The 276,483-nt window shown below is 42.4% G+C and overlaps 6 protein-coding genes and 1 long non-coding RNA gene across 10 annotated transcripts; 3 read left to right on the top strand and 4 right to left on the bottom strand.

Annotated features, from left to right (window-relative positions):
- Positions 1-581: 581 nt before the first annotated feature.
- On the bottom strand, positions 582-3,388 carry LOC139171502 (syntaxin-3-like). Its single transcript, XM_070759785.1, has one exon. The coding sequence runs from the start codon at positions 3,217-3,219 to the stop codon at positions 2,320-2,322; it is 900 nt and encodes a 299-aa protein (XP_070615886.1). The 5' UTR covers positions 3,220-3,388; the 3' UTR covers positions 582-2,319.
- A 31,634-nt stretch (positions 3,389-35,022) lies between these two features.
- On the bottom strand, positions 35,023-131,610 carry BRWD3 (bromodomain and WD repeat domain containing 3). The gene is made up of 40 exons (XM_070759784.1): positions 131,381-131,610; positions 131,203-131,261; positions 131,046-131,075; positions 129,931-129,990; positions 116,659-116,809; positions 113,276-113,374; positions 109,761-109,921; positions 108,196-108,417; positions 107,760-107,860; positions 105,500-105,570; positions 103,264-103,364; positions 100,789-100,829; positions 96,254-96,358; positions 93,979-94,132; positions 93,431-93,565; positions 91,834-91,962; positions 89,592-89,817; positions 86,388-86,555; positions 83,754-83,937; positions 81,758-81,851; positions 79,861-80,010; positions 77,219-77,295; positions 75,111-75,288; positions 74,425-74,541; positions 71,301-71,408; positions 67,293-67,417; positions 66,830-66,912; positions 65,746-65,857; positions 64,255-64,316; positions 62,545-62,700; positions 61,451-61,571; positions 55,842-55,967; positions 54,841-54,922; positions 53,824-53,880; positions 49,047-49,187; positions 47,125-47,277; positions 41,544-41,716; positions 39,143-39,240; positions 37,674-37,835; positions 35,023-36,107 (listed from the first exon to the last, which is right to left on the bottom strand). The coding sequence occupies exons 1-40, from the start codon at positions 131,409-131,411 to the stop codon at positions 35,347-35,349; spliced, it is 5,364 nt and encodes a 1,787-aa protein (XP_070615885.1). The 5' UTR covers positions 131,412-131,610; the 3' UTR covers positions 35,023-35,346.
- Positions 131,611-131,906: 296 nt separating this feature from the next.
- On the top strand, positions 131,907-170,281 carry LOC139171507 (uncharacterized). Of its 3 annotated transcripts, none has more exons than XR_011559759.1 (4): positions 131,907-131,986; positions 133,934-134,013; positions 169,579-169,661; positions 169,904-170,281. It is a non-coding gene; the product is annotated as an uncharacterized lncRNA (long non-coding RNA). The 3 variants fall into 3 exon arrangements; XR_011559760.1 differs by having other exon boundaries at positions 131,923-131,991; positions 169,585-169,661; XR_011559758.1 differs by having other exon boundaries at positions 131,923-131,991.
- On the bottom strand, positions 165,487-176,836 carry HMGN5 (high mobility group nucleosome binding domain 5). 2 transcript variants are annotated; one of them, XM_070759793.1, is made up of 6 exons: positions 175,924-176,836; positions 174,026-174,055; positions 171,303-171,332; positions 170,084-170,134; positions 167,792-167,935; positions 165,487-166,202 (listed from the first exon to the last, which is right to left on the bottom strand). In XM_070759793.1, the coding sequence occupies exons 1-6, from the start codon at positions 175,936-175,938 to the stop codon at positions 166,155-166,157; spliced, it is 318 nt and encodes a 105-aa protein (XP_070615894.1). In that variant the 5' UTR covers positions 175,939-176,836; the 3' UTR covers positions 165,487-166,154. The 2 variants fall into 2 exon arrangements, with proteins under 2 accessions (XP_070615894.1, XP_070615893.1); XM_070759792.1 differs by having other exon boundaries at positions 171,297-171,332; positions 175,924-176,575.
- Positions 176,837-198,957: 22,121 nt separating this feature from the next.
- On the top strand, positions 198,958-243,320 carry SH3BGRL (SH3 domain binding glutamate rich protein like). Its single transcript, XM_070759782.1, has 4 exons — positions 198,958-199,275; positions 234,839-235,024; positions 238,070-238,150; positions 240,431-243,320. Exons 1-4 carry the CDS (start codon positions 199,231-199,233, stop codon positions 240,461-240,463), a joined length of 345 nt encoding a protein of 114 aa, XP_070615883.1. The 5' UTR covers positions 198,958-199,230; the 3' UTR covers positions 240,464-243,320.
- A 365-nt stretch (positions 243,321-243,685) lies between these two features.
- Positions 243,686-249,928, bottom strand: LOC139171500 (SH3 domain-binding glutamic acid-rich-like protein 3). Its single transcript, XM_070759783.1, has 3 exons — positions 249,849-249,928; positions 246,845-247,012; positions 243,686-244,215 (listed from the first exon to the last, which is right to left on the bottom strand). The coding sequence occupies exons 1-3, from the start codon at positions 249,894-249,896 to the stop codon at positions 244,114-244,116; spliced, it is 318 nt and encodes a 105-aa protein (XP_070615884.1). The 5' UTR covers positions 249,897-249,928; the 3' UTR covers positions 243,686-244,113.
- A 6,225-nt stretch (positions 249,929-256,153) lies between these two features.
- LOC139170799 (TLR adapter interacting with SLC15A4 on the lysosome-like) lies at positions 256,154-263,186 on the top strand. The gene is made up of 2 exons (XM_070758310.1): positions 256,154-256,287; positions 262,207-263,186. Exon 2 carries the CDS (start codon positions 262,254-262,256, stop codon positions 263,130-263,132), a length of 879 nt encoding a protein of 292 aa, XP_070614411.1. The 5' UTR covers positions 256,154-256,287; positions 262,207-262,253; the 3' UTR covers positions 263,133-263,186.
- The last annotated feature ends 13,297 nt before the right edge of the window (positions 263,187-276,483 follow it).

Here is a 276,483-nt window from a genome sequence, read left to right as displayed (position 1 = left end):
TTCAGACGTTTGTTTTATACAAACTTGGCAGTGTCAGTCCCAAATTAAATTCTAGACAAACAGTTACAATTTTTTCCCTTTATGCACAATATATTTCCATCTTAGGAACCTCAATTCTAAACCAAAACAGTTCATTTCCACTTCTAAAAAAAGCACAGTATTTTTTTAAAAAGAAAGCAAACAGTGTGGAAACTGATTTCCTTTCTGCAAGAGAGCCAACAAGCTGTGATAACACACCACTTTTAACTTTCTTGTAACCCTTGACACCCTTAATTTACCCTCCACATTATGCCAACTGTATGAGATAACACAATTGTAAATTATTTGGGTGAAATGTCCAGGATGCAAGGCATAAAAACCCCGCATTACAACATCCAGGAAATAAAACCAGCAAACTCATTCATTATTTGTGTACACTATGACACAGTAATCTCATTTCCCAGCTGGGGAAAAAAAATGCTCGTTTTTTCGCACCAGCATAGATTAAATCAATAGGAGATACATTGCAAACATATTAGGAAATCTTGTAGGTAAAAGCAGTACGAGAGGTGGGGAGAAACAGGGAGAAAGGGGACCCAAGATTGCAAGTATATTGTTTGACTTTAATATATTTTACAAGTACATGTAGATGAATGTGTGCGTATTCAATTTCAGCATTTCAGGGAAGTCGGAAATAAGTGCTATTGACACAGAACCTGTTTTTCAGCTCAATATATTTTCTTACTTCTTGGCTATCCTTCGCCATCTGCTAAAACCAGTGCTTGTAAGACTTTGCTGAAGCCTTTAGATTCCACGAACGGCGTTTTGCCTTAATTGTGCCTCTTGAAGTGACTTGCTTCAATCCCGAGCCTCTTTTGAAAAACAAGGTCTTATTTTTGAAACACATGAAAGCATCGAAGATCAGAAGAGAGAGCGTCTGAGCTCGCGCAGAGGCATTTTCTAACGTGGTTTTGGAGGGGGGGGGTTGTCACCAATCCAGGAATGTCAAAAGTCCCTCATAAATCCAGGTTTCTCGCTTGCAGCTCAAGGGAACGGTCCAGGAACGGATGAGATAGCAGCTTTTTCATTGCCTTAATGATCTAGGGATGAACCTCAATCCCAAAAGAAGGAAACGAGAAGGACCGATCCGTTCGCTACAGCTCACCAGGTGTAGCAGAAGAGAATCTCTTTGTATAGAAGGCAGTTGAATCCTAGTACAATGGTACCTCTACTTACCAACTTAATTCGTTCTGTGACAAGGTTCTTAAGTAGAAAAGTTTGTAAGAAGAAGCAATTTTCCCCATTAGGAATCAATGTAAAAGCAAATAGTGTGTGCGATTGGGAAAACCACAGAGAGGGTGGAGGCCCTCTTTCCTCCCAGGCGATTCCTAGAGAGGCCCCATGGAGGCTTCTCCCCACCTTTTCCGCCCCTGTTTACTCCCAGGAGATTCCTAGAGAGGCCCCACGGAGGCTTCTCCCCGCCTTTTCCGGCCCTGTTTCCTCCCAGGAGATTCCTAGAGAGGCCCCACGGAGGCTTCTCCCCGCCTTTTCCAGCCCTGTTTTTTCCAAGGAGATTCCTAGAGAGGCCCCATGGAGGCTTCTCCCCGCCTTTTCTGGCCCTGTTTCCTCCCAGGCAATTCCTAGAGAGGCCCCACAGAGGCTTCTCCCCGCCTTTTCCAGCCCTGTTTTTTCCAAGGAGATTCCTAGAGAGGCCCCATGGAGGCTTCTCCCCGCCTTTTCTGGCCCTGTTTCCTCCCAGGCAATTCCTAGAGAGGCCCCATGGAGGCTTCTCCCTGCCTTTTCCAGCCCTGTTTCCTCCCAGGAGATTCCTAGAGAGGCCCCACGGAGGCTTCTCCCTGCCTTTTCTAGTTACAGTTTCGGAGGCTCGGGTTTGTAAGTAGAAAATGGTTCTTGAGAAGAGGCAAAAAAATCTTGAACACCCCGTTCTTATGTAGAAAAGTTCTTAAGTAGAGGCGTTCTTAGGTACAGGTACCACTGTAGTTAAAATCTAGAGCATGGGACCATGAGAGCTTGCATACCAGTAGTCCAGAAGCAATCATGGGCTGCTAGAAACAAAAATGGAGCTGAGCTCTGCAGAAACCCATGTCCTATTTCAATAAGTCCCTCCTTCGGCTTTGCAAAAATAAAGCAAAATATTCCACTTGGCTCAAGCCCAAACTGCCTTTTTTGGAAGCACCCATCAGCCCCCTTTTATCCAGACTGACATCTTCTCAGATATACATCCACTGCTCCATGATGTTCTTGATTATCATGGCATTTCTCCTTTTCCTTGAAAAAAAAAAACCATCTCTGTCCTGGTTTGTTTGTTCGTTATTTTGTTCAGCGCAACACATTTGGAGTTGCCATGCACGACAAGCATGTACAACAGGCGCAAAGGCCTAGGAGCGCTGACAAGAGGGTGGACAACCGCGAATGGCGCTGATATTTGATGGCCTTCTTGACCTCCTCGTTGGACTGGGAAATGTAATCCGTGGTATGGAGGATGTTGTACTCAATACTGTCGAGGACTTCCTGTTGTTCCAAAACCAGGATCTCCAAGTGCAAGAAGAGAGAATGGAGCTCACCAATCTGGGCCTCCAAGTCCAGCAGCTGCTGGTGGCGCACCTGGGCCATAGCAAGGTGCTGCTTGGCTTTGAGCACTTCCAAGTCTTGGCCAACGATGCGCGGCATCGTAGGGCTCTCCACCAGCTTCTTGATGTCCTCCTCTTGGAGATGCAGGCCTGCCAGTTCTGACTGTCTCTGGATCTGCTCCTTCAACTTCTCCACGTAGTGGGTTTCCTTGACGTAATGGCGGGTGACGATCTCACGGTAGCGGCTAACCAGTACGGAGAACTGGCTGTAGCGAATGCGGCTGATGGCCAGACTCTTAGGCCTATCCTTGGCCAGGGTCTCCCGGATGTCATTGAGCCTTGGTTGCAGAGCCTTAGCCTCCTTGGTGAAAATGTCCTTCATGGTGCTCAGCTCTTTTTTCTCCTCTCCGATGCTCACTTCGGTGGTGCAGCAAAGCACCTGTTGCTGCTTCTTAGCGATGTTCTCAGAGGATTGCCCCAACTTCTCCAGCGCCAAGGAGAGGCTGGTTATTTCTTGGAGAACCTTACTCACGGCACTGTTCTCGTCTTCTTGGAAAACGGGATTGTCGAAGGAGAAGTTCTCCTCCAGCTCCAGAGAGTCCCCGTTCTCATATCTGCGTCTCCTCAGTTCCTCCAGCCTGTCCTTCATCTTTGGCTCTCCTAGACACTTGAAACATTTGCAGGGAAGGAGGTGAGCAAGATCCACCCATCGGCTCCACAAAGTGTTTTAAGCAACTCCGGAAAGGTTTTGCGTCAATCTGAGCCGCTGGGGCTGAGAAGCCAGCAGTAAAAGAAAACGAAAAAAGAAAAGAAAAGAAAAAAAATTCTTCCCTCCCTCCAGCTATCGCAAATATTGACCATGGCAATCCGCTTTTAAGCCAGCATTTACCCGGCATCACATGGCCAACTCCAACCGGCCGGGCGACATTCCATGCCAAGGGTGGGTGGCACGAAGCCCAGTGGTGGAATAGCAGCTGCCAAAACGCGTCTCCTGAGAACCAGGTGGAAGCAATGGCAACGCAAAGGAGACGTTTGGAAGCAGGGGAAGCCAACGCCAAAGGTGACCGCACTAACTCCTCTGGTCGGTAGCAGTTCTTGACCCTTAGAACTTAGTGGTGTGTGCAATCCCTGGGATGCAGGAGGAGGAAGTGGCCTTTGGTTGAATATATATCGGGTTTCCAAACTGAATATGCTTTGCTTGCTTTGAAACAAAAAAGAAAAGAAAAGCTGAAATCCAACCCCAAAACAAGTAGTTAACCCTTAAGAGGTTGGGAGGAAGAAATTAGAGTCTTTGAAATAGTAGAGGTTCTTTTGCTTGAGTAGAGGGATGGACTAGAGGACCTCCAAGGTGCCTTCTAGTCCTGTCCTGTCCTATCCTCTATGCCAGTGTTTCCCAACCTTGGCAATTTGAAGATATCTGGACTTCAACTCCCAAAATTCCCCAGTCTGCATCCGCTGGCTGAGGAATTCTGGGAGTTGAAGTCCAAATATCTTCAAGTTGCCAAGGTTGGGAAACACTGCTCTATGCTATTCTATTCTTTATTTTTTATTTCCATTCCATTCTTATTCCTGTTCCTAAATCCAGTCTAGATTTCTATTCTATTCTATTCTATTCTATTCTATTCTTTCATTACAATATCTATTCTATTCTGTTTTCTATTTCTATTTCTACTTCTACTTCTATTTCATTCCATTCCATTCCATTCCATTCCATTCTATTCTCTATCCTATCCATTAGTGGGTTGCTACCGATACGGTAAAGGATGGTCAGGGATGGGCTACTCCCAGCCGGGGGGACGGACGCAGTGGGGTAACGAAAATGGAGCTCCACCCCAGAGCACCCAATTTGCACCAAAAGATGTTGGAAGAAAATGCAGGGCACCCTCTTTGGGCAGCCTCTGCATTCATCCCGAAGCATTTAAAAAACCCCAAAACTGGTGATTCTGCTACAAACAAAAGTGTCTAGGAAAAGTATAAGGAAATAAGATCTGAAACTAATCCTATGTGATCTGGGTTTCTGCCTCCCACTCCTTTCCGAATGGCTGTAGTATTCTGTAGAACAGAGGTCTACGTAGCTGGCTGGAGGATTCAGGAAGTCTTAAATTCATAAGTTGTGAGCCGCCCCGAGTCTTCGGAGAGGGGCAGCATACAAATCTAATAAATTGAATTGAAATTGAATTGAATAAGTCTTAAAGTTGCCAAGTTTGGGGACCCCTGCTCTAGAAAATAAAATGAATAATTTGTTTATTTTATTTATTTATTTTGTCCAATGCACAATGAAGGTTATAGAGTATATACTCGTAGTAAAATATATCAGAGAAAGAATAGAAGAGATATAGGAATAAAATATAGGAATAAAGATATAGGATATAGGAATAAGATATAGGACTAAAATATATCAATGAAAGAATAGAGAAAGGATATAGGAATAGAAGAAAAGATATAGGAGATATAGGAGAGATAATAGGACAGGGGATGGAAGGCACACTAGTACACTTATGCACGCCCCTTACAGACCTCTTAGGAATCTTGTGAGGTCAACCATGGATAGTCTAAGGGTAAGATGTTGGGGGTTAGGGGATGACACTACGGAGTCCGGTAATGAGTTCCACGCTTCGACAACTCGATTACTAAAGTCGTATTTTTTACAGTCAAGTTTGGAGCGGTTAATATTAAGTTTGAATCTGTTGTGTGCTCTTGTTTTGTTGTGGTTGAAGCTGAAGTAGTTGTTGACAGGCAGGACATTGCATCATATGATCTTGTGGGCAATACTTAGATCATGTTTAAGGCATCGTAGTTCTAAGCTTTCTAGACCCAGGATTGTAAGTCATGTTTCGTAGGGTATTCTGTTTCAAGTGGAGGAGTGAAGGGCTCTTCTGGTGAAGTATCTTTGGACATTTTCAAGGGTGTTAATGTCTGAGATGCGATATGGGTTCCAAACAGATGAGCTGTATTCGAGGATGGGTCTGGCGAAAGTTTGTAAGCTCTGGTAAGTAGTGTGAGATTGCCAGAAACCTTAATTCCAGAGGACCTCTGGAGGCTAGAAATTGTTCTGTTGGGCTCTCTGGGAAACTTATCCCAAAAATTCACAGGTACAAATTTTAGACACACATACGTTTGAAAATTCAAAACAATGTTCTTTATAATGAAAAGTCACTTAAACTAAGCCCTCTTTTGGTATAGCAAAGAGCATTCGTCTCCAAACAAACTGGTAATTTGTACAAGTCCCTTATCAGTTCTGAGATACTTAGCTTGCAGCTGTGAGGCAATTCACAGTCCTTCTTCTGTCACAAAGTGAAACACACTTTGCTCTGGTTTAATTTCAAAGCGGGGGGAAATCAGCACACAAAAGGTCAAAGTCAGTAAAGCAGTCACGGCACACAATGATCAGATAATCCTCCACAATGGCCAAACCCACAGGCTGCTCTTTATAGCAGCCTCAATAATTACCACAGCCCCACCCAACCACAGGTGGCCTCATTTTCTTTGATAATCTCTCAGTTGTTGTTGCCTATGCATCGCTCTCCGCATGCCTGGCTGTATCATTAACTCTTGTTTTGAATCCAAGGAGGAGCTAGATAATTGATCTCCTTCTGAGCTGTCTGCCACACTCTCCTCCTCCCTGTCACTCATGGCTTCTTGGTCAGAGGAGCCTTCATCAGCAGATTCCACCGGGGGCAAAACAGGCCTGAAGCATGTGGATGTCTCCCCTACATCCACTGACCTTGGGGCAGGAGCTGGGCCAGAGCTAACCACAACAGAAATGGACCCGTTTTTGGAATTCCAGAACTTCTCGGGGAGTGAGAGGATTGCATATTCATGCACAGCGGTGAAGTGTACGAGGTTGTTACATATGCATTGCATTATGAGTGCTGGCATGCGCTACAGTGAGCACGCGTGCTTTCAGCACACAATGAGAAAAGGGTTAGCCATTACTGGTACAAGCACAAGGTTAGACTAGAAGACCTCCAAAGTCCCTTCCAGCTCTTGATAGATTGAATCAACTGGTAAATAACTGGGCTTCACTCAACCAGGTGGTATAACGATTAAGATACAGGTAGCTCTCATTTTGCAACCACAATTGCACCCAACATTTCTGTGGCTGTGAATCAATTGTTTATTGAGGCCCCACGGAGGCTTTTCCCTGCCTTTTTCGGCCCTGGAGATTCCTATAGAGGCCCCACGGAGGCTTCTCCCTGCCTTTTCCGGTTACAGTTTCAGAGACTCAGGTTTGTAAGTGGAAAATGGTTCTTGAGAAGAGGCAAAAAAAATCTTGAACACCCGGTTCTTATCTAGAAAAGTTTGTAAGTAGAGGCGTTCTTAGGTAGAGGTGCCACTGTATAGTGTATAAAGTGTCACCACAAGACAAACAGGTTGCCTTCCCCACCTGACGTACATGAGCACGTGACAGGCATCAACTTCCTCTTCTGAATAGGTTTCCTTTGCTTATCTCAATGTGCGTAATGGCCACAAGGAACAATGCGCAGCCATTCATTTCAAGTCCTGGAACAAAACGTTGGCAGATTTCCAGGTGTTTAAACTCTTTAAATCCCAAGCTTTGATTTCCTTTAGGGCGGACAGTATTCTCGCCAGGTAAAATGATACGAACTTGCCACGCCATAGGATTGTGTTCCCCCCTCTCTCCCTTTCCTCTCATTCTCTCTCTTTCTCTCTCTCTTTTTCTTCTTTTTCTCTTCTCTTTTTCCTTCTGTCTCTCTCTATCTCTGTGACTGTGTCTTTCTCTCTCCCCCCTCCCTTCCCCCTCTCTCCCCTCTCTTTCTCCCTTTTCTCTTTCTGTCACTTTCTGTCCCAGCGACCGGTTAGGTCCCACAGAGTTGGCCTTCTCCGGGTCCCGTCGACTAAACAATGCCGTTTGGCGGGACCCAGGGAAAGAGCCTTCTCTGTGGTGGATCCGACCCTCTGGAACCAGCTCCCCCCTGAGATTAGGATTGCCCCCACCCTCCTTGCCTTTCGTAAACTCCTTAAAACCCACCTCTGCCGTCAGGCATGGGGGAATTGAAACATTTCCCCCTTGCCCATGTTGTTTTGGTGTATGATTGATTGTGTGCTTGTTTTTTATATATATTGGGGTTGCTTTTATGAATTTTTTAACCTAAAACTGTAATTAGGTTGGTAAATATTAGATTTGTCACTATATACTGTTTTGCCATTTTTGTGAGCCTGCCCGAGTCTGCGGAGAGGGGCGGCATATAAATCCAATAAATCTAATCTAATCTCTCTATCTCTCTCTTTCTCTTTCTCCCCTGCTCCCACCTCCTCTCTCCCCCTCTTTCTCCTTTTTCTCTTTCTGTCTCTTTTCTTTTTCCTTCCGTCTGTCTGTCTGTCACTCTCTCTCTCTCTCTCTCTCTCTCAAATACAGTGGTACTATCAAACTCCTGTGGATAGTTTATTGCTCTATTCATTGCTCGTTGTATCATATTCCATAACCAAATCATGTTAAATAAAACTCTGGAGCGGAATATGATCTGATGGTTATTAAATTAGTCCAATCATTTTCTCTGGAATAAATGTAAGGCTGAAATAATTACATGAAACATATGCATCCTTTCTCTTTGGTCCTCATTTGGTTAAGAACAAGGAGAATACAGAGGTTATTGGTTCTGGGAGGTGGGATGAGTACCCAATTTTTTTTTCCCCGTAAGGAATAATGCAGTGAATCACAAGGCAGCCAACACCGAGAAGTTCATGGTTTTTTTTTATATAGTAGTTTTTGTATTGTAGATTTTATTGATTTTTTTATTGCTCTTTCTATCTGTATTATATTTATAACTGTTGTTAGCTGCTCAGAGTCCGTAGGAACCCATCTCTGGCATGCTCTCATCCACTAGCCATGCCCTTCTAGGATTCGAATCTGGGCTACTTTTGCTTTGCTAGGCACTGCTTTTACCCTCTAAGCCAGTGTTTCTCAACCTTGGCAACTTGAAGATATTTGGACTTCAACTCCCAGAATTCCCCAGCCAGCATTTGCTGGCTGGGGAATTCTGGGAGTTGAAGTCCAAATATCTTCAAGTTGTCAAGGTTGGGAAACACTTCTCTAAGCCACAGATTCTCCTCCCTTTATCTCTCTATATAAAGATAATAACTCTTATATTTATATTTAACTATATAGTATATATACACTGCTCAAAAAAATAAAGGGAACACTTAAACTACACAATATAACTCCAAGTAAATCAAACTTCTGTGAAATCAAACTGTCCACTACAGAAGCAACACTGATTGACAATCAATTTCACCTGCTGTTGTGCACATTCAACTTTGTACAGAACGAAGTATTCAATGGGAATATTTCATTCATTCAGATCCAGGATGTGTTATCTGAGTGTTCCCTTTATTTTTTTGAGCAGTATATTTACCGTGTTTCCCCGAAAATAAGACACTGTCTTATATTAATTTTTGCTCCAAAAGTTGTGCTACGTCTTATTTTCGGGGGGTGCCTTATATTTCTCAAATAAGACAAATTCACAGGCAGAAAAGCTGACACCCCCAAAGAAAGTATACCGTACGGTACACTGATTGCGGTACGGTACCTGTCAATATGGCACACACACACACAAACTGTGCTGCAACCCAACAGGACCGACACAGACTTCAGAGGAGAATCAGAACTGCAGAAAAAACAATTGCTGCCAACCTGCCTTCCATTGAGGACCTGTATACTGCACGAGCCAAAAAGAGGGCGGGGAAAATATTTACTGACCCCTCACATCCTGGACACAAATTGTTTCAACTCCTACCCTCAAAACGTCACTACAGAGCACTGCACACCAAGACAACTAGACACAAGAACAGGTTTTTTCCGAACGCCATCACTCTACTAAACAAATAATTCCCTCAACACTGTCAGACTTTCTACTAAATCTGCACTTCTATTCTACTAGTTTTTCTCATCATTCCTTTCACCCATTTCCTCCCATGTTGACTGTATGACTGTAACTTGTTGCTTATATCCTAAGATTTTTATTAATATTGCTTCTTCATTGCTTATTTGACCCTTATGACAATCATTAAGTGTTGTACCACATGATTCTTGACAAATGTATATTTTATTTTATGTACTCTGAGAGCATATGCACCAAGACAAATTCCTTGTGTGTCCAATCATAGTTGGCCAATAAAAATTCTATTCTATTCTATTCTATTATATTCTAAATGACGGCACTTATATGGTACAACAGTATACTCCCGCTATTGCAGCTTCTGGCCACCAGAGGAACTACAGTCTACGCACTGTAGTGGAGACTGTAATGGCGGTGAGACAGCAGCAGACTGTGTCTGCTGTACTAGATGGTACAAAGCGATGGAAGGGGCCAGCAGGGGACGCCACATTATTACGGTACCACTATGAACAACTTTGAATGGTACCGTATGTTTTTCCACCGTACCGTATGTAAACTTGACTACGCCTTATTTTCAGGGGGTGCCTTATATTAGCAAATTCTGCAAAACCTCTGACATGCCTTACTTTTGGGGTACATCTTATTTTTGGGGAAACAGGGTAAATATATAGTACAGTAATCCCTCGCTACTTCAAGGTTCATCTTTCATGGATTCACTATTTCATGGGTTTTCAAGGGGGGCTTAAATCCTTTAAATCCATTGAAAAATTTAAATCCATTAGAAATTCATAAAATTCTCCTACTGTACTCTATTAAAGAAACTGGTAGGATATCACATTTAGTTCCAGCTGAGAAACATTATAGAATGACTATTTAATGCAAAGTATGGATTTTAAAAGTCCAAATACTCATTAAATGCATATAAAAATATCCTTCCTCTATTTCACGGAAATTCATTTTTCACGGGTGGTCTTGGAACGCATCCCCCGTGAAAAACGAGGGATCACTGTATGTTCTGTCGGGCTCTCTGGTAGACTCCTCCCCAAAATTCACAGGTACAAATTTCAGACACACACACACGTTTGAAAATTCAAAACAATGTTCTTTATAATGAAAAGTCACTTAAACTAAACCCTCTTTTGGTATAGCAAAGAGCACTCGTCTCCAAACAAACTGATAATTTGTACAAGTCCCTTATCAGTTCTGTGATACTTAGCTTGCAGCTTAATTGATCTCCTTCTGAGTTGTCTGCCACACTCTCCTCCTCCCTGTCACTCATGTCTTCTTGGTCAGAGGAGCCTTCATCAGCAGATTCCACCGGGGGCAAAACAGGCCTGCAGCATGTGGATGTCTCCCCCACATCCACAGTCCTTGGGGCAGGAGCTGGGCCAGAGCTAACCACAACAACTGTATATATATTTAAATTCTCTCTATAGAAAGGGTTACTGCGTTCATGTGTTTTTCAAGTACAAATGTGAGAAACAAAAGACATTGTCAGAAAATATGTTTGGAGGTTGTATGGATCCAACCCCCTCTACCAAATGTAGATCAAGGACCGTAAGCCAACTGGAGATGCAGATAACCAGCATCTGGTTTTAAAAGGACTGACATCAATGCTTCAAATATTTGTAGCTCACTAAATCAATTTAAAATTGAAATTGCTCTGAAGCCTATCACTATCTTGGTAGGTTGATCACTGGGATTTAATGTTCCTCCATGGGTAGGCGCTTAGATTACTTTAATGTTTCTGAGTCAAGAGATTAGTTTGGTCACAGCCTAATTCACTTAATGTTATTACTGTCTTTTCATTTTAGAAAGGGGGAAAAAAACCCAATCTGGAATTATCCCTTGTTTTACAGTGGAAAAAGATCAGACAGGACGTCGGAAATTAAAGTTGAGTCTTGTATACCATATTGCAGGAATTTCTAAATAAAATAACAACAACAACAATATCAGTATTGAAAAGAGGATAAATTGAGTCTTGCATATTGCAGGGTTTTCTAAATACAATAACAATAACAATAACAATAATAATAATAATAATAATAATGTCAGTTTTGAAAAGAGGATAAGTTGAGTCTTGTATACCATATTGCAGGGATTTCTAAATACAATAACAATAACAACAACAATAATATCAGTATTGAAAAGAGAATAAGTTGAGTCTTGTATACCATATATACAAGGGGTAAAATGGGTCACTTTATTAAATATTAACGAAAAAGACCTGCAGGGGTCGCTAAAAGGGGGCGGAGTTTCCTGAAACACAAACATGCTTGGGCAACTTAATGGGCGAACTCCATGCCGGGTCAGGGTGAGGCATGCCCCACCTATACCCAGCCCGTAAGCCACGCCCAACATGTGGGAGGGCTCACCCTGCATGACTCGGAACTGGAAAGGACGTGGGTGAGCCCCAAGGGCACCCCCTTCACACCGGTCCGTCCGTAGAGGAAGCATGAGTTGTGTGACAGGGGTGCCAATCATCTTACAATAGATGCCCAAAGGAGAACACACAGTTGCTACTGATACCCTTTCCGCCCCATTTTCTGCCATATAGTGACCAAGTATAAATACATCCCATTGTTGAGTCAAAACCTATTTACATACAGATGCACCCCATAACCACAAATCCTTTTCCTCATCCAGGATGGAGTAGGCGAAAAAACAAACCCTAGCAAATGCTATAAGATTGCAAAAAATTCCTACTCGGCCCCAACCAGGCGACCTATAAAACACCCTGGATTGAGTGGAGGGTGGGTGGGTGTTCGTTTATGTGGCAAGCTCAGGGGCAAGGGAAGCCGGGGGGTGAGAGCCAGTCCTGATAAAGGGCGCATTCCCCGCCCGGGCCTCCCAGAATGCCCGAGCGGCCACTGGGTCGTCAGTGGCGTTCCCACGCTACCGCGGGGAACGCCCCCAGCTGATAGGCGGTACCGAGTTGGTTCCCGCCATCGGCAACTGTCGGCTGGGCGTTAAATCGCCCAGCCTCTCATATTGCAGGGATTTCTAAATACAATAACAATAATAAAAATAATAATAATATCAGTATTGAAAAGAGGATAAGTTGAGTCTTGTATACCATATTGCAGGGATTTCTAAATATAATAACAATAACAACAATAATAACAATATCAGTATTGAAAAGAGGATAAGTTGAGTCTTGTATACCATATTGCAGGGATTTCTAAATATAATAACAATAACAACAACAATAACAATATCAGTATTGAAAAGAGGATAAGTTGAGTCTTGTATACCATATTGCAGGGATTTCTAGATACAATAACAACAACAACAATAACAATATCAGTATTGAAAAGAGGATAAGTTGAGCCTTGTATACCATATTGCAGGAATTTCTAAATACAATAACAACGACAACAACAATATCAGTATTGAAAAGAGGATAAGTTGAGTCTTGTATACCATATTTCGGGAATTTCTAACTATAATAACAATAACAACAACAATAACAATATCAGTATTGAAAAGAGGATAAGTTGAGTCTTGTATACCATATTGCAGGGATTTCTAAATACAATAACAACAACAATAATAACAATATCAGTATTGAAAAGAGGATAAGTTGAGCCTTGTATACCATATTGCAGGGATTTCTAGATACAATAACAATAACAACAACAACAATAATAATATCAGTATTGAAAAGAGGATAAGTTGAGTCTTGTATACCATATTGCAGGGATTTCTAAATACAATAACAACAATAATAATATCAGTATTGAAAAGAGGATAACCATAAAATTTAAATGCCATGGATATGATACAGTGATTTCCATTTGTGTAATTAGATTTCAGCATCATTAGCCCAAATGTAGAAATTGCAATATTTCTCATGATTTTTTAAATCGCTTCAGGGGCAGCTAAACTGGTTTTTGTTTTGTGCAAAAAGAACTAAAAAATAATAAGATTGGCTGTTGTAATCGATGAAGCCAGAGTTCCTTTACAGAACCATTTTAGTTCCTTTCTTTCCACCACCAATCTCCCCCAGGACTGTTAACATGCCTTGAAATACCATGTTTAATATAACCAGGAAATCACTGAGGAAGAAAAGATAGGTCCTTTAATACAGTGTTTTTCAACCAGTGTGCCGGGGCACACTAGTGTGCCGCGAGACATGGTCAGGTGTGCCGCGAAGCTCAGAGAGAAAAAAAGCAAGAGAGAGAAAAAAAGAGAGAAAGAAAGCAAGAGAGAGAGAAAGCAAGAGAGAAAGAAAGCAAGAGAGAGAGAGAAAGAAAGCAAGAGAGAAAGAGCGCGAGAGAGCTAGAAAGAGAACAAGAGAGAGAGAGAAAACAAGAGAAAGAAAGAGAGAGAGAGAGAAAGAGAGGGAGGGAAGGAGAGAGAGAGAAAGACATAGAGGGAGGGAGGGAGAAAGAGAGCAAAAAAGAGAGGAAGGAAGGAAGAGAAAGAAAGAGGGATGGAGAGAGAGAGAAAGAAAGAGGAAGAAAGGGAGAGAAAGAGGGAGGGAGAAAGAAATAGAGTGAAGGGGAGGAAGAGAGAGAGAGAGGATTTTTTTGTCCAAACTTTTTTTAGCCGCCCCCCCCCCCCCCTTGCTCAATGTGCCCCAGGGTTTTGTAAATGTAAAAAATGTGCCGCGGCTCAAAAAAGGTTGAAAATCACTGCTTTAATACCATGTAGGTTGTCACGAACATATGTGGGGGGCAAACTAATTTCCAAAGTACAAGAAGGCAAGACAAGAAGCAATGGGTGGAAACTGTTCTGCCGGGCTCTCTGGCAGACTCCTCCCAAAAATTCACAGGTACAAATTTCAGACATACATGTTTGAAAATTCAAAACAATGAAAATAATGAAAATTCACTTAAACCAAGCCCTCTTTTGGTATAGCAAAGAGCACTGGTCTCCAAACAAACTGGTAATTTGTACAAGTCCCTTATCAGTTCTGAGATACTTAGCTTGCAGCTGTGAGGCAATTCACAGTCCTTCTTCTTTCACAAAGTGAAACACACTTTGCTCTGGTTTAGTTTCAAAGCGGGGAAAAATCAGCACACAAAAAGTCAAAGTCAGTAAAGCAGTCACGAAACACAACAATCAGATAATCCTCCACAAGGGCCAAACCCACAGGCTGCTATTTATAGCAGCCTCACTAATTATCACAGCCCCACCCAACCACAGGTGGCCTCATTTTCTTTGATAATAATCTCTCAGTTGTTGTTGCCTATGCATCGCTCTCCGCATGCCTGGCTGTATCATTAACTGTTGTTCTGAATCCAAGGAGGAGCTAGATAATTGATCTCCTTCTGAGCTGTCTGCCCCACTCTCCTCCTCCCTGTCACTCATGTCTTCTTGGTCAGAGGAGCCTTCATCATCAGATTCCACCGGGGGCAAAACAGTCCTGCAGCATGTGGATGTCTCCCCCACATCCACAGTCCTTGGGGCAGGAGCTGGGCCAGAGCTAACCACAACAGAAACTAACCAAGGAGAGAAGCAACCTAGAACTAAGAGGAAATTTCTTAATGGTGAGAGCAATCAACCAATAGACTAGGTTGCCTTCAGAAGTTACCAGTGCTCCATCACTGGAAGCTTTCCAGAAGAAACTGGACAGACACTTCTTATTGTTTTTCTTAATGCTTTATTCATTCATTTTTAGAAACATCACAGTCCTTTTACACAGGTCAATGCTGATCTCTTATGTCAATTCTATAATCTACTATTGCTATTTATATTACAATATATTTATGTATGTTGTTTATATTTACATATTTTCCATTTTTGTATGTTCTTTCACATTACATCACATTGTTTTTTTAAATTATTTTCCATCCAATTATACCATTTATTCTAAGTTTCATAATATTATGAGTTGTTTAGTCCCTGGATCTCCATCGTCATCCTACTCATTTCTGCACACCTATAGATTTTATCTATGACTATGTTTTCTGGTGGTACTGCATTATTTGGACAACCACTTGCATAGGGTCTCGAGGATGGGATTGGTCTAGATCAGTGGTTCTCAACCTGGGAGTCGGGACCCCTTTGGGGGTCGAATAACCGTTTCACAGGGGTCGCCTAAGACCAAGGGAAAAGACAAATTCTCCATGATGTTAGGAACTGAAGCTTCTATTCTGGTGCCTTGGTACATATATTTACAATCTGACCAATCAGGCGTTTAAAGTGGGGGTGGTCCCTCTGACCTTCCTGCCAATCAGCTTAAAGCTCTGTTGGGAGAATTGGTGCTAGGCTTATGGTTGGGGGCCACCACAACATTAGGAATTGTATTAAGGGGTCGCGGCATTAGAAAGGTTAAGAACCACTGGTTTAGATTATCTCCAAGGATCCTCTCAGCTCTTCTGTTCTGTTCTGTTCTATTCTATTCTGCTCTGCTCTGCTCTACTCTATTCTTCCCTGGTACAAGCTGAGAGAGAAGAAACTGTGGTCTAGGGGTTAAAGCTACTGCCTTACAGGCAGACTTCCCAGGTTCAAATCCTGGTAAGGGCATGGCTAGCTGATGAGAGCAAAATAGCTTGAAATAGATCTACAATAGTCTCCATTCCTTTTCATTATCTATTCTATTCTATTCTATTCTGTTCTGTTCTATTTTATCCCTACCCCTATCCGTATTATTTATTTATTTATTTATTTATTTATTTATTTATTTATTTATTTATTTATTTACTTACTTACTTACTTATTTATTTATTTATTTATTTATTTATTTATTTATTTATTTGATTGATTGATTGATTGATTGATTGATTGATTGATTGATTGATTTTTATGCCGCCCTTTTCCTTAGACTCAGGGCGGCTTACAACATGTTAGCAATAGCACTTTTTTTTTTAACAGAGCCAGGCTATTGCCCCCACAATCCGGGTCCTCATTTTACCCACCTCGGAAGGATGGAAGGCTGAGTCAACCTTGAGCCGGTGATGAGATTTGAACCGCTGACCTTCAGATCTACAAGTCAGCTTCAGTGGCCTGCAGTACAGCACTCTACCTGCTGCGCCACCCCGGCTCCTGACTCCTATTCTATTCTACCCTATTCCTATTCCTATTCTTATTCCTATTGCTGTTGCCATTCCCATTCCATTCCATTCTATTCCATGACGAAAAGGCCATTGTTGCTTTAAGAAGTTAAAAAGATGAAAAAGGGGTTGCCAAGGATGGACTGATGGCTGATGATTTTTTAAAATCAATCTACTTAGCTGTCTCCTATATGTACGTACCTATAATGATGGTGTGAACTGTTTACACTCCTTTATTTAATGTAGATACCGGTGTCACTATAGCTAGTGGTTGTTTATCTATCTGGAACCCGTCCATCATTTTGCACATTCAAAATGAAGGGAGAAAATGGGTGTGTGTGGATGTGGTGGTTAAAAACTGCCCTCCCCAAGACCTACAAAAAAGATAAAGCTAGCCATTGCTAATTATAGGGGGCAGTGCTCGTCTCTGTTTATAGCAATAGTATTTAGACTTATATACCACTTCCCAGTGCTTTACAGCCCTCTCTAAGCGGTTTACAGACTGTCAGCATCTTGCCCCCAACAATATGGGTCCTCATTTTACCGACCTTGGAAGGAGGGAAGGCTGAGTCAACCTTGAGCCTACTGAGATTTGATCTGGCAAACTGCTGGCAACCAATGATCAGTAGAAGTAGCTGGCAGTACTGCACTCTAACCACTGCGCCACCGAGGTTCTTATCAAGACCATTGAGCCTGCGCTGTCCAAAGACATGCCTGTGGTCATGTGGCCAGAATGGCGTCCTGGAGTGCTGTTACCTTCCCACCAATGTGGTATGTATGTATGTATGTATGTATGTATGTATGTATGTATGTATGTATGTATTTATTTATTTATTTATTTATTTATTTATTTATTTATTTATTTATTTAATTTGTATGCTGCCCCTCTCCGTAGACTCGGGGCGGCTCACAACAGTAATAGAAAAACAATGTACAATACAAATCTAATAATTAAAACTAAAAACCCATAATTTAAGAAAACATACACACAACATACCATACATAAACAGTATAGGCCTGGGGGAGTTATCTCAGTTCCCCCATGCCTGAAGGCAGAGGTGGGTTTTAAGGAGCTTACGAAAGGCCAGGAGGGTGGGGGCAGTTCTAATCTAGGGGGGAGCTGGTTCCAGAAGGTTGGGGCCACCACAGAGAAGGCTCTTCCCTTGGGCCCCGCCAAATGACATTGTTTAGTCAACGGGACCCGGAGAAGGCCAACTCTGTGGGACCTAATTGGTCGCTGGGATTCGTGTCGCAGAAGGCGGTCCCGGAGATATTCTTCTCGCATTTGCCTGCTTTCGAACTGCTAGGAAGGCAGGAGTTGGAGCAAGAGACAGGAGCTCACCCCATCACGCAGCACTTCAGGTTTCCAGCCAAGAAGACCAGCATCTTAACCGCTCAGCCACCACACCACCTGCTCCCTACCCTATTTTTCCCAAAAATAAGACATCCCTGATAATAAGGCCAATTGAGTGCATGGCAATAAGACCAAGCGCTTATTTCAGGGTTCAACAAAATATAAGACAGGGTCTTATTTTGGGAGGAACACGATATGGCCTGCTTAAGATGCTCTTGCAATATGATATATATAGCAAACTAAATTGGCCCCGAATGTATTTAGGGCCAGTAAATTTTCGTTCTGTTTTTTCCTCCGCCGTTTTCCTAAACCTTGCCAGGCAACTCTCGAAGACTGCAAACTTTCTCTTTTCATTCCTCCTGTTCAGTGTTTCCCAAACTTTTGACATATGTGTACCCTTTCTATAATTTTCGTAATGCTTAGTACCCCTCGTCAAAAAAAATGAATTTTAAGAACAATCAAAATATATTTATTTATTTATTTTTGGGGTACTTACACAAAAGTGTTGGTTATGACCTATAAAGCCCTTCATGGCACTGGACCAGACTATCTCAGGGACCGCCTTCTGCTGCACAAATCCCAGCGACCAGTTAGGTCCCACAGAGTGGGTCTTCTCCGGGTCCCGTCAACTGAACAATGTCGCTTGGCGGGACCCAGGTGAAGAGCCTTCTCTGTGGCGGCCCCGACCCTCTGGAACCAACTCCCCCCAGAGATTAGAATTGCTCCCACCCTCCTTGCCTTTCGTAAGCTTCTTAAAACCCACCTCTGCCGCCAGGCATGGGGGAATTGAGATACAGTGGTCCCTCGATCATCGCGAGGGTTCCGTTCCAGGACCCCTCGCGATGATCGATTTTTCGCGAAGTAGCGGTGCGGAAGTAAAAACACCATCTGCGCATGCGCAGATGGTGTTTTTACTTCCACCGCAGCAGCGAGGAGCCGAAGATTGGGGTTTCCCCGCCGCCTCGCTGCTGCTGCTTATCCGCGTGCGCGCCGCCGGGGCTTCCCCCACCCACCCGGTTAGTGTTGTTGCTTCCCAGCTGGGAAGCGGGCCTCGCGCGCGCGCCGCCGGGGCTTCCCCCACCCACCCGGTTGCTGTTGTTGCTTCCCAGCTGGGAAGCGGACCTCGCGCGCGCGCCGCCGGGGCTTCCCCCACCCACCCGGTTGCTGTTGTTGCTTCCCAGCTGGGAAGCGGGCCTCGCGCGCGCGCCGCCGGGGCTTCCCCCACCCACCCGGTTGCTGTTGTTGCTTCCCAGCTGGGAAGCGGACCTCGCGCGCGCGCCGCCGGGGCTTCCCCCACCCACCCGGTTGCTGTTGTTGCTTCCCAGCTGGGAAGCGGACCTCGCGCGCGCGCCGCCGGGGCTTCCCCCACCCACCCGGTTGCTGTTGTTGCTTCCCAGCTGGGAAGCGGGCCCCGTGCGCGCGCCCACGCCGTTGCTCGCGCCACTTACCGGGGCAAGAGGGGGAAGACCCAGGGGAAGCCGCTCAGCCCGGTGGGGAAACTCCACCATCTACGCATGCGTGGCCATAGAAAAAAAGGGCACGCATGCACAGATGGTGTTGTTTACTTCCGGGTTGAAAACTCGCGATATAGCGTTTAGCGAACATCGAGATCGCGAAACTCGAGGGATCACTGTACTCTTTCCCCCTAGGCCTTTACAATTTTATGTATGGTATGTCTGTATGTATGTTGGTTTTACAATAGGGTTTTTTAACTGTTTATATTGGATTGTCATATGCTGTTTACTACTGTTGTTAGCCGCCCCGCGTCTATGGAGAGGGGCGGCATACAAATCCAATAAAATCAAATCAAAATCAAAATAATAAAAAACAAAAAACAAAATTATTCATAGTAAAATATAAATAAAAGTTATATTATAAATGACATTTATTTGGATCAACGAGAAGGATGAAATTGTTTGTGCTGAGATGACAGATCATCATAATTTGGTTCCCTGGTTGTTAATTTTAATCTGCGATGTGGTTCCACGTCCAATAGTCTGTTCCTTTTTTTTGACTTAATGTCTACAAATACTGAAAATGAATATGAAGTTGGAAAAGGCAAGGTGTATTTCAGAACTTTTTCTGAATGTACCCCCACCAAACTCTTCCCGTAGCCCTGTTGATTCCAACAATCTGTTTTATAGCCCATTTTCATGTTTTGGAATGTGTAACTAATTCAAAGAAAACCCCCAAAGGCACTTGTAGTTTAATTAGGTCACCTGCTCTGGAAAAGGTTCAGGTAAATCATTGACCAAAACTCAGGATGAATGAGTCCAAGCTCTGACATCATTTGGAACAAGTGGGCAAGTGGAGAACTTACTGATCCAGAACACAAAACATTTTGTCTGTCAGGTTTGGAATACATAAAAGGAACAAGAATATTGAAACGTTTGTTAATTAGCAAATCTTTAACGAGATGAAACATTGAAATTTCTTCATGGTTGTATACACTGTGCCTTCCTTGGGTTTTTTTCCCCCCAAGGGCAAATAGCTTTTAGTTCAGCTGACAGTGATCCATTCGGACCACTTACGATTTTTCTGCTGATTCTACATTGCAACCAGTCCTTCTTTCAAATTTCAGAAAGAAAGAAAGAAAAGAAAAGTAAAAAGAAAAGAAAAAAGGCAGAGAAAAAGAAAGAAAGAAAGAAAGAAAAAAGAGAGGAAAAAAGAAGCATAGAAAAAAGAAAGAATGAATGAAAGAAAGAAAAAGAGGCAAAGGGAAAAAGAAAAGAGAAAAAAGAAAAAAGAAAGAGGCAGAGAAAAAGAAAGAAAGAAAGAAAGAAAGCCAGCTAACCTAGACAATGCGAAGGAAGGAGAAGAAAGGGAGAGAGGGAGGGAAGGGAAGGGAGAGAAAGGAAGGCAAGAAATGATGGATGGATGGATGGATGGATGGAAGGAAAGGAGGGAGGGAGGAGGAAGGGAGGAACAAAGGAAAGGAAGGAAGGAAGGAAGGAAGGAAAGAAAGAAAGAAAGAAAGTCAGCTAACCTAGACAATGGGAAGGAAGGAGAATTTCTGGAAGGGAGGGAGGGAAGGGAGAGAAAAGAAGGCAAGAAATGATGGATGGATGGAAGGAAGGGAGGGAGGGAGGAGGAAGGGAGGAACAAAAGAAAGGAAGGAAGGAAAGAAAGAAAGAAAGAAAGAAAGAAAGAAAGAAAGAAAGAAAAGCTAACATGCCTCACAATGAAGTTGAGTGCAATTTTTTCAGAATAAAGTTTAGGTAACAGAAGTAAAAAGTGCAAGAAATTGGAAGCACCGGGTGCCATCAAAACAATAACGGTCTCATGAATTGCATCTTCTCACACTTCATGTATGGATGGGCTGAGAGGATGAAAAAAAACATGCTTAGGGTAACTGAAGCCTCACAGCTCAGCTCTGAGCAAACCCAGAGGTTGGCAAGACCGATCCTACCAGCGACGCTGCCCCTGATACAAAGCAATTAGGTGGAGTGTTTATGGAAACCAGCATTTCAAGTCAAGGCCAGATGGAAGAGAGACAGGATGTCAGAGTGGGTCCAGGAAATCGGCACTAGCGCAGTTTGCTGCCTTGGGGCTCAGGAAGAATTCAGGCTTCATGGCAATGCAGCTGTATCTGCAGAATGAATCATATTCGGTGACACGCAGCCTGGGAAAGCTGATACGAGGAAAGGCTTTAGGCAGGCTGCAGAAGCCAGAAACCCCTGCAGGTAGCATGTGAAGGAGAGGCTCAAACTAGCAATCTTCTCCATATCTTCAGGCCCTGTTGGGCAACTGAACGTTCTCCTTCTGGTGCTCGGAAAGGTGTGCAGAAAAGCCTACCCAGCCACCTTCCTTTTGTTTTGTCCTCCTGCCCTTTCCTCCTGGTTCTACAGCTTTATAGATAATCATTAGAACTGCCCAGAATAATTGGCATGAATGGATTCAGAAGAAATTTCTTGTATAATATGAAAAAAAAATTGCAGTACAAATTATAAACAACAAATACCTTTTGAATGTTTTTTTATTCTGTTCTTTATTGCATAGTATTAAGATAGTGTTATTTATAAGACCTAACTTAACTACCGTAAGAACGATTGTAACAGGTAAAAAAGTTGGACATGATCTGTAAACTGAACAAACAACATGTGATATATGTATTTAAGAAAACAATTTAAAAAAAAAAAAGAACTGCCCAGAATATCATTGGGCTCCAGCTACTAGCCCTGCCGCACGAATCCCAGCGACCAGTTAGGTCTCACAGAGTGGGTCTTCTCCGGGTCCCGTCAACTAAACAATGTCGGTTGGTGGGGCCCAGGGGAAGAGCCTTCTCTGTGGCGGCCCCGGCCCTCTGGAACCAACTGCCCCCAGAGATTAGAATAGCCCCCACCCCCCTTGCCTTTCGTAAGTTCATAAAAACCCACCGCGTCAGGCATGGGGGAACTAAGATAATCTTTCCCCCTAGGCTTCTACAATTTATGCATGGTATGTTTGTATGTATGCTTGGTTTTATAACAAGGGTTTTTAGCTGTTTTAGTATTGGATTTTTACATTCTGTTTTTATCACTGTTGTTAGCCGCCCCGAGTCCACGGAGAGGGGCGGCATACAAATCCAATCAATCAATCAATAAACAAACAAACAAACAAACAAACAAATGATATCTTCACATCTCGCTGTTTTAGAAAGGTGCACAACATTTTAAGAGACTCTTCTCATCCTGCTTACAACCTTTTTGGACTGCTGCCTTCTGGCAGAAAATACAAAACAATTAAAACTGAAACCACACATTTTCTGAACAGTTTCTATTCCAGACCTATAATTGCACTTAACAATGTACTAGGGCAGGGGTAGGCAAAGTTGGCTCTTTTATGACATGTGGACTTCAACTCCCAGAATTCCTGAGCTGGCATGATTGCCTCAGGAATTCTGGGAGTTGGAGTCCACAAGTCATAGAAGAGCCAACTTTGCCTACCCCTGTACTAGGGGGTCACCATTAGTGAACTGATGGACAATGCTACTTGGTTTGTTGTGTGGATGTTGGATGGTTCAGGTGGGAAATTGTGGCGGGTTGAGCATGTTCTTTCAGATTGTTATGTATGTTGAGATTGGTTTTTGGCGTCATACGAATTTTGATGCATGGGTATTCTGTGTATATACATACAATGACAATAAAGTATTTATTTTATTTTGTTTATTTATTTTTGATTCCATTTAATGGAAGGCAATTGGCTTTTCTGAAACATTTTTTGGAAGGAAAGTGAAATTCTGGCGGTCAGAGAATTGCCGGACCCGTGTTTGGGGTATAAATAGAACAAATAAATAAATAGGAAAGAGAACTGCCTTCTGTTTAGTTTGAGCCTTTGGTGATCCGGTCCAGTCCTGTTGATTTGATGAAACTGTGGATTTGGTGAAACTGTGGATTGTTATCCAATCCATGATTGTGATTGAAGTCCTCGGAGTTACCTTGATAGTTAAAATGGATGGCCAATAAATTCTATAAAATGGAATGGTCTTAAGCATAAAACGTATCAGGAAAGACTTAATGAACTCAATCTGTATAGTCTGGAGGACAGAAGGAAAAGGGGGACTTGATCAAAACATTTAAATATGTTAAAGGGTTAAATAAGGTCCAGGAGGGAAGTGTTTTTAATAGGAAAGTGAACACAAGAACAAGGGGACACAATCTGAAGTTAGTTGGGGGAAAGATCAAAAGCAACATGAGAAAATATTATTTCACTGAAAGAGTAGTAGATCCTTGGAACAAACTTCCAGCAGACGTGGTTGGTAAATCCACAGTAACTGAATTTAAACATGCCTGGGATAAACATATATCCATTGTAAGATAAAATACAGGAAACAGTATAAGGGTATACTAGATGGACCATGAGGTCTTTTTCTGCCGTCAGTCTTCTATGTTTCTATGAATGGAATGGAGTAGAATATGAAATAGAATGGAGTAGACTAGAATGGAATGGAATGGAAGAGAAGAGAAAGGAAAGGAAGAGAAGAGAAAAACAGAGTTGGGAGGATCCTTGGAGGCAAGCACTTTGCTGGCCAAAACAGGGTGCATGAAGGCCCCACGAGACCCCTGCACAGCCCGTTTTCAGCCTCCACAGCCTCCAGCAGCACTCTGCCAGCCAAAAACAGGCTATCTGCCTGAGATCGATTGGAAAACCAGTTTGAACCTTTTCTTTTTAAACTGGGCCCAGTGCAGGTATCAGCAGCAGATCGTTAGGGTGTATAACAGACACCAGTTCTGTCTTTTGAGATTTGCAACTGCCTGGGTAGAAAAGACTCTTTGGTTGTGTTTTGTGTGTGTGTGTGTTTCCTCTCAGAAGACGTAGCCATCGTCCCAAACTCAAGTATGCGTTCGGTACAAAGGTAACCCGATTCTGTTTTTAAACCTGAGTCTTAAGGTGTTGCCAGTTATATTAATTAGAATTTTTTAAAAAACTTTCCATCCATTTCTCCCAGGTGTTGCATGTCACTATGTCATCGGCAGGAATATAAACAGCTCAGTCCTAATCTCCTTGGATGCAGCCTGCGCAAGGGGTGGATTAGTTTGGGGAAAGTTCATTGTGTCCCCAAAGAGCAACAAGAAAAACTTGCTGTTTCCCTTCAGCCCCACCCTCTTCCCCATTAAGCCTTCTGAGAATTGGAAACAGGTGTCATGTTAACTCGTCCTCCGAAGTACATTTGCTTTAGGACTTACGTCCTTTTAGTCTGGGTACAGGTGTTTGGTTGACTCTTTAAATGTTGTTTGGGTTTCCTGACCTCAGTTTCCGGTCACAATTCAAAGTGTTGGTTATGACCTTTAAAGCCCTACATGGCAATGGACCAGAGTACCTCCGGAACCACCTGCTACCGCACGAATCCCAGCATCCGATAAGATCCCAGAGAGTGGGCCTTCTCCAGGTCCCGTCGACTAAACAATGTTTAGCGGAACCCAGGGGAAGAGCCTTCTCTGTGGCGGCCCCGGCCCTCTGGAATCAACTTTCCCCGGAGATTAGAATAGCCCCCACTCTCCTTGTCTTTCGCAAATTACTCAAGACCCATCTATATCGCCAGGCATGGGGGAACTGAGACACCTCCCACAGGCTTTTATATTTTATGTTTGGTATGTATGTGCTGTGTGGTTTTAATTGTTGGGGTTTTATATGTCTTTTCTTCTAATATTAGATTTGTTTACTGTTATATTGTTTTTATTATTGTTGTGATGGTTTTAGTGGATATATATCTATATATATACAGTATAGTAAAATACATGATGAAGGTTATAGAGGAGATACTCATAGTAAAATACAGTATATCTATGAAAGAATAGAAAAGGAAGATATAGTAATAGAACATATCAATGAAAGAATAGAAGAGATATAGGAATAGAAGAAAGGTATAGGAGATATAGGAGAGTAATAGGACAGGGGATGGAAGGCACTTGTACTCGCCCCTTACTGACCTCTTAGGAATCTGGATAGGTCAACCGTAGATAATGATAACAACTGCTTAAGTTCTCCGAAGACACAAAATTGTCTGCGGAGAGGGGCGGCATACAAATCTAATAAATTGAATTGAATTTCTCTGCTTCTCTTCTGAGGGTGGAGAAATACTGTATAGCCTTTTTTGGACCTACCAACCAGGATAGAAATAGGGGGCTCCCTTTTCACCATGTCCTTGAGTTTTCAAATGCTAGGTGAAATTAGAGCTCCGCCAATGAAAATCAGTGTAAAATAAGAGTTTGGGTAGTCCTTGACTTACAATAGTTAAGTTTAGTGACCGTTTGGTGTTATAATGGCAATAAAAAGAGTGACATGGTCATTTTTCACACTTACGAATGTTGTATCCTCGCGGTCACTTGATCAAAATTCAAATGCTTGGCCATTGGCAGGCATTTATGATGGTTGCAGAGTCCTGAGTCATGTGATCTCCTTTGGTGACCATCCAGTCAGTGAGTCAGTGAGTCAGTCAGAGTCAATGTCGTGTCAGTGAGTCAGTCAGAGTTAGAGTCAGTCAGTTAGTCAGTCAGTCACTCAAAGTCAGTCAGTCAGTCAATATTGTGTCAGTCAGTCAGTCAGTCAGTCAGTCAGTCAGTCAGTCAGTCAGTCACTCAAAATCAATCAGCCAGTCAGTCAGAATCAGAGTCACAGTTAGTGTCAGTCAGTCAGTGTCAGTCATTCAGTCTAATCTACCTACCTACCTACCTACCTTTCTATCTATCTCTCTCTCTCTATCCTTCTATCTATCTATCTATCTATCTATCTATCTATCTATCTTTCTCTCTCTCTCTATCTTTCTATCTCTCTCTCTCTATCGCTCTCTCTCTATCGCTCTCTATCTATCTATCTATCATCTTTCTATCGATCTATCTATCTTTCTTTCTATCTATCTATCTCTCTTTCTCTCTCTCTCTCTCTATCCTTCTATCTATCTTTCTCTCTCTCTCTTTCTATCTCTCCCTCTCTCTCTATCGCTATCTATCTATCTATCTATCTATCTATCTATCTATCTATCTATATATCTTTCTATCTATCTATCTATCTATCTATCTATCTATCCCTCTCTCTCTCTATCTTTCTATCTCTCTCTCTCTCTCTCCCCCTCTCTCTCGCTATCTTTCTATCTCTCTCTCGCTCTCGCTCTCTATCATCCATCCATTCATCCATCCATCTATCTATCCATCCATCCTTCCATCCATGCATCCATCCATCCATTTCACCTCCCTTTAACCACCCATCTGCCTCAGAGAGCAGAGGGCTCTCTGCTTCAACTATCCCCTTTTTGCTTCCCACAAGGGCTCCAAACTCTCTTCTGAAAGAAAGCAGAACATCCGAGAACATTCACTTTTAGCTAAGACCCCTGGCTCACTTCAGCTCTTATTTCTAGCCAAAGCCGCCCTTGGGAATCATTTCCCTTAATCGAAGAAGCTGCGGCTCTTTTTGTGGGTTGGAAAATGCATTGGACCACGATGCTACAGAAATCACTCCTGCACTCCCAGTTTTTATACAAGCTCCTTGAATCACGAGCTATAAATCTAATTTTCCCTGTTGTGCAGATTAATTAGAATATTGACTTTCCTCCCCCATTGAATAATTGTCCTCAGTAGGATTAAGAATTTCTGGTGGTTTCCTTTAAGTCTTGGCCAAATGTTCCAAAGAACACCTGGGGATTATAGAGTAATTTATAGGGTAAAAGTTCCAATCCCAATTGAGTATCTGTATGACTGTCTGTCAGTATATAAGGGTTCATGAATTGGGATGGACATGGTAACGGGTCAAAACATATGAGAGTATGTTCCCTCCCATGTTTGAGTATACCAAGGCAGAAAAACATATTTTTTTAAATTAATATTGATTGCTTCCTGGTTGCTTATTTGACCCCTATGAGAATCATTAAGTCTTGTACTTCATGATTCTTAACAAACATATCTTTTATTTTATGTACACTGAGAGCATCTGCACCAAAGACAAATTCCTTGTTTGTGCAATCACACTTGGCCAATAAAGTATTCTATTCTATTCTATTCATGTATAGAATTCTTTATTGGCCAAGTGTGATTGGACACACAAGGAATTTGTCTTGGTGCATATGCTCTCAGTGTACATAAAAGAAAAAAATACATTTGTCAAGAATCATGTGGTACAACACTTAATGATTGTCATAAGGGTCAAATAAGCAATGAAGAAACAATCAATATTAATAAAAATCTTAGGATACAAGCAACAAGTTACATCATACAGTCCTAAGTAGGAGGAAAAGGATAATAGGAATGATGAGGGAAAAAACCTAGTAGAAATAGAAGTGCAGACTTAGTAGAAAGTCTGACAGTGTTGAGGGAATTATTTGTTTAGCAGAGTGATGGCGTTCGGGGGAAAATGTTCTTGTGTCTAGTTGTCTTGGTGTGCAGTGCTCTGTAGTGACGTTTTGAGGGCAGGAGTTGAAACAGTTTGTGTCCAGGATGCTGGGGGTCAGTAAATATTTTCACAGCATTCTATTCTATTTTATTTTATTCTATTCTATTTATTATGTTCTGTTCTATATAACTCTTCCCTGATACAAGCTGAGAGAAGAACCTGTGATCTAGAGGCTACTTACAGGCAGACTCCCCAGGTTCAAATCCCGGTAAGGGCATGGCTAGCTGATGAGAGCAAAATAGCTTGAAATAGATCTATAATCGTCTCCATTCCTTTTCATTATCAGCATTACAACACACACAGAGAGAGAGAGAGAGAGAGAGAGGGAGGTGGATAGATAGGTAGGTAGATGATGATAGGTAGGTAGGTAGGTAGGTAGATAGTTAAATAGATAGATGATAGAGCTCTGGTTCTGCCTTCTGCTGTATGGTATTGTATATAAAGAAATTTCTTATATAAATGAATCCCGCTGAGTTGTTTACTCGTGTGCTGGTTGGATTGTTGCAAACTCTGACACCGTCTCTTTCCATGTCTCAAAAATAAATAAAAATAAAGGTCCCCAAACTTTTTGGTTTTTGGTGAGGATCTCTCATACCTTGAATTGACGGCAAATAAGAGGCATTTTCAGGAGCGGCACCTTTAACGTAAACTATTATCACGACCTTTCTTTTGTATTCCCGCGTTAACAAAATACAAGAAAGCAAAATGCAAAGAATGAGATCTTTTTTATTATTAAGATAATCCCAGAGCTGGAAAATGAAACATCCTAAATTACATTGTGACATTCCTCGCCCACCCAATTCATCCCCATCCCGTCTTTTACCCACCCCCAGGAAAGAAAGGGGAAAAAAAAACTCTAGGAAAAAAAAAATCTTTACAAATTTACATTTTTTTTTTACAATACAAAAAAAACCCCCAATAGTTCATTGCATATAAATATTACATTTGGTCTGCCATTCTCAAGTGGCATTAAAAATCCCTGAAGCGTTTATAATTTTAAAGGGACCTGAGATAGTGGATGCAAAGGTAATGAAGTTTAGGAACCAACCTCTGAAATCAAGACAAAAAAAAATAGCAAAATAGAATCAGTTTAAATCATGTGCACCTTTTTTTTTTTTGAAGGATTGGGGAGATTGGCAAAAATATTTCACAAAGTCAAGAACACAATACCCATGCAGGAGATCCTTCAAACAGCACCGTTTTCCATACAACTCAAAAGTAAAAACTGCAGAAAACCGGTATTTCTAAACAAAATCTTTTGTGATGCCTTAATTTTTTCAAAGAAAATGGGGAGGGCGGTCGGCATGAGGTTAAAACAAAATAGACCGACGGATGGAAATAAGCTTAATACTACTTTCATTAAAATTCACTGCTGTCACATTTCAATACTGACCACCAGTGTTGGGAAGAACCCCAAGGAGTCTCGCCACGGCCAACTCACTGCGGGACAAAGTTTACACTAACATCGAAAAAATAGTGGAAGAGAAAGGATGCCAAAAGGAGAGACAGAATGAAATGCGAATGACGAAAATTAAAAGCAATTTTGAAAATTGTTTTAAAAATTAAATCGAATTGTTGAATTCTTCCACCGCGAGTTGGCCATGGCCATTTTCCCATTCTGCCTCAAGCGCTCTTAATCCTACTCTGACGTAACATCCTTCATAAGTGAGGAGGGGAAACTCAAAGAAAACAGGAGACATTATTCAGACAAGGTTGAGATCTGTTAATCATACTCTACTTGTACGAGTTGGAATACTTGGATCGAAATGTGTTTTTTAAAAAAAATTGACTTAAAAGAAGCGGTGTGCAGGATTATTACCGTTTCCAGTTTCTTTGTTTTAAATGCTCGACTCGAGTAACAAAGGATACACATCCATGCGTAATTGCTTACACACATTTTAAAAAGCACCATATTTTACACGGTGAAGAAGTTAAGGCGGTTAGCAGTTCTACTGAAAAATGAAGCAGAGGAAATCGGCCGCTCGGACATGTTCCTTTAAGATCAAGAGATTGAGTGCTTTTGGTTCATTCTTAAAAAGGCTGGCAAGAGAATTGACCAAGATGATTGCAGTAATATTTCTCGGCAATCCATTAATACATAGATGGCATTGCTGCAGGACGCCATTCAGTATTCATATACTGTATGTATGTATGTATGTATGTATGTATGTATGTATGTATGTACACACATACAAAAAAAACATGTGATACATATATATACAGTGGTACCTCGACATACGAGTTTAATTCGTTCCAGACCCGAGCTCGTATGTCATCTCGAACGAATGCCTTTTGACTTTGTTTTTTGAGATAACTGGAAGCAAGGAATTCTTGCGCCACCTAGTGGAAGCTCTGCTCATATCCCGAATTTGAGCTCGGGTGTCAAACAGAAATTTTGCTCGCGTCTCGGCTCGTAACTTGGAATACTCGCATGTGGAGCAGCTCGTATCTAGAGGTACTACTGTATATATATATATGCAAAGATATATAGATATAGATATATAGATATATCTATATATCCGTGTACATGTCTTTCTGTCTGTCTGTGTGTTCTTTGTGTTTCAATGTTCTCAAGAAATATAATTGAAATATAATTGCCAAAAAAAAAAATCTGAATTGATATATTACAACTTTTTTAAAAATAATATAAACATCTGATCTAGCCAGAGTTGGGGGGGGGGGATGATCTCTTGTAAATGCAGTCATTTATAATACATATTTTAAAAAATAACATTAGGAATCATATTTAGGAGTATTCAACTATTTGATCACTTTTAGGTGTCAAGTGGAGCTTTTATCTATAAATATTAACACTATTTTTTTTAAATTGAAAAACATTCTCATGACATTTTATAGCATAACTTATGAAGCCAACGCACAAATCTTTTAAAAAGCATTTAGCATTACAATATACACTCAAGCAAAAGCAGTCCTGTATACGTTGCTGATGCACTTAGCCTAAAACTAATTCATTCTTTAATTCTTTCTTTTGTTCCAATATGTTATATTAGCTGCGCTAGGATAAATTATTCAAGTTAACCTCTACTTTTCTGAATTCCCCGTCTCCGTCCCCCCAGAAAAAGGAACCAAAACAGACCAAAAAAAATATACATCCCTGTTAGTTTTATATGATTTGGATTGTTAAAAAATGTCTTCGAGCTAGTTTCTAAGAGCAGCGGCAGGATTTTACAGGATTTTACCTCCCTATATAAAATTATTAGAGCACATGAGTTGGCTGCTTTTTATGTATTTAGGGCATAAGAGGGAACTATCTTATTCTACTTGGGCAGGAAAGCTCAGACAGCATCTAAAAATTAATAACCACTTCAAATGATCAAGTCTCCATCCTTAACTCTCAGGGTCTGGTTGCTAAACCTTCATTAATTTTTCTAAAGGGATTCTGACTTTTGTGAAGCAGATAATGCTTATTATATGGTAGGGCTGGTAAATTTCTGATGTAGCCCATCCTTATTAATTAGCGCATGCACACATACACACAAATGCAATTTCTTGACAAAAAAGAACCAGAGAGAAGAAGAAGACCTTAACAAATTGGATCACCCATTTCTAAGATGCTCTCCCAACTTCACAGGTTCAAGGAAGCATTGTGCACGTTAGAAGCATCTGTTATTGCTGTTGAGGGTAGCACAAGATTTCATGTAATCGCAGAAAGCACGTATATAAAAAGTCAAAAGTATCTCTTGCCTTAAAAGCACGTCGGCAGTAATCAAATCTCATTAATTATGGGGGGTATAATGCAGATAACTTCTAAAATGCACATGCTATGTTGCAGTTCAGGGCCTCAAACATTAGAAAATGATATGCATCAAGTAAAACACCCTCCATATGACAGGCAAATCATATTAAAAAATGGATATTATGATTCCCTTGTAACAAGTAGATGGAAGCCCCTGGTCTCCAGTTACAGAATCACTTAAATCTACTTTGCCCAAATATTTAATGCCTACCTAACGCAATCAAGCACAATTCCCAAAGCAAGCTTTCCACTTTGGATCAGGGGTGTCAACCTTGGTAACTAAAATAGTTACTACTACCTCTTTTTTAACTTGCAGACATGGAGTAATTTTTTTAAAAAAGCTCTTTGCTCTTTAATTATGTTGGGTTTGCAAACCAAGTCCAGCTAGAATCCATCCAGTGGCCGTGTTGGATTAATCAGGACTTGGGAAAATAAAACATGCTATATTGTCCATTTATTTGTCCATCCTATTCCTGTATCTACAACAGAACCCGAAGTTTCTGTTTGAAAAACAAGAACACTATGTGCCTTCTTCAGCCCAAGAGACTATAAATAGGGGAAAATTGGATTATTCTTTCCACGTGCTTTAAGCCAAGTCCTTTCTCAGTCATGGAAGTTCCACCTGGATGATTCTCTGGATTCAATTCCAAAAAGGGACTTAGAATAATAATAATTTATTAGAAGTGAGAACAATTAACCCGCCAACAATTCTTTTAGAGCAGGAATGTCTTGGTCATGGGTAGCTGAGGAATGCTCATGTCATTTCAAGAAAAAGCCATTGCAGCTTTAAAGAGTTGGCAACAGGTGTTATGTTCACGTTTTTAGCTGCTCCAAAGTAGCTTTTTCAAATTATTTCCAGAACACTGTCCTGATTAGAACAGATCCAATTAATAGTCAGTTCCCAATAAAGTATTCCTTTTTTACTGCCAACTCCAACCTTCAAGAAGATACATCTGAACAAAGAGTCTGACTTGCCTAAATCCACACCTATGTTTTATGGAGGAATTAAACCAGCTTTTCATGACAGCAAAATTCAGCCTACTCAGTACCAGTACGATTCATTAAGAATTTGAACAACGAACATAAAATATCTAATGTTAGATACAACTTTAGTTATTTGGAGTAATGTTTATTTATATTATAAGACTAGGGGATGATGTCATCTTGATATAGTCATAATGTCCAAACAAAATTAAGAGATTTCTTTGAAATATACACAGTTGCCTTCTATGTAAGAAACACATTCTGAGTTATTCCTCATGTAGAAGGATTCCTCAATTTAAATAAATGGAGCCGATACACATTAGCAGAAGATCAGATACTTCCAAACACATAACTGATGGAACTGCAGCAGCTGTTCAATTAAGATTGGCTCTACGAGAGTTCTCTATGCTTCATTCTTCACCTGTCACTTTGTAAAAATTTGAATACACCACACACAATTTGGTAAGCGTCTTCCCTATTGTCTAAAACAGAGGTCTCACACACAGAGGTCTCACACACAGATGTTTGTGAAGCTTCTAAGGCGCTTTAAGGAGTCAGTTCATTAAAGCAGCTCTAAAAAGTCTTCCTTCAGGGTCATTTAAAGGAAGAGTAAGGGATGCTACGCCCCCCCACCCCCCGAGTTCCAAAGCACTTTTTCCGAATCAATTTCAAATCACCCAAACCCCAAGCATTGGTATATATTGCGTTACAGAAGATCTATGCTGTATCTGTGTACAGACTTTTTTATTACATTATTATAGGGCCTACTGTTATTTAGCGAAGATCAATTAACACTAAAGTTTGGTGCCGAGCCAGCATTTTACCCCTCCCGCCCCCAAGAAAGCACCTGATCACAAAAATGAAAAGAAAATACCTCTTCCTCCTCCTATAGGAGGATTGCTATTGGGAATTCCATTAGATGCGCCATGTCCGTCTCGGAAAAGAAAACACAACATATATTTTAGGAACGTTTAACATGCTACAGCTGTACGGGAAACAAAACGTGACATAACTGGGTGACATAAAATGAATATGCTTTTAAAGGCAAATGCAAGAGCCCCCTGCAAGACTACATCCCCCCCCCCCCTAGAATTAAGCAGTATGTAATTATTTTCACTTCCAAAATCCCCCCAGAGCCAAAATTCATATTAGACGTCCCAATTATTTGTGAACTTTCCTCTCTATGTCAATGGGGGAGTGAAAATGACGGCATGCCCTACGGAAGGAAGCAAAGAGCGCGACTAGAGGAAGCTTCTATGTTATGTATCGCTGGCAGTGGTGGGTTGCTACCAGTTCGCCCCAGTTTGGGAAGCTCCGCCCACTCACCTGGACGTCATTACGCACAAGCGAAGCGAGAGCGCGCACACATCTCCAAACCAGTACCAAAGGTAAGTGAAACCCATTACTGATCTCTGGGTAAGGATGCCTAAATTATTTCCAGGAAGCATCGTCAGCTTTCATGAGTTAAATCAAGGAAAAGCAAATGATAATAATAATAATATAGCAGCACATGCACGTGTTAGGTAAGCCAGCAAGGATACCTCAACGTCCATGAATGCCGGTGTGAAGGGTTTAAGAAACAAATAAAAATATGGCAATTACGTAACGGCTGCCCCAGGCAGACACATGCACCCATCTCCGCCAACAAAGTCTGTGAAAAGAAGCATCTGATGGTTGATTGTCAGACTGGAGACTAATGAAATTATTCTGCAGTTCCTCGGGCGATTTTTGTTCCCGCCACAACGTCTATTGCAATGTCATTATTGAAGGAGGAATCAAAACTAAGCTCAGAAGCCTGGAGGTAGCTATAAGCTACTAAAGAAGACATCTCAAGGAGGATACCATTCCATATTGATGTGAACACCTGGAGACCATCTGATGGGATGCTATAACAATACAAGGGCAGCAAGAAAAAAAGAAGAAGGAGAAGAAGTAGAAGAAGTAGAAGTAGAAGAAGTAGAAGAAGAAGTAGAAGAAGAAGTAGAAGAAATAGAAGTAGAAGTAGAAGAAGAAGTAGAAGAAGAAGAAGAAGAAGAAGAAGAAGAAGAAGAAGAAGAAGAAGAAGAAGAAGAAGAAGAAGAAGAAGAAACAAGACGCGAGAGTATTTCTGCGTTTGGCACCTGGTGTATCTTAGATAATCCTAGTCCTCAAGTATGTTGTTCGTAATAACATGAATGTAGGTGTTAAAACGTCTCACATCTTCGATTTGCTACATTTTGTACAAGGTACCGCCCACCCGCCCTCTCCCGTTTAAAACATAAATTAAACATTAAAAACCAATGTGGGGGGAGGAAGGGAGGGGATAAAGACTATCAGGACATCCGTAGGGGGCACAAAATTCATGAATATTTGGCTGGGGGGGAGAGAGAGAGAGATCTAAAGCAATCCGGATCCTGCGCATAAATAGAGAAAACTTGTAAACATTTTGTAGCTGCCTTTTTTTTTTAGGTTTGGTGTATTGTGCAAAAGTTATTATGAGAAGTTAAGGAAGTTCATGGCAGACGATGTTTCTTTAGAAAAAAAACAACCTTGGTCAGAAGGTGCTGCTTCTATAATGCACACAACCATACACACACACCACACAAAAAGGGAGGGAGTGGGGAAGGAAAAAGAAAGCAGACTTCGTAAGCACAAATTTATCTCCCGCAAGTCCTGGGATCAACTCAAGGTTTAGTGTGATTAAAAAAAGAAAGAAAATAATTCCTGTAGGTAATAGAACGTGCGAAGAAGACTCTTGTAGCCCGCGTCTTCAAGAAGTCTTCAAACACATGAAAACCAGATGGAAAAAGCACCAGGGGGAGGTTGAGGGGGTGGGAATCGACAGATTCCTTCCCCCACAATTTGCTTAGCAGATTATTTTCTGGCGTGAAATCCCTGCAGTTAAAAAAAAGACTCGGAAGTCCTAACGTCACTGATCAGGCCCCTCCTCTCTTCCCCTGCCCACGCCGTGTCCGCGGAGTCAATAATTCCATCCCATGAGATGGCTAACCCTGGCTTTCTCGGTCATTTTCCGTACCCTGCCCGACCTAGAAGTACCAAGGTTCAGGGGATCCTCGGGGTGCACGAAAGTGTCATTGTCCGAATCGTCGTTGTACAAAACGGTCCGCCGGCCTTCGTTCCTGGTTTTAATCCGAGGGGGGCGGCCGAAACGCCCGCCAAAGGCATTCTCGTTGAAGCGCCCGCCGAAAAGGTTCTCAAACTCGTCCTCGGCCATGCGGGGGCGCTTGGCCCGCGAGGCTCCTCTCCCTCGGCCTCTTCTTCCTCCTCCTCCTCCTCTGCCTCCTCTTCGCCCCTGGCTGCATCCTCTTCCTCCCCGGCTGCCTCGGCCCCCTCGGTTCCACCTCCCCCACCGGCCCCAGCGCCCTCGTCTTCCGGTGCCCCTGCCCTGCCAATTTTTTCTCCTCCTGCTGGAGAGGTTCCTTCGGAGTTTCCTTTTCGGTTTCACTTGTACGGATTTGCTGTAGTCGTGGTCTCCGTCGATGTAGTCTTGATCTGTCCTAGAACTGGATTCGGAATCGGAATCGGAGCCGCCTCTGCTTTCGGAACTGGAGCCCGAATGGGAGTCTCCGCTTTCGGACGATAAGCCGGGCTTCTCTTTCGGCTCTCTTGTCTCTTGGCCGCCCTCGTCCTCCTCTTCGGAGGCGCTGGAAATCTTCCTCTTGACTCCCATTCGAGATTCCTTCCCGTCCCCGTTCGTCAGAGGCTTTTCGGAAGGCTGATCTAGGGAGACCCAAATTGACCCACATGTGAATACTAACGCCAGGTTATCACCAGTAAGTAGCACATTGGTGGGAGAAAACCCAAACTCTGCGAACAATTTTACTTCCTTTAAGTTTGCTAACCAATAACTCACATGTTGTCTGAATAGACCATCCCACAGTGTATATTGGGTAGAGAAATACCAATCTGGAATATCTCTGCAACAGTGGAAATGCTGCATTTTTTGTAGGAATGCAACACGATGCAACTATTGCAGGCTCTCTCACATGCTTAGCATTAATATAGCCAGGGATGGATACCTCCCGGTTTGGACTGGATTGCCCGAACCGGTAGAGACCCGCTGGTTACATCACAGTCAGTGCCAGTCTATGGACACCACCATTAAAAAAAAAATTGTGAATTTTTTTCCTATTTGTATGCCGTTCGCTTTTCCGCTGCTTGAAAAAGAGCACCCTGCCTGCCTCCTGGGCTAATCCTGACCTTTATTTCTTCATCCGAAGCACAGCTGATCAACTTCTCAGCTGTGTATGAGGCTGATTCCTGCTACTGAGCATGTGCATTGCCTTAGGGCAGTGATTTTCAACCTTTTTTGAGCCGCGGCACATTTTTTATATTTAAAAAACCATGGGGCACATGGGGGGGGCGGCTAAAAAAGATTTGGACAAAAAAAATCTCTCCCTCACTTTCGCTCTATTTCTCCCCCTTTCTCTCCCTCTTTTTTTCTCTCTCCATCCCTCTTTCTCTCTTCCTTCTTTCCTTTTTTGCTCTCTTTCTCTCTCCCTACTTACCTCTGTCTTTCTCTCCCACCTTCCCTCCCTTTCTTTCTCTCTCTTGCTTTCTCTCTCTCTTGCTTTCTTTCTCTCGTTCTCTTTCTCTCTTGCTTTCTTTCTCTCTCTCTTGCTTGCTTTCTCTTGCTTGCTTTCTCTCTTGTTTTCTTTCTCTCTCTTTCTCTTTCTTTCTCTTTCTTTCTCTCTCTGAGCTTCGCGGCACACCTGACCATGTCTCGCGGCACACTAGTGTGCCACGGCACACTGGTTGAAAAACACTGCCTTAGGGGATGCGCGCGCAAATGGAGCAATCACGCAATCATCTCAATGCAAACTGGTGGTGTAGGTAAGTGGAACCTACCCCTGAACGTAGCATGCCATTTCTAGATTCATATTCTTGAGGCTGCTTCAGTGCTGATCGAAGGGGGAAGAGTCCCTGCTAATTTTGCTCTTCTCCACCCCCAAAGAAAATGGAGTGCCCCCCCCCCAATAAGCTACCACGTTATTAAAGCAATAAGAAATAAAGAAGACCCCAATTCACTTCTATTTTAGGGCAGCGTTTCTCAACCTTGGCAGGTTACAAAATGTGTGAACTTCAACTCCCAGAATTCATCTTAAAAGCATGTTTGCTTGGGGAATTCTGGGAGTTGAAGTCCATACACCTTAAGGTTGTTAAGGCTGTGAGGCAGCAATTCATTAGAGTTTAGGTGGAAAAGGTTAATCGATGAAAGGAAAATCCATCTATATGGAAGGGGGTGGGGGAAGCAAGGGACAGGCTTTGATTTCTGCAGTTTCCTACCTTGTTTCACTGGGGTGGATTTACTTCTAACTGGCTTGTTTTTTCCTGCTTCGACATCATTCCCGTTACGACTGTGGCTGCTGTTGGAGCCAGATGAGGAAGAAGGCTCCCTTTCCATCTCTTCGGCACTAGCTGAACCAGGGGCTTCCTCTGGATCTGAAACTTAAGAGCCGCGGTGGCGCAGTGGTTAGAGTGCAGTACTGCAGGCGACTTCTGCTGACTACCGGCTGGCTGCAATTTGGCAGTTCAGATCTTACCAGGTTCAAGGTTGACTCAGCCTTTCTATCCTTCCTAGGTTGGTAAAATGAGGACCACGATTGTTGGGGGGCAATAGGCTGTAAACCACTTAGAAAGGTCTATCAAGCACTGTGAAGCGGTATTAAGCAGTTGCTCTGCAATGAACCAGTTTTGGGAAAATATAGAATGAAAATGAAACTTCAGCCTAAATCTTAGAGAGAAAAGTTTCATCTCTACCACAGAGCAAAAGCCATTTGCAGGGGACACTCTATATCAGTGATGGCAAACTCAGGTGGCACGCGAAGCCATATCTGCTGGCACGCAAACTGTTGCCCTAGCTCAGCTCCAGCGTGCATGTGTGTGGTGGCCAGCTGATTTTTGGCTTGCACAGAGGCTCTGGGAGGGCATCTTTGGCTTCCAGAGAGTCTCCGTGGGGTGGGGGAGGGCATTTTTACCCTCCCAGCTCCAGGGAAGCCTTTGGAGATTGGGGAGGGTGAAACACAAGTCTACTGGGCCCACCAGAAGTTGGGAAACAGGCTGTTTCCGAACTCCAGAGCAGCTCCGGGGAGGGGGGGGAGCTGTTTTCACCCTCGCCAGGCATTGAATTATGGATGTGGGCACTCATACATGTGTGATAGCATGCGCTCATGCTCTTTCGGCACCCAAGGTTCGCTATCACTGCTCTATATTGTTCATGGCAAAGAACTCTCTGAAGCTTAACATCAGCCTGCAACACAGATTATTGATTTGGTAACTTTCTTCTAATTACAGGTAGTCCTCACTTAATTCTTACAATGGCCACAGAATGAAGGCCTTTAAAACGTCCGTGGTCATTATAAAAGTTTGCATTGTCTCCCCTTTGTCATGTGAGCACATGTTGGGTGGGTCACTTTTAGGATTCGTGCTTTTTGCTGAGTTTAGGCCAAAAAAAAGGCCTATTTATAGGAATGGTCCCTTGTGAAGATATTTTATGGCCACACTGAAGCCTATTGACCCCAAATATCTCTCCAAAAATCGATTCTAGGGTAACATAGACCATCCTTGAAAATAAGATATTTACTGAGCTGAATTGAATCCAGCTTGCTGGAGTAAAAGTTTATGGTACAGCCACTTGAAACATGTTATTAATTTCTTAAGGTGGTTTGCCTTCCAGAGTCCCTTGCCAAAGATGGGTGACCGTACGAATTGATTGATGGATTGATTGAATATATGAACCAACAAATCCTACTTACCATGAGATGAAACTGAAGAATTCGTCCTAGTTAAAGGCAGTGAGGCATTCAAGTTTGTTTTAGGCTGCATCTTCAGTTGCTTTTGTTTTCCTTTTGGGCTGAAGGCAAGGAAGGAGGAGGACAAATTGAACAAGGTATTTTTTTCAACACCTAGAAACCTGGTTAATCATAGGGAGCTTTCTACAGAGGGTTTTTTTCTCTCAGTTAAGATGCTGCTCTAGCCCTTCTTTTCCTTTTTCCAAACCTTACCAAGTCTGGCCTCAATCTAATCTGCAGATTTTGTTGCATAGAAACATAGAAACATAGAAGACTGACGGCAGAAAAAGACCTCATGGTCCATCTAGTCTGCCCTTATACTATTTCCTGTATTTTATCTTACAATGGATCTATGTTTATCCCAGGCATGTTTAAATTCAGTTACTGTGGATTTCCCAACCACGTCTGCTGGAAGTTTGTTCCAAGGATCTACTACTCTTTCAGTAAAATAATATTTTCTCACGTTGCCTTTGATCTTTCCCCCAACTAACTTCAGATTGTGTCCCCTTGTTCTTGTGTTCACTTTCCTGTTAAAAACACTTCCCTCCTGAACCTTATTTAACCCTTTAACATATTTAAATGTTTCGATCATGTCCCCCCTTTTCCTTCTGTCTTCCAGACTATACAGATTGAGTTCATTCAGTCTTTCCTGATACGTTTTATGCTTAAGACCTTCCACCATTCTTGTAGCCCGTCTTTGGACCCGTTCAATTTTGTCAATATCTTTTTGTAGGTGAGGTCTCCAGAACTGAACACAGTACTCCAAATGTGGTCTCACCAGCGCTCTATATAAGGGGATCACAATCTCCCTCTTCCTGCTTGTTATACCTCTAGCTATGCAGCCAAGCATCCTACTTGCCTTTCCTACCGCCCGACCACACTGCTCACCCATTTTGAGACTGTCAGAAATCACTACCCCTAAATCCTTCTCTTCTGAAGTTTTTGCTAACACAGAACTGCCAATGCAATACTCAGATTTAGGATTCCTTTTCCCCAAGTGCATTATTTTACATTTGGAAACATTAAACTGCAGTTTCCATTGCTTTGACCATTTATCTAGTAACGCTAAATCATTTACCATATTACAGACCCCTCCAGGAATATCAACCCTATTGCACACTTTAGAGTCATCAGCATATAACTGATTTCTCCTTTCCTTCTTAAAATCTTCCCATTTATCTTCTTTTGGATGCAAAGGGCTGCGGAGTGAGCAATGCAGTGGATTAATGGCCACAATTAGAAAGGAGGATGCCAGAATAGGATAGGATAGGGATTAAGATTAGGATAGGATAAGAAAAGTAGAGTAGAGTAGAACAGAACAGAACAGAACAGGAATAAGAAAAGTAGAGTAGAATAGAATAGATATAAGAAGGATAGGATAGGGTAGGAAAAATAGAGTAGAGTAGAGTAGCGTAGAGTAGATAGAGTAGAAATAATAGGGTAGAGTAGGGTAGGAGAAAATGGAAGAGAGAAGGGGAGGGGAGAAGAGAAGAGAAAAGAAGAGAAAAAAGAGGAGAGGAGAGAAGAGAAGAGAAGAAAGAGGAGAGAAGAGAAGAGAAAAGAGAGGAGAGGAGAGAAGAGAAGAGAAAAGAAGAAAGAGGAGAGGAGAGAAGAAAGAGGAGAGAAGAGAAGAAAAGAAAGAGGAGAGGAGAGAAAAGAAGAGAAGAAAGAGGAGAGGAGAGAAGAGAAAAGAAAAGAAGAAAGAGGAGAGGAGAGAAGAAAGAGAAGAGAGAAAAGAAGAGAAGAAAGAGGAGAGGAGAGAAGGGAAGAGAAGAGAAAAGAGAAGAAAGAGGAGAGGAGAGAAGAGAGAAGAAAAGAAGAGAAGAGAAGAAAGAGGAGAGGAGAGAAGAGAAGAAAGAGGAGAGGAGAGAAGAGAAAAGAGAGGAGAGGAGAGAAAAGAAAAGAAGAAAGAGGAGAGGAGAGAAGAAAGAGAAGAGAGAAAAGAAGAGAAGAAAGAGGAGAGGAGAGAAGGGAAGAGAAGAGAAAAGCGAAGGAAGAGGAGAGGAGAGAAGAGAAAAGAAAAGAAGAGAAGAAAGAGGAGAGAAGAGAAAAGAAGAGAAGAAAGAGAAGAAAGAGGAGGAGAGGAGAGAAGAGAAGAAAGAAGAGATGAGATGAGAGAAGAATCAGCTAAGCTAGGACATGATAAGACAGAATACAACAAAACAGAACATAACACTTTATTTGGTCAAATGCAATAAGATACTCAAGAAATTTGTCTCTGGTGCAGAAGCTCTCAGTATACATGCAAAACAACAGAGTAATAACAATCGTAATAATGATACCCATAAAAAGGGATAGTAGGGAAGACGAGAAGGACAGTAATAATACAAGCTTCACTTCACATGCAACAAGCCCGTCTTGCTACCTTGGTGATCTGCTGCTAGAAGAGGAACCGCTGCTACTGCTTCGGAGCCGTTTTCGGTACCGTAACCGCGGCCTTCGCCTCTTCTGACACTGAGCAGCTGCCTTGTACTCGGAAATGATGGTTTTGATGTGGGTTTCGAATAAGGCAGAGAGTCGGAGTGTCATGCTATAGATCTGTGGAAGGAAGGAAGGAACATCTGCATTCAAGAGTGATGTGGACCAGAATGTTTGCCAACCTTACATTGGTTTGCTTGTTACCCATGTTCCAGTAGAATCTAATTCCTCAAATACAGTGATACCTCGTCTTACAAACGCCTCGTCATACAAACTTTTCGAGATACAAACCCGGGGTTTAAGATTTTTTTGCCTCTTCTTACAAACTATTTTCACCTTACAAACCCACTGCCACCGCTGGGATGCCCCGCCTCTGGACTTCCATTGCCAGCAAAGCACCTGTTTTTGTGCTGCTGGGAGTCACTTGAGGCTCCCCTCCCTGGGAAACCCCACCTCCGGAATTCCGTGTTTTTGTGATGCTGCAGGGGAATCCCAGCAGGGGAATCCCAGCAGCACAAAAACGGGTGCTTCGCTGGCAACCGAAGTCCAGAGGTGGGATTTCGAGAACTTCGGTGTTTTTGAGATGCTGCGATTTCACTGATGCTCCCTTCACTGGGAAACCCCACCACCGGACTTCTGCAGCATTGCAAAAACACAGAAGTCTGGAGGTGGGGTTTCCCATGGAGGGGAGCCTCAGGGGAATCCTAGCAGCGCAAAAATGGATGCTTTGGCTGGCAAAAGGGGTGAATTTTGGGCTTGTATGCATTAATCGCTTTTCCATTGATTCCTATGGGAAACATTGTTTCGTCTTACAAACTTTTCACCTTAAGAACCAGAACCAATTAAGTTTGTAAGACAAGGTATCACTGTATACCCAAAGAGTTACATGGATTCAGTTTAAAAAAAAAATAGCTGAAGTGTTTTTAGTAGGGCGAAAAAAAGCTTTAAAATGTGCAACCAAACAAGAAAGGAATCCTTTAGCTAGAACACCTGATAATGGCAATGTATTTTTCAGACTTATTACAGGTAATCCTCAATTTACAACCACAATTAGGACCAATTATTTTTGCAATTAACTCCTCGTATGTATATCAATTCATATAGCATAGCATCTTATCAGGTATGAACCTATAATTTATACATTATCATCAAATAAACAAATAATCGTATATATCATTATCAATGTGCTCTTCTATTTCCACGATGCCAGTGATGGCGAACCTAGGGGAGGAATTATCTTATTGCACTGATGTTGCCCATGCTGCGGGTGGTGGCCACATTGAACGCTTGTCAGGCAGGAAATAGTGATTTCTGACAGTCTCAAAATGGGTGAGCAGTATGGTCGGGCAGTAGGAAAAGCAAGTAGGATGCTTGGCTGCATAGCTAGAGGTATAACAAGCAGGAAGAGGGAGATTGTGATCCCCTTATATAGAGCGCTGGTGAGACCACATTTGGAATACTGTGTTCAGTTCTGGAGACCTCACCTACAAAAAGATATTGACAAAATTGAACGGGTCCAAAGATGGGCTACAAGAATGGTGGAAGGTCTCAAGCATAAAACGTATCAGGAAAGACTTCATGAACTCAATCTGTATAGTATGGAGGACAGAAGGAAAAGGGGGGACATGATCGAAACATTTAAATATGTTAAAGGGTTAAATAAGGTTCAGGAGGGAAGTGTTTTTAATAGGAAAGTGAACACAAGAACAAGGGGACACAATCTGAAGTTAGTTGGGGGAAAGATCAAAAGCAACGTGAGAAAATATTATTTTACTGAAAGAGTAGTAGATCCTTGGAACAAACTTCCAGCAGATATGGTTGGTAAATCCACAGTAACTGAATTTAAACATGCCTGGGATAAACATATATCCATCCTAAGATAAAACACAGGAAATAGTATAAGGGCAGACTAGATGGACCATGAGGTCTTTTTCTGCCCTCATTCTTCTATGTTTCTATGTTTCTAACTGATGGTGAGTAGAATAAATGTGACTTGGCTGGAGTTTTGTATGACTTTTCCTTAATAAGATATTGTGTCGTGAAATGGGTTCATTCTTTTTGAATAGCCCTGTATTAGCAAAGAAATATACTTAAGGCTGATTAAGGGACCAAAATTTCTGCCGTAAAGCAGATTAAAAGATTAACATAGTTGGAAGGGACCTTGTAGGTCACCCAGTCCAATCCCCTGCCCAAACAGGAGACTCTACACCGTTTCTGACAAGTTGCAGTCCTTGAAAGCCTCCAAGTGATGAAGCTCCCACAACTTCTGGAGGTAAACTGTTCCGTGTGTTGATTGCTCTCACTGTCAGAAAATTTCTCCTTGTTTCTAGGTTGAATCTCTCCTTGATCAGTTTCCAGCCATTAATCCTTGTCTGGCCTTTGGGTGCTTTGGAAAATAGCTTGACCCTTTCCTCTGGCAGCCCCTCGAATATTGGAAGCCTGCTGTAATATCTCCCCTGGTCCTTCTCTTCATTAGACTAGCCATGCCCAGTTCCTGTAATCGTTCTTTATTGATTACACGAATCCCAGCGACCGATAAGGTCCCACAGAGTTGGCCTTCTCCGGGTCCCGTCGACTAAACAATGTCGTTTGGTGGGCCCCAGGGGAAGAGCCTTCTCTGTGGTGGCCCCGGCCCTCTGGAACCAACTCCCCCGGAGATTAGAACTGCCCCAACCCTCCCTGTCTTTCGTAAACTACTCAAGACTCATTTATACCGCCAGGCATGGGGGAGTTGAGATAGCTCTTCCCCCTAGGCCATTACAAGTTATGCATGGTATGTTTGTGTATATGTTTGGTTTTATAATAGGGATTTTTAGTTGTTTTTATTATTGGATTGTACATGTTGTGTTTATTATTGTTGTTAGCCGTCCCAAGTCTGCGGAGAGGGGTGGCATACAAATCCAATAAATTATTATTATTAAATTATTATTATTATTAATTTATTTATTAAATAGATTTGTATGCCGTCCTTGTCCAAGGACTCCTATGTTATAGCCTCCGGTCCCTTAATCAACCTGGTTGCTCTTCTCTGCACTCTTTCTAGAGTTCCAACCTCTTTTTTATAGTGTGGTCACCAAAACTGGATACAGTGTTTGTTAAGATATTCATGAACTGGGACTGCCGTGTTAACAACGTCAGCTAATGAATAGGCATGGCAACTAAGTCAGCCAATGAGAGCTAAACACAGCCGAATCTGTGCAGAGATTCGAAACTGAAAACTTAAGCTTAAGGATGGGCGTGGCTCAGTCCACTCTGTTTTCTGGTCCACTCTGTGCTTGTCTGCTCTGCTAAAATGAAACTAACTCTTTTGCTGGTGCTTACTTGAAGAAATAACCTACTTGTGGTATTATGTGTGTGCATATATATATACAGTGATACCTCATCTTACAAACGCCTCATCATACAAACTTTTCGAGATACAAACCCGGGGTTTAAGATTTTTTTGCCTCTTCTTACAAACTATTTTCACATTACAAACCCACTGCCGCTGCTGGGATGCCAGCGAAGCACCTGTTTTTTCACTGCTGGGATTCCCCTGAGGCTCCCCTCCATGGGAAACCCCACCTCTGGACTTCCGTTGCCAGCGAAGCGCTTGTTTTTGCGATGCTGGGATTCCCCTGCCTGGATTCCCCTGCAGCATCGCAAAAACACTGAAGTCTGGAGGTGGAGTTTCCTATGGAGGGGAACCTGAGCGGAATCCCAGCAGTGCAAAAACGGGCACTTCGGCTGGCAAAAGGGCTGAATTTTGGGCTTGCACGCATTAATCGCTTTTCCATTGATTTCTATGGGAAACACTGTTTCGTCTTACAAACTTTTCACCTTAAGAACCTCGTCCCGGAACCAATTAAGTTTGTAAGACAAGGTATCACTGTATATATAGCGCTATCCTAGTCTCCCTTAATTTTAAAAATTCAGCAAAAACATGTGAGATATATGTGTGTGTGTGTGTGTGTGTGTGTATGACGGTCTTGGCATATATATGTATATGTATATATGTATCACAGGTTTTTGATGAATTTTTAAAATTAAGGGAGACTAGGATAGCGCTATTTCGGCCTTGTTCTGGCCTCATTAGCTAGCCATACCCTTACTGGGATTTGATCCTGGGGCTTCTGCCTTGTAAGGCAGAGAATTAACCTCTAGGCCACAGGAACTGATCCCTTCAGCTTTGTACCAGGGAGGGGCTATATATATATTTATATATATATACATACAATCCAATATATATATATATATATATATATATATATATATATATATATATATATATATATATATATATATATATATATATATATATATATATATATATATATATATATAGGAGAAGGGTGGCATAAAAATCAAATAAACATGTTAGCAGTAGCACTTTTTAACAGAGCCAGCATATTGCCCCCACAATCCAGGTCCTCATTTTACCCACCTCGGAATGATGGAAGGCTGAGTCAACCTTGAGCCGGGGATGAGATTTGAACCGCTGACCTACAGATCTGCAGTCAGCTTCAGTGGCCTGTAGTACTGCACTCTACCTGCTGCGCCACCCCGGCTCTATATATTACTATGTTTAGAAAAAATTTAATGAATCTAAATGAACCAGTTATCTGTGTGTGCTTCTGGTTTTGATTTTTATGCAACCAACTCCAATAGTGTTCTAGGTGTGGTCTTACTAAGGCTTTATTTTATCATGGTTGTTCAGCTTCATTTTGTCAGAAACTGGCTGGGAAGATTGGAAATCAGAATCACCTGAGTGTATCTAAGTCTAAGTGCTAGTGCTACTGTTACACCTACAAAAAGATATTGACAAAATTGAATGGGTCCAAAGACGGGCTACAAGAATGGTGGAAGGTCTTAAGCATAAAACGTATCAGGAAAGACTTAATGAACACAATCTGTCTAGTCTGGAGGACAGAAGGAAAAGGGGGGACATGACCGAAACATTTAAATATGTTAAAGGGTTAAATAAGGTCCAGGAGGGAAGTGTTTTTAATAGGAAAGTGAACTTAAGAACAAGGGGATACAATCTGAAGTTAGTTGGGGGAAAGATCAAAAGCAACATGAGAAAATATTATTTTACTGAAAGAGTAGTGGATCCTTGGAACAAACTTCCAGCAGACGTGGTAGATAAATCCACAGTAGCTGAATTGAAACATGCCTGGGATAAACATAGATCCATCCTAAGATAAAATACAGAAAATAGTATAAGGGCAGACTAGATGGACCATGAGGTCTTTTTCTGCCGTCAGACTTCTATGTTTCTATGTCTTTGCCAAGAGGGCATCCCTATCAGAAGCTAAGGTGATGATGTAAAGAACAGGATTAAGAGGATTGGTTATAAAAAGCCCTACCTGGAATGGAGGAAACCAGCAACTGTTTGCAGGTAAGCGCTGAATTTTAAAACATGACACTATTTAAAATCGGCAGGGTTGGGATATTTTTTTTTTATGTGCGTCTTAGGCAGGGGATAAATATTGGTTATTGGTTACATATAAATATAAATATAAGCTATTGATTACATATCCCCATCTTACCCTTGATTTCTTATTTGGAGTGTATGCTTTGGAGTTGTAGAATATCAAGCGGACGTCTTTGTAGAATTCGAGGGGGTTCATGTAATTGCCCGCTTCCAAAGTTTCTTTCACAGTGCTGAAATCCATGGGAGTGTCCACAATATCTCGATAATCCTGAGAAGAATGTTTGACCACCTATGAAAACTTCAAAATCTAATAAAAACAATCTGAAGGGTAGGGCTTTATTAGCCCAATATCAACTTATTCGCACGGTCTAAACTGTGCCCTACAATTTTTCATTCCAGATGTTAAAAGAAGGATATTAAAACTTACTCCACCCAAAGTTACATGGGGACAATCCCATTCCAAATAATAATAATAATAATAATAATAATAATAATAATAATAATAATAATAATAATTATTATTATTATTATTATTATTATCTTATTTATTGTATTTATATGCTGCTCATTCCAAAATGGAATCAGAGCAGCTAACAACAGCTTGCATTCGCTGCCGATCAGTTTCCGGTCACAATTCAAAGTGTTGGTTATGACCTATAAAGCCCTTCATGGCACCGGACCAGAATATCTTCGGGACCGCCTCCTGCCGCACGAATCCCAGCGACCGGTTAGGTCCCACAGAGTTGGCCTTCTCCGGGTCCCGTCGACTAAACAATGTCGTCTGGCGGGACCCAGGGGAAGAGCCTTCTCTGTGGGGGCCCCGACCCTCTGGAACCAGCTCCCCCCTGAGATTAGGATTGCCCCCACCCTCCCTGCCTTTCGTAAACTCCTTAAGACCCACCTTGCCGTCAGGCATGGGGGAACTAAAACACCTCCCCCTTGCCCATGTTGTTTTGTTGATTGATTGACTGTGTGCCTGTTTTTTATATATACTGCTTTTTATGAGATTATTAATTTCAATTGGAACTGGATGGGTGGGCATTGGATTTGGTATTGTGTACTGTACTGTTTTTTATTATTGTTGTGAGCCGCCCCGAGTTTGCGGAGAGGGGCGGCATATAAATCCAATAAACATAAACCTAAACCTAAAACCGCCTGCTACCGCACAAATCCCACTGACCGATAAGGTCCCACAGAGTTGGCCTTCTCTGGGTCCCGTCAACTAAACAATGTTGTTTGGCGGGCCCCAGGAGAAGAGCCTTCTCTGTGGCGGCCCCGACTCTCTGGAACCAACTTCCCCCTGAGATTAGAACTGCCCCCGCCCTCCCTGTCTTTCGTAAATTACTCAAGACTCACTTATACTGCCAGGCATGGGGGGAGTTGAGATATTCCTTCCCCCTAAGCCATTACAAGTTATGCATGGTATGTTTGTGTGTATGTTTGGTTTTATAATAAGGATGTTTAGTTGTTTCATTATTGGATTGTTACATGCTGTTTTTATCATTGTTGTTAGCTGCCCCGAGTCTACGGAGAGGGGCGGCATACAAATCCAATCAATCAATCAATCAAACAATAGTAAAAGCAATAAATATATAACAATAAAATCAATAATGGATAAAACAACAATATAAAAAGAACCATGCATACATTACAATCAATCTAATTCCAGGCCTGCCGAAAAAACCAGGTCTTAACAGATTTTCAGAAGACCGGTACAGAGGAGATAGTATGGATCTTTGGGGGCAGTTGATTCCAAAGGGTTGGAGCCACCACAGAGAAGGCTCTTCCCCGAGATCCTGCCAACTGACATTGTTTGGTGGATGGGACCTGGAGAAGGCCGACTCTGTGGGCCCCTACAGCGAGGGAGGAGGCAGTCCCGTAAATCTACTTCAATCCCAAGAATGTCTTTTCCACCCTGTGTTAGTGGCTGGAAAGGCCAAACTTTGAGTGGAAAGAGCCTCAGAGACAAGATTTGCATCTGCTTGGGCAGGTCTTTTACCCGTCCTCCCAAACTCAGGGAAAAAAAGCAAAACTTACAGGGTAAGAAAAGAGATCCACAGGTTGTCGGAATGGCTCAGAGTCTTCACGCTCATAGATCAGACTTAACAATTGCTTGCAGTCGTTTTTCCAGGAATCGACACATCCTTTAGAGGGCTGCCTTTTCATTTGCCGTTTGACCTTAAGATTTTTTAAAAAAGAAACAGAACATATAAATTGAATAATCTCTTAAAAAAATTATATTCATCTCATTCAGGTACCCAGAATCACAGTAGCTCAAATGAGTTCTTTTTTTTTGAAAAAAAGAAAGAGATAGATAATCTTTGTTGTGGTTAGCTCTGGCCCAGCTTCTGCCCCAAGGACTGTGGATGTGGGGGAGACATCCACATGCTGCAGGCCTGTTTTGCCCCCAGCCCCCGGTGGAATCTGATGATGAAGGCTCCTCTGACCAAGAAGACATGAGTGACAGGGAGGAGGAGAGTGTGGCAGACAACTCAGAAGGAGATCAATTATCTAGCTCCTCCTTGGATTCAGAACAAGAGTTAATGATACAGCCATGCATGAGGAGAGCGATGCATAGGCAGCAACAACTGAGAGATTATTATCAAAGAAAATGAGGCCACCTGTGGTTGGGTGGGGCTGTGGTCATTAGTGAGGCTGCTATAAATAGCAGCCTGTGGGTTTGGCCATTGTGGAGGATTATCTGATTGTTGTGGTTCGTGACAGCTTTACTGACTTTGACTTTTTGTGTGCTGATTTTCCCCCCGCTTTGAAACTAAACCAGGGCAAAGTGTGTTTCACTTTGTGAAAGAAGAAGGACTGTGAATTGCCTCACAGCTGCAAGCTATGTATCACAGGACTGATAAGGGACTTGTACAAATTACCAGTTTGTTTGGAGACGAGTGCTCTTTGCTATACCAAAAGAGGGCTTGGTTTAAGTGACTTTTCATTATAAAGAACATTGTTTTGAATTTTCAAAGGTGTGTGTGTCTGAAATTTGTACCTGTGAATTTTTGGGAGGATTCTACCAGAGAGCCCGACGGAACAATCTTTAATGGAGTTTTTTAATTTGGGGGGGGGGGGAGACCCACACATCTCAAGTTGATTTCTCTTCCTCATGTTACCCCTACCTTCTATGTATGTTAGCTGAAATCATACAACTTTTATTACAGCCAAAGACTGTGGTTTAACAATACAATATGAGAGCATATAGATGTATCAAAATAGCAAAAAAGAAAAAAGAAAGAACAATAATTAGGGATAACATGATAACAGTCTTCCAGTGTTTGAGGGGCCACAAAAAAGAAGGAAGTCAAATTAAACACCAGAAAGCGAGACAAGAAACAATGGGTGGGAACTAATCAAGGAGAGAAGCAACCAGGAATTAAGGAGAATTTATTTAAGGACTATTTAGCAACCAGGAATTAAGGAGAATTTATTTAAGGACTATTTAGCAACCAGGAATTAAGGAGAATTTATTTAAGGACTATTTATTTTATTTTATTGGATTTTTATGCCGCCCCTCTCCGAGGACTATTAACCAATAGAACAAGTTTGTCTTCAGAAATTGTGGGTGCTCCATCATTGGAGGTTTTTAAGAAGAGACTGGACTTGTCTGAGATTGTATAGGTTCTCCTGGGGGCTGGACTAGAAGACCTCCAAGGCCCCTTCTAGCTCTATTCTACTCTATGTACAAGAGCCATCACAGGGTATCCATTTATAAGTAATTATAAGATTAAAATACGGTTCAAATGTATATTTTACAAATACATTCATATACATGTATACAAATGAATACACAGAGAGAAAGAGAGAGAGATGAAAATTAATACAAGTAGGTCTTGTTTAGCGACAGCTCAGTGTTATGACCGTGATGAAAAAGTAGCTTTACAACCAATCTTTTCATATATATAAAAGGTCTATATATATAAAAAAGGAAAGATGAAGTAAGATCATTGGCATAGTCAGAGTTTCATGTAATGACCACTTTGCGTAACAACTGGGCCCCAAGTGTGGTCACTAAATGAGGTCTAGCTGTACAGAAACTATTAGTCAGGCATTCCACACAGTGTTCAGGATCAGGTGTGTTGCAGCCATCAGATGCAACACTGAATATCTGTTTACAAATTTAGCATCATATCCCAGGCAACCTGAGTTGTTGCAATCTGGCACAAAGTTCCCTCTTCTACACTCAATAATCATAACTCCAGTCTAAGATTGTCTTTGCTCTAGGACTGACAAGCCATGCAACTGATCTTCCAATTAGTTAAATACATCCAGAATACATCCGGAACTGCCTTCTACCGCACGAATCCCAGCGGCCGATAAGGTCCCACAGAGTTGGCCTTCTCCGGGTCCCATCGACCAAACAATGTCGTTTGGCGGGCCCCAGGGGAAGAGCCTTCTCTGTGGCGGCCCCGGCCCTCTGGAATCAACTCCCCCCAGAGATTAGAACGGCCCCCACCCTCCTTGTCTTTCGCAAATTACTCAAGACCCACCTTTGTCGCCAGGCATGGGGGAGTTAGGATATTCCTTCCCTTAGGCCATTACAAGTTATGTATGGTATGTTTGTGTGTATGTTTGGTTTTTTATAATAAGGGTTTTTAGTTGTTTTATTAAATTGGATTGTTACATGTTGGTTTTTTTTATGATTGTTGTTAGCCGCCCCGAGTCTGCGGAGAGGGGCGGCATACAAATCCAATAAATAATAATAATAATAATAATAATAATAATAATAATAATAATAATAATAATAATAATAATAAATACTGGCTGGCAAACCGTGTTTTGACCTTATAGCATTCATCAGGGGAAGGAATATTTATTCTACATGGGAAACAGAATATAAACTGCTCAAAAAAATAAAGAGAACACTCAAATGACACATCCTGGATCTGAATGAATGAAATATTCTCACTGAATACTTTGTTCTGTACAAAGATGAATGTGCACAACAGCATGTGGAATTTATTGTGGATCAGTGTTGCTACCTATGTGAACAGTTTGATTTCACAGAAGTTTGATTTACTTGGAGTTCTATTATGCTGTCTAGTGTTCCCTTTATTTATTTATTTTGAGCAGTGTATATAGTTTTAAGTCTGGCTTCTGCCTCCACCTTTCCTGGTGCTCAGTTCTGAATGCTTCTCCTACCTCTATCAATATTTGGGGAAAATCTTGCAACGGCTGGGAAAGACAAACACATTCGTTCATGAGAACTACACCTTTTTTTTTTAAGGAAAACAGCTTGGTTTTCTAACATAAGAAACATTGCATCAAATTATAGAGTGACTATATCAGTCTACAATTTGTAAATATTGTAATGTTCTCAGTTTAAAATGATATTAAAAAGGTACACCCTCATTTTGGTGGAGGGGTCTGAATGGATGATGCTGGGTGGTGGGAGCATGCATCATAATGCACTATTTTTTATGTAGTGTGTATCTATTATTATTAAAAAAATTAATAAAATATATATTTTTAAGAAAAAAAGCATTGCGTCACACAAAGAGAAATCAAGGGGCACTGGATTGCCAAGTATCAATCAAAGTACTTTTGGAGAAATTAAGAGCCCAGCTAGGCTTGGAAGATAACTCTGCTCCAAGTCCACGGAGAGGGGTGGCATAGTTGATTCCAGAGGGCCAGGGCCGCCACAGAGAAGGCTTTTCCCCTGGGCCCCGCCAAGCGACATTGTTTTGTTGACGGGACCCGGAGAAGGCCAACTCTGTGGGATCTAACCGGTCGCTGGGATTCATGCGGCAGAAGGCGGTCTCGTAGATACCCTGGTCCGGTGCCATGAAGGGCTTTATAGGTGATGACCAACACTTTGAATTGTGACCGGAAACTGATCGGCAACCAATGCAGACTGCGGAGTGTTGGTGTTACATGGACATATTTAGGAAAGCCCATGATAGCTCTCGCAGCTGCATACTGCATAATCTGAAGTTTCCGAACACTTTTCAAAGGTAGCCCCATGTAGAGAGCGTTACAGTAGTCGAGCCTCGAGGTGATGAGGGCGTGAGTGACTGTGAGCAGTGACTCCCGGTCCAGATAGGGCCGCAACTGGTGCACCAGGCGAACCTGGGCAAATGCCCCCCTCGCCACAGCTGAAAGATGTTTCTCTAATGTGAGCTGTGGATTGAGGAGGACGCCCAAGTTGCGGATCCTCTCTGAGGGGGTCAATAATTCTCCCCCCAGGGTGATGGACGGACAGATGGAATTGTCCTTGGGAGGCAAAACCCACAGCCACTCCGTCTTATCAGGGTTGAGTTTGAGTCTGTTGACACCCATCCAGGCCCCAACAGCCTCCAGACACCGGCACATCACTTCCACTGCTTCGTTCATTATATGCCTGGAGACTGCCTTCTGCCGCACAAATCCCAGCAACCGGTTAGGTCCCACAGAGTGGATCTTCTCCGGGTCCCGTCAACTAAACAATGTCACTTGGTGGGACCCAGGGGAAGAGCCTTCCCTGTGGCAGCCCCGGCCCTCTGGAACCAACTCCCCCCAAAGATTAGAATTGCCCCCACCCTCCTTGCCTTTCGTAAGCTGCTTAAAACCCACCTCTGCCGTCAGGCATGGGGGAATTGAGACCCTCTTCCCCCTAGGCCTTTACAATTCTATGCATGGTATGTATGTATGTATGTTTGGTTTTTTATATTAATGGGTTTTTAATTGTTTCTAACATCAGACTACTATTGTACACTGCTTTATTGTTGCTGTTAGCCGCCCCGAGTCTCTGGAGAGGGGCGGCATACAAATCCAATGAATAAATAAATAAATAAATTAATAATAAATTATTATTAACTCAGTTACTTACTATCCGTTTCCCAGAAGAAGTTCCTGGCCCCTCTGAATCAGGAGATGCGTCTGCCACCTACAGAGAAATGTGATTACTACATGCGAGAGAACAGCTGAAATAAATTACAGTGATCCCTCTATTATCGCGAGGGTTCCGTTCCAAGACCCCTCGCGATAATCGATTTTTCACGATGTAGGGTTGCGGAAGTAAAAACACCATCTGCGCATGCGCTCCCTTTTTTTCTATGGCCGCGCATGCGTAGATGGTGGAGTTTGCGTTCCCCGCCGCCCACGCAAAGGGGAAACCCCGATTCGGCTCCTCGCTGCTGCTGCGCTACCGAGCAGATCAGCTGCTGGGCGGCCGAAGGAACCTTCCCTGGGTCTTCCCCCTCTTGCTGGCGGGCGGGCGAGCGGTGGGCATCAGCAAGGAGCCGGGGTTTCCCCTTTGCGTGGGCGGCCGGGAAGACCCAGGTTGGGGGTTCGGGGGGGTGCTGGGAAGCCCCCCAGGCCGGCTGCGACGTTTTAAAACAGCCGCGCCGCTTCCCAGCTGAGTCCTGAAGCCAAACGCCAAAGGCGAACTTCCGCATTTGGCTTCAGGACTCAGCTGGGAAGTGGCGCGGCTGTTTTAAAAGGTCGCAGCCAGCCTGGGGGGCTTCCCAGCACCCCCCCGAAGGCGGCTGCGACCTTTTAAAACAGCTGCACCGCTTCCCAACTGACTCCCGAAGCCAAACCCGGAAGTGGTTTTTTTTTTAATTAATATTTTTTTAAAAATCGTGATATGGCGTTTCGCGAAGATCGAGATCGCGAAACTCGAGGGATCACTCAAAATACACGCACACGTCTACACACACTCCTGAAAATTATGGCCCTGGGCCAAGATATTAACATGGGTCAGATCACAAATCAACCATGGGCTTTTTGAGGGGTAAGAGAAAGGCTTACTTTTCTTGGTTTTTCAGAAGGAACCCTAAACTTTGGGGTTTCCCCCCACCCCCCAATTCACTTCCGGTCCAAACCGATCTCCATTTCCTTTTACCTGCTCTTCTTCCTCGGTGCTACTTAAGTCTTCTGCTTTCACCTTGTTGTACATCTGCAGGATATCTGTACAACTCTGATCCCTAAAGAGTAGGAAGAGGATCGTCATGAGGGCTAAATAGAGATTAAAAAACAAAACAATATAAAATCCCGCCCCCCCAAAAAAAGTTATTACGGTCATTGATTCCTAAAGCAAATATTCCACGATGTTAGTTTGGGGGAAAGATCAGAAGCAACGTGAGAAAATATTATTTTACTGAAAGAGTAGTAGGTGCTTGGAACAAACTTCCAGCAGACGTGGTTGGTAAATCCACAGTAAATGAATTTAAACATGCCTGGGATAAACATACAGTGTTCCCTCAATTTTCACGGGGGATGCATTCTGAGACCGCCCGCGAAAGTCGAATTTCCGCAAAGTAGAGATGCGGAAGTAAATACACTGTTTTTGGCTATGAACAGTATCACAAGCCTTCCCTTAACACTTTAAAACCTTAAATTACAATTTCCCATTCCCTTAGCAACCATTTAGATTATTACTCACTGTGTTTATTTATTAAAGTTTATTAAAAATATTTATTAAAAGCGGACGAAAGTTTGGTGATGACATATGACGTCATCGGGTGGGGAAAAACGCGGTATAGGGGAAAAAACCCGCAAAGTATTTTTTAATTAATATTTTTGAAAAACCGTGCTATAGGCTTTTCGCGAAGTTCGATCCCTCGAAAATCGAGGGAACACTGTATATCCATACAGTTAATAGTATAAGGGCAGAGTAGATGGACCAGGAGGTCTTTTTCTGCCGTCAATCTTCTACGTTTCTATGCAATGTTCATAGATCGCCCAGTAGTTTCTATCGTAGGAGAAATTTTTCCACGTGCTCTTTAAAAAAATAAATAAATCATCAACAGACATGCACACATAATGAAATGGAAGGCAAAGAGGTGATCCAGGCAAGTTTTCAGAAGAGTATTTCCCTTAACCACAGGGGAACAGAGTGCTCACCCAATGTAGTGCAGTAAAACATCGGTGATGATTTTGGCTGCTTTGACAATAGGGCTTTCGGGCTCATTGAAAGTCCTTGCGTTGTGTTCGATGTATCGGACCTCCCACATTAATGCTGATATTCTCCTGAAAAAAGGAGAGAAGACAAAGACACTTTTTTGGATTATCTCCCTATTTACCACCTTCTGCCTACGCACATTCCAGCGACCGATCAGATTAGATTAGATTAGATTAGATTAGATTTATTGGATTTATATGCCGCCCCTCTCCGCAAATTCGGGGCGGCTCACAACAATAATAAAAAAACAGTACATATGTTGTGATTCCGTCTGAGGCCCCTCAGGGAACGGCTGATCCTCTGCCGGCTTCCTGCTCAGAGGGGGAGGATGAGGAACAGGAGGTTCAGGCAGACGGGGAGGAGGAATCTCAGGCTGAGGGAGAGGGAGGACAGCCAGAGTCCCCCCAGGGGGAGCTCTCCCCAGCAAGCAGCCTGGATTCCTTAGATGAAAATGCACAAGCAATCATAGATCTCCGGCAGAGAAGAGCAACACAACGAAGGGGACAATTAGCCAGGTACTTTCAGCACTAAAGAGGCAACAGCTGGGTTTGGGTGTGGTGCTCTCTGGAAAGGCTGAAAAGGCAGACCCACCCTTCCTGGCTTGTGGAGTATTATCTGTGGGAGTCCTGGGACCTGGCTGTGATCTTTGGCGTCTTGGAATTCTGGTTTGTGACTTTGAATACTGAAACCTTGGGGGGGGAAAGGTGTGGGTCTTATTCTCTACAGTGGTGGGTGTGCCAGCAAGAAGTCTGCTGTATTGTCTGGCCATCAGGACTCTGCTGTGAAGTCTCATAGCCTGTCTGTTGGGAAGAACAGGTTTTTCTCTGTGTTTATTTTTCAAACTATAAAGTGCTTTTGCTTTTACCAGCGTGTCTGGCTGCTTTTTCCAGTTGGTGTTGAAGTCTGGGGGCACCCAGACAGAACAACATAATAACAAATCCAATGCCCGCCAATCTAATTACAATTTAAAATTAGTAATGTCATAAAACAATCCCAATATATATAAAAAAACAGGCACACAGTCAATCAACAAAACAACATGGGCAAGGGGGAGGTGTTTTAGTTCCCCCATGCCTGACGGCAGAGGTGGGTCTTAAGGAGTTTACGAAAGACAGGGAGGGTGGGGGCAATCCTAATCTCAGGGGAGAGCTGGTTCCAGAGGGTCGGGGCCCCCACAGAGAAGGCTCTTCCCCTGGGTCTCGCCAGACGACATTGTTTAGTCGACGACATTGTTCAGATTCCACAGAGTCGACCTCCTCTCGGTCCCCTCAGCCAAACAATGCCGGCTGGTGGGACCATGGGGGGGGGGGCTTCTCTGTGGTGGCTCCGGATTCCGGAACCAGCTTTCCCTGGAGATTCGTATCACCCCTACTCTCCTGGCATTCCGAAAGGCCCTAAAAACACAGCTCTGCTGGCAGGCCTGGCGACACCGCTGAGCACTGACGTCTTGCTGTAGCCTGATTGTTGCATGATTGTGAGATGAAATGTTTTTACTATGGGGTTTAACTTTCTGTATTGTATTTTATTATTGTTCGCCACCCTGAGTCCGCAAGGAGATGGGCGGCATATAAATGTAATCAGATCAAATCAAACCTAGGCTAGTGATGGGCAACCTTAAACACTCAAGAGAGCCGTCTAGACCTGTTTCCCACAGAACTGAAAACACCGGGAGCCACAAAACTCTTCCCGTCCCTGCCTATTTTTTTTTAATAAACTTTATTAATTTTCTTAAAAAGACAAACATGACATACATACATGTAACATCTATTTGGGGTTACAGTTACCCCACTTGTTTTTGAAGCCTTGCTAATACAGAAAAAAAAAATCACTAATAACTTGTAAAATTAATATAATAAATCGAATGTAAAGAAGAATTTTTGTTATTATATCCTTATTACGTATAAAGTTAGCAAACTAAAGCTATTTCTAATATTTATACATACTTTCGAGTCCTTTAAATTTTATTTTTTCTCTTTTACTTAACCATATATGCAATTTATGGTACAGGTCCAAAGATGGGCTACAAGAATGGTGGAAGGTCTTAAGCATAAAACGTATCAGGAAAGACTTAATGAACTCAATCTGTATAGTCTGGAGGACAGAAGGAAAAGGGGGGACATGATCGAAACATTTAAATATGTTAAAGGGTTAAATAAGGTCCAGGAGGGAAATGTTTTTGATAGGAAAGTGAACACAAGAACAAGGGGACACAATCTGAAGTTAGTTGGGGGAAAGATCAAAAGCAACATGAGAAAATATTATTTTACTGAAAGAGTAGTAGATCCTTGGAACAAACTTCCAGCAGACGTGGTTGGTAAATCCACAGTAACTGAATTTAAACATGCCTGGGATAAACATATATCCATCCTAAGATAAAATACAGAAAATAGTATAAGGGCAGACTAGATGGACCATGAGGTCTTTTTCTGCCGTCAGACTTCTATGTTTCTATTTATTCCGAATCTCATAAAATTCTGATTCTTCATGATTATTTAACCGCCTTGTCATCATATCCATTTTGGCACACTTTATAATTTTTTTTTATTACATCCTCTTCCTTGGGAATATCTCCTCCCTTCCAATTCTGTGCGAATACTATCCTAGCTGCTGTTAGGATATGAATAATTTTTTAAAAATATCCTTTAAAAACTTTTGATTCGTTATACCCAATTTAAAAAAATTCTGGCGTTTTCTTAATATCCTGTAAGGTAATTTCTTTTATCCATTTTTCTATTGTGTTCCAATATGACTTAGTTTTGTGGCAGGCCCACCACTGATGATAGAAGGAACCTATTTCTCGCTTACATTTCCAACAATTTGGGGACATGTTAGGAAACATCTTTGCTATTCTATTTGGTGGCAGATGCCACCTATAAAACATCTTAATTTGATTTTCTTTTAATGAAACTGATTTTGTCATTTTCCAACTAGATGTCCAGATTTTCTCCCACGTTTGTAAATCAATATCTCTTCCTAAATAGTGTCTGCCTATTTTTGTCTTCTGAAACTATTTTCTTGGATTTATCCATGGTTGGTCTACCGTGGGGTCGAAAAGCTCAATAAATTTTTGTGCTGGTGGGTGTTGCCAATTTGGCAGGATTATCCTGGGTGATATTTCATTGTATTACCATATAAGGTAATGTAAAATGTAAAACATGTTAATGCTGAGTCATAGGGTGTAAACTGCAACCTGATTGGGCCAGATCATTATAAGATGCAAATCAACTTCACCATGATTCTGTGGTTGTTGTCTGCTGTTGATGGTGGTGGTTGTTAGGTGCTAGCTGGAGCAGTTTGAGCGCGAGTTAAATATTGAGTAGAGTAGTGATACGAAGAAACCTGGATTGGTTTAGTTTCTACTTGTAACCTGGTTTGGTTGAGTATTACTTGCAAGTATGATGAATATAGCTAATGTAAAGTTCCTGTATATCAGTGGTTCTCAACCTTTCTAATGCTGCGAATACAGTTCCTCAAGTTATGGTGACCCCCAACTATACGTTTAGTGCCAATTCTTCCAACAGATCTTTAAGCTGATTGGCAAGAGGTCAGAGGGACACCCCCCTGTAAACGCCTGATTGGTTGGATTGTAAAAATATGTTCCGAGATGCCAGAATAGAAGCTTTAGTTGCTAACACTATTGGAAATTTCTCTTTTCCCATGGTCTTAGGCGACCCCTGTGAAATGGTCATTCGACCCCCAAAGGGGTCCTGAACCCAAGGTTGAGAACCACTGCTGTATATTTGAAGACTGAAGCACTGCAAGAAATAGAAAAAACTCCAGAATTTTATTTGTTAGGCATAAGCAAGAGGAAATATAAAAAAGATATTTTTTATTTAGTTGTAATATTTTAACAGCGGCTAGGATAGTTTATTACTTATTTATTTATTACTTGGATTTGTATGCCGCCCCTCTCCGAAGACTCGGGGCGGCTCACAACATGTAAAAACAAATCATAAGTAATCAAACAATTTAAAATTTTAAAGATTTAAAAAACCCCATATACTAACAGACACACACACAAGCATACCATATATAAATTAAACGTGCCCAGGGGGAGATGTTTCAATTCCCCCATGCCTGACGGCAAAGGTGGGTTTTAAGGAGTTTACGGAAGGCAGGAAGAGTAGGGGCAGTTCTAATCTCCGGGGGGAGTTGGTTCCAGAGGGCCGGTGCCGCCACAGAGAAGGCTCTTCCCCTGGGGCCCGCCAACCGACATTGCTTAGTTGACGGGACCCGGAGAAGGCCCACTCTGTGGGACCTAATTGGTCGCTGGGATTCGTGCGGCAGGAGGCGGTCTCGGAGATATTCTGGTCCAGTTTATGCACAAAATTGGAAGGGGGAAAATATCCCCCAAAAAGAAGATGTAGTAAAAAAAAAATTTAGACTGCGCAGAGATGGATATGATGACAAGAAGGCTGAATGACCAAGAAGAATCTGAATTTTATACTATTTGGAATAAAGTTTATAAGTGGATAGATAAAAATAAAAACAAAAACTGAATGTTATGAGAAATGTATGAATATATTAAAATGACTTTATAATTTTTCTTTTTTATTAACTTAATTTTATGTTACTGGAATGTTTAAACAAAATTCTTTTTTTCATCTATAGATTAATATGAATGAATTAAGAATATATTCTTTTTCTGTATTAAAAATTAACTTCTAAGAAGAGAGGGGTAATTGTAACTCTTACTATGTGTTTAAATGTTTGTATGTTTGTGTGTGTTCTTTTATGAAAATTAATGAAGTTTTATTTTTTTTAAAAAGAAGAAGACTGAAGCAGAAGATATTTTGCACTAAGAGTAAACTATTGTTTTCTACAAACGTGTCTTCGTCATTTATCTGGTTCATTAATTGCCACATTATATTCTGGTATCTTATCTAGTCCTCCTGCGCAACTCTGCATATATATCCGGACAGTTGTGACACATATTTTGAACCACAGGGAGCCGCAGCAGAGGGATGAAAGAGCCACATGTAGCTCCAGTGCCGTGGGTTGATGACCCCAGATCTAGGCAACTGAAAAGGGTTGGACAAGATATACTGTACAGGGATTCTGCATAAGGTGTTTTAAGAGCACTTCCATTTTAAAAAAAGTTTCAGTAAGAAGAATTATGTGTTATGGATAAAAGAAAGCATTCTGGTCCAAAATGCCATCACGCAGAGCCCTGGTCACCCTTCCTATCAAGGAAACCCTGAGTTTCAGGATGGCATGCCAAAAAAGTTGACCGTTAATCGTTGACTAAAGTTATTCACTGTTGTTAGTTAATTAAAAGAGTTTTGTTTTAAATCAGTTTTGGTGGACTGCAAAACCTATTTATAAATACAGAAAACAACCAGCTATACTGAAGGTCACCCATCCTGAGTTGAAAAATTAAAATTAAAAAAAAACCTTTGTGTTTGTTAGAAAATTAGTCAGTCCCATCAGAAGGAACTATGACTCCCTTATTTTTTTAAAAAAATAACTAGAAGTTGCCGAAGAAGAAATTTAGCATAAAACCAATCAATGATAAGAAACTCTTTTATATATTAGCGACCATTAATCCAACCTGTAAAATCTGTTTTCAAGTCTTCTCCTTATTGTGGTGAGGTCAGTTGGATAAGCAACAACAGTGCAATACAGAGGATAGGCACTAAGGTCGACTGGAACTGCAAAGGGATTAGAAAGCTCTGCAAAAAAATAAAATAAAAAATAAAGCAAAGGTGAACTGAACAAAACTTTTAAGAAAGATGGTAGAAACATTATGTGTTTAGGGGAAAAACCACTCTGATAATCAATGTGAAGTTTCACTTTATATATGTACAGTGGTACCTCTACCTAAGAACGCCTCTACTTACGAATTTTTCTAGATAAGAACTGGGTTTTCAAGATTTTTTTGCCTCTTCTCAAGAACCATTTTCCACTTACAAACCTGAGTCTCCGAAACTGTAACCGGAAAAGACAGGGAGAAGCCTCCGTGGGGCCTCTCCAGGAATCTCCTGGGAGGAAACAGGGCATCCCCCCTCCCTGTGGTTTCCCCAATCACACACATTATTTGCTTTTGCATTGATTCCTATGGGAAAAATTGCTTCTTCTTACAAACCTTTCAACGTAAGAACCTGGTCATGGAAAGAATTAAGTTCATATGTAGAGGTACCACTGTATTACTCAAAGTACCAATATCACGTGCCCCCCCCCCAAAGATATTCTCCCAATTCAATTGTAAGAATCAGATTTCTTCTGTTCATGTTATGATGTTTCAGCCAGCCCTGCAAGCCTGGAAAGTTTATTCGTTTTTGCTTTGAAAGATTATTCCAAGGAATTACAAACAGAAATAACAGATGCCTCTTTAACGTACGGCAATTGATAAAGTCTTTTGGTTTTCTTTCTTTCTTTCTTTCTTTCTTTCTTTCTTTCTTTCTTTCTTTCATTTACTTATTCTTTTTCTTTCCCTCTTTTCTTTCTTTTTTCTTTCCTTCTTCTTTTCTTGCTTCTTTCTTTCTCTCTTTTCTTTCCTTCCTTCCTTCCATTTATATGCCACCCGTCTCACTTACCAAAGCTACTCTGGATGGCTTAACAATTAAGACTTAACAATTCTGCCCATTCTAACCCCAACGGAGGCAATAGGAAAAACCCAGACCTTATGAGTTAATGTTGTCCTACCTAGAGAAAGAAGCTGATCAATCCCTCGGAGAACCCGCACGCATTCTTCGTCTCGGGAATGGGAGCCCCATTCTCCTTCCTGGGGTTTGTATAGCAAAGAGGCCAATTCGTCGCAGGTCACTGGGACTCCAGCCCCCACCTCATCTGGATAAGCAGCTGCAGGGGAAGGGAGGGAGGGAGGGGGAGAGAGTGAGTGACTTGGATGTATCAGGTTGCTGTATGTATGGCTGTAATTATATCCCAGTTTTATTTTGCAACTCATGATTACGGTAACAAATTCAAAGGCAATCAGCCTTCTTATAAAATGAACATTATTATAATAATACAGGCAACCCTTGACTTACAAGCACAATTGAGGCCTAAATTTCTGTTTTTACAGTAAGTGAGACATTTTATATATAACTATAACTTTGAAGGACTGTCTGTAATGCCTTTAATGCCGTCGTTCAACAACCTCTGCATATCCCAGGTCCTTAGGAAGGACTCTGTAGATAAAGAAAAATGCCAAATCCAGTCTAAATATCTGGCTGACTGTACTGCCAACCATAATAATTTAAATTTATATACCATCCAACTCCACCTAAGATGGTGCCATCCTGATCTAAGGAAATACATTATCCGAATTTCCCTCCCGCCCTCCGCAAAGAACAATACTCCATTATTATTTTTTTAAATAGGAAAATCCTGTTATGCCGTTAAAAAGTTGATACATTGCCTTTCTCCTGTATTCTTCAAATATATCCAGTAGAAAAGAGGTCAGCAAAAATACATCTCAAAAATCCATTTAATATAACTAAAAAACCTTAAAAACTCCAATATAATTTTTAAAAATAATAATTAAAAAAATCATCATCCCCATTCACTCCATAAATACATTAAAACACTCATTGGTCAGGGGGCTAAGATCTAATGGTCCCAGGCCTGGTGGCATAAATAGGTCTTTAAACTTTTTTGCAAGGAGGGTGGGGGCAGTGCAAATCTCCAGGGGGAGCTAATTCCAGAGGGCCGGGGTCCACACATTCTGGCTCCTTGGAACATATTTTTACAATCCGACCAATCAGGCGTTTACAGTGGGGGTGTCCCTCTGACCTTCCTGCCAATCCGCTTAAAGTTCTGTTGGGAGAATTTGGCGCTAGACTTATGGTTGGGGGTCACCACAACATGAGGTACTGTGTTAAGGGGTCGTGGCATTAGAAAGGTGGAGTACCACTGAAGGACCTTTATAGATCCTTGAGAGTTTAAGGTTGCCGACTCCTGTTGTAGAGCCTGAGTGTCAAACTTGCCACGTCACATCGCCTTTCGCAACATTTTTCCATTTCGCAGACCTGTCTGTGAAATTAAACTGTCTGCTTAGGAAGCAACACTGATTGACAACCAATTTCACCTGCTGTTGTGCACATTTCAACTTTGTACAGAACAAAGTATTCAATGAGAATATTTCATTCATTCAGATCCAGGATGTGTTATTTGAGTGTTCCCTTTATTTATTTTTTGGAGCAGTATATCTTATTTCTATATTACTTTAAAAGTGACTTAAAACTGGTCAGTGAAATGAAGTCATTTCAGTCCACTTCAAACTGAATTCTTCTTTATGTAAAAGCTTGGGAAAACCTGAGTCTGAGTTTGATCTATAATGCTGCTGTAATAGTTTGCCGTTATAAAAACTAATATCTTATCAAAGGGAGGAAGTAGAAAACAAGCAATATTTACTTCCTTCTGGAATCGGTTCCATGTCCCAGGGGCTCATATTTTCTCTTTCATTGTTGTCCCAGCTGTAAAATAACAACAAAACAACACCAATAAACATCTCAGAAATAGCTTAGTCAAGTTAAGAAATGCACTGCAAGACTTTGGGGAAATTTTCTTGCTCTGCAAATCTTGGCGACATCCAGTTTAATTTTTTTTAAAATCATTTTGTTCTTCCTATCCCCTACCCCACTAAATTTGTTCCCATTTTGTCTATTCTGCAAATAAAATCCTAACTCAGTGTATGTAACTTATTTCCAGCTTTCCACTAGGTGGCAAAGACTAGAATGAAACATAAATGATGTGCCGGTGCCTGGAGGCTGTTGGGGTCTGGATGGGCGTCTACAGACTCAAACTCAACCCGGATAAGACGGAGTGGCTGTGGGTTTTGCCTCCCAAGGATAATTCCATCTGTCCGTCCATCACCCTGGGGGGAGAATTATTGACCCCCTCAGAGAGGATCCGCAACTTGGGCGTCCTCCTCAATCCACAGCTCACATTAGAGAAACATCTTTCAGCTGTGGCGAGGGGGGCGTTTGCCCAGGTTCGCCTGGTGCACCAGTTGCGGCCCTATCTGGACCGGGAGTCACTGCTCACAGTCACTCATGCCCTGATCACCTCGAGGCTCGACTACTGTAACGCTCTCTACATGGGGCTACCTTTGAAAAGTGTTCGGAAACTTCAGATCGTGCAGAATGCAGGTGCGAGAGCAATCATGGGCTTTCCCAAATATGCCCATGTTACACCAACACTCCGCAGTCTGCATTGGTTGCCGATCAGTTTCCGGTCACAATTCAAAGTGTTGGTTATGACCTATAAAGCCCATCATGGCATTGGACCAGAATATCTCTGGGACCGCCTTCTGCTGCACAAATCCCAGTGACCAGTTAGGTCCCACAGAGTGGGCCTTCTCCGGGTCCTGTCAACTAAACAATGTCGCTTGGCGGGACCCAGGGGAAGAGCCTTCTCTGTGGCGGCCCCGGCCCTCTGGAACCAACTCCTCCCAGAGATTAGAATTGCCCTCACCCTCCTTGCCTTTCGTAAGCTTCTTAAAACCCACCTCTGCCACCAGGCATGGGGGAACTGAGATACCCTTTCCCCCTAGGCCTTTACAATTTTATGCATGGTATGTCTGTATGTATGTTTGGTTTCATAATAAGGGTTTTTAACTGTTTTAATATTGGATTGTTTATATGCTGTTTTTATTACTGTTGTTAGCCGCCCCGAGTCAACGGAGAGGGGTGGCATACAAATCAAATCAAATCAAATCAAATCAATAAATAAATAAATGAATAAGGCAATTGAGCAGAAATCTTCTATTCCAAGGAACAGGATGCAAATATTTTCAAACCAGCAGATTATCACTTCTCGTGATTACTTTATTTATGTGCAAAACCTTTTTTTCCTGGGTTTTATTTTTTGCATTAAAATTCCAACACTTAGTTTTGTCCTTACTGCACACTGTAGCACTGGAAGGAACTGTCTGGATATTCCACTTGGAATGGCTGTTGACTCTCTACGGTTCCAAACCACCAGGCGTCATCAATTATGCTACGAAATCTATCCCCTGCAATAAGAAAGGCAGAGAGAACAAGGTAAATACCTGCAGAGGCTTGTAAAACAAAGTTTGAAAGGACTTCAAAAGGTCTTCTAGTCCAGTGTTTCCCAACTATGGCAACTTGAAGATATCTGGACTTCAACTCCCAGAATTCTGGGAGTTGAAGTCCAAATATCTTCAAGTTGCCAAGGTTGGGAAACACTGTTCTAGTCCAACACCCTGTTTAAGCATTCCATGCCCTTTTCCATTCTGGATTAAAGGCTGCCCAATCTCTTCTTTTTTTTAAAAAAACCCTCAGGATTAAAGATACTTTAGGTAATATCTCAACGCAAAAAGAAGGCCTACGTAGAGAATGCTGAGCCATTCTGAGGCAATTATGCATGCAGCAACCTCATCAGGTGAAAAGTATTTAAATATGCAAGAGCTCTCTGCTCTCTCTCTCTCTCTGATCTCTGATCCTGTTCTGTGTGAAGTGTGCTCTGAAGCTGCTGTATTGCTGTATTGATCTGTTGGTTCCTGTGAGTTATTGTAATTGAGATAGTTGAAGTGAGATACTAGTGAGATACTAGCGTGGTGTATGTATAGTAAAGTAGAAAACAGTTAGTAGTGTAAATAAGAAGTAAATATATTTTCCCAAGGCTTCCTACTGCTGCTGTGTTTCATTAAAGACTTCAACTCCATATCTATTGGTCTGTGGCTGGCTGGTTGGGTTGGTTAGCTGCTTGGGCTGACTAGCTTCCGAAAGTGCAGCTCTGATATAGTGATGGAGCACCCAAAACTTCTGAAGGCAATCCGTTATCAGAATCCATGTTTTTTTAGGGGGGTATTAACTTTTTAAACAGCTGCAGGGTTTTTAGAATGATTTGGTTCTGGAACCATTGTTCTGCTCACCCAAGTGAATGCAGAATATACGTAACGTTGCAGGATCATATTAAACCGGGGGAAAGCTTGAAAGTTTCAAAGTAAACAGGGTAAACATACCGATCTGCCAGTTTCTTTCTTTGGCTTCATTGTAAAATTGATGCAACACAAGGAAGTCAATGACATCAGGCATGTCATGATACCTGGGAAACAAAAACAGAACAACTCAGCCAAGAAGACGGAGGTGGTTGCGATGATGATGATGATAACAACAACAACTATAATAATAATATTGAAATTGAAGTCCACAATTCTTTCTAGGCGTTCAATTATTGTTCCCAATGTGGAAAAGGAATAACTTTTGCAGACTACAGGACAAAAAGAAAGCTGTAAGGACATTTTTGGTTTGGGAGAGAATTTTGTAAGGGGATCAACATGACAGAATGTTGATACTCCCCTACCTGCAACTTTTTGGGAATCCCTGACAAAAAATATGATTGAAAGAAGAATGGGAGGGGAGGAAGGGCAACATCTCAAAAGCATCACTATGAAGTTTTAACTAGAGCCTTAGTGAGCCACTCACTTTATGGAAAACGATTCCCCTGTCATTTTGCCTGAGATGGGGTCAAGGAAGGCAAGCTTCAAGCAGCACAGCGTAGGTGGTCCAACGTCATACTTAATTCCCACAATCTTCACAAATTCTTGTTCCTGTTTATCAAAGAGGAGAGAAGCTCAACAGCTTAGGGTTGCTCCCTGTTTTGATTTTTAAAGCATACCTAGGCAAAGAGCATTTAAATGGACTGTGCCTTTGTTAAATTAGCATCTACCCTGTTTCCCCGAAAATAAGACAGCGTCTTATATTAATTTTTGCTCCCAAAGATGTGCTAAATCTTATTTTCAGGGGATGTCTTATTTTTCTCTCTCAATGAATTGTATCCTGTATCCTGCTGCAGCAAAAACGCATCCAAACACGCAACCGCGTGTTGGATGCATTTTGGATGTGTTTTAAATCTGATTGATGCAGCGTTTTGGGTGCTATATATGTTCTGTTCGGGAATGCTGCAAAACGAAACGTTTCCTATGTGTTACTTTCATGGGATGCCTTATATTAGGCAATTCTATGGAACCTCTCCTATGTCTTACTTTCGGGGGTGACTTATTTTTGGGGAAACGGGGTAAGATAGAAATGTCTTCTTATTCCAATTCTAGCAATATCAGGGAGGATATGTGGATGCCATCCCTGAATTCATAGAATCAGTGTCATATCAGGATAAGATTATATATACTGAGCCACTGTACTGTTCCTTTGCTGGGGGCTTAATAAACAAGGTTAATTCCCTATTTCCCCATAATCACTGCTTACTGTTTTAAGCCGAATCCTTTATTGTTTCACATCTATAGACAGTATCTTGCCAGTTCTTTATTGTGTGAAACAATACAAATTTTGGTTTGGAAAAATTGCCTTGGTTGTGGACCTGACACATACAGTAGCCTATTTTCCTTACATCATGATATACATAACTGGACTCAGAATTTTATCTGTCTGTCTGTCTGTCTGTCTATCTATTTTACTAAGATGCAGTAAGATAAACACACTTCTTCATCTAAGTGGTGCTATTACCTGTTATACTCACTATTTCAAAAAAAAAAAAACTTGAATTGAGGAATGTGCAAAACACTCAAGTCCATATTATTTTTACCAGTTAAATTACTGCAGCTTTTAAACTGTTGAAAATATTAAATATACTATCTGTATTTTTATTTGAATTAGATACTAAGCTCTACTGTATGTTGATTAATATCTCCAAATACAATGACACCCAAATAATTTTATTATCACAAAGATTATAAACTTTTCTTTAATCATTGTTTAGTTGATCAAAATCATTGATTATATAGTTTTTGGGTTTTATCCTGAAGAATATTACATTGTGTCAAATATGACACACTAACACAAAAACTTTAAAACAATAAGCAAATACAAGATAAAGACACATGGGAAAACTTTTATAACTGGGTCAAAAACCAAAAAAAGAATAGCTGTACATAATGTTAAAATAAAATGAAGTAAAAGAAAATATAAAGATAATCCAAATATAGATGAACAATACTCTACTTATTTGCCGATAAACTCTTTTTACTTGTATTATTATTGTTACTTCTATACATGTATAATTACGCTGATACGAATGACCGTGAATCTATAATGAGATAAGCTGTAAAGAATCAGCAGGGGAGGGGGGACGGAAGGGAATATACGTTGTACTGTCTTACAACAGACATCTTACAATTGTATTTACAAATTGATAATACAGTAGTACCTCTAGATACGAGCTGCTCTATATACGAGCATTTTGAGATACGAGCTAGGAGAGGAGAGATATTTCTGTTCTACTTACGAGCTCAAATTGGGGATACGAGCCGAGGCCAAGTCTCGCTCCGGGCTGTGCCCCCTCCGAGAGCTCACCGCCTGTCCCTGTCAGCGGCCCAGCCACCTTTACCCGCCCGGACAACCGCCAGAGGGGCTCCTCCAGAGGGGTGCACGGGGAAGGGCTTGAGCCGCTGCCTTCTCCTTTCCCCGTGGGAGCGCCGCACCTCTTGTCTGCCCGGCCCGAGAGGCACGAAACCGGTGCTCATGCCGGGCGGCCCGCCTGGAACGCCAGCAATGCCGCCGGGCCGATTGCCGAGCGGGGGCGGGGCGCAGGAGGAGGCGAAGGCGGCGCCGCACCGGCCCTCTCAGGCCGCTCGGCCCAGGATGGGGCTCCTCTGGAGCCCCCGTGTGTCCCTCCGGAGGAGTCCCATCCCGGACGGAGCGGCATGAGGGGGCCGGTGTGGCGGCGCCTTCGCCTCCCTCCGCGCCTCGCCCCCGCTCGGCAATCGGCCCGGCGGCATTGCTGGCGTTCCAGGCGGGCCGCCCGGCATGAGCACCGGTTTCGTGCCTCTCGGGCCGGGCAGACAAGAGGTGCGGCACTCCCACGGGGAAAGGAGAAGGCGGCGGCTCCCCTCCAGAGGAGCCCCTCTGGCGGTTGTCCGGTCGGGTGAAAGTTGCTGGGCCGCTGACAGGGACAGGCGGTGAGCGCTCGGAGGGGGCACAGCCTGGAGCGAGAATTGGCCTCCGCCGCGGCTGCTGCCCGTCTGCTTCTCTCTCCCTCCTTCCCCCTCCGAGAGCTCACCGCCTGTTCCTGTCAGCGGCCCAGCCACCTTCACCCGCCCGGACAACCGCCAGAGGGGCTCCTCCGGAGGGGTGCACGGGGAAGGGCTTGAGCCGCCGCCTTCTCCTTTCCCCGTGGGAGCGCCGCACCTCTTGTCTGCCCGGCCCGAGAGGCACGAAACCGGTGCTCATGCCGGGCGGCCCGCCTGGAACGCCAGCAATGCCGCCGGGCCGATTGCCGAGCGGGGGCGGGGCGCAGGAGGAGGCGAAGGCGGCGGCGCACCGGCCCTCTCAGGCCGCTCCGCCCAGGATGGAGCTCCTCTGGAGCCCCCGTGTGTCCCTCCGGAGGAGCCCCATCCCGGACAGAGCGGCATGAGGGGGCCGGTGTGGCGGCGCCTCCGCCTCCCTCCGTGCCTCGCCCCCGCTCGGCAATAGGCCCGGCGGCATTGCTGGCGTTCCAGGCGGGCTGCCCGGCATGAGCACCGGTTTCATGCCTCTCGGGCTGGGCAGACAAGAGGTGCGGCACTCCCACGGGGAAAGGAGAAGGCGGCGGCTCAAGCCCTTCTCCGTGAGCCCCTCCGGAGGAGCCCCTCCAGAGGAGCCCCTCTGGCGGTTGTCCGGTCGGGTGAAGGTTGCTGGGCCGCTGACAGGGACAGGCGGTGAGCGCTCGGAGGGGGCCCAGCCTGGAGCGAGACTTGGCCTCCGCCGCGGCTGCTGCCCGTCTGCTTCTCTCTCCCTCCTTCCCCGCGGTGCTTGGCGAACAGAGAGACGGCCGCCTCGCCTGCCGCCCCGCTCTGCTTCCCTCCCTCCCTCCCTCCCTCCACAGACCCAAAGACAAAACAAACAGAAAGGAGGCGCGGAGCGGGGGGAGCCACCTGGCAGACCGCCTTTGTGTTTTTGGCTGGGGGGAGGGAGCAGGATGACCTTCCTGACTGCATGGCATCCTGCATGCAGTATGACATGCATGGCAAAGGGGCGGGGAGGATCGGGAGGCTCAAGCCTCCTTCGGTGGTGGCGGCCGGTTTCTGATTTTTGGGCTTGCACGCATTAATCGCTTTTCCATTGATTCCTATGGGAAACAATGTTTCGTCATACGAGTTTTTCAACTTACGAGCCTCCTTCCCGCACCAATTAAATTCGTAAGTCGAGGTATTACTGTACAATGATCTGTTTCTGTGTTTTTAATATGTATATAATCCAATTTAAAAAAAGTCAGGGCTCTTTCAAGAGCTCTTTGTGTACAGGTAGTCTCCAGGTTCAAATCCCAGCATCTCCAGATAGGACCCAGAAACTATTACCTGAAAGCTGCTTCTGAATAGCTGCCTGGGGAATTCTAGAAGTTGAAGTCCACTTATCTTAAAGTTGCCAAGATTGAGAAATGCTGGGGTAGACTAATGATTAGACTTGATATAGAGTAATAAAAATCTCTCGCCTGCTTACCCTGAGTTCCATTTTATTCCATGGCTGCTTTTGTACGTTAACGCTATACGTTTTCGCTTTCCGAATTGCCCGCACGTAAGCTTCGTGCCCTTGCCTGAAATAGATTATCTGGAAGGAAGGAAGATGAGAAAACAGGGCTGTTTATACACTTCCATTAAAGAAAGCAATTTCCATTAAAATTCTTCAAATACTGAATCCTAAAAATAAACCCTGTTTATTTGTTAAATTACTACTCATCTTGGGAGTTCCACAACATACATCGCTTGCATATTACAAGAGAGAAATTCACATGGTCAAAGTCCATTTGTATATTTCATTAAATAATATGTGGGGGAGGGGGAGTTTTGCACGGTGTCCAAATCTGGAGACACAGTCTGTTGCATGAAGTAAATAACAAGTTGTGTTCTGATCAAAAGAATTCACAGCTGCCTAAGCAGGTGAGCGGCTTATGTATTCTGAACATGCAAAGGAGCATAACTGCCACTGAATTCTAGTCCTTGGGGACACTTTATGGTTCCACTTGAGACAACCTCTGCCAATGTGCTTGTAAGCCAAATCAGAACATCAGCAAGCCTGAAGTGTTTTCCAGTTTTACTTGCAATTCATGAAAAGGACAGCAAACTCATAAGGCCTACGTGGCAGGGTTCTTGTCTGAGAAGTCATGCTATCAAATTAACTTTTCTTTTTTTCTTTACTTTACTTTTTTTTTCTCTTTCTTTCTTTCTTTCTTTCATTCTTCCTTTCTTCCTTTCTCTCTCTTTCCTTTACCATCTATCAATTATATATCCTATCTATCTATCTATCTATCTATCTATCTATCCATCCATCCCTCCATCCATCCATCATCTATCTATTTCACTCACTCTATTTATCTATCTATCATTATCTATCATCTATCTGTCTGTCTTTCTGTCTGTCTGTCTATCACTATCATCATTTTCTATCAATTATCCCACACTCACTCACTCACTAAATCTATCATCTATCTATCTATCTTATCTATCTATCTATCTATCTATCTATCTATCTATCTATCTATCTATCTATCATCTATCTATTTCACTCACTCACTCTATTTATCTATCTATGATTATCTATCATCTATCATCATCTGTCTGTCTGTCTTTCTGTCTGTTTGTCTATCACTATCATCATTTTCTATCAATTATCTCATACTCACTCACTCACTAAATCTATCATCTGTCTGTCTGTCTGTCTGTCTGTCTGTCTATTACCTACCTACCTACCCATAACCTATCTATCTCACTCATTCATTCACTCACTCAATCTATCATCTATCTATCAATCAATCATCGTATTCAACTCAATCTATCCATCATAATCTCTTATAAGAACATAAGAAGAGCCATGCTGAATCAGGCCAAAGTCCATCGAGTCCAGCATTCTGTGTCCCACAGTGGCCCACCAATTGTACATGGGGATCGAGCAGAAAGGGAAGGCAACCCCCCCTTTCCCTTGACCCCCAACAAATGGTACTCCAGGGAATTCTGACTGCCTCAACCAACATAGAGGCGGCACATGGACATCTGTTTCAATAACCATCAATAAACTTGGCATCCATGAATCTGTCTAATCCTGCCTTCAAGCTATCAAGGCTGACAGCTGTCACGATCTCTTCTGGAAGTAAATTCCATAAACCAACGACCCTCTGGGTAAAGAAATATTTCCCTTTATTTGTCCTCACTTTCTTACCTATGACCCTTAGGGAGTGCCCCCTCGTCTTAGTATTGTGTGATAGAGAAAATTTTTTTTCTCTATTCACCTTTTCTATCCCATGCATGATTTTATACACTTCGATCAAGCCATCTTTCCAGGCTGAAGAGACCAAGGTGTTGCAACCTGGTTTCATAAGGGAGGTGCTCCATTTCCTTGATCATTATCTATCTATCTATCTATCTATCTATCTATCTATCTATCTATCTATCTACCTACCTACCTACCTACCTACCTAATTTGTAAAGCCACCCAACTCACACATAGGTGACTCTGGGTAGCTTACAAAATGTAGAGAAATTTAAAAGCTCAACATATAATAAATAACTTCTTCAAAGTTCCAGCCTTGCAGTAAACTCCTCCCCCTCCAATACTTAAAATACTTTTGGTATAAATACTTTATTCCAAATAGCATTCTTTGTCTTGACATAATTGTTACAATACTTTGAATCGACTGTAGCCATTCCCCAAGATAGAGTCCAACATGAAATGAGATTGTGCCAGCACGTCTGAAAATGTTTATCCCTTCAGTTTTATTATGGATGGCCAAAATTATTTCCATGAACTTCATCGGAGGGCAATCAACCAATCTATTTTTATCATGCTCACAGACCATCGCTATAAATAAAAGAGGTGAAAATAATAAACATAAGTAAAAGACTAAATAACGTAGTAGGATTAGTGGTGGGTTATCAGTGGGTGGTTAAGAGTCTGCCCAATTTTGCATACGATATGGGCGCATTCAAAGAATGTGTTGACCTGATAAATGTAGCTGTACCTAAAAGCCATCGGGACCGCCTTCTGCCGCACGAATCCCAGCGACCAGTTAGGTCCCACAGAGTTGGCCTTCTCCAGGTCCCGTCGACTAAGCAATGCCGTTTGGCAGGACCCAGAGGAAGAGCCTTTTCTGTGGCGGCCCCGGCCCTCTTGAACCAACTCCCCCCAGATATCAGAGTTGCCCCCACCCTCCTTGCCTTTCGTAAGCTCCTTAAAACCCACCTCTGTCGTCAGGCATGGGGGAATTGAGATATTCCCTTCCCCCTAGGCTTATAAAAAATGTATGCATGGTATGTCTGTACGTATGACTGGTCTCTTAAATTGGGGTTTCTTTTTAAAATTAACTTAAATATCAGATTTTGTTTATATTGTTTTATTACTGTTGTTAGCCTCCCCGAGTTTACGGAGAGGGACGGCATACAAATTTGATAAATAAATAAATAAATGAATAAATGAATGAATGAATGAATCAATCAATCAATCAATCAATCAATCAATCAGTATTTCCTGGATATTTTATTAGTTGAAGTATTATATATCTGTGAGCCCTTATAGAAGATGCAGTATAGTTATCAGAGGTTAAATTGAGCCAAGACTTGAAATCTGTGAGTACCTCGTCTCCCATTTGAGGGACAAATGGAGAACGCCGTGGAATGGCATCTAAGATCCAGTGAGGGGCGAACCACTCGTCTGTAGGCTCGGCATCCATTGACAGCAATCCACTGGGTTTCTTAAAAATGGAAACATTTCTAAGTTAGAATACAAGCAGAAAGATCAAGGAACTGGTGCAGACATCGTAAAGCGGTGGTGAATGACCTGACGTTAATCCAGTGGTTCTCAACCTGAGTGTCGGGACCCCTTTGGGGGTCGAACGACCGTTTCACAGGGGTCGCCTAAGACCTTCGGGAAAAGACAAATTTCCTATTGTGTTAGGAACTAAAGCTTCTATTCTGGTGCCTTGGGGGGGTGTCCCATTACTTGTTCTAGCTTCTGATAGATAGCAGTTTGAAAGCACATAAAAAATGCAAGCAGAAAAATAGAGACCACCTTTGGTGGGAAAGTAACAGTGGTCCGTGCGCCTTGGAACATATTTTTACAAACCGACCAATCAGGCGCTTACAGTGGGGTGTCCCTCTGACCATCCTGCCAATCAGCTTACAGCTCTGTTGGGAGAATTGGCGCTAGACTTATGGTTGGGGGTCACCACAACATGAGGAACTGTGTTAAGGGGTCGCAGCATTAGAAAGCCACTGCGTTAAGCTAACATTTCTTGGTGTGCCTTTTTCGAGATTTGCTTACCTTTTTCCGAGTCTGCTTGGGTTTCTTGCGCTTCTCTTCCTCTCCTTTCGTCTCTTTGACATGCTCATCTTCGGAGCTGCTGCAGATCTGGCGAGCCGTTTGCCTTGTCTGTCTTTTTGGAGGCTGGAGATTAATCCCAGCGTCGGCGGTCCAGTCGGAATATTCGCTGGACGAATCGCTGGAATTGTCACGTGAAGGAATAATGAGAAACAATGAGTAGGATTAAATGCAATTCGAAGGGCTTCAAAGGGAAGTTGCCTACCTAGAAGTAGCCATATAAAGGGAAATACAGTGATACCTTGTCTTACAAACTTAATTGGTTCCGGGACGAGGTTCTTAAGGTGAAAAGTTTGTAAGATGAAACAATGTTTCCCATAGGAATCAATGGAAAAGTGATTAATGCGTGCAAGCCCAAAACTCACCCCTTTTGCCAGCCGAAGCGCCCATTTTTGCGCTGATGGGATTCCCCTGAGGCTCCCCTCCATGGGAAACCCCACCTCTGGACTTCTGTGTTTTTGCGATGCTGCAGGGGAATCCCAGCATCACAAAAACGAGTGCTTCGCCGGCAACGGAAGTCCGGAGGTGGGGTTTCCCAGCGAAGGGAGCATCAGTGAAATTGCAGCATCGCAAAAACACCGAAGTCCTCGAAACCTCACCTCTGGACCTCTGTGTTTTTGCGATGCTGCGATTTCACTGAGGCTCCCTTTGCTGGGAAACCCCACCTCCGGACTTCCATTTCCAGCGAAGCGCCCGTTTTTGTGCTGCTGGTATTCCCCTGCTGAGATTCCCCTGCAGCATCACAAAAGCACGGAAGTCTGGAGGTGGCATTTCCCATGGAGGGGAGTCTCAGGGGAATCCCAGCAGCGCAAAAACAGGTGCTTCGCTGGCAACCAAAGTCTGGAGGCGGGGCATCCCAGTGCCGGCGGTGGGTTTGTAAGATGAAAATAGTTTGTAAGAAGAGGCAAAAAAATCTTAAATCCCGGGATTGTATCTCGAAAAGTTTGTATGACGAGGCGTTTGTAAGACGAGGTATCACTGTAATACCCGTCTCAAGTTTATTCCTTTCTAGCTTATTAGCTAAATTTTTCAAGTTTACCAATAATTCTAGTTAAATTGTGATTTGCCACCAAATTTGAATCCCTGGCGCCGCATAACGGGGTGAGCTCCCATTACTTGTTCCAGCTTCTGCTAACCTAGCAGCTTGAAAGCACGTAAAAAATGCAAGTAGAAAAATAGAGACCACCTTTGGTGGGAAAGTAACAGTGGTCCGTGCGCCTTTGGCGTTTAGTCATGCGGGCCACATGACCACGGAGATGTATTCAGGCAGCACTGACTCTTTGGCTTTCAAACGGAGATGAAGGGGCCGTGACAGCTGTCAGCCTTAATTGCTTCAAGGCAGGATTAGACAGATTCATGGATGCCAAGTGTATCGGTGGTTATTGAAATGGATGTCCATGTGCCGCCTCTACGTTGGTTGAGGCAGGCAGGATTCCCTTGAATCCCATTTGTTGGGGGTCAGGGGAAAGGGAGGGTTTTGCCCTCTCTTTCTGCTCAAGATCCCCATGGACCGTTGGTGGGCCACTGTGTGACACAGAGTGCTGGACTCAATGGGCTTTGGCCCGATTCAGCATGGCTCTTATTATGTTCTAACACCGCCTCTTAGAGTTGAGAACAACTAACAAATATGTGCGAGGGGAATCTTTACTTATATCTTACCAAATTCTTTTGTTTTTTCTCCCTATGTTCAACTGAGTCAATTCTCAGAGAGTGCGTGAAAGCTACCCTGAAGTTTTTTTGACAAGGTTTTTCAAATGTGGCTTTCCATTACTTCCTTCCCAGACCTGAGAATTAGTGACTGACCCAAGAGACCCCAGCTGGTTTTGCGCCCAAGGCAGGATTAGAACTCAGAGTCTCTGTTTCGAGCCTGGTCCCTTAACTAGTACACTGGTTCTAAATTCTAAAGATACATCTACAAAATATTCTTAAGGCAAATTCATTCATTCATTCATTTACTCACTCACTTAATCAATGGGCTTTACTATAGTATAAAAAAGAAGTGCTTTTTGTATGATAAAATGTTCCCTTTTCGTGAAGGGTAATTAAAATACCTGGAGCTGCTTTCACTCTGCCACGCAGCTACGTTGTCATCTCCAGACCCATCACTGGTGCCCGCGGAATCGACTTCCTGAATTGGAGACAAACACAACAAAAGTTCTTCGAGTCTGTGTAGATTCTCAGTCATCTAAGTCATGGTTGCCCCAAAGGTGCGTTTCCAGAAGGCACCTGGACTTCCTTGTTTTTTTTCTTTGAAGACGTTTCGCTTCTCATCTGTTGTGGTTAGCTCTGGCCCAGCTCCTGCCCCAAGGACTGTGGATGTGGGGGAGACATCCACATGCCGCAGGCCTGTTTTGCTCCAGGTGAAATCTGCTGATGAAGGCTCCTCTGACCAAGAAGACAGGAGTGACAGGGAGGAGGAGAGTGGGGCAGACAGCTCAGAAGGAGATCAATTATCTAGCTCCTCCTTGGATTCGGAACAAGAGTTAATGATACAGCCACGCATGCAGAGAGCGATGCATAGGCAACAACAACTGAGAGATTATTATCAAAGAAAATGAGGCCACCCGTGGTTGGGTGGGGCTGTGGTCATTAGTGAGGCTGCTATAAATAGCAGCCTGTGGGTTTGGCCATTGTGGAGGATTATCTGATCGTTGTGTTTCGTGCCTGCCTTGCTGAGTTCGACCTTTGTATGCTGATTTTTCCCCACTTTGAAACTAAACCAGAGCAAAGTGTGTTTCACTTTGTGAAAGAAGAAGGACTGTGAATTGCCCCACAGCTGCAAGCTAAGTATCACAGAACTGATAAGGGACTTGTACAGTTTGTTTGGAGACAAGTGCTCTTTGCTATACAAAAAGAGGGCTTAGTTCATTTGCATTTTCGGTATAAAGAACATTGTTTTGAATTTTCAAACGTGTGTGTGTGTGTGAAACTTGTATCTGTGAATTTTCGGGAGGATTCTGCCAGAGAGCCCGACAGAACATCATCCAAGTAGCTTCTTCAGCTCTGACAGGGTGATGATGATGTTCGTCCATTGTGTTCAAAGAGGACTTTGACATCTAACAGGTTATGGGGCTGTCAACAATGTGTCTGCAGGTGGCTGGTAAGGCCTATATGGGCACGAAATGTTCTGCCACATGTTGGACAGACATGCGTGGGCACCATTGTTTGCATTTGCAGCTCTGGCTTTGCAGAGTGCTCGCTTCTTTTGTGCTATGGTTGTTCTCCTGTCCTCAGGTATCTGACAGGGTAGTGGAGACTGGAAGGATTTATATTCCTTGCAGACAGCTAGGAATTTGTATCCTTTTAGGGGGCTGCTGAAGCACTTGGAGGTTTGTTTGTTTGTTTATGGATTTCTAGGCTCCCTTCTACGTAGACTCAGGGCGACATACAAAACAGGAGTAAATACTAATAGGAGTAAGTACATATGAGAAACCAAAATATTAAAACTAACCTAGATCTAATATTATTATTATTATTATTATTATTATTATTATTATTATTATTATTATTATTATGTCAATACAACACAGCAAATGAGATCACTATGCTGGATTTCGTATTTCACCAGTCGGGCGCTTCCCAAGCACCTAGGACTGCATGATGTAGCGGCGAATTATGTGTGCCGATCCCAGTAAAGCGGCCTTTTGCAATTGACAGATGGAGATTTTGTCAATTCCAATGGTTTTCAAATGTCCGCTGAGATCCTTTGGCACTGCGCCCAGTGTGCCAAGGACCACTGGGACCACTTTCACTGGCTTATGCCACAGTCGTTGCAGCTCGATTTTTAGATCTTCGTATTTCACTAATTTCTCTAGCTGCTTCTCAATTCTGCTGTATTATTATTATTATTATTATTATTATTATTATTATTATTATTAGATTGATTTGATTTGATTTGTATGCCGTTACAGAGAAGGCTCTTCCCCTGGGTCCCGCCAGACAGCATTGTTTAGTGGACGGGACCCAGAGAAGACGAACTCTGTGGGACCTAACCGGTCACTGGGATTCGTGTGGCAGAAGGCGGTCTTGTAGATACCCTGGTCCGGTGCCATGAAGGGCTTTATTTTATTTATTATTTATTTATTTATTATTTGGATTTGTATGCCGCCCCTCTCCGAAGACTAACTAACACTATGAATTGTGTTTGGAGACCAGTCAGTAGTCAATGCAGTAGCCAATGTTTATCTGTGTCCTCAGGGTCAACTGAGTAAGTGTTCCTGATTCCTGTAGTCTACAGCAGTGTTTCCCAACCTTGGCAACTTGAAGATATTTGGACTTCAATTCTGGGAGTTGAAGTCCAGATATCTTCAAGTTGCCAAGGTTGGGAAACACTGATCTACAGGAACCAATTCACCCTGAGGACACAGGACGCAAATGACCAGCTGTCTGCAAGGAATATAAATCCTTCCATTCCTCACCATCCTGTCAGAGCTGACGAAGCTTCTTGGATGAGAAGTGAAACGACTTCAAAGAAAAAAACAAGAAAGTCCAGTGGCCTCCAGGAAAAAGCACCCTTCTTCATTTGTTTCCTTTTGAGTGAGGTCTTCCTAAGGTCAGCTTAGCAATAGAAATAGAAAGACCACCTATAATAATCGTTGTTGTTTTAAAAAATGAAAGGGAAATAGCAAAACAAAAGAACCTTAGGCAACCACACACTAAAACAAACCAATGAAACAAGCCTGGGTGGTCTCACCTCTGAAGAGCTCTCCGAGTCTTCCTGGGTGTGGGAACTTCTCCTTACACTCTGCGAGTGACGCTCAATGGTAGAACGCGTTTGGTAAGCGTGTTGCCGCCTGCGCTGGTTTCTGCGCAAAGACCGCCCACTACCGGGTTGGTAATCGCTCTTTGATAATAAAGAGGAAAAAAGGGGAGATAAGACATTTAAGTTTGGAAGGGGAAGCCTTCCCCTTCACTGCAAGGAAACGTTTTTATGCTCTTGAACTTGACCATGGATGGCATCTCGAATTCTAGGCACAATCCCTCTATTGCAGACGCTTGTCTGCCTTTTTTGCTTCTTGCACAAACAATTATACATTTGGAAATCTCTGCTTCAATTTTCTTGGCGTTCAGGTTAACTCTGTTCAGGTTAATTCTAAAGTTTTAGAATTTTTTTTTAAAAACTCCGAATGCTTTTCTCTGCAGGCCTTTGTTAGCACATGGTACTCATCTGTTTTGGGGTTGCCATGTGTTAAACTACCAATGGTTGTTTATAACTGTAAAGTTGTAATATGTCTTTAAGAGCTTTGACTGGTTTGGCCATAAGAGGGCGCCAGTACCTTTCCCTGTGGGGGGAGTTTACTTGGAGATATTCTTAGCTGTGTGCGGTTTGTTATCTTTTGCTACTTTGTTTTGTACATATGTAAACAATACATAGAAACATAGAAGACTGACGGCAGAAAAAGACCTCATGCTCCATCTAGTCTGCCCTTATACTATTTCCTGTATTTTATCTACAATGGATATATGTTTATCCCAGGCATGTTTAAATTCAGTTACTGTGGATTTACTAACCACGTCTGCTGGAAGTTTGTTCCAAGGATCTACTACTCTTTCAGTTAAATAATATTTTCTCACGTTGGTTTTGATCTTTCCCCCAACTAACTTCAGATTGTGTCCCCTTGTTCTTGTGTTCACTTTCCTATTAAAAACACTTCCCTCCTGAACCTTATTTAACCCTTTAAGATATTTAAATGTTTCGATCATTTCCCCCCTTTTCCTTCTGTCCTCCAGACTATACAGATTGAGTTCATTAAGTCTTTCCTGATACATTTTATGCTTAAGACCTTCTACCATTCTTGTAGCCCGTCTTTAGACCCGTTCAATTTTGTCAATATCTTTTTGTAGGTGAGGTCTCCAGAACTGAACGCAGTATTCCAAATGTGGTCTCACCAGCACTCTATATAAGGGGATCACAATCTCCCTCTTCCTGCTTGTTATACCTCTTGCTATGCAGCCAAGCATCCTACTTGCTTTTCCTACTGCCCAACCACACTGCTCACCCATCTTGAGACTGTCAGAAATCACTACCCCTAAATCCTTCTCTTCTGAAGTTTTTGCTAACACAGAACTGCCAATGCAATACTCAGATTGAGGGTTCCTTTTCCCCAAGTGCATTATTTTACATTTGGAAACATTAAACTGCAGTTTCCATTGCTTTGACCATTTATCTAGTAAAGCTAAATCATTTACCATATTACAGACCCCTCCAGGAATATCAACCCTATTGCACACTTTAGAGTCATCGGCAAATAGGCAAACCTTCCCTACCAAACCTTCCCCTATGTCACTCACAAACATATTAATACTTCATTAAATACTAAGTCTGTGTCTTTTACTGGCTGGACCACACAACTACACCCTTGCAATAACTTTCCTGTGTGTATGTCGACGGCTTCGCACAAGGCTGCACGGAGACATACTAACAGCCTTGCTTCTTTCTACCAAGAATTGCCCTAAATCTAAGTCTTTCTTTTAATGTACAGTATTCTATCATCCATCCATATATAACACGGCTCAATTTCCAACTGGTTAGTGAAGAGGGTCTGTGCCTGGGGGGAAATATTCCTTTTAAAAAAAAAATAATTCCTCACCCTCTGCAAAGTGTAGGATGGCTTTCTCTTCTTTTCAAGGGTATACAGGTGGATTTCCAATTCACCTTTGGCTGTTCGACATTCTTCCTGAACCCTTTAAGAAGAAAAATCACATTTGGGTTATTCTCCAAATATTTCCAAAGATCTCCTGGTACTTGGTTCTTAACTTGTTTTTTTCCTTCTAAGAAAGAAGGATTCATAATTTTATCTACTGAAGCATTTTATTATGCCCTTAAATTGCCTAGACTTTTGTTTTTCAACCTTGGGAGCTTTAAGATATGTGGACTTCAATTCCCAGAATTCCCCAGCCAGCACGCTGGGCTAATTTCACAAGGTGCTAAAGAGCGTATAAAAGCCGTCCTCGATTTAGGACCACAATGGGGATTGGAACTTCATTAAGTGAGTTGGCCATTACGTGAGACATCCCATCATCTGGCACAGTTGCTAAGCAAGTCTGGCTTCTCCCCCACCCACCCCGACCGCTGGAAAGGAAGATCATAAAGGGTGACCACATGACCGCTTGCAACGGGTTGTAAATACATGCCAGTTGCCAAGCATCCAAACTGTGATCATGTGACCAAAGGGACAGTAGTGGTGTGATGGTTGTAGTGGCAAGAACTGGTTGTCACGTTTTTAAGTACCCTCGTTAAATTTGAACGGTTGCAAAAACAAATGGTCATAAATTGAGGATTACCTGCATGGAGAAACCCTATGGCAGTGATGGCAAACCTATGGCACGGATGCCACAGGTGGCACATGGAGCCATATTTGCTGGTACATGAACCATTGCCCGAGCTCAGCTCCAACATGCATGTGTGTGCCGGCCAGCTGATTTTTGGTCCACAGGGGCTCTGGGAGGGCATTTTTATTTTATTTATTTATTTATTGGATTTGTATGCCACCCCTCTCCGGAGACTCGGGGCGGCTAACAGCAATAATAAGACAGCGTACAATAATAATCCAATACTAAAAACAGTTAAAAACCCATTATATAAAAACCAAACATACATAAAGACATACCTTGCATAAAATTGTAAAGGCCTAGGGGGAAAGAGTATCTCAATTCCCCCATGCCTGGCGGCAGAGGTGGGTTTTAAGTAGCTTACGAAAGGCAAGGAGGGTGGGGGCAATTCTAATTTCTGGGGGGAGTTGGTTCCAGAGGGCCGGGGCCACCACAGAGAAGGCTCTTCCTCTGGGTCCCGCCAAGCGGCATTGTTTAGTTGACAGGACCTGGAGAAGACCCACTCTTTGGGACCTAACTGGTCGCTGGGATTCGTGCAGCAGAAGGCGGTCCCTGAGATAATCTGGTCTGGTGCCATGAAGGGCTTTATAGGTCATAACCAACACTTTGAATTGTGACCGGAAACTGATCGGCAACCAATGCAGACTGTGGAGTGTTGGTGTAACATGGGCATTTTTGGGAAAGCCCATGATTGCTCTCGCAGCTGCATTCTGCACGATCTGAAGTTTCCGAACTCTTTTCAAAGGTAGCCCCATGTAGAGGTAGCCCCTTTACAGCAGTCGATCCTCGAGGTGATGAATGCATGAGTGACTGTGAGCAGTGACTCCGGTCCAAATAGGGTCGCAACTGGTGCTCCAGGTGAACCTGGGCGAACGCCCCTTTCGCCACAGCTGAAAGATGTGGAATTGTGATTTTTGGCTTCCAGAGAGCCTCCATGGGGATGGGAGAGGGCGTTTTTACCCTCCCTCGGCTCCAGGGAAGCCTTTGGAGCCTGGGGAGGGAGAAACACGAGCCTATTTGGCCACCAGAAGTTGGTAAACAGGCCATTTCTGGCCTCCAGAGGGCCTCCGGGAGCTGGGGGAAGCTGTTTTCACCCTTCTCAGGCATTGAATTATGGGTGTGGGCACTCGCACATGTGCAATAGCGCACGCCCACGCTCTTTCAGCACCCGAGGGAAGAAAGGTTCACCATCACTGCCCTAAGGAATCATTTCAAGCAAGGCTCAACTTCGATAAAGCCGTATACTTTTTTTACCTGCTAAGTCCAGGAGGCAGCTCGTTTACTACTACTCTCCTGCTCCATGCCATGAGATCTCTCTCTGTGGCCATCTGACTTCTAGGAGCATTGTGGTGCATCTGACGGACGCCTTCAATCTGACCACTCCGTCTCAGCCCGACATTTGTGGGGGAAGCCATGTCCAAGCTTGGGCTTCTCAAAACTGCCAAAAACAAGCCAAAAAAAAAATCAGAACAATAAAGGAGAATATTTGTAGCTAGGTACCATCATCAGGGCTAGCAATTATTATGTATTAGATTTACCTAGAATTACCTAGTTTGGGTATTGAAACCTCTGCAGGAATATAAACAAACTCAGAAAGCACCAAGAACCTCTCAAAAGGAGCTGCGGTGGCGATGGTTAGAGTGCAGTACAGTGATCCCCCGGTTATTGCGTTCCCGACCATTGCGAACAGGCTAATTTGCGATTTTTCAACCCGGAAGTCAAAACACCATCTGCGCATGCGTGCCCTTTTTTCTATGGGCACGCATGCGTAGATGGCGCCGGGCAGATCAGCTGCTGGGCGGCTTCCCTGGGTCTTCCCCCTCTTGCTGGCGGGAGGGCGAAGCCCCCCCAGCACCCGCTCGCCCGCCGTTCGCACCGGCCACCCGCCGTTCACCGCTCGCCCGCCCTTCGCCCGGCCACCCGCCCTTCGCCCGCCATTCGCCGCTCGCCCGGGAAGTTCGCCAGGAGTCAGCGGAGAAGCCGCACGCCTGTTTTAAAAGATCGGAGCCGGCCTGGGGGGGCTTTCCAGCAACCCCCGAGCCCGGGTTGGGGGCTCGGGGGTTGCTGGAAAGCCCCCCCAGGCCGGCTCCGATCGCTTTAAAACAGGCGCGCCGCTTCTCCGCTGACTCCTGGCGAACTTCCCCACGTTCGGCTTCAGGAGACAGCTCCTTGGCGCTCGTATCCCGCGTGTTTTAAAAGGTTGCAGCCGGCCTGGGGGGCTCGGGGGGGTGCTGGCAAGCCCCCCAGGCCGGCTGCGACGTTTTAAAACAGGCGCGCCGCTTCGCAGCTGTCTCCTGAAGCCGAACGCTAACTTCCGCGTTCGGCTTCAGGAGATAGCTGCGAAGCGGCGCCAGAAGCCCCCGAGCCCCCCAGGCCGGCTGCGACGTTTTAAAACACCCGCGCCGCTTCGCAGCTGTCTCCTGAAGCCAAACGCGGAAGTTAGCGTTCGGCTTCAGGAGACAGCTGCGAAGCGGCGCGCCTGTTTTAAAACGATCGGAGCCGGCCTGGGGGGGCTTTCCAGCAACCCCCGAGCCCCCAACCCGGGCTCGGGGGGTTGCTGGAAAGCCCCCCCAGGCCGGCTCCGATCGTTTTAAAACAGGCGCGCCGCTTCTCCGCTGACTCCTAAAGCGGGGAAGTTCGCCAGGAGTCAGCGGAGAAACGGCGCGCCTGTTTTAAAACGATCAGAGCCGGCCTGGGGGATCGGAGCCGGCCTGGGGGGATCGGAGCCGGCCTGGGGGGGCTTTCCCTTTCAGGGCGGGCGAGCGGCGGGCGCGGCAGCAGCGAGGAGTTTGCGTGGGCGGCGGGGAAACCCCAATCTTCGGCTCCTCGCTGCTGGGAAGTAAAAACACCATCTGCGCATGCGCAGATGGTGTTTTTACTTCCGCAGCGCTACTTCGCGAAAACCCGCTCATTGCGGGGGGTCCTGGAACGGAACCCCCGCAATGATCGGGGGATCACTGTACTGTAGGCTACTTCTGTTGACACCTGGCTGACTACAATTTAGCAGTTGGAATCTCACCAGGTTCAAGGTGGACTCAGCCTTCTATCCTTCCGAGGTGGGTAAACAGAAAATCCATATTGTTGGGGACAAGATGCTGACTCTGTAAAATGCTTAGAGAGGGCTGGAAAGCGGTATATAAGTCTAAGTGCTATTGCTACTGAGTCAACCTTCCATCCTTCCGAAGTCGGTAAAATAAGGACCCAGATTATTGGGAAAATATGCTGAGCCTGCAAACAGAGGGCAGGAAAGCACTGTGAAGTGCTATTGCTATATAAGAGCCACTGGTTAGTATGCAGTATTGCAGGCTATTTCTGCCGACTGCTGGGAGTTTGATTCTGACCTGCTCAAGGTTGACTCAGCCGTCCATGCTTCTGAGGTGGATAAAATGAGGACCCAGATTGTAAACTGCTCAAAAAGGACTGTAAACAACTATGAAGTGGTATATAAGCCTAAATGCTATTAGGTAGAAAGGAAGGAAGGAAGGAAGGAAGGAAGGAAGGAAGGAAGGAAGGAAGGAAGGAAGGAAGGAAGGAAGGAAGGAAGGAAGCCATGGTGGCAAACTAGTTAGAATGCAGAACTGCAGACCAACTCTGCCCTTTGCCAACAGTTCAATCTTGACTTGGACAAGGTTGACTCAGCCTTCCATCCATCCGAGGTGGATCAAATGAAGACCCAGACTGTTGGGGGCAATAGCCTGACTTTGTAAACCGCTTAGAGAGGGCAGTGTAAAACGGTATATAGGCCTAAAGTGCTAAAATCAGAACACACACCGAGCTAACCAAAAAAAATAAAAAAAATTCTACCATTTTTGCTTTGATAAAAGGACAGTGGAGAAAGTTGTAAACTTCCCACATTCTTGTAGAAGGATAAGAGGAAGGGGCTCTTACTGTGCGCAGGGTGAGACCTGCTCTGCGGAGGGGTTGGGGGCACATCGCTTTCGCTGAGCCTCCTCCGATCTTGCTCCCGTTGCAGCTCTCTGATGATCCCGTCCAGGATGCTCCCTTCTTGATCGTTGGTCTGTTGTCCGATCACTTGCTCCACCACTTCGCCATCACCTTTGGGAAATCAAACCTAGCATAAGCGGAGAGGAACCAGCGCAGGTGGTCCTCGACATATAACAGTTCATATAGTGACTGTTCAAAAATTTATTTTATTTATTTTATTTATTCGATTTTTATGCCGCCCTTCTCCTCAGACTCAGGGCGGCTTACAACATGTTAGCAATTGCACTTTTTTAACAGAGCTAGGCTATTGCCCCCACAATCCGGGTCCACAATTACAACAGCACTGGGAAAAAATGAAAAATGGTGGCCATTTTTCACACTTAATTGTAAGGATCCTTGTGCTTGCGTGTTTCATGCTTGGATGAAGCCCAGGGTCATGTGATCATCTTTAGCAACTTTCCAACAAGCAAAATCAATGGGGAAGCCAAATTCACTATACAGTGTTCCCTCGATTTTCGTGGGGGTTACGTTCCAAGACCTCCCGCGAAAGTCGATTTTCCGCGAAGTAGCGGTGCGGAAGTAAAAACACCATTTTTGGCTATGGACAGCCAAAAACTACCCCCACGCACCATTTTTCAAGGCAGCGCAAGGAGCCGGACTCGAAATTAGGGCAGGGAGCGACGAAAGTGCGGAGGCCGGCAAAGATTGCTTTGAATGTCGGCTGCCCCCGTCCCCCCAGCGCCTCCGGCCCCCTCGCCGCTACCGCCCGCCCGATCCACCCCTCTCACCGGCTTTCTTCGGACACGGGTCCTCCTGCAGCAGCGCTGGCGGCTACAGCTTCTCATCCTCCTCATTCGGCCGGTAGCCGTTCTAAGCGCTTTCAGAATGCCTGCCTCGCCCCTCTCACAGTCCCTTAGCTGAGAGCACTTTCGTCCCAGCTATCAGCGAGGGGGCTGCAGGAGAGGTGGGGGCAGGCGTTCTCACAGAGAGGGAGAGGGATAAAGAGAGAGAGAGCAAGAGGGGGGAGAGTGGAAGGTAGAGAGAGAGAGAAAAATGATAGAAAAAGGGAGAAAAAAGAGAAATGAGAAAATGATTGAAGCAGAGAATGATAAGAAAGAAAGAGAAAGAGAGAGAGAAGTGACTCTTGGTGATGACGTATGACGTCATCGGGTGGGAAAAACCGTGGTATAGAAAAAAAACCGCGGAGTATTTTTTAATTAATATTTTTTGAAAAACCGTGGTATAGCGTTTCACGAAGTTTGAACCCGCGAAAATCAAGGGATCACTGTATTTCAGTACTGTTTTCCAAGCCCTAAGTCTTTGCAGTTTTTTTTTCATTGCTCTAACTTGTTCCAAATAAGTTTCTTTCCAGGTGCTTACAATGTTCCCAGCTCTTACTGGCTTGCAAGCTCTTTCATTGTTACTCTCTCCAAATAAGTTTTTTTTAAACCCTAACTAGGGGATAAAATAATGTGCAGAAGCTGACCAGGCTAAGGATGCTAGCCAGATGAATACCTGGAAGGCAGATTCTTTTCCCTATTTTCCTCCCCCAAAATTAAGGTGCGTCTTATACTCTGAAAAATGTGGTGCCTTTTTTTTCGGGGGGGGGGGGTCTATCATAACTCTGCATGGCCACTAAGTGAGCGGTTGTAAGTAATGGACTACTAACTAAAGCTGAGGTAGTCCTCAACTTACCACCAATTGTTTAGTGACTGTTTGAAGTTGGCATTGATGAGAGCCAGGGTGGCACAGCAGGTAGAGTGCTGCACTGCAGGCCACTGAAGCTGACTGTAGATCTGTAGGTCAGCGGTTCAAATCTCATCACCGGCTCAAGGTTGACTCAGCCTTCCATCCTTCCGAGGTGAGTAAAATGAGGACCCAGATTATGGGGGCAATATGTTGGCTCTGTTAAAAAAGTGCTATTGCTAACGTGTTGTAAGCCGCCCTGAGTCTAAGGAGAAGGGTGGCATAAAAATTGAATGAATGAATGAATGAATGAATGAATGAATGAATGAATGAATGAATCAATCAATCAATCAATCAATCAATCAATCAATCAATATTGAATACAGTACCTTCTAGTGCAGCACCATTGCAGCATCCCCCATGATCAAAATTCAGATGTCTGGACACTGATTCATATTTGTGATGGTTGAGTGTCCTGGGATCATGTTTTTGAGAACTTACGACAAGCAAAGTCGAGGGGGAAACCAGATTCCCTTAACAATTGTAGTGATTCACTTACCAAGGAAAGTGGTAAAATGGGGCGAAAAAAATCACGTAACAAATTTCTCGCTTAGCAAGTTACAATTCGGGGCTCAATTGTGGTTGTAAGTCAAGGACTGCTCGCACTATGCATTCCAAACGTACAAAGTATAAAGAGACATTTATAAAGAAACCACCATTCTGGGATCATGACAACCAATAACCATGTTACTATGAGCCGGGGTGGCGCAGCAGGTAGAGTGCTGTACTGCAGGCCACTGAAGCTGACTGTAGATCTGAAGGTCAGCGGTTCAAATCTCATCACCGGCTCAAGGTTGACTCAGCCTTCCATCCTTCCGAGGTGGGTAAAATGAGGACCTGGATTGTGGGGCAATAGGCTGGCTCTGTTAAAAAGTGCTATTCCTAACATGTTGTAAGCCGCCCTGAGTCTAAGAAGGGCGGCATAAAAATCGAATGAATGAATGAATGAATGAATGAATGAATGAATGAATGAATGAATCAATCAATCAATCCCTTGGCCGGGTGGAGGTTCCTACTTACCACCGCTACTGGTGGGATGTACACTCAGCTCCGAGTGAACGGTGGGAGGGGACACACACAGAAGCAAAATCTTGCGAAAGGACACACACGCCCGTGAGAGATTTTGGTAATATTTTGCTCACTGAATCAATCACTGAAATCTCGCTCGTGCATGTCTTCTCGTGAGATTTTGCTTCCTGCGCGTGCGCAGAAACAAAACTCGCTGGAGCTGCGTGCGCATCGCCGGTTTTACTACCGGTGCGCAGTGTGGCCCTTACTGGCTAAGAACCCAATACTGCCCTGAGCCATTTTCACAGGTCGTCCCACCAACAAAGCCTAGGTGGCGCTATAAGCATCCCCACCGCCGCCAGATCCCTTCAGCCTTTGTTAGAAGTTCTGTACCATTTGCTACATAGCCCAGTTGAGGGATAAGTTGTTCGTCTTTGCAATTTTCCCGCCCGGGCACCAGCCGCTGGAATCTTGTGGGGTGAGGGTTCCCATCCACGTCGACCAAGAAGGGGGGAGGCATGAGATGGGGGGCTTGCTGGGTTTGTTCATCGAGCACGTAATTGTTAGCGTCACGGATCAGCGGCCGATAATCTGTATGGAAGAACATCTGATCTGGAATCTACATGAGACACAAAAAGTGCATATAAATATATATATGAAACGGAGGAGAGCTTCTGGTCTAGAGCAGTGTTTCCCAACCTTGGCAACTTGAAGATATTTGGACTTCAACTCCCAGAATTCCCCAGCCAGCATTTGTGTGAGGCCTCTCTAGGAATCTCCTGAGAGGAAACAGGGCCGGAAAAGACGGGGAGAAGCCTCTGTGGAGCCTCTCTAGGAATCTCCTGAGAGGAAACAGGACTGGAAAAGGTGGGGAGAAGCCTCTATGGGGCCTTCTAGGAATCTCCTGGGAGGAAACAGGGCCGGAAAAGATGGGGAGAAGCCTCTGTGGGGCCTCTCTAGGAATCTCCTGAGAGGAAACAGGACTGGAAAAGGTGGGGAGAAGCCTCTGTGGGGCCTCTCTAGGAATCTCCTGGGAGGAAACAGGGCCTGAAAAGACAGGGAGAAGCCTCCGTGAGGCCTCTCTAGGAATCTCCTGAGAGGAAACAGGACTGGAAAAGGTGGGGAGAAGCCTCTGTGGGGCCTCTCTAGGAATCTCCTGGGAGGAAACAGGGCCTGAAAAGACAGGGAGAAGCCTCCGTGAGGCCTCTCTAGGAATCTCCTGAGAGGAAACAGGACTGGAAAAGGTGGGGAGAAGCCTCTATGGGGCCTTCTAGGAATCTCCTGGGAGGAAACAGGGCCGGAAAAGATGGGGAGAAGCCTCCAGGAGGCCTCTCTAGGAATCTCTTGAGAGGAAACAGGACTGGAAAAGGTGGGGAGAAGCCTCTGTGGGGCCTCTCTAGGAATCTCCTGGGAGGAAACAGGGCCAGAAATGATGGGGAGAAGCCTCCGTGAGACCTCTCAAGGAATCTCCTGGGAGGAAGCAGGGCCGGAAAAGACAGGGAGAAGCCTCCATGGAGCCTCTCTAGGAATCTCCTGGGAGGAAATAGGGCCTCCACCCTCCCTGTGGTTTCCCCAATCGCACACATTATTTGCTTTTACATTGATTCCTATGGGAAAAATTGCTTCTTCTTACAAACTTTTCTACTTAAGAACCTGGTCACGAACGAATTAAGTTCGTAAGTAGAGGTACCACTATACCTCGTTCCTTACTTTGTGGACTCATTGTTTGTTCCTTGGTTCGTGGACTTCTTTCCCTGTTCCTTTGTTTTGCTGGACTGGGCACAGCCAGAGGCTGCCGTGTATGCATGTAATCACTATGCTCTGGGACTTGCCAAGAACACGGGAGCATTTGAGAGGAAATTTGGAGCATTAAAGGGAGGTTTGAATTCCCAGCTGGCTGGGTGACCTCCGTGCCTTGTCCCGGGTCATTACAGCGTGTACCACAATAGCCAGAACAACCAACAGAGGAGTGCTGAACGGTATAAAGCAGTGATGGCAAACCTATGGCACATATCTGAGAACATGCGAGGCATCGCCATACATCAGCTCCAGCACACATTCACAGTATAGACAACAGTTTCATCTGAACTATATAATTCAATTCAATTCAATTCAATTTATTAGATTTGTAGGGCACGTTTTCCTTTAAGTATTTTTTTGTTGTTGTTGTAATAAAATTTAATTAAAAAAATATTGTTTTAATTTTTTTTAAATTAGATTTGTATGCCGCCCCTCTCCGAAGACTCGGGGCGGCTCACAACAATAATAAAAACAATATTCCAGCGAAAACAAATCTAATATTAAAAAGCACATAAAACCCTATCATATTTTTAAAAAGCAAACAACATATACATACCCAAACATAAATATAAAAAAGCCTGGGGGGAAAGGTGTCTCAACTCCCCCATGCCTGGTGGTATAGATGGGTCTTGAGTAATTTACGAAAGATAAGGAGTGTGGGGGCAGTTCTAATCTCCGGGGGGAGTTGATTCCAGAGGGCCAGGGCTGCCACAGAGAAGGCTCTTTGCCTGGGGCCCGCCAAACGACATTGTTTGGTCGATGGGACCTGGAGAAGGCCAACTCTGTGCACATGGTAAATTGCTCCAGTGCAAATAAGAGCTCTAGTACTACTCACCTTTTCAAAGTATTTATTGCACCCAAATCCGAAGAGTAAGAGGTGTCCGTGTGAATCTGTGCAAGCAAAATGCTGACCATCTGGTGAGAATTTGCAGTCAAACACAGCACCGTGACCCTGGCCCTCGATCTGTTAAAAATTAAAAATTAAAAGAGAGAGGAGGGAAGAGAACGACACCATGTTTACAACCATTTGAAAATGTTTCGTTTTTCCAACCAAGGCCCTCAATGAGGTCTACTGGACTTGCTCACTTTCAAAAAAAAGTGTGAGTTCCCTCACTTAGGTGAGTAGCCATGTGCAACTGAGAAATAAAGGCAGGACCTGTTGTGGCTCGCCAGAAGAGCTGGGAGTAGATTTGGACAGTGAGGAGGTTTGGGGGGAACATGGGCCAGTCCTGGAGTCTGGGGAAGGCCCTGACGAGTGCTCTGCATCGGAGGCAGAGAGGGGGCCAGGGCTGTCTAACAGTTATCAGATGCCTTTGGAGTCAGACATCAGTGAGGCAGACAATCAGCTGGAGCCTGTTCCCAGTGTGCACATGTGCAGAGTTGCCAGACAAAGATCACAGGTGAATGATGAATGGCTTCTCCCACAGGGAATTAAAGAAAGGAGAAGGGAGTTTGCAGGAGACAACTAGAAACAGAAACATAGAAGATTGACAGCAGAAAAAGACCTCCTGGTCCATCTAGTCTGCCCTTATACTATTTCCTGCATTTTATCTTAGGATGGATCTATGTTTATCCCAGGCATGTTTAAATTCAGTGACTGTGGATTTTCCAACCACGTATACTGGAAGTTTGTTCCAAGGATCTACTACTCTTTCAGTGAAATAATATTTTCTCATGTTGCTTTTGATCTTTCCCCCAACTAACTTCAGATTGTGTCCCCTTGTTCTTGTGTTCACTTTCCTATTAAAAACACTTCCCTCCTTATTTAACCCTTTAACATATTTAAATGTTTCAATCATGTCCCCCCCTTTTCCTTCTGTCCTCCAGCCTATACAGATTGAGTTCATGAAGTCTTTCCTGATACGTTTTATGCTTAAGACCTTCCACCATTCTTGTAGCCCATCTTTGGACCCGTTCAATTTTATCCATATCTTTTTGTAGGTGAGGTCTCCAGAACTGAACACAGTATTCCAAATGGGGTCTCACCAGCACTCTATACAGCGGGATCACAATCTCCCTCTTCCTGCTTGTTATACCTTTAGCTATGCAGCCAAGCATTCTACTTTCTTTCCCTACAGCCTGACCACACTGTTCACCCATTTTGAGACTGTCGGAAATCACTACCCCTAAATCCTTTAGTTCGCTTAATTGGTTTGTTACTCTCAGAGACTCTTTGCCAAATTTTAAAGATATCGGCAGCTCTCCAAGCTAGGTAAGGTCTCTGTAAATTTACCCTTGAAAGACTTTGCTGGGTGTGAATGAGAAGAATTCACAGTAACTTAATAAAAAAGGGTTTTTTGTCAGCAGAAGGAATCTGCTTTGTGGTTTGGGGAATGCCTAGGTCAGAATATGACCCAGACGTTCATGTAATTCTCTCCACTGGTGAAAAAGCGACCAGTGGCTTTGCAGATACGTCCTGTGCCAGGTCTTACCATGTTGAAGTAATTGCGAATTTTTGTTCCTTTCTCAAGGTCCCAAATGAAAATGTTCCCATCGTGGCCCGCAGACAGCATGATCCTTTGGTCAAACGGGTGAGCCTCTAAAACAAAGACTTCATCATCGTGACCCTGTAACGAAGGCAAAGATAAAAGTAAAAAACACAGATAATCTTCGACCAACAACAGTTCATTTAGTGACCCTTCAAAGTTACAACAGCGGAGGGAAAAAAGGTACTTGGGGCCATTTTTCAGAGTTACAACCCTTCCACCAGCATCCCTGTGGTCACGTGATCAAAATTCAGATTCTTGGCAATTGACTCAAATTTACAACGGTTGCAGGGTACCAAGATCATGTGATCGCTTTTTGCAAAGCAAAAAGTCAAAGGGAAAAGCCACTTAATAACCGTATTACTAATTTATTACAACTGGGGTTTCAAAGTCTGACATGCCTACAGAACTTTAAAATGTTGATCTCTGTAACAAGCCAACTTGGGTAGTTTTGTCAGCCAATAAGGACCGGGTATTTTTTTTAAAAAACTTACAGATAAAGTATGGAGAAGCTGCCCGGTAGAAGAATTCCAGACTTTCAGAAGAAAGTTGTTCACTGCTGTAATAACAGTGGCATCATATCGATCCCAGGCTACCATAGTCACCTTCAGCTTCGACACTTTGTCTTCTCCAGACAGGACATTGTTCCTGGGGAAATTAAAGCAACAACAGTAAAGCAAAGGGAAAATATCCATAATGACAAATTCATCAATACTGAACTTAAATACATGGATGGATGGATGGATGGATGGATGGATGGATGGATGGATGGATAGATAGATAGATAGATAGATAGATAGATAGATAGATAGATAGATAGATAGATAGATAGATAGATAGATAGAGCTAAAAAAATAAAGGGAACACTCAAAGAACACATCCTAGATCTGATTGAATGAAATATTCTCTTTGATTACTTTGTTCTGTACAAAGTTGAATGTGCACAACAGCATGTGAAATTGATTGTCCATCAGTGTTGCTTCCCAAGTGGACACTTTGATTTCACAGAAGTTTGGTTTCCTTGGATTTATATTGTGTTGTTTACATGTTCCCTTAATTTTTTTGAGCATTGTATAAAACAAAATGCCACTCATGCATCCTCACAATATCTCCAGAACTGTAAAAGCTACAAACTTGAAATTTGCCACTTGGCTTCTAGGTGGCTTCACTAAGAAAGGATTTTTCAAAACCACTATCAGAACGTTAGTATTTCTTACATTATTATTAATGTGCTCTAGTGCTAAGGAGTTCTACTACCTCTCCCCACCTGAAAATAAATCTGTTCCAAATGCAAAACACAAGCGGAGAAGTTTCACTTTCACTCTCACAGCAGCAAACAGCTTTACTACAGAACACTTCAGCTAAGCCAGCAAGGCTAAGGGAGGGAAGGGGAGAGGAGAGGCCCGTCAATTTATCACACCCGATCACATAGTTTCACAGGTATTGAGTTAGTAGAAAGAAACATTTGCAGTTCAGGGTTGACCCAGTGGGCTCCTTTGGTACTCTCTGAGATTGGTTTTCTTGAAGACACTTCATTACCAAACTAGGTAATATCATGAGTGCTAGAACAAAATGGGACTTGCTCTTATTTTTTAAATACTAGTGACTTGTCCCATCATAGAACTAAGACGCCTTAAACAAGATCTAAGTATTTCCCACAAGATCATATGCTGTAACGTCCTGCCTGTCGGCGACAACTTCAGCTTCAACCACAACAACACAAGAGCACACAACAGATTTAAACTTAATATTAACCACTCCAAACTTGACTGTAAAAAATATGACTTCAGTAACCGAGTTGTCGAAGCGTGGAACTCATTACCGGACTCCAAAGTGTCATTCCCAAACCCCCAACACTTTACCCTTAGATTATCTACGGTTGACCTATCCAGATTCCTAAGAGGTCAGTAAGGGGCGAGTACAAGTGCACTAGAGTGCCTTCCGTCCCCTGTCCTATTGCTCTCCTATATCTCCTGTACCTTTCTTCTATTCCTATATCTCTTCTTCTATTCTTTCATTGATATGTTCTATTACTATATCTTCTTTTCTATTATTTCTTAGATATATTTTACTATGAGTACCTCCTCTATAACCTTCATCATGTATTTTACTAAGTGTATATAGATATATACCCACCAAAACCCACATTGTGTATTGGACAAAATAAATAAATAAAATTATTCTTGGCCATTTCTTGATTTGACTGTTGTTTAGTGTTCAATTATTTGTCTGCATTTGTCCCTGATTGGGATATGGCTGCACGAATCCCAGCGACCAGTTAGGTCCCACAGAGTGGGTCTTCTCCGGGTCCCGTCAACCAAACAATGCCGCTTGGAGGGACCCAGGGGAAGAGCCTTCTCTGTGGCGGCCCCGGCCCTCTGGAACCAACTCCCCCCAGAAATTAGAATTGCCTCCACCCTCCTTGCCTTTCGTAAGCTACTTAAAACCCACCTCTGTCGCCAGGCATGGGGGAATTGAGATACTCTTTCCCCCTGGGCCTTTACAATTTTATGCAAGGTATGTCTGTATTTATGTTTGGTTTTTATATTAATGGGTTTTTAATCGTTTTTAGTATTGGATTATTGTTGTACGCTGTCTTATTGTTGCTGGGAGCCGCCCCGAGTCTCCGGAGAGGGGCGGCATACAAATCCAATCCAATCAATCAATCAATCAATCAATCAATCAATCTTTGATCGTTGGTCTAATATTAATCTTGGCTTTAATCTCTGCTCGGCAAAAACAAAAGCTTTAGATTTTATTTTTTTTTACCCAGTCATTTTAGTGGCCATATCCAGGACTATGTTCTTCCATTCTTGCTGCTGGTATTGCCAAATTCGGGCTGTTCCATCTCTGCTTCCACTGACAAATCGTAGCCTGCATTTAAAAGTTAAAAGAACAATTACTCCATGTTGCTTGGATCAGGCCCTGCTTTATCTGCATCCATTTAAAGCCCCCATCATTTTCTTTCTTTTTTTAAAAAAAGATGCATTTTCATCATACATACTTCCTTAGTAAACAGTGTACTGTCTGGGTCAATTTAGCTATACATAATTATCATCATCATCATCATAATATTTGCGTGTTTATAATGATATTATTCCAATTTCTCATTTCTAGCTATATTATCTAACAATTAATAAAACAACTATGCTGGTTGGACAATTCCCCAAAGTCTTAAAGTTGCCAAGTTTGAAGATCTCTGGCCTACCGAATAATCTTTCCATCAGTCTTCAATACAAACAAATATCAAAGAACGTTTGCTTGTGTAGCTGGAAACCAGCCACAATTTGTGGGGGTTTTTTAGGGCTGCAATGTATATCAGAAAAATTGAGGTCAAAAGAAGAAAGCGGTGGCAGAGAACGAGGTGGCTGGATGGAGTCACTGAAGCAGTTGGCGTGAGCCTAAATGGGGGATAGGAGAGGAGAGGAAGACCTGGAGAAACGTTGTCCATGGGGTCGCGATGGGTTGGATATGACTTTGCAATTGACGACAACAAAGAAACATAGAAGACTGACAGCAGAAAAAGACCTCATGATCCATCTAGTCTGCCCTTATACTATTTCCTGTATTTTATCTTAGGATGGATCTATGTTTATCCCAGGCATGTTCAAATTCAGTTACTGTGGATTTATCTACCACGTCTGCTGGAAGCTTGTTCCAAGGATCTACTACTCTTTCGGTAAAATAATATTTTCTCATGTTGCTTTTGATCTTTCCCCCAACTAACTTCAGATTGTGTCCCCTTGTTCTTGTGTTCACTTTCCTATTAAAAACACTTCCCTCCTGAACCTTATTTAACCCTTGAACATATTTAAATGTCCTGCAGACTATACAGATTGAGTTCATTAAGTCTTTCCTGATACGTTTTATGCTTAAGACCTTCCACCATTCTTGTAGCCCGTCTTTGGACCCGTTCCATTTTGTCAATATCTTTTTGTAGGTGAGGTCTCCAAAAGTGAACACAGTATTCCAAAGATAATGTTTGTTTGTTTGTTTACTTACTTACTTATTTATTTATTTAGAGTTTAAAGGGACCCTGAAGGTCATCAAGTCCAACCCCCTGCTCAAACAGGAAATCCTAAACCTCCCCAGCCAGATGGCAGTCCAATCTCCTTTTGAAAATGTCCAGAGTTGGGGCCTTCACAATCTCCACTGGCAGACTATTCCACAGGTTGATCTCTCTATTATATATCTATCAATATACTGTATATATAAATATTGATAGATATATGATATATATCTATCAATATATATATAAATCACCAGAGGATTGCAGCAGCCAGCAACATCTGAAATTTCTTAAAAGCTGGATGTTTTACATGGATCTGGTCTGCTCAGCCCCAGTAGAGTTTGCACCCAGACTAACATCTTCCTGCCCCAAGCCACCTCTGTGTATGTTCTTTGGCTGGGACCTCTGGTTATCTTTGTAGATACCTCTTTTAGGTGTTAAGGGAAGAAGATTCTACAAATAAGAGTACAGATATTTGTCGACTTTACAATCATTTCTTTAGCACGCATTTGAAGTTATGACGGCACCAAAAAAAGTGACTCATGACCCATTCCTGCATTTTATGATTGTTGTAGCTTCCCCAAGATCGTGAGATCATGATTTAGATACTTGGCCGTTTGTGACATTTTCAGCTGGCTTTCAACGAAGTCAGTGAAGTTGGCAGGGAAGGTTGCAAGTCATTCTCACATGATGTCTTTCTTCATAGCATTTTGCAATAGCATTTAGACTTATATACCGCTTCACAGCCCTCTCTAAGTGGTTTACAGAGAGTAAGCATATTGCCCCCAATAATCAGGGTCCTCATTTTACCGACATTATGTCTTTCTTCATAGCATTTAGCAATAGCATTTAGACTTATACACCGCTTCACATTGCTTTTTACAGCCCCTCTCTAAGTGGTTTACAGAGAGTTAAGCTTATTGCCCCCAACAATCAGGGTCCTCATTTTACCGACCTTGGAAGGATGGAAGGCTGAGTCAACCTTAAGCCAATTGAGATTCGATCTGCCAAACTGCTGGCAGCTGGTGATCAGCAGAAGTAGCTTGCAGTACTGCACTCTAACCACTGCACCACCGAGGCTCTTGACCGCAGTGACCTGCTTAACCGTCATGTTAAAAATTCATCAAATCACTTTGATGGTCGTGCAAAATGTCACTTAAAAAATCCACACCGCCTAACAATGAATTTTCTGTCCCAACAGTAGTTGTATGTATTTCTCAGTTATGGGAAATATGTCCCTTCCACAGTTAACCTCCTTTTGATCACTAGCTATACTATTATTCTTGTTATATAGATTACACAGGCTATTTTACAGCCGTTATTTAGTTAAAGCATCCACATATTATGAGTATACTGGCTGGAAATTCCAGAAAACTGCAAGATGGGGTTAGAAATGTAACAGAAACAAAAAGAGAGGTGGGGTGATGGAGAGAGGGAGGCAGGTGAGGGAGGCAGGGGGAGGAAGGGAGGGAGAAAGGGAGAGTGGGAGGGAAAAAGGAAGTTGGAGAGATGAAGAGAGGGAGACAGGGGAGGGAGGGAGGGTGGGGGGAAGAGAGAGAGAGAGAGAGACTTCATGCAATTGAGATTCCCTTTCCCCCTAGGCCTTTACAATTTTATGCATGGTATGTCTGTATGTATGTTTGGTTTTTTATATTAATGGGTTTTTAATCATTTTTAGTATTGGATTATTATTGTACGCTGTTTTGTGATTGCTGTTAGCCGCCCCGAGTCTTCGGAGAGGGGCGGCATATAAATGGATGGATGGATGGATGGATGGATGGATGGATGAATGAATGAATGAATGAATGAATGAATGAATGAATGAATGAATGAATAAATAAATAAATAAATAACTACTATACATACTATAAAATTAAGGATGAGAAGCTACTAACTTACTAAACTACATTTTAATTTTATTTATTTATTTATTTTATTACATTTATATGCCGCCCAACTCCCAAAGGACTCCGGGTGGCTTAACAACAGAATAAAATATTTAAAACGTCTTAATCATTAAAAAACTTTAAAACCCATACATATCATTCCATGGTTGGATTGCGTCGATGACAACCGCAAAATCAACAAGACCCAGGCCTGCCGGAAAAGCCAGGTCTTAACTGCTTTTCGGAAGGCCAATAGGGTGGGGGCAGCACTGAATTCCGGAGATAACTGGTTCCAGAGAACCGGGGCAGCCACGGGTTACTGGAAGTTGTGTGGTAGAAGGCGGTCTTGAAGATAACCTGGCCCTAAGCCAAGCTTTCCCAAATATGCCCATGTCACATCAACACTCTGCAGTCTGCATTGGTTGTCGATCAGTTTCCGGTCACAATTCAAAGTGTTGGTTATGACCCATAAAGCCCTTCATGGCACCGGACCAGATTATCTCAGGGGCCGCCTTCTGCCGCACGAATCCCAGCGACTGGGTCTTCTCCGGGTCCCGTCAACTAAACAATGTCGCTGGGCGGGACCCAGGGGAAGAGCCTTCTCTGTGGCGGCCCCGGCCCTCTGGAACCAACTCCCCCCAGAGATTAGAATTGCCCCCACCCTCCTTGCCTTTCGTAAGCTTCTTAAAACCCACCTCTACCGCCAGGCATGGGGGAATTGAGATACTCTTTCCCCCTAGGCCTTTACAATTTTATGCATGGTATGTCTGTATGTATGTTTGGTTTTATAATAATGGGTTTTTAACTGTTTTTAGTATTGGATTATTATTATATGCTGTTTTATTATTGTTGTTAGCCGCCCCGAGTTTGCGGAGAGGGGCGGCATACAAATCTAATAAATAAATACATGTATGTATGTATGTATGTATGAATGAATGAATGAATGAATGAATGAATGAATGAATGAATGAATGAATGAATGAATGAATAAATAAATGTAGTGCTTTGGAGGTAATGACCAATATCTTGAATTGTGCCCGGAGACCAATAGGGAGCCAGTGCAGCTAGTGGAGGATTGGTGTAATGTGGGTGTATCTAGGTGTACCTACAACAGCTCGTGCAACTGCATTCTGGACCAGTTGTAGTCTCCTGAGCTCCATGTACAGCAAGTTAAATAATTTAGGGATTATTTAACAGCTCATGCACTTAATGAGTGTTGGTTGTTTAATATTTATAGAACACGTTAGGTATTACAAACGGTAGGGAGAATATATATATATACCATCAAAAGTTTAGAACTGGACCTTCCAGTTGTTTCTGCGTCTTGATCACTCTCTTAAGTTTCTTTTTGAATAAAGCATTTGAGAAAAACAGCATTCTAGTGGGAGATCATCTGAAGAAATCCTTACCTGTCTCCGTTGTTGCAAAACTGAATAGCAACGACCTTGTCCTTTAGAATAATAAAACAATAGTTGTAATTAACGTCTTTGTTTCAGTCAACTGTTCAATGTTTCTTCCCTTTGCTCCATTCCTCCCTCAAGTATTTCTCACAGTTGATGCAACCCAATTATGATGAGTATCCTGAACTGCATTAGGCCTGCTAGCTGCAAAAACCAGTAAAGATATGTGGCAAGACTTCCAAGCAAGTTTCTTTATTGTTCCACACCTATAGACAGAATCTTGCCAAATTGAAGCAGACTATTAGCTCAGTGTTTCCCAACCTTGGCAACTTGAAGATATTTGGACTTCAACTCCCAGAATTCCCCAGCCAGCATTTGCTGTCTGGGGAATTCTGGGAGTTGAAGTCCAAAAATCTTCCAAGTTGCCAAGGTTGGGAAACATTGGATTAGCTACATCAAGCACATGTTCTAGGAACCTTCAGGGAGGAGCTGTCTTTCTTTCATACAAACAAACTATCTACTGTAAACCAAGCTGCCTCTTGCTCTAGGGGTGTCAAACTCAATTTGATTGAGGGCTTCACATCAGGGTTGTGTTTTATCTTGGGTTTCCGGGCTCGACAGTTGGCTTAAACCCCACCCCCCACCCCCAAATTTTGGGATCTGAATTCCAAGTACAGTGATACCTCGTCTTACAAACGCCTTGTCATACAAACTTTTCGACATAAAAACCCGGGGTTTAAGATTTTTTTGCCTCTTCGTACAAACTATTTTCACCTTACTTGCTGGGATGCCCCCGCCTCCAGACTTCCGTTGTCAGCGAAGCACCCTTTTTTGTGCTGCTGGGATTCCCCTGAGGCTCCCCTCCATGGGAAACCCCACCTCTGGACTTCTGTGTTTTTGTGATGCTGCAGGGGAATCCCAGCAGGGGAATCCCAACAGCTCAAAAATGGGTGCTTCGCTGGCAACGGAAGTCTGGAGGTGGGGTTTCCCAGCAAGGGGACCCTCAGTGAAATCACAGCATCACAAAAACACAGAGGTCCAGAGGTGGGGTTTCGAGGACTTTGGTGTTTTTGCGATGCTGCGATTTCACTGATGCTCCCTTCGCTGGGAAACCCCACCTCCGGACATCCGTTGCCTGCGAAGTGCTCATTTTTGCGATGCTGGGATTCCCCTGCTGGGATTCCCTTGCAGCACTGCAAAAACACAGAAGTCCAGAGGTGGGGTTTCCCATGGAGGGGAGCGGCTGGCAAAAGGGGTAAATTTTGGGCTTGCACGCATTAATTGCTTTTCTATTGATTCCTATGGGAAACATTGTTTCGTCTTGCAAACTTTTCACCTTAAGAACCTCATCCCGGAACCAATTAAGTTTGTAAGACAAGGTATTGGAAGAATGTCCAGATCAGAGTTTGACACTTTTTTCTCCCAGCCCTTCATGAATCCCAGTGGCTGATAAGGTCCCACAGAGTTGGCCTTCTCCGGGTCCCGTCGACTAAACAATGTCGTCTGGTGGGCCCCAGGGTAAGAGCCTTCTCTGTGGTGGCCCCAGCCCTCTGGAATCAACTCCCCCCGGAGATTAGAACTGCCCCCACCCTCCTTGCCTTTCAAAAATATTTACTGACCCCTCGCATCCTGGACATAAACTGTTTCAACTCCTACCCTCAAAATGTCGCTACACAGCACTGCACACCAAGACAATTAGACACAAGAACAGTTTTTTCCCGAACACCATCTCTCTACTAAACAAATAATTCCCTCAACACTGTCAGACTTTTTACAAACTATTTCCTAAGTCTGCACTACTATTAATCTTCTCATCATTCCCATCACTCATCTCCTTCCAGAAATCACTGCATGACTGTAACCTTGTTGCTTGTATTCTTACAATTTATATTGACTGGTTCCTAATAGGATTTGATTGCTTATATGTGCCTGGACTATCATTAAGTGTTGTACATTATGATTCCCATCGTTCCCATTATACATCTCCTTCCACAAATGACTGTATGACTGTTGCTTGTATTCTTACAATTTATATTGACTGGTTCCTAATAGGATTTGACTGCTTATATGTGCCTGGACTATCATTGTGTTGTACATTATGATTCTTGACAAATGTATCTTTTCTTTTATGTATACTGAGAGCATGTGCACCAAGACAAATTCCTTGTGTGTCCAATCATACTTGCCCAATAAAATTCTATTCTATTCTATTCTACTCTATTGTATTCATCTTTTTTTAATAACCCATGAGCATTCATTCTCTGAAGAAGCTTGACACATGCCTTGGTAAGCAAATACTCTATTTTTAATAGGAAAAGGTTTCCTATTAGATTTCCAAAAGAACCAGGGAAATTGCCTCTTCTAACTAGGAAAAATGTAGGCTACCCAAGAGTGTGTTTGGGGGCATCTCTCATACACAATACCAAAATCTTCTCTTCAAATTGAATGACTAAGTCCAAGTTTCTCCTGGGATTTAATCCTTACCATATGAGATTCCAGCTCTGCTATTTTTTCTGGAGATTCAGAACCCAGATAATATATTCGGATCACATGGTCTGTACTTCCTGTCGCAATAAACATGCCACCTTAAAAAAAAGCATCAAAAGAAAAAGAGAAATGGAAAGTTATCTTTAATATTTCATTTCGGAGCAGTTCACACTGTCCTGCCAGATTTCACATTAAGTTTTTCAAAGGAGCAACACATTCGATGAATTTTAAGCATTCTGTACACTGCTCTAAAAAAATTTCCCTAAAATTACTGTATCATTATTGCAATTTGAGAAAACTGGGTTAGAAACGTAACCAATCAGCCTAGAATGTTACTGCCATGGAACTAAGAAAAGCCACCTGCATATTTCATTAATTTGTTTTCGAAAAGGGAAATAACAAAAGAATGTATTATAGCAATTGTTTTCCTTTAGGAGCATTCAAGGATGAAGATCCTTCTAAGATAGTTTTGCATGTAAAGTAAATTGTTAGCAAAACCGGTTTGTTCCAAGGCTGAATATAAATGTAATGGTGGTTTATTTGACCACAAGCTACAGTTTCTGTGTATAAATGTACAAAACTTACATGGTCAAAAAATTTAACCACAGAGCAGCCAGTGCAAGACTAAGAATCAAAAAAATGTGTTTTATTTATTTATAAAATGTATTGGCTGCCCAACGTACCACAGGGTAACTCTAGGTAGCTAACAATTACATATACAGTGTTCCCTCGATTTCCGCGGGGGATGCGTTCCGAGACCGCCCGTGAAAGTCGAATTTCCTCGAAGTAGAGATGCGGAAGTAAATACACCATTTTTGGCTATGGACAGTATCGCAAGCCATCCCTTAACACTTTAAACCCCTAAATTACCATTTCCCATTGCCTTAACAACCATTTACTCACCATTATTACTGGTACTCACCATTGAATAAGACACTTAGTGATCCTGATATTTATAAACATGATTATTTATTAACAATAATTATTTGTTTTGTTATTTATTTGCAAAAATTATTAGTTTGGCGATGACATATGATGTCATCGGGTGGGAAAAACAGTGGTACAGGAAAAAAAACGCGAAGTATTTTTTAATTAATATTTTTTGAAAAACTGTGGTATAGGCTATTCGCGAAGTTTGAACCCGCGAAAATCGAGGGAACACTGTACAGTTGAAACATAAAGAGTTAAAATCAGACATTAAAACCTAGGATACACGAGGAGGTTGGGGTTGGAGTGAGGGGGTGGTGGGATATGTTATTACTCAATCAACCACCTCCATCATTGCATTGTTCTCCCACTGGGACCCTAAGCCAACTGGCAAAGCTGTATGTTTAGGCCCTTACGAAAATATTGGAGGGCTAAGACCAACCTCCCATCAAGGAGGGGAAGATATTCCAGAGGGCAGGAGCAACAGCAGAAGAGGCCCTTCTCCTGGAACCCGCCAGCCGGAATAATTAGGCTGACGGGATCCGTAGAATCTCTCTTCTGCCCGCATGAGGAGGTGGGGCAAATCCCAGTGGGCTCAGATGGCACCTCAAGTCACCTGGACCTGAAGGGCTATTTCCAGGGGTGAAGAACCGATAGTGGAAATTTTGAGTAATTTGGAGAACCGGAAAATACCACCTCGAGGTGGCCCCTGAGAGGGGAGGGAATGGAGATTTTGCAGTATCCTCCCCCTGGAGTGAGTTGGGAGTGGGGATTTTGCAGTATCCTTCCCCTGGAGTGGGAATGGAATGGGGATTTTGCAGTATCCTTCTCCAGGAGTGGGAATGGAATGGGGATTTTGGAGTATCCTTCCCCTGGAGTGGGAATGGAATGGGGATTTTGGAGTATCCTTCCCCTGGAGTGGGAATGGAATGGGGATTTTGCAGTATGCTTCCCCTGGAGTGGGGAGGGAATGGGGATTTTGCCACACCCACCAAGCCACACCATACACATCCACCAAGCCACGCCCACAGAACCAGTAGTTTAAAAAAATGGATTTCACCCTGGCTATTTCAGTAAGAGTGCTTTACAGGCATCTATAAATTATTGTCTGCAAACAAAAGTAAATTCATTTCCCAGCACCAAAATGCTTGCTGGATATTTTGGTCAGTGAAGATTGGAAACAATTAGAAAGCTCCCTGTTTATTCCAATGAAAAAAAGGACAACACTATTTTTCATTTTTTTTAAAAAAGACAATTATTCCTAATACAAATTCATACATTCCTATGTGACTTTTATTATACGTACCCGAACTAAAAGAGGAACAAGATATTTGAACACCAGGTCTTGATCTCTCTGTAAATTTCACTGGCCGATCCCTGAAGTTATGAGACAACATTTTAATTACTTTATATTAGTTGATGCAGAGACTAAGCCTTCAATTCTACATTCAATTTCCTGTATCAACAAACCCACTTTGGAGCATCCCTAGATAGTATTGCATTCTAAGTTGGATTCTTTAAGGCAGTGTTTCCCAACCTTGGCAACATGAAGATATCTGGACTTCAAATCCCAGAATTCCACAGCCAGCATTTGCTGGCTGGGGAGTTCTGGGAATTGAAGTCCAAATATCTTCAAGTTGCCAAGTTTGGGAAACACTGCTTTAAGGCATCAAGATTTCATTGTTTTGGGGTGTTTCAAGACTCCAAATAATTAAACTTCAGTGTGAGCCATACATTATCTGATAAGTTCTGTTGAACAGATCTACATTCCAAGAATTTAGCTGGTCTTTTTGTAACTTTTTATATTTTACATCTCATTCTGCCTAACAGTTCAATGTGAGAGAAAAATGAGATTTGAAACTTCCATTTGAACAGGAACCATGACTTCATTGTGGACACCATGCTTTGCAGGGGAATAAAACCCCAAAGCAAATCTTTTTCACCCTTAGTAAGATCCTGCTATGAAGAAATATACAAATGGGATGAAGGCAATCAAGTTCACAGGATTTTAGGGAACAGGACTGAGAAATCTGTCTCAACTCTAAGATCTAATCACTTGGTTCACACGTTGCACTAAACCAGGGTTTCCCAACTTTGGCAACTTTATGTGGACTTCAGCTCCCAGAATTCCCAGCTTGCATGCTGGCATGGGAATTCTGGGAGTTTTAGTCCACCCAACTGAAAATTGCCAAGGTTGAAAAACATTACACTAAACCAGTGGTCCCCAAACTACGGCCCGTGGGCCACATGCGGCCCATTGAGGCCATTTATCCGGCCCGCCGGTGAGTGACAAGAGCACAGGGAAAAGAGAGAGAGAAAGAAAGAAAAAGGAAAGAGAGGGAGGGAAGGAGAAGTGTAGAGGAATGAAGGAGGGAAGGAAGGAAGGAGAAATGGAGGGAACAAGGAAGAAAGGAAGGAAGGAAGAATGAAATGGAGGGACAGAGGAAGGAAGGTCTGTTTTGGGGGGGGGTAATTTTTTTAAATTTTTCTCTCAACACACATTCAAACAACACAGTGTACCATCTAATTTTCCGTGAATAAAATGCAGTATTTTGTTAGTAACTAATATCAAAAAGGTTGCAAAGGGGTTTTTTTCTAATTTTGTCATCCAGTTAGATTCATTTTTTTAAATTAAATTTCCTCCTTAATGTTCCTTCAAAAAGTGCAACACCAATTATATTTCTAATTTATTAACCATTATGAATTTCATATATGAATTTCAGACCTTCTCCCCCCTCTAAATAGTACATTCCCATTTTATTTTTTAGTCCGGCCCTCCAACAGTCCGAGGGACAGTGAACTGGCCCCCTGTGTAAAAAGTTTGGGGACCTCTGCACTAAACCAAAACTCAGACAGATGGCTCAATGCATGTAATGCCAGCCAAAGGATAGAGAGAATTTTCAATTCTGTGTTTTCCATCCAAAAGTACAGACGGAGATAAACTGGATTTTTTTCATTTGCTCAAATCGAGTCGTGCTTTCCATTTCCATATTCTTCCAATTTATCCCAGAAAAATTCTGTATCCTTTAGATTTTAACATCTATATGCCTTAGCCAGCAAATTCAGCAGAAAGTTTTATATGAGTTATAATTAGAAAGATCCAGAAGAATTCAGATTAACAACAATAACAACAACAACAACAACAACAACAACACAGTTGGAACGAACCTTGGAGGTCTTCTAGGCCAACCCCCTGCTAATAAATAAACATCTTCTTAAAAACTTCCAGTGTTGGAGCATTCACAACTTCTGGAGGCAAGCTGTTCCATTGATTAATTGCTCAGGAAATTTCACCTTAGTTCTAAGTTACTTCTCTCCTTGTTTAGTTTCTAAGTTACTTCTCTCCTTCTCTCTCCCATTGCTTCTTGTGCTTTGAAGATTGTTTCTCTGTCTTCATTCTCAACTGATGCTACACTTAATTATAATGCACAGTTGTTTTATCTTGTATCTCTTTTATCGCATCATTCTAGGGATTCAAAAATGCTACTATCCCTCCTGAAATTTATATAGTAATTTTGCTGCTCAGTCGCAAAGGCCAACGTAACAGACCAAATAAAACAACATACTTGAATTTCATTGTGTTTAAATGCCATTGCCAGAAACAAATTGTTCCATCAGCACCAGTAGAAGTGAGGTATCGAGTTGTTCCTTTTCTTGCAGGGGAAAACTAAAAATCAAAAGAACAAAAGTTGTAATAAACAGGCAAAATACTTTCTTCTTATACTTCTGTAAAAATGTAACAGCAGCCATCTGCTATACAAAAAGTTACTGTTTTAATATAGATCATATTCACTTTATATTAAAAAAAACTTTATATTAAAACTTTATATTAAAAAAAAGACAGGTCAGACAAGAATATTCAAAGAGCAAGTGATCTGACAAAGCCAAAAACTCTTTTGAAGATTATTAACCCAGATACAGCAAGGAAATGAGGTTTCTTTCTCACTGTGTAGCAAAAAGTAAAGGCCTGGGAAGAGCAGAGGGAATTCTTCCTTCTCTCACCTGTATGGAAGTAATGGAAGCCGAGTGGCCCAAGAGCACCGCCATTGGTGCACAAGTTCGAAGACACCAGATTCTCACTACCTTGTCACAACTGCCTGCAGCAAGGAGGGTATTCTCATAACTGACAGCCATGTCAGAAATTTCAGCTGAATGTCCACGGAGGGTTGAAAGCAAGCGTCCGTTATCTGTAGCCCAGATTTTCACCAAGCAATCATCGGAACCCTAATATTTCATGCAAAGAAACAAAAACACCAAGAGAATAAAAGAGTCAGAAGGGACTTTGGAGATCTTATAGTCCAACTCCCTGCTCAAGCAGAAAACCCTCAAGCCATTTAGACCATTTCAAACCCCGAAGTCTAACACTCTTTCCCCTAAGACTATACAGTGTTCCCTTGATTTTCGCGGGTTCGAACGTCGCGAAACGGCTATACCACGGTTTTTCAAAAATATACTTTGCGGGTTTTTCCCCTATACCACGGTTTTTCCTGCCCGATGACGTCATATGTCATCGCCAAACTTTTGTCTGCCTTTAATAAATATTTTTTTAAATAAACTTTAATAAATAAACATGGTGAGTAATAATCTAAATGGTTGCTAAGGGAATGGGAAATTGTAATTTAGGGGTTTAAAGTGTTAAGGGAAGGCTTGTGACACTGTTCATAGCCAAAAATAGTGTATTTACTTCCGCATCTCTACTTCGCGGAAATTCGATTTTCGCGGGCGGTCTCGGAACGCATCCCCCGCGAAAATCGAGGGAACACTGTATACCAAAGGTCTTCAAACTTGGCAACTTTAAGACTTGTGGACCAACTCCCAGAATTCTCCGGCCAACTATGTTTAAACTCTATACAGTAGAGTTTCTCAATGTTGGTAACTGCAGCTAACAAATAAATAACGTTTATTTGTAGGATTGAGTATTTGAAACATTTTAATGGAAGTTGCTTTCTGAAGCCAATAATGATAGTCTTATACTTCCCCAATTTCAGCAAACATATTTTACAAATTCAAGATCAGTCCAAGAAGCTATAAAAAATAGCATAGCAAAATTATTCAACTTAATATTAAACTTAATATTAAAATTATTAAACTTAATATTAACCGCTCTAAACTTGACTGTAAAAAATATGACTTCAGTAACCGAGTTGTCGAAGCATGGAACTCATTACCGGACTCCATAGCGTCATCCCCAAACCCTCAACACTTTACCCTTAGATTATCTACAGTTGACCTATCCAGATTCCTAAGAGGTCAGTAAGGGGCGAGTACAAGTGCACTAGAGTGCCTTCCGTCCCCTGTCCTATTGCTCTCCTATATCTCCTATACCTTTCTTCTATTCCTGTATCTCTTCTTCTGTTCTTTCATTGATATGTTCTATTACTATGTCTTCTTTTCTATTATTTCTTAGATATATTTTACTATGAGTATCTCCTCTATAACCTTCATCATGTATTTTACTATGTGTATATAGATATATACCCACTAAAACCCTCATTGTGTATTGGACAAAATAAATAAATAAATAAAAATAAATAAATTATATACTATTTCAGTTCTATTCCACTCACAGTGAAAATTCGTCTCCCCGCACGATCAAATGCTATACAATACACAGATGATAAATGGCCCAGAATTCTCTTGTGCATCTTGATGTGTTGATAAAAAGATACTGGGAACAAATGGCTGAACCGCCCATATCCAGTCAACTGTCTGGCTCCTATTAGGGTCACTGCCAAATGAGAAAAATGCTGTTATCCTCCAGATTATATTTCTCTTTAATCGACCTCATTTTAATGGTCTATTTCTGTCCGGTAGAAGAGAGCATTACCCTAGGTAAGAATTAGCACTGAGTTTAAATACAGTGATGCCTCATGTTACAAACGCCTCGTCATACAAACTTTTCGAGATACAAACCCGGGGTTTAAGATTTTTTTGCCTCTTCTTACAAACTATTTTCACCTTACAAGCCCACCGCTGGGATGCCCCGTCTCTGGACTTCCGTTGCCAGCGAAGCACCCGTTTTTCCCCTCCCAGCAAGGGGAGCCTTAGTGAAATCGCAGCATCGCAAAAACATAGAGGTCCAGAGGTGGGGTTTTGAGGACTTCGGTGTTTTTCTGATGCTGCGATTTCACTGATGCTCCCTTCGCTGGGAAACCCCACCTCTGGACTTCCGTTGCCAGCGAAGCGCTCATATTTGCGATGCTGGGATTCCCCTGCTGGGATTCCCCTGCAGCATTGCAAAAACACAGAAGTCCGGAGGTGGGGTTTCCCATGGAGGGGAGTCTCAGGGGAATCCCAGCAGCACAAAAACGGGCGCTTTGGCTGGCAAAAGGGGTGAATTTGGGGCTTGCACGCATTAATCGCTTTTCCATTGATTCCTATGGGAAACATTGTTTCGTCTTACAAACTTTTCACCTTAAGAACCTCATCCCGGAACCAATTAAGTTTGTAAGACGAGGTATCACTGTATCTGCTCTAGGAACATTTTGGGAAAGAGGTGAGGGGCGGCATACAAATCTAATAAATAATAATAATAATAATAATAATAATAATAATAATAATAATAATGGGGGAAATTTATCTTTGGCAACTTCCAACATGGAACGATCTAAAAATTATTTGCCATTTGCTGAAAAATATTTGGTTTAACAAATGATGGAAGACCAATGGCAGGGTTAATTTAGAACAGAACAGACCAATGACATACAAGCGATTTAGGGAATAATCCAGAGAGAAAAACACGGCTACTGCAGAAACTTCTCTGTGTTTGTCACAGTAATGTTTATTCGCTCAACGACCAGCAAATTCATTGAGCTTGAATTTGGGTATCTAAACTGAAGTTACAATGAAGCACTGTCCTAATTTAATCATTTTGTTCCAGGTTGCATTATTATTATTATTATTATTATTATTATTATTATTATTATTAATTAGATTTGTATGCCGCCCCTCTCCGAAGACTCAGGGCGGCTAACAACAATATAAAAAGACAATGTAAACAAATCTAATATTAAAAGCAATCTAAAAAACCCCAATTTAAAAACCACTTATACATACAAGCATACCATGTATAAATTCTATAAGCCTACGGGGAAGAGAAATTTTAATTCCCCCATGCCTGACGACAGAGGTGGGTTTTAAGGAGCTTGTGAAAGGCAAGGAGGGTGGGGGCAACTCTGATATCGGGGGGAGCTGGTTCCAGAGGGTCGGGGCCGCCACAGAGAAGGCTCCTAAAATTATGATGGTTCCTTTGGCTTAAAATAGCAGCCATGCTTTCGTTATTAGGAGAGGAGAGAAAAAGAAATCCTTTTTACTTTAGCTTTGCAACAGTAGGCTACCATTTCCAAACTGACCCACTGAACATTTGCCTACTGCGGTAAAGGTACCAGGCTAGAAAGCTGGAATCCGTGAGTTCAAGTCCTGCCTTAGTCATGAAAGCCATCTGGGTGACTTTGAGCCAGTCATTCTCTAGGAAGCAGTAGTGGCACCGTGGTTAGAAAGCAGCACTGCAGGCTAACTCTTCCCACTGCTAGGAGTTCAATCCCGACTGGCTCAAAATTGACTTATCTTTCCAAGGTTGGTAAAATGTGGACCCAGATTGTTGGAGGCAAAATGCTGACTTTGTAAACCACTCTGTAAACCACTGTAAAGGATTCTGAAGTGGTATACAACCCTACATGCTGTTGCTAATGTTCAATTCAAACCAACCTCACGCTGGTTAGGTCCCACAGAGTTGGCCTTCTCCGGGTCCCGTCGACTAAAAAATGTCAGCTGGCGGGACCCAGGGGAAGAGCCTTCTATGTGGTGGCTCCGACCCTCTGGAACCAGCTCCCCCCAGCGATTAGGATTGCCCCCACCCTCCTTGCCTTTTGTAAGCTCCTTAAAATCCACCTCTGTCTGCCGTCAGGCATGGGGGAACTGAGACATCTCCCCCTTGCTTATGTAGTTTTTGTGTATGATATGATTGTGTGTATGTTTTTATATATTGGGGTTTTTTAGACTTTTTAATGTAAAATTGTTATTTTTAGATTTTAAATATTAGATTTGTTACCATGTATTGTTTTTTTATCACCGTTGTGAGCCGCCCCGAGTCTACGGAGAGGGGCGGCATACAAATCTAATAAATAATAAAAATAATAATAATTGTGTGGAAATAGGAGGGGGGGGTGCCTTGGATATGTTTGCCGCCATAAGTTATTTGCAAAAATAATAAAGGCAGAATAGAAATAAATAAACAAACATTGGAATATAACATTACTGTGTCTCCCCCAAAATTAGACCCTGTCTTATATTTTTTTGAACCCTGAAATAAGCACTTGGCCTTATTGCTGTGCACTCAAAAGCCCGATTGGGCTTATTATTATTATTTATTAGATTTGTATGCTGCCCCTCTCCGTAGACTCGGGGTGGCTCACAGCAATGATAAAAACAATATACAATGACAAATCTAATAGTTAGAATCTAAAATAACAATAATACATTTAAAAAGTCTAAAAAACAAGAAACCCCAAGTATATAAAAAACATACATACAGTCATATCATACACAACCCCCCCCCCAAAAAAAAACCTACATAGGCAGGGGGGGATGTTTCAGTTCCCCCACACTTGACGACAGAGGTGGGTTTTAAGGAGTTTACGAAAGGCAAGGAGGGTGGGGGCAATTCTAATCTCTGGAGGGAGCTGACTCCAGAGGGTCGGAGCCGCCACAGAGAAGGCTCTTCCCCTGGGTCCCGCCAGATGACATTGTTTAGTTGATGGGACCCGGAGGAGACCAAATCTGTGGGACCTAACCGGTCGCTGGGATTAGTGCAGCAGAAGGCGGTCTCGCAGATATTCTGGTCCGGTGCCATGAAGGGCTTTATAGGTGATGACCAACGCTTTGAATTGTGACCGGAAACTGATCGGCAACCAGTGCAGACTGCAGAGTGTTGGAGTAACATGAGCATATTTGGGAAAGCCCATGATTGCTCTCGCAGCTGCATTCTGCATGATCTGAAGTTTCCGAACACTCTTCGGAACACTGTCAGGGGAGGTCTTATTTTCGGGAAAACAAGGTAGCATATAAAAAAATTATTCCTTACCCACGTTTGGTGGCTTCCCATAGTTTACGGGGACTTCGGGAGGCCTTCCCCGATGCAGGGCTGCAAATGCGGAACCCTTCCAGGCCGTGTGCCTGCATTCTTTGCAAATGGGATTAAGAGCAGGTCAATCAATCAATTCATTACAGTTTTAGACCAGAGACCAGAACAAAAAAAAAAACGCTCAGTAAATATACAATTGAAAACTCTAGTAATAAAAAATAAATAAAGTGATACCTCGTCTTACAAACGCCTTGTCATACAAACCTTTCGAGATACAAACCTGGGGTTTAAGTTTTTTTTGCCTCTTCTTACAAACTATTTTCACCTTACAAACCCACCGCCGCCGCTGGGATGCCCCGCCTCCGGACTTCCGTTGCCAGCAAAGCACCTGTTTTTGCGCTGCTGGGATTCCCCTGAGGCTCCCCTCTATGGGAAACCCCACCTCTGGACAGAAGTCCGGTGGTGGGATTTCCCAGGGAGGGGAGCCTCAGCAAAATCACAGCATCGCAAAAACACAGAGGTCCGGAGTTGGGGTTTCAAGGACTTCAATGTTTTTGCAATGCTGCGATTTCACTGATGCTCCCCTCGCTGGGAAACCCCACCTCAGGATTTCCGTTGCCAGTGAAGCGCTCGTTTTTGTGATGCTGGGATTGCCCTGCAGCATCACAAAAACACGGAAGTCCGGAGGTGGGTTTTCCCATGGAGGGGAGCCTCAGGGGAATCCCAGCAGCGCAAAAACAGGCGCTTCGGCTGGCAAAAGGGGTGAGTTTTGGGCTTGCACGCATTAATCGCTTTTCCATTGATTCCTATGGGAAACATTGTTTCGTCTTACAAACTTTTCACCTTAAGAACCTCGTCCCGGAACCAATTAAGTTTGTAAGACAAGGTATCACTGTAACTTAAATCTGTAATAAAATCCAGTCTGTCAATTATGCATGGTCTAACTATATTATAATTACAATCCATAAACTACGTGGCCCGTTGTAGGTTCAACGCCAAAAGGAAAAAGACTAAGCAGTGCAGAGGGTTTGCCACATTTGTTATATAACATCACGATAGTGGAAGAAGACACATATTTGCGACGAATCCCCATTGTTGCTGCGCAGAATCTGGCCACCTGCGCTGTATTTATGAACTGTTCATCCTTAAGCAGCCAACTGAGGTTAGGTAGCATTGTTGCGGCCAGGATAACTAGCAGTTATTGGGAGAACATGTTTTTTCCTAATCTCTGTATAAAAGTGTTGTACATACTCCTGGTCAGTTGGAGGAGGATCAAGATATGGAGGACTCAGATTCAGATAGTGTTTATGAATTAGTGGGGGGCCCGGGGTTACAGGTAGTAGAACAGGTGGGAGGCCAGCCACAGGATGGGGCTATGAGTTCAGGATCTAGTGAGGGAGAATCAGACGTTCGCTGGGTTAACCCTAAATTCAGAAGGGCCCAAAAACGTAGAGAACAGGTGTCTGGAAGAAGATATTAAGGAGAGGAATGGGTTAAATACTGTAGCGATGTATTTGGCACGTCAGGGGGTCAGTAGGGAAGAAGGGTGGAGTTTCAACGTTGCCGAAGAGAAAAATTGATGTTTTTCTTGCCGCTCCCAAGTAAGCAAAAGTATTCTGGGTTGATTAACAGTCAGGGTTGCTGTTTTAGGAATCATGCTGTTAGGAAAATAAATCTTATTAAGTGGAGAACGAGAAGGAGAAGGAATGTGAGAAATGCAGTTAAGGGAGATAATGGACCAACAGATAAGTGCCTGTATGAAATGTGTCTGAATTCCAGAAGAGCAGAGAAATAAATGGAGTTTCTTTATTCATGATATAATGCATTTAATAAGAGTTATTTGTAATTGCTAAATTTCTACCAGAAACCAGAACAAAAAGGAACAGCTAAGGAGCATGTCACCCATAGTCTCCACCTCTCCTGCGAGCCACAGGAACAGTCTTTCCACCAATGGTATCCTTTTATACCTGCTGTACAGGACGGCCAATGGAAGCATATGGCACCGTGTAACCGAAAATGCTATCTGGTGGTTTGCTGACTCCAACTGACTAAGACAGCTGGCAGGAGCAACAACACATTTAAAGGCATCTAGAGTCAGAAACAGTGGAGTTTTCCCTAAGTCCGCTAAGAGCGGGCCAAAATAAAGACGTCAGAAAATTCATGTTTCAAAAAAACCCTTTTGCATACACTTTTAAAAGGTTTTCATTTACCCATTTGAGTTACACTATCATTACTGTATTTTTCAGAGTATAAGATGCACCTTTTTCCTCTCTAAAAGAGGCTTAAAATTCAGTCTGCGTCACACACAGATTTACCCCCACCACCATTCCTTACCCGCTTCTTTTTCGACTTAAATCTCAACTTTCTGTAATTATTTCAGTTGATCATTAAAACGTCCTCTGTCCTTAATTATACTTTTATTTTCTGATCTCTTTTTTTGATAAATCACTCTTATTTACTTGTTATTAACTAATATATATATATATATATATGTACTTGAACCTAAATGTCACGAATTATATATAGAACACCAAGATATATACAGTAATGCCAAGGACAACTTATATTTATATAATTTAAGAAATATAACATTGAGATGTAAATTTTTATGTATTAATATGCAACAACTTTACTATTCTCCTGTACCCTTTTGATTTTGTACCCCCTCCCCTTCGTTCTTATTCCTTTCTTTTTTATTAACTTAATAAATAAATTTTATAATTTAAAAATAATAATTCGGGTGCGTCTTATATTCTGAATGTAGCTTTTTTTTTTCAAAGTTTTTCCCCCCAGCCCTAATTAGCTGCTAAATGATCTTCCCAGCTCTTATCTTGCAGGTTCTTTCATTGTTACTCTCTGGAAAGAATGTTTTCCAAGCCCTACATCATTGCAGGTTATTTTTTTCATTGCTCTAACTTGCTCCGAATAAGTTTCTTTCCAGCCCTAACCAGCGCTTACTGGCTTGCAAGCTCTTTCATTATTACTCTCTCCAAATAATGTTTCTTAAAGCACTAACCAGGAAATAAAATAATGTGCTGAAGCTGAGCAGACTAAAGATGCTAGCCAGATAAATATCTGGTAAGCAGATTTTCCCCCCCTATTTTTCTCCCCCAAAATTAAGGTGTGTCTTTTACTCTGGTGCGTCTCATACTCCGAAAAATACAGTAACTTGTTGGACAAGGGACATAGTTAACAATAATGCTTCAACTGTTTGTCTGCGGTTCATTCTATTGTACGTGACTTTGGCTGCAAGTTGCTTTCCTTGCCTCTGTAACAGAGGCCTTCAAACTTGGCAACTTTAAGACTTTTGGACTTCAACTCCCAGAAAGTTTGGGGACTCCTGCTCTATAAGGTGGAATACAAATAAAAGAACAATGTCTTACCTTTGGCTGCCCTTAGTAAAGACTGCCGTCCCACTCCGAGTAAAGTTTGCACTCCGAGTACACTTTGTGGGATCTCCTTATCTAACAGAGGTCCAATTCGCTCACAAATTTTGAGGAGGTAATCCGGGGGGATGTGAGCATTGGCTGCTACCTAAATATTTAAAAAAATTTAAAAAAAACATGAGTGAGCATTGCTTACATCTAACCATAATTTGAGAGAGGCAAAGAGAAGCCACGGTTTTAAAAAATGTATTTATTTGTTTGTTGTTTGTTTGTTTGATTTGTATGCCGCCCCTCTCCGTAGACTCGGGGCGTCTCACAACAATAACAAAGACAATGTAAGAACAAATCTAATAATTTAAAAAACACTAAAAACCCCATTATTAAAAGCAAGCATACACACAAACATACCATGCATAAACTGTATAGGCCCAGGGGAGATGTCTCAGTTCCTCCATGCCTGACGGCAGAGATGGGTGTTAAGAACTTTACGAAAGGCAAGGAGGGTGGGGGCAGTTCTGATCTCCGGGGGGGAGCTGGTTCCAGAGGGTCGGGGCCGCCACAGAGAAGGCTCTTCTCCTGGGTCCCGCCATTACAGGTACATCTCGACTTATGACCACAGAATTGTCTCTGTTTAGCATTAGATATATCCGGTTTTATCAACTTTTGGGGGCAATGGTTATTAAGCAGATCATTGCAGTGAATCTTATAGTTGGTAAAGAATCAGGTTTCCCCATTGACTTTGCTTGATCTATAGAAGAATTGATCTACAGATCTTTTACTTTTTCTACAGAGGAATCATTGAGTCTGTCACCTGCACTCCTCTAACTGTCTGGTTTGGTTCTGCAACCGAACAAGACCGACACAGACTTCAGAGGAGAATCAGAACTGCAGAAAAAAACAATTGCTACCAACCTGCCTTCCATTGAGGACCTGTATAAAAGTCCTCAAAAAAGAGGTCTGTAAAAATATTGACTGACCCCTCACATATTAAGTAGCAGCAAGAATTGCATTTGTGCAAAAATGGAAAGAAAATGAAATTCCAAAAGATGAAGACGTTCTTAAGAAAATTATGGAATGTGCAGAATTAGATATGATGACGAGAAGGTTAAATAATCAAATGGAAACAGAGTACAGTATTATAAAACTTGGGAGAAAGTATATAACTGGTGGAATGTTAATAAAGATTATTAATGATACAAAAATAAATTATAGAATAGTTAAACTTACCAGGTTGAATATATTGTACACTGATATTTAATGGGTAAGTTTTAGTTTTATTAATTGATTGCGATTGAGACGTAACAAAAACGCTGAAATATATAGATTTTACATTACTAATATATCTTTCTGTATTGATCTAATTATAACTAGTCATTTTTTTCTGTATCAGAAGACTTCTATGCCTAGCAGAGCAATGGTAGCTTCTTTACATGTTAAATGTTGTATGTCTTGTTTTGTCTCATATTTTTAAAAAAATCAATTAAAAATTTCCTCAAAAAAGAGGTCTATAAAAATATTGACTGACCCCTCACATCCTGGACATAAACTGTTTCAACTCCTACCCTCAAAATGTCGCTACAGAGCACTGCACACCAAGACAACTAGACAAAAGAACAGTTTTTCCCCGAACGCCATCACTCTGCTAAACAAATAATCCCCTCACCACTGTCAAACTATTCACTAAAGCTGCATTACTATTAATATTTTCCTCGTCACTATCACCTATCTCCTCCCACTTATCACTGTAATTGGCTGTTTATGTCCTTACGATTTATATTAATATTGTTTCCTGGTTGCTTATTTGTACCCTATGACAATCATTAAGTGTTGCACCTTATGATCCTTGGCAAATGCATCTTTTCTTTTATGTACACTAAGGGCATATGCACCAATGACAAAGTCCAATCACACTTGGCCGATAAAGAATTCTATTCTATTCTATTGATGAGAAGCTCCCCAGGTAACGTGGCCACTCGTCGCAAATCCATGTCTGTTTGTCAGATATGCGAATTTTGATCATGTAACTGGGGTGGGGGATGCTGAAGTGGTCATAAGTGCAAGGAGCAGTCGTAAGTTAGTTTTTTCACTGCTGTTGCAACTCTGAATAAATCAAGGATTTTTAAAACAAGAACTGCTTGTTCTTCTCTATGTACTTATATATTTCTTAATATTTTTGAGTGACTAACTCAACCCTTCCTCTTTCACTGGCTCACTTCTATACCTTCATCAGAATAACAGAGCAGAAAGGAAGGTAATTTATATTATGCTATTTTTTCCCTCTTGTGCAAGTACAGGCAGTTTTCCCTCTTGTGCAAGTACAGGCAGTTCTCGGCTTACAACAGTTCATTCAGTGACCATTCAGAGTTGTTGTTATTATTATTATTATTATTATTATTATTATTATTATTATTATTATTATTATTTATTAGATTTGTATGCCGCCTTTTTCCAAAAACTCAGGGCGGCTCACAGAATAAATATAGAAACAAAGCGTACAAAACAAAATACATTAAAAAACAGCTAAAAACCCTATATATTATTCAATCAGACAATCCAATCACACCATGCATCACATTTATTGGTCAGGGGGGCAAGATCTAATTGTTCCAGGTCTGGCGACACAGGTGAGTCTTAAGACTAGTGCGGAAGGCGAGGAGGGTGGAGGCAGTACGAATCTCTGGGGGGAGCTGATTCCAGAGGGCCGGGGCCCGTACAGAGAAGGCTCTTCCTCTAGGCCCCGCCAAACGGCATTGTCTGGTTGATGGGACCTGGAGAAGGCCAACTCTGTGGGACCTAACCGGCCGCTGGGATTTATGCGGCAAAAAGTGGTCCTGTAAGTAATCTGGTCCGATGCCATGTAGGGCTTTGTAGGTCATTACCAACACTTTGAATTGTGTCTGGAAACCAATCGGCAACCAGTGCAGTCCACGGAGTGTTGGAGAGACATGAGTACATCTAGGAAGACCCTTGACCACTCGCGCGGCTGCATTCTGCACAATTTGAATTTTCAAAGCACTCTTCAAAGGTAGCCCCATGTAGAAAGCATTGCAGTAATCGAACCTCAAGGTGATAAGAGCACGAGTGACCATGAGCAAGGACTCCCTATCCAGATAGGGTCGCAACTAGTGCACCAGGAGAACCTGGGCAAACGCCCCCCTCGACACAGCCGAAAGACGATGTTCTAGAGTAAGCTGTGGATCGAGGAGGACGTCCAAGTTGCGGACCCTCTCTGAGGGGTCAGTGATTCCCCCCCCTCCAAGGTAATGGACGGACAGATGGAATTGTCCTTGGGAGGCAAAACCCACAGCCACTCCGTCTTGTAAGTAATCTGAGTTTAAGCCCGTTACAAGAATACTGAAGATAAGTGACTTAAAACTATTTTTCACATTTATGACCTCTGCAGCATCCCAATAGTCACATGATCAAAATTCAGCCTCTTGGCAACCGACTCACATACCACTCCTCTCCAAAGACTCGGGGTGGCTTACAACATATAAAAGCAGTATACATCGAGATATAATAATTAAGTTAAAATTAAGAATTACATTTAAAAAGAAACTAAAATGCCTATTAACATGCACACGTACCCATTCAAACAAACCCACTATACATTCATTGGCCAGAGGGTAAAATAATGACCCCAGGCTTGGTGGCATAGATGAGTCTTTAGATTCATATGGAAGGCAAGGAGGGTGGGGGCAACACAGATCTCTGGAGGGAGTTGATAAGTTTAACAATGATAAGATTATTCTCTTATCTTGTCCTATAACACCCAGCTACCCTCCCACAATTGACAGCCAGACTAAAATGGCTGCTCCCTGTGTAACTGGATTGCTTTAGATTTCATTGTTTAGATTTAGATTAGATTTAGATTTATTGGATTTATATGCGGCTCACAACAATGGTAAAAACAATACATAGTAACAAATCCAATACCCACCAATCCAATTACAATTTTAAACTAAAAAATTTCATAAAAACAACCCCAGAATATTAAAAAACAAGCACACAATCAATCTAACACCAAAACAACATGGGCAAGGGGGAGATGGTTCAGTTCCCCCATGCCTGACGGCAGAGGTGGGTTTTAAGGAGTTTGCGAAAGGCAAGGAGGGTGGGGGCAATCCTAATCTCAGGAGGGAGCTGGTTCCAGAGGGTCGGAGCCGCCACAGAGAAGGCTCTTCCCCTGGGTCCCGCCAGCCGACATTGTTTAGTCGACGGGACCCGGAGAAGGCCAACTCTGTGGGACCGAACCGGTCGCTGGGATTCGTGCGGCAGAAGGCGGTCCCGAAGGTATTCTGGTTCGGTGCCATGAAGGGCTTTATAGGTCATAACCAACACTTTGAATTGTGACCGGAAACTGATTGGCAACCAATGCAGACTGCGGAGTGTTGGAGTGATATGGGCATACTTGGAGAAGTCCATAATTGCTCTCGCAGCTGCATTCTGCACGATCTGAAGTTTCCGAACACTTTCCAAAGGTAGAACCATGTAGAGAGCGTTACAGTAGTCGAGCCTCGAGGTGATGAGGGCATGAGTGACAGTGAGCATTGACTCCCGGTCCAAATAGGGCCGCAACCGTTTGCAGCTGGATCTTTTGTGGTTCTATTTATTTGTTTGCTGTTTTGTTTGTTTGTTTGTTTGTTTGTCTGTTTGTATTTATAGTCAGCCCTTCTCCTGCGGACTCAGGACAGCCTACAACATAAAATGAATACAAATGCAAAATCTGAGAAAGCCAATATAAACTAGAAGACAATCTAAAATAATACAAAAACATTCAACTACTATTCATTCATAATTTTTGGTTCATATCCTTGGCCGGAGCATAAGGCAATGCTCAACGGCCCCAGGCTTGCCAGCAAAGATGAGTTTTGAGGGCCTTATGAAAGGCCAGGAGGATGGGGGCGGTGCGAATCTCTGGGGGGAGCTGATTCGAAAGAGTTGGAGCAGTCACAGAGAAGGCCCTTCCCCTGGGCCCTGCCAGGCGACATTATTTGGCTGACAAGACCTGGAGAAGGCCAACTCTATGGATTCTAACCGATCTCTGGTATACACAGGGCAATATGTGGTCCCGTAAGTAATCTGGTCCTAAGCCATGAGGTGGCAGACTTAAGAGACAGGTCACACACTTTAATAGTTATTAGACGCTTGGAATCTATGCATTCAATAACTAACAGTACATAACCACAGAAACATTCTCCTAACTTTCTTCCCGAAAGAAAGGGATAAGCCAGTGTTCACTTGACGTTAATAATAATAATAATAATAATAATAATAATAATAATGATTTGTATTATTATTATTAATAATAATAATAATAATAATAAATTGTTAACAATAATAATAATTAATAACAATAATAACAATGGTGGCACAAGAACAGGCCATTAGAACGAATGCTGTCAAAGCCAGAATTGAAAAATCAACAGACGATCCAAAGTGCAGACTCTGTAAAGAAACAGATGAAACAATCGATCACATACTCAGCTGCTGCAAAAAGATTGCACAGACTGACTACAAGCATAGACATGATGCTGTGGCACAGATGATCCATTGGAACTTGTGCCGGAACTACCATTTACCAGTGGCAAAGAACTGGTGGTGAACCATAAATAAGCCCAAAAAAGTGGTCGAAAATGAGCAAGCAAAACTACTGTGGGACTTCTGACATCACACTGACCGAATTCTGAAGCATAACATACCAGACATTGTGATCGTGGAGAAAAAGAAAGTATGGATCATCGACATCACAATCCCAGGAGACAGCAGAATTGAGGAGAAGCAGCTAGAGAAATTAGTGAAATACGAAGATCTAAAAATCGAGCTGCAATGACTCTGGCATAAGCCCGTGAAAGTGGTTCCAGTGGTAGTTGGCACGCTTGGCGCAGTACCAAAGGATCTCAGCGGACATCTGAAAACCATTGGAATTGACAAAATCTCCATCTGTCAATTGCGAAAGGCCGCTTTACTGGGATCGGCAAACATAATTCGCCGCTACATCACGCAGTCCTAGGTGCTTGGGAAGCGCCCGACTGGTGATGAAATACGAAATCCAGCATAGTGATCTCGTTTACTGTGTTGTACTGACATAGTAATAATAATAATAATAATAATAATAATAATTATTATTATTATTATTATTATTATTATTATTATTATTATTATTAAATTTGTATGCCACCCCTCTCCCAAGACTAGGTAAAGGATTAGGGTAAGACACGTTATATGCATTCTGTTGTACAAACGGTTGAATTCTGTCTTCCACAACTTTCCAAGTATCCATAGAGATGAGATTGCAATCTCATTCAAAGCCCAGTTAAGGCAGCCGAGAAAGAAAAACCAAACTGTCACATATTTCATGAATGGTGCAAGCGCTGGACCAGGAAACCCTGCACGAATGTGCCTTCGGTCATCATGCAGACTTGAGCCGGTACCTTTCTCTCAACTGGACCTTTCCCCAAAAGTGGGTCTTCTGGAAAATTATAGAAGGGTGGTGCTAAGGCAGTGATGGTGAACCTATGGCACGTGTTCCACCGGCGCCATATCGCAGGGCACGCGAGGCGTTGCTTTTTGTCAGCTCCAGCGCACATGTACGCATTGACCAGCTGATTATCAGCCTCGGGAAAGGCCGTTTCGCCCTCCAGAAGCTTCAGAGAAGCTTCCTTGAAGCCTCCGGAGTGCAAAAAACAGCACAACAGGCAAACTGGACGTCCATTTTCCAAACTTCCGGTTTGCCGGTTTGCCCGTTTTTTTCATTGTCCCAGGCTTCAGTGAGGCCTGTGCACATGTGCGGGGTCAGAGCGGGAGAGTCCACAAGCATTGGGGGTGGGGTGGAAATAGGTGTAGGCACATAGCCGCCGGAATCTTCGGAGAGGGACGGCATACAAGTCTAATAAATTATTATTATTATTATTATTATTATTATTATTATTATTATTATTGTCATCATTATTATCATTATCATCAGGCATGAAAAGAAAACAGCTTAAATCTAAGAACTGAGGAGCAAAGGCGTGTCAGTCTTCCTCTGGCAACACCTTTAAATATTATTTTAATTACAGATTGGAGAATAAATTCCAACTGGTTCATACAACATGCTACTCCATAAAGCATGGTTTATATAATTCTATAGCTGTTTCTCACATTGCATTTAGCCAAAATCAAAGACGTCCCATTAAGACTTAGCAAAATGTATTAACTCAGATGCTGTCTGAACGGAGAAGGTTCTTTTAACTATGAAAGCTAAGAATGATTGTTTGCCTTTAATTTCACCCAGGGATTATTGCGATATTTTGGGAAGAAGAATAACATTTGTCAATTAAATTTATACAGCTATAATTATTAAGAAAAATACTTGGGTTTTTTAAAAGAAAATAAATTAAACTATCAGAGAAGACTGCCTTAGAGGGCAGAAATAAGTATGAAATAATGTTCTGACATTCAATCAATGTCAGTCTACCAGTTGCTCAGTGTAAGGGATGGATATCTAATGAACTGTGCACCATAAAAACAACCACGTTTCACCCTTAGCGTTTTATACAAAATAAATGTCTTAAAACACAATGTGTAAGCTTTCCCTGTGTTTTGGAAAAATGGATTTGGATCTGAGCGTTATGGACAACACTGAACTGAATTTGCACTGGTCATGATAGATGCTAAGATGCCCTCTGTAAGTGGGACAAAATACCATTACCGAACTCTGACTGTGGAGCTGAAAAATAGACTATTTAACACATAGTGACAGTGTGTCAAAATAGTGCCTATAATGGAGATTTTGCTGATTTCCTGGCTGCCACAAATGAAGTAAGAAGTATATTTGCAACTTGGATGTACGTTTGCAATCTTCCTGTTAAAATCAGATTTTATATTCTGTTTTATATTTCACCCCCGTGTTCCTTTTCTTCTGCAACCCAAGAATACACAGACTTCAGAGGATAATCAGAACTGCAGAAAAAACAATTTATTTATTTATTTTATTTATTTATTTATTGGATTTGTATGCCGCCCCTCTCTGTAGACTCGGGGCGGCTAACAACAGTGGTAAAAACAACATGCGACAATCCTATACTAAAACAGCTAAAAACCCTTATTATAAAACCAATCATACATACAAACATACCATGCATAAATTGTAGCAGCCTAGGGAGAAAGAATATCTCAGTTCCCACATGCCTGATGGCAGAGGTGGGTTTTAAGGAGCTTACGAAAGGCAAGGAGGGTGAGGGCTATTCTAATCTCTGGGGGGAATTGGTTCCAGAGGGCCGGGGCCGCCACAGAGAAGGCTCTTCCCCTGGGTCCCGCCAAATGACATTGTTTAGTTGACGGGACCCAGAAAAGGCTCACTCTGTGGGACCTAACTGGTCGCCGGGATTCGTGCGGCAGAAGGCGGTCCCAGAGATAATCTGGTCCAGTGCCATAAAGGGCTTTATAGTTCATAACCAACACTTTGAATTGTGACCGGAAACTGATCAGCAACCAATGCAGACTGCGGAGTGTTGGTGTAACACGGGCATATTGCTGCCAACCTGCCTTTCATTGAGGACCTGTATACTGCACGAGACAAAAAGAGGGCTGTGAAAATATTTATTGACCCCTCACATCCTGGACATAAACTGTTTCAACTCCTACCCACAAAATGTCACTACAGAGCACTGCACACCAAGACAACTAGACACAAGAACAGTTTTTCCCCGAACGCCATCACTCTGCTAAACAAATAATTCCCTCACCACTGTCAAACTATTCACTAAGGCTGCATTACTATTACCATTAGTCTTCTCATTGCTCCTATCACCTATGACTGTATGATTGTATTTATTTATTTTATTTATTTATTTATTGGATTTGTATGCCACCCCTTTCCGTAGACTCGTAACTGGTTGCTTGTATCCTTATGATTTATATTGATATTAATTGTTTCCCTATTGATGTTTATGGGAACTTGGGAGGGGTGATTTTCATGAGGGAACGGATGCAGCCACAAAGCATTCTTTCGAGGGGCTCAAGGCCATCCTACGCCGTGCCACCTGGGCGGAAGCAGAAGGAGGACTTGCCACACTGGCACAAACTGAGTGGGCAATGTGACATGTTTGTGGGTGGGGGACAAGGGATGTGAACCTTCAACTGGGTAGGAAACTCAGATTCAGGCTTCCCAGCGTAGGTGCCAGGATGGCTCTGGCAATAAATTGGAGCTTTGACGAGTACTTGGACTTGGACTCTGATTTAGTTTGGATGCTACCTGGAACCTTGACATAGTGCAATAATATTTTTTTAAAAAAACAAATAAGATCCTAAACAGACTAGGACAGCCAAATGTTATGAATGCAATTCATTTGTAAATTAAGAACTGTTTGATGCTGGCAAACAGATGTTAATGGGGGGACATTAAGAGAGTTAGAAATCTGGAGGTAGAAAAGTATCTTGGCTAAAGACAGGGGGTTAACAAAATAATAAAGCCCTTTTGTGTTGCAAAAACAGCTGCAACCACAAAGAAGGGGAGGCATTGCTTTATGGCAGTTTTACTCCTAATTTAACTGAGCTGGGAAGCAGGCAAGCATTTACAGCAAATTGTATTTGCTCTTCATTTTGTTCAGGTACAAAAGTTACTCTGCTAGTCAAGTCTTTTTAGATTATAAAAGCGGAAGTGTGGATGGAACTGGAGGTGACGTGTTAACTCTCATTGGCAACAGCTAGCAGGGAAGTGATACGTATTTGGGGAATGTTAATACAAACCAGGAGAAAAAACAAAGGAATCATGAGAAATCATACTGAAGAACAACACTAAGTACTTTTACAAGTAAGTTTTTTATGGTTAATGGGGCTGACTCAAAGCTATACATGTGTCAAGGGCTACAGTCTTAAAAACTATAATTCATCTAAGATGTATTCAAAATCATTTCAGTTTTAGCTGATTAAAACAAGAATAAAGAGGCTAAGCATTTCTTAGTATGAGGAGGAAACCTGCAATTCTTTATGCAGTTTCACAAATCTTACCTTTATCTTCAAACCGCATTGGCTTATTTCAATTGTTTAATACTGGTATAAAATATTAAAAGAGACAGGCTAATATATTTAAAGAGGAAAGGAGTGCCCATTACAATTAAGTCAATCAAATTTTAAATAAGGTTTCATCTTTCTATTCACACAGATTATTTCTTAGGAACCGTATCCATTATTATTCCAACTTTTCCCCTATTTAAACAGCAGTACAGTGATCCCTCTATTATCGCGAGGGTTCCGTTCCAAAACCCCTCGCGATAATCGATTTTTCGCGATGTAGGGTTGCGGAAGTAAAAACACCATCTGCGCATGCGCGCCCTTTTTTTCTATGGCCGCGCATGCGTAGATGGTGGAGTTTGCGTTCCCCGCCGCCCACGCAAAGGGGAAACCCCGATTCGGCTCCTCGCTGCTGCTGCGCTACCGAGCAGATCAGCTGCTGGGCGGCCGAAGGAACCTTCCCTGGGTCTTCCCCCTCTTGCTGGCGGGCGGGCGAGCGGCGAGCATCAGCGAGGAGCCGGGGTTTCCCCTTTGCGTGGGCGGCCGGGAAGACCCAGGTTGGGGGTTCGGGGGGGTGCTGGGAAGCCCCCCAGGCCTGCTGCGACCTTTTAAAACAGCCGCACAGCTTCCCAGCTGAGTCCTGAATCCAAACGCCAAAGGCGAACTTCCGCGTTTGGCTTCAGGACTCAGCTGGGAAGCGGCGCGGCTGTTTTAAAAGGTCGCAGCCGGCCTGAGAGGCTTCCCAGCACCCCCCCGAACCCGGGTTGGGGGTTCGGGGGGGTGCTGGGAAGCCCCCCAGGCCGGCTGCGACCTTTTAAAACAGCCGCGCCGCTTCCCAGCTGACTCCCGAAGCCAAACGCGGAAGTGGGTTTTTTTAAAATTAATATTTTTTAAAAAATCGCGATATAGCGTTTCGCGAAGATCGAGATCGCGAAACTCGAGGGATCACTGTAATGTCAAAAGAAAACTGCCATAAACACGTTGGAAACTTCCCAAACTCAGGGGGAAAAAATATGCAAACTGATACTGGCTTTCTAAGAAATTATCAATTGCAGGATAAAGCGGGGATTATTTTGAATGACTAAGTAACTTCACTCTGCTCTCCACTGTATTTGCACTTTGAGATAAAGGAAATTACTTCATAGACTGGCCTATGGCTATAAAACTGAAAGTTAAAAAGAATACAGATGTAAATATTTTTCTAAGGAAAATCAACATTGAAAATTGCAAAATCCCTAATAAAGCTTTCAAGGTGTTCAAATGTGTTCATTTACCATTGATCTGACCGGATAAATGCCTGCACATAACAATACAAAATTTCTGGTTTTTCAACTACTGGTACTTCCTTATAAATGTTCTGAAACAAACTGAACCTATAAAATCAAGTAGATGGACAATAGTATTTAGGAAAGTTCACTATTCCTTTATCCTACTCTCATGTGTTCCCAAAAGCACTTGATATACTGATATCATCATCCATGCTGCAAAAAAAACCAGAAGGCCAGTACTGTGCTAGAAATTGGGAGACTGTGAGTTCTAGTCTCACTTTAAACACAAAGCCATCTGGATGACCTTGGGCCAGTCCCCATCTCTCAACTTTGGGGAGGAGGCAATGGCAAATGACTTCTGAAAAACCTTGCCAAGAAAACTACAGGGACTTTTGTCTAGGAAATTTCTAAGTGTCAACATTGACTTGAAGGCACACACACTGCAAAAAAGCTACAATAGAATGTGTATTCCCACTGAAGTAACCATAAAATGCAAGCATAAACAACCCTGGTATACTGGTTATGTTGTATCAAATGTAGTATTCACTTATTGTGCAGCTGATTTTCAAATCAGAATTGAAAATGTCATCTCACATACTTTGCATCTAGCAAAATTTATTTATTTATTAATTGGATTTGTATGCCGCCCCTCTCCGGGGACTCGGGGCGGCTCGCAACATATCAAAAAGTAAAAAACAGTATACATCTCAAAAGATCCAATTAATATGACTAACAGAACTTAAAAACTCCAATATAATTTAAAACAACATCCATCCCCATTCACTCCATAAATACACTAAAATTAAATTAATTTGCACCAATGCATTAAAGGCATTCAGCTGCCTCTGAACCCCACTTCTGCACTATTCTTTTACCAGAATAAAAAGCTATTATGAACAAGTTCCAGTCAAAACTTGTGTGTGTGTGTATTTGCTATTACAGTACTGTTTTTATATACAGTATTGGGATAATGACTCTACTATTTCACAAGGAAACCATAGGATTTTCTTCATTTAAAATTATATTATATAGTCTTCGGAGAGGGGCGGCATACAAATCCAATTAATAATAATAATAATAATAATAATAATAATAATAATAATAATACATGATCTCACCTCTGCAAGCAAAATATAATCTTTATGTTTAAAAACTCACTTACATTTTGTCAACAGGGCCCTGAACAGACTTAAAATACGGACTAAATATCACCATAACTCAATAGGTTTTCTTTCTTTCTTTCAGTACGTTAAAGTGTTAAATAAGGTTCAGGAGGGAAGTGTTTTTAATAGGAAAGTGAACACAAGAACAAGGGGGCACAATCTGAGGTTAGTTGGGGGAAAGATCAGAAGTAACGTGAGAAAATATTATTTGACTGAAAGAGTAGTAGATGCTTGGGACAAACTTCCAGCAGACGTGGTTGGTAAATCCACAGTAACTGAATTTAAACATGCCTGGGATAAACATATATCCATCCTAAGATAAAATACAGGAAATAGCATAAGGGACTCTGAGATCTTTTTCTGCGGTCAGTCTTCTATGTTTCTAACTCTAACATGATGTGGTTTGGGAAGAAAAAAGATGATATTTTTTTCTTACTAATACAGAAAGATGAGAAGAAGGAAAAAAATGTCTCCTTCCCTCAGTTCCTGTATTGAAAGGTACAACCAATCAGCTGGCACCTCTCATCCCCCAACAAGGAAGTCCTATCTCATAGACGCAGCACTATTGGTCCGGGCTGAAACTTCTTGTACGTGCCCTCAAATAACCCTCCCTGCTTTCTCGACGGTAGATTTTCTTAGGAGGGGAAGAAGAAAAAAAATCACAGAGAGAAAATTCCACAAACCAGCCAACAACTGACGCCTAACGTCCACACTTTTCCTTTTTCCAGATTTTCTACTGCAGCCGTGAAACAAACAAACAAACAAACAGGCTTTTCCTTACCCCAAGCCAGCCCCCACCACTAAAATAAACGCTGAAATTTAAAAGTTAAATATTCACTCACCAGATCCTCAAAACTTCTTCGGTGTTCCTTTCCCTGCCAATCCAAGCGCCTCGGGATCAGCTAGCAAAGAAGGGGAGGGGGAAACAGTTGGCTCACCCCGAAATACTCTGCAAAGTGGAAGGTCCAACAACTTCCTTCTCTCCCACCCGCAGCCCCAAAATTAAGTTATTTGCTGATCCATATGCACAGAGGTTGCATTCGCATCAGCTGCGCTTTCTTAAAACTATAGTTTTAGTCCATAAGCTGCCACATGCTAAGCTCGGAACTGCAGCTGACAAAGGAAGGGTCCTACCTAGGCCATTCCATCAAAACCAAACCACATTTTGGCTTATTTCACAAATAGGGATGCCCCCCCCCACTGCCCCGGGCATGACTTTTGAATGGGGCACTCCCCATCCAAAGCAGACGTCTAGCAACCATTTCTGGGCCCAAAGGCTGAATTGGCACCCAGGTCTTCTATTCATATGGAACTACTAGCCCCTTGTCAGTCCCTCTTTAAGGCTTGGCCTGTGAGAAGCTTAAAGAGGGGTTGACAAGGGACTCATTCCCTAGGAATAGAAGAAGGCTGTCTCACCAAGCAACAATGGTTACAAGGAAAGAAAAAAAAAGTTTTTCTTTCCTCTCCTCCCTCCCTCACCCCAACAATCCCATAGCAGAAATGAGAAGGGTCTCAAGTCCAGGAAACCTAGAAAATGTCCAGAGGGTCTTGAAAAGCCAGAGGTTCAATACTTTGGGTTAAACCCAACAGGCGTTCTTCGTTGGTCTAGCTCTCATCTCATGCATGTGTGCATATACGCATCTTGTACAGATGGAGAGAGATGCACAAACATTTTATAAAGGGAGAAATTGGGAAGAAGAAGAGGAAGAGGAGGAGGAGGAAGAAGAAGAGGAAGAGGAAGAGGAAAGAGAAAGAGGGCCCATTCTTGGAATGTAGGAATAAAACCAGGGGTCCCATATCAGGATGATTCCCAATGACCCCCCATTAGCTTTCAGCCAAGGGTCCCCCATAGGGACGACCTCTCCCCCAGTCCTCCCTCCTTTAAAAGGAGGCAGGGGGACTCCTTGGGGTGGAGGGAGGAAGCCCCCTCCCCAATCCCATTTTTAGGCTCCTTTACCTGGTGCTCCTCCAGCTCAGCCACCAGCACCTACGAAGGGGAGAAAAGAGAGACAAAGGGGTGATGGGGGGGTCCGCGACCCCAGTTGGGTCTGGGGTACCCCATTCTTGCCCCTCACATTTCTTCCTTCTCCCCCGCCCCCCCGCCGACCCCTCACCTTGGCCGATTTCTTGCAGGGTCCGGACTGGAGAAAGCGGGCGATCAGGTAGTAGAGCTCTGCGGGCGAAGCAATGGGAAAGAGGCGGTCATTGCAGGCCGGCCAAGACCCCCGCCAACCCCCCCCCCCCCCCATACAGACACACCAGCCGGCCGGCCAGCAAACCTCCTTTCCTCACCGGCTTCCAGCTGGGTCGGAGCCCCCGCCATCCTCCGTCCGCCCGGAGCCGCAGGCCCGTCAGGAGGGGCGGCGGCGGCGGGTCCGAATCGGGCGGCGCTTCTCTGCCTCTCTCTCTCTGTCTCTCTGTGTGTGTCCCTCAGTCTCGAGTTCTCTCTCACGGCCGCCGGCGGCGATGGGGGCGAGGAGTCTGGGCGGCCGCCTTCGCCCTCCGCCGCCGCCGCGCCGCCGGCCCCATGGAGCTACGCTGGCCGCGGGACGGGCCGCCCGGCGAGGCGCTCCCCACGACTGCGGGAGGAAGAAGCAGCAGTAGCGGCAGCGTTGTCGTCGTGAAGGAGAGCCGGGCGAGGGGAGCCGGCGGGGTTCGGGCGGAGGAGCCTGCTGGGGCAGCCTCGGGGAGCCTCCGGCCGCGCGGGGGCGACGAGCGGGCCTGGCGGGCGAAGCCTGACGGGCGGGCGTGCAGGCCGCTCTCGGAAGAGGCGGGGAAAGAGGGCCGCGGCCTGCGCCCCAGCCACGCTCGCGCCCGGCCCTGCCCTGCCCAGCCCTGCCGCGGCCTGTAGAGGAGGGACGCCCCAGGATGGCGGCCTCTCTCTCCCACAACAGCCCGGTGAGGTAGGCCGGGGCAGGAGGAAAGCTCCAGACCCGCCTCCCATTGGGCCTCTCCCTCAGGATAATATATTTGTTGGGGGGGGGGTGTCATTTATATATAGAATAGAATTCTTTATTGGCCAAGTGTAATTATATATATCTACACACACACATATATATATGTATATGTCACATGGTTTTGCTGAATTTAAAATTAAAGGAGACTAGGATAGATCTATTTCAGCCTTGTTCTGGCCTCATCAGCTAACCATACCCTGTCACGGGAAGATATATATACATCTATATATCTTCTGCAATGTGTTTTATGTAGTATGTGTTATAAAAAATCAATTAAAAAATTATCATAAAAATTTATATCTATAACATCATTTTGCTGAATATATATATAGAACAAGGCCGAAATGGTGCCATCCTAATCTCCCTTAATTTTAAAATTTCAGCAAAAAACATGTGATATATATCAGCAAAAACATGTTATAGATATACAGTATATATAATTTTTTATGATAAATTTTTTATGATTTTTTATAATAACACATATTACATAAAATACATTGCACAGTGATGTGTGCTCTTGCCACCCCACAACATTCAAACCCCTCTACAAAAATGAGGATGTACCTTATTTACAGCATTTTAAACCAAGAACATTACAATATTTATAAATTATAGAGTGATTCCAATTTATTCTTTATACCTTAGTCTCGAATTCTACAAACCATGTAGCCCCTAACCCTGTCCCATCGTCCCATTAGTTCCTGCAATTTATAGTTTTATTAATCTTGTTCATCTTTATATCCACAATTTCAAACTGAATGTGTTCCACCATGTACATGTACCAATTTTGTATTGTTCATTTTGTTGCATCCTTCCAACCTAAAACTATTAATGTTTGGGCACTTTCTACAGCTGCTTCTTTAATTTCTCTGAATTCTCTTATATGCCGCACTTCTCCAAAGACTCAGGGTGGCTCACAACATATTATTTATTTATTTATTTACATACACACATAGATACATACATGTACATACATACATACATTTCTATGCGGTCCAACTCCTCAGGGATCCATGGCGGCTCACAACAAAAATAAACATGAATCAATATAAAAGCATTTCAATTTTATTGAATCAGCAAAAAGAACAGAGAGAGAGGGAATCATGCTTTCTGGCTCCCTCTTACGGCAATTTGCAACACTACCTCTTAAAATTATAGCACTTCAATACAAACAAACATTCATTGTTAGCTTCTTTATATATTGCAAGCCCAACTGTTTTGTACATAGTACTAACACAAACCTTCTAGTATTGATGATGTTATCTAGTTTGAGTAACGAAATGTCAATAAAAAAACAAACCAAGCTCAGAAAACACACACTCACACACAAAAACCTGTATTCCTCTGTGTGCATATACACATCTTAATTTATTTACTAGATGTTCTATGCTACTCCAATCTGGAAAGGGGAGGGGGAGATGATTACAGTATTATCCTGCCGTTTTACTATTTACAGTATATATAACTCAAGGTGGTGAACATGCAAAATATTCTTGTCTCCTGTTTTCCCCACAATAACCACAAAAGCACTGTGAGATATGTTGTAATAAGAAAAAAATATACATGAAGGCGCATTTCTCTGCATAGCTTTATATTCTGTATACATCTCACAGTCTGTGTACTACCATGCAAACATCCAAAATATTATATATATTTGGATACATACGCTTTAGAAAAATCTCTAGGCAGTTGCTTGGTGTAGGAAGCAGTAAAATGACCCAGAAAAAAAAGCAAACCATTCCATTTTGCTGCCCAAATACTTTGCAGAATTACCACCCCAATAGAAGCCAACACAAGTTTGGGTTTATTTTTCCTGGGGCTACACTGAATGGATGTTACTATGAGTGAAATTATAATTCATTGGGAAATTGTTTTGCGCTTTTGATAGGCACCCAAGATGAGCCTCCTGTGTTCTTGTGGTCCTTCCTGTAAAAAATAGATGGAGGGCTTGCCAATCTTTGTGATAAGGTTAGTAACTTTTTGGGACATAACTTTGATTGTTTGTGTTGGCCTTCCTAAACCAGATAGGAATCACAACGCCCTGAACCAATTCTGCTTTATTATAAAGCTATATTGACAGAATCTTGCAAATCTGAAAGTACAGCTCTCTCCCACCACCGTCTCCATTACAGCCCAAGAAACTTGGGAGGGTCCCTTTTAAGACCCTTGCCCTGCCAGTTATCCAACCTGAGGCTACTATAAGAGATGACAACTATGCTATCTCTTATCTGATTGTTCCCTTGGCTATATCTCTTTCCTTTATCTTCTCAAGGCCATTCCCATGCACCATTACAAAGGGGAATTGAAATTTAAAACTAGGAAAGGCACCTTTTGATCCTCTTGCCTCTCCCATTATCTAGCAGTGGGCTATGTTGTCTTTTATCTGACCATTCCCCTGGCAGTGCCTCTTCTCTTAGTCACCCAAGGTTTTTCCTATAATTCTAGGTTGAGAACCAGATAGAAGTCACAAACAGATGAGCTAATTCTACTTTACTGTAAAGCTACATTGACAGAACCGATTTCCTTAGATCTAAGTTGGTTCTGAAGGAGAGAATCAATCTGGAACTAAGGAGAAATTTCATGACAGTTAGAACAATTAATCAGTGGAATGGCTCGCCACCAGAAGTTGTGGGTGCTCCAACACTGGAGGCTTTTAAGAAAAGATTGTAGAGTGGTACCTCTACTTAAGAACTTAATTCGTTCCATGACCGGGTTCTTAAGTAGAAAACTTCGTAAGTAGAAGCAATTTTTCCCATAGGAATCAATGTAAAAGCAAATGATGCGTGCAAACCCATTAGGAAAGAAATAAAAGCTCGGAATTTGGGTGGGAGGAGGAGGATAGTCACTGCTGAAGGAAGAAGGTGAAGTGAGGGGAATCAAAAAAATCCAAAACTTTAAAGATTTTTTTAAAAAAGAAAGAGGGACTCTGAAACAGCAAAGAGGATCACGCGCCTCCCATACACTGCGCCAGAAAGAGAAACTCAGGGGGAATGGTAGGAAACTGGCCGGGCCTTCGTGCTGCTCTCAAATTTCCTGGAAAAAATTTCCGGGCTCAGATTCTTAAGTAGAAAATGGTTCTTAAGAAGAGGCAAAAAAATCTTGAATACCCGGTTCTTATCTAGAAAAGTTCTTAAGTAGAGGCGTTCTTAGGTAGAGACACCACTGTACAACCACTTGTCTGAAATGGTTGTATAGGCCCGTGATGGCGAACCTAAGGTGGCACACGCAGTCGTATCTGAGGGCATGTAAGGCGTTGTCCTATGTCAGCACCAGCATGCATGTGGACGCTGTCCAGCTGATTTTCAACCTTGGGGAGAGCAATTTCCATCGATGAAACAATGTCGTCTGGCGGGGCCCATGGGAAGAGCCTTTTCTGTGGCGGCCCCGACCCTCTGGAACCAACTCCCGGAGATCAGAACTGTCCCCACCCTCCTTGCCTTTCGCAAACTCCTAAAATGCACCTCTGCCATCAGGCATGGGGAAATTGATTCCCCCGGGCCGTTTCATTTTATGTATGGTTTGTTTGGGATGCATGACTGTTTTTATAATAAGGGTTTTAAACTGTCCTTTTTTAACCATTAGATTTGTATTATGTATTGTTGTAAGCCGCTCTGAGTCTCCGGAGAGGGGCGGCATACAAATCTAATTAATAATAATAATAATAATAATAATAATAATAATAATAATAATAATAATTTTCACCCTCCCTAGGCTTCAGGAGGCTTCCCTGAAGCCTCCGGAATGCAAAAAACGGCCCAACGGGCAAACCGGAATTTTGGAAAAATGGAACTTCAGGTTTTCCCACTGGGCCCTTTTTTGCACTTTGGAGGCTTTATGGAAGCCTGAGAGTGAAAAAGGATCCAACGGGGGGCACATGCACAGGGATGCATGTATGCACAGTGTGGCACATGTGGGGGTTTGTGTGCCTGCATGCACCCACATTAGCACGCCTTTGTGCTCACATTTTTGGCATGTAAGAAAAAGGTTAGCCATCACCGGTATAGACTCTTCTGCTGGAACAGGGGGTTGGACTAGAAGACCTTCAAGATCCCTAATAACTGTTATTTGCAAGCAAGGTCACAGGGCCACAGGGCCATCTCTCTCACAGGGCCATCTCTCCCTGTTTGCACTTAGCTGACACATCCATTCAGGAAGGATGGGTGTGCTCTGTGTCCTGTCAGCTAAGGGGTGTGATTGTCAAGGCCCAGAATGAGAGCCCTTTCTGCCATGGCATCCACCCCCTGGAATGTTCTCCCTCCAGAGCTCAGATTGGCTCCATCTTTGTTGGGCCTCCCTAAGGCCCTATATCCTATATCTCTTCTTCTATTCTTTCATTGGTATGTTCTATTACTATACCTTCTTTTCTATTATTTCTTAGATATATTTTACTATGAGTATCTCTTCTATAACCTTCATCATGTATTTTACTATGTGTATATAGATATATACCCACTAAAACCCTCATTGTGTATTGGACAAAATAAATAAATAAATAAATAAATAAATAAAATAAAGTAGTGGCTGTCTGAGCAGGCCTGTGACCCACATATGGGACAAAACCCATCGCTCAGCTATGTTGAATGTCAGAATGTGGCTTTGTGATCTTTTTTCCAGCTCTTCTCTTTTTTATATATTTTTCTATATCCATCTGAATAGAGCTAGAAGGGACAGTGGAGGTCATTATTATTGTTTTTTATTGCTTTTAATAGTATAAGATGTCCAGAATCAGGTATGTGAGATAAATAGTTATCGAAATCTTCTTTAAAAAATAAGAACATATTTATCTATGGGTGGAAAGAGTAAGAGAACATTGGCTTTCTGCCATGACATGATGAGAAAAAGTCTTTTCAAAATATTTTGAGACTATTGGGACGGAACTATCAGAAACATTTTATCATTGTGTATAAACAAATAAACAGTAGTTACTTTCTTTCAAGTCCTGAAGTAGTTGTGGATAACTCATCTTTTTATTCTAGAAATAGAATAGAATTGAATTATTTATTGGCCAAATGTGATTGGATACACAAGGATATTGCATTTGGTGTATATGCTCCCAGTGTACATAAGGAAAATAAAATACATTCATCAAAATTTAAAAATACACCATTTAGTGAACATAAGAAGAGCCATGCTGAATCAGGCCAAAGCCCATCGAGTCCAGCATTCTTTTTTTTTTTTTAATTCTTTGTCCAATATACAATACATATGAAAGAGAATAGACATTAAGTGATATATAAAAGATAGGAAGTAAAGAGGAAAAGAAGTAGGTGGGAAGGAAAGAATATATATGATAAAAGGGAGAGGAAAGACAATTGGACAGGGGACAAAAGGCACATCAGTGCACTTATGTACGCCCCTTACTGGCCTCTTAGGAACCTGGAGAGGTCAATCGTGGAGAGTCTGAGGGAGAAATGTTGGGGGTTGGGGGTTGACACTATTGAGTCCGGTAATGAGTTCCACGCTTCAATGACTCGATTGTTAAAGTCATATTTTTTACAGTCAAGTTTGGAGCGATTAACATTGAGTTTGAAGCTGTTGCATGCTCTTGTGTTGTTGCGGTTGAAGCTGAAGTAGTCGTTGACCGGAAGGACATTACAGTGAATGATTTTGTGGGCAATACTTATTCTGTGATTTTGTGGGCAATACTTATTCTGTGTCCCACAGTGGCCCACCAATTGTCCATGGGGATCTTGGGCAGAAAGAGAAGGCAAAACCCTCCCTTTCCCTTGACCCCCAACAAATGGGACCCAAGGGAATCCTGACTGCCTCAACCAACATAGAGGCGGCACGTAGACATCCGTTTCAATAACCACCGATACACTTGGCATCCATGAATCTGTCTAATCCTGCCTTAAAGCTTTCCAGGCTGACAGCTGTCACGACCTCTTCTGGAAGTGAATTCCATAAACCAACTACCCTCTGGGTGAAGAAATATTTCCCTTTATTTGTCCTCACTTTCTTACTTATGAGCTTTAGGGAGTGCCCCCTCGTCCTAGTATTGTGTGATAAGAGAATTTTTCTCTATCCACCCTTTCTATCCCTTGCATAATTTTATACACTTCGATCAAATCACCCCTTAAACACCCTCTTTCAAGGCTGAAGAGACCAAGGCGTTGTAACCTGGTTTCATAAGGGAGGTGCTCCATTTCCTTGATCATACTTGTTGCCCTTTTTTGCACCTAGTGATAATCAAAGTTACTAATAAGCTATCAAATCGTATAAGGAAACAAATAAAAACAATATAAATTGAAAGATGCAAGCAACATGGTTACAGTCATAAGTGGGAAGAGATAGGTACTAGGAAGGATGAGAAGAATAATAGTAATACAGTCTTAGCAAATTATATGACAGTGTTGTGGGAATTAGTTGTTAAACAGAGTGATGGCATTTGGGGAAATCTGTCCTTGTGTTTAGTTGTTCTGATGTGCAAGTGCCCTATAGCATGATTTTGAGGGTAGAAGTTGAAACAATTTCTGTCCAGGATGTGAGGGGTCTGTAGATACTTTCACAACCCTCTTTTTGACTTGTGCAGATAAAGGTCCTCAATGGAAGGTGGGCTGGTAGCAGTTGTTTTTTCTGTGGTTCTAATTATCCGTATAAGTCTTTGTTTGTCTAGTTAGGTTGCAGAGCCAAAGCAGACAGTTATGGAGGTGCAGATGACAAATTCAATAATTCCTCTGTAGGACTGAATCAGCAGCTCTTTCCGACTTGAGGGGCGATGCAAAAGGGGAAAAGGACTGGCATGGTGGCGGGCTACCCCTTAAATAGGTCTCTCAGCACCGCCCCCACCCCCTTGCTTACAAGGGACCCTGTAGAGGTAACAGGGAGGTGCCCAAGCAGCTGTAAATACTCATCATTGCCCCTCACCTGAATAATTGGTATCCTGTTTATCCAGCCCCTTTGGCAAATGTGAGCCAGCTGCTAAGGCATGCCAGCTTTTCTTTTTTTAAAAAAATATTTTATTAATTTTTCAAAAAACAGACATAACAAACATAACATACAACATTTAGTGGAGCTACAGTCGCTCCGCTCAAAGTAGAAGTCATTATAATAATAAAAGAAAAATTCCATCTATAAAGTATATGTAAATATATAAAGTGAGAATATCGGTTTTAATATAATAAATCTAAAACTATATCAAAGTTTATAAAATTGTATATAAAAAGAAAAGAAAAATTTTTAGAGAAGAAGGAGAAATTTATGTTTATATTGGTAAATAATTACCGTCTAATACAGTTCTACTACTAAATTCAAATATTCAAAATAATGTAACAACACACTTATCCCTTTTTCCTTGTTTCCCACCAAGTATATACTTTCTGCCAGATATCATAAAATTCTGATTCTTCTTGGTTATTTAAGCACAAGTCTTGAGATATGATAGAAGTCTTGAGATATGATAGAATCTAGAAACTTGAAGAACTTTATTGAGTCCTCGGAGAGGGGCGGTATATAACTCCAATTAATAAATTAATTAAGAAATTCTGTGTTGTCTAGTATTGTAAGAGGTGGAAATATATGAGATTTTCTTCTAAAATCCACCACCATTTCTACAGTTTTGAGTGTATTTAGTTCAAGATTGTTCTGAATGCACAGCTAGTTGTTCAACCTCCCATCTGTATTCATCATTGTCTTGAATGAGACCTATCATTGTTGTATCATCTGCAAACTTCAGTATTTTGACAGAGGGATCTTTTGAGATGCAGTCATTGGTGTACAGAGAGAAGAGAAGTGGAGAGAGCACACAGCCCTGGGGGGCTCCTGTGCTAATTGTGCAGGTATCTGGTGTGATTTTGCCTAGCTTCACCTGCTGCTTCCTGTCTGCTAGACACAGACAAAGAAACAGAGAGGTGGAGAGGAAATATTCATTGTTTGAATTTAGGGACATTTTGTGGGGGTGGGTTATGATTTATAAGGTTATGATTTATAAGAGCACAAAGAGGCTAAATGTTACAAGTTTGAAATATAGATCATCAATGGCCTATAATGCATGTCTGTACAAGACAATTCTGTGACATTGCTATTTTCCCCATTTATTTATTAAATTTATATGTTGCCCATCTCACTATCAAACAACTCTGGGCAGCATTGATATACAAAGCGATTTTATAGCTATAGGGAGGGAGGGAGGTGGGGGGATAGATAGATCATAGATAGATAGATAGATAGATAGATAGATAGATAGATAGATAGATAGATCATAGATAGATAGATAGATAGATAGATAGATAGATAGATAGATAGATCATAGATAGATAGATAGATAGATAGATAGATAGATAGATAGATAGATAGATAGATAGATAGATAGATAGATAGATAGATAATTATTCTTCCAGCAGATGGCAGCACTAAGCCAGCTTTGGCTGATTTTGAAAGTTAAAAAAGGTCAGCCCCCATTAGATGGTACATGTTGATTAACTGGGAAATCCTAGGATTGTAGGCTAGACAGAAATCTGGAAGAAATAGTGACAATTTACTTTTCTAACAATTTACTTTTCTAACTGCATAAACAGTCATTTAGGAACTGAGTCTGAGTCTTCAAGGTTATCTTCAAGGTTATTATTTAAATTACAGACATTAATTTCCTTAGGTTTTAGGGCAGTTTAAGTGTCAAAATACACATAAGCCATGCTGAAGTCAAAGGATGACTTAACTTACACGTCTAGAATATGGCTTTGCTTTTGAGAAGACCATCATTTCCGGAAATTATGCCTGCACTTGTGTTAAGAAACAAGCAGTGCAACTTCTCCACCCTCATAAGGAAGTATTTAAGGTGTGGCCAGGAGAAGAAGTGACTCAGCTTCTGACAAACAAATTATTTTATTTTGCTGCCTTCCTAATCTTTCTCATCTGCAACTTATTAGGTAGCTTTAACTGGGCCTTCCTCCGAGCTTTGTTAACCCGATAAAGAGTTAAATTCCCAAAGCAACATATTTTTATTTATTCTATTTTATTTATTTATTCATTTGTCCAATACACAAATACATAGGAAGAAGATAGACATGAAGTAATATATATAAGGGTAAAAGTGAACATAGAGGAGAAGATATATGAAAGAAAGAAAATATGATATATGAGATAAAGGAAAGACAATTGGACAGGGGATGAAAGGCACATTAGTGCACTTATGTACGCCCCTTACTGGCCTCTTAGGAACCTGGAGAAGTCAATCATGGATAGTCTAAGGGAGAAATGTTGGGGGTTAGGGGTTGACACTATTGAGTCCGGTAATGAGTTCCACGCTTCGACAACTCTATTGTTGAAGTCATATTTTTTACAGTCAAGTTTGGAGCGGTTCGTATTAAGTTTGAATCTGTTGCGTGCTCTTGTGTTGTTGCGGTTGAAGCTGAAGTAGTCATTGACCGGTAGGACATTGCAGCATATGATCTTGTGGGCAATACTTAAATCGTGTTCTTGGCGCCGTAGTTCTAGGCTTTCTAGACCCAGGATTGTTAGTCTATTTTCGTAGGATATTCTGTTTCGAGTGGAGGAGTGAAGGGCTCTTCTGGTGAAATATCTTTGGATGTTTTCAAGAGTGTTAATGTCTGAGATGTGGTATGGGTTCCAGACAGATGAGCAGTAGTCTAGGATGGGTCTGGCAAAAGTTTTGTAGGCTCTTGTGAGTAGTGTGAGATTGCCGGAGCAGAAGCTGCGTAGGATCAGGTTAACAACTCTAGAAGCCTTTTTGGCGATATTGTTGCAGTGGGCTTTAGCACTTAGGTCATTCGATATTACAATTCCAAGTCTTTTACTGAGTGTGGGTTGGCAGTGAGAGATTGTTTATTCAGTTCGTATATGAGGTTTGGGTTCTTTTTGCCGATGTGGAGGGTTGACCGTGGGATATTTTCCAAAGGACATTAAATAAATCCTGGTTTGGCATCCCATATAACAGTATCTCCCCAGCTAATTCTGTCTCTCTGCTGCACGTATCACTGATGGTACGTAATTTTCTCAAACAGCTGTTCACTTGCTGACACATATCCTTAAAATGCAGTACAGTAGTGTACATTAAAAGCAGCCTGGTTTCCTGAATATATGTGTTCTTTTATATTTTTTTATTACCTAACTTTTAAATGAATATTTTAAATATAACATCAGGGGTAGGAATAATTTTATAGAATGCAGGTAGTGCTTGAAGCAGTTCTTTTAATGACTGTTTGAAGTTACAATGGCACTGGGAAAAAAAACCCTTATGGTTGAATTTCACCTTTATGACTGTTTGACTGTTGTAACAGCTCCATGGACACGTGACCAAAATTCAGATGCTTGACAATTGACTCATATTGATGATGATTGCAATATCCCTGGGTCATGGGGTCTCATTTTAAATAATTTTAATGTATTTATTTTGTCAATCTTGTATTAGATAATACCTGTAAGTGTATACATAGTTTGAATACATGAAATGAATAAAAATAAAAGGGAGCATTAGGACAGGGACAGTAGGCACGCTGGTACATTTCTGCATGCCCTTAGAGACCTCTTAGGGCAGTGATGGCAAACCTTTTTTTCCTCGGGTGTCGAAAGAGTGTATGCGCACGCTATTGTGCATGTGTGAGTGCCCACACCCATAATTCAATGCCTGGGGAGGGTGAAAACAGCTACCCCTGCCCCCCGGAGGCCCTCTGAAGGCTGGAAATGGCCTGTTTCCCAACTTCTGATGGGCCCAGTAGGCACGTGTTTCATCCTCCTCAGGCTCCAAAAGTTTCCCTGGAGCTGAAGGAGGGTAAATCACCCTCCCCCATCCCGCCGGAGGCTCTCTGGAAGCCAAAAACGCCCTCCCAGAGCCTCTGTATCAGCCAAAAAGCAGCTGGCCTGCACACTGGAACTGAACTAGGGCAACTCAGCAACCGAGTTGTTTCAAGCGTGGAACTCATTACCGGACTCAGTAGTGTCAACCCTTAACCCCAAACATTTTTCCCTTAGACTATCCACGATTGACCACTCCAGGTTCCTTAGAGGTCAGTAAGGGGCATGCATCTACATGAAACCGCTGGGTGAGATCATCCAAGGGCATGGGGTGAGGTATCATCAGTACGCTGATGATACCCAGCTTTACATCTCCACCCCATGTCCAGTCAACGAAGCAGTGGAAGTGATGTGCCGGTGTCTGGAGGCTGTTGGGGCCTGGATGGGTGCCAACAGACTCAAACTCAACCCGGATAAGACGCAGTGGCTGTGGGTTTTGCCTCCCAAGGACAATTCCATCTGTCCTTCCATTACCCTGGGGGCGGAATTATTGACCCCCTCAGAGAGGGTCCGCAACTTGGGCGTCCTCCTCGATCCACAGCTCACATTAGAGAACCATCTTTCAGATGTGGCGAGGGGGGCGTTTGCCCAGGTTCGCCTGGTGCACCAGTTGCGACCCTATCTGGACCGGGACTCACTGCTCAAAGTCACTCATGCCCTCATCACCTGGAGGTTCGACTACTGTAATGCTCTCTACATGGGGCTACCTTTGAAAAGTGTTCGGAAACTTCAGATCGTGCAGAATGCAGCTGCGAGAGCAGTCATGGGCCTACCTAGGTATGCCCATGTTTCACCAACACTCCGCAGTCTGCATTGGTTGCCGATCAACTTCCGGTCACAATTCAAAGTGTTGGTTATGACCTTTAAAGCCCTTCATGGCACTGGACCAGAATATCTCCGAGACCGCCTGCTGCCACACGAATCCCAGCGACCGAGTGGGCCTTCTCCGGGTCCCGTCAACTAAACAATGTCGGTTGGCGGGCCCCAGGGGAAGAGCTTTCTCTGTGGCGGCCCCAACCCTCTGGAACCAACTCCCCCCGGAGATTAGAACTGCCCCTACTCTCCTTGCCTTTCGTAAGCTCCTTAAGACCCACCTGTGTCGTCAGGCATGGGGGAACTGAGACATCTCCCCCGGGCATATACAATTTATGAATGGTATGTGTGTATGTATGTGTGTTTAGAAAATGGGGTTTTTAAAATGTTTTTAGTAGAAATTTAGATTTGTTATAAATTGTTTTCCACTTTGTTGTGAGCCGCCCCAAGTCTGCGGAGAGGGGCGGCATACAAATCTAAATAATAAATAAATAAATAAATAAATAAATAAATAAATAAATAAATAAATAAATAAATAAATAAGTGCACCGGTGTGCCTTCCGTCTCCTGTCCAATTGTCTCTCCTTATCTCATTTATCTTTTCTTCCTTTCAAATATGTTCACCTATAATTTTATATCTTTTCTTCTATTCTTTTCTTTACTTATATTATTACATATCTTTCTCTTCAATGTGTATTACGTATTGGACTAGATAGATAGATAGATAGATAGATAGATAGATAGATAGATAGATAGATAGATAGATAGATAGACAGACAGACAGACAGACAGACAGACAGACAGACAGACAGACAAACGGTTCACGTGCCAGCAGATATGGCTCTGCATGCCACCTGTGCCACCTGTGCCATAGGTTCGCCATCACTGTCTTAGGGTGAGGTCAACAGTAGACAGGTTAAAATTTGAGGGATGAAACCACAGAGTCGGGTAGTGCTTTCCAGGCATTGACCACGCTGTTGCAAAGTCAAGGGGAAAACCCAAGTCACTTAACAATCGTGGCAACTTTTGCTAACTTAACTGCAGTGATTCACTTAACAACTGGGGCAACAAAGTGATGTTGGCAGTTCTTTGATTGGGTTGTTTACTGTTAGTTTGGCCATTCCTTGGTTGGGGTATTTTTTTACTTCTTGATTGTTGGTCTGATATTAATCTTGATGTTACTCTATGCTCATCTGGGTGTTCATTGATACGTTTCTTAGAGTCTGCCAGCTCCTTTGCTGTAGCTGATTTTAGAAAAAAAAAATTAACAGCATGGTGCAAACTAATCCCGACAAGACGGAGTGGCTGTGCGTGCTGCCTCCCAAGGACACTTCCATCTGTCCGTCCATCACCCGGGGGGGGGGGGACTTCTGGCCCCCTCAGAGAGGGTTCGCAACTTGGGTGTCCTCCTTGATCCACAGCTGACTTTGGATCATCATCTTTCAGCTGTGGCGAGGGGGGCATTTGCCCAGGTTCGCCTGGTGCACCAGTTGCGGCCCTATTTGGAAAGGGAGTCTCTACTCACAGTCATTCATGCCCTTATCACCTCGAAGTTCTCTACATGGGGCTACCTCTGAAAAGCATTTGGAAACTGCAAATTTTTATGACTTGGGTTTTTTAGATTTTATATTTAATTAATTGGATCTAAAATGTTATACATTGTTTTATTATATGTTGCAAGCCACCCTGAGTCCTCGGAGAGGAGCGGCATAAAAGACAAACAAACAAACAAACAAATAAATAATGAGAGTGCCTTGAAGGAAGCAGAAATTAAGGAATGTCTAAGTGAAATGGTGGTCATAATATCTATGGATACAATTTTTCAAGCATTTGTTAAGATTTAACAATCAAAGCCAGAAAATAGTACAAAATAGGATATTATTTGGGCCAGTCACTCTCTCAGCCCAACTCACTTTACAGGGTTGTTATGAGAAAAGGAAGAAGGAGTATTGTGTGTGTTCACTGTCTTGAGTTATTTATTTAAAAAAATTAAAAGTGAGGTAGAAATAAATAAACGTGTTTTAAATTTGGTGAATATGTTCAATATTTAGAGAGGTGGCATTTATGCAGTCAGTTTTGTCTGTATATATTGTAACCTATAAATCAAAATAAAAACACAAACAATACCTGCCTCTGATACATTACTCAAAAAACAGACACATCTAGCTTGTAACAAAACACAACCCACAGGATTGGTGCAATGGTTCACTAGGTAACTTGTGAGTTCGTTGTCACCTTCCAGGGACTAAAAAAATTGTAAAAATGGTTAACTTTCGGTGGCATGGTAGACCACAAAATGGTTTGAATCTCTTACAGTACTGTATTTGTTGTTTTTTTCCTGCCCACAACTGATGGGGGGGGGTGTTTCTGCATTACTGGGGGAGAAGTGATTTATATCACACACTCCTCTATTTTGTGTGTAAAACTACAATGCAGCAAATGTCTTTATAAAGTGCTTACATGTGTTGCCTTGAACTGTACCATCAAACAATTGTTTGTTGCTGTTAAGAGCCTTGCCTTCTCTTCTGTTCATTTGTTCTCTGCTGTTTCCTGACCCTCTCTCAGCATTTCAAACACACCAGTCTGTTTTGCCTGCTAAATACAGTTATCCTTGCTTATTTTGTAAAATGAGGAACTCTAGAAAAATTCTGTGGGCTTCAGATTCAATTTCATTGATGAATCTGCATCACCTGAATATTTCCTCTAGGTGGCGCACCATAATCAGAATTGCAATAAATTTGATTATTTACTTATTTTATTTTATTTTATTTTATTTATTTTGGTCTGCATGATTTCAAATGTGCCTTGTCTATGAAATATTAATAAATTACTCTAAGTAAAATAGTTCATTGGTGGTAAAAGAATGCATATACTCTGTGCAAAACTAAAACGAAACAAAAATACAGGAGCATATATAAGTGCACTGATGTGCCTATCGTCCCCTGTCCAATTGTCTTTCCTTATCTCATATATCATATATATTCTCTCCTTATCTATCTATCTGTCTGTCTGTCTGTCTGTCTGTCTGTCTGTCTGTCTGTCTATGTGTCTATACACACACACACACACACACACACATATATATATATATATACACAGTATATATATAATATATATTCTCTCCTTATCTCTTATATCATATATATTCTCTCCCTCCCATCTACTTCTCTTCGTTTTTACTTTCTATCGTTATATATATTACTTAATGTCTATTGTCTTCCATATGTATTGTATATTGGACAAAGAATAAATAAAAAATAAATAAATAAAAAAAGTTGGGAGACTGAATTAAGTCTAAAGTAAACTCCAGGTTTTTTCCCTTTGTGTCTAATTTGTTCCACACTTATTCGTTATTTAATATTTAATTCATCAGCTCAGCAGAGAGTTCTAGTAGAATATTTGTTTCTATTGTTAAAAGTTCTTTACTGACAAAGCAGTAAAGCTCTTAGTAAATATAACAAATACCAAAAGAAACAGTAAGATACAAATTATGTCCGTATACTACTCTAATACTTAGATAATATTAAACAAAAACATATAAAAAGCACACAGAGCAAACCTTCACCCATATATAAAAATATCTGGTTTTAAATATAATTACGTTGAGTCCTCCCGCTTTGGATTTTATATATCTTCTTGATGATAATAGATAAAACTGATTGAGCAAATGAACTTTTGAGTGATATGGTATAAAGAAAAGTTCTCATTCTTCCTTTTCTAGAGTGCGTCCTCGTATGCTCTTTAAATCATCAAGAAGCCCACCAATCTTCAATAGCAATTCATTATAAAACAAAGCAATACAGGAGCTGGAATTCAGTTTTCTGCAAAATGTAATATTACAGAGTAAGATGTTCTGTAGAGAATTTTGGAACTGGATTGAAATCAGGAGACTGGTAGCACATTTTCCAACTAATACATTTCATTAGAAAGCATTAATTTTGAGCTGAAGCTCAGTTCATCAGGGAGGTCTGTTAGGCCTCATAGCAGAGAGATTACAAATACCTTATAAATTGTAATGTGCTAAAATGTGTTAAAAACCCATGGTGTTTATTGAGACCTTCTGAGATGGTCTCAACACTTTTGATGTATGTGAACTCAATAATTTCTTTCTCAACAATGCAATTGAAGTCCTACTTTTTTCAAGGCAATCTCTTTGTAGCATGTCCTATTGGAGTTCAAATACTCTGATATTATTATCTAGTCTTTCAGTCCTGAAGCGTGTGTATCCCTTAATTCTTTTGTGCAAAGTTTGTCCTGTGTAAACTCAGGGAGGTTATCTCAATGAAATCAGGTTTATTACAGTCAAAGTCCAGACACCAGAACAAATAAAAACTCTTAAAAATATCCAGTTAAAAATTCTAGAATAATTGATTTGATTTAGATAATCATCATATTTTAAAAACAATTGTTAAATACTTCAACTGGGATGTGTGTGCGTTAGTCATTTGAAGGAAGAGCATGTGATCTAATGTTATTTGTAGGCACCAGCCTCACCAATCTATCTCTTCCTAATATGTGGTATTAGAATGTGCCTGCTAAAAATATGCCAATTTCTTCCGTAAAGCAGAGCAGGTTTTACACAGAAGTTTGGTGATAGCAAAATCTGTCATCAATTTGTCCATTTCTGCGCACTCATAGATTTTCTTGATTATTAAACTTTCGGCCGGTAATATGGAGTATCAAATATTTGATGTTTTTTTTCTATATTGGTTTTTAAATATTCCCAGTAGAAAAAGTTCTGGGGTAAATTCTATAGTTGTACCTGTTATTTGTTGCAACCAATTGTGTATTTTTAACCAATAATTCCTCGCTTCGGGGCACATGCATGTTAAAGTTGACAACGTTTGGAAAACAAGGTCTAACCTGACAACTTCTAATTCCTAGCTCACCATCTTAAGCATTTATTATTATGGCATCCTTAGGCAGCTGCTGGTTGCCATTGCTTCTCTATAAGGTGGCTAAGGAAGATATCTTCATACAGCTTAATTGAATGAGATTCTTACCCTAAACCAAATCAAATCAAATCAATGTACAGAATTAACATCATCAGTAGCAGATGTAAGCTGAATTGCAGAAATAGGAGGCTTGCCCATACATCACAGTTCCATCTGTGGTGCTTATTTTATTACTCTTGTAGCGCTCTCTAATATTTTCTAATAGAGATGTACTAATTGCACAAGCTAAAAAGAAAATGATTCGGTCACACTGGAAATCCCAAATGAAAAATAAATAAGTCAGTTGGTTTTTTTTAAAAATGATTATTTTTATCCATTGAGATTGCTTTTGCTTCCAATCCTCCTTTCTTTAGCAATTGGGCAGGCACTATAGGAACAAGGATTCAGGGCTGAATAAATATTTTATCCTTACAGTAATCTATAGTCATATTTAATGTTAGGGTTAAGGTTGAAACAACCCATTTATTCCATCAAGCCATACTTGCTCATGACTTTGACTTAAAGCAAGTAGGATGCTTGGCTGCATAATTAGAGGTATAACAAGCAGGAAGAGGGAGATTATGATCCCGCTATATAGAGTGCTGGTGAGACCAAATTTGCAATAGTGTGTTCAGTTCTGGAGACCTCACCTACAAAAAGATATTAACAAAATTGAACGGGTCCAAAGATGGGCTACAAGAATGGTGGAAGGTCTTAAGCATAAAACGTATCAGGAAAGACTTAATGAACTCAATCTGTATAGTCTGGAGGACAGAAGGAAAAGGGGGGACATGATCGAAACATTTAAATATGTTAAAGGGCTAAATAAGGTCCAGGAGGGAAGTGTTTTTAATAGGAAAGTGAACACAAGAACAAGGGGACACAATCTGAAGTTAGTTGGGGGAAAGATCAAAAGCAACATGGGAAAATATTATTTGACTGAAAGAGTAGTAGATCCTTGGAACAAACTTCCAGCAGACATGGTAGATAAATCCACAATAACTGAATTTAAACATGCCTGGGATAAACATATATCCATCCTAAGATAAAATACAGAAAATAGTATAAGGGCAGACTAGATGGACCATGAGGTCTTTTTCTGCCATCAGACTTCTATATTTCTATGTTTCTAAACTGAGTTAAATTTGGCATAAAAGGAACTTTCAGCTCAGTCCTAAGTCATGGGTAATTTAACAGCAATTTCTTGAACATGCCAAAACTGGGTGGCTACCTTGATTTCCAAACAATGGTAGCTGGGAGTACACTTCAAACAAATAGTGTGGCTTCCTAATTCCTGTTGGGATATATGATATGAGGTTGCAAGAGTTTTAAATTTGAAGATTGCTTTTCGATTTTCAAAATTAAAAAGTAGCTTCTTTTTGCTTATTTCTAACCTTAACTGCGATGGATCTTCCTTCTGTACACAAATCTGCTATCAAATCTATATGGGTGGTTGTGCTTATATAGGTGGTTTATTGGGGCTTGTTGTTAGCAATAGCACTTAGCAATAGCGTTTAGACTTATGTATCACTTCACTGTGCTTTTTACAGCTCTCTCTAAGTGGTTTACAGAATCAGCATATTGCCCTCAACAATCTAGGGTTTTGCCCACTTCGGAAGAATGGAAGACTGAGTCAACCTTGAGCCTGGTGAGATTCGAAGTGCCAAATTGCAGGTAGCTGGCAGTCAGCAGAAATAGCCTGCAGTACTGCACTGTAACCACTGCGCCACTGAAGCTCCTGTTGCTGCTTTATGTGGCATAATGCTACAAGTACAGCGATACCTCGTTTTACAAACGCCTCGTCATGCAAACTTTTCAAGATACAAACCCGGGGTTTAAGATTTTTTTGCCTCTTCTTACAAACTATTTTCACCTTACAAACCCACCGCCGCCTCTGGGATGCCTCGCCTCCAGACTTCCGTTGCCAGCGAAGCACCCGTTTTTGTGCTGCTGGGATTCCCCTGAGGCTCCCCTCCATGGGAAACCCCACCTCCGGACTTCCGTGTTTTTGTGATGCTGCAGGGGAATCCCAGCAGTGCAAAAACAGGTGCTTCGCTGGCAACGGAGGTCCGGAGGTGGGGTTTCCCATGGAGGGGAGCCTCAGGGGAATCCCAGCAGCGCAAAAATGGGCGCTTCGGCTGGCAAAAGGGGTGAATTTTGGGCTTGCACACATTAATCACTTTTCCATTGATTCCTATGGAAAAGATTGTTTCGTCTTACAACCTTTTCACCTTTAAGAACCTCATCCTGGAACCAATTAAGTTTGTAAGACAAGTTATAACTAAGTAGAGCTACATAAATTCTTATTTCTATGGATGTCAGATGTTATAATCCATTTCTGCTTGTGAAACTGTATATAAACAATGCTACCTGTGAAAAGCACTAGAAAGTTCCATTGTTCTACGACCCTGAGACCAGGTTATTGACTGGGACCAGTTAAAATTCTGTTACTGGCCTTATCACAATTTCACTGAACATCTTGCTCTTTCTGGGCTTAATTTAAAGGGCTTGCTGTGTCCTAAATAATCTGGGGCCAAGTTTCTTGAAGGATTATTCTCCTTCCCCAAGTCTCATTTGGGCTTTAACATATGGTGGAAGCCCTTTCTTTGGCCCTATCCTTGTAAGAGATACTTTGCATGGAAACCCTAGAATAGACTGTTTTGGTGACTGACAATTACAGCCCACAGGGTTGGCCTTCTCCAGGTTCTGTTGACCAAACAATGTTGTCTGGTAGGACCGCTTGGGAGGGTCTTCTCAGTGGCGGCTCCGGCTCTCTGGAATCAACTTCCCCACCCTTCTGGCCTTCTGAAAACCTTAAAAACTTGGTTTTGCTGGCAGGCCTGGAGTCGTTGAGCAATAGCATCTAGCTCCGACCTAAAAGTGATGAATGTTTTTATTATAGGTTTTTAAAAATTATTTATATTGTTTTTTATTTGCTGTATGCAGCCCAGAGTCCGACAGGAGTTGGGCGGCCTAAATTAAATTAAATTAAATTAAATTTTTGATTGAATTGCTGACAAAGCAAAATCGGAGGGTACTTCACATTGTCCTTCCAGTGACATTAGCCTCACATACTATGCAGCCTTCATTTGTTGGGATATTTTTCCCTCCCTAAAATTCAGTACGTGTGGCCTGTAATAGCAGAAACATTGCATTCCTCTGTACATGGATTTTTTCATTTTCCTTTCAGCGTTTGTTATTTATTTATTTATTTATTTACTTACTTACCTACCTACCTACCTACCTACCTACCTACTTACTTACTTATTTACTTACTTACTTATTTATTGGACTTATATGCTGCCCCTCTCCGTTATTGCTACAAAAAGACGTGTCTCTCGTGGAATAGCATGCTCCGTTTTATGAATCTTATAATGTTACATTCCATACATAAGGTAACATTGTACGTTATAGCATGTGTGCTCTATTGTTCCTTGTGCGATACAATCTCTTCTAAATTGCAGTTCCCATTTCCTCTTTTTTCCTTTTTTTATAAATGCTATAGACTTCTTCAGATTTATTATTGCACTGCCAATTAATTTTAAAATCATTCCCTATTCATGTAAAATGAACACAACCCTCTTGACTGAATGGCGATGGTGGTAAAACTTAAATATTCCAATATTCCTCTGAAATCTATTTTATTACTGTGTGCACACTGCATTTTCCTGATTAAACTGTGCCTCTTACTTTTCTGTTTAAGTAACATTTTTAGATGCTAACATGTACCTCTGCTTACTGTTATGAATGCTGAAGCTCTTGATTACATGGCTTAAAATGACAACATACGTACTTCAACCTGCTGTGGCTGTCTGAGATACTGAGAATAAACACCCCACACATGCAATAATCATGTACATAAAAACAAAAGGCCTTAAATAAGAGAGGTGGTGTATGCCAGGCCAGTTATCCTCAAATAAATAAATAAAATTTCGCCCCCTCTACATTAGCTGATGGTAGAAATGCATTCATGTTCCTTACCATCAATTTAATTGTGCACTGTTTTTGGACTAATTGGGACCATGGCATGATCTGAGGTCAGAAATGGAACAAATGGGTTTTTTTTAAAAAAAAAAAATCTGACCCATCCTCTTTCTCTCCCCCTTCCTCTCTTTTTTAAAATGCCATCTGCCATTATTGTAACAGCTCATTTTGCTTCTCTCCCCTCCTTTACTCTAATAACTAGAATATATGCAAGGTAATAGAGCTATTTCCTTCCCCCAGGAAAAAAACCCTAAAACTGTTTCCATTCTGTTTCTTCCCTTTATCCTTTTCCAGAAGCTCGCAATTTAAAAAGAAAATTGCGCCTAAGGAACAAAACAATGTTTTATTTTAAAATCATAATGGTACTAACTCCACTCCCCATTTTATCATGCAAGCAGCTGCAGCAGCTTTCTCTTCCAAATGGGTGATGCAAGAGCATCTTTGTCAGCTAAAGCTGTAATGAATAAAAACCCCAGATCCTAAATCCCAGCAATGTTTTGAAGAAGCCTGTAAGGTTTTCTGGTACAAAAAGACAGGAAGCTGCTGGATTCAAGCTTGTAAGGTTGAGATGAAAACAAAAAGATTAGAATTCCATTTTAACAGAGTTCTGCAACTTTTCCCCACCACCACCTTCAGATGGCAGGAATGGCTGTGTTGAAGCATCAAACTCCATCAAACTACTTGCCTTTCAACCTTTCCGTTGTTCAACCTTTCCATGTCCCTATGAACGCCTCTACTTACGAACTTTTCTAGGTAAGAACCAGGTGTTCAAGATTTTTTTGCCTCTTCTCAAGAATCAAACTTGACTGTAAAAAATATGATTTCAACAATCGAGTTATCGAAGCGTGGAACTCATTACCGGACTCAATCGTCTCAATCCCTAACCCCCAACATTTCTCCCTTAGACTATCCACAATTGACCTCTCCAGGTTCCTAAGAGGCCAGTAAGGGGCGTACGTAAGTGCACCGGTGTGCCTTTCGTCCTCTGTCCAATTGTCTTCATTTCTCTCGCTTTTCATATATATTTCCTTCCTTTCATATATCCTCTCCTATAAGTTCACTTTTACCTTTATATATATTACTACATGTCTATTTTTCTTCCTATGTATTTATGTATTGGACAAATGAATAAATAAAATAAATAAATCATTTTCCACTTACGAACCCAAGCCTCTGAAACTGTAACCGGAAAAGGCGTGGAGAAGCCTCTATGGAGCCTCTTTAGGAATCTCTTGGGAGGAAGCAGGGCCTCCACCCTCCCTGTGGTTTCCCCAATCACACGCATTATCTGCTTTTACATTGATTCCTATGGGAAAAGTTGCTTCTTCTTACAAACTTTTCTACTTAAGAATCTGATCACAGAACGAATTAAGTTCGTAAGTAGAGGTACCATTGTATAAGAATATTTCTTATTCTGCATTTTTGCACCAAAAAATATCTGATGTGGGTAGTTAGATGTAGATCCATTCATGATGCGTGTAGTCTAAATTCCAGCATTTTAAAATTTGTGTAATGATGACTAGCAAGGTCCAGTTTGACATAATGGTTGAGGCACAAGACTAGAAACCAGGAAGCTGAGAGTTCTAATCCCACCTTAGGCGTGAAGCCTTTTCTCAGCCCTAGGAATCAGGCAACGGCAAACCGCTACCAAAATCTTGCCATAAAACTGCAGGAGCTAGTCCAGTTAGTCACCCAGGAGTCAATGACTGCAAGGCAAATACACAGAGAACAATGCCTAGCACAGAAGTCTTCAAATTTGGCAACTTTAAGACTTGTAGACTTCAACTCCCAGAATTCTCCAGCCAGGATAGTTGGCTGGAGAATTCTGGGAATTGAATTTCACAAGTCTTAAAGTTGCCAAGTTTGAGGACTCTTAGCCTAGGATATGAAGTTCAGCAGAAGGGGAGATAGAAACAGAAGGAGCAATAGAAATTTAGTGATTTAAGTGATTTCCATACAACATGCACCATTTGTTGTTTTTCCTCTTCTCTATTAGTATTCCCTTTATGCTATCCTTTTTTAATGAGATACATTTTGCAGGCAGTTTGTTTCTTATCTTCTAGAGCTTTTTCTATTAAATAGCAGGTTAAATCACACAAGAAATAAGTGAGAAGACCCATTTTTCATGAACATCAAATTCCAAATACATTTCTATCCTTGTTATACCTCTGTATAACAAAAGGTTGCTATTAATGTTCGAAAACTCTTTTTCTCCTCTCTGTACAGAAAACAGAACATTGGGAAATAGTATTCTTGATATTCTAAACATCCTATTTTTTATTTATGAGACAATTACTACAGGACTCTTGAATTTTTTGGAGATATATTATACTTCAGAACAAGGGCTGAGCCACTATTGTCCATTCACTGGAAAAAATATCCATAAGGAATATATGTTTTTCCTGGTTACTGTATAATCTGTTGCTTGAAATTGTACATACTGTATTGCTCATGAAGCCCTAGTGTTGCTACATTTGTGAAACCTTCAATGAGTACCACACTCTTTGTATATTTCATAAACGACTCAGCTTAATATACAGTGTTCCCTCAATTTCCATGGGGGATGCGTTCCGAGACTGCCCGCGAAAGTCGAATTTCCGCGAAGTAGAGATGCGGAAGTAAATACAGTACACTATTTTTGGCTATGAACAGTATCACAAGCCTTCCCTTAACACTTGAAACCCCTAAATTGCAGTTTCCCATTCCTTTAGCAACTATTTAGATTATTACTCATCATGTTTATTTATTAAAGTTTATTAAAAAAAATATTTATTAAAGGCAGACGAAAGTTTGACGATGACATATGACGTCATCGGGCAGGAAAAACCGTGGTATAGGGGAAAAACCCGCAAAGCATTTTTTAATTAATATATTTGGAAAACTGTGGTATAGACTTTTCACGAAGTTCGAACCTGCGAAAATCGAGGGAACACTGTACTTCTAAGTATGTTTCTTATCCAGTTAATCATACATTGGACCAGGGGTAGTTTCCAACTTACCGCACTGCCAGTTCACTTCCTCCCGCGCTGTGTGGCTGTACGCTTGCTTCGTGCATGCACGCATGTGCAGTGCATTTTTTTTTTAACAAAAACCGCACTGAAAACAAATTGTGACACATGCACAGTGCCAGAAACTCTGCTTCTGCGCATGTGCAGGAAAACAAATTTTATTTTTAATTTTTTTAAAAAGATGGTAGTACCCACGGGCCGGCATCAACAGATTTGGTTCTGTGATATCATTGTGTCATCACCAGCGGGTTAGCTACCGGTTTAGGTAAACTGGTCCGAACCAGGAGGAGCCCATCCCTGTATTGGATTGATATAAAAATGCCTGTTTATTTGTTCTGAAGATTAGTGATGGGAAATTAGAAAGCTTGTGTAGGGACTTTTTAATATTATTATTATTATTATTATTATTATTATTATTATTATTATTATTATTATTATTATTTATTGGATTTGTATGCCACCCCTCTCCGCAGACTCGGGGCGGCTAACAACAGTGGTAAAACAACAAGAACAATCCAATTAATAAAAACACCTAAAAAACCCTTATTATAAAAAACCAAACATACACACAAACATACCATGTAATGGCCTAGGGGGGAAGAATATCTTAACTCCCCCATGCCTGGCAACAAAGGTGGGTCTTAAGTAATTTGCGAAAGACAAGGAGGGTGGGGCCGTTCTAATCTCTGGGGGGAGTTGGTCCCAGAGGACCGGGGCTGCCACAGAGAAGGCTCTTCCCCTGGGGCCCGCCAAACGACATTGTTTGGTCGACGGGACCCGGAGAAGACCCACTCTGTGGGACCTTATCGGCCGCTGGGATGATGATTAATAATAATAATAATAATAATAATAATAATAATAATAATAATAATAATTTAGATTTGTATGCCACCCCTCTTTATATATTAAGGTTTCTATATTCTATAGAAATCATAGAAACAGACTTCTTTCTCAGCAATATCTTTAAAATATTGCTCTGACATTTAAGAAAGATGGAGATGAACACAAGCCAGATTCGATGCTTATTCATCTTTTACTTTACATGTTGTATTTTTTTCTCTTCCTCTAAGAAATTGCATATCTTTAAATCAAACCAAAACTGAACAATCCATCCACCCACCGCCTTATTATTTTCTACCATTTCTCTGAGTTATGACAACTGATAAGCAAAGAAAACTGAACTCTTGTTGTTGTATTAGGGTTCAATTTGCCTTTTCAAATGCAATCTTTTCACATGCTCCTTCAAAGAGGTTGCCTATTTTTTACCCTTTAAGACCAAAGTCATTTTTCCAATTTTATTTATTATTATTATTATAGAAACATAGAAACATAGAAGTCTGACGGCAGAAAAAGACCTCATGGTCCATCTAGTCTGCCCTTATACTATTTTCTGTATTTTATCTTAGGATGGATATATGTTTATCCCAGGCATGTTTAAATTCAGTTACTGTACTGTGGATTTACCAACCACGTCTGCTGGAAGTTTGTTCCAAGGATCTACTACTCTTTCAGTAAAATAATATTTTCTCACGTTGCTTTTGATCTTTCCCCCAGCTAACTTCAGATTGTGTCCCCTTGTTCTTGTGTTCACTTTCCTATTAAAAACACTTCCCTCCTGGACCTTTTTTAACCCTTTAATATATTTAAATGTTTCGATCATGTCCCCCCTTTTCCTTCTGTCCTCCAGACTATACAGATTGAGTTCATTAAGTCTTTCCTGATACGTTTTATGCTTAAGACCTTCCACCATTCTTGTAGCCCATCTTTGGACCCGTTCAATTTTGTCAATATCTTTTTGTAGGTGAGGTCTCCAGAACTGAACACAGTACTCCAAATGTGGTCTCACCAGCATTCTATATAGTGGGATCATAATCTCCCTCTTCCTGCTTGTTATACCTCTAGCTATGCAGCCAAGCATCCTACTTGCTTTCCCTACCGCCTGACTGCACTGTTCACCCATTTTGAGACTGTCAGAAATCACTACCCCTAAATCCTTCTCTTTTGAAGTATTTGCCAACACTGAACTGCCAATGCAATACTCAGATTGAGGATTCCTTTTCCCCAAGTGCATTATTTTACATTTGGAAACATTAAACTGCAGTTTCCATTGCTTAGACCATTTATCTAGTAAAGCTAAATCATTTACCATATTACAGACACCTCCAGGAATATCAACCCTATTGCACACTTTAGAGTCATCGGCAAATAGGCAAACCTTCCCTACCAAACCTTCCCCTATGTCACTCACAAATATATTAAAAAGAATAGGACCCAGAACAGATCCTTGTGGCACACCGCTTGTAACCTGACTCTGCTCAGAATACTCGCCATTAACAATAACTCTCTGATGTCTACGCTTCAGCCAGCTGCAAATCCATTGAACTATCCAGGGATTAAGTCCAATCTTCACTAATTTATCTATCAGCTTTTTATGTGGAACCGTATCAAAGGCTTTGCTGAAGTCCAGGTAGGCAATATCCACGGCACCACCTTCATCCAACACCTTTGTGACATAGTCAAAGAAATCAATGAGATTAGTCTGACATGATTTGCCTTCAGTAAAGCCATTATTATTATTATTATTATTATTATTATTATTATTATTATTATTATTTATTGGATTTGTATGCCGCCCCTCTCCGCAGACTTTATAGGCAACAGTTAATCAAAAGCTAAATAAATAAGTTACTATGGTTGACTAATGAGCAATACTCACAGTCTTCTTTATTCAATAATATATTGATTAAGGAGAACAATACCAGGTTAGTGAATGCCCTGAATAAAAGCTGAAATCTTGTTATGTCTGCAAAGGGCTTGAGTTTTATTTTTATGCTTTGTCTCCTGAAGCATGGTAAACTCCTGCGAATCTTGGAAGAAGTGGATTATCTAGACCCATTTCAATCTGGCTTCAGACCTGGTTGAAGCACGGAAACCGCTTTGTTCACTCTGATGGATGATCTCTGGCGGACCCAGGATAGGGGGCACTCCTCTATCGTGGTGCTACTTGACCACTCAGCAGCTTTCGATACCATCAACCATGGTATCCTTCTGCGATGGCTGGAGGGGTTGGGAATGGGAAGCATTGTTTTATGATGGTTCTCCTCCTACCTCTCTGGCCAATCACGGTCGGTGTTAGTGGGAGGACAGAAATTGACCCCTAGGCCCTTCCTTTGTGGGGTTCCTCAGGGGTCGGTCTTTTCTCCTTTCCTATTCAATATGTACAAGAAACCACTGAGTGAGATCATCCAATGACATGGGATGAGTTACCAGCAATATGCTGACGATACTCAGCTGTATATCTCCACCCATGTCAGTTTACTGAAGCGGGGGAAGTGATGGGCCGGTGTGTTGAAGCCATAAGGATATGGATGGGGATTAGCAGGTTAAAACTCAACCCGGACAAGACTGGCTGTGTGGGTCCTTCCTCCTAAAGACAATCCCATCTTTCCGTCTTTGCTCTTGGGGGGAGAAACAATTTCACCATCGAATAGGGCTCGCAACTTGAGTGTCCTCCTAGATCCACAACTGAGGCTAGAACAACACCTCTCAGCTGTGGCTAGGGGGGCTTTCTCACACTTTCGACCTGTCCACCAGTTGCGGCCCTACCTTGACCAGGAGGCGCTCCGCACAGTCACTCACACCCTCGTCGACTTGTCTTGACTATTACAATGCGCTCTACATGGGGCTACCCTTGAAGAGTGTTCAGAGACGTCAGCTGGTGCAAAATGCAGCGGCACGTGCAATAATGGGAATACCTAGGTACACCTGTATTACTCCATCTTTACACGAGCTGCATTGGTTGCCAGTCGGTCTCCAAACCCAAGGTGTTGCCTATCACCTTTAAAGCTCTAAATGGCTCAGCACTAGACTATTTACGGAACCACCCACAACCTCATTGCGGCCAGTAAAGACCCACAGAGAGGGCCTTCTCCAGGTCCCGTCCGCCAAGCAATGCCGGTTGGCGGAACCTAGAGGAAGAGCCTTCTCTGTGGTAGCTCCAACCGTCTCCTCTCTACCAGTCTTCTGGAAAGCCATTAAGACCTGGCTTTTCCAGCAGGCCTGGAATTAGATTGACTGCAGTATATGTATGATTCTTTTAAAAATTATTTTATTATTTTACAGATTTTATTGTGCAATTTTAATGCTATTGTATTTATTCTACTTGTTAGCTGCTCTGAGTCCACTTTGGATTGAGCGGCATATAAATGCAATATAAATGAATGAATGAATGAATGAATGAATGAATGAATGAATGAATGAATAAATAATAAATAAATTGCCTAGGCAGTGATGGCGAACCTATGGCCCACACACCACAGGTGGCATACGAAGCCATATCTGCTGGCACGCAAGCCGTTGCGTTAGCTCCAGTACACCGGCCAGCTGATATTCTGAAACAATTGCAAGAACTGGGTATATCTAGTTTAATTTGCCCCATGTGCGCGCTTTCCCGCGCAATGCTTATGTACATGTGCCGAAGGGTCCCAGCCCAAACCGGGAGCAACCCACTGCTGATTTAAATTCTTATTAAGAGCTCTATCACTTTTTGATTGAACATACTCTGGATAATTATTGTATTAAAGTCAAGCACTGCATTGTATAATAAGATGGATGGGTGAAAACCTATGAGCAATGTCACTAATCTTTCATTCCTTCCCCCATTTTTTAATTAAGTATTTTGGAGAATATTCATAAAACTAGGAAAGAGAGATAAAAGAAAAACATACAAATAAATATTGACTAAATGAATAAATAAGGGATTTACAAATGTCCTGGAGGCTATATTTTTCTGATACATTACTTAATTAGTTAATCAGTAATTGAATATGATATACTATATTGTTTTTAAAAACCAAACATCACACTTAAGCTCTAAGCAAAAGGTGAATATCAATGCCAGTGTAAATCATTGAGGGAGATTACATTCTACAATAAATTCTATCCACATTAGTAAAAGCCTGCTCTGATTTGTAAATCCCGTAAAATTAAAGTATAGATTTTTCAGAGAAAACCCCAAATTTTGGATGTGGTACAAATCCATGTATTTAGATTGTGGTTTGAGAATGGCTGCCAATTTGAGTTGAGTTCTGCATCAGATTTAATGTTAAGGGAGAGAGAAATTTTAAAGATCAACACTTACTCCCACAGCTTGGTTAGCCAGCATTCCAGGGACCAAATGATTTTCCCAGTAAAAAAAAATATCCTGGCAGCAATTAGCAAATAAAGTGCTAGTTCAGTATACACTGAGGGAATGGTCAGTGTCATCTTCTCTCTCTCTCCCTCTTTCCCTCCCTCCATCCATCCTCTTCCCTCTGTCTCCCTCCCTCCACCCACTTCTTTTCCCTCCCTCCTTCTCTCCCTGTACTTCCCTCTTCCTCCATCTCTCTTCCTTCAACTTCCTCTTCTCCCTCCCTCCACTTCCACCTCTCCCTCTCCACTTCCCTCTCTACCTCTCCCTCCCTCCACTTCCTTTCTCTCCCTCCCTCTCCTTCCCTCCCTCCCTCTCCCTCCACTTCCCCTTCTCTGCTTCTGTCCCCCTCTCCTTCCTCCCTCCACTTCCTCCCTCGCTCTCTACTTCCGCCTCTTCCTCCCTTTCCCCCTCCCTTTCCTTCTTCTTTCTACCTCCCCCCTCTCTACCTTTCTCCTCTCTCTGCATGTATGCAAAATATTGCAGATGAAATAGAAGTTTAACTTTTAAAACCTCTTTAGAGAGTTAATGCAATGGGAATTAATATAATATAAAAGTGACTCTTGACATGAAAGAGCAGAGAAGCCACTGTCACCATTTTTTTCCATACTGCAAGATGCTCCATTATAAAAGATTGTTAAATATAGTGATATCTGCATTGCTAAACCCAATTCATTAGAAACATAAGAGGCCTCCTTCTGAATGTGCATTCATATGATTACATAATGAAGAAGCCAGGGAAAAAGTGAAAAACCAGCACTGATTTGCAGGCAAACATTGGCAGCACATAAGCACAATAATACAAGGACCGCCATGCAAATTGGGGGAAGTAGACGGACCCAAAATACGCAAACATCTGCTCTTATGCAAAGCCTAAATTGTTCCAAACATTATAATTTTCATAATTTAAAGAAACTTGGCAATTGCAAGCAATAGCACTTATCAATATACTTTTAAAATAAAATCTGTCCAGCTTGTCGTTTATGCAGCAGCATTCAAAATCATAAATCTTATGGGCCATCGAAAATGCTGGTGTTGGGAGGAAAAGGGGGAGGGGGAGTTTATCTATTGCTTTTTTAGAGGCAGCTGCTGCCCACTCGGAAACAGATGGCAGGAATGTTCTGAATAAATCTGATCATTTAGCCTTTAAAAAAAAAAAAAAGGTAAACGCGTGCTTAAGCATTGCATGCTATTATATGCATGCCACTGATCTAATGGGTTGCTGATTCCGTATTAATTTGCAAGGCTGTTGATGCGAGTGTCCATCTTTGAAAGCAGCTTTCAAGAAATGTCTCTTAGATGTCTTGGATTCCAGTTGTTATCACCTCCAGCTTTGTAGCTGCTGAGACATTTTTTGCTGGTTTGTTTTTTGTTTTTCCACTCCCTCTGCTTTATAAATTGATTTGCTCCACGTTTTTAAAAGTTGTTGAAAGCATTTGTGAATATTCTAAGGCCAATAGTTTCTATCAGCTTTAGGCAGCCTAAGCAAGACGCTCACTATAATAGTGTTCCCTCAATTTTCGCGGGAGATGTGTTCCGAGACCGCCCGCGAAACTCGAATTTCCGTAGAGATCCGGAAGTAAATACACTATTTTTGGCAATGAACAGTATCACAAGCCTTCCCTTAACACTTTAAACCCCTAAATTACAATTTCCCATTCCCTTAGCAACCATTTAGATTATTACTCACCATGTTTATTTATTAAAGTTTATTTTAAAAAAATATTTATTAAAGGTGGACGAAAGTTTGGCGATGACATATGACATCATCGGGCGGGAAAAACGTGGTATGGGGAAAATCGCGAAGTATTTTTTAATTAATATTTTTTTTTAAATCGTGGTATAGACTTTCCGCGAAGTTTGAACCTGTGAAAATCGAGGGAACACTGTACAGCTAAAATTAACCTGTTCCATTTGTCATATAAGCATCCTTAGCTTTCCTTTCTCCTATATTCATTACAGTTCAGAATGACATGGAAATCGCAAGACTAGATGAAAGACCAATATGGTGGCTATCTGGAATTATTAGCTGGATTATTTATTTACTTATTTGCTAAATTGATTTGATTTTCTATGCCGCCCAATCCTCAAGGATTCAGGGCGGCTACTATTTGCAATAGTAATACTATATTTGAATTTATTTATTAAGTTTATGTTGCCACCTATTCACCGAAGGTGTCTCAAGGCAACTTACAGAATATAAAAACAAGTTAAAATCAAATAAATATAGTAATAAAATCATAATAAAATCAACTCCCCCCCCCCTCCTGTTGACAGATCACAAGTCATTTAATGGACTCCATCCTGCTCTGGGTTCCCCAGGCCTGTTGGCAGAATCAGGTGTTCAGCACCTTCCAGAAGAGTATTAAGAGTTGGGGGGGGCATTCTAATCTCTGGGGGAATGATGCTCCAGAGAGGGAGCCCCCACACAGAAGGCTCTTCTTCCGGGTCCTACCAGATGTATCTCACTAGGGGACGAGACCAGCAGCATTCCACTGTGATTTAGGCCAAAATCAGTGTGTCAACAATGTAGTGTTTAATGGGTCACCTTAAGAATGACACAGCCTTACTAAACGTTAAGATGAAATTGATTTAGACCAATGGTTCTCAACCTAATGCCTTAATAGTTCGTCATGTTGTGGTGAGCCCCCAACCATAAGTCTAGCGCCAATTCTCCCAACAGAGCAGGAAGGTCAAAGGAACACCCCAACTAACACCCGATTGGTAGGATTGTAAAAATATGTTCCAAGGCACCAGAGTAGAAACATAGAAGATTGACAGCAGAAAAAGACCTCATGGTCCATCTAGTCTGCCCTTATATTGCTTGTATTTTATCCTAGGATGGATATGTTTATCCCAGGCATGTTTAAATTCAGTTACTGTGGATTTACCAACCATGTCTGCTGGAAGTTTGTTCCAAGCATCTACTACTCTTTCAGTAAAATATTTTCTCACGTTATTTCTAATCTTTCCCCCATAACTTTAGTTCCTAACTAAAGGTAAATAGCTTTAGTTCCTAACACCATGGGAAATTTGTCTTTTCACATGCTCTTAGGTGACCCCTCTGAAATGGTCGTTCGACCCCCAAAGGGGTCCCGGCCCCCAGGTTGACAACCACTGATTTAGACTGTGTGATATGCTAATTCAGTCCAACCGTACTTTATTATCGACACTGTTAAGGGAGCATACGTGTTAAAAGGTTTAAATCTATAATTAATCAAACAATTGACAGTTAAGAAAACAAAGTAACTAACTTATGAACTGTTGTGGTTCAGCCTGGGACCCCTCCGGGAATGGCTGATTTGCTGTCGGTGTCCGGCTCAGAGGCTGAGGACCAGGAGGGGCAGACTGATGAAGAAGCTGAATCCCAGGCTGAAGATGAAGGACAGCCAGAGTTCCACCAGGGGGAGCTCTCCCCAGCAAGCAGCCTGGATTCCCTGGGGGAAGATGCTAGTGACTTCATAGATATGCGACAGAGGAGAGCTAACGAGAGAAGAACGCAATTGGCCAGATATTTCCAGCATTAGGGGTCGCAGCTGGGTTTGGGTGTGGTGCTTGGGAAAGGATAAAAGGCGGCCCCACCCTTCCTGGCTTGTGGAGTTTTATCTTGGAGATTCGTGAGACCTGTTTGTGAACTTTGGTGGCTACAATCCTGGTTTGTGCCTTGGACTCTTGAAACCTTGGGGGGGGGGTGCCAGCAAGAAGCTTTTGGAATTGACTGGACATCAGGACCCTGTTGTAAAGTATTGTAACCTGTCTGCTGTGAAGACAGGTTTTCCTTTGTGCTTATTTTTTCCTGCTATAAATTACTTTTGGATTTTACCAGAGTGTCTGGCTATTTTTCAGTGGGTGTGGAGGTCTGGGAAAACCCAGACAGAACATGAACTATGAAATTATGTTTGAGAATACTGTAATGTTTGATGACTTAGCAAGATGGGAAACAAGACTGGAAGAGTCGTGATCTTTTGAGTGACTGAAACACAGTTCAGTCTGTTTCAGAATTCAGTGTTCAGAAATTGTTTTTCTTTAAGCAAAGGGGCATATATAGGCCTGCCTATAAAATTATGCCCACAATTATTCAAGACAGTGTTTCTCAACCTTAGTTAATTTATTTATTTTATTTATTTATTGGATTTGTATGCTGCCCCTTTCCGTAGACTCGAGACGGCTAACAACAATAATAAAAACAACATGTAAAATCCAATACTAAAACAACTAAAAAACCCTTATTGTAAAACTAATCATACATACTAACAAACATACCATGCATAAATTGTAAAGGCCTAGGGGGAAAGAGTATCTCAGTCCCCCCATGCCTGACGGCAGAGGTGGGTTTTAAGGAGCTTACGAAAGGCGAGGAGAGTGGCGGCAATTCTAATCTCCGGGGGGAGTTGGTTCCAGAGGGCCGGGGCCACCACAGAGAAGGCTCTTCCCCCGGGCCCCACCAAACGACATTGTTTAGTTGATGGGACCCGGAGAAGACCCACTCTGTGGGACCTAACTGGTCGCTGGGATTTGTGCAGCAGAAGGCGGTCCCTGAGATAATCTGGTCCAGTGCCATGAAGGGCTTTATAGGTCATAACCAACACTTTGAATTGTGACGGGAAACTGATCGGCAACCAATGCAGACTGCGGAGTGTTGGTGTAATATGGGCATTTTGGGGAAAGCTCGATTGCTCTCGCAGCTGCATTCTGCGTACAGAACTTCAAAGGCAGAAAGTACTGCATAGCTATAACATAACGCAGCCCAAAACCACGAATCTTTTGAGGAGACATTTTATTAAGATAAATCCAGCAAAATTCCTAACAGTGGGTATATTCAGTCAAACCTGTCCTTCTCTTTTTTAAAAGTTTTTTTTTTTGTATTTCATTTAAAAACATGATTACATATTTTAATATTATTCTCCAAAATGTGACAAAATAAAACTACATTTGGGATACAACAAGTTTCCAGCTTCTTAAGATTTTTTTCATGAAAATATCTCACCTTCTTTATAAAAGCAAGTCACAGAACCACCGGAATGTCTGACGCAATTGTGGTTTTTGTGTGTGTTTTTGTTTTAGACCTCCCCACGTTAAGAAACCATACAACACGCAACAAGGGTAAAATTAAAATCTGAATTCCGTATGACTGACACACAAAGGGATTATATACTGATAGAAGTCAATAGCTACCACCACTGATTCTTTCCGGGTACCATACAAACTATGACAATCACAAAATTTTAAAAACAATTATTATTATTATTTTTGTTGTTGTTGGTTGGTTGGTTTTGAAGTCCAAGTAACCGAGATGAAGATGTTCCATGATTAAATTCATGCTAAAAAAACCTGCATTTATAAAATAGTTGATAAAAATATTCCTCTCTTAACAATACAGTATGGAGGTACGAATACCAAATGATGGAAATGAAGAGGGTTTATAATCTGTTACTCGGACTTGGCTTCCTTGACATCAGATACTTCATCAGCTGGTGCCTGTTAGTATTTGAGAGAAACAGAAATTGAATTAGGCTAGGAAGAAAATCCATTGCAGAGGATACTGGGCGTAGCTGTGGCTCAGCCCTATAAACAATGAATTCTGCAGTTTACCAACTTCCATTCTTGCATGTAGCAACAGCAGCTTTTCCTCATTAGCTAACTCAAACGCCAAACCGTATTTTTTTCCTAACTTCGAAATCTGATTGCACAAGGCCCATTGGTCTGTAAGGAAATATATCTGAAAGCATGGGGTGGTATCGCTTCTCTGGAGGTCTATTCTGCCCTGTGTACACAGAAGGCAGCTGCTGAATTTTAAATATTTGGGGGGGGGGGGGCGGTTTAAAAACATATTGTGCCTAATAGAAACCTGTATGTGCATTGGTGGCAGTTTGGGGTAAAGTAAGAAGCAAGCATCCAAATTTTAAAAAGACAGGAGGAAAGAGAGAGAGTGGGAGAGAAAGAGAGGCGGAGGGAGAAAGGGAAAGAGAAAAAAGAAGGGAGTGAAAGAGGCAGAGCGTGCGTGCGAGGGAGGAAAAGATAGAAACAGACAGAGATTGAGAGAAAGGGAGGGAAAAAGAGAGAAGCAAAGAGAAAAAACAGAGAGGGAGAGAGAAATATCTGCATGTTGGCTCAAGAAGAAAACAGGCAAATAAATGAATTAAACTGGAGACTAATTTCTCCCTGCTGTATATACTTCTCCTACACAATTATTACCTTTGTGGGGGAGAGTGCCAGCCCCCCTCCGTGCCTGTATTAGGGAGAAGCTAAGTCAAAAATGAGATGTAAAAGTTATGCGGTGATTTGCTTGACAACTATAACAAAAAGGCCGTGTAAGACCAGAACTACGTATATAAGGGCTGAATACAAAGCGGGAACTGTTGAGAGCAGAGTTTCCAGATTCCCCATGTACAGTGGAACCTCGACATACGAGCAGCTCTACTTACGAGCTACTCGAGATAAGAGCTGGGAGGGGAGCGACATTTTTGTTCGCCTCCAGAGCTCACATTCGGGATACGAGCGCCAAGGAGCTGTCTCCTGAAGCCGAACGCTAACTTCCGCGTTCGGCTTCAGGAGACAGCTCCTTGGCGCTCATATCCCGCGTGTTTTAAAAGGTTGCAGCCGGCCTGGGGGGCTCGGGGGGGGGTGTGTGCTGGCAAGCCCCCCCAGGCCGGCTGCAACCTTTTAAAACACGCGCGCAGCTTCGCAGCTGTCTCCTGAAGCCGGAACGCTAACTTCCGCGTTCGGCTTCAGGAGACAGCTGCGAAGCGGCGCGCGTGTTTTAAAATGTGGCAGCCGGCCTGGGGGGCTCGGGGGGAAGCCCCCTAGCTCCCCAGGCCGGCTGCCACGTTTTAAAACACGCGCGCCGCTTCGCAGCTGTCTCTGAACGCTAACTTCCGCGTTCGGTGGCAGCGGGTTTTTTTGTTGTTGCACGGATTAATTGACTTTACATTGTTTCCTATGGGAAACAATGTTTCGTCATACGAGCGTTCCAACTTACGAGCCTCCTTCCGGAACCAATTAGTCTCGTAAGTCGGGGTTCTACTGTATTTGGAAATTATTCTCAGGACGGAGGGACAGTACAGTACCTCGTTAGTTTTGGTATCTCCATTCTCAGAGTGGTTTTCTTCCTTAGCATCTTCTTGCTTAGTTTCATCTTTTCCTTTGGCTCCTTTCTTCCCTTTTGTTGCTACCTTCTTGTCCTCTTTCTTATCATTCCCCCCTTTTTCTTTCTGTTAGAGGGAATCAGAGAGACAGTAAAATCTCAACTTACTCACCAATCCTTTTTCAGTGACCAGCCTCAGAACACCCACTGCCTAAAACTGGCACTCCTATGCAAAATCTTTGTATCTGTTGCGAGTAGAGCAGTAGTTAGTCCTTGTTTTGCGACTGCCTCTTTTAGCAACCATTCAGTTACAACGGATGAAAAAGTAACCTTAACATTTTTAGGACCGCTATTTTTCTGCCTGAGCATATTATCTTTAATTTTAAAAAATAAAAAATAAAAGGGAAGGGGAGGTATTGGCAATTTCATTCTGAGATACGGATACTCCTGGAAAAAAAATCATTGTCTCAAATTATTAAGGAAGTACAGTAGTCCCTCACCTATCGCTGGTGTTACGTTCCAGACCTGGCCGCGATAGGTGAAATCCGCGATGGGGAATTTATCGACTGATAGTACTTATTTAAGTATTTATATTGTAATTGTTTGGTAAGTTTTCATTGTTTTAAGTGTTTATAAACCCTTCCCACACAGTATTTATTTTAGATACAGTATTTAAATACAGTATTTACAATTTTAGATCTATTTTTTTTTTTGAAAAACCTGCCGATCGAGTTCGGCGGGCTGTTTAAATCTGCCGATCGACTTCCTCAGAAACCCGCGATGAAGTGAAGCCGCAGTAGGTGAAGCGCGGTATAGCAAGGGACTACTGAATACTGTATTTTTCAGAATATAGGACGTAACTCCCCTCCAAAAAAGATGCCAAAAATTTGGTGCATCTTATACAGGTAGACCCCGACTTACGACGTTGATCCGTTCCTATGGGGTGTCGTAAGCCGAATTTCCGTGTAAGTCGGAATACTGTATTCCGATTTACACGAATGGAGGCGTCGGCGGCGTCTTCAAGGGACCAACAGCCGGTCCCACCGCGGAGATCCCCTCGCCTAAACGGAGGCGGCAATGCAGCGCCAAGAAGGACCGGCTGTTGGTCCCACCCCAATGAAGTTTCATAATTGCACCACTATGCATCATTCAATTACCACTATATTACTCAATCCTGTTTTCTATGGCTTGTGTGAATCGCAATCTGCCATCTTCAGATACAATCTGATCACGACAGAGATTTTATTTGGCTCCCACAGATAAGCGGCCTGGAAAATGAACGTTTCTGTTGACTGTTTTAGACTGACAAGCCTATACCAAATTAAAACAGCCTTGGCACCATATATTTTGGGTTGCTAGCAATGTGCTCCCCTTCTAAAACCATGAGCCACAGTGGCGCAATGGTTAGAGTACAGTACTGCAGGTTATATTTCCGCTGGTGCCAGCTGTCTGCAATTGGTCAGTTTAAATCTCACCAGGCTCAAGGTTGACTCAGCCTTCCATCCTTCGAAGATGGGTAAAATAAGGATCTAAATCAGAGGTCTTGAAACTTGACAGCTTTAAGACTTGTGGACTCCGACTCTCAGAATTCCCCAGCCAACTATGCTGGCTGGAGAATTCTGGGAGTTGAAATCCACAAGTCTTAAACTTGCCAAGTTTCAAGACCTCTGATTTAAATTGTTGGGAGCAATATGCTGATCTGTAAACTGCTTAGAAGGCTATAAAGCAGTACTGTATACTATATAAGTCTAAGTGCTATTGCTATCTCAGTTACAGATGGACAACAAAACTGCTAAGAAGGAATTTTCATTGAAAACTCCAAGGTACTTCTGTCACATCTGCACAACTCTTAGGTATGTAACTGTTCATCCATTACCCCCTCTTTAGATACATCTCAGCTACTGGTTAATTCCTTGGCATAAAACGGTTCTATAAAATTGAACTATTGACTAAATACAGTAAGGCTGGATTCTCACATCCATATAATCAAAAGCTACTAGTCCAACCTCTGCAAATATTTTTATTTGTTTGTTTAACTTATATGCCGCCCAACTCCTGAAGGACTTTTTCTCACTTATATATATTTCCCCCTTAGTAAAATTAGATGGTAGATCAACATCACATTCCTCATCATCTGCTATAATATCATGTCATCAATACACATGCAAAGAACAAAGAAATCAAGACTTCTTTAAGAGAATAAGAGTCCATTCTGACATCAGAAAGAATCCTCATGTCAAAGCATTCGGACACACAAGCATGTTATTCATTTTACCTTCGGCGGCGCCTTTTTCGGCTTTGGCTCTGGCTTGGGTGGAGCAGGCTTCTGTAAGAAAAGCACAGAGATACACTGTTAAATAAACAGAGCATTCCTGTTAGTTCAGGAATGCTGTAACAATCTCAGCCCTCTGTGGTCCCTTTTAAAACATCTGAATTTTCTGGATTACAATGGTAAACTTAAAATAAATGGAAGCTATAATTTTCATAAACCATCATTGACTCTGGGAACATTTATTCCAAGGCAGAGATTATTTTTATAAAATACTTCTATTTTGGAGCTGGATATGGCTTTTAGGTATTGTAAGCTACCTGAGTTTATGTATGGTATGTCTGTGTATGTCTGGTTTAATAATGGGTTTTTTATTTTTTTTTAAATTTATTAGGTTTGTTGTGAATTGTTTTATTATATGTTGTGAGCCGCCCCGAGTCTATGGAGAGGGGCGGCATACAAATCTAATAAATAAATAAATAAATATATTTGAGATGAGCAGCTATAATTACTGAAATAATAATTTCCCTTCTATTATGACTTGTGAAGTAAAATGTTGCTAGTTGCAAAGTTGTGTCTGACCCATTGAGACCCCATGGACAATGTTCCTCCAGGCCCTTCTGTTCTCTACCATCCCCTGGAGTCCATTTAAGTTCACATCTACTATTTCAGTGACTCCATCCATCCACCTTATCCTCTGCTGCCTCCTTCTTCTTTTGCCCTCAATTGTTCCCAGCACTAGGCCCTTCTCCAGTGAGTAAAATCCATATGTACAAAGAGAACAAGGATCTAGACCCATGTTTCTTAACCATGGCAGCTTTTAATTTTATGGACTTCAATTCCCAGAATTCTTAGTTGTGGCCATGCTGGCTCAGAATTCTGGGGGATGTGAAGTCCATCTATTTAAAACAGGGGTCCTCAAACTTGGCAACTTTAAGACTCATGGACAGAATTCTGGAAGTTGAAGTCCACGAGTCTTAAAAGTTGCCAAGTTTGAAGACCTCTGATTTAGAAGCTTCCAAGTTTGGAAAATGGTCAAGCCTTCAGCTCAAAATGTGGCTTATCATGGTGAAGCAACAGTGTCATCTATTTATTTAGAGCAAATATTACATTTAGTCTTGGAAATAATTCACGGGACGATATTTGAATGATACTTTGAAAGGTCTATTGATTGTAACAGCTTTAATGTAATATGGATTAGTTTAAAAAAGTGGCGTACACTCACAGCAGACAGTCTAGCCGATCGTCTCTTTGGCTGCAGAAGAGAAAAACAAATTACTAAAATCAAGCATCGTTTTTCTTAAAAGTAGAATTCACAGAAATTCAAAACAACATACCTAAGGCAACCATGCTCTTCTCATTTAATAAAAAAATCCCACTACATTCATTAAAGCTTACTTCCCAAAATTATGCATCAGATATAGTTTTGCAAAAGTTAAATATTATTTTGGAATGAATATATTGTTATATTGAGTGCCAAGACTGTGGGGCTGGTTTGTAAATCTTACAGCCAAAAACAAGCATTGTGTCTACATATTCTCTTCTCTTGGCACTTTTATTAATACAATAAATTCTGTGGTCTGTTAAACAAGGATTGTCTTACAAACAAACTAGGATATTGTAGCTTATCTGCTGACTACTTATCAGGGCGTAGAAGTTACTATGGTTAGTAATTTCCCAAAATGTTTGCTTTATTGTATATTTTTTAAAAAGCCAAAAATGATACAGATGAACGTCAATATTTGTTATCTGCACACACTTTTTGTTGGATAGAAATATGAGAGTGAGCCACTTTGTTGAGATAATGAAAGCAGCATGAGGCCATGAGTTCCAGTCCCACTTTAGGCCAAAGCCAACAGGATGACTGTTGGAACCTTAACTGTGAGAAGGCAAGGGCCAAACAGTTCCACAACTGTTGCCAAGAAAACTGTTGTGTAGTTGTCAGGAATCAAAAGTGACCTGAAGACAAACAAGAAGAGAACTAGCCATTTCTTGGATTTAGTTTTTATCTCCATGTTGCGATACTCTTGTGCAGTTCATTTTAACTTTTGACCAACTGGAACTCTCTGTGACATTGAAATCTGGTTCAAAAAAGTATCTGATCCCAAAGTCTAATTTCATCCTGGCCCTTTTTCACCCTACTCATAACTTCAACAAGCTACAAAACTTTTGATATCAGGGCAATAAGAATTTAAATTGAAAGGTATAAGTCTCTTCCTTCTACACAACTTGGCAACTTTAAGACTGGTGGACTATTTAATGTTACACATTTTGACTGCTGCTAGATTGGCCTTTGCACAAAAATGGAAAAACAAACACCACGGAAGAGATACAATATGAAATATTGTCTTGTGCGGAAAATGGACAGACTCACGATGGAAGTAAAGGACAAAAATGAATGTGAATACTTTGAAATCTGTCATATTAATTGATGGGAATTTAAGAGGAATATTGGGAATATAATTTAGCAATAAATTGGAGATGTATAGATTTTCATATTATCAAAGGAAAATGGAAGTAACATATAAAATGGAGATATATCTATAAAGAGATAAAGACCTATATTTAGAAAGAGAAACAACTTGATTAAAACATGTAAACTGGACTATCACATCATGTCCATGTCTTTGTTTTTTGTTTGTTTTTAATTATATTATAAATTTAAAAAAACCATATATATGTATGTATGTATGTAGATTGTTCTGAGTTTGGGTTTTGCTCCGTGTAATATTTTGAGTGTCTATGCGACTTTTCAGTGAAATCACATTCACCATCATCAGGCTGAAGTTGTAAGCTTCGTGCTGCTGTAAATATAGTTTGTTTGCAACTGCCATTTGTTCCTTATAAATAGTGGTAGGGGTGGAAATTTGGTTTGAATGTAGCAAATAGATTGGGTGGCTATGTTTTAGTGATTTGATTGGTTGGTGGAATCACATTTAGTTGAAGGATTGACATGGTGATGATTATGATATGTTTTTTTGTTTAGGGCTGGTTTCCAAATCTCTGGTAGGTGGGACGTGTCATCTTGTTTGTTCATGCTGAGGGGTTTTTTCTATCTCTATGGCCTCCATGATTATTCTTTTATATACGTGTTCTGTTTTGGAAAGTAATTTAGTTTTTTCAAAGTCAATTTCATGCCGTTTTTTTTTAATGTGCTGGACAAGGGAGGAAGTTTTTTCTTCTTTTTTGACTGCAGCCTGATGATTTATTTATATATATATATACACACACACACACTCGGGTTTCTTCCCATGTAGGATTTGGAAATTTCTGGTGACGTTTCGACGAGGTCCCACTCGTCATCTTCAGGCTGGTGTTTCTGTCCTTGTTCTATATAAAGACTTGTGGACTTCAGCTCCCAGAATTCTGAGAGTTGAAGTCCATAAGTCTTAAAGTTGCCAAGTTTGAAGACCTCTACTCTAGGCCTACAGATAAAGGAGGAGCAAAGCCCACAGGTTAGCTGCAGCGCATTATCCAAGCAAAAAGATTTGGCTTCTTGCGACAATTAATCTGAGGCAGAATCCTAAGGCACACTGTGCTTTGCAATCCGTGGCTAAAAGATTGATGTACTGAATGCAGCCAATTGTGGCTGGTAGCATGACACTACTATGAAGAAACTACTGGAGGGGAGAGGGAACGTCAACATTCTTACTAAGTGTTTTTCTCTTTTAAGCAAGTCCAACTGCACATATTTTTTTCATTGCCTGCAAAAAGAATTCTGCCATAGTTTACTCTGCATATAAATTGTGCATGCACTGATCAGTTGCAAACACTTGGCAAATTAATCTTCCAACATCCTTGCGGTGTAGATTTTAAAAAATCTTCCACATGTTCGCGTTGCCTGCCAATCCTTGTGGTGTATGTTTTCCCAACTCCTTTGAAGACTCACTTCATTTTGACAACTGAATACTACTGTATATGTGTGTGTATGGAAAAAAAACACCTTACCTCCTCCTTTATGTCACCTTCAGCTGCAGCCTAATTTAATTTAAAAAAGAAACAAGCACAATGTAAATTACTTAATTTTGTTCCAATTTTATAAAAAGAAATGGATGCCAACAGAAACTGGAAGTGCATCTCATTGAGTAAAATAAATGGCCCAGTAAACTTGAGACAGTAGACATTTTTAATATATAACATTGGGGTCAACCAAAACTGACAAGTGAAGGCAAATGTATTGATCTTGTATCATTCAAAAGTCTTGAATTCTGGAGGCAAATGATAAAAAAATAACTGAGCAAGCAATTACCGTAGATTTACCGTATACATACAGTAGAGCAATGTTTCCCAACCTTGGCAAACTTGAAAATATTTGGACTTCAACTCCCAGAATTCTGGCTGGGGAATTCTGGGAGTTGAAGTCCAAATATCTTCAAGTTGCCAAGGTTGGGAAACACTGCAGTAGAGCAAGGAAAACTTCAGCAGGAACCGATTAAATTAAATTAAAACCGATTAAACCTGGACACTCCGTTCCATATCAAACCTTCTAAACTCTCCCTATCGTGTTTCAGCCAAAAAAAGAGAAAGAATCCCAATTAAATATAGTGCAGGAGGCATTAATAAAAAAATCACAAACGGATCAGATACTTCTGCCAACAGCTGCAACGGCCCGCAGGCTTTTTTTCTCCCTCTTTACATTGTTCGAACTCTCTTCCAAACTCTCGGACTACACCTCCCACAATGCACTCGGGGCGGTCCGTTTCGCTTGACGTCATCGCGCCCCAACTTTTAAAAAGACGGGAGGCAAGGAAGAGGGGAAAAAAAAAAGATTCCCGCCAAACTAACCTGCAACAGCAAGGTCGTTTGCAAACGACCTGGCGAAGGGCGTGGAGCCTTTAAAAAAAGGAATCTGGCTTTAAGCCGCCCCCCCCCCCCGGGAAGGCGGGGAAACAAACGAGGCTGCAACTGTGGCCGAGCCGAACATCACCCCATTTTGATGGCATGTTTCCCTCCCTCCGTTGCCCTTTATGTAGCTGCACCTCCAAAACAGAGGAACCCCCCCCCAAGTCAATCTTAAGGATTTGCAAAATAATTAATATATATTTTTTAAAGGAAGAAAGAGGGAGACAGACGCCTCCTGGTTGAAAGTTGCACCGAATTGGGGCTTGGGAAATCTCGTGCCACATTTCAGCGCCCCCCCCTCCAGTTCAAACCCCCCCTTTCCCAGCAAAGGCGGGCAATGGCAAAGCTGTGCGCCCCCTCCCGGCTCCGAGTCGCCACTGCAACCACCATCTGGTATGACAAGTAGGAGGAAAGGCAGAAGGGGGGGGGGTGGAAATTAAAAAGAACAAAGGCAAACGCAGGAGAGCCCGAGACCCCAATCATTGGGGGGGGGGGGGGGGGGGGAGAGCCTCGGCTCAAACGTCCCTCCGGCGGCTTCAAACAGCCCCGGAGGCTCGGCAGGGTTTGCAATTTGGAGGAGGAGGAGGAGGTGGGGCGCCAAGCCGAAGCCTTGCCCGCCTGCGGTCATCCAGCGGCACTATGGCTGTTTGCAAATCCAGCATGGAGACGCACCGAGCAGGCTCCGTTCTTGCAAACAATCCCCCCCTCCCCTCGCTAAACTCCACTCGGTTCACAGCAGCTTTGGCCGGGTTGCGATGGCTGCTGCTTGAAGCGCTCGCTTGCACGGCGCCTCCAAAAACGCTTTGCACCCGCGCGCACACACACACACATACAGACAAACACCGAGCACACGTTCGCGCGCGCGCAAGTCAAGCCATCTTTCTCCCCGTGCAAAAATAATAATACTGTAATAACAGGACGGGGGGGTGGAATCGCGCGTCTTCCCTTCCACAGTCCATTGCAAAGCCTCCCCCCCCCCCCAAACACCAGGTTGGCTTGCTTACCTTTCTCTTGGGCATAGTTGAGGCTTGGAAAACAGTTGGCGCGCTTGCAGATCAGAAAGAGATGCCAAGGGGGAGGAGGAGGAGGAGGGAAAGGCGGCCGCCCTCCCCTCGAAAGAAATGCAAAAAAAGAAAAAAAAAGATGGAAGGGGGGAGAGCAAAAAAAGGGAGGGGGGAAAAATCAAAGCACCGCGCGCAAAAACAAACTCGCTTTGAAAAAAAAAAGGCCCGATTTTGGTTGGTCGGCTGGTGTTTTTTTTAAAAAAAAAATCCAAAAAGTCTTTTTCTTTCTTTCCAAACTGTATAAAAAACACCCCGGACGAATTGCAGCGACCAAAAAAAAATTAAAAAAAACAAAACGAAACAAACCGTCCTGAACCCTTTTTATATTAAAAAAAATAAACAGAAAAATCTCCCTTCTTTATTGCAAACAGTAAAATACACCAACACTCAACCAAACTGCATGAATGGGAAGCGCGAGGAAAGTCCGGGCCGAGAGTGACGCGCGCCTCGGCCAATAGAAACCTCGGGCCGGACCTGGGCGAAGGCGCCGATTGTTAGAATTCGGGCGGGAGGCGGAGCCAGACTCTTAGCGCGAGAGAGGCGCTCGCGCGCGCCGCCCGAGTTGCTTTTTTTTTTTCCCCTTTCCTTTTTTTTTGGGCCGTCTGCGCAGGCGAGCGGCCCTTAAAAAGCGCTTCCTGAAACAGACCCCCCCCAATTTTTTCCTCCCCCTTCAAAGGCGCGAGATGGCCCTGTAGCCCCCCCTAATTTTTCTTGCACCCCCTATTTTTTGCAAGCTTTGCACGACGCCCGTCGTCTTTCCTGGCGCCCTTTAGGGGGCAACGGGAAAGGAACCCCCCCCCCCCATCCCCGTGCAAATTCCCGCGCTTGCATCGGCCTTTTTGCAGCGCCCCCTCTCCCTTTGCAAAGAGGCCCGGAGTTACCCCCCGGGGGAAGGGGCGCGTGCAAAACCCTTTGCACGCGGGCGAGCTGGCTTCCCTCTTTTGCAAAAGGCTGCAACATGGCTGCCCTAAGCGCCTCGGCGAAGGCAGCGGCTGCGGAGGAGGAAGAAGAAGGGTGCAGATGGGGGAGGGGTGCTAAGCGTGCCCCCCCCCCTACACACACACACCAGAAGGGGTGGAGGCCGGCTCGATGTGGAAAGCTCGCAGATTGCAAAGGGCGGCAATTGCAAAGGCAAATTGCAGCGTGTAAAAAGGGGACACTTTTTTCCCCTCCTCGCGCGGTCGCGGTTGGTTTGCAAAAGGGAGATCGGACGTGCATTGCTAGGCCCCGTAAAGACCCGGGCGCTGCGTCGCCTTTGCTTCCCCTCCAAACGAATTTGGGACCCTGCATTCCTAACTGATGAGGATGATGATGACTTTGATGGCTCTATTTCTTTCCAAAAATAAAAATATAAAAAGATCCTAGGTCGATTTCAAAAGGAAACAATGGAAAGTTTTAAATTGACACACACACACAGCGTTTAAGCACCGTCCCTTTCTACTTAAAAGCCCCCCGGAGGGGATTGTGGATTGTAGCTTTGTCTGAAGGTACACTCTATGCACGTGCACCTCTGACTGATTTCAATAGGCGACATTTGCAGGCTCCTAACCGCTTTGTGGATTGGGGCTGGTTCCCGCCTTGGATGCTTGCAGGCTTCCCTTTCAAGGACAGTTGTTTTCCCCTAGGGAGAACTCTCGGCAATAGGCCCAGATTAACATTTTGCTGTTGTTTGGAAATTTGTTACTTTTTAGGCACCTTTCACGTCTCTTCTAGGGAGATCTGATCAGGACCTCAATGCCAGTCTATTAAGAGTTACAAATAACCCACTCTGCAGACTCTTTCCATTGGAAACTTTGTATTTGAATTTATTTAAGAGTGGCTTTCCTCCTCCTTGGGATTTTTTCCCCTTCCAACAGTGAAAAATATTGTTTGGGAAAGTAATTTTTTTTCTTGGTTGGAAAAGTAAATATTTTTTTCCTGTTTGGGAAAGTAATTTTTAAAATCTTGTTTAGGAAAGAATTTTGTTTTGTTTTTGTTTGGGAAAGTAATTCTATTAAAATTTTGTTTGGGAAAGAAAATATTTTTTTCTTGTTTGGGAAATCTTTTGCTCCCCCCCCCTTTCCGAAATAAAATGGTTTTTGTGGTTTATTTCTTATCTGCTTTGAGTTTTGGTAGCGGGCTTGAAAAAAATGTAAAAGATATATCTAGCAAAGGGTGTTCCTTGCTTTTGTGGAAACAGCTTTAAAAGGTACAAACTGTTTCTGTGGAGTGTTCTTTTTAAAGGTGAAAATGATCAGCAAACCTGTGCAACGGGGACTGTCTATAGTAGAAATTTTAGAGCAGTGGCTATCCTGTGCTTCATTTTAATCAGCAAGTCTGGAACTCTTCTGGTGGTGCTCTTTCCCTAAATTCTGTTCACTGGTAGTGAAAGGAATAAAGTTTTGTAGCTGCAGAGCAGATGTCAAATGGCTTGCTTCCTTCATTTTGTTGTGGCTGGCTCTGGCCCAGCTCCTGCCCCAGGGAATGTGGAGGTGGAGGCAGGGGAAACGGCAACATGTCCTAGGCCTGTTTTGTTGCCGGCAGAGTCAGGGAGTGCAGTTTCCTCGGACGAAGAAGAAGGTGGGGGTGACTTGGAAGAGGGGGGCTTGGCACACAGCCCACGAAGCCAATCTCCATTATCTTCAGTCGATTCGGAGGACAAAGTGTTAGACCCACGCAGGCGCAGACTTATGCATCGAAGAGACCAATTGAGGAAATACAGTATTACAGGAGATAAGAGAGGCCACCTGTGTTTGGGTGGGGCTCCAGTAATTAGAGCTGCTGCTATAAATAGCGTGCTAGATTGGCTGTTGTGGAAGATTATCTGATCGCAGTTCTTCGGGATCATGCCTCGCTGTTTCTGAACTTTGTGGATTTTTTATGGCTTTGACACCAAAGCAGAGTATGTATGTGTGTGTTTCACTTCGTTGGAAGAAGGAGAGCTGTGACTTTTCTTCACAGCTACTAGCTAAGTACTTAAGGACTGATTAAGGGACTAGTACAGCCTACAAGGTTGTTTTGGGACAAGTGCTCTTTGTAATACAAAAAGGGTGCTTTGTTTGTTTTGAATTTTGTGATAAAGAACATTGTTTTGACTTTTCAAACGTGTGTGGAATACTGTGTTCAGTTTTGGAGACCTCACCTACAAAAAGATATTGACAAAATTGAACGGGTCCAAAGACGGGCTACAAGAATGGTGGAAGGTCTTAAGCGTAAAACGTATCAGGAAAGACTTAATGAACTCAATCTGTATAGTCTGGAGGACAGAAGGAAAAGGGGGGACATGATCGAAAGATTTAAATATGTTAAAGGGTTAAAAAAGGTCCAGGAGGGAAGTGTTTTTAATAGGAAAGTGAACACAAGAACAAGGGGACACAATCTGAAGTTAGTTGGGGGAAAGATCAAAAGCAACGTGAGAAAATATTATTTCACTGAAAGAGTAGTAGATTCTTGGAACAAACTTCCAGCAGACGTGGTTGGTAAATCCACAGTAACTGAATTTAAACATGCCTGGGATAAACATATATCCATTGTAAGATAAAATACAGGAAATAGTATAAGGGCAGACTAGATGGACCATGAGGTCTTTTTCTGCCGTCAGACTTCTATGTTTCTATGTGTGTGTCTGAAATTTGTACCCTTGAATTTCCGGGAGGCTTCTACCAGAGAGCCCGGCAGAACACAGTTTAGCGCAGGCGAAAGGGTAAAAACCACCTTTAACAGAGGCAGGAACTATAGGCACCGCTCAGACGATTCTTACTTTAGTTGGTTGGAATTGCTTTATTATTGTTGTTGTTGTTGTTAATTGGACTTGTATGCTGCCCCTCTCTGTGGACTCGGGGCAGCACACAACATATCAAAAAACAATATACAGTGTTCCCTCGCTTTTTGCGGGGGATGCGTTCCAAGACCGCCCGCGAAAGTCGAATTTCCGCAAAGTAGAGATGCGGAAGTAAATACACTATTTTTGGCTATGAACAGTATCACAAGCCTTCCCTTAACACTTTAAACCCCTAAATTGCAATTTTCCATTCCCTTAGCAATCATTCAGATTATTACTCACCATGTTTATTTATTAAAGTTTATTAAAAAAAATTATTAAAGGCAGACGAAAGTTTGGCGATGACATATGTCATCGGGTGGGAAAAAACGTAGTATAGGGAAAAAATCTGCAAAGTATTTTTTTAATTAATATTTTTGAAAAACCGTGGTATAGACTTTTCGCGAAGTTCGACCCTGCAAAAATCGAGGGAACACTGTACAGTTATAGTTATACATTATACTGTAGTTTGGCGAATGGTGCCAATCCAGAAAATTGAGTTGGTTGATAGGAAAATTGGTTCCTGTACCCCAGGGAATGCAGACCTTTATGCTTACTTCTGTAGAGAAGGGCGTTTAACCTGAGATTTGTGTGTCTCCAGATGGGCATCCAATTGACTTCAGAGAGATTTGAACATCAGGAATTTATTTATTTATTTATTTATTTATTTATTTATTTATTTATTGGATTTGTATGCCGCCCCTCTCCAGAGACTCGGGGCGGCTAACAGCGACAATCAAACATTAAGAATTAATGTTAATTAATTAATTAAGAATTGCTATTCTTAAAAGCGTCTTTCCTTTCTGAGATGCGGGTATAAAATAATAGGAACTTAAATCGTTGGAAGACAGAAATGCAAGTATAAAATAATAGGTATAAAATAAGTGGAACTTAATCGTTGTAAGAGAAAATGCCTCTGATGACCATTGCTGATCTTTCATTCGGAAGGCAAAAGTTGCAAGTAATCCGTCAAACCTGTCTGGTCTACTCCAGATCTAGTCGTTTCTTCACTTCAAGCAGGTCAAAAGTGAACAGGACACACCTAAGGGCAGATACCTTCCATTCCCGCTTTCACCCAATCTTGAATTGAAGCAAGAGTGGACAAACCAGCAAAGAAACAAGAGTAGATTTGGCCAGGTGAAATCCAGCTTCCTGCCTGTTGCACCCAAGGTAGATGGGCTGGGCCATTGTAGGAAAAGAGGATGGGTGTCAACAAACTCAAACTCAACCCAGACAAGACGGAGTGGCTGTGGGTCCTGCCTCCCAAGGACAATTCCATCTGTCCGTCCATTACCCTGGGGGGAGAATCATTGACCTCCTCGGAGAGGGTCCGCAACTTGGGCGTCCTTGATCCACAGCTCACATTAGAGAAACACCTTTCAGCTGTGGCAAGGGGGGCGTTTGCCCAGGTTCGCCTGGTGCACCAGTTGCTCACAGTCACTCATGCCCTCATCACCTCGAGGCTCGACTACTGTAATGCTCTCTACATGGGGCTACCTTTGAAAAGTGTTCGGAAACTTCAGATCGTGCAGAATGCAGCTGCAAGAGCAATCATGGGCTTTCCCAAATATGCCCATGTCACACCAACACTCCGCAGTCTGCATTGGTTGCCAATCAGTTTCCGGTCACAATTGAAAGTGTTGGTTATGACCTATATAGCCCTTCATGGCACCCGACCAGATTATCTCAGGGACCGCCTTCTGCTGCACGAATCCCAGCGACCAGTTAGGTCCCACAGAGTGGGTCTTCTCCAGGTCCCGTCAACCAAACAATGTCGTTTGGCGAGACCCAGAGGAAGATCCTTCTCTGTGGCGGCCCCGGCCCTCTGGAACCAACTCCCCCCAGAGATTAGAATTACTCCCACCCTCCTTGCCTTTCGTAAGCTGCTTAAAACCCACCTCTGCCGCCAGGCATGGGAGAACTGAGATACTCTTTCCCCCTAGGCCTTTAAAATTTTATGCCTGGTATGTCTGTATGTATGATTGTTTTTTATATAATGGGTTTTAACTGTTTTTAGTATTGGATTATACTATTTTGTTACTGTTGTTAGCCGCCCCGAGTCTGCGGAGAAGGGCGGCATACAAATCCAATAAATAAATAAATAAATAAATAAATAAATAAATGAATGAATGAATAAAGAAAGAAAGAAAGAAAGAAAGAAAGAAAGAAAGAAAGAAAGAAAGAGATCTGGAGAGGAGGTCATGTATCGGGCTGAAATCCAGCAGGTTCCGATAGGTTCTGGAGAAAACAGGTAGCGGAAACTTTGAGTAGTTTGGAGAACCGGCAAATACCACCGCTGGCTGGCAGTGTTCCCTCTAATTTTTTTTTGGGGGGGGCGGAAAAGTATAGTGTCTGAGCGGCAGTCCCTTTGGGACTGGGCGGCACAGAAATAACAAACAAACAAACAAACAAACAAATAAAAAACCCACCCTGTTTTGCCTCAGAGAATTTCAAAATAAAATACTGTACTGTGTGTCTATAACAGTGAGCTCCTAATAGGGCAACTCTATCAATATCAAAATGCCACTTAAATAGTTGAGCTAGTTTCAAACTAGATTTTGATTTTCTTTCTCTCTTCCTTACTCCCATTCTTTTTCTTTCTCTTTTCCTTCCTCTCTTTTTTCTATCTGTTTCTCTCTCTTCCTCTCTTCCTCTCTCTCTCCTTCCCTCTCACTCTTTCCCTCTCGGCTTCTGGGCAGGTTTGGAAAACTCTGAGTTGATGATGATTTTTAAGTGAGCAATTGCTCACTGCTCAGCTTAGAGGGAACTATGCTGGCTGGCCCCAGAATAGGGAGGGAATGGGGATTTTGCAGTATCCTTCCCCTGCCACGCCCACCACACCATGCCCACCAAGCTACGCCCACAGAACCAGTAGTAAAAAAATTGGATTTCCCCACTTTCCTGTGGGTTGAACAAAATGGATGGAACACCATGTACCTTGCTTTTGGCATAGTTGAGCGGATGATACACTTTTTGGATCCAGCCACTATAAGTGTAAATGTTTTATTACAGAGTTTTTAAATTGATTTTTAAATTGTTTTTATATGATATTTTATTGTAAGCCACCCAGAGTCCTTTGGGAGCTGGGCGGCATACAAAATGAATGAATGAATGAATGAATGAATGAATGAATGAATGAATGAATGAATGAATGAATGAATGAATGAATGAAATAAAATAAAATAGTCTTTTACAGAAAGTTAACTACCGTGTTTCCCCGAAAGTAAGACAGTGTCTTACTTTCTTTTTATCCCCAAAAGCCCCACTATGTCTTACTTTCGGGGTATGTCTTATATTGGAAAAAAAATTGTCAAATTTTTTGTTTTAACCATAAAATTAACATTTATTAACAATCTGAACAGTATTGTATTCACCACAAAACAGCAGATGATACCCCAGTATGCCAGTGTGTATGTTTTACTGATGTATGATTAATACTGTGTGCATTACCGTATTTTAAGCAGGAGGCGGCAGTGACAAGTGCAGGGGACGGCGCGGTGACGTATGGAGAGGGGGACGGCGCGGTGACGTATGGAGAGGGGGACGGCGCGGTGACGTATGGAGAGGGGGACGGCGCGGTGACGTATGGAGAGGGGGGTGGCGCGGAAGTGGGCAGGAGGCGGCGCTCATTAAGATCAGAGGGAGGTGGCAGACGCGGCGACGTATGGAGAGGGGGACGGTGCGGACGTGGGCAGGAGGCGGCACTCATTAAGATCAGAGGGAGGTGGCAGACGCGGCGACGTATGGAGAGGGGGGCGGTGCGGACATGGGCAGGAGGCGGCACTCATTAAGATCAGAGGGAGGTGGCAGACGCGGCGACGTATGGAGAGGGGGACGGTGCGGACATGGGCAGGAGGCGGCACTCATTAAGATCAGAGGGAGGTGGCAGACGCGGCGACGTATGGAGAGGGGGGCGGCGCGGAAGTGGGTAGGAGGCGGCGCTCATTAAGATCAGAGGGAGGCGGCAGACGCGGCGACGTATGGAGAGGGGGACGGTGCGGACGTGGGCAGGAGGCGGCGCGCAGCTAGATGAGAGGGAGGCGGCAATACCCCCGTGTTTCCCCGAAAGTAAGACATATGTCTTACTTTCGGGGTACGGCTTATATTAGCCGACCCCCCTGAAACCCCCGATACGTCTCACAATTGGGGGTGTCTTACTATCGGGGAAACAGGGTAGTCACAATTCAAGGTGTTGGTTATTATTATTTGTTGTGGTTGGTTCTGGCCCAGCTCCTGCCCCAGGGAATGTGGAGGGGGATGCAAGGGAAAATTCAACATGTCATAGGCCTGTTTTATTGTCGACAGAGTCAGGTAGTTCAGTTTCCGCGGACGAAGAAGAAGGTGGGAGTGATTTTGAAGAGGGGGGCTTGGCACACAGCCCAGGAAGTCTCCATTATCTTCGGTCGATTCGGATGCGGAAGCCTTGGACCCACTCAGGCGCAGAGTTATGCGTAGAAGAGACCAATTGAGGACATATTACAGGAGATAAGAGAGGCCACCTGTGTTAGGGTGGGGCTCCAGTAATTAGTGCTGCTGATATAAATAGCAGCGTGTGGGTTTGGCCGTTGTGGAAGATTATCTGATCGTTGTTCTTCAGGACTGCCTTGCTGTTTCCGGACTTTGTTTGTTGGTTTTTCATGACTTTGAAACCAAAGCAGAGCAAAGTGTGTGTGTGTTTCACTTCGTGGAAGAAGGAGGGCTGTGACGTTTCTTCACAGCTGCAAGCTAAGTACTTAAGGACTGATTAAGGGAAATTGTACAGACTACCCGGTTGTTTTGGGACGAGTGCTCTTTGCAATACAAAAAGGGTGCTTAGTTTCTTTCGAATTTTGTGATAAAGAACATTGTCTTGAATTTTCAAACGTGTGTGTACCTGAAATTTGTACCCTTGAATTTTCGGGAGGCTCATACCAGAGAGCCCAGCAGAACAATTATTATTATTATTACTACTACTACTACTACTACTACTACTACTACTACTATTATTATTATTATTATTATTAATAATAATTAGATTTGTATTATCTATAATACTCTACATGACTTCGGGCCAGACTATTTATGGGACCTTCCGCTTACCTCTCAAAGACCAATAAGATCGCACAGGGTTGGCCTTTTCCGGGTCCCGTCGACTATGCAATACGGGTTGGTGGGGCTGCGAGGGAGGGCCTTCTCTGTGGCCGCCCCAGCTCTGTGGAACCAACTACCCCCCCCCCCAATGTCCATGCTGCTCCCACCCTGCTGGCCTTCCAAAAGGCTACGCAGACCTGGCTTTGCCGGCAGGCCTAGGAGGCCCTGAATTGTACATCTTATCTTCAGGACCACATTCTGCTGCACGAATCCCAGCGACCAATTAGGTCCCACAGAGTGGGCCTTCCCCGGGTCCCGTCAACTAAACAATGTTGTTTGGCAGGACCCAGGGGAACAGCCTTCTCTGTGGCGGCCCCGGCCCTCTGGAACCAACTCCCCCCAGAGATTAGAATAGCCCCCACCCTTCTTGCCTTTCGTAAGCTTCTTAAAACCCACCTCTGTCGTCAGGCATTGGAGAATTAAGATATTCTTTCCCCCTAGGCTTCTACAATTTATATATGGTACGTTTGTTTAGTAGAGTAATGGCGTTCGGGAAAAAACTGTTCTTGTGTCTAGTTGTCTTGATGTGCAGTGCTCTGTAGTGACGTTTTGAGGGTAGGAGTTGAAACAGTTTGTGTCCAGGATGTGAGGGGTCAGTAAATATTTTCCCTGCCCTCTTTTTGACTCGTGCAGTATACAGGTCCTCAATGGAAGGCAGGTTGGCAGCAATTGCTTTTTCTGCAGTTCTGATTGTCCTCTGAAGTCTGTGTCGGTCCTGTTGGGTTGCAGCACCAAACCAGACAGTTATAGAGGTGCAGATGACAGACTCAATGATTCCTCTGTAGAACTGTATCAGCAGCTCCTTGGGCAGTTTGAGCTTCCTGAGCTGGCGCAGAAAGAACATTCTTTGTTGTGCTTTCTTGATGATGTTTTTGATGTTAGGTGACCATTTTAGGTCTTGAGATATGATAGAACCTAGAAATTTGAAGGTCTCTACTGTTGATACTGTGTTGTCTAACATTGAGAGAGGTGGAAGGGTGGAAGGGTTTCTCCTAAAGTCTACCACCATTTCTACAGTTTTGAGTGTGTTCAGTTCTAGATTGTTCTGGTCACACCACAAGGATAGTTGTTCAACTTCCCGTCTGTATGCAGATTCATCATTGTTTATTGTGAAGTCGTGTCCGACCCATTGTGACCCCATGGACAACGTTCCTCCAGGCCAGAGGTCGGCAATCTTAGAAACTCAACCATTTGGACCCATTCCCCAAAGAAAACACTGGGAGCCACAAAACTCTTCCCACTGACTATTTCCTGAGCGGCCATAAAATTAGTGTATATATAGTTGAATTAAAGATTCTATTTTCTTCTGAAACTTTTCTTTTCTTGGATTTATCCATGGTTGGCCTACCGGGAGTCGAAAAGCTCAATAAATTGTGTGCCAGTGGGTTTCACACATTGGAAGTTGTGATACATATTTTGAGCGACGGAGCCACAGCAGAGGGATGAAAGAGCAACGTATGGCTCCAGAACCACAGGTTGCTGACCTCTGCTTCAGACCTTCCTGCCCTCTACCATCCTCGAGTCCATTTAAGCTCACGTTGACTGCTTCAGTGACTCCAGTCAGCCACCTCATTCTCTGTCGTCCCCTTCTTCTTTTGCCCTCAATCGTTCCCAGCATTCGGCTCTTCTCCAGTGAGTCCTTCCTTCTCATTAGGTGGTCAAAGTATTTGAGTTTCCTCTTCAAGATCTGTCCTTCTACGAACAAATCATTTTCTTACAGCTGCCTTGAATCTAATCCTACTTTTGTGCTTGGGAGAAATTACTCCAAAGACTTGTTTTTCACACCGCTTCAGTTATCTAGCGGTGGAAACAAACGTGGAGAGAACTTATCTTCTCAACCCACACCACCTACAACTGGAAATTAAGTTGAGTCCTTTCTTCTCGTTACAATACTTTTATTTTCAAGGGTATTTCTGGTTTCCATTTAAATCCCAGAGATGGTCTTGGAAAGTAAATCTTATGTGCAGAGGTGGACTACTAAGGCATGGGCGCACTTGCGTGTCTGCGCGATTTTGCTACCTGCCCAGGTGCAGTAGCAGAATTGTGCTGCACTCCGTCAGCACACAGAGCCACAGGGGCGAGCACAGTCTTTGAAGAGGGGCGGCATACAAATCTAAGTAATAAATAAATAAATAAACATGTCACTGTTCCACCTTATTAACCCACCTCTGCTTTTTTGTGATGATAACTCAGAACTTTGGGAAGTCTCAAAATGGGTGAGCAGTGTGGTCGGGCGGTAGGAAAAGCAAGTAGGATGCCTGGCTGCATAGCTAGAGGTATAACAAGCAGGAAGAGGGAAATTGTGATCCCCTTATATAGAGCGCTGGTGAGACCACGTTTGGAATACTGTGTTCAGTTCTGGAGACCTCACCTACAAAAAGATATTGACAAAGTTGAACGGGTCCAAAGACGGGCTGCAAGAATAGTGGAAGGTCTTAAGCATAAAACGTATCAGGAAAGACTTAATGAACTCAATCTGTATAGTCTGGAGGAAGAAGGAAAAGGGGGGACATGATTGAAACATTTAAATATGTTAAAGGGTTAAATAAGGTTCAGGAGGGAAGTGTTTTTAATAGGAAAGTGAACACAAGAACAAGGGGGCACAATCTGAGGTTAGTTGGGGGAAAGATCAAAAGCAACGTGAGAAAATATTATTTTACTGAAAGAGTAGTAGATGCTTGGGACAAACTTCCAGCAGATGTGGTAGATAAATCCACAGTAACTGAATTTAAACATGCCTGGGATAAACATATATCCATTGTAAGATAAAATACAGGAAATAGTATAAGGGCAGACTAGATGGACCATGAGGTCTTTTTCTGCTGTCAGTCTTCTATGTTTCTATGTATTTGTCCTTTTCCAGAAAAGGCAAAGGGAGATTATGATTATCATATTGGAGAACCCTAAGGACATGTAGTGTATCATAGAGGTTAAGATTCCATGGAAGGATCTGTGGCCTTCTAAAATAATAATAAATAATAATAATAATTTATTAGATTTGTCTGCTGCTCCTTTCCAAGGACTTTGATGTACTTTGAATCTCTAGTCCAGTGATGGCGAAACTTTTTGGCACCAAGTGCTAAAAAGGTTGCGCAGAAACTTCACTCACACTTGTTGGCATCGTGGTCTGGAAAAGCCAAACGTCCGGGTTCTAATGTGCATGTGCACCCAACTATCAGCTGCCCAGCATGCATGCGCAGGCCGGTTTTCATCACTGCCCTGTGCGCGAAGGGATCACACTACAGAAAAGCCGAACTTCTGGGTTCTAGCGTGCAGGTGAACCCAACAATCAGCTAGCCGGCATGCATGCACAGGCCCGTTTTTGGCACTGCCCTATGGGCGAAAGGATCGTACTCTGGAAAAGCCAAACTGTCAGATTCTGCCATGCGCGTGCAGGGCTCACACTCCAGAAGAGCCAAACATATGGGTTCGGGTTCACATGCGCACCCAACAACCAGTTGGCTGGTGTGCATGTGTGCACCAGTTTTCAGCACTGCTGCATATGCAGATAAGTTATTGCTGGTTCTTGTATGTCAGAAATGTGGGAGACAAAATAGGCAAGACCACGCATGCCAGGTGACATGACTTCGCATGCCACTTTGGATATGTGTGCCATGGGTTCACTCTAGTCAATCAGTTGTTGCTCCTGGATCACAATTATTTGAAGTCACATTGTACAATATAAAGAACTTAGGAAATTCACTTTATAAGTCACCACTTTAAGTACTCCGTCAAAACTATTAGTGGCTAAAATGCCCAGAATTCATTTCAATCCAATTCATGGTTCTGGAGCTTCAACTGTTTTTAAGATTTAATTTGGATTTTAATAATTACTCGCTTTTTTGCTTGATTTCTTTGTATTGCTATTGTTATTGTAATGTTATTGTTATGAGCCGCCCTGAGTCCTTTGGGATGGGCGGCATGGAAGTCAAATTAAATGAATGAATGAATGAATGAATGAATGAATGAATAAATACATACATACATATAATCAATATACAATAAGATTGCAACATAGGCTAACTGCGCCAAACTAGATGCACCAAAATACTTAACAATAAAATTTGATGTACACATTAAAGATCCTGTGAGCCAAAATGCATCGCTGTCTTGTCTTTGTATGCCACCCCGAGTTTTCGGAGAAGGGCGGCCTACAAATCTAATAAATTATTATTATTATTAATTATCCTCGCATGACATTTGGTTTCCTGAGCATGCGTAAAAGCCAAATCTTGTACTGATGTGCCTGCCCTACTGCTGGTCAGCTGGAGCTGCGTGTGCAACTCTGTTTTTCCAACCGGGACTGTGCACCTGAGAACTAAGAGATTTTAAAGAAATAAAAACTGCAGCACTGGAAAGCGCTCAAGTGGTAGTGGTATTGGGTTGGAAAGAGGCTAAAAAATGGACACTACAGAACTGGTACTGGTACATGGTGGATCACATTCATTTTGAAATCATGGAAATAAGATTAAACAACTTTGATGAAAATAAACTGGAGAAGCTGATGGCACGATGGAATAAGGTGAAAGGTTATATGCTGAGTAGAATCTGTGACGCAAATGTAAAAAATAAACTCCAATCACTCTTTCAATAATAACAAATGCAAAGTAGAGCTAAGGAAATATATATATATAAACTAGTAAATATTTGAACCCCCCGCAATTGGTGGTGGTGATGGTTATTGTCAGTTGGGTGATGGGCACATGCACTGTGCACTGTTTTATGTTTGTTTTATGTAACCATATCTAAAAAATCAATAAAAATATATTTTAAAAAAAAAGAAAGAAAAAAAGTTCTGGCTGCAGCCCATTACTGGTCCATGAGTCATGTGGCCAGAGGGCCACGTTGCCTGTCAAACTCCCCCTCTCATTTTTTCACTCCCTCTCCCCCTTTTCCCCTGCCAGGTCTGTAGCGGATGGAGATAAAATACAAAAGTCCACCTGTGCTTCCTTCCTGTGCCGTTTCATTATTTAAGCCTCACGCGCAGCCTTTTCTAGGATAGCAATGGAAGAGTCCTTGCTCATCCCCATCTCAATTGTTGAATTTGTTGCTCCACCAGTTGTCATGGCCACTCTTGGCTGCTGTCATCCCACAGGACCTCCTTCGGAGCCAAGGGCTGGGAATCCAGATCAACCGGCAAAGCGTGTATGCAAGCTCCTGTTCGATTGCAAACGAGGTGTGGAGAAATCTTTGGCTATCGGGCAATTTCAAATCAAAAGTAAATACGTTTTTAAAACTAAGTAAAAGTTTAAGACTGGCTGGATTTCTGCATCCTCATAAACCCAGATGTCGTTTTTTCGCTTTCGGGCCAAGTAGGCTCTGTCGTTGTTACTATTGGTTGTTACTACTACTACTATTATTATTATGTCAATACAACACAGCAAACGAGATCACTATGCTGGAATTCATATTTCATCACCAGTTGGGCGCTTCCCAAGCACCTAAGACTGAGCGATGTAGCGGCAAATTATGTTTGCCGATCCCAGTAAAGCGGCCTTTTGCAATTGACAGATGGAGATTTTGTCAATTCCGATGGTTTTCAAATGTCCGCTGAGATCCTTTGGCATTGCGCCCAGCGTGTCAAGTACCACTAGGACCACTTTCACTGGCTTATGCCAGAGTCATTGCAACTCGTTTTCAGATTTCTTCTATTTTTTTCTAGCTGCTTCTCCTCAATTCTGCTGTCTCCTGGGATGGCGATGTCGATGATCCATACTTTCTTTTTCTCCACAATCAGGATGTCTGGTGTGTTATGTTTCAAAATTCAATCAGTCGGAAGTCGGAAGTCCCACAGTAGGTTTGCTTGTTCATTTTTGACCACTTGTTCCATTATTATTATTATTATTATTATTATTATTATTATTATTAATTGTTATTGTTGTTTGTTTGTTGTTATAATCACAAAAAACAGTAATACACAGCAAATAAGATCAATATGCTGGATTTCGTATCACAATATCACAAGTCCAAGCATCTAGAACTGTGTGATGTATACTGCTCAAAAAAAATAAAGGGAACACGCGAAGGATAGGAGGGAAAGAATTGTATATTGATTTCTGGGTTTCTTGCTAGTTAGTTCCCCATGCTGGCTGGGGAAATTCTGGGAGCTTGAATCAGTCCTCACATCTTTTAACCCTGCTGTTGTGTTTGCATTTACTATACGCTTGTACTGTTTTGGGTTTAACGAAATGTAACAATCAGTGTGTAGCAAAAAGTAAACAAAACGGACCCCCCCACACACACTCATAGCAAGAGCCCCTCAAATAAGGAAAAGTCAATTAATCACAAGTTTCAGATCCGCATGACAAATAATTTACAGGGTCTCAAATTTCATTTCGGGTCATATAGACCCGAGCATAGGAGCAGGGTTAAGTTGCCAAGGTTGAAAAACAACTGAGTCAATCACTTTAATTTACTAGCTGCTCCAGCAGGGGTCTCTCTTTAGTTGCAAAGTACAGTGATGCCTTTGATCCACCCGAGATTCCGACCTCCACCGCCATTTTCAAATTCCAACTCCTGCAGATAGATCAGTGATGGCGAACCTTTCTCCTTTCGGGTGCTGAAAGCATGTGTGCATGCACTATTGCATGACCCTTCCCATTGTTCACAGAAAACTCCCACATGCTCCCGTTTTCCCTCCAGTGGGACTGATAGGCCCATTATACAGTTTATATAGTAGATAATATAGATAAATGCATATTTTTGTGTGTACCACTGTGTAATATGGGGGAATTGAGATATTCCCTTCCCCCTAGGCTTATAAAATTTATGCATGGTATATCTGTATGTATGATTGGTTTGTCTTAAATTGGGTTTTTTTAAAAATTACTTTTAATATTAGATTTGTTTATATTGTCTTTTTTACTGTTGTTAGCCGCCCCGAGTCTGCGGAGAGGGGCGGCATAGAAATCTAATAAATAAATAAATAAAATAAAAAAAATGTATGTACACATATGGAATTAAACAGTATATTTTGTATTATTTATTTATTTATTCATTCATTCATTCATTCATTCATTCATTCATTCATTCATTTATTTATTTATTTGATTTGTATGCCGCCCCTCTCCGTAGACTCGTTCAGATGTTCAGTAATAGTAAATAGATAGTATCTCTTTGAGGCGAGGAGAGGCCAGGCACCCTAACCCTAACCTTTGATGTGGGTGACGTCAAGTTGGCCACCTTGAAGCCAGTCACATGACTTTTAACCCACCCTCCCGGTCACATGATAATCAAGCCACTCACATCTGGTCACACAGCCATCAAACCACACCCACAAAATAAGCCACACCCACATTGTGATAGTAATTTCTTTTCACTGTCAATGTTTCATTTGTGGCACATGTGCCATAGGTTCACCATCACCGAAATAGATGGTCATGAAGAAAGTGTTGAAATCCTGTGACATTTTGACACACACACACACACGCCCCCAAAAAGTCTGACTCTCTGGAGACCATCCGCCAATGTTGAGTATTTATTTATTTATTTATTTATTTATTTATTTGATTGATTGATTGATTGATTGATTGATTGATTTGTATGCCGCCCCTCTCCGGAGACTCGGGGCGGCTAACAGCAACAATAAAGCAGTGTACAATAGTAGTCTGATGTTAGAAACAATTAAAAACCCATTAATATTAAAAAAACCAAATATACATACATACATACCGTGCATAGAATTGTAAAGGCCTAGGGGGAAGAGGGTCTCAATTCCCCCATGCCTGACGGCAAAGGTGGGTGTTAATCAGCTTACGAAAGGCAAGGAGGGTGGGGGCAATTCTAATCTTTGGGGGGGAGTTGGTTCCAGAGGGCCGGGGCTGCCACAGAGAAGGCTCTTCCCCTGGGTCCCGCCAAGCGACATTCTTTAGTTGACGGGACCCGGAGAAGATCTCAGACTAGATGAGCTTGCTTATTTATGTGTCCGTCCATCTATTTTTTACACTATCCTTCTCTATGAAGTGACTCTGATGGTCAAGAAGGGGTTCAACCAAGGGTAGAAAAAGCTTTAAGAAGCCACTGATTCTTGAGAGCAGGCTGCTGGCACATGCTTGGAGGTGCTGCTAGCCATTTTTTTAAAACCCCATAATGCCCTCTATGCATTTTGACTCCAATGCTTCACTTATTTCATTACATGTCATCAATGTATACTTGGCCCATGATTCAGAGCAGTGGAAGCAGGTAGGATTGGCGCTAACCAAATTTTTTGGGGTGGGGAAGAGGTACTGAAAGAAGAACCATAGAGTGCTTAGTGCTCCCAGCTTTGTTGTTTTCTTGCAGATTTGTTTGTTTGTTTGTTTGTTCGTTCGTTCATTCATTCATTCATTCATTTATTTAATTAGTCCAATACACAATGAGGGTTTTAGTGGGTATATATCAATATACACATAGTAAAATACATGATGAAGGTTATAGAGGAGATACTCATAGTAAAATATATCTAAGAAATAATAGAAAAGAAGATATATGAATAGAATATATCAAAGAAAGAATAGAAGAAGAGATATAGGAATAGAGGAAAGGTATAGGAGATATAGGAGAGCAATAGGACAGGGGATGGAAGGCACTCTGGTGCACTTGTACTCGCCCCTTACTGACCTCTTAGGAATCTGGATAGGTCAATCGTAGATAATCTAAAAGTAAAGTGTTGGGGGTTTGGGGATGACACTATGGAGTCCGGTAATGAGTTCCACACTTCGACAGCTCGGTTACTGAAGTCATATTTTTTACAGTCAAGTTTGGAGCGGTTAATATTAAGTTTAAATCTGTTGTGTGCTCTTGTGTTGTTGTGGTTGAAGCTGAAGTAGTCGCAGACAGGCAGGACATTGCAGCATATGATCTTGTGGGCAATACTTAGATCTTGTTTAAGGCGTCTTAGTTCTAAACTTTCTAGGCCCAGGATTGAAAGTCTAGTCTCATGGGGATATTTGAGTAAAGTAGAGCAGAGCAGAGTAGAATAGAATATAGAAGAAAACAGAATAGAATAGAACAGAATAGAAATTAGAACAGAGAATAGAATAGAATGGAGGGGAGGGGAGGGGAGGGGATAGGAGAGGGAGAGGGAGAGGAGAGGAGGAGAAGAGAAGACTTTATTGGCCAAGTATGATTGGACACACAAGGAATTTGTCTTTGGTGCAACACTTAATGATTGTCACAAATAAGCAATCAGGAAACAATATCAATATAAATTGTAAGAATACAAGCAACAAGTTACGGTCATACAGTCATTTGTGGGAGGAGATGGGTGATGGGAACGATGAAAAGATTGATAGTAGTGCAGACTTAGTAAATAGTTTGACAGCGTTGAAGGAATTATTTGTTTAGCAGAGTGATGGCATTTGGGAAAAACTGTTCTTGCATCCAGTTGTTTTGGTGTGCAGTGCTTTATAGCATCATTTTGAAGATAGGAGTTGAAACAGTTTATGTCCAGGATGCGAGGGGGTCTATAAATATTTTCAGAGCCCTCTTTTTGACTCGTGCAGTATACAGGTCCTCTCAGTGGAGGGCAGGTTGGCAGCAATTGTTTTCTCAGCAGTTACCAAACAAGGTGAACATCATCAGGGCACCCAAACTAGTTAACACCATCAGGGCATCAGCACTGATGTTACCTAGTTTGGTAATGAAATGTCTGCAAAATAATAATAATAATTGTTCTGCCGGGCTCTCTGGTAGGAGCCTCCCGAAAATTCAAGGGTACAAATTTCAGACACACACACACGTTTGAAAATTCAAAACAATGTCTTTATTACAAAATTCAAAATAAACTAAGCACTCTTTTTGTATTGCAAAGAGCACTCGTCCCAAAACAACCGGGTAGTCTGTACAATTTCCCTTAAGCAGTCATTAAGTACTTAGCTAGCAGCTGTGAAGAAACTTCACACCCCTTCTTCTTCCAATGAAGTGAGACACACATACACACACACACACACACGTTGCTCTGCTTTGGTTTCAAAGGCGTGAAAAATCAACAAACAAAGTCCAGAAAACAGCAACACACGATTCCTGAAGAACTGCGATCAGATACTCTTTCCTCCACAATGGCCAAACCCACACACTGCTATTTATAGCAACAGCCCTAATTACTGGAGCCCCACCCAAACACAGGTGGCCTCTCTTATCTCCTGTAATATGTCCTTACTTGGTCTCTTCTACGCATAATTCTGCGCTTGCATGGGTCCAAGACGTCTTCATCCGAATCAATGGAAGATAAGGGAGATTGACTGCCTGGGCTTTGTGCCAAGCCCCCCTCTTCCAAGTCACTCCCACCTTCTTCTTCATCCGAGGAAACTAAACTCTGAATTGACTCTGTCGGCAATAACACAGGCCTGTGACATGTTGAAGTTTCCCCTGCATCCACCTCCACATTCCCTGGGGCAGGAGCTGGGCCAGAGCCAACCACAACAAATAATAATAATAATAATAATAATAATAATAATAATAATAATAAAAAAAGTTCAGAGAGCACGTAGGACCTCACAGTTCAATTTGGAGCTATAAATATTCCCTTCTATCAGAAGGAACACTAAGAGATAAGATGCACTTTCTGGGTTCTGCCAGATGATGGGACCTGATGCATGCCCATATAGAAAAATTGGGAAAGTATGGGGAGTTGTTATCACTACTATGAGGAAACCTCAAAGTTTCTTAAAAATGGCCCTGACCTTTTGCCCTACCTGCCTTTCTTTGTGGAATTGATAAAATCCACTGAGATTGTAAGGCTTCTTATAGATGTGAGCCCTTCACTCCTCCACTCGAAACAGAATACCTTACGAAAACAGACTAACTATCCTAGGTCTTGAAAGCTTAGAATTGCGGCGCCTAAAACACGATTTAAGTATTGCCCACAAGATCATATGCTGCAATGTCCTTCCGGTGAACGACTACTTCACCTTCAACTGCAACAACACAAGAGCATGCAACAGATTCAAACTTAATATTAACCGCTCCAAACTTGACTGTAAAAAATATGACTTTAACAATCGAGTCGTCGACGCGTGGAACTCATTACCGGACTCTATAGTGTCTACTCCCAACCCCCAACATTTCTCCCTTAGACTCTCCACGATTGACCTCTCCAGGTTCCTAAGAGGCCAGTAAGGGGCGTACATAAGTGCACTGATGTGCCTAACGTCCCCTGTCCAATTACCTTTCCTTTTCTCATATATCCTATATATTCTCTCCCTCTCATCCACTCCTCTTCTTTTTTACTTACTATCCCTATATATACTACTTAATGTCTATTTCATTCCATATGTATTGTATATTGGACAAAGAATAAATAAATAAAAATAAAATAAATATTTATACCTGTTTATTGATATATAAACCATGTTTTTAAATAACAACAACAGCAACAACAACAACAATAATAATAATAATTTATTATATTTTTATGCCGCCCCTCTCTGAGGACTTTTTTCCTGATCTATTTCTCCAGCTTTGTGCAATATCTAGAGCTAAATGTTTGTGCAAAGTTTAAACTTTTAAGCAAGACTCCTGGGTGTTGAACTGCACATATCTTAGTTGCCAAGGTTGAAAAATACTGCCCCAAACTATATGAACACACAGACTGGATTTGTGCAACGTGTGATGGGATTGGCTATTTTGTTTGTTCTGCAAATGGAGCTGTAGAGAAAGAAATGGAGACAAAATTTGTTTCATTTTGGGGAAATGAACAAAACCACAAGAGGTGAAGGCATGTCTCCTGGGATTGCAACACAACGTTCTTGGTTACATCAAATTGTTGATTGACTAAAAGGGTGAAGATCTGGAAATGGAGCAAATGATGCTCTAATCCATGCGTTTTCAACCTTTCTAATGCCGCAACCCCTTAAATCAGTTCCTCATGTCGTGGTGACCCCCAACCATAAGCCTAGCACCAATTCTCCCAACAGAGCTTTAAGCTGATTGGCAGGAAGGTCAGAGGGACACCCCCACTGTAAATGCCTGATTGGTCAGATTGTAAAAATATGCTCCAAGAATAGAAGCTTTAATTCCTAACTCCATGTGAAATTTGTCTTTTCCCATGATCTTAGGCGACCCCTGTGAAATGGTCGTTTGACCACCCAAAGAGGTCCCTCCCGACCCCCAGGTTGAGAACCACTGGACTGATCTAATAGAGTGTTTCTCAACCTTAGACCATTTTAGATTGTGTGCATTTCACCTCATGCTAGCAGTGGAATTCTGGGAGTTGAAGTCCGCAACAGAGTGATCAATGCCTGGAATGCACCACCTGACTGTGATTTCTTCTCCAAACCCCAAAAACTTTAACTTTAGACTGTCAACTTCACCCCATTCCTAAGAGGTCTTTAAAGGGCTGTGCATAAGCGCATCATCATGCCTACCGTCCCTGTTTTACTGTCCTATTGTCCTCATTTATCTATTATTTATTCGCTTTTTATGCCGCCCTTCTCCTTAGACTCAGGGCGGCTTACAACATGTTAGCAATAGCACTTCTTAACAGAGCCAGCATATTGCCCCCACAATCTGTTTCCTCATTTTACCCACCTCGGAAGGATAGAAGGCTGAGTCAACCTTGAGCAGGTGATGAGATTTGAACTGCTGACCTGCAGATCTACAGTCAGCTTCAGTGGCCTGAACTTTGCAGAGGACAGGTTATGCTGAGACCTTTTAAAAATTAAATGTATATGTGGTCCATGTCGCTGTCTGAAGCAAATTAGTTAACCATGATTTGTAGTGCAAGCCCATTTACTGGGTTCATACAACACAGTATAACCCACAATTGTACATGCAACCCTTCAAACTGAATGCAAACATCTCGTTTGGATGACCCAAGTGCCATGAACCTCTGCTTGAAGTACGTGTCCGGCTGCCATCTTATGTGATCAAATCTTATGCCAAGGGTATAAACATTTCCTGCCGAAGGGACATTTTTGATTTTGATTGATTGATTGATTGATTGATTGATTGGATTTGTATGCCGCCCCTCTCCGCAGACTCGGGGCAGCTAACAACAGCAGTAAAACAGTACAACAAAATCCAATACTAAAAGACAGTTAAAAACCCATTATATAAAAACCAATCATACATGCAAACATACCATACATAAAATTGTGAAGGCCTAGGGGGAAAGTGTATCTTAGTTCCCCCATGCCTGGCGGCAGAGGTGGGTTTTAAGCAGTTTACGAAAGGCAAGGAGGGTGGGGGCAATTTTGCTTTCTTTAATCAAAAGTGTCCCTTCAGTGGGACATCTTTACGCCTTTGGCTTGGCACCAACCAACCAATCAACCAACCTAGAAATAAGGAGAAAAAAATTCCTAGACAGTGAGAACAATTAACCAGTGGAACGACTTGCCTCCAGAAGTTGTGGGGCTCTCCTGGGGACCCCCTCTCTGGATACCCCTAGGATGGTGATCAAATTTTAAAGAAGAAAGTGGAAAACCATTTGTCTGAAATGCTAGGGTGGGTCCCCTGCTTGAGCAGGGGGTTGGACTAGAAGACCTCCAAGGCCCCTTCCATCTTTGTCATTCTGTTTAGTCCAGCTCTTTCCTCCAGCCTGGCTGTGTACCGGGAGGATGCTAATTTCCCAGAAGGTGGGAGTTGCAATGGGGGCGGGCAGCTGGCTTGGTTCTCGGCCTGGAAGGGGCCCAGGGTAGTGCTAGAAGACCCCCAGGGTCCCTTCCACCTTTGTTGTTCTGTTTAATCCAGCTCTTTTCCCCAGCCTGGCTGCGAACGGGGAAGATGCTGTAATCCCAGCAGACAGGAATTGTAACCTGGCGCATCTCTCCAAAGGCGGGGCCAGCTGGCTTGGCTCCTCTCGGCCTAGAAGGGGCCCGGGGCTGGGCTAGAAGACCTCCAAGGTCCCTTCCACCTTTGTTGTTCTTGTTCAGTCCACCTCTCTCCCCAGCCTGGCTGCGAACGGGGAGGATGCTCTAATTCCAGCGGGTTTGCAACCGGGGCGCATCTCTCCAAAGGCGGGGCCGGCTGGCTCGGCTCTCGGCCTGGAAAGGAGGGCCGGGGAGGGGGGTGGGTGTCGGAGCCCTCCCCTCCCTCCAGCCCCTCCGCCGTCTGGGCGGCTTCGGCTCCGGCTCAGCGTCCAGCGCTCCCTTTGACGGGGGCTTCCTCCGGCCCCGCCTTTTGCCACGGCGCCTTTAGACGTGCTCCGCCCGAAATCTTCCGGGCTGGGCAGATTTGAGAAGCGAGAGCGAGCGAGAAGCAGAGCGCGTGAGAGGCTCCGGAGGTGGAGCGCTGGGCCCGCTGGACCTCGGCCGGTTCTGCTCCGGTTCTCCAGCTTCCTACTTCACCCCAACCCCGACGCTCGCTTGGCGAGGTGGAAGCGCCCTCGCTGGGTCCCCAGGATGGTGGTCAAAGTCTACATCGCCTCTTCCTCCGGCTCCACCAAGGTAAGGGGACGCCGACGCCCCCCCTCCAACTTTCTCCGCCTTTGTCCCGGAGGAAAGTTGCAACCGCATCCCCTTCCTCCCCTCTCCCCCCGGTAGAGAGAGAGGAGGGGGAGGGAAAAGCCCCCTCTCTTTCCTCCCCTCCTTTTTGCAGCGACCCTTCCTGGCGCTCTCTTTCGAAGGAGAGTAGGGCTCAATTTGAACAGATTGGGGGGGTGGGGTGCTTCGTGGCTGCAGCAGCCCCCTTCACCTGGGATCCAATCCTTCCCACCTGGAAGGAACTGGTGTGGGAGTCCTTGTGGCAGAGAGTTACTGGGTTTTTCGGAAAGAAAGGTGGTCCAATTCCATGCACTGGAGTGGTCGTTTTTTGGAATCGGGAGCCTATCGATTGAAAAGAATACAGGATTGTCTTGCTGTTGGGGGGGGGGGGGGGTAGAGGGTGCCTGGGGATGTGGCTGTTGCCTTTTCATGAGCAGGGCTGCATAGCCGGTCTCCTCTGTAGTAAAGCCTGCCTGGTCAGTGCAGTTTACTCCTGGGTAAATAGGAACAGCTTTGTGGCTTAGTTTCCCCCTCTTGGATAGAACAATACAGGGGATCTTCTTTTGGATGCTGTCTCTTGCTGCTCAGGGCTGGACCGCAAATATTTTCCGTGTCCTACAGACATGCTTGAGGCTTCCTAACTGTGTGCAACACATTTCCTCATTTAGAGGAAGCTTTGATCTGAAGCTTTTTGCTAGTCTGGGTAGCATCTGCCCTCTGAAGGTGCAGCCATGCTTTTCTCTGTGCAAGAATTCTTTCTTTCTTTCTTTCTTTCTTTCTTTCTTTCTTTCTTTCTTTCTCTCTCTCTCTCTCTCTCTCTCCCTTCCTTCCTTTCTCTCTCTCTCTCTTTCTTTCTCTCTCTTCCTTCCTTTCTTTCTCTCTCTCTCTCTTTCTTTCTCTCTCTCTTGTTTCCTTTCTCTCTCTCTCTCTCTCTTCCTTCCTTTCTCTCTCTCTTTCTTTCTTTCTCTCTCTCTCTCTTCCTTCCTTCCTTTCTCTGTCTCTCTATCTTTCTTTCTTTCTTTCTTTGTCTCTCTCTCTCTCTCTCCCTTCCTTCCTTCCTCTCTCTCTCTCTCTCTTTCTTTCTTTTTCTTTAGTCCCTTCTGGGCTCCGGTGATAAAGTTTGCCTGGGAGGAATCAAGTTGCCAGCTTGTCATTCTCCTCCTTTGCATGTTTACCTAAAAATAATAATAATAATACTGAGATTATCTAAACAATGAGCATCTATTTAATCCACTTAGCACCCTGCTTTCACCACTCCAAGCAAAGATCCCGCAGTTTGAAACACAAAGCTATGGTCTTTTGTTTTGATTCCAAAAAAAAGGGTTGCTTTGCTATTTACAGTATTCCAAATTTTATTTTCACTTTGTGGTTTTCCCCCAAGCATTCTGTCCCGCAGACCTCAGTGTTTGCAGATTTCTCACTTTTCCGTTCTGTGTTTGCATCCAAAATGCCTCAGCTATAATTAAGTGAGTAGGTTAAGTGAGATCTCTGTGACTCAGCATTGATGAGAAACCTGCAGAGCTAGAGAAACACCAAGGGCTATTTCCCAAAATGTACAGGGACCACAAAAATATTGCATTGAGTAGTAGGGCGATGCACTTGGGGGAGATCTTAAAATGATAACAATAACAACAGAGTTGGAAGGGATCTTGGAGGTTTGCTCTGCTTGGTCATCAGACTTTGTTGTTGTTAGTTGCGAAGTCATGTCCGACCCATCATGACCCCATGGACAATGTTCCTCCAGGCCTTCATGTTCTCTACCATCTCCCAGAGTCCATTTAAGCTCACGCCAACTGCTTCAGTGGCTCCATCCAGCCATCTCATACTCTGCTGTCCTTTTCTTCTTTTGCCCTCCATCGTTGCCAGCATTAGGCTCTTCTCCAGTGAGTCCTTCCTTCCCATTAGGTGGCCAAAGTATTGGCCAAAGTATTGAGTGTCATCTTCAGGATCCTCCCTTATCATTAATTAAGTGGTCAAAGTACTGAATTTGAGTTTCATCTTCAAGATCCTTCCTTCTTATAAGGAGGCCAAAGTATTTGAGTTTCATCTCCACGATCTGGCCTTCTAAAGAGCAGTCAGGGTTGATCTCCTCTAGGACTGACCGGCTGGATCACCTTGCAGTTCAAGGGACTTGCAGGAGTCTTCTCCAGCACCATAGTTCAAAGGCCTCAATTCTTCGGCGCTCAGCCTTCCTTGTGGTCGAACTTTCACAGCCCTACATTGCAACTGGAAAAACTATAGCCCTGACCATGCACAATTTTGTTGGCAGGGTGAGGTCTGTGCTTTTTAGTATGCTGTCTAGCTTTCCCATGGCTTTCCTCCCCAGAAGCAAGCGTCTTTCCATTTCTTGGCTGTAGTCCTCTGCCGTGATCTTGGAGCCCATCAACTTTTTTTATCCTTAGTCCCTTCTGGGCTCCAGTGATAAAGTTTGCCTAGGAGGAATCAAGTTTCCAGCTTGTCAAATTCCTCCTTTGCATATTCACCTTTTTTAAAAAAAAAGGTGACTTGTATTTTTGTCAATCATCTGACTCACCTTGTCTATCTTTTGAGGTCAATAAGAGTAATGCTATGTGTGAGTGACCTTGGGAGACAGGAGAGAGAGCCGCAGACTGTACAAGCAGCAAGCACCCACAGAAGGATGGAAGGCATAGGAAACATTTCAGAAAAGACCCTCCCTGGTTTTCTGGAGAGTAAAAGGAAGAGAGGGAGAAGTACATCCAGTCGTCGTCTTCTTCTTCTTCTTCTTCTTCTTCTTCTTCTTCTTCTTCTTCTTCTTCTTCTTCTTCTTCTTCTTCCTCCTCCTCCTCCTCCTCCCTCCCTTCCTTCCTTTTTCCTTCCTTCTTCTTCTTCCTTCCTTCTTCTTCTTCCTCCTTCCTTCCTTCTTCTTCTTCCTTCCTCCTCCTCCTCCTTCCTTCCTTCTTCTTCTTCCTTCTTCTTCTTCTTCTTCTTCTTCCTCTTCCTCCTCCTCCTCCTCCCTTCCTTCCTTCCTTCTTCCTTCCTTCTTCTTCTTCTTCTTCCTTCCTTCCTTCTTCTTCTTCCTCCTTCCTTCCTTCTTCTTCTTCCTTCCTCCTCCTCCTCCTTCTTCCTTCCTTCTTCTTCCTTCTTCTTCTTCTTCTTCCTCCTCCTCCTCCTCCTCCTCCTCCTCCTCCTCCTCCTCCTCCTTCTTCTTCTTCTTCTTATTATTTATTAGATTTGTATGCTGCCCTTCTCCGAAGACTCGAGGCAGCTTGCAAGAACCTGTTAATGTTATACTTACCGGTAACTATAAAGTTAATAAAGCCAATCTCATTGTACCCATGTTCTACTCGGTCAATAAATGTTTGCCTTTGTTAGCCCTCCTCTTTCTGCTTCTTGTCTAGACCATCTGGGCATGGCTATCGCTAAGAAAATAAAGCAAGCAAAACCTTTTGCAAGTCCCCAGTTCTTATGCTTTAAAGAAAGCAATTGTGTGTTGTTATTGGACAAATTTTACAAAGGCCAACTGAAAATGGCAAATTGGCGCCATGTCCTCACTAAAGAAACAAGCCTTAAAACGAACCTTTAGGAGCTGCTTCATACTTTTCGGAGTCTGTCATTTGCCACTCGGCCTCCTCTTGCGTTGGTGACCTTTTACAAGTAAGGAGGAGTTGACTCTTAAAAAGTTCACGTGGAGAAGTCTTATTGAGCTGCAGCTTAGCCGCAGGCCTTGCAGAGCTCGGAAGTCCAAGAGGCCAACCTTTGCTTTGGGAGACTTAACATAAAGGCCCCTTTGTGCCGAAATGCACTCTTACTAGGTTCACACCACATGGGTAGTACGCTGATGAATGTGTGCATATGTAATGTATTGTGGGTGCTTTCACGAGTGGAGGCTTGGTGGGAAAACATCAGTGCTACTGCTTTATAAAATGTAACGTGTTTTGTGCAAACCCTATAATTTTAAAAATACAACCCGTTTTTAGCCAGGCTGAGACAATGGTGTAGGCCAGGGATGGTGAACCTTTTTTGGCTCGGGTGCCAAAAGGGTGTGTGAGTGCGCAATAGCGTGCATGTGCATGACCACACCTATAATTGGTTGGTTCAAAGTGTTAGTAATGACCTTTAAAGCCCTACATGGCATTGGGCCAGAATACATCCAGAACTGCCTTCTACCGCACGAATCCCAGCGGCCGATAAGGTCCCACAGAGTTGGCCTTCTCCGGGTCCTGTCGACCAAACAATGTCATTTGGCGGGCCCCAGGGGAAGAGCCTTCTCTGTGGCGGCCCCGGCCCTCTGGAATCAGCTCCCCTCAGAGATTAGAATGGCCCCCACCCTCCTTGTCTTTCGCAAACTACTCAAGACCCACCTTTGTCGCCAGGCATGGGGGAGTTAAGATATTCCTTCCCCTAGGCCATTACAAGTTATGCATGGTATGTTTGTGTGTATGTTTGGTTTTTATTATTAGGGTTTTTAGTTGTTTTATTAAATTGGATTGTTACGTGTTGTTTTTACCATTGTTGTTAGCCGCCCCGAGTCTGCGGAGAGGAGCGGCATACAAATCCAATCAATCAATAAATTAATAAATAAATAAATAAATAAATAAATAATAATGCAATACCTTCCCACACACATGCGCACAACCCCTACGCTGCCTTCTTGTGCATGTGCACAGGCCTCATTGAAGCCTCTGGACTTTGGGTGGGCCCGTTGGCAGTGATGGGCTCCTACAGGTATGGTCAAGTACGATGAACCAGTAGAAAAAATTTGAATTTTTTTTCTTTTTTTTCCCTTCTCGGTTCTGGGTATGTTTTTCCTATCACAGTAAATGAGTTTGAATGTGTATAATTTTAGAAGAACTGTGTGTGTGTGTCTGTGTACATACCTATGCAATTTATATAGTAGATAATATATATTTTTGTGTGCCTGTGTGTAATACGTTCGTACATACATGGCATATATACACAGAATTAAATAGTATATTTTATTTATTTATTTATTTATTTATTCATTCATTCATTCATTCATTCATTCATTTATTTGTTCGATTTTTATGCCGCCCTTCTCCTTAGACTCAGGACAGCTTACAACATGTTAGCAGTAGCACTTTTTTTAAACAGAGCCAGCATATTGCCCCCACAATCCGGGTCCTCATTTTACCCACCTCGGAAGGATGGAAGGCTGAGTCAACCTTGAGCCGGTGATGAGATTTGAACCGCTGACCTTCAGATCTACAGTCAGCTTCAGTGGCCTGCAGTACAGCACTCTACCTGCTGCGCCACCCTGGCTCTTTCTATTTTGGATGTTCAGTAGTAGTAAATAGATAGGAAAATTGTATCTCTTTGAGGCGAGGCCAGGCTAGGCTAACTCTTGACGTGCGTGACATCAATTTGCCCCCCTTTAAGCCAGTCACATGACCTTTAAGCCACTCGCTGTCACATGATCATCAAGCCACTCCCACCTGGTCACGTGGTCAGCAAACCACACCCACAAAATAAGCCACGGCCACAGTGTGATAGTAAATTTTTTTGTAGGCCTTCACTGCCTGTTGGGCTGTTTTTTGCTCTCCCAGGGGTTGAGGAAAAACCTCCTGAAGCTTGGGGAGAGCAAAAAATGACCAAACAGGCCACCTGGAAGTTCGGAAACAAACTTCCGGTTTGTTTTTCTCCGTCCCCTGGTTTCAGGAGGCTTTCCTGAAGTCCAGGGAGAGCAAAAATGGCTGAAAAAAAGTCCCCAAATCAGCTGCCCAGCATGCATATGTGCACTGGAGCTATGTTAGGGCAACTTTTTGCTGCCCTCAGATATGGCTACGTATGCCACCATAGGTTTGCCATCACTCATGCAGGCAATTTGTCTTCGTGTTGAGATTATTCTTGAAATTTCACACTGCAGAATGATAAACGAAGGAGAATGTTTTGTCCCTCTTCTAAGTATCAAAGCTATTAGAAGCCATCTCTGCAGGGGAGATATTAGCTTTCATCCTTCATCCTTCGCTGGCTGGGGAATTCTGGGAGTTGAAGTCCAAATATCTTCAAGTGGCCAAGGTTGGGAAACACTGCTCTAAGCCATCTGTTTCATGGGGTCTAAGTGTGCTGTACGAACCTCAAGCATTGTGGTTTGTGAACAGTGTGTTGTTGAGTGCAGGGCTGGATGGTTGGGGATCATACTGAATATTTTTTGAGGACTGGAAAAGGCTGGATGTCCAGTCTTCCTGCTGATTGGATTCTTTTCTTGGTTCTTTTAAATATTGTTTTTAGGCCTTGTGCCAATGGTTCTTGACCCAACCATTCATTTAGTGCAGGGGTTGGCGACCTTAAACACTCAAAGAGCCACAAAAGTCCTAACCGGAAGCCCCCTGTTCTATTCTGGCGCCGACCGGAAGTCCACTTCCCCTGCCTCTTAGTGCAGCATTCTTTTTCCACTACCTGTCCTAACCGAAAGCCCTATCAATTGTGGAGCCGAGTGGCAAAGTGGAGCCAAGCCCCTTTGCCACTTGGCTCCATAATTCATCCTTCAGCCCCAGAAGTATGAAAGAGCCACGTGTGGCTCCAGAGCTGTGGGTTGCTGACCCCTGATCCAGTGACTATTAAAAGAGTGCTTATCTTTGAAAACAATCTGAGCAGATACTTTAAAAGCAATGTTTCTCAGTTATTTCCTGTTGTTTGCAATATTCAGCATGTTTTTGCTGAAAAAAACTCAAGCGGCTTATCAGCATGATTGGGGTGCAATGTGTTTCAGTGACAACATTTTTAATGTGTTTCCGCTGCCAACATTTTAAAACACAGTACTGTAAACATATACCGGTCTTTCCTCGTCTCCCACCGTAGTCACAGTGAAGCAAAGCACTGGATAAACTTCATTATATTTCTTTAACTTAGCTTTCAGGAGACTTATGTTTGTCTCATTAATTCCGTCTCTCTCCTCCTTTCTTTTCATCCCTGTTAAATATTTTTCCATGGTGTCTCTTAAGGGTTTGTTATCTGCACTTCATATCTCCTGCTCTGTGCTGTATGCTATTGTTCGGTACAAAAACCCCTACACCCTGCGGCAAAATAAGCATATTCCTGGTCATATGCCCCCTGGCATTGCTCCAGCCCCCTCACTATTTGAGAAACATAGAAACAGAAGATTGACGGCAGAAAAAGACCTCATGGTCCATCTAGTCTGCCCTTATACAGTACTACTTCTTGTATTTTATCTTAGGATGGATATATGTTTATCCCAGGCGTGTTTAAATTCAGTTCTGTGGATTTACCAACCACGTCTGCTGGAAGTTTGTTCCAAGCATCTACTACTCTTTCAGTGAAATAATATTTTCTCACGTTACTTCTAATCTTTCCCTCCAACTAACCTCAGATTGTGCCCCCTTGTTCTTGTGTTCACTTTCCTATTAAAAACACTTCCCTCCTGAACTTTATTTAACCCCTTTAACAAATTTAAATGTTTCAATTATGTCCCCCCTTTTCCTTCTGTCCTCCAGACTATACAGATTGAGTTCATGAAGTCTTTCCTGATACGTTTGATGCTTAAGACCTCCCACCATTTTTGTAGCCCATCTTTGGACCAATTCAATTTTATCAACATCTTTTTGTAGGTGAGGTCTCCAGAATTGGACACAGTATTCCAAAGCGCTGCTTTTAAAGGAAGGGTAGAGATCAGTGGGTGAGACTCAGTATAGTTGTAGTGGTTAAGGCCCCAGGTTAGGAACCTTTAGAAAGACTTTGCGTTGTAGACCTTCCTTAAGCACAAAGCCAGTTGGGTGACCTTGGGCCAGTCACTCTTTCTCAGCCCCAGGAAGGAATCAATGGCAAACCACTTCAAAAAATTTTTAAAAATCCAAGGAAAACTGCAGGGACTTGTCTCTAAGAATCAGGCACAATTCTTAAAAATATACTTTATTAATTTATACAAAAAGGAATAAAACAGGGGGAAAGGAGGATGGGAGTACAGAAAAGAAAAGTTGGAGGGGAGTGGGGTAAACAATATTGTTATATCACAGCTTATATATATTATTGTACAGTGATCCCTCTATTATCGCGAGGGTTCCGTTCCAAGACCCCTCGCGATAATCGATTTTTCACGATGTAGGGTTGTGGAAGTAAAAACACCATCTGCGCATGCGCGCCCTTTTTTTCTATGGCCGCGCATGCGTAGATGGTGGAGTTTGCGTTCCCCGCCGCCCATGCAAAGGGGAAACCCCGATTCGGCTCCTCGCTGCTGCTGCGCTACCGAGCAGATCAGCTGCTGGGCGGCCGAAGGAACCTTCCCTGGGTCTTCCCCCTCTTGCTGGCAGGCAGGCGAGCGGCGGGCATCAGCGAGGAGCCGGGGTTTCCCCTTTGCGTGGGCGGCCGGGAAGACCCAGGGAAGGTTCCTTCGGCCGCCCAGCAGCTGATCTGCTCGGTAGCGCAGCAGCAGCGAGGAGCCGAATCGGGGTTTCCCCTTTGCGTGCGGGGAAACCCCGATTCGGCTCTTCGCTGCTGCTGCGCTACCATATGTAAATATTTCGTATTCAGAGTTCTTATTTAAATATCTTATAGCTGTAATATTTGATAATCCAACAGTAATGTGGGAAAAGAAAGGGTAGAAAGGGAGAAAAGGGAGAGAAAAAAGGAGAGAGAAGAGAAAAAAGAAAGAAATAGCAAGATGAGAGGTAGTATCTGCAAGCAAGCAGGCGTTTGGATTGTGACGACTTAGATGGATTATATTTATTGTTTTTGTTCGTAAAATTTAATCATAGGTTGTAATGTTAGTAGATTTCTAATAGTTATCAAATGGATTGAACTCAGGCAGGGATTGAGTTATTTTTGATCCGATTTTTGGTTATACATATCTTTATTTTGGTTCATGTTAAGCAATTTTGGTTATTTTTCGCTTTGTCATCTTTAGAGTTGGATAGCCATCTGAACCATTTCTCCCAGAGAATCAGGCACAATTCAACAGAAGAGGGAGGGAAAGAAAGACTTAATCTGGGAATGACCAGCTGTTTAAGTGGTTGCCAGGTCTCTGGTTTGCTAATTACGTGTTGGAACGTCCTGATTCATAGCTCTTTGGTTACATAAGTGAGTTTGGATTTGTGTACACTGTAGTGAAAGTGGTTGCGCATGGCTAAATGGCTAAAATCTGCCCTGAGCATGTCTTTTAATGATCATACAAGAGAGGAAATCTAATCATGGATAGCATGAAAGTCTATGAAGAGGACAGATGTCATCTTTAAAAGGATGGGTTGGATTTGTATAATAAGTTATAATTGGCAGCATCTGTTGTTCCAAACCAAGCTGGAAAATTCAGCTGGAAAAAGCATCAGCAAGCAGTCTTGAGGGAGCCATAATTCTTTAATTCTGTGGTTTCCTGGCAAGCTTCACCGAGCAGCCATTCTGAGAACCTCCCTAAAAACATGAAATGGTTAGGAAGACTTAGATTCAGTGGCGTTTTAATGGGGCAAACAAGTGGAAAGTGATGTTCGTGTTTCAACCCAAACAGCTGCTAGAACATCAATGAAAGGAAATGGGTGGAAAGGTGGATGAAGCTAGCTGGAATATCTTAACAGAGGTCGTCATAAGGACTAGCAAGTTAACTAAATAAGGACTAGCAAGTTAACTAAATGAAAGTAGCACAACCACAGCGCTGGCTTCTGTATTTTCGTGCAAAGTTTAATTTTTGAATGGGATATTGGTTGAATGGAAGCACCGTTGCCAAAAAACCCTCTGATTCATTTTGAATTATTCCGGCTGTTAATCTCCGGACTGTGGTTGGCAGGTGTTGAAATACCTTTAAAAATAATAGAGGAAAAATGTAAAACAATCTTAGGGATGCTCAGCAGGCAAGCTAAGGGCTCTTCCCCACCGCAGTTTCCTTGCTGAATCTTTAGCACTTAATGGATAACCATGTTAAGCAGCTGCCCTCCAGCCATTGGAGAGGTTGCCTCTGTGTTTATTTTGGACTATACAAAAGCCATTTTCAGAGCTGTAAAAGTCAAACATTGTTTGGCTGATTGCATAGCCTGCCAAGAAACTGGGTCCTTCCTACTGAAAGGCAGTAATTGGGTGGCCTCTCGGATAACTGCTGGCCGGCTGCTTTTCTGAAGGAGCTCCAACTACGTCCATAAGGCATTTTCTTTTCAGGCTTTAATCATGTTGCTTTTTCCGCTGGGTTGCCAACTTAAAGCTAGTGGCTGGCGTCCACATTTTCCCCCCTCCAACTCAACATTTGACAGAGTTGATTCTGTTCAAATGAGATTTCAGTTTTAGGAAGCTGGAACTGCAGCCTTCCTGTGAGATAAATACGAGATTTATTCGGAATAGGTTTACAAAGGGGATGTCTCTTTTTGGCGCCTGCAGAGTTAAGATTGGCGGGTTTCCAGATCTTAAGGTTACAGACTTTGGTGTAAAATGAGCCGTGGTACTGAAAAATCCTAGAGGAGAAAGCTGAAATTTTGAGGGGCTGCCACAGAGAGGAGGGGGTCAAGCTATTTTCCAAAGCCCCCAAAGGCCAGACAAGAAGTAATGGACAGAAACTGAACAAGGAGAGCTTCAACCTGGACATTTTCTGAGAGTGAGAGCAATCAACCCACGGAGCAGAAGTTGCCTTTGGAAGTTGTGGGAGCTTCACCCTCCGGAGGCTACAGAAAAGCTTCCTGGAAGCCCCGGAGTGCAAAAAAACCACCCCACGGGCATAACGGAAGTTTAGAAAATGGACTTTCTTTTTGCCCGTTGTGCTGTTTTTCTCACTCCGGATGCTGTGTGGATCTAATACTCTGTTGGTTGTTACTGAGTTGTTTCTGATGTACTGGAATGTTACCGGTTGCTGTGCCTGGTTGGTGTATCTCTGTGGCCGAGGAGTGGAGAAGGACTCCTCGGGTAGGGGGGCTCTGCAAGCCTCGGCGATGTGGCCGCGCCGGTTGCAGTGGCGGCAGATGGCGTCCCGGAAGGGGCAGCGTTGTCGTGGGTGGTTTCCTCGGCAGCCGGAGCAGGGGGTGGAGGGGCGAGGGTATCTGGGTTGTCTGGACGGGTCAGTCGGCAGCAGGAGACAGTTGTTGTCGGCGCTGGCTGGTGGGCTGAGGTCATCTCAAGGCTCGGCTTGGAAATCGGAAGAGGCGATTTTGGAGACGGTTTCTTTTTTGTCGTGCTCTTTAAGCTCTTTGGCGGCGGCGGCGACCTCGGCGGTTTGAGCCAACTTAATCACAGCCTGGAGTGTAGGCTCGTCCTCGGTGAGGAGCTTATTACGGACTGTGGCGTTTTTCATCCCAAAAATAAGAGCGTCGGTGAGGCGAGCTTCCGGGCTGTCAAACTTGCACTTTGACAGCACCGTTCGAAGTCGCGTAGCGAATTGGTTGATCGACTCGGAGTCCCGTTGTGCCATTCTGGAAAATTGGTGTCTGAAGACCACGGCTGGCTTCGTGGGCTTGAAGTGATTCGCGAGTCTTGCTTGTAGGTCGTCCCATGGAACGGATTTCGCCGGGAGCGGGTCGGTTATAGTTTGAACGAGGTCGAAGATTTCTGGACCGCAATAGTTGAGGAAAATGGCCCGCTTTCTGTCGGCTTCGGCGTCTCCCATTCCTGCCGCTTCGAGGAAGATCTCGAATTTTGCCATGTAGGCGTCCCATGATGACTTTTCGGGATCGAAATAGTCAGGAGCCCGGCCGATCTGGAGATTGCTCATTCTGCACGTGTGGTTTCTTCGGTTCTCGTCGCCAGTGAAATGAAGTGAGACCAGACAAGCACTCGGTAGACGGTTCCTTTATTAGCTCTTTTTGAAAGTGACATTCAGCATGGAACTCGTCTGAGCTGTCAGTGGAAAATACAGCTCTATTTATACTGTTTGTGGCTCGCGCCAAAAGGAACTGTCATGCGTCTGAGCCAATCAGACGCGACCTTGTTTTATTTACATTTTCTGCCCGGAGACAGCATTTCTCCTCAGTTAGACTTATTTACATAGACTCAACATTACCCTTTCCATAGCTTGTGTGGTTTGCACTCTATTGGGTTGAATGTCTACGGAGATTCTCAATCATCCAGTGATGGTGAACCTTTTTTCCCTTGGGTGCCGAAAGAGCGTGGGTGTGCTCTCGCACATGTGCAAGTGCCCATACCCATAATTCTATGCCTGGAGAGGCGTGAAAACAGCTTCCCCCAACCCCGAGACCTCTGAAGGCTGGAAATGGCCTGTTTCCCAACTTCTGGTGGGCCCAGTAGGCTGGTGTTTCGCCCACCCAAGACTCCAAAGGCTTTCCTGGAACCGAAGGAGTGTAAAAACACCCTCCCCCATCCTTCTGGAAGCTCTCTGGAAGCCAAAAATGCCCTCCCAGAACCTCTGTGCAAGCCAAAAACCAGTTGGCCAGCACACACATGCACATTGGAGCTGAGCTAGGGCAATAGCTTGTGTGCCAGCAAATATGGCTCTGCGTGCCACCTGTGGCACCCATGCCATACGTTCGCCATTACTGATCCAGGTCATGGTTGTCCCAAAGGTCCTTTTCCAAGAGGCAACTGGATTTTCCTGAGGGTTTTCCTTTGAAAATGTTTTGCTTCCCATCCAAGAAAATTTAGCTAGAACTGAAGAAGCTACTTGGAGGAGAAGCGAAACATTTTCAAAGAAAACAAACAAAAAAATCCAGTTGCCTTTTGGAAAAGTACCATTGGGGCTAGCGGTTCAGTATCAGACACTTCTTGATAAAGTTGCATGGAAGATCGAAGGGTACCTGACCTCTTAACCTACTACGGCACTAGCAAAGCATATCCATGGACATCTAATACATCCGTCTGTTTAGGACTGCCACCACCACTGGAGAATGAACTTGCTAAATTTTGCAGGGCCTTAAAATACGCTTTTGCTCCCTAAAGCTAGCAATTTCTTCTGGTTTGTGAATTATGAAGACTATTTGCAGGACCCTTAAACCCCTGCAATGTTTAAGGCAGCTGTTATTCCGTCTTCTGCAGCACGAATCCCAGCGACCAGTGAGGTCCCACAGAGTTGGCCTTCTCTGGGTCCCGTCGACTAAACAATGTCGTTTGGCGGGACCCAGGGGAAGAGTCTTCTCTGTGGCGGCCCCGACCCTCTGGAACCAACTCCCCCCAGATATCAGAGTTGCCCCCACCCTCCTTGCCTTTCGTAAGCTCCTTAAAACCCACCTCTGTCATCAGGCATGGGGGAACTGAGATATTCACTTCCTCCTAGGCTTATAAAATTTATGCATGGTATGTCTATATGTATGATTGGTTCCTTAAATTGGGTTTTTTAAAAATTACTTTTAATATTAGATTTGTTTATATTGTCTTTTTACTGTTGTTAGCCGCCCCGAGTTTGCGGAGAGGGGCGGCATACAAATCAAATCAAATCGAATCGAATGAATGAATGAATGAATGAATGAATTAATAATAATAATAATAATAATAATAATAATAATAATAATATTCCATTATTTATTCATTGAGATAATTTATGTGGCCACTGACTCTTTAAGCGACTCTAGGTAGCTTTAGCCATTCAATAACCTCCCCTCCCTCCAAAAAGAGGCCCTGGAAATCTACAAATTCTTTCAGATCTGTCCTTGGAGTAGCAGAGTTTCTGCATGCGCTGACTAAGAATGCATTTGGGATATAATCCGAGATTTAGATTCTCGCCCAGCTGTGACTTTTTCTGGATGCCTTTGGAAACCCACACATTTTCTCTTTGCTCTCATTTATTATTTCCAGAACCCACAGTGGTAGCAATCTACATCATAGGATTATGGAGATTTTTAAAAAATATATACAAAAGAAACCCTGTAGAGATTTTTTAAAAGAAGCAGTAGAATCCCATGATACTATTGGGTGTATTATTAATTTTTTGCGCTACAGTGACTCATACAAACACAAATATGCACAGACGTACATCCACAGATTTGCAAACAGATGGAGTATTGTTTTAAATACTTAAGCAGTCAGCCCTACTCAAAAAGATGGGAGACAACCAATGTGCTTTGTTTACCGAGAAATATGTTACCTACACCTATCGGGTGAGTAAACTTGAAAAAAGTTCGCAATCCTTTCTTCAAATATAATGGCCTATACCAGTGATGGCGAACCTATGGCACGGGTACCCCAGGTGGCAAACGGAGCCATATCTGCTGGCACACAAGCCGTTGCCCTAGCTCAGTGTTTCCCAACCTTGGCAACTTGAAGATATCTGGACTTCAACTCCCAGAATTCCCCAGCCAGCATTTGCTGACTGCGAAATTCTGGGAGTTGGAGTCCAAATATCTTCAAGTTGCCAAGGTTGGGAAACACTGCCCTAGTTGAGCTCCAATGTGCATGTGTGTGCTGGCCATCTGATTTTTGGCTCACACAGAGACACTGAGAGGGTGTTTTTGGCTTCCAGAGAGCCTCCAGGGGGCAAAACATGAGCCTAAGGCAGTGATATTCAACCTTTTTTTTACATTTACAGAATCCTGGGGCACACCAGCAACCAAAATGACACAAAATGACACTCTAACACAGTACATATTATACAATATAGATAACATGATGCGTTGTATATCACCCTCTGCGGGAGCCTCTTATAAAAAGAAAAAGGTCAAATATCTATATACACCATCAGGATAGACATAATCAGCTGAGGCTGAGGTTTCATCTAGTGGTGGCAACATTTACCTCCAGTCCTGACCAGGATTAGAAATTGGGACCATGGGGAGGAGTAGCAGCTTCAACTACTTGCCGTAGCCACACAATGACAAGTGCGTGGCAGCCTGAGTGGGGACCTTCCTGGGTGTGGATGAGAGGTGGCCTGCTATTGGTCATCGCTAGTGGTCGGATGAATCTTAGAAGGTGATTGGTCAGTGAGCGTTCCATGTGCCTCCACTCTTCCTATCGCTGATAGCTGGAGGGATTGTGAGGGGAATGTTTATGTTGGGATGGAGGTGGCTGGCGGCGGGCCGGATAAATGACTTCCGTGGACCGTATCTGGCAGGCAGGCAGGCAGGCCGTAGTTTGTGGACCCATGTTTAATTTCCCCACGGCACACCTGACCATGTCTCACGGCACACTAGTGTGCCACGGCACACTGGTTGAAAAACACTGGCCTAAGGGACCCACCAGAAGTAGGGAAACAGGCTGTTTCTGGCCTCCAGAGGGCCTTCAGGAGGTGGGAGAAGCTTTTGTCACCCTCCCCAAGCGCTGAATTATAGGTCTGGGCACATGCACGATAGCATGCCCGCACGCTCTTTTGGCACCCGAGAAAAAAAAAGGTTCGCTATCACTGGCCTATACCCATGATGGCGAACCTATGGCATGCGCGCCACAGGTGGCACACAGAACCATATTGGAGGGCAGTGTTCCCTCTAATTTTTTGGGGGGTGGGCGGAAAAGGATAGTATCTGAGTGGCAGTCCCTTCGGGACTGGGCGGCACAGAAATAATAAATAAATAAATAAATAAACAAACAAACAAATAAAAAATCCACCCTGTTTTGCCTCAGAGAATTTCAAAATAAAATACTGTACTGTGTGTCTATAACAGTGAGCTCATAATAGGGCAACTCTATCCATATCAAAATGCCACTTAAATAGTTGAGCTAGTTTCAAACTAGATTTTGATTTTCTTTCTCTCTTCCTTACTCCCATTCTTTTTCTTTCTCTTTTCCTTCCTCTCTTTTTTCTATCTGTTTCTCTCTCTTCCTCTCTCTCTCCTTCCCTCTCACTCTTTCCCTCTCGGCTTCTGGGCAGGTTTGGAGAACTCTGAGTTGATGATGATTTTTAAGTGAGCGATTGCTCACTGCTCAGCTTAGAGGGAACTATGTTGGAGGGCATGCAATACATTGCCCTATGTCAGATCCAGCGCGCATGCGTGCACTAGCCACCTGATTTTCATCCACAGGGAAGGCCGTTTTACCCTCTAGGGCAGGGGTCCCCAAACTTTTTACACAGGGGGCCAGTTCACTGTCCCTCGGACTGTTGGAGGGCCAGACTATCAAAAAAAACCTATGAACAAATCCCTATGCAAACTGCACATACCTTATTTTAAAGTAAAAAACAAAATGGGCACGTACTATTTAGAGGGTGGGGAAAGAAGTCTGAAATTCATATATGTTTATGTTTTGTTTTTAATTTTCTTTTGTTAACATCTGATTGGCTATACAAGGTTTTCTTGGCTTATAGAAAAATGTATAAAGAAAGAAGGAAGCACTTTGGCATAATGGTTAATAAGTTAGAAATATAATTGGTGTTGTACTTTTTTGAGGAGGGAATTTAATTAAAAGAAAATGAATGTAACTGGATGACAAAATTAGAAAAAAAACTTTTGCAACTTTTTTGATGATTGATATTAGTTACTAACAAAATACCGCATTTTATTCATGGAAAATTAGATGTGGCTCCTGTCACTCACCCGCGGGCCAGATAAATGGCCTCAGCGGGCCGCATGTGGCCCGCGGGCCGTAGTTTGGGGACCACTGCTCTAGAGGCTTCAGAGAAGCGTCGGAAGCAAGGAGGGACTGTGAAATGGGATCCTCAGAGGGGGTCATGGCAGACAGCCCATTAGGGAGTAATTCATTCTCCTTCTTATCCTCATTGGGCTCAGATGAAGAAGCATTCATTGACCTACACAGCCGCAGGGCAATGACTAGGGAAGAGCAGCTGCGGAAATTCTACAGGAGATAAGGGAGTTTCACCTGTGGTTGGGTGTGGTTCAACTAATTGGGGCTGCCATTAAATTGGCAGTGTTTGGGCCTCAGGGTGTGGAAGTTTATCCATTCGGTGACAGCGGAAGCGGCTTTCGTCTCAGGATTCTCCAAGGACTCTCTTTGCATTGATACCAGGACTCTGAACTTAAACCATGGTCAAAACGTGTGAGTTTGAACACATTGGAAGGAGAGTGGCTGTGATGTCTTCACAGCTACTTGTTAGTTGCTTTGTGTTTGTTTATTGTTTTTCACCGCATTCAAATCTGTTGCTTTGAAGGTGAGCCCTTTGACTACCAAAAGGGTATTTTGCTTCTATTTTCCTTTGGATAAAACCAGTGTTCTTGACTTTTCACGTGTGTGTGTCTGCTTCTTCCATCTTTGCACTTAATTGGGGGCTTGTGCCATGAGCCCGGCAGAACAATGGGCAAACTGGACGTTCAGAAAACTTCCAGTTTGCCTGTTGTGCTGTTTTTCACTCTCCGGGGCTTCAGGAAGCTTCCCTGAAGGCTTCGATGTGCAAAAAACAGCACAATGGCCAAACTGCAATTCTGTTTTTCCAAAAGGACATTGTGCAGGGGTGCGCATCAGTGGGAGGGAGGGAAGGGGTGTTGGTACGTGTGTGTGTGCTACTATACGCACAACCCCCCTTTCGGCATGCGAACCAAAACAGGCTCGCCATCAGTGTCCTATACAAACTGGTTGCAATGATGCTGAAGGATTCTTTCCCCTTAGTCTGGTGTCTGATTAAGCTGCAATAAAATATTGTTTTCATATTCCTATAATAATAGAGTTTGGTTTTTCTTTTTGTTTATTTTGCTCTTTATTTCTTTTTTCCCTCTTTCTTTCTCCTTTTTTCTTGAATTTATAATTTCCCTTCCTTGTTACTGCTTGTAGTGAATTAAAAGTTTTCTTTCTTGTAAGGATTTTGAGAGAACACATAAGAAGTAGGAGTAGTCAGGCATGGGGGAACTAAAAACACCTCCCCCTTGCCCATGTTGTTTTGTTGATTGATTGACTGTGTGCCTGTTTTTTTATATATACTGTTTTTATGAGATTATTAATTTAAATTGTAACTAGATGGGTGGGCATTGGATTTGGTATTATGTACTGTACTGTTTTTTATTATTGTTGTGAGCCGCCCCGAGTTTGCGGAGAGGGGCGGCATATAAATCCAATAAACCTAACCTAAACCTAAACCTAGTCACTATGGCGTACTTGAAGTACTAAAGGAGAAGGATATTAATTTAATAAGCTTTTAAAGGAAATTAAGCTTGAATTCAATTAGAAGATAGTTAGATACCTAGATGACAAAATTAGAGGTCAGATTGGGGTGATTGGATTGATACCGGAAGTAATTAATTTGTAACTAATAATTTTTTGGGGGGGGGATTAATTAGAAATAATGTACTAACTCAATATTGTTTTTATTATAATATGAAAATATTTTCAAATAGAAACATAGAAACATAGAAGACTGACAGCAGAAAAAGACCTCATGATCCATCTAGTCTGCCCTTATACTATTTTTTGTATTTTATCTTAGGATGGGTATATGTTTATCCCAGGCATGTTTAAATTCGGTTACTGTGGATTTACCAACCATGTCTGCTGGAAGTTTGTTCCAAGGATCTACTACTCTTTCAGTCAAATAATATTTTCTCATGTTGCTTTTGATCTTTCCCCCAACTAACTTCAGATTGTGCCCCCTTGTTCTTGTGTTCTCTTTCCTATTAAAAACACTTCCCTCCTGGACCTTATTTAATCCTTTAACATATTTAAATGTTTCGATCATGTCCCCCCTTTTCCTTCTGTCCTCCAGATGTATTGAAAAAGTTTGTATGGAGAAAAATAAAAAATAATTTACCCTAAAAAACAAAAAGGTGCAATAAAACTGCCATTTTTGGAGGCCTTTCAGACCTCTTTGGAATGCTCCCTAATTTTTTCAGGTTCTCAGCTTCCTTCTGTTTTTCAATTGCTTCTTAAGAGCTGTAAAATTTGCAGCCTAAACGTGAATTAAATGCGGTTGGCTCCTCAGCCCACCACTGTTGGCCCGTCAGCCTTCCTGGTGTTTGCAGCTTGAAAAACAATGTCAAATGCGAGGCCCATCCGAGGAAATCCAGCTGCTGTTGGTTTATACCATTGTGTCAAGTTCTCAGAAGCAAAAGATATTTCAGTCTCGGGGCAGGGATGGCACACTGATCTTTTCTCCATTTCTTTTCTTTCCTGTCCTTGAGTCAGTAAAAATAAAATACAGTTAAGAGCAGTTAAAATAAAATCAAGATCTGTTCCAACGGCCCGCCGATGATGCAATTTTGGCACGACGGCTTCGGTGCTGTCTTCGCCTGTCTGCGCATGCCACCATCTTTTTCTCTCCTAATTTCCAGCCAATTTTTGGCTTTCTGAGCATGTGCGGAAGAAAAATCATCCCTCTGAGCATGCTTGGAAACAAAATTGCGCAAGGGAATGTGCGTGCTCGAGCTTAGCATGCGCGAAATGTCGTGATGTGCACTGGTTGGAGGAACTAAGGGGAACCCGCCCCTGAGTAGCTCTCTATAAAGCCTTAGTAAGACCTCACCTAGAATACTGCATCAAGTTTTGGTCACCACACTATAAAAAAGATCTACCTACCTACCTACCTACCTACCTACCTACCTATCTATCTTCCATCATCTGTCTATCTATCATTATGTATGTATGTATGTATGAATGGATCTATCTATCTATCTATCTATCTATCTATCTATCTATCTATCTATCTATCTATCTATCTATCTACCTACCTACCTACCTACCTTTTATCTATCTATCTTCCATCATCTGTCTATCTGTCATTATGTAATGTATGCATGTATGTATGTATGTATCTATCTATCTATCTATCTATCTATCTATCTATCTATCTATCTACCTACCTACCTACCTACCTACCTACCTACCTACTTACCTACCTTTTATCTATCTATCTTCCATCATCTGTCTATCTATCATTATGTATGTATGTATGTATGTATATATGTATGTATGTATGTATGTATGTATGTATCTACCTACCTACCTACCTACCAACTTACCTACCTGTTATCTATCTATCTTCCATCATCTGTCTATCTATCATTATGTATGTATGTATGTATGTATGTATGTATGTATGTATGTATGTACCTACCTACCTACCTACCTACCTACCTACCTACTTACCTACCTGTTATCTATCTATCTTCCATCCTCTGTCTATCTATCATTATGTATGTATGTATGTATGTATGTATGTATGTATGTATGTATGTATCTATCTATCTATCTATCTACCTACCTACCTACCTACCTATCTTCCATCATCTGTCTATCTATCATTATGTATGTATGTATGTATGTATGTATGTATGTATGTATGTATCTATCTATCTATCTATCTATCTACCTACCTACCTACCTACCTACCTATCTTCCATCATCTGTCTATCTATCATTATGTATGTATGTATGTATGTATGTATGTATGTATGTATGTATGTATCTATCTATCTATCTATCTATCTATTTATCTACCTACCTACCTACCTACCTTTTATCTATCTATCTTCCATCATCTGTCTATCTGTCATTATGTAATGTATGCATGTATGTATGTATGTATGTATGTATGTATCTATCTATCTATCTATCTATCTACCTACCTACCTACCTACCTACCTACTTACCTACCTTTTATCTATCTATCTTCCATCATCTGTCTATCTATCATTATGTATGTATGTATGTATGTATCTATCTATCTACCTACCTACCTACCTACCTACCAACTTACCTACCTGTTATCTATCTATCTTCCATCATCTGTCTATCTATCATTATGTATGTATGTATGTATGTATCTATCTATCTATCTATCTATCTATCTATCTATCTATCTATCTATCTATCCGATTTCTATGGTACCCTTCTTACAAGATACTGAGATTGAGAGAGAGAGAGAGAAAGAGAGAAGAAACAGGGTATTATAGAATAAATTAAATAATGTCATTATTTAATGACCAAACTTGAAACTGCAAACTCAGTCATTAAACGAAACAGTTTCTGAATTAAACAAAATAAACAAAGCAGGCCACCCAGAGTGCACTAGTGGAAATGCCTGGAGCATACTGATGTTTGTTGATAAACAACTGCCTCTTGCCCACACAAAGATTACTCGAGATATTAATCTTCCCGCACACTGTGCTTTATATTTCCTGCCTTCTAAAGGAACTCTCATTTTTTTTTGGAATGGCTGAGTTGACGGATGCACAAAGCTCCCCCAGGCTGCTTCATATGTGTCAAATTTGTACTGGACAAGATCAGCAGCATCAAAGCAGAAATACCCTGAGTGCCTTTTCTGGATCTGGATACAGCATTTGAATACATTCTGTGCCCAATTTCAGAAAAGATGTTGTTTTAGAAGAGACCCGATATCCATCTCTACAAATTTTGGTTTCTCCCCCTTAGAGACTGGGTGTATGCATTTTCCCCTTTCCCCTTTGACCCAGGGCCAGTGATGGGCTCCTATGGGTATGGTCAAGTACGCAGAACTGGTAGAAAAATTTTGGTCAGGTATGCAGAACCGGTAGAAAACAATTGAGTTTTTTTTTTCTTTTTTTCCCTTCTGGGCTCTGGGTATATTTTTCCTATTGCAGTAATCGAGGTTGAATGTGTATAATTTTAGAAGAGCTGTGCGTGCATGTGTGTGTACATACAGTTTATATAGTAGATAATGTATATTTTTGTGTGCCTGTGTGTAATATGTATGTATACATATGGCATATATACAGTGTTCCCTCGATTTTCGTGGGTTCGAACTTCGCGAATAGCCTATACCACGGTTTTTCAAAAAATATTAATTAAAAAATACTTTGCGGTTTTTTCCCCTATACCACGGTTTTTTCCACCCAATGACGTCATATGTCATTGCCAAACTAATAATTTTTGCAAATAAATAACAAAAAAAAAATTATTGTTAATAAATAATTATGTTTATAAATATCAGGATCACTAAGTGTCTTATTCAATGGTGAGTACCAGTAATAATGGTGAGTAAATGGTTGTTAAGGGAATGGGAAATGGTAATTTAGGGGTTTAAAGTGTTAAGGGAAGGCTTGTGATAGTCAAAAATGGTGTATTTACTTCCGCATCTCTACTACGCGGAAATTCGACTTTCGCGGGCGGCCTCGGAACGCATCCCCCGCAGAAATCGAGGGAACACTGTACATAGAATTAAATAGTATTTTTTGGATGTTCAGTAATATTAAATAGATAGTGTCTCTTTCAGGCGAGGAGGCCAGGCACCCTAACCCAAATCCTTGACCTGAGTGACATCAAGTTGGCCACCTTTAAGCCAGTCACATGACCTTTAAGCCACCCCATCTCATGATTGTCAAGCCACTCCCACCTGTCACATGGTCGGCAAGCCACACCCACAAAATAAGCCACACCCACAGTGTGATAGTAAATTTTTTTTGCAGCCCTTCACTGCCCAAGGCATAGTCTTTACCCATACAAGGCATAGTCTTTCTCCATATTGTGTCCTTAATTCAATATCCCTGCTGCTTCTGTAGATGCCTTTGCCTTATATATGATTCTTGGGTTTGTTTATTTTTTGCTTAATGCAACCTTAAAAGAAGTCAGGAGCACTTAGCAATAATTACCCATTTCCCAAAATAGCTGCTGAGCAGTAGGGTGAATGTTTGCAGCTTTATCTTAGTGATTTTCCAGTGTTCGTTCAGTGCCTCGAGCTCTTAAGGGAAGTCAGCAGTGTGTGGTTGCAAATAAGCAATCAGGTAACAATCAATATTAATATAAATAGTAAGGATACCAGCAACAAATTACAGTCATACAGTCATAAGTGGGAGGAGATGGGTGATAGGAACGATGAAAAGACTAATGGTGATAGTAATGCAGCCAGTGAATAGTTTGACAGGGTTGAGAGTATTATTTGTTTAGCAGAGTGATGGCATTCGGGGAAAAACTGTTCTTGTATCTGGTTGTCTTGATGTACAGTGCTCTATAGCAGTGTTTCCCAACCTTGGCAACCTGAAGATATTTGGACTTCAACTCCCAGAGTTCCCCAGCCAGCAAACGCTGGCTGGGGAACTCTGGGAGTTGAATTCCAAATACAGTGATCCCCCGCTCGTTGCGAGGGTTCCGTTCCAGGACCCCCCGCAACGAGCGGGTTTTCGCGAAGTAGCGCTGCGGAAGTAAAAACACCATCTGCGCATGTGCAGATGGTGTTTTAAACTTCCGCAGCGCTAGCGAGGAGCCGAAGATTGGGGGGCGGCGCGGCTATTTTAAAACATCGCCGTCGACATGGGGGGCTCGCTAGCACCCCCCCGAACCCCCAACCCGGGTTTGGGGGGGTGCTAGCAAGCCCCCTATGTCGGCGGCGATGTTTTAAAAGAGCCGCGCCGCCCCCAATCTTCGGCTCCTCAGCGGCGAGCGAGCGAGCGAAGCCAAGCCGGCTCAGTCACGGAAGACAGTCGCTTGGCCCGGGATGCTGGGCCGAGAGGAGCCGGGCTTGATCCGCTGAGCCTGGCTGGCCCGGAAGATCGTAGCGTGCGTTGGCTGCAGCGGTGGCAACATTGCTGCCGGCTTGGCTTCACTCGCCGCGCCGCCCCCCAATCTTCGGCTCCTCAGCGGCGAGCGACTGAAGCCAAGCCGGCAGCAATGTCGCCACCGCTGCAGCCAACGCGCGCTACGATCTTCCGGGCCAGCCAGGCTCAGCGGATCAAGCCCGGCTCCTCTCGGCCCAGCATCCCGGGCCAAGCGACTGCCTTCCGTGACTGAGCCTGGCTGGCCCGGAAGATCGTAGCGCGCGTTGGCTGCAGCGGTGGCGACATTGCTGCCGGCTTGGCTTCGCTCGCCGCGCCGCCCCCCAATCTTCGGCTCCTCAGCGGCGAGCGAGCGAAGCCAAGCCGGCAGCAATGTCGCCACCGCTGCAGCCAACGCGCGCTACGATCTTATTTATTTATTTATTTATTTATTTATTTATTTATTACTTAGATTTGTATGCCGCCCCTCTCCGAAGACTCGGGGCGGCTCACAACATGTAAAAACAAATCATAAGCAATCAGACAAATTTAAAATATTTAAATATTTAAAAACCCCATATGCTAACAGACACACACACAGACATACCATGCATAAATTAAACGTGCCCAGGGGGAGATGTTCAGTTCCCCCATGCCTGACGGCAAAGGTGGGTTTTAAGGAGTTTACGGAAGGCAGGAAGAGTAGGGGCAGTTCTAATCTCCGGGGGGAGTTGGTTCCAGAGGGCCGGTGCCGCCACAGAGAAGGCTGTTCCCCTGGGGCCCGCCAACCGACATTGTTTAGTTGACGGGACCCGGAGAAGGCCCACTCTGTGGGACCTAATCGGTCGCTGGGATTCGTGCGGCAGGAGGCGGTCTCGGAGATATTCTGGTCCGATGCCATGAAGGGCTTTAAAGGTCATAACCAACACTTTGAATTTTGATCTTCCGGGCCAGCCAGGCTCAGCGGATCAAGCCCGGCTCCTCTCGGCCCAGCATCCCGGGCCAAGCAGCTGCCTTCCGTGACTGAGCCTGGCTGGCCCGGAAGATCGTAGCGCGCGTTGGCTGCAGCCAACGCGCGCTAAGATCTTCCGGGCCAGCCAGGCTCAGTCACGGAAGGCAGCTGCTTGGCCCGGGATGCTGGGCCGAAAGGAGCCGGGCTTGAAGATCGCAGCGTGCGTTGGCTGCGGTGGCGAGGGCTTGCGATGGAGGGTGGAGGAAACGGCCATGGGAGGGCGAGCTGCCTCAGGGAGGAGGATCGGGCGGGACCAGGTGGGGGCTGGAATTTCTCCGCCAGGGCGAAGGGCGGGCGAGCGGCGAAGGGCGGGCGAGCGGGTGCTGGGGAGGGCTTCTCGCCCTCCCGCCAGCAAGAGGGGGAGCGAATGGCGTGGGCAGGCGAAGGGCGGGCGAGCGGCAGCGAGGAGTTTGCGTGGGCGGTGGGGAAACTCCTCGCTGATGCCAGCAAGAGGGGAAGACACAGGGAAGCCGCCCAGCAGCTGATCTCCCGGTTGCCATCTACGCATGCGTGCCCATAGAAAAAAAAAAAGGGCACGCATGCGTAGATGGTATTTTGACTTCCGGGTTGAAAAATCGCGAAGTACCCTGTTCGCAATGGTCGGGGACGCAATAAACGGGGGATCACTTCTTCAAGTTGCCAAGGTTGGGAAACACTGCTCTATAGTATAGTTTTGAGGGTAGGAGTTGAAATGATTTATGTCCAGGATGTGAGGGGTCAGTAAATATTTTCACCACCCTCTTTTTGACTCCTTTTGAATTAAAAGAAAAAGAAGCATTGTCTTCCCACTCTCTGTTAAAGAAGAATAGGGCATTATCATCAAATTACATTTTTTTTGTTTTTTTCGTAATAATATGAATAAACCATTTCTATAAAGACTTATCCATCTAATCGGCAAAACCGAAAGTCAGAGTTTCATTCTTTTCCGTATCAAGTATGAAGTTCAGAAGCAGTTTCCACGTGGAAATAAAAGTACTTTGGTCCATTTTTGCCATTTCAGTCAACTCCATCCTCTTCTGCAACCATTCGTCCATAGTGGGAATCAAAGTTTCCTTCCATTTTTGCGCATACAATAGTTTTGCTACTGTCAACATATATAGTAACAAAATTCCAATCTTTCTCCCTCTACTTCTTTTTCCATTAAGCCCCAAAGGAAAAATTCTGGTTTCATTTTTATCTCCATTTTGGGGGGGGAAATGTATTAAAATATGAATCATACTCCAATTTTTTTTTTGCTTTTATCACATGTCCACCAGAGATGGCAAAAAGCCTCCTCTTTATTTTACATTTCCAGCAGTCTTAGTATGAATGGATTTAAATGTTAATTCAAGCCAGCTTTTGCCCCAGTGCCATTCATTTGAACCTTTCCTGCATTCCTGCCTCGTAAACCTTGTACACAGTTAACAGAAATCTAGATTCCTTAGATTTTTGTGCGCTTTGCTTACCGCGGGGTGCGAGCAATGTGTACCCAACACCGGGAAGTCCAGAACTTCGAAAAAGCTCATGCCCAAATATCCCAGCCTTGGCTAGTTTTAAGGCAGATTCTTTGAATTCCAAAGAGTTCCTTGTGATTAAATGACCATCAGGTATAACAGTTGGTGGCCAAGATGTTATGCCTCTATTTGGGGGGAAGGAATTAAAAAAAAGCTGCATGGTTGGGTTTTTTTTCCAGCCTACTGGTTGGCTTTGTGTGGTCCTAACTGCTTCTCTTGTCTTCTCGTCCGAAACCACCCGGTTCTCAGCTGCATTCTTGCTGGGCGCGCTTTCAATCCGGAGCAGTAAGCACATTCCTAGTGTTCTTTTAAATGTCAAACAAAGGGAAAACATGCAGGCTGGCTCAGTTCCCTGCAGATAAATTAATTTCTCCTGGCAGCAGTCCATTGTTCCCTGTTGTCACCTCTCCCCCCCCCCCACTCCCTCATTTGAAAGATAGGCCTGTTCTGAGCTCTATTAGCAGACGTCCAAACCATTTGAGTGGACGGGTTCTGCAGGCCGCAACCAAAGAAGTTTGAATGAGCCCGGTGGGAACTACTGTATTTTTCGGAGCATAAGACACAGCTTTTCCCTCCTTAAAGAGGCTGAAAAGTTGGGCACATCTTATACCCGAATGACGCTTTTTCCAGCCCTAATGAGGTGCTAACAATTTTCCCCGGCTTCCAACTCCCTCCGAAGAACTTTTTTCCCAGCCTAAGTCTTTGCAGGCTTGTTTTCATTCCTGCTCCTTCTGAAAAAGTTTTTTTTCAGCCTTTACGGGGTGTTAATGATATTCCCAACTTGCAGCATTTTTTAATCCCCTCTCCCTCCACTGCAGGCTTGTTTTCATTGCTACTCCCTCCAAATAGAATTATTTAAGCCCTAATCAGGGGATAAAATAATGTGCTGAAGCTGACCAGATTTAAGGACGCTAGCCAGATGAATACAGTGTTCCCTCACTTTTCGCGGGGGATGTGTTCCGAGGCCGCCCGCGGAAATCGAATTTCCGCGAAGTAGAGATGCGGAAGTAAATACACTATTTTTGACTATGAACAGTATCACAAGCCTTCCCTTAACACTTTAAACCCCTATATTGTGATTTCCCATTCCCTTAGCAACCACTTAGATTATTACTCACCATGTTTATTTATTAAAGTTTATTTTAAAAAAATTATTAAAGGCGGACGAATGTTTGGCAGTGACATATGATGTCATCAGGCGGGAAAAACCGTGGTATAGGGGGGGAAACCGCAAAGTATTTTTTAATTAATATTTTTGAAAAACCGTGGTATAGACTTTTCACGAAGTTTGAACCCGCGAAAATCGAGGGAACACTGTACATGGTAGGTAGATTCCCCCACCCCACCCCATTTTCCTCCCTCAAAGCTAAGGAGCGTCTTATGCTCCAAAAATATGGTAAGTGTAATTCCTAAATTTTAAAAATGGAGATCGCCTGCCTTAAAAACAAGCGTTAACATATGTTCCAAGTGCGTCAGTCTTGTTTTGGAGAAAGACAACATTTTAGCTGCAACAAATTGGAGCATCTTTGGCTCAACCTCACCTCTCTCCAGGTCCGGCAGGAATCAAACTGTTGGAACTCTGATTGCATATGTAAATGGGAAAGTTTTGGAAGCATTTTCTGCTTGGAGTTTCTTTTCCAGTGAGCTTTCTAACATGATTCTTAAGTTGATCTGTTTGTCAAAAGGTCAAAAGGTCATTTGTATGCCGCCCCGAGTCTACGCAGAGGGGCGGCATTCAAATCAAATCAAATCAAATCAATAAATAAATAAATGGTGTTCATATGACTGCAGGACACTGCAATGGTCGTAAATATGAATCAGTTCTCAAGCATCTGAATTTTGATCGAGTGATTATGGGAATACTACTGTGGAAAGTTACACCCCCCCCCTCCTAGAGGAATGAAATGTTTTGAGAAAAAGGGAGGCTATTATATTTCATGGGATGAGAAATGGAGAAACATGCTCTTGGAAAGCAGCCCCCAACTTCCATAATAGCCCGCAGCACTTAAAGAATCAGCACTTAAAGAGATAAAGAGAGAGCTGGCTCTATTCTTAAGCAAATAACCTCACCCAAGATCCAACAAAGGTAGGATTAGCCCCCAGCCACAATAGGAATTGCCTAATGCGGTGGGGTGCAGATTAACAACAACAACAGAGTTAGAAGGGACCTTGGAGGTCTTCTAGTCCAACCCCCTGCTTAGGCAGGAGACCCTACACTACTTCAGACAAATGGTTTACCAACATCTTAAAAATCTTCCAATATTGGAGCATTCACAACTTCTGGAGGCAATCTGTCCCACTGATCAATTGTTCTAACTGTCAGGAAATTTCTCCTTAGTTCTAAATTACTTCTCTCCTTGTTTAGTTTCCACCCATTGCTTCTTGTTCTACCCTCAGGTACTTTGGACAATAGCTTGACTCCCTCCTCTTTGTGCCAACCCTTGAGATATTGGAAGACTGCTATCATGTCTCCCCTGGTCCTTCTTTTCATTCAACTAGCCATGCCCAGTTCCTGCAACCGTTCTTCATGTGTTTTAGCCTCCAGTCCCCTAATCCTCTTTGTTGCTCTTCTCTGCAGTCTTTCTGGAGCCTCAATGTCCTTTTTGAATCATGGTGACCTCACTGCACCCCCACAGCAGTTCAAACCTCAACAAAATGTGGCTCAGTCAAACTCTTAGGATTTGTCCATGGGCCCATGGGAGTCTGATAATATATGTTCTTGCACAGAAACAGGAAGCTCAAGTGCAAAGCCCAAGAGAGGGTATAAATACCCCCCACTCTCAACTCCATGTGGTCAGCTGGACAGAACCACCCATGTGGTCCTGCTTCATCATTAAACCATCTTTCCCATCAGCCTCCCTCTTTCCAGTGTCTTTCTCCCACCTTGGAACTGAACCAGATGGATACATCTTCCAATAGTGCATAGAAACATAGAAACATAGAAGTCTGACGGCAGAAAAAGACCTCATGGTCCATCTAGTCTGCCCTTATACTATTTTCTGTATTTTGTCTTAGGATGGATTTATGTTTATCCCAGGCATGTTTAAATTCAGTTACTGTGGATTTATCTACCACGTCTGCTGGAAGTTTGTTCCAAAGATCTACTACTCTTTCAGTAAAATAATATTTTCTCATGTTGCTTTTGATCTTTCCCCCAACTAACTTCAGATTGTGTCCCCTTGTTGTGTTCACTTTCCTATTAAAAACACTTCCCTCCTGAACCTTATTTAACCCTTTAACATATTTAAATGTTTCGATCATGTCCCCCCTTTTCCTTCTGTCCTCCAGACTATACAGATGGAGTTCATGAAGTCTTTCCTAATATGTTTTATGCTTAAGACCTTCCACCATTCTTGTAGCCCGTCTTTGGACCCGTTCAATTTTGTCAATATCTTTTTGGAGGTGAGGTCTCCAGAACTGAACACAGGATTCCAAATGTGGTCTCACCAGCACTCTATGGTGCAATGGTCATAAGTGTGAAAACTGGTCATAGGTTACTTTTTTCAATGACGTCGTAACTTTGAATGATCACTAAATGATTGGTTGTTAAGTTGAAGACTACCTGTAGTTGTTTTAGTTTAGGTAAGATTTCTGTCTCTAGATAAGGAACAATAAAAGAAGCCTCTTAGAATAAACTCCACAGGTCTTGGTTATTGACACGTCCCTCTAAATCAGTGGTTCTCAACCTTTCTAATGCCGCAACCCCTTAATACAGATCCTCGTGTTGTGGTGACCCCCAACCATAAGTCTAGCGCCAATTCTCCCAACAGAGCTTTAAGCTGATTGGCAGGAAGGTCAGAGGGGACCAATCACACTGTAAATGCCTGATTGGTCAGATTTTTAAAATATGTTCCAAGGTTCCAGAATAGAAGCTTTAGTTCCTAACACTGTGGGAAATTTGTCTTTTCCCATGGTCTTAGGCGACCCATGTGAAACAGTCATCCCGACCCCCAGGTTTAGAACCACTGGTTTAAATCAACCCAGAAACTCCCATATATTGTGCGTCGCTATTCCAAGTTACTCTTGCTTGCCTGTTGCTTTTCCTTCCAGACTGTCTCAATCTCACCCCTGCAGAGTTGTTTTCCGCTCTAAACTTTCAAGACAATTTTGTGACTTAAAGGAATTTTGCCAAGCGCAGATGGCAAGTAATCTGCAGGAAGCAGATAGCGAGATGAAATGCCCATGGCTGTGGAACATTGCCTCTCTGGTGCGTTAGAAAAAGAGGCTGCATTATTTCAGCAATAGCCATAAAGAGTTCTGAACTGAGTACTTTCCCCCTCTATCTATCTATCTATCTATCTATCTATCTATCTATCTATCTATCTATCTATCTATCTATCTATCTATCTATCTATCTATCTATCTTATCTATCTATCTTATCTATCTATCTATCTATCTATCTAATCTTATCTATCTATCTATCTATCTATCTATCTATCTATCTATCTATCTAATCTATGTATCTATGTATCTATGTATCTATGTATCTATCTATCTATCTATCTATCTATCTATCTATCTATCTATCTATCTATCTATCTATCTATTTATCTATCTATCTAATCTTGTCTATCTATCTATCTATCTATCTATCTATCTATCTATCTATCTATCTATCTATCTATTAGATTTGTATGCCGCCCCTCTCCGCAGACTCAGGGCGGCTCACAGCTATAATAAAAACAGTGTACAATAACAAATCTAATATTTAAAATCTAAAAACCCATTAGTTAAAAAGACACACACACACAAGCATACCATACATAAACTATATAGGCCTGGGGGAGATGTCTCAATTCCCCCATGCCTGACGGCAGAGGTGGGTTTTAAGGAGTTTACGAAAGGCAAGGAGGGTGGGGGTGATCTTAATCTCCGGGAGGAGCTGGTTCCAGAGGGTCGGGGCCACCACAGAGAAGGCTCTTCCCCTGGCTCCCGCTAGATGACATTGTTTAGTCGACGGGACCCGGAGAAGGCCAACTCTATGCGATGGTCGCTGGGATTCGTGTGGCAGAAGGCGGTCTCGGAGATATTCTGGTCCGGTGCCATGAAGGGCTTTATAGAGCAGAGGTGGGGGACTACGACCCTTTTATGACTTGTGGACCAACTCTCGATTTTTTTTTCAAACTCAGGAATCCTGGAAATTGAAGTCCACAAGTCATAAAGGGCCCATAATTCCCCACTTCTGCTCTAGACAGTGGTCAGATTACTGGGCTGCTAATGAGGGCAATAAAGTCCATGCTGGAGCTGTTTGCAAGGAATTTAAACCATTCCATTCTCCACCATCCAGTCAGAGCTGAAGAAGCTTCTTGGATGAGAAGTGAAACGTCTTCAAAGAAAAATCAGAAAATCCACTTGCCTCTTGAAAAAGCACCTTTGGGACAACCGCGATCTGAATGCCTGAGAATCTCCATAGAAAGAACTTGTAAATCTATTGCATCTAAAATTCCCAGGAAGAAATTATTTGTTTTGTTACCTATTGCCTTGCAGTTGTTTGCCTCACTATAACCAACATAATTGCAAAGGTTATTTCATTTTTTTTTAAAAAAAATCTGCCCAGTTTCAGCTTTTCCAATTGTATCGATGGCGTCAAAATAATTTTATTAATCCAAAATCTGTTGCTCCAGATATTCTTATATTAGCATTGGTTCATTGGCTAATGGCTAATTCAGCCATTGCAGCATATACTGGCCAGTCAGGTAGATCTAAGAAGCCTCACTACCGTAATAGAATAATCTGTCAATTCCACTTGATTCATAATGAATATATTTATGATGATCATGATTTTTCACTTATATCGTTTATATACACTGAAAGCTTATGTACCAAAGACCAATTCCTTGTGTGTCCAATCATACTTGGCCAATAACAAATTCTATCCTTTATTTATTTATTTTTTATTTATTCTTTGTCCAATACACAATACATATGGAAGAGAATAGACATTGGGTAGTATATATAAAGATAATATGTAATATAGAAGAGAAAGTATATGAGAGGAAGAAAATATATATGATATATGACATAAAGGAAAGACAATTGGACAGGGGACGTTAGGCACACCAGTGCACTTATGTACGCTCCTTACTGGCCTCTTAGGAACTTGGAGAGGTCAATCGTGGATAGCCTAAGGGAGAAATGTTGGGGGTTGGGGGTTGACACTATTGAGTTCAGTAAAGAGTTTCACGCTTTGACAACTCAATTGTTAAAGTCATGTTTTTTACAGTCAAGATTAGAGCGGTTAATATTAAGTTTGAATCTATTGCATGTTCTTGTGTTGTTGCAGTTGAAGCTGAAGTAGTCGTTGACCGGAAGGACGTTGCAGCATATGATCTTGTGGGCAATGCTTAAATCGTGTTTTAGGTGCTGTAGTTCTAAACTTTCTAGACCCAGGATAGTTAGTCTATTTTCGTAGGGTATTCTGTTTGAAGTGGAGGAGTGAAGGGCTTTTCTGGTGAAATATCTTTGGATGCTTTCGAGGGTGTTGATGTCTGAGATGTGGTATGGGTTCCAGACAGATGAGCTGTATTCGAGAATGGGTCTGGCATAAGTTTTGTAGGCTCTTGTCAGTAGTGTGAGATTGCCGGAGCAGAAGCTATGTAGGATCAGGTTAACAACTCTGGAAGCCTTTTTGGTGATATTGTTGCAGTGGGCTTTAGCACTTAGGTCATTTGATATTAGTATACCAAGTCTTTTACTGAGTGTGGATTGGCTGTCCTATCCCTATCCCTATTTTAGAGAGCTTGTTGGGCTTAGTGGTTAAGGCATCAGGTTAAAACTGTGAGATTTAGTCCTGCCTTAGGCACAAAACCTAAGGCCAGTGACCTTGGGGCAGTTCCTGTCTCTCAACACAAGCCACTTGTGAAATCTTGCCAAGAAAACTGTAGGGACATGTCCAGACAATTGTGAAGAGTCAGCAATGACTCAAAGTGATAGGCAAAGATACAGTACATATAGGAGTACAAAGATACGTATGGGAGATCTTTTACACGGTAAGACTGTATATGTTCCTAGGCGTTGAAATGATATCAGTCCAAATTCTCAACCTTCTACATGACTTTCTCTCTGACCCTAATGTTCCTCAAATGCCCATGGACCCAAGATCAGGCCATTGCATCTGTCCATTGCAAAGCCAAAGATCTGGCTTCCATTTCTTCTCCTCATTTCCTCTTTCAGTTTGTCTTCCTACATACCAGACGGCTCAGCCAACCATATTTGGAGTTAGTTTGCCTGTCTGCTGCTCTCACATCTGTTTGGTTGGAGGACTAGAGTGTTTTTGCTTGCCCATATATGGAAAAGCTGCTTGAGAAAAGCCCTGCATCTGGCTCGAATTAGAAGCCATGTCACCTCCTCAGTTTGTGATTTTCTCATTGGCTTCTAACCAGCCACTCTTTATTCTGGCTTCCTGGGCATAAGGCTGATTAGGAAGGATCAGGTGTGTGGCTTGAAGACCATGGTTTCTTATTAACAACCATATTCCTTATAATCTTAAAAATGTTCAGAAACATCAGATCGTGCAGAATGCAGCTGCGAGAGCAATCAGGGGTTCCCTAAATATGCCCATGTTACCCCAGCATTGGTTGTCGATCAGTTTCCGGTCACAATTCAAAGTGTTGGTCATGACCTATAAAGCCCTTCATGGCATCGGACCAGAATATCTCCGGGACCGCCTTCTGCCGCACAAATCCCAGCCACTGGTTAGGTCCCACAGAGTTGGTCTTCTCCGGGTCCCGTCGACTAAACAATGCCGTTTGATGGGACCCAGGGGAAGAGTCTTCTCTGTGGTGGCCCCGACCCTCTGGAACCAGCTCCCCCCAGAGATTACAATTGTCCCCACCCTCCTTGTCTTTCGTAAACTTCTTAAAACCCACCTCTGCCATCAGGCATGGGGTAATTGAGACATGTCCCCCGGGCCTATACAATTTATGCATGGTATGTTTGTGTGTATGTTTTTTGCTTTTTAATAAGGTTTCTTTTAGTGATTTTAAATTATTAGATTTGTTATACATTGTTTTATTGTTGTTGTGAGCTGCCCCGAGTCTACGGAGAGGGGCAGCATACAAATCTAATTAATAATAATAATAATAATAATAATAATAATAATAATAATTCATGTCTCTGAAGCAATAGAAGGAAAGGTGGGAGACTATAATTGAATATTTTCACTCCAAGAAGAACATTGTTAACGGAAAAACAACAATTAAGTATTCCTGTCCAGAAATAGAGTAATTATGCATGTTAAGGTATCATTGTATGGACAAGATTGCATAAACTCTAATAGAAAAGCCAAGCAAATATGTGTGTTTCCCTCGTTATGAAATAAACCATGTGATAGAATGGGCAAGATGTTGGACCAGGACAAGATAATTTCACATAGTGGTTCATCCTGAGATTAAAAGCTCACAACTTGTGGTTGTTGGAACAGTGTAAACACAATGGTTGTGTACACTGCCTTCTGATTGTAGAGGAAAGGTAGGGCATAGCTATGTCCAGGTTCCCTCTGTTGCTCTCTCTCTCCCCATAGGTTGAGTGCCCTTTAATTCTTAGCAAAATAAAATTTACATACAGGTTTAAGGAACCTAAGGATCTTTTTTTCTTTTGAAATAAACAGCAAAAGGGTTATTACTGTAGTTGGTTTTTGGAAATTTACAAATAGATAAATGATCCAGATGGATTTTAAATAGGGTTTTTGGAATTGTAATATAAAAATTCTTCCCATGGGAAAATGTTTTTGTTCTGAATTCTTTTTAAAAATAGGATGTGGTTTTGATGGTTGGATTCTAGAGCAGTGTTTTTCAACCAGTGTGCCACGGCACACTAGTGTGCCATGAGACATGGTCAAATGTTCCGCGAAGCTCAGAGAGAGAAAGAAAGCAAGAGAGAAAGAAAGCAAGAGAGAGAGAGAGAAAGAAAGCAAGAAAGAGAAAGAGTGTGAGAGAGAAAGAGAACAAGAGAGAGAAAGCAAGAGAGAGAGAAAGAGAACAAGAGAAAGTAAGCAAGAGAGAGAGAGAAAGAGAGGGAGGGAAGGAAAGAGAGACAAAGACATAGAGGGAGGTAGGGAGGGAGAGAGAAAGTGAGCAAAAAAGAGAGGAAGGAAGGAAGAGAAAGAAGGAGGGAATGAGAGAGAAAGAAGGAAGGGAGAGAGAAATAGAGCGAAAGGGAGGAAGAGAGAGAGAGAATTTTTTTGTCCAAACTTTTTTTAGCCCCCACCCTCCCCCCGTTCAATGTGCCCCAGGGTTTCGTAAATGTAAAAAATGTGCCGCGGCTCAAAAAAGGTTGAAAATCACTGTTCTAGAGGGAGCTAGAAGGAACTTACATTTTTTTTATTCCTGTAAGAAGCACCCTCAATTTAGAAACGTGTAACATTCAACACCGAGAAAGTAAAATAGGTATAAAATAGATCATAGAAATATAATATCTGTTAAAAGTATATAGGATAAATAGGATTAAAACTAAATGACAGGCACCCAGTATTGGGCCACGTTGACAGCACATTGACAAGAGCTGTGGTGGTGCAGTGGTTAGAATGCAGTACTGTAGGCTACTTCTGCTGATTGCCGACTGCCTGCAATTTAGCAGTTCAAATCCCATCAGGCTCAAGGTTGACTCAGCCTTCCACCATCCTTCCGAGGTCACTAAAATGAGGAGCCAGATTGTTTGGGGGCAATATGCTGACTCTGTAAACCACTTAGAGAGGATGGTATATAAGTCTAAATGCTATTGTTAATTTTCTCTAAGCAGCATGAGGTCTGCCTCTGTACATATTGGACATTATATCCACCGTAGCATAGGCGAGATGGATTGTTCTTCTCCACACTCACACCGAGAAGGGACTAAAATGTCATTGATATCTTTGTCCTAGATTAAAAAGGAGCAGCAAGATTTGATCAGCTTCTTGGAAGTCAACAAGATTGAGTTTGAAGAGAAAGACATTGCGGCCAATGAAGAGAATCGCAAATGGATGAGGGAGAACGTCCCCGAAGAGAGCCGGCCGACTACCGGGAACCCATTGCCTCCGCGAATCTTTAATGACAGCCAGTACCTTGGGGTGAGCAAATGCCTTCATTTTTGCCTTCATTTTTTCCTTCATTTGTGTTGGAAAATTTCACTGAAAGAGTAGTAGATCCTTGGAACAAACTTCCAGCAGACGTGGTTGGTAAATCCACAGTAACTGAATTTAAACATGCCTGGGATAAACATATATCCATTGTAAGATAAAATACAGGAAATAGTATAAGGGCAGACTAGATGGACCATGAGGTCTTTTTCTGCCGTCAGTCTTCTATGTTTCTATGAAAATCTGCTAGGAAGCTCTTTATTCAATAAGCCTCAAATCTAGACTCCCTGTCTCAGATGGGCACATCGTTTGCAAGTAACTTTTGGGATGGAGTGAGGTGGAAGGTCACAGCAGAGGAGAAATTCCAGCTCTATTTCATTTGTACTGAAAAAGGCTGAACCAGTGGTTCTCAACCTGGGTTCTCTACATGGGGCTACCCTTGAAAAGTGTTCGGAAACTTCAGATCGTGCAGAATGCAGCTGCGAGAGCAGTCATGGGCTTACCTAGGTATGCCCATGTTACACCATCACTCCGCAGTCTGCATTGGCTGCCGATCAATTTCCGGTCACAATTCAAAGTGTTGGTTATGACCTTTAAAGCCCTTCATGGCATCAGACCAGAATATCTCCGAGACCGCCTCCTGCTGCACGAATCCCAGCGACCGATTAGGTCCCACAGAGTGGGCCTTCTCCGGGTCCCGTCAACTAAACAATGTCGGTTGGCGGGTCCCAGGGGAAGAGCCCTCTCTGTGGCGGCACCAGCTCTCTGGAACCAACTCCCCCCGGAGATTAGAACTGCCCCTACTCTTCCTGCCTTCCGTAAACTCCTTAAGACCCACCTTTGCCGTCAGGCATGGGGAAATTAAACATCTCCCCTGGGCACGTTTAATGTATACATGGTATGCTTGTGTGTGTGTCTGTTATTACATGGGGTTTTTCTTAAATCTTTAAATATTTTAATTAATTGGATTTTGTGACTGTTTCACTTGTTGTGAGCCACCCCGAGTCTTCGGAGAGGGGCGGCATACAAGTCCAAATAATAAATAAATAAATAAATAATAAATAAATAAATAAACAACCGTTTCACAGGGATAGCCTAAGACCTTGGGAAAAAACAAATTTTCCACGGTGTTAGGAACTTCAACACTCCGTGGCTTGCATTGGCTGCCGATCAGTTTCCTGTCACAATTCAAAGTGTTGGTCATGACGTTTAAAGCCCTACATGGCAATGGACCAGATTACCTCCGGAACCGCCTGCTACCGCACGATTCCCAGCGACCGATAAGGTCCCACAGAGTTGGCCTTCTCCGGGTCCTGTCGACTAAACAATGTCGTTTGGTGGACCCAAGGGGAAGAGCCTTCTCTGTGGCGGCCCCGACCCTCTGGAACCAACTCCCCCCAGAGATTAGAACTGCCCCCACCCTCCCTGTCTTTCATAAACTACTTAAGACTCATTTATACCGCCAGGCATGGGGGAGTTAAGATAGCTCTTCCCCCTAGGCCATTACAAGTTATGCATGGTATGTTTGTGTTTATGTTTGGTTTTATAATAGGGGTTTTTAGTTGTTTTTTATTATTGGATTGTACATGTTGTGTTTATTATTGTTAGCCGCCCCGAGTCTGCAGAGAGGGGCGGCATACAAATCCAATAAATTATTATTATTATTATTATTATTATTATTATTATTATTATTATTAATTATTATTAAAGCTTCTACTCTGGTGCCTTGGAACATATTTTTACAATCTGACCAATCAGGAGTTTACAGTGGGGGTGTCCTTCTGACCTTCCTGCCAATCAGCTTAAAGCTCTGTTAGGAGAATTGGTGCTAGGCTTATGGTTGGGGGTCACCACAACATGAGGAACTGTATTAAAGGATTGAGAACCACTGGCCTAAACAGTCATTTTCTTCCAGGCTACTCTTGGAAATGCCTGGGCCAGGGGTGAAATTCAGTATTTTTAAAGCCAGCAATATGTAACTGAATCCGCCAACTTCAATTCTCCAGGGATGAATTCCCCATCACAACTTGTTTCTGACTAAGGGAATACACTAAGAATAAAGAAATTGACTGTAATGGACAGAATAGAATTTCATTTACAGGAAAGGTACTGAGTGTTAAGATGAAATTCTAGGAGGTCTTTTGAAAATACTGTCTGGGGAAAATTCTATAATTGGCTCGAGAAAGAAAAAAACAATAACAAGTAATCAGAAAATTGCAAATATTAATATAATTGTAAGTAAATAATGTGATAGTTTGACATGAATGCACAAAGATTGTATACGATAAGGTCCCACAGAGTTGGCCTTCTCTGGGTCCCGTTGACCAAACAATGTCGTTTGGCGGGCCCCAGGGGAAGAGCCTTCTCTGTGGCGGCCCCGGCCCTCTGGAATCAATTCCCCCCAGAGATTAGAACAACCCCCACCCTCCTTGTCTTTCGCAAATTACTCAAGACCCACCTTTATCGCCAAGCATGGGGGAGTTAAGATATTCTTTCCCCCTAGGCCATTACAAGTTATGCATGGTATGTTTGTGTGTATGTTTGGTTTTACTATAAGGGTTTAGTTGTTTTATTAATTGGATTGTTACATGCTGTTTTTTTAATCGTTGTTGTTAGCCGCCCCGAGTCTGCGGAGAGGGGCGGCATACAAATCCAATAAATAATAATAATACCGAGGACACAGAAATGTAAAACGCAAATATGTTTATGTGTTTTACCTTTGTTTTTGTGTTTCTCTTTATCATTTTAAAAATTCAATAAAATGTATTAATTAAAGAAAAAGAAAATTTAAAAAAGAATAAGAGAAAAAAAGAAAGAAAATACTCATCTAGCCAGCTTCGGCTCAGTGCTTAGTTAAGTGTGGGATAGGTTCCTCTTGCTTCCTTGAGTACCATGGAAAAATGGGAAATATATTAATATTTATTAATATTTATAAATAGGCCAGATGAGTTCCTTTTCCCCAAAGATCAAATACTTCAAACTGGTTCCTGAAGGCTATATACTGATTTTTCTTTTCTTCCCTCTCCCATCCTAAAGGATTATGATGCTTTCTTTGAAGCTAGAGAGAATAATGCCGTCTATGCTTTTTTAGGCTTGACTGCTCCACCTGGTTCAAAGGTAGGTATTGCCACAGTTGCTTGAACACCGTTTCCTGTGCTTTGAAAGTCTAAATGCAAGTTTAAGTGTATTTCCTTTCACCGTGAGAGCTTTTTTTCTGGATTTTCTCCTCTCTGATAAGAAACTACAGTACTATATTTTTCAGAGTATAAAACACACCTCTTTCCTCCCTAAAAGAGGCTGAAAATTCAGGTGAGTCTTATACTCTGAATGTAGCTGTTTTCCAAGCTTCCCCCCAGCACCAGCCCTAACTAGGTGCTAACAATCTCCCCGGCTATTACTGTGCAAGCTCTTTCATTGTTACTCTTTGTGAATAATGTTTTCTAAGCTCTAAGTCTTCGCAGCTTTTTTTCATTGCTCTACTTGCTCCAAATGTTTCTTTTCAGCCCTAACCAGGTGCTAACAATGTTCCCAGCTCTTATTGGCTTGCAGACTCTTTCATTGTTACTCTCTCTGAATAAGGTTTTTTTTAAAGCCCTCACCAGGGAATGAAATAATGTATTTACACTGGCCAGACTAAGGATGCTAGCCAGAAGAATATCTGGAAAGCGGATTCTTTTTCCTATTTTCCTCCCCCAAAACTAAGGTGCATCTTATACTCAGAAAAATATGGTATTTATTACATGAAACAGCGCTAGGTTTTCTCTAGCAGCAGTTAAAATTTGCAAAAGGTTACTTGGGTATTCTGAGCATGGGTAAACTCACTTGAGAATTCACCTTTTATAGTTTAAGGCTGATAAGCTTCTTTGTTTATTTTATCTTCATCTGGTTATTTGTTTTGTTTTTTTACATCCTTGTTCAGAGAGCACACCTTTTGTCCAGTGGTGAAATCTAAAAAACTTTCCCGATCAGTTCTGTGGCTGTGGCTTGTTGGGTGTAGCTCAGTAGTTATGTGACTGGGTGGGCATGGCTTGGTAGTAATGGTCATGTGGCCAGGTGAGCTCAAAAATCAACTTTCACACTTCACACACAAACAACACAAAAGCCACACCGCTGACTCACACACAATGCAAAAGCGGCTGACTTCCCACAAAATGGCTCCTGCAACAAGCGGGAACTTCACAGAGCCACAAAGAGCTCAATAACCAACTTTCACATTTTACAGAATAATTCAAAATCTACAGAACTGACTCACAAACAATGTAAAAGCACGCAAAATGGCTCCTGCAACGAGAAGCAGGAACCTCACAGAGCCACAAAGAGCTCAAAAACCAACTTTCACATTTTACACAAAAATAACGCAAAGGCTACACCACTGACTCACCCCCAATGCTGGAAGCAGCTGGACTTCACACAAAATGTCCCCTTCAACAAAGCAGCAACCTCTTAACTCGTTACAATTACAGCGAATAGGTAGGTTTAAAAAAAAATGCTTTAAAAAGTAAAAAAAAAAGTTTCATCAGCTATGACAATCAGCTGTGAAATGCAATGGTGGAAAACTTTAAAAAACAAACATTTTTTGCTATCAATTCGGAGAACCGGAAATATTTGTTGCTAACAGTTTGGGTGAACCGGGCCAAACCGGTAGTATTTCACCCCTGCTTTAGTCTGGTCTTAAAATGAGTACTAAGAATTTTTAATAGACATAGTTTAGTGTTCCAATATATCATACGTTAACCATCCTTGCTTTGGATTATATCTTCCTTTTCCTCTTAAAAAGCTTCAGTGGCTTTACTGAAATAAATGTAATTTTTCTTCCTTGTCTTTTATGACAATCTATGGCCAAAAGAAGAATGTGTAATTACATTGTGAACAGGAAGAATTTATTTGGGATGTTGCCAGTTCATAGTTTGTCAAGGGCCATGCCATTTATTCAGTCTTGTCTATTGCAACCAATACAAATAGTCCTCGACTTTCAACAGTTCATTTAGTGACCAATCAAAGTTATGACAGCACTGGAAAAAAGTGACTTACGACCATTTTTTTTACAGTTGTAACCTTTGCAGAATCCCCGTGATCTTGTGATCAAAATTCAGGTGTGTGGCAACTGGTTCATATTTACGACGGTTGATATGTCCCAAGATCAGGTGATCCCGTTTTGCAACCTTCCGGCAAGCAAAGTCAATGGGGAAGCCAGTAATAACCAGGTCACTAACTTATCAACTGCAATGGTGAAATGAGTCAAAATTCACTTAACAAGCATGTCACTTAACAACTGAAGTTTGGGCTTTAATTGTGGTCGTAAGTCGAGGACTACCTTGTACAAGTGACCAAATTCTGGTTATGTCTGTTATTTATTAAAAATAAACCTGGCTAACATTTCTCTCATTCTCTTTCCAGGAGGCGGAAGCACTAGCAAAACAAGGGGTGTGAATCCTTCCTTCCTCCCTTCCTTCCACCCAGCCTCAAGCCTTAAAAAATTCCGCAAAGAGAAAATCCTACAGCTTTTCTCCCTTAAAAACCAATGCGCTTGGAGAAAAAAGAAGCAAAGGTTTTGTTGTTTTCCCCAAAATTACTGGCTGCTCTCTACAATATTCTGCCATATAGGATTAACAGGAAGCCACACCAAATAATATTATCATTATGAATACTGATGATGATGATGATAATAATAAATACAAATGTGCCAGCAGAAAAGAGAAAGACATAAAATGAAACTTGTAGAAACCCTTGATTGAATTTTGACTTTTGGAATGGATATGATTTATCCCCTGAAAATTGCATAAAAGTCCTCACCCCCACCCTTTTTTGGGGTGGGGTAAAATTAACAAAAAGAATTATATTTTTGTTCTCTGCGACACAAATCTGTAATTATACTTGCAGAGGCAGAGAAAATCTAGCTGTAAAAATGTTTATTAATAAAACCCCAGTGCCTCTTAACTGCTTCAAAAACTGAAACAAAAAATAGGATGCCCTTTTCTTTGAATGGCTATTTCTAAAACTTGCAATGATTTGATTTGATGCGGTTAGAATGTTGGTAGAGTTGCTATTTTGTAGCATAGATTGATGGAATCAGGTAAGGATTTGCCAGGGTTGATCAGAACACAGTAACTATGTAAGGGAAAGGCAGGATTTGTGTGTGGTCTTAGTAAAATGTGCATTTTTAAGTCTCTGGATTTATGAAAACAACAAAATAGTTCTTATTTCTCTAAAATGTGAAGCAAATGTAATATGGGGCCAAAATATTTTTGTTATTTTTTTTAAATTAAGAAACAAGTTCAAGTAATTATGAATTAGAATAAAACTGAGTTTGATATATTAAGCTTGTAAGAATGTTTCTGTGTAAAATGAGATATGCTAAAAATCAAGGGTCCAATATGAAATAAAACTGAATAAAAGTCATTTGCAGGAATGAAGCTTGTAGTTCTCTATGACACAGGTAGTTTAACTCATTTTCCAGTCTGGTTTTGCAATTCTGTGAAGTTACCTTTAGTAGTTTGTCAAACTCCTAGCATTTTCACAATGTGCAACAATTATCAAAGATATGGGCAAGAATCCCACTCCCATGATACGTATTAGTTACAATGTGTTTCCCCTCTATGGATTTGGAAAATTGTAGAAATGTGACTGAATCTCAAAACCTTAATCAAATTATATTGATAGATATATCCAATAGAAGGATATATACACTGCTAAAAAAAAATGAAGGGAATGCTTAAACAACACAGTGTAACTCCAAGTAAATCAAACTTCTGTGAAATCAAACTGTCCATTGATTGACAATCAATTTCACATGCTGTTGTGCACATTCAACTTTGTACAGAACAAAATAATGAATGGGGATATTTCATTCATTCAGATCTAGGATGTGTTATTTGAGTGTTCCTTTTATTTTTTTGAGCAATATACAGAGAGAGAGAGATATGGTGCTCAGGGTTGAACTGTGAAGGCCTTGGAAGTTCTTGGTGTGCTCTGAGCTTAGTTGTTTGCTTGCAGATGTTTCCTTACCCAACTAGGTAACATCATCAGTGAGATTGAGTCTGGGATTTGCCTTCTGTTTTGACACAGCAGCTTGCCCTGCCACAGCATTGGTGAGCAGTGGTTTTCTCCTGGGCAGCTCTTTGATTAATGCATCCCCTTCAACAGCCAAGAACCAGAAAAGCAGGAATTAAAAACAAGGAAACCATCAAGCAGAAAATATCACCACAAGTCCATGAGACTTGTAGACTTCACAAGTCTTAAAGTTGCTATAGTTGCCCACATCCCTACGGCCTGCAATTTTCCTCCTACTCAGCGTGCCTTGTGGCTTTGGGTTGATTTTCATTCCCAGGAGCCCTATTATAATTAGACGTTCTTTTGTTTTGTCTGCTGTTATCCTGACCTAGTGCCATTGCTTGGCCTGCTAAATGGAGTTGTGGTTAGGTTTATATACCACCCCATACAGTAGTGGGTCCTAAACCCTTTACTACCGGTTCGTGGGCTTGCACAACGCTTCTGCACATGCGCAGAAGCGTACCGGGAGGGTGGGGCAGAGCCGCCCGCTGCCAGAGCTACCGGTTCTTAAAAATGGGAGCAACCCATTGGTCCCATAGCACTTCATAGCACAATCTAGGCAGTTTACAATCTGGAAGCAGCATTTACAACATGGGTCACCTCATTTTACCGACCTCAGAAAGATGGAAGGTGGAGTCAATCTTGAGCCCCACCGGGATCGAGTTCCAGGCTGTGGGCAGGGTTAGGCTTCAATTTTGTATTTTGCATTCTAACCACTGTGCCACCAGGGCTGCTTGCCCCTTTGGGCATCTTGAAACTCTGTGAATGGCACAAGTGGCCTGTTGTGGCTGGGGTTCTGCTGGTTCCTCTTCAGGCTTTCTGTCCTATCAGAGTGTGGCATCCATTCATGACTTTAGCTTTTCTCCCATAATCCCACTGCGCTTCAGTCTCTTTGGCTGGCAGTCTTGTTCCTTTTCCTAACTGACAGCAGCTCACAAATCCTTGAAACCCTTCTTTTCCCTATTTCATGATGGCCGTGGGCTCCAGATTGGGAAAATTCAACCAGAAATCTTTTTTTTTAATGTGTACGATAGGAATTACACATTTTTGAATAGATTTTCATTTTGTCTGCTACATTGGGCTTAATAGTGGCAATGAAAGCATTGTACCAGTTCCTGATTCCAGAAATCAATAATAAACTATTAATAAAAACTGCACATCTTCTGTTCACCCTGCTGTTTTCTCTTATAATAATGTGTGATTTCATAATAAATTTTTTCTACTTTTACACACAAAACCATCATTGTTATTTTTAACTGCTGCTTTCGCTTTAGGTATGGCAATCACCAGCTTTTTATTGCCTAGGAATCCTCTTTATACCTTTATCTTCAATAACTTCTAATAGGTAACTGATGTTATAAAAGCTGGCAGAAATGAGACCATTGAAAACTAAAGGGAATTTAACAGTTGGATTTTTGGATTTTACAGTACAGAAATGTCTTTAAAAAAACTTTGAGGAAAAAGTCCCTGCTTCCAAATTGATCCAAGGATTAATTCAGTCTAAAGGCAACACATGCATTTATTTTTATTTATTTATTTATTAGATTTGTATGCCGCCCCTCTCCGCAGACTCGGGGTGGCTAACAACAGTAAAAGGACAACGTAAACAAATCTAATATTAAAAAATAGGATATCTGAATCATTTTTCTCAAAGGAGACAGCACAGCTCTAAGTAACGTCACTTTATTATTTTATTCATCCAGATAATACCGGTATCCAGTCACAATTTCAAAAGATAGATTCCATTTAGTCATTCATTCTGGCCTTCTAAATGAGTCAAAATCCTTTTAGCTAGTAGGAGTGATGTCAAGTAGGTGTCTTTAATTGTGTGGCTCACTTTTTGTGTTCTCCTACTATTAGGGAAAGGTGCTACTGCCTTGTCATAATAAACCTTAAAAAGCTGATACAGTGGGTATTAATTTTTGCAATTCCCATGTCTTTCACAAGGAGCTGAATTTCTTTGATATACAAAATTCCCCTTTTATTTAAACTTTAAAAAGCATTAAGCATTGAACACTTAAGGAACGTCTTCAAATTGTTGCCGCATTTCCCCCCACTCTATCTACAGCTGCTACCTTAAGGAATTTCTTAACTTCTTCATTTTCAGTTGCTTCATACAGCATCTCAAAATCCTAAAACAAATACAAAAGACAGAAGTTAACTCAGTTAAGAAACCAAGGCAGCATGGGGATGAAAGTCACCTATGTCTTCCGAAAAGCCTTAAAGACTTGGCTCTTCCGGCAGGCCTGAGTATGCATGGTTGTTCTTAACTGTTTTAAATCATCCGATAGCTGTTTTTAGATGCTTGCTACTGGTTTTAGAAAGTTTTTCTGTTGAGTCCTCTGGGAGTTGGGCAGCTTATAAGTCTAAATCAATCAATCAATCAATCAATAAAACATTCAGCTGGACATCATTTTACTTTACTTCACAATGCTGTTATTGCTGAGCTTGAATCTGATTGGCCTGGATTCAAATAACCATTCCATTCCTAAGATTTCTGGATTATGCCAATCACTCACTGACTACAGGCATCGCATTAAATCGTGATTTATTAACAAGGAGATTCACAGAACATGCTAAGCCAGTGATGCTGAACCATTTTTCCTTGGGTGCTGAAAGAGTGTGCCCACAACCATAATTCAATGCCTGGGGAGGGCGAATATAGCTTCTCCTGCTCCCCGGAGGTCCTCTGGTGGCCGGAAATGGCCTGTTTCCCAATTTCTGGTGGCCCAGTAGGCTCATGTTTCATCCTCCCCAGGCTCCAAAGGCATCCCTGGAGCCGGGGGAGGATAAAAATCCCCCCCCCCATCTCCCTGGAGGCTCTCTGGAAGCCAAAAATGCCCTCCCAGAACCTCTATGCGAGCAAAAAATCAGCTGGCCGGCACACACATGCATGTTGGAGCTGAGCTAAAGCAATGGCTCAGGTGGCAGCAGATATAGCTCCATGTGCCACCTGTGGCACCCATGCCATAGGTTCACCATCACTGTGTTAAACTGAACATAGAAACATAGAAGATTGATGGCAGAAAAAGACCTCATGGTCCATCTAGTCTGCCATTATACTATTTCTTGTATTTTATCTTAGGATGGATATGTTTATCCGAAGCATGTTTAAATTCAGTTACTGTGGATTTACCAACCACGTCTGCTGAAAGTTTGTTCCAAGCATCTACTACTCTTTCAGTAAAATAATATTTTCTCACGTTACTTCTAATCTTTCCCCCAACCAACCTCAGATTGTGCCCCCTGAATGAAACCGTAGGATAGGTTACCATGGTCCGAGAATTCTTATCAACCTTTATTTGCTAATTTGGATTCTTGGAAGGAGAAAGCAGAAAAGAAAGCTCTACTGTAGGATAAGATATGTAAAAATATGTGATTTCCGCTACGTTCAAGCAAGAATATTTTCCAATTCCTTCTCTAGGGACAACTTACCCTTCTGCAAATGTGATTGGTAGGTCAGCCTTAAAAATGGGAACATTGCTTGGCTCTGTTGTGTGTTTTGGATGACTAAATAACAGCTCATTGATGCAACAAAGTTCCTTCACTATATTTTCCCTATCCTTACTCCCCTCCGCCCTTATTCATTTTCCCATGAAAATGTGCAAATAATGGCACAGTCAATATGTAACCTGCGCTGGGGATGACTGAGATATTCAAATAAGAAACAAGCTGGAGACAATACCAATGAGGGGAGGGGAGGAAGCAAGATTGGGAGGAAGTGAATTAATTCCACAATTACATAGAAACATAGAAGGTTGATGGCAGAAAAAGACCTCATGGTCCCTCTAGCCATCAATCTTCTATGTTTCTATGTAATTGTGGAATTTATTCACTTCCTCCCAATCTTGCTTCCTCCCAATAAAAAAAACAATTGGTTTTTTTTATTTTTTTGGTAAGGTGGGGGAGAAAACGGTAAATGAGACATATTCAGATACAAAATACATTTTGAATAGGTGTGCTTTTATTCACCTTCGGTTGGTGCTGTCCAACTTGTTTTCCAGCCATTACAGTGGTACCTCATCTTACAAACGCCTCTTCTAACGAACTTTTTAAGATAGGAACCCGGTGTTTAAGATTTTTTTGCCTCTTCTTCCGAACTATTTTCACCTTACAAACCTAAGCAGCTGCTGCTGGGATGAAGGGGTTTCTTTCCCCCCCCTTTTTTGAAGAAAGAAAAGGGAGGGGCTGCTTGGAGTAGGAAACATTTTGCAGAGAACAATGTGCTTGCAAAGGAACTGAAAGGGTGTCTTTTTAAGAAAGAAAAGGGAGGAGGGATGGGCAGCTTGGGGGAGGAAATTTTTTGCAGAGAACAAGGTGCTTGCAAAGGAACTGAAAGGGTGTCTTTTTAAGAAAGAAAAGGGAGGAGGGAGGGGCAGCTTGGGGGAGGAAAATTTTTGCAGAGAACAACGTGCTTGCAAAGGAACTGAAACGGTGTCTTTTGAAGAGAGAAAAGGGAGGGGCGCCCCCTTGCCTTTCTTCCTTTCCACTCACCCTTTAGCCTAGCCTTGCTTCTTCCACCCGCCCCCTTTAGCTGCTCCTCCCTGCCCTCTGTTCTCCTCCCTTCTAAAGTTTGGGATTTTCCTGAAGGATTTGCACGCATTATTTGTTTTTACATTGATTCCTATGGGAAACATTGTTTCATCTAACGAACTTTTCACCTTACGAACCTCCTCCTGGAACCAATTAAGTTCGTATGATGAGGTACCACTGTATAGCCAAATCCATAATTTGGTTTCCTCCCCGTCTGATTTTTCTTACCCCGCAATATTCGTCTCCATTAAAAATCTGGGGTGGGACTGCATCGGCCTTGCCGGCTTTATCCCTCATCTCCTGCAGCAAACTTTCACTGAGAGACACGTCCACCAGCTGGTACTTCATGCGGTTTCCATCCAGAATACGAAGAACCTCAGACTGTCTCTGTTTCACCTAGATAGGATACCAACAGTTTTTGGTGAAGAGGGAGGGTAGAGATTTTGAGTTGTCGCAGATCTGACAGTATCTCTCACACTTCAAATCCAGGTGTTACCACGGGGCTGGCCCTAGTCCTCCACTTAGGACGATTCCAGGTTTTAGTTAGAATTGCTGGAAGCTAACTTTATATCAAAAATAGAATTCATTCAAAAGGGGATGAGTTTAGGTGGGGCTAAAAGCACAGCTTCCTCAGAGTTCATGCCCAAGGTGAAATACTGGTTCAGCCTGGTTTGTGCGTACTGGTAGTGGTGGCCACCGGTGGTTTGAAAAATCGGTAGCAGTGGCAGCACAAAACTCCACCCGGCCAGCCGAATGTCACCATTTTGTTGTTTTCAACCCTCTGCATATTTGCAGGTGAAAAGACATGCGCTTTCAAACCGTTATGGAAGATAAGTAGGTTTCACCACTGCTTCATGCCCACTTTTGAGCATAGCTCTTCAATACGGCTTCTCACCCTCCACCCACCCAAATTCTGCACCCCTATTTTAGTAATTTTTATTTCCCTCCTTTATTTATTTTATTTATTTATTGGATTTGTATGCCGCCCCTCTCCGTAGACTCGGGGCGGCTAACAACAATAATAAAAACAGCATGTAAATCCTTCCTACCATCTGGCAAGGTAACATTACTGTTTATATCACAATGGATTCTTTTTCAAAGTAAAGGTTTGGTAATAAGTAGAGAGCAAGGGTGAATCCATTAATAAAGCCACTTATAGGGTACAATCCCCTGCATATTTCTATAAGTAAATTTGAACTTATAAATTTCCAACAGATCATTATGCTACAAGAAGAAGAATCCAGACAACTAATTAGTATTTTTTAAACTTTTGCAGAATTTTTTTTTTAAAAAACTGCCCATCCCTGTATACTACTTCTGACAACTGCAGATTTTGATGTCTTAGTCTTGGCACAACTCTCTTATAGTACTATTTTTACTGGTTTTTCTGAAACTAATTTATTTTGAGCCATAGTTTGTGTGTTTCTATTTTTAAAAGAGTGGAAGTTTTTGAATGTTAAAAAATGTGCTTTGAACAGTATGGAATGCCTACATTAGGAATTATTTTTTGCTTCTTTATTATTTATATATATATAAAAATAAATAATATTAAAAACGTGATAGCACATCTTGCACTTCTTTAAATCTGTAAACTGCCAAGAGTCCTTAAGAACTGAGGCGGCAGATGAAATGCATTAGATATAGAGATGCCCAGGTACTCTTGAATTATCAATCCAGGTACCAATACTAGATAACGTATGTAGCTCAGGCTTGAACACTGTGGAGGTCTTGCTGATCTTGATTGTTTCCTAGCAGACATTACAAGACCCAACTAGGTAACAGCATCAGAGCTAGAAAGGAGTAGGGTTTGCTCTTATACAGTCTCCTAGTACTGATGTTGGCTGTCCCATTTAAGTGGGTTTGCCCAGAAGGTTCCAACAAGTATTGTTATATTACTTCATTGGAAGAGTGTATTTGTAGCTCTGAGTTTAACTGTGCGGTCCTTGGTAGTTTCTGAGCTTGGCTGCTTTCTTGCAGACATTTCCCTACCCAACTAGGTAATACGATTAGTGCTAGGAGGGAGTGGGGTTTGCTCTCTGTCAATCAAGGGCTGCCTCGTCCCCATTCTCAGCAGCTCCCAACAAGCCCCAGAGGTAAGGACCTGGAGCCCCTCTTCTCCAGGTGCCCCTGTAGACCCACATTCATGCACTTCACAGCCCTTACTCAACACGGATCTCATTGCAAGATCTTTTCTTGATCTTTTGAATTCAAAATAGTCTGTTTGGGGGATCCACTTCCATGACTATCACCTCCTACTCAGGAGGCCCCCATCCTATCAGAGGATGCTCTGGATTAGCCCCTTTCCCAGCTTGGTGGCCAAAGGGGATGGCAACTGGGGTCTCTGGAAGGGGTCCCAAAGTTTGTACTTCAGCACTCAATGAAAGGTGCTGGGTTGGTTGAGAGTGATGGAAGCTGTGATCCAAGAGTCGCTGGAATGCTACTGGGACTTGTATTCTAGAGAGAGACAAAGGATGCTAAGGTGGCCGGGAGTTATGGGAGCTGTGATCCAAGCCTTTGAAAGGGCACTGGAGCTTGTAATTCTAAAACGTAAAAGGGATGCTGGGTTGCCAGGGTTCCTTCCTTCCCTCCCTTTTCCTTTCTCCCCTCTCTTCTCTTCCTTCCCTCTCCTTCCTTCTTTCCTTGTCCTTCCTAACCTAACCTACGTCAGATTTCTTGACGGCGTCATTTTGCTTCAGAGGAAAAGCTTATTTTATCTTTGCACAACTGGGGAAAGAAATACCTCCATTCCCATAATCCCTCCTCCTTCCTTAGTAATGGGAGCTGTGATCCCAGAGTCCGGAGGAATAAACGGCGGTGGCGGTTACAACACAGAGAGCGATGGGAGTTGGGATCCCAGAGTCTGGGGGGGGGGGGGGGGAGGGACGGACCCTGGGGCTTGTAGTTGTAAGACTCGTCCACCCCCACCCGGCGCTGGGTGGGTTGGCTGGGAATTATGGGAGCTGGGATCCCACGAGCACCGAGCGGGGCTTGCAGTTAAGACAGGCGAAAGGCGCCGAGGATGACTGGAATTGTAGTACCCCACAAGTCTCTGGAGGGGAAGGGATCTGCGATCCCAACCACAAACACAGGCGATGGGGATGATGGGTCGTGTAGTGTTCGCACTCCCGGAGGGCGACTTGTCGCCGAAGGGCTTGGGTCGACTTGGCCTCCCAAGCAACTCGGCTTGCCAGGGGCTCTCGGGCCCAGTCGTCCCCCGCAGGCTGCCCCTCACCTCCCTGGAGCCCGTCACGCTGGTGTAATACACCCGAAGGGCGGCCATACTCGCAGTTGCTATGGAGACGCAACCGCCGGCGAGGCTCGGCCTTTCAGAATGGCCACTCGCGCTGCCACTCAAAAAGCAGCCCTCCCCCTCTCCCCGGTGTCTCCTTTCCCTGATTATTGCTCTTCTTCGCCTCCTGGCGGGCTGGAGGGGAACTGCCCGGAAAGACCATCAGAACGGAAATAGACTTTTTCTCTCTCTCTTGTCGACCTTTAAAGATGGGTTGGGGTTGCGATGCTTGCAGCAAGAAGGGAATGATGGGAGCTGGAGTCGGGCGCCGAGATTGCCTGGGAGTTCTGGCCAATGCAGGAGGGTGTAGAAGATCTGGGATTCAGGGGAGGGGAGGCCAGACGCGATCGAATTGGACACAAAACACACCAACTGGACCACACCAGAATAAAATAGAATTAGAAATAGAACAGTGCTTCTCAAATAGTGAGGCGGACCCCCCTGGGGGAGTGATGCAGGTGTTTGTGACTCTGGGGGACGTTTGTACTGATCAATAGCACAGAGCAGGAGATATGAAGTGCAGATAACAAACCCTTAAGTGACACCATGGGAAAATATTTTACAGGGATGCGAAGGAAGGAGGAGAGAGATGGAGATGTTGTGACAAATGTAAGTCTCCCAAAAGCTAAGATGAAGAAATATGATGAGGTGTATGTAGCACTAGGCTTCACTCTGACTATGGTGGGAGACGAGGAAAGACCGGGATGTTTACTTTGAAAATATTAGCAGCCCTTCATGGCACCGGACCAGGGTATCTACGAGACCGCCTTCTGCCGCACAAATCCCAGTGACCGGTTAGGTCCCACAGAGTTGGTCTCCTCCAGGTCCCGTCAACTAAACAATGTCGTTTGGCGGGGCCCAGAGGAAGAGCCTTCTCTGTGGCGGCTCCGACCTTCTGGAATCAGCTCCCTCCAGAGATTAGAACTGCCCCCACCCTCCTTGCCTTTTGTAAACTCCTTAAAACCCACCTCTGTCGTCAAGCGTGGGGGAACTGAAACATCTCCCCCTGCCTATGTAGTTTTCTGTGTATGATATGACTGTATGTATGTTTTTTATATATTGGGTTTTTTGTCTTTTACACTTTTTAAATGTATTATTGTTATTTTAGAGTTTAACTATTAGATTTGTCATTATATATTGTTTTTATCATTGCTGTGAGCCGCCCCGAGTCTACAGAGAGGGGTGGCATACAAATCTAATAAATAATAAATAATAATAATAATAATAATAATAATGAAATTACGTTGCATATAGCTCTCAAAGGGTCTCCACCTCTAATATAAACATGACTAAATGAATAAATAAATAAATATGCATGTATCCACATATATCATATGACATGGAGCAACACAGTCTAGTTAGGATATATGCATGTATATGGCAAGAGAAACAAATATTGTGAGTTTAACAGACGGATGGCACAGGGAACAAAGCTGTTACAGAATCTGCACATCCAGAAACAGACTGTGAAATGGGTATGTGCAGTCTCCAACTATGCTTTGAGCTCTAAGTACATAGCGCTTATAAGCAGTATCCTGAATAACAGGAAGCAAGCTTCCGATAATCTTGGCTGTCCTTACCACTCTCTGTATGGACTTTCTATATTTTTGTCTCCTTATTGCCCCTTCTGTCTTCAATGGATCTTGAGACTTAGTTCTAAGTCTATTTTTCCACTATCACTTTTACCACAACTCTAGAATTCCTACTCTAATGCTACTAGAACTAAGGAGAAATTTCCTGACAGAACAATTAATCAGTAGAATGATTTGCCTCTAAATTGTGGGTGCTCCAATACTGGAGGTTTTAAAGAAGAAACCGGATAGCAATTGGAAAGAATCTTCTTCAGACATACAGCTAGGAATATTTCAGTTATCTCCATCCATTTCTTCTGGATGTACAAAAAGACTCCAAGCAAAGCAGCTCTGTTTGCGTATCAGTATTTTATGCAAGTATAAGTTATTATTTGGGTGTTCAGGGTGAGCATCTGATTTGTTTAATTAGATTTCTATGTTTAATTAGATTTCTATGCTGCCCTTCTCAACCGATTCAGGATGGCTGGTTGACACATCTTGTTAAGGAAGGATTTAATCGCGTTATAATAGGTAACCAAGCCATACATAATGCTACCTCATTCTGGATGGATTTTACTGGTGACTCCCAGCCCAGAAGCAAACCAACCATCTCAGAGATCAATGTTATTTGTGAACCCGATTCTGTCACTTGATGATAAAATGAAAGGGCTAAAGAAGAATATCAAAATAACAGAGTGGGAAGGGACCCTAGTCTACCCCGTGCTCAAATACGTAGGAGACCATATAACCAGTGAATGGCTACCAAAATTTTTACTACCACACTGTGGGCGTGGCTTATGCAGGACACACTGCAGTTTCTTTCAACTTCTTTCAGTGCAAATTGGGTGCTCTGGGGTGGAGCTCCATTTTTGCTACCCCACTGTGTTCCCCCCTATCCGGGCAGTAGCCCACCCCCGCAAATAACATTCCAGCCAAATTGCTATCCAGTCTCTTCTTTAAAACCTCCAGTATTTTCGAGAAAAATTAGTAGGAATGATTAAGGCGATATACTCCAATCAAATCGCCAAAATAATAGTAAATGGAGAACTGACAGAAAAAGTCAATATAAATATAGGGGTCAGAAAAGGATGTACATTATCCCGCCCCTTTATGTAACCTGTCATTAGAAGTACTGCTAACACAGATTAGATAGAAACAGGAAATAAAAGAACTAAGAATTTTAAAAAAACAATGCAGAAGAACCATTAGAAACAGGAACTGTAGTAATACAGGAAATAGAGGATTTTGAAAAAGTAGCAGGACTAAAAATAAACAAGGAGAAAACAAAGATAATAACCAAAAAATCTTACGCACAATCACAATGAGAAATTGGAAGAGAAATTTGGAATTCAAATAGTAAAGAAAGTGAGATATCTCAGAATTTGGCTGATGGCAAAATGTTCTTCTATAAAAGAGGATAATTATGCTAAATTACTACAACAAATACAAAATGATTTGGAAAACTGGGTGAAATTACAATTATCACTAATTGGAAGAACTGCAACAATAAAAATGAATATTTTACCTAAAATATTATTTTTATTTCAAACAGTACCAATAAATGCAATAAATAAATAATGGCACCGGACCAGATTACCTAAGGGACCGCCTTCTGCTGCACGAATCCCAGCGACCAGTTAGGTCCCACAGAGTGGATCTTCTCCGGGTCCGGTCAACTAAGCAATGTCGTCTGGCGGGACCCAGGGGAAGAGCCTTCTCTGTGCCGGCCCCGGCCCTCTGGAACCAACTCCCCTCAGAGATTAGAACTGCCCCCACCCTCCTTGTCTTTCGTAAACAACTTAAAACCCACCTCTGCCGCCAGGCATGGGGGAATTGAGATCCTCTTTCCCCCTAGGCATTTACAATTCTATGCATGGTATGTATGTATGTATGTTTGGTTTTTATATTAATGGATTTTTAATCATTTCTAATACCAAATTACTATTGTACACTGTTTTATTGTCGCTGTTAGCCGCCCCGAGTCTCCGGAGAGGGGCGGCATACAAATCCAATGAATGAATGAATGAATGAATGAACGAACAAACAAACAAACAAACAAACAAACAAACAAAACCTGGGAATTTTTTTCTCATAGAATTAAATAAAACAATCTTAAAATTTATTTGGTTAGGGAAGAAACCTTGAATAAAACTTAAACTTTTATAGGATAGTAGAAATAAGGGACTCCCAGATTGGGAACTTTACCATCAAGTGTCAGCCGTAACATGGTTTAAGGATTGGATAACTCTTAAAAAAATAAAAGGATACTAACAATAGAAGGCCATGATTTACAGCTTGGTTGGCACACATCCATATAGGACGGGAAAAACAAATTTCATACATATTTTTAGAGACATCAGGTAAGAGATGCCTTGCTAGATGTCTGGGGAAAAGTTCAAGAGATTATATAAAAATCCCAAGGTGGTTATCAACCATGGAAGCAATAAACTGCCCCAAATTAATAGACTGGAAAAAGATACTGACATATAAAGAGTTATTGAATGGACAAGGAAAACTTAAATCTTACCAAGACCTAAAATCTCAAAGAATAGAAATAGATTGGTGGCCATATTTACAAATTCAAACAAGGTATAAAAAAGATTTTAAAAATTATGGCTTCCAAAGAGAACAATAAGAACTGGATAAAATGTTATTATATTTTATTAAATATTTATTAAAATAATATTAGAGGAAAAATGATAATCAAAACCCACAACTGTTTTTTAAAATTTAAAATGGAGGCAGAAACAGTGAAAAAGACGATGATTTGGGCCAAAAGTTTTGGATGTAACATATAAATTATGGGAGAAAAACTATAAATGAACAATGTTGACATCATATAAGGAAAACATATACAAAACGTTCTATCGTTGGCATTTACCCCTGGAAAAGCTGGTGAAAATGTACTCCAATAGACCGGCAAATTGTTATAGATATAATCATGAACAAGGGATATTCCACACATGTGGGGGATAGGCCCAAAATTGGATGAAAATTAAAAAATGGTTAGAAGAAATTACAGAACAAAAAAATTGAGATGAAACCAGACCTGTCCTTACTGAGTATAGAAGGGAATATAAGTAAAAAGATTCAATACATCATCATACTTCATACTGTAACATCAGCCAGAATTACATTTGCCCAGAATGGAAAACAGGAAAAGATACTATCAAACACAGTGATAATTTTTAAAAGTGCTCAATTGTGCAAAAATGGATAAATTAACTCTGGAACTAAACGATAGAGAGGAAGCAGTATTATAAGAGTTGGAATATGTGGTATTTTTGGCTAGAAACTTTATGTGTATATAGAAAATATGTTAAAGTGAAAATTGTATATATGTATGACTATAATATAGGAGGTTAATGGTTAAAGGGAGAATGTAAATACATATATGTATATTTTACGTATAAATAATATACAAAACTTATTCCAAAGGTGAGCAATTGTATAACATAGTAAAATATATTTATATGTATATATAATGTATAAAATAACATGTAATTAGAATTGATACGATATCTGAAAGTGGAAGTAAAGTAAAAGTAGAAATGTGATTTTAAAACTAAAAAAGGTTCAATAAAGATTATACAGTATATATATATATATGACACATATAGATAGAATTGTCGGCTATCAATAAAATTAACTGCCTTGGAAATGGCCCTGGGTTGGGCCGAGAGGCAAATAAGGAGTTGTGATGTTCCTTCAATACACCAGGGTGATTCGACACAAAAATATGTAACCCTTCCCTGGTGCAGAGCTGAAGGGATTGGATACTGTAGCCTAGAGGATAATTCTCTGCCTTACAAGGCAAAGGTTGCAGGTTCAAGTCCCAATGGGTATGGGTAGCTGATGAGGCCAAAATAAGGCTGAAATAGATCTATCCTAGTCTCCCTTAATTTTCAAATTCAGCAAAAAAACCCATGTGACATATATATGACGGTCTTGGTATATTCGGGTTTCTTCCCGTGTAGGATTTAGAAATTTCTGGCGACGTTTTGACGAGGTCCCACTCGTCATCTTCAGGCTGGTGTTTCTGTCTTTGTTCTAGGGCGAACACAGCGAGACCTGAGCTGCCTTCCTTCTATAAATACTGGTGGCTGGTGTTTGATGGCTCAGCAATTGCCTGCTGTGTAGAAAGGTCTCGCTCAGGTCTCTCTGTGTTCGCCCTAGAACAAAGACAGAAACACCAGCCTGAAGATGACGAGTGGGACCTCGTTGAAACCTCGCCAGAAATTTCTAAAATCTACGAAAACAAATATGTATGTATGTATGTATGTATGTATGTATGTATGTATGTATGTATGTATAAAATGAAAAAATTGGTAAAGTTCTGTAAGAAATGTGGAAATTCACCCAGAGGATCGATATTTTCCTTCTCCACACCTTATAATAATTCCAAGAACCAGCCTGCTCTTTACGTCTTTTAGAAAAGACAATAATAATTTACAGTTTTGTTTTCCTAATTATCAGTAAGTCGTTCTTCTTCTTTGCAATGCAGTTCCGCAAATCGTACCAATCACAAGAGAACAGCGCTTATCTGCCTTGTTACACAATATACATTTTAAGTCAGATCCTTTTTTTGGATTTCCTATCGTAGGAGGGGTGACCACAGAGTTTCCCCCTCCCACCACTGGAAGCGACTTGTTAAATGCACAAACATTGGAGAATCCCAGAGATTCAAACATGCCTTGTGGAGAGTAGCACATCTGGGCTATCTTTGCAAAAACGTTCAGAAAAGAACCATCGTTGCCTCCATTTTGTTGCTGTTGTCCTATTTGATCCCACACAGCATGTAACCAGCAAAGGTACGTTCGTTTGCAAACGCTAGAAGGTTAACATTTTATTGTAATTTTAAATATGTTAAGGCTACAATACAGGGCATTTATTTATTACAAGCCTCTCAGAATTGCTCGTGGGCAGCATATACATTTCAGAAGTGAATACAAATCTACAAATAAAAATGTAATATGTAATGAAATGTTTTACTGAAGGGCCCCCAAACTGTGACAGTTTGAGATCCAATTGCTTATTGTAGTTCATGGTAGGATTTGCAAATATCCATTACATTTTTGGAATGGACTTTTTAAAATCTTTTTAAAAAATATTATTATTATTTGCAGCATAATATTATTTGCAGCGTAATATATGCAGTCAGTATCGCGTGGATGCAAAAAGAGGGTTGGTGATAAATATAAATCTAAGCTTCTCTGCAAATCATATACCTACTCAACCATTCATTTTCCTACTCTTTTACCTTGTTGGATCATATTATTTTAATATTGTACAAAACCTACCACTGCAATCTGTCTCCTGCAGTTTTTCTGTCCTTATAACCGGAGAGAGGCCAAGTTAAACTTTTTGCCGTTTAGACAATACTGTAGAATTTCTTGCAATATTTTAATGATGACCTACAGTGTATTGCTTTAACGCTTGGACGATGTGTAAATTCAGGAGAGATGATACCAGTAGTGGGTTACTACCGGTATGGTGGAGGATGAAACATCGAAACATAGAAGATTGACCGCAGAAAAAGACCTCGTGGTCCATCTAGTCTGCCCTTATACTATTTCTTGTATTTTATCCTAGGATGGATATATGTTTATCCCAGACATGTTTAAATTCAGTTACTGTGGGTTTACCAACCATGTTTGCTGGAAGTTTGTTCCAAGCATCTACTACACTTTCAGTAAATGTAGATGGCGCACTGTAGCACATGATGCGCTGTGCATGTAGCTTTGGATCTCTTGCATGTGTGCATGCATGATCCAGCATATTTTTGCTTTGTGCACATGTGCAGAAGCAACTTTTTGTGGGGGGATGCGCACATGTGTGAGATTTTAGCAGTTTTTTGCTTCTGTGCATGCACGGAAGCAAAGAAATCGCAAAAATATCTCTCTCATGCGCAGTGGTGAGCCCGAGCCTAAACGGTGGGGAATGCGGTTCCGGTGGCAGCCATGTAGCACATAGCTTAGCTCTGGTGGCAATGCTGGGCGTACATGCACCACCGGCGCTTCCCCGGACCTACGCTTGCCCTGCACTGCCATGAGCGCTGCCTTCCCCCACTGTTTGCCCCTCGCTCGCCTCTCGTGCCAGCTCCCCTTACCGCCAGCGCTGCTGCCCCAAGAGCGAAAAGAGAGTGAGGTGAATGGCAGGAAGCAGGCGGTGGAGGGACAAACAACAGCGGGCAGCGGTGAGCGGGCACTTACATGTTTGCCCATTTCTGCTTTTTTTCGCTTCTGTGCATGCACAGAAGTGAAAAAAACCCAGAAATCGTGCTCAGAAGCTTAATCATGCGCAGAAGCAAAAATACCCCTGAAAATCATGCTCACGTGTGTACGTGATGGGGGGCAAGTAGGGGCATGCTCCCAGCCCGTTCCAGTAGGGCCAAGAATGGTAGCCCGCTCCTGCTCATGCGCATCCCCTTGTGAGATTTCAGCACGTTTTTGCTTCCTCTGCGTGCGCAGAAGCAAAAACATACTGGGATTTATTTATTACTTATTATTTATTACTTAGATTTGTATGCCGCCCCTCTCCGAAGACTCGCTCACTCATATGTGCGCACACAAGAAAACTGAAACGGCACGTGGCGCACTGGTAGCAACGGTAATGACAATCTGCCCCTGGATGATACAGAATCTGCGCAACCTAGACAGTGTAATAGAGCAGTGTTTTCCAACCCTGGCAACTTGAAGATATCTGGACTTCAACTTCCAGAATTCCCCAGCCAGCGAATGCTGGCTGGGGAATTCTGGGAGTTGAAGTCCAGATATCTTCAAGTTGCCAAGGTTGGGAAACACTGTAATAGAGAATATTCAGTACTCACCTTGAACCAAAACTGGGGGAAACGTTCATACGAATGGTCCTTCCTTCTGGACTACAATCTTCTCCCGTCCATGTTTAGTCTATCCCCATCCTGATGAGGTTCCAGAAGCTGTTTTATGGCAGCTACTCCTTTAATTATAGATTCCAATAGGATCAGAATAGAGCAGGACGGTACCTTGGAGGTCTTCTAGTCCAACCTCTAGCTTAAACAGGAGAATCTATGCCAGTGATGACAAACCTTTTCCCCCGCTATTGTGCATGTGTGAGTGCCTACACCCATGATTCAATGCTTGGGGAGGGTGAAAACAGCTTCCCCCACCCCCTGGAGGCCCTCTGGAAGTCAAAAACACCCTCCCAGAGCCTCATGCAGTGTTCCCTCTAATTTTTTTGGGGGGGTAGGCAGAAAAGTATAGTGTCTGAGCGGCAGTCCCTTCGGGACTGGGCAGCACAGAAATAATAAATAAATAAATAAATAAATAAATAAACAAACAAACAAACAAACAAATAAATAAATAAATAAAAACCCCACCCTGTTTTGCCTCAGAGAATTTCAAAATAAAATACTGTACTGTGTGTCTATAACAGTGAGCTCATAATAGGGCAACTCTATCAATATCAAAATGCCACTTAAATAGTTGAGCTAGTTTCAAACTAGATTTTGATTTTCTTTTTCTCTTCCTTACTCCCATTCTTTTTATTTCTCTTTTCCTTCCTCTCTTTTTTCTATCTGTTTCTCTCTCTTCCTCTCTCTCTCCTTCCCTCTCACTCTTTCCCTCTCGGCTTCTGGGCAGGTTTGGAAAACTCTGAGTTGATGATTTTTAAGTGAGCGATTGCTCACTGCTCAGCTTAGAGGGAACTATGGCCTTATGCAAGCCAAAAATCAGCTGGCCGGCTGGAAAAGTATGGTGGGCCCTGTAGGTTTGTGTTTCATCCTCCGCAGGCTCCAAAGGCTTCCCTGGAGCCAGGGGAGGGTAAAAATGCCCTCCCCCGTCCCTCTGGAGTCTCTCTGGAAGTCAAAAACACCCTCCCAGAGCCTCATGCAAGCCAAAAATCAGCTGGCCGGCACTCACATGCACGTTGGAGCTGAGCTAGGGTAACGGCTTGCGTGCTAGCAGTTATGGCTCTGTGTGCCACCTGTGGCACCCGTGCCATAGGTTCACCATCACTGACCTATGCCATTTCAGACAAGTTGCTGTCTAGTCTCTTCTTTAAAACATCCAGTAATGGAGCGCTTACAACTTCTAGTGGCAAGCTGTTCCACTAGTTCATTGTCCTTACTCTTAGGAAGTTTCTCCTTAATTCCAGGTTGCTTCTCTTTAATTAGTTTCTATCCATTGTTTCTTCTCTTGCCTTCAGATGCTCTGGAAAATAAACCAATCCCCTTTTCTTTTCAGACCCTCAAATACTGCAATAGTGCTATCATGTCTCCCCTTATTCCTTCTTTTCTCTCGATTAGTCAAACCCAAATTCTGCAACTATTCTTCATATATTTTAGTTTCCAGGCTTATAATCATCCTAGTTGTCCTTCTTTCCACTTCAAAAAAACTTACTTACTTACTTACTTACTTACTTACTTACTTACTTACTTACTTTCTTACTTACTTACTGATTGATTGGATTTGTATGCCGCCCCTCTCTGTAGAATCTTATAGATCTTTTTATACATTTATTAAGTTTTTTTAAAAAAATTAAGCCACCCAGAATTGGAAGAATATAATTTTGGGCCTAGAAAAAATAATTCATTGTGGTTGTTTTAACTTGCAGGGCTTTACACAACTTGTGGTTCTTCGAATCAGATTTCAGAACAGGGAACCAAGTTGAGAAACTTTTAACCAGGGTTGGGAGACAATTAGGTTTATCACTGTTATGGATGCGTGGGACATAGTTTGGATGAATCTCATGTGCTCAGCCACAATTTCCTGCTAACCTTTTTATTTTTGAGAAATGAGACTCACAATAAACTATTTGTGAGAGATGATAACAACAACAACAACAACAACAATAATGTCATTAAATGTATATGCTGCTCTCATAGCAATTCTGGACTGAAAGGATACATTTGGCCTGTTTTCATAAATACCTGGAGGAAATTAAATACCTGAAGCAAAGAAATAACTGTGGGGTCTTTGGTGATCTCTGAACTTGTTTGTTTTCTTACAGATTTTTCATTACCAAACTAGGTAACATTTATATACAAATGGTTTGTCTTGTCAATGTCAGTGTTTTTGGTGGTTCCTTGATTAGGCTGTTGTTAGTAGTTACTTGATTGTAGTATTGTTTACTTCTTGTTTGTTGGTCTAGTTTTACTCTTGGTGTTAATCTGTTCTTACCTGCGTGATGATTGTTGGTGAGAAAGTGTTTTGTTTCCTATTTTGTTTCTTGACAGTGCAAACCACTTATATATAAAAAGAGAGCAACCTCCCACTTCCTTCTAGCATTGATGATATTACCTAGTTTGGTAATGAAACGTCATTGGTAAGAAAACAACCAAGCTGAGACAGTTCAACCTTGAGCTAAATAAAGAAACTGTAATTTGCCTGACTTATATGGTTTGCTAATAAAAAGAAATGGATGTACCAACTTTCTAATTCCTTTAAAAAGAAGAAGAAGGATTTACAGTATACTGTATGTGCAATAGGAATTGCATCAAACATTACTTCCTTCATCAGTGTTTCTTGAAGAATCTGCAGTCAGATGGGAGTCTTGTGTGGTAGACTAATATGTAAAATACAATCTACAAATACAATCTATAAACCACAACATGCATTGAGCTAAGGCAAAGCAAACATCTTTGCAAGAGTTTTCACTCATCTAGCTAATCCAGTTGTGATTTAATTTTGAGCAAATCCTTTATACTTAGGGTTTACAGTAGTATCTCTACCTACAAACGCCTCTACTTAGGAACTTTTCTAGATAAGAAAAGAACCATTTTCCACTTACAAACCCGAGCCTCCGAAACTGTAACAGGAGAAGGCAGGGAGAAGCCTGCATGGGGCCTCTCTAGGAATCTCCTGAGAGGAAACAGGGCTGGAAAAGGCAGGGGGAAGCCTCCGTGGGGTCTCTCTAGGAATCTCCTAGGAGGAAACAGGGCCAGAAAAGGCGAGGAAAAGCCTCCGTGGGGTCTCTCTAGGAATCTCCTGGGAGGAAACAGGGCCAGAAAAGGCGAGGAAAAGCCTCTGTGGGGCCTCTCTAGGAATCTCCTGGGAGGAAACAGGGCCTCCACCCTCCCTGTGGTTTCCCCAATCGCACACATTATTAGCTTTTACATTGATTCCTATGGGAAAAATGTCTTCTTCTTACAAACTTTTCTACTTAAGAACCTGGTCACGGAACGAATTAAGTTCGTAAGTAGAGGTGCCACTGTACTATGTTGTGTGAATCCAACCATTATGATCTGCAAACCATAGTTCATGGCTTAGAATCTATGAACTCAGCCAATGATGAATTAGGAGTCGATATCCACAGACCGATACTTTTTCGTTTGCTTGCTTAACTACAAATCATTTTCAGTGTTTGTGGAGCCACTGAGTAGCTCTCTAAGCGCTGCTTATTAAGTGCTACTCATGTTAATGTTTCTTTTTACCTTCCTGGTGTTTTGTAATGACTTGCCAAATTAATAGATTATGGAATATGTTTTGATAATGATGTCAAGGGCAGCACAGAAGGGAAAGAGCAAAAATTTAATTGCTCTTTCCAGATGTTTTCGACTATGAATTCCAGAATTCCTATATACTGACCATGCTCGTGTGGGAATTCTGGAATCCAATAAAGCAAGGAAGATCTCGGTTTAAAGAAGGGTGAGGATATTTTGCGGTTTTCTTAACCGAGGTACAATGAATTAAACAACTCAGTGTGTTTTCTCTTCTCTAAATAACTTCTCTGTGTATTTTTTTCTTTTAAAGACATTTGCTCTGCGTAATCTTTTGGAAGATTTGTCTCCTGAGCCATCATGCTGGCGGAAAGCTTCCTAACTATCTTTGCCTATAAAGGTGATCCTTTTGGCTCCCGTCAAGGCCAGTTGCTGAAACCCGTTGGACAAGAAAATTGGCAAAGCCAGTTTGAGAATAGGGATGAAAAGGAACAATTCTTTGTGGAATCCAAACAAGCACCAGCTGAGAAGATGCCGGAGATTCGTGGTGGTAACATAGATCCGAAAAGTCATCAGCAGATCCCTGGACAAGATGCCCCAAGGAACAAAACCCACAAAATACCCCAGTCCGTTCCTCAGCGAATACCAGTTCAAGACCAATACTGTTGTGGGAAACAGCTGGATTTGTACAGGTCTTGGTCGTGCCAAAGTCTTTATCAGAATTATCCCGATTTGCATATCGGAGGAGATCACGTCGCTGACCATACAGGTGATTCCGATCCCATCGTGGACCAGACGTCCAACGAATCGTCTGGTCCTGTGTTCCTCTCCACAGATCTTCCCTTAGATAATCCCTTCCCATTACAGAAATCTAGGGCGCTAAAGTTGGGGCATGGAGACGATGCTGGGGAGAACAGCCTGGCTCTCCGTAAGGAGCGCCTTTCTAACTCGTTGCTTAACAAACACATGGAAAAGGAAATCCAGGAACTCTATAAACAGTTTTGGGAAGAGAAGTTGACTCACTGCAATTCCATCACGCACTGCCTGATGTCGAACGGCCTGATGAGTAACCTTGGGGAGGCCCATCACCACCCACTGCCTCATGGACATCATCAACAAACACTCTTGCACTCTCTGGCTCGACTGGGCTTGCACAACAGCAGCGGTGGAAACAGCAGTGAAATCAGCACGCCGAATTTGCAAATCTCTGCCCCGCTTAGCAAGAGAAAATGTCTGTGATGCAACATGTACAACACGAGGGAAGGCAATAAATTCTTTAAAAATCCAACAAAATGAACGAGACAGTCTTTGGTTAATAGCAACAGCACTTAGACTTATATACATGGTATGTTTGTGTGTATGCTTGCTTTTAATAATGGGGTTTTTAGTGTTTTTTAAATTATTAGATTTGTTCTTACATTGTCTTTGTTATTGTTGTGAGCCTCCCCGAGTCTACAGAGAGGGGCGGCATACAAATCAAATCAAATCAAATCAATCAATAAACAAACAAACAAACAAACAAATAAAATACCACTTCACAGGGCTTTACAGCCCTCTCGACGTATCTGCTTTCATCCCATCATTTTATTTTTGCATTTCAAAAAAAGTTGTCCTGTAAAGTTCATATATTTCTCCAAACATATATGGAAAAAATAATCAGAAAATACATTCTGGAGAAAGTGAAATGCATTTGGAGATTGTTGTGAAGGATTCTAGTAGAAACTGTAGAATTCTTCATGGTAAGATATTTATAAAACCATAACATGACCTAAAAACTTGTGACATTAATTTTCCGGTTAAAAAAAAGATAGGGGGAACAGAAACAAACTGGATTTCTGCTTTCTGATATGTCAGTTTCTAACCACTAAAGATAATTCATTGCTGATCCTTTTTCTCTTCTCTGAAATGGAAATATGACTCAGGACTTTATACAGTTATAATGGAAAGTTCTTCTCTACTAACAAAGGAGTCTTTAGACTTGGGAGAACTGTGTACAGTTCTGGTCACCGCACCTCAAGAAGGATATAATGGAACTGGAAAAGGTGCAAAAAAGGGCAACAAGAATGATCAAGGAAATGGAGCACCTCCCTTATGAAACCAGGTTGCAATGCCTTAGTCTCTTCAGCCTTGAAAGACGGCATTTGTGACTTGATCGAAGTGTATAAAATCATGCATGGGATAGAAAAGGTGGACAGAGAAAAATTCTTTATCATACAATACTAGGACGAGGGGGCACTCCCTAAAGCTCATAGGTAAAAAAGTGAGGACAAATAAAGGTAAATATTTCTTCACCCAGAGGGTCGTTGGCTAATGGAATTCACTTCCAGAAGAGGTTGTGACAGCTGTCAGCCTGGATAGCTTCAAGGCAGGATTAGACAGATTCATGGATGCCAAGTGTATCGGTGGTTATTGAAACAGATGTCCAAGTGACTGATACGTTTTATGCTTAAGACCTTCCATTATTTTTGTAGCCCATCAATTTTATCCATATCTTTTTGTAGGTGAGGTCTCCAGAACTGAACATAGTATTCCAAATGTGGTCTCACCAGCGCTTTATACAGCGGTTTATACAATCTCCCTCTTCCTGCTTGTTGTATCTGTAGCTATGCAACCAAGCATTCTACTTGCTTTCCCTACTGCCTGACTGCACTGCTCACCCATTTTGAGACTGTCAGATATCCTTAAATCCTTAAATACCCAGAAATACCCTTAAATCCTTCTCTTCTGAAGTTTTTGCTAGCACAGATCTGCCAATACAATATTTAGATTGAGTATGTATTATTTACATTTGGAAACATTAAACTGAAGTTTCCATTGCTTTGACCACTTATCTAGTAAAGCTAAATCATTTGCAATATTACAGACGCCTGTAATCAACCCTATTGCACACTTTATATTTACTCTATACAGCAAACAGAAACGGTACGAAATCTGGCTTCTGCGCTTGGACAGCAAGCAAAATATTGTGGGAGGATGCATGTGCAAAATATCGCTGATATTTTTTCTTCTGCGCATGTGCAGGGGCAAAACCCCCCAGTAAACATTGCCAAAATCTCGCTCGTGCAAGCGTCCTCACACAAGATTTTGCTGTGCATGCACAGAAACGAAATCTTGCATGGGGGCATGTATCGTGGATGTGCAGATGCATGCGCATTCCAGAATTTCCTACTGGGACTGTGCACCGGAGCGCATAACCAGCAGCCCACTACTGCCTCCCTCTCTCCCTCCCTTATAATTTATACATGGCAAAGAACAGCTCTTCCCTGTGATTTTTTTATGGAGCATCTGAGATTTTCTGGCACTACCTTACATTCATAACACGTTACTCATTCCCTTTCACACCATAAATTCAAAGTGGCTTGCAACCTCCGCCCCCCCCCCCCCCAAAAAAACCCCTTAACCAAACACAATGAATAAACAATGCAGATTATTCAGAACAGATGTTTCATTTGCTTCAAGCATTTCTAACCTATGTATTTCTCTGCGGGGCGGGGGGTGGGTGGGTGTTTACACAATAATAAATGCAGCATAAGATAGTTGGGTGCTGTGGTTCAAGGCGCCAGGGTAGAAACCAGGAGACACACAGATTCTAGTCCTATTTTAGGCATGAAACCAGCTGGGTAAGTCACTGAGCCCCAGGAAGAAGGCAGGATTAAATTGCTTTCAAAAACCTTCCCAAGAAAACGTCAGGGACTTCTCCAGGCAGTGACTTGAAGGCCCAAGAGAGAATAGAATAATGCTTAAATATTTATTTTTATTTATTTATTCAATTTTTAAATTCCGCCCTTCTCCTTAGACTCAGGCGTCTTACAACATGTTAGCGATAGCACTTTTTAACAGAGCCAGCCTATTGCCCCCACAATCCGGGGCCTCATTTTACCAACCTCGGAAGGATGGGAGGCTGAGTCAACCTTGAGCCCGTGATGAGATCTGAACCACTGACCTGCAGATCTACAGTCAGCTTCAGTGGCCTGCAGTACAGCACTCTACCTGCTCTTGCAATAATCTCAGAGACCACCTTCTGCCGCACGAATCCCAGTGTCCAGTGAGGTCCCACAGAGTTGGTCTTCTCAGGGTCCCATCAACCAGCTGGCGGGGCCTAGGGGAAGAGCCTTCTCTGTGGGAGCCCCAGCCCTCTGGAGCCAGCTCCCCCCAGAGATTTGCACCGCCCCCACCCTCCTTGCTTTCCGAAAAAGTTTGAAGACTCATCTTTGCTGCTAGGCCTGGGGCCATTAGATCTCTTCTCCCCCCTACCAACAAATGTGTTTAGAATAAATTATTCATCGAGTGAACGATAATTGAATGTTTTTAGTTTTTTAGGATGTTTTAAAAAGTCTTTTAATTATTATTAATTGGATCAAATTGTTTTATTATGTATTCTGTGTTTGTTGTGAGCTGCTCCTAGTTCATGGAGAGGGGCAACATACAAATTCAATAAATAAATAAATAGATAGATAGATAGATAGATAGATAGATAGATAGATAAATAAATAAATAAATAAATAAACAAACAAACAAACAAACAAACAAACAAACAACCCCCCCCCAAAAAAACAAAAAAACAAAAACAAAACCAATGAAAATAATAAAGTAAAGTAAAGTAAAGTTAAAGTAAAGTAAAGAAAAGTAAAGTAAAATAAATAATAAAATAATAATGAATGAATAAATGAATGAATGAATGAATGAATGGATGAATGAACGAACGAATGAACAAACGAGCAAACAAACAAACAAATAAATTAACCTTATTGTACGGATAACCCTCATAGAAAGACACACACAGGGGTGGGGCTGCCCAGACTGGGGGGACGGTACGAGATGGGACGCAGTGGAGTAATGAAAATGGAGCTCGACCCCAGGGCACCCAATTTGCACTGAAAGATGTTGAAAGAAAATGCAGGGCGTCGTGAATAAGTTACGCTCACAGTGTGGTAGTAAAACTTTTTGGTAGCCCTTCACTGGACACATACCTCCTTCTTCCCTCTTCCCAAGGGAATCCCCTTCCCAAAAGGGGATTCCCTCTTCCCAAGGGATCCCCTTTTGGGTGACCTGCATGGTGGGCCTCCAAATTTCACCCAAGGTTTTGCAGAAAATCATCCAACATGTTTCTCCATCATTTCAAAGGAGGTTTAGAAACACACCAAAGAATCTAGCGGGAACTCTAAGAGGGGCTTTCCCAACCTTTTCAAAAGAAGGGAAAAAAACCTTGATCTGTCTCCAAGAAGATAACTAAATACCCCACCCACTATCCCTGTGTGTGGGATGAACTCATTCATTCTGTGTTGGCTTTTGTGCATTCTCTTCCCCTGCCACTCTCCCAATAGCTGCTGTGTCCAGCAATGGGGTCCCACAGGAGCTGAAAGAGATTCAGTCGAGAAAAGCTGAATAGATTTTTTTTAATCCCTCCCTTCTGGCCTGGAATCCTTTCTCCTTCCCTTCACATCTGGGTTTCAGAGGCTCATCTGCTTTCCCAAACAGATTGGCCACACTCCTTTTATTTCCTTCCTGTTGTGAAGAGCTTTTTAGTGTTGCATGGATGGCTGTGAACACAAGAGGGCAGCACATAAATGCGGACTCACAGAAATTCCCTTTGTTGTCCGTTTTCATGGAATCCGAGGGCACTTGGAGGTCTTCTAGTCCAATCCTTATACCACCCCACAAAATTTAGTTATTTAGTTATTTAGTTATTTAGTTACAGTATTTAGTTATTTAGTTATTTAGTTATTTAGTTATTTAGTTACAGTATTTAGTTATTTAGTTATTTAGTTATATTTAGTTATTTAGTTATTTAGTTATTTAGTTATATTTAGTTATTTAGTTATTTAGTTATTTAGTTATTTAGTTATTTAGTTATATTTAGTTATTTAGTTATTTAGTTATTTAGTTATTTAGTTATTTAGTTATATTTAGTTATTTAGTTATTTAGTTATTTAGTTATTTAGTTATTTAGTTATTTAGTTATTTAGTTATTTAGTTATTTAGTTATTTTTAGTTATTTAGTTATTTGACTTCTATGCTGCCCAATCCTATTTGGACCGGGAGTCACTGCTCACAGTCACTCATGCCTCATACATGGGGCTACCTTTGAAAAGTGTTTGGAAACTTTAGATCGTGCAGAATGCAGCTGCGAGAGCAATCATGGGCTTTCCCAAATATGTCCATGTTACACCAACACTGCGCAGTCTGCATTGGTTGCCAATCAGTTTCCGGTCACAATTCAGAGTGTTGGTTATGACCTATAAAGCCCTTCATGGCATCGGATCAGAATATGTCCGGGACCGCCTTCTGCCACATGAATCCCAGCGACCAGTTAGGTCCCACAGAGTTGGACTTCTCCGGGTCCTGTCGACTAAACAATGTCGTTTTGCGGGACCCAGGAGAAGAGCCTTCTCTGTGGCGGCCCCGACCCTCTGGAACCAGCTCTCCCCAGAAATCAGAATTTCCTCCACCCTCCTCGCCTTTCGTAAGCCCCTTAAAACCCACCTCTGTTGTCAGGCATGGAGGAATTGAGATACTCCTTTCCCCCCAGGCCTATACAATTTATGCATGGTATGTTTGTGTGTATGTTTGGTTTTTTAATAAGGGTTTTTAGTTATTTTAAATATTAGATTTGTCATATGCTGTTTTATTATTGTTGTTAGCTGCCCCGAGTCTACGGAGAGGGGTGGCGAACAAATTTAATTAAATAATAATAATAATAATAATAATAATAATAATAATAATAATAAAAAGAAAGCTATCACGTCACCCCCTAATCCAGTAGTGATGGCAAACCTTTTTTCCTTTGGGTTTCAAAAGAGCATTCATGCACACTATCACACACGCATGAGTGCCCACACCCATAATTAATATCTGGGGAGAGCAAAAACAGCTTCCCCCACCCCATAGTGGCCCTCTGAAGACTGGAAATGACCTGTTTCCCAATCTCTGATGGGCCCAGTAAGTTCGTGTTTCACCCTCCCCGGGCTCCAAATAAATAAAACGTATCAGGAAAGACTTAATGAACTCAATCTGTATACAGTGATCCCCCGGGTATTGTGACCCCGGTCATTGCGAAATGGCTATATGGCGATTTTGCAACCCGGAAGTAAAAACACCATCTGCGCATACGCGCCCTTTTTTCTAGGGGCACGCATGCGTAGATGGCGCCGGGCAGATCAGCTGCTGGGCGGCTTCCCTGGGTCTCCTCTTGCTGGCGGGAGGGCGAGAAGCCCCCCCAGCACCCGCTCGCCCGCCGTTCGCCCGGCTCGCCCGCCCTTCGCCCGGCCACCCGCCGTTCGCTCGCTGCTCGCCCGCCGTTCACCGCTCGCCCGCCCTTCGCCCCGCCACCCGCCGTTCGCTCGCTGCTCGCCCAGCCACCCGGGTTCGTTTGGCTTCGGGACATGCCGGCGGCGACGTTTTAAAACAGCCGCGCGGCTTCCCAACTGAGTCCCGAAGCCAAACGCGGAAGTTCGCCTTTGACTTCGGGACTCAGTTGGGAAGCCGCACGGCTGTTTTAAAACGTCGCCGCCGGCATGTCCCGAAGCCAAACGAACCCGGGTGGCCGGGCGAGCAGCGAGCGAACGGCGGGTGGCCGGGCGAAGGGCGGGCGCGCGGGCAGGCAGGCGGCGGACAAGCGGCGGGCACGGCAGCAGTGAGGAGTTTGCGTGGGCGGTGGGGAAACCCCAATCTTCGGCTCCTCGCTGCTGCAGCGAAAGTAAAAGCACCATCTGCGCATGCGCAGATGGTGTTTTTACTTCCGCAGCGCTACTTCGCTAAAACCCGATCATTGCTAGGGGTCCTGGAACGGAACCCTCGCAATGATCGGGGGATCACTGTAGTCTGGAGGACAGAAGTAAAAGGGGGGACATGATCGAAACATTTAAATATGTTAAAGGGTTAAATGAGGTCCAGGAGGGAAGTGTTTTTAATAGGAAAGTGAACACAAGAACAAGGGGACACAATCTGAAGTTAGTTGGGGGAAAGATCAAAAGCAACATGAGAAAATATTATTTTACTGAAAGAGTAGTAGATCCTTGGAACAAACTTCCAGCAGATGTGGTTGGTAACTCCATAGTAACTGAATTTAAACATGCCTGGGATAAACATATATCCATCCTAAGATAAAATACAGGAAATAGTATAAGGGCAGACTAGATGGACCAGGAGGTCTTTTTCTGCCGTCAGTCTTCTATGTTTCTATGTTTCCCTGGAGCTGGGGAGGGTAAAAAAACCCGTCCCCCACCGCTGGAGGATCTATTGGAGCAAAAAACGCCCTCCCAGAGTCTCTGTGTGAGCCAAAAATTAACTGGCCGGCCCACACATGCATGTTGGAGCTGAGCTAGGACAATAGCTTGCGTGCCAGCAGATATGGCTCTGCGTGCCACCGGTGGCACCCGCGCCATAGGTTTGCCATCACTGCCCTAAACCTTTTTTCTGTTGAGCTACACATGCCTAGTTCTCACTCATATGAATCTCAAATCTTCTGATTTGCCCATGTGAGGAAAGGTATCTTTTAGATCAGTGTTTCCCAACCAGTGTGCCGCGGCACACTGGTGTGCCGCGAGACATGGTCAGGTGTGCCGCGAGATGGCTCCTGCAAGTGGGAGCTCCAGGGCTGAGGCTTCAGCCCTGGAGCTCCCACTTGCAGAAGCCGGCTGCTGGCGAAGGAGTCTCGCTCGAGCCTCAGAAAGGAGGCGGATTCAGGCAAAGAGCCTTCCTGAGGCGCTTTTTTTGGGCTCCGCCCCCCCGGCTGCCGGCGAAGGAGGCTCGCTTGAGCCTCAGAAAGGAGGCAAATTCAGGCAAAGAGCCCGGCGCAACGGGCGCAGCGTTGGAAAGCGAGCGGGCGGTGGGGGTGCTTTGCTTCTGCCTTCCTGAGGCGCTTTTTTTTGGGCTCCGCGTCCGGCGAGTTTGTGCCTTGCCTTGCCTACGTAATGCGGCTGGAGAGATGCTAATTCCCATCCCAATCAGTCCGTCTTTCCCCCCAGGACTGGGTGGGCGTTTTGTCCCTGGCACCACGTCAGCAGCATCAGAAGGACAACAGAAAGGCAGCTCCCCCGTTTCCTCCTGGTGGCTGCAGCGGCGCTGGCGATCCGTCCGCTAGCCACTCCGAGCGCTATGGGAACGCCCACCCCTCTCCCGTCCCGGGCTGTCAGTAAAGGGGCTGTTTCCCAGAGAGAAAAAGAGAGATAGCAAGAGAGACAGGGAGAGGAAAGGAGAGAGAGAAATGAGAACAAAAAGGGGAGAAAAAAAGGAGAAATGAGAAAATGATTGAGGCAGAGAATGAGAGGAGAGAGAAACAAAAGAGAGAGGGTGGGTGATCTTGAAGCATATTGTAAAAAGCACCCAAATAATAAGAAATCCCCCCCAGCCCACACCTGTTTTTTAAAAGAATAAAAGAGGAAAAACCCCCAGCCCTCAACTGGTTTTGGAAATTGTTCGAGTGTGTATACACACACATGCATAAAGGGGGGAGAGAGACAGGGATGGAAAAAGAGGAGAAGTGAGAGGGAGAAGGAATGAGGGAAAAAGGGAGGAAGAGAGAGAAATGAGAAACATGAGAGAGAAAAGGGGGAAAGACAGGAGAAGTACCCAGAAATGAGACAGTGGTATAAATTTGAAGAGGGATGATTGATGATTGACTGTATTTATAAGGGGATGTTACATAGGATTGTATATATGAAGGGGTTATGTATGTATGTATGTATGTATGTATGTATGTATGTATGTATTTATTAAATTTGTGTCATTTTGGTTGGTGGTGTGCCCCAGGATTTTGTAAATGTAAAAAATGTGCCGCGGCTCAAAAAAGGTTGAAAATCACTGTTTTAGATGAATAACCTCCTTGGAAAATGGACGGTCATGTCACAGCTACAAATTCACTCAGCAACACGAGGAAATGGATGTCGGGGTGGGTTTGCTGACCCCCCGCCGGAGCCCGCGTTCTAAACCAGCTTCCCAGGAAGCCGCCAGATGCGAGCGAAGGGCTGATTTGCATACATAATCCTATTTATGTTAAACAGACCGATTGAGCACCAGCATGTTGGTAAACAAGGCTGACAAACAGCAATCTGGTTAAAATTACATCGAGCGATATATAGCGTATTTGCATTTAGTGGAGGGTGTGTAAAAAGGTTGGGCGATAACTAGGCAGCCTCGGTTAGGGTCTCACAAGGCCTGTGGGTTCAAGGGATCCAGTGACCAGTTGGGCTGGCTGGGGAAGATGGGAGTTGGGAATTTAAGGCACCTGGAAAGTGTCCAGGGTTCAGCTATGGCACCAATGAGTAAATGAAGAGAAAATTGTTTTAAGGGAAAAAGAATGGCATTTGGGTTATTTTTGAAAATAGACTTCTCTTACCTATTCCCCAAAATCTAGTATGCATCACTAGTTTTGGGGAATAATCCCCCCTTTTCCCCCCCACCCCCTGCTTTCCCATATTTATTTATTTGAACTACAAGTAAAAGATATGATGAAGTGTACACAAAATATTTTCTTTTATTTATTTTTTATCCCACTATTATTTTTATAAATAACGGTGACCATACTGAATACTCCTTCTCTGTCCTGTTTTCTACAAAACAACCACCCTGTGAGGTGGGTTGAGCTGAGGGAAAATGACTGGCCAAATGTCAGACAATCAGTTTCATGCCTAAGATGAGGCTAGAACTCACCATCTCCTAGTCTAGTGATTGGCCAATCATGCCCAAGGAGAGGCTGATTATTGGCCCAATCATGCCTAAGGTGCGACTAGATGTCACCATCTCCTGGTGATTGGTCAATCATGCCTAAGGAGGGACTAGAACTCACCATTCCCTGGTGATTGGCCAATCATGCCCAAGGAGGGACTAGAACTCACCATCCCCTGGTGATTGGCCAATCATGCCAAGGAGGGACTAGAACTCACCATCCCCTGGTTATTGGCCAATCATGCCCAAGGAGATATTGATTATTGGCCCAATCATGCCCAAGGAGGAACTAGAACTCACCATCTCATGATTATTGGCCCAATCATGCCAAGGAGGGACTAGAACTCACCATCCCCAGGTGATTGGCCAATCATGCCCAAGGAGAGATTGATTATTGGCCCAATCATGCCCAAGCAGGGACTAGAACTCACCATCTCCTGATTATTGGTCCAATCATGCCTAAGGAGGGACTTGAACTTACCACCTCCTGATTATTGGCCAATCATGTCCAAGGAGGGATTAGAATTCACCATCCCCTGGTGATTGGTTAATCATGCCTAAGGCAAGACTAGAACTCATGGTCTCCTGGTTTCTTGCCTGGTTCCTTAACTGCCAGACCAAGCCTTTATCTGTGATAGTGGACATGGCATGCTGGTGACGTTGTCACCTATTGCTCTTCTGGGTTCCAGTGCGCTATACAGCTAGTGCTACGTGTGTGGGAGGTCTGGGAGTGCCAGAAAGTGGAAGAGCAGCCACCCTGTGCGCATGTGCATGCCGGGCAGTTGATCTTCCAGTGCCAGACATTGGATGATCATCTTACCGAGGCTCTCATGCGCACTGGGCGGCTGCTCTTCCAGGATGCATGTACATGTATGCGCATACTCCCGTTTCGGCACTCGGTGCCAAAAAGAATTGCCAACACTGGCCTATAGAGCATAATGGTTAAATCAGTGGTATTTGAAGAAACTAAAAATCCTTAAAGCATTAATATGGAACCAGCTCAATTCTTTATCCTACAATTAAATCTAGCTAGCACACCATCTATTGTTCCATCTTCCCAGCTTTAATACAATATGTTATTTAAATAAAATGATATTAATGTAATCTATTTAAAATTCTTAATATTTAGGTGCCTCAGAGTATTGAGTATAGGTAAGCAGGGGAGATGGATATTCCTTCAATATTAGTTATAATTTTAGATATTAATATTACAAGCATTATGATTATTTGACTTCCTTCAAAGTTAAATGTAACTTTGGAAATGAAATGAAAAAATGAAGGAAGAGCATGCATGACGGTATTTGTTTTGAAATAAAAATCTGGTCTTGAGCCAAATTGGTTGATATTAAAATAATCATGTTATTACTTGGTATTGTTTTCTTCAGATCAGCATATTTCTCCTGAAAGTTTGGGATTTGCAATCTGGAAAGCGCCCTGAGAAAAGTTGCTTGAAAATGGAGAAATAAAGGGATTATACTGGGGAACAGCAGTTTCATTGTCTTAAATCTGTGACTTGTTTTCAACTAACTTTTGGCCTTTGGAACTAAAAATAACCAGAGTTTTTGTCTATTACGTCGACTTTTTAAGCTACAGGATACCCTCAAAAGTCAAACAAATTGTGCATATAAAGGAAAGTAAAGTAAAAACTTATCAAATATACTGTTTACAAAGAATAATTGTATTCATACAAAGGCTATAATAATTACTGCAAGTTAAATTGTGTTCATACAAATAGTTGTTTTTTTTATAGAATGGTAATTATACTTATTAAGGTAAAACTTTTCGGTTATAGCTTTTTCTGGAGTGTTTAATCTGTGGACACTCTCGCTTGATGCTCCAGCAATAGTCAGCCATCATATGTACATCCCATCTACCTTGATACTGTGCCTCTATGACCTTCAAATCCTGGTAGAATCACTCGCCCTGCTCATCACTGACTGCACCAAGATTTTCTGGGAAGTTCGCAAGATGACTATGTAAAAATGCAATTTGATTTATTTATTATTTATTTATTACTTAGATTTGTATGCCGCCCCTCTCCGAAGACTTGATGCTCATGTTGCCTAATTAACTACATTATATACATAAGGTGTAGAGAAAAAAACTTGACGTCGTAGAAGAAAACTAACTACAGTTTTGAAACCAGCATGCCTAATTGAGGTGCTGCAAAGTCCCTGAGGGGAACAATGTCTTCAGAGAAACTTAGAGCACCCACACCCAGGCGGGTCACTCACGAACGCCAATCCTAGAAAGAAGACTTGGACACATTTCTCTCTGGGTGATGTGACACAGTATTGAGCTGTGCACCTCCTTTTATTGGGGGACATATGCAAATGGGAAAGATTACAACCAATAACGTAACTCTAAAACATGACACAACTTCCGAGTCCCTCCTATCTTCATATGGCACGTAACCAATTTCCACTGAGCAAATGTCTCTCATGGCCAATTTCCTGGGACCCTTTGTTGTTTAATGCAACTATCTCCTGTTTACCATAATCAAGGTCTTTTTTCACAGCCTTCGTCCTGTTTACCCCAGGCAATGTAAATTGCATCCTTTGATCACACAGTTCTCATCCTGCTGATGCATTCTTGTTATCCGAGGAGATTTGTTGAACCGATTTATGGCGTCATTTCCTTAAGTAGTTTCACCAGAAGTACAGACTCATCTTATGTGACTTTACGTGCAGTCCTGTCCTGGCTAAATGGAATCAGAGTGTATAAGGCATTTATGCTAGAAGTACAGATATAAAATCCTATCCTAACATGCTACATCGGGCGGCTACACCTAATCAACTATTAAAAAGCTCAAAAATCAAACCCAACAGAAATTGTGTTAAAAATTGCTCCCCGATGTTATTATTACAAGCTTGTATTAACATACGGAGAGGGGTGGCATACAAATCTAATAAATAATAATAATAATAATAATAATAATAATAATAATAATAAAGGTGTCAAACTCAAAGCCTGTCGCAGGGGTGGGTTTCTCCCAGTTCGGACCAGATCACCCAAACCATTAGTGACCTGCTGGTGATGTAACTTTGGTGTCACAAATCCGGTTCTGTCTTTGCCAGTCTGTGCTCGCCGCCATCTTTTCCCCCCCCTGGATTTTTGGCCCATTTTACTGTGTGTGAATGGTTTCTCCTTGTTCTGTGCTTTGAAAAAAAGCCCTCCCACCTGCAGTGTTTCATGCTGAATCTACCTTCTAAGCATGCGCAGAAATGAAATTGTAAGAATTGTATTAGTATGATATTGGAAACAAGGAGGGGTATCAACTGAAAATATAATTATAAAAAGATAAATTGACTATTGAATTGAAGGAAAAAGAAGAGTCGTAATATTATAAAACAAGAAGGAAATAAGATACTACTTCACTTTCACTTTCATGGTTGTTGTGGTTAGCTCTGGCCCCGCTCCTGCCCCAAGGACTGTGGATGTGGGGGAGACATCCACATGCCGCAGGCCTGTTTTGCTCCCGGTGGAATCTGCTGATGAAAGCTCCTCTGAGCAAGAAGACATGAGTGACAGGGAGGAGGAGAGTGTGGCAGACAGCTCAGAAGGAGATCAATTATCTAGCTCCACTTTGGATTCGGAACAAGAGTTAATGATACAGCCACGCATGCGGAGAGCGATGCATAGGCAGCAACAACTGAGAGATTATTATCAAAGAAAATGAGGCCACCTGTGGTTGGGTGGGGCTGTGGTAATTAGTGAGGCTGCTATAAATAGCAGCCTGTGGGTTTGGCCATTGTGGAGGATTATCTGATCCTTGTGTTTCGTGCCTGCTTTGCTGACTTTGACCTTTGTGTGCTGATTTTTCCCCACTTTGAAACTAAACCAGAGCAAAGTGTGTTTCACTTTGTGAAAGAAGAAGAACTGTGAATTGCCTCACAGCTGCAAGCTAAGTATCACAGAACTGATA

This window comes from Erythrolamprus reginae, chromosome 8 (genome assembly GCF_031021105.1).
Source record: "Erythrolamprus reginae isolate rEryReg1 chromosome 8, rEryReg1.hap1, whole genome shotgun sequence".
Taxonomy (NCBI): domain Eukaryota; kingdom Metazoa; phylum Chordata; class Lepidosauria; order Squamata; family Dipsadidae; genus Erythrolamprus; species Erythrolamprus reginae.
Note: the sequence above shows the minus strand (reverse complement) of the source record. Positions and strands in the feature narration are given on the sequence as shown.

What these genes read in the sequence shown, in the direction of transcription:
- LOC139171502 (XM_070759785.1), bottom strand. Translation starts at nt 3,219, where the DNA reads ATGAAGGACAGGCTGGAGGAACTGAGGAGACGCAGATATGAGAACGGG.
- BRWD3 (XM_070759784.1), bottom strand. Translation starts at nt 131,411, where the DNA reads ATGGCGGGGGCTCCGACCCAGCTGGAAGCCG. An exon ending in CGGGGAGACGAATTTTCACT is followed by an intron (nt 108,418 to 109,760) that starts GTGAGTGGAATA and finishes ATGAAATATTAG; the next exon opens with GGTTCCGATGATTGCTTGGT. An exon ending in TTTTGCAACAACGGAGACAG is followed by an intron (nt 96,359 to 100,788) that starts GTAAGGATTTCT and finishes TTTTAAATGCAG; the next exon opens with GCTACGATTTGTCAGTGGAA.
- HMGN5 (XM_070759792.1), bottom strand. An exon ending in AAGGTGACATAAAGGAGGAG is followed by an intron (nt 171,333 to 174,025) that starts GTAAGGTGTTTT and finishes TCTCTTCTGCAG; the next exon opens with CCAAAGAGACGATCGGCTAG. An exon ending in GAGATACCAAAACTAACGAG is followed by an intron (nt 166,203 to 167,791) that starts GTACTGTACTGT and finishes AAATACTAACAG; the next exon opens with GCACCAGCTGATGAAGTATC.
- SH3BGRL (XM_070759782.1), top strand. Translation starts at nt 199,231, where the DNA reads ATGGTGGTCAAAGTCTACATCGCCTCTTCCTCCGGCTCCACCAAG. An exon ending in ATGACAGCCAGTACCTTGGG is followed by an intron (nt 235,025 to 238,069) that starts GTGAGCAAATGC and finishes CCCATCCTAAAG; the next exon opens with GATTATGATGCTTTCTTTGA. An exon ending in CTGCTCCACCTGGTTCAAAG is followed by an intron (nt 238,151 to 240,430) that starts GTAGGTATTGCC and finishes TTCTCTTTCCAG; the next exon opens with GAGGCGGAAGCACTAGCAAA.
- LOC139171500 (XM_070759783.1), bottom strand. Translation starts at nt 249,896, where the DNA reads ATGGCCGCCCTTCGGGTGTATTACACCAGCGTGACGGGCTCCAGGGAG. An exon ending in GCGTGACGGGCTCCAGGGAG is followed by an intron (nt 247,013 to 249,848) that starts GTGAGGGGCAGC and finishes TATCCTATCTAG; the next exon opens with GTGAAACAGAGACAGTCTGA. An exon ending in ATGGAGACGAATATTGCGGG is followed by an intron (nt 244,216 to 246,844) that starts GTAAGAAAAATC and finishes TATTTGTTTTAG; the next exon opens with GATTTTGAGATGCTGTATGA.
- LOC139170799 (XM_070758310.1), top strand. Translation starts at nt 262,254, where the DNA reads ATGCTGGCGGAAAGCTTCCTAACTATCTTTGCCTATAAAGGTGATCCT.